This window comes from Sminthopsis crassicaudata, chromosome 1, assembly GCF_048593235.1.
Source record: "Sminthopsis crassicaudata isolate SCR6 chromosome 1, ASM4859323v1, whole genome shotgun sequence".
Taxonomy (NCBI): Eukaryota; Metazoa; Chordata; class Mammalia; order Dasyuromorphia; family Dasyuridae; genus Sminthopsis; species Sminthopsis crassicaudata.
In genome coordinates this window covers 153,770,962-154,059,319 of record NC_133617.1, presented here as the reverse complement: position 1 = coordinate 154,059,319, position 288,358 = coordinate 153,770,962, and the positions used below count along the sequence as shown (strand labels likewise).

At 34.0% G+C, this 288,358-nt stretch overlaps 4 protein-coding genes and 2 long non-coding RNA genes across 13 annotated transcripts; 3 read left to right on the top strand and 3 right to left on the bottom strand.

The window, feature by feature from the left end:
• Positions 1–64,529: 64,529 nt before the first annotated feature.
• On the top strand, positions 64,530–98,738 carry OSGIN2 (oxidative stress induced growth inhibitor family member 2). Of its 4 annotated transcripts, XM_074270044.1 has the most exons (8): positions 64,581–64,882; positions 67,912–67,988; positions 73,941–74,095; positions 74,864–74,985; positions 77,327–77,463; positions 77,731–77,922; positions 82,685–82,776; positions 96,647–98,738. In XM_074270044.1, the coding sequence occupies exons 5-8, from the start codon at positions 77,359–77,361 to the stop codon at positions 97,674–97,676; spliced, it is 1,419 nt and encodes a 472-aa protein (XP_074126145.1). In that variant the 5' UTR covers positions 64,581–64,882; positions 67,912–67,988; positions 73,941–74,095; positions 74,864–74,985; positions 77,327–77,358; the 3' UTR covers positions 97,677–98,738. The 4 variants fall into 4 exon arrangements, with proteins under 4 accessions (XP_074126125.1, XP_074126145.1, XP_074126136.1 ...); XM_074270035.1 differs by lacking the exon at positions 74,864–74,985 and having other exon boundaries at positions 64,782–64,882; XM_074270024.1 differs by lacking the exons at positions 67,912–67,988; positions 74,864–74,985 and having other exon boundaries at positions 64,530–64,882.
• LOC141544178 (uncharacterized) lies at positions 77,251–88,903 on the bottom strand. Its single transcript, XR_012482550.1, has 2 exons — positions 88,796–88,903; positions 77,251–77,473 (listed from the first exon to the last, which is right to left on the bottom strand). It is a non-coding gene; the product is annotated as an uncharacterized LOC141544178 (long non-coding RNA).
• A 2,628-nt stretch (positions 98,739–101,366) lies between the features above and the next one.
• Positions 101,367–102,279, top strand: LOC141544183 (uncharacterized). The gene is made up of 2 exons (XR_012482551.1): positions 101,367–101,427; positions 102,232–102,279. It is a non-coding gene; the product is annotated as an uncharacterized LOC141544183 (long non-coding RNA).
• A 4,660-nt stretch (positions 102,280–106,939) lies between these two features.
• NBN (nibrin) lies at positions 106,940–151,512 on the bottom strand. 2 transcript variants are annotated; one of them, XM_074269994.1, is made up of 16 exons: positions 151,364–151,512; positions 142,022–142,155; positions 140,713–140,861; positions 139,496–139,655; positions 137,329–137,432; positions 133,612–133,729; positions 131,954–132,147; positions 131,122–131,207; positions 129,668–129,782; positions 128,056–128,328; positions 125,087–125,528; positions 120,809–120,874; positions 115,258–115,410; positions 113,919–114,032; positions 109,363–109,412; positions 106,940–107,823 (listed from the first exon to the last, which is right to left on the bottom strand). In XM_074269994.1, the coding sequence occupies exons 1-16, from the start codon at positions 151,398–151,400 to the stop codon at positions 107,793–107,795; spliced, it is 2,226 nt and encodes a 741-aa protein (XP_074126095.1). In that variant the 5' UTR covers positions 151,401–151,512; the 3' UTR covers positions 106,940–107,792. The 2 variants fall into 2 exon arrangements, with proteins under 2 accessions (XP_074126095.1, XP_074126104.1); XM_074270003.1 differs by lacking the exon at positions 142,022–142,155 and having other exon boundaries at positions 151,364–151,482.
• Positions 151,513–156,697: 5,185 nt separating this feature from the next.
• On the top strand, positions 156,698–216,514 carry DECR1 (2,4-dienoyl-CoA reductase 1). 4 transcript variants are annotated; one of them, XM_074269970.1, is made up of 11 exons: positions 156,802–156,897; positions 172,887–173,089; positions 173,697–173,756; positions 174,291–174,348; positions 174,723–174,809; positions 188,057–188,204; positions 204,603–204,702; positions 207,426–207,498; positions 215,214–215,360; positions 216,173–216,235; positions 216,336–216,514. In XM_074269970.1, the coding sequence occupies exons 2-11, from the start codon at positions 172,968–172,970 to the stop codon at positions 216,390–216,392; spliced, it is 915 nt and encodes a 304-aa protein (XP_074126071.1). In that variant the 5' UTR covers positions 156,802–156,897; positions 172,887–172,967; the 3' UTR covers positions 216,393–216,514. The 4 variants fall into 4 exon arrangements, with proteins under 4 accessions (XP_074126082.1, XP_074126071.1, XP_074126063.1 ...); XM_074269951.1 differs by lacking the exon at positions 156,802–156,897 and adding an exon at positions 157,141–157,308; XM_074269981.1 differs by lacking the exon at positions 173,697–173,756 and having other exon boundaries at positions 156,698–156,897.
• Positions 216,515–223,068: 6,554 nt separating this feature from the next.
• On the bottom strand, positions 223,069–261,219 carry CALB1 (calbindin 1). Its single transcript, XM_074269936.1, has 11 exons — positions 260,857–261,219; positions 260,223–260,299; positions 255,558–255,632; positions 238,094–238,177; positions 237,676–237,732; positions 231,788–231,865; positions 226,533–226,588; positions 226,391–226,430; positions 226,226–226,279; positions 225,767–225,838; positions 223,069–225,255 (listed from the first exon to the last, which is right to left on the bottom strand). Exons 1-11 carry the CDS (start codon positions 260,933–260,935, stop codon positions 225,142–225,144), a joined length of 786 nt encoding a protein of 261 aa, XP_074126037.1. The 5' UTR covers positions 260,936–261,219; the 3' UTR covers positions 223,069–225,141.
• Between the last annotated feature and the right edge of the window lie 27,139 nt (positions 261,220–288,358).

Below are 288,358 nucleotides of genomic sequence, written 5' to 3'. Positions count from 1 at the left end.
AATGTCCTTGTCAGGCTTAAGAGAAAATGAACACTCCAATTTGAGTCATGCAAAGGATTCCTGCTGGATAGAACGGGCATGAGAATATAAGAGTAAGTAAGTATGAGAGAGGAGAGACTTTCTCCTAATCATCTCCACAAGTAATAAAGCTCTGGGCAAAGAATTCACTTGTTCATGTACCTGTGCCTCAGGGCTTATGTCTTTAGATGACCATGATCATGTAGCAGGAAAAGAATCTGAATAAGGGGCAGTTGTATCATTTTGGGTTAGAGTAAATTCCCATCTTCCTGATGTTATGTTTATAGAAACCATTCATGTTGCTGCTAAGTTTGGTACTGAGAGAGGGTTTTCTTCTCTCTGGGAAGCAAACCCTAGTGGTCTTCCAAATACACAGGTGAGAGCCTGCAAATATCAACTTTGCTGTGGGAAAGTTAACTCACAAACTGGTTAAGTGATTAGCTCAAAGACTTCAAGACAAAAGGTTGAACATTCTTTGATAACAGAATCAGAATTGTAGTTCAGTCCTATCTCAGAGATTTATCAGAAAAATAGCAAAAGTTTAGCTGAGAGTTAGCTGGGAGTTTAGGGCCCTTCCCACATACCTCTGTCTTTTGCCCCAGAACAAAAAAAAAAAAAAAAAAAAAAAAAAAAAAAGCCAGTGCCAGACTAACCAGCTTCTCAGAACTCCCAAAATGCAAAGCACATTTATCTGATTTCTATTTGTGTTTGTGAAAGAAAAAAATCCTGGAGGCAATAGCTATGTGGAACATGCAGCACCCATAACAGAACTGAACCATATTAAATAATAAGTTTCAGATTGACCCTAATTTCCCCTATGTGCTTTAAAATAAATAAAGGATGATCTTAAAATCAAGGAGGGCTGGTATGTTTCCTTCTCTATAGTTTTACACGGAAAAAGAGGGAGAGAAATGCTTTCTACCCATTGCTATCTCTTTTCTACATACAGGTTGATTGATTATGCTTGTAATCAGTTTTGTTATTGTTGTTGTTTTTGGTTAATGAAAATAAATAGCATCAGAAGAGACTATTGCTCAAGGCAGTAATGGGAAGGAGACTATATGGGACACAAGTTATATTCCTTGTGCTTTCTTGCCTCAATGGTGCCTCTTGTTCTCACTCTTTTTCATATCTACTTGCACATGTTGAATTCCCAATTATTCTTTAAAGCAGGATTCAACTTCCATACCCACCATCCAAAAAATAACCTTCTCAAGGGACCTCCCATATCACTTTATCACTTTCACATTCACTTCTCAGGTTATGTTGTATTGTGGTTATTTTATTCATGTGATGTGATCTCTTACTCCAATCTGTAGATCCCCAGGCTGCGATCAGATTTTGGGAGAGGAAGAAATACGAACTGTCCCTAGAACCTCTATTTAGTGCAGACTAGAATCACAGATCAGGCAAATCATCAGAAAACAAATGACAAAACATTAAATTGAATAAAATTTCTTCATTTGTCCCATTGACAAATGATTTGTGGCCTGCCCCTCCCCCCAAAAAGATCATCTTAAAGCTTTGACAAATTTCAAGGAAATGCTTTAAAAATAGATATAAGGGGCATTTTGACCATCATTGAACTTGGAGGAATAAGGTATATATATGAAAAGAAATTTTACTGTGAGGCCCCATTCCCTATTGTTGCCTGGTTTCAAGACAATGCTGGCATTTCCCATTTACTTAAACAATAGTTGGGTTTTTGTTGTTGTTGTTTTTGCGGGGAGACTCAATGTAACAGCAACTGAGTTGAAGGATTTTCCCTAGTTTAGGGTTTTTCTTCTCGAGAAGTGAAAAGTACACTGGGATAAACCATTTAATATAAAAATAAAAGGGAATTTTCTAGTCATTTTCTATGACTGTACCTTGAACATCAAGACTTTGTTTACAATGTGTACTTCAGTGTTCTGCAGTAGCTAATTTATTTTGTATATAGTTTGTTGAATGAATAAATATCTAATTAGAAGGAGAATCATAGATTAGATAATTTTAGAACTATAAGAGAACTTAGAGGTCATCTAGATGAATTTATTCATTTTATAGATGAGCAAACAGAGACTCATACAGCTTAAGTGACTATCCCAAGTCCACACACCTATGCAACAGCATAGCCTAAAATTAGATCCCAGCCCAGTGCTCTTTATAGCTAGAAACTGGTCTGTTCATTTTGTATAAGCATAAAACAAAAAGCCCTGCAAACGTATACTTTAACAGGCAATTATTTTCACAGGAATAAGCCTTTTTTTCAATTTACCAATGTAAAAGCAAAAAGTATCTTTCTCACAGTTTGAAATGATCGTGCGGCCACTAAGTTCAGCTCCAGAATGGAAGGCCCACTTATTACTCATTTAAGAGAATTTATTATGCCAACAATCCTTTGTGTTCGGTACAATTAACAAGTTTTCCAGCCCTCCCTCTTCAGTCTGCCAACACTGGCAACATCTCTTCCACATAGCTGATCTCTGTTCTGGTATGAAAGAAACTCTTAGCTCTTTTCAAACAATCTCTCTTGGAAAGTCATCACCCAGAGTTAGAGACAATTCCTGGAACCCCTATTTGAGATAAAGCTTAGGTTTCAAAAATAAATGTTTATGTAAAACTTTAGAGATTTTATTTTATTTCCCTAAAATATTTTCTATGGAGAAATATTTGACTTGGATATGGCATGACCTTAGTTAGCTTGTCTAATAACACTATCCTGCTGCGAAGCCACAGGATGATTTTCCAAGGGTTCATATCACTTAATACAGTCTTTTTCAACAGTAAACTGCTCAAGGCCAATTTCTTTTTAAAAATTCACAGATCCTTGGCTTTCAGAGAAGTTTTGCTTTCCAATCAAATGATAAACAAGATAAAAACATAAAAGGATGATATCCACAAATTGCATTTATCAAGACTTTTCAATAACAAAAACTAAAATAGTTCTTTCATAGAATGTATTGAAAATAATTATATGGTTTTCTCTGCTGTTTTTCTACCATAACAGTTTATCATGAAATTATCTTCATAGACTGTTGAAGTTGCAAGAGATCCTGAATATCTAGCCCAAGGATTCTTAGCCTGTGATCTACAAATTTTGTTTTTTTTAAAAATATTTTGATAAATATATTTCTTTTTAAAGCTTTTTTATTTTCAAAACATAGGCCTAGATAGTTTTCAGCCTTCACCCTTGCAAAACCTTGTGTTCCAATTTTTTTTCTCATTCCTTTCCTCCCACCCCTTCTCTTAGACAAGTAATCCAATATATATTAAACATGTACAATTCTTCAAAAAGAAAAAAAAATTTAGGTTGAACAGGATAGAGATAATACTATTTTTTAACATACTGTTATAGTGTAAATATTTAAAATGCAAATAAAAATTTTAATACAAGTTCCACCGTACAAAATCAAATCAAATCTCATGTATGTAGCAACCCACTACAACTATTAAAAGGCTATAATGATTTTATTCTAAAGCTAAACAATCTTTATACAAAGTGGTTATTATGACTTTCACCATTTTTCCCACTATAAATACTTTAAAAATACTAAACCATTACTTTGAAAAGAAAAAATGAGAAATATCCTTAAAAATCAAAGCCTTTCAAGAAGACTAGCCAGTAATGTTATTTCTTAGCATGCAAAAGCTTCATGACATGGAATAGTGATTGATCTTAAATCTTCATAAACCATCTTATATGTCTTGAGCCTAACAATCATTTTAAAACTCCACAAAAAGCAAACATAATTCAAACTCTCAGCAGATAGAATACTGTTGGAAATACTAACAAGAAGACAATAGATGGGGTGGATTAGTTTTTTAAAAATGTTATGGGCTATCATGCCTCCAACACCTAGTATACTGCTTTGTGAAGAAAGCATTTAATAGTGATTCCCTGAATTGAATTGAATTGGATTGAGTTGAAACAAGATGAAAAGCTAAATTAAATCCAGGAATAGCAGGAGGAGCTATCATATACTTATCTGTCATTATCAGACTGTTCAGACTTGGAAAAACAACTGGAGAGTATTTACTCTATTTCATAGGATTTGATTTAGCCTATTTTTAAGTCTCTCTGGTAATAAATCTGCCACTATTCCCATATAAGATTATCCCATAAATAAAATTTAGCTCAACATTTTTCTTCACATTCAGCCCCAAATTCGACTTAGATGCTCCATATATTTTAATCAAACTTGCTAATAAACTTGGCAACTATACTTCATTTTTGAAGCAATTGTGCAGATTGTTACCAACTTTGCTAGGAACCACTAAAGTAGCTACAACTGTCATTTGGCCTCAGGAATGAAAAGGGATAAGAATTAATTTCCCTCAGTGAAAACTGTTTTGAATTAAGAGACATTTTTAAATTGTAAAAAAGAATTCCTAATAGCAAAGAAATGAATCATGAACTTGAATTTAGCAATCATACCAAGTAAGGCAAGACATTCCTTCTTTTAAAAATCCAGACAAAACTATGAAACTAATTTTGGAGTAGATTTAAATCTTACCATTTTAAAAACAACATTTGAAAAGTATCATCCATTTGAAAGGTATATAATTTACTAAAGAAGGCAAATAGCTAACCAAAATATTGTTGTGTAGATTCCCCTACATCTCCAAAGGTATGAAGAATTTTCCTAAACCTTGTAGGAGGACTTAAAAGAACATAGAGATGCTGGGAAAACAAGAAGTTAGATGCTCAGAAATCTACTTTTCAGAGAAATTCCATTGAAATAGTAGAGAGACTTGGGAAGAAACTTCAGACCTCTGAACACAACGTCCTTTTAAAAAAAGCACTAAGACACTGCTCTAGTGAGGGATAAGGGGAAAGATTAAAGAGACTCCTAGGAAGCTGGACCCATGCATGGAGATATGGGTAGACATACTGGATAGAGCTACTGGATAGAGCCCCTCACCAGGAAAGTGAGCAGAGCAGAGGAAAACCAGGCCAGGCTCTCATCTGGGAAACAAGTGTGAAGAGTCACACCATATGGAAACTTCTTATTCTTACTCTTTAGATATTAAATTTGGTTGTTTCTGAAAACTGAAGGAACAAGAAAGTTCTATCAATATGTTATAAATTTTGGTGCCCTGCAATAAAGCCTTGGTCACCCCAGACTATTACAGATTGGGTAGGTAATACAAAAGATAAGGAAAATTTTTAAAGAGACTGATTAATTTGGCATTGTAAGGCGCTATTATTTTAGATTTAACAAGGTTGTTCAGTCATATCTGACTCTTCATGACCCCTTTGGGGGATTTTCCTTAGCAATGTTATGGGAATACTTTACTATTTCTTTCTCCAATGGATTAAGCAGAGATTAAATTACTTACTCAGGGGGCAGCTAGATGTTTCAATGGATAGAGCACTAGCCCTGAAGTCAGGAGGACCTGGGTTCAAATCTGGCCTCAGACACTTAACACTTTCTAGCTGTGTGACCCTGGCCAAGTCACTTAATCCCAATTGCCTCAGGGGGAAAAAAAAAACTTTCAGAGGGTTATACTTTCAGCAAGTATCTGAGGCCAGCTTGAACTCAGGTCTTTCCAAATGGAAGCCCAGGGTTTTATCCATTGAATCACTTCACTTAACTGCTTTAATTAATTTGGTTAAATTATTTAATCTAGCTGCCCCTATAACTTAACTATAGATCTATCCAATAGCTAGAAATTCACAATCATATCTAATCCCCTGAAGGAAGAAGATCTAATACTTCCATTTCAATTCCAGGATCATATATTGAAGAGATATAAACAAATGATTATTAAATAAATGAATAAGTACCAAATAAAGAGAGGTAACAATAATGTCATTAGAAAAGTTACTTTAACAGAGATGATAATGTCACAATGAAGTTGAAGACCATATTTATTCTAGGAAAAAACACAAGAAAATCAGGAGCTGATTTACTGCCATTCAGTCAATGAACAAGAGACACTATGGAGACATAATCCCTTCTGTTTCCATAGACTACCCAGGAGACTGAAAAATGTTCTGAACTAAGAAGTATCTGAGCTAATTTATTTATAATTGGGCTTTCAGACTGAGGTTTCATTTTTCTAGTTGCTAGGAGAACCACATTGACCTGAATCAGTTAAATCTTGGGAAAAGATGGGGTATGTCAAGTAAGTGAACAGGCCCTCTTTTATTTACAAGATTTAGAAATGGTTTTACAGAATTTAAATGCTCAAGGCTAATGATATCAAGTCAAAAAATTAAGATAATTAGTTTTGAAACTCTAGGTATCCGAAGTATGATGGTCTTAAGAAATTAGATTCAATACCTGAATGTCCACAAAACTCTTCTTTGCATATTCATTAAGCTCCAATAAATGTTTTTCAAACCCTACATACAGAATACTCTGCTAGATACTGAGGAAGATACAAAACTGTGTTCTCAGATTTTGCCCATTTCACTTCGTCTTCTTAAAGTGTCTTCATTAGAATGTACATGAAATGTATTGTGTTTTTTGTTTTTGTTTTTATTGGAAAAGCAGTACTAAAGCCTTAAAAAAAAAAAAAAAAAAGTTGGTCTTTTTTGAGCTGATAGGTTATTCACTGTATATACTCTCAACATGCTAGCCTGTAAACATGCTAATTTCATCCTTTTAAGGAAAAAGAAAACAATATTTTCCTGCACCAAGATATAATAAACTTTCAGAAACCATACAAAATTAAGCAAAATTCAACTCCCAATACCTGTTTCCAGGATGGAAAACTATTTTCCTTTTCAATATGTTAAGAAAGAACAAATCAAAAGCATTTAAACCAGTCAGAAAACAAATTAAATTAGCTTAGACAACTTCAATGTTTATTTAACAAATATTGTGTTTTACTGTGTACAGAATCTGGTGCTAGGACCTGAGGCAAATATAAAGTTTAGATAAATCACAGATTCTGCACTTGTGAAGCTTACCTTGAAGAATAAGACACAAATGAGTCTATCTCTGATGAACAAAGTCATGATATGTATATTAAAAAGGTATAAAACCAAGTGCTATATCAGTTCTAATCCAGATTTAGTAATGGAGGGAGAAAGATTGGGAAAGTTTTATGAAAGAGATAGTATGTGAATTGGGCTTCAAAACATGGGTAATAATTCAACAAATGAATGACCATAATAACCACATTTACAGAGAAGAATAGGGAGGACATTCAAAGCACGGGGTACAATGAATGCAAATATTAAAGGACCTTAAAGTGAATAGCTTGGAGGACACTGAGCAGAATAGGTCTTCTAGACCACAGGATTTATGGGAAAAAATATTTAAATATTTAGGCAAAGGAATTTGAACTTTACTTGAGAGATAATAGGGAGCTATTACAGTTTTCTTTCAGTGGAAGAATGATAAAACCAGGTCTATGCGTAATTAGACTAACAGTGGTATGAAGATAAATTGGAGTGGAGAGAGAGTAAAAGATATATTATCCGTTAAGAGCCTATGAAAATCATCCATATAGATATAATAAGGTTAAATCTGCCTGCTGTCTGTCCTCTGAGCTTCATTCCTATAAAATCATTAGTTGCCCATGGGATATTTAAAATCAGAAGTCCCAGAAATATTACAAACTTAACATGTCCAAAACTGAACTTGTTATCTTTCCCTCCAAACTCTTTCTTCTTCCAAATTTTTTTGTTTCTATCAAAAGTATTTCCATCATTCCAGTGTCCCAATTCTGTAACCTTAGCATCATCCTCAACTCTCACTCCACAATGAGATCTTACAGTTTTTATCCCCACAACATCTCATACAGCTGACCCTTTTTCTGTATTCACACAACTATTTTCTTAATTGAGTGCCTTTTCACCTCTCACCTTGATTAAATAATTGATTAAATAATCAATGACCCCTTTGTATCAAGTTTCTGCTTTTTCCAATCTATCTTCCACACCACTGCCAAAGTGATTTTCCTTAAATCCAAATCTCCCCATGATATTCCCCTCCATGATTAATCCTAGTAACTCCCTATAGCATCTGGTTCAAAATATAAATTCCTCTATTTACCTTATAAAGTCCTTCACAATCTGACCCCAGACTAATTTTTTGGGATTCATTGAATACCACCTCCTTCTTCCTATACTCTGAAATCCAAACAAATTATCTTTCTTTCTGTTCCTCAAATATAACATTCCATTTCCTATATTCCAGTCTTTGCACAGGTGTAATGGGCCAGAACTCTGGAGAAATATACTTAGGCAAGGATTCTTACAAACAAGATGTTAACTCAGTGGAATTGATAAGACAATGCTTATCTAGTTTAGCATGGTGATTAATAGTTCTCTAGTTCAGTATGATTGAATTAATCTTACAACAAATAATGGTTCCCTAGTGATATAATGATTGGTTTATATTCAGTATACTGCATATAGACTGGGACAAACTCAGCCAGAGACATTCATTCCATCTCCCACCTTTGTGATGGCTGGAGGCTGGAGCACAAGGCCTCAGGATGAGAGATCTTTCATCTTTCATCAGGCTCCTTGGTGATTCTCCTTATTTTTTCCACTGAAACCAAGTCCTGTCTGAAGGCCCTCCAGAAAGCTAGCCAGGCCCCAAGTGAAGGAGACAGATTTTGAAGGAGATAATGAAGAATTTGGACTTTATCCCTGGCTATTCTCATGGTGATATTCTGCTGAAATGACGGCTGGTCCAAAGACCTCCAGAAAACCAACCAAAACACTACACACAGGCATGAAAGGGATGCACCTTTCTTATACTCCAAAGAAACCTTCTTCCTTCAAAACTTAACTCAATCACAATTTTCAGCACACAAACACACACACACACACACACACACACACACACACACACATCTCAACATCTCAACTGCTATCAATCAGTCAACCAACAGGGACTTTTAAGAGACTACTATGCACTATATTCTATGCTAGGCACTAAGGATGCAAAAACAAAGATGAAGCTATCTTAATAGATTATAATGCAAATTTTCGTGTTACATTTATGGTACATATTTTACATATGTACTTGCTTCTTCCCATTAGAATGTAAGTTCCTTGGGATTAGGAATACTTTCACTTTTTGTATTTTTATCTTCAGTATCTAACATAGTTCCTAAAATATGGTAGATATTTAATAAATACTTAACAGTTGATTGATTGATTTGGTGATGTCAGCAAAAATAGAGATGATTGAGGGAAGTACTGCAAAGATGAAAACTAAAACTTAATAATTATTAGATATGAGTGAATAAAAGGTGAAATAAGAATAAAATATTAGCCTAAGGTTGTGAACATGGCAGATCAATTGAATGGAAGTACCACTTTCAGAAATAATGATATTAAAAGGAGAATCAGATTCAACAGTAAATAGAAGAGCCATACATAATTTGCAAAATGCGTTTGAGTTCCTATGGAGACATTCAGGAGATATGGCTAGTCTATGGCCTTTTTTCTTGGGCTGTGAAGGGCTGAAATTCTTGAGCTAGTGCACTGAGGTCAGATAATCGAGCACTTGAGGCTAATTACTGATTGGACAGTACTCTATAAGAATATGCTTGGAAAATGGCCCTTCCCACTATTCTGTGCTGGCCAAATAGTTTGGTGTATACAGAGAATTGTGGGAGGGACTAGAAGGTGCAGAGAGACAAGCCAAGGTCACTTCTTCGAGAGAAACGACAAAGTGAGGTTGGAGAGATCCTACTCGTCCACTCTCTTCATTTCTAATGCTAAAGATAAAGAATAAAGACTTTTGCTTATCCTGACTCCAGCTGATTCTAAGGTACCCAGGGTCCTAACGTGATTGCCACATTGGGCCACTTAGATTTTAGGAATTCTAGACTTAAAGGTTCACTTTTTTCCCTTTTGACTTTCTCTTTCTTTCCTCTGTTATATTTTTTCTCTTCTCTGACTTTTTGTTCTAAGTGAGGATTTTGTGTTCTTTTTGTAATATACCACTTAACTCTAGAATCATACTGTAGGAATAATTTGGTAATCACAATTATCTCTATACTTCATAAGTCCAAATAAGGAAGGGACACAATGAATATTGCAACTGGGTCTGGATTCAGGAAGACCTAAGTTCAAAAACAGTCAAATTTACTAGTTTTATGATTCTCAGCAAGTCACTTAACCTCTATCTATCTAGGTTGCATCATTGGCAAAATAAGGACTATAAAAGCATCTATTATTGAGGATTTTTGTGAGGATAAAATGAGATAATATTGATAAAGCACTTCATAAATTTTAAAATCTACAAAATGCTATTCAAAGGCATTATCATCCTTCATCCTAGAATAGTATGGGAACTGTTAAACTCAAGCTCAAATTTAGGTACTCTGTGACTACTCTATTAATAGATCAGACAAAAAATCATGACTCCCAAGATCACCTTCAGACAGAATGTGTAAATCAAATAGCAAAGAACTTAATCAGGAGAAAATTTCAAAGTGAGTAACTGGAAAAATTCAATCAACAAAAATATTCACAGAGTTGCATTCCTCCACACAAATGAATTCAGTATTTTACAAATGCACATGCCAGTAGAATTTGCTCTTGTGCAGCCTGCTTCATGCTGAAACTAAAAAATGTCTCCTGTCTAAATTGTCACAATTCCACCTCTCTCTTTCTGTTTGGGTCAGTCAGCATGTAGTCCTGCAGCCAGCCATTCAACTAAGTTATATGAGGTCATCTTTACTACATGAGGCAGACTCTTAGATTTAGGGCCACTAAGGAAATCTCATTTGCTTGCTCATGTTGACTGAAACCTTAGTTTATCACTCATCACATTCTCCAGAATTAACTTCTGGATACTATCTTCTTTCCTTTTTAAATTGTTCCTTTGAAAAACCCCTCCAACCTTTCAAAAGATTTTTCCCCCCTTTATGGCAGAGTCACTGTGCTCCCAGATACACAGACTCACAGGAAATGGAGTTGGGGGAATTTTCTCAATGAATGATACTTACAGGATGTAAGTAAGTATCATGGCAAATGAATTCTTGGGGCATTCTTCTCCCTGCCAAACCAACTATATATGATTCTGACTTAAACATTTGAATTTGTCTTACTTTAAAAGAACATGAATCTAAATCCTTGAAATCTAAAGAAGGGAATATTTTTAGAGAAATTCAAGATACAAAATCATAAGACTTACAGCCAAAAGAGAACATTAAGATCCATTTCTCTATCTTCCTAATTTTACAAATGACAAAGCTTATCTCTAGAGAAATTAAATGACTTGCCCAAAGTTATATAAGGACTGAATAGTAGAGGCAAAGTGATTCAAAATCCTGTATTCTTTCCATAATACTGGGCTGCTTTCCTTTCAGTTTCATATTGTTTTTCCTGCTGACTGAAAGAGGCTGTCTAAACATATTAGAGAATATGAAAGTATTCTAATATGCAGAAAATTATTGAAAATTGCTAATCACTGATTTGTTTGAATTTAAATATAATTGCTTATAGAATTCTTTATATTATATTTATTTAATAATATAAAGCTTTTTTTGTCCAAGAGAATTAAAATCTGATTTCCAGATTTTGACACGTCAAATATATTCCTACAATATAGTGAGGTTGATATTTTGAAACACAGCATAAGACTTAACTTCTATCCTTATTGAAAGAGATAAAATATAAAGAATATCCCTGTTCAATTTCATCTAATTAGATTCAATCCAATGCTCTAGCCTGCCAAGATTTTTGTATATTCTGATATTATACAGTGTTAGCTATCTCTCCCAGCCTTACATCATCTAAAAAATTGATGATTCTGCAATTCATACCTTGATCCTTATACTTAATGAAATCATTAAACATGGGATATCACAGAGCAAAGAGCATATCCCTGGAGTATTGACCCAGAGACATCCTTCTTAACTGACCATTAAATTGACCATTGAACCACTAATAGATTTGGCCATTCAACTAGTTCTAAATCCCTAACTGTACTATCAAATAGTTTTTTATCTTTCCTGTTTTCCACAAGTGTAGCAAGCGAGGTTTTATTAAATGCACTCTCTTGATCTGCCATTTTAGTACCTGCCAAAAAGAAAGAAAGTAGCCTTTTACAACCTAGTTTATATGAGCCATTCAGGTTCTTTGTGATCACCAATCTTTTTTAAAATGCCCCCTAATGAACCTTTTAATAATATATTTTAGAATTTAAACAAAAGTTGAAGTCAAGCTCACTAACTTTCCATTTATTTCCTTTAAAAACAGCAACAATTGGGAAATATTTACCCTTCTCCAATCCTGAGTATCTCTCTCTTTTACCAGAATCCTTCACAGATTACTAATAGAAACTCTGAAATTACATTTTCTAGTTTATTTGTTTATTTATTATAACTAGAGATGTAATTCATTGGGGTGTAGTAACTTGAATTTATCAAGAGCAGTTCAGTGCTCTCTTAAAATTTCCCTACTTACTTTGAGTAGCAATTTTTAATTAGCTATTTTAATTCCTTTCTTTCCAATTCCAAGATTACTCTCCTTGGATTAAAAAATCAAGATGGATACATACATGCATATGTTTATATATACATATACCTGTGAATTAAACAGTTCTGTCTTCTTTATTATAATTTATCATTGTCCGATTCATGCTAGAAATCCTAAAAGTAGCAGAAGGAGAAAAGTAAATGTGTTAATATCTTACCTTGTAAGGAGTCAGGTCACACAAATTTGCCCAACTCATCCTTTTGATATCAAGAAGGTAGCACAGTTTAGTAGAAAGAGGACTGTATTAGAACAGAAATCCATTGATTTCTGCCTGAACACAGCTATCTGACCACGAGCCAATCACTTAGTTTTGTTGTCCTCAGTTTCCTTCTATATAAAATATGTAAGGAGAAAAAAATTACTAGTCTTACAGAGTTGTTGCGAATAAAGTATTTTGTAAACCTCAAAGTGCTAAAATGAGCAAATATATTCATGATAAAAATATTAGTAAACATAACCAGAAGTTTGTATGTATATGTTTAATCTACTATATTAATGTTATCAAAAACATGTTAAATAATTCTCTAACCACTGAATATTAAGGTTATTTTCAGTTTTTCACTAGTATCCATAATTCTAGAAATAACATATTTTAATATTGTTTTTTAAAAATAAAATCTTTATAGTTTATTTTAAGTAGTAGAATTATTGGTTTAATAGTCATCACTATAATTCATTATGAATGATCAATTTGCTATCCAACAAGATTGAATCACATTGCAAAGACACCATTTTGACATTCCTGTTTCTTTTTTTAAAACATTTTTCTTTAGAATTTTGATTTCTAAATGTATTCACTTTCTTAACTTCCTTTTTCTTTATTTTTGGTTATATTTATCTAGTTCTGAGAGGGAAAATACGAGGTCCCCCACTAGTAGTTTTATTTTCTATTTTCTCTTGTAACTCATTCAACTACTCCTTCAAAAATTTAGAGGCTATGCCATTTGGTCCATATATGCTTAATATTGATATGACTTCATTGCCTATGGTATCTTTAAGAAAGATATGATTTCTTTCTTTATGTCTTTTAATTCGATCTATTTTTGCTTTTGTTTTGTAGAAGATCATGATTGCTATCCCTGTTTTCTTTCCTTTAGCTGAAGCATAAATTCTGCTTCAGTCCTCTACCTTTACCCTGTGTCTATCTCTTTTTTTATAAACAACAAATTGTAGGATTTTAGTTTTTAATCCATTTTGCTATCCACTTCCATTTTATGGATGAGTTCATGCTATTAACATTTATAGTTATAACTGTGTATTTCCTTCCATGTTATTTTCCCTTGTTTATTTCGTCCCCCTTACCTCTACCTTTTACTCTCCTCACAAATGTTTTATTTCTGATCACCTCCTTTCCCAATCTGCCCTTCCTTTTATCAGTCTTCTCTCCACTTTCTATCATTCCTGTACCTTTTTATTTACTTATAAGATAAGATAGATTTCCATATCCAACTGAGAATAATTATTATTCCCTCTTTGAGACAATTTTGATGAGAATAAGTTTTTGCCTACCATCACTCTCCCTCATTTTTTCCTCCGTTATAATATCTCTTTCATGCCTTTTTAATATGGAACTATTCATCCCATTCACCCCCCCTTATTCCAGTGCAATTTTCTTTTTCAACTCTTCATTTTTTTGGGGGGGGGGGGTATCATCCCACCCAAATCCCCTTAGATACACACCCTCTACATAGACTCCTTCTAAATGCTCTTATAGTAATAAATTTCTTAAGAATTACAAATATAATCTTGTCATATAGATACAGTTTAATCTTATTGATTTTTAATACTTTCTCTTGTTTCTTTTACTTTCTTTCTTTTTTGTTTCCATTGTATTTGAGAGTCAAATTTTTTATTCAGCTCTGACCTTTTAATTAGGAATTCTCCTTGAAAGTACTCTATTTTCTTAACTATCCCTTTCCTTCCCTGAAATATTGCATTCAGTTTTACTAGGTAGATGATTCTTGGTTGTAATCTTAACTTTGTTATGTCTTCTGTATATCACATACCAAGCTCTTGGTTCTTAAATGTGGAAGCTGCCAAATATTGTGTAATCTTGATCATAGCTTTCTGGTAGTTAAATTGTTTCTTTTTAACTCCTTGCAATACTTTCTTCTTGATCTGTGAATTCTAGAATTTGAGTATAATGTTCCTGGAAATTTTCACTTTGGGATCTTTTTCAGACATGATCAATAGATTATTTTAATTTCTATTTTGCCCTTTAGTTCTAATATAGCAGAGGAGGGTTTTTTTTTGACAATTTCTTGAAAAATGTTTTTTGATCATACTTTTCAGATAGTCTAATAATTCTATTTTCTCTATTTTTAGATTTTTTGTTTTTAAAAAAAATAGAAAAAAGAAAAACAGAATAGAACAGAATATTGTTGTGTGCCCAGCAGAACATCAAGGAGGATTCAAAATATCTAACAATACATTACCAGTTCAAGAAAGGATATATAATAGTAAAAGATATTATATTCATGAGTGTCTATCTTTTCTTTCCTTCTTTGTAGGTTGTTCTTTTGTTTTCTGTTGTGTATTTTTTTTACTTTATTCTTTTTTTTCCTTTTTCATCCCTTCCACCTTTCCCAAGCAGGCTATAGTATAACAATGATATATTTATATATACATATATAGATACACACACATCCCTGCATACACACACACACACACACTTCTTATCTAATCTTGTTTCTACTAATATATTACTGCTGCTGCATTCCACTAAGAGTACAAAGTTATGAGAGCAGCAGCTATCCAAGAAAGGCATTAAACACTGTGGATTGAGGGAGCTGAGGTTTGGGGACAGAGATAACCTAGCCAAAAGTCAAAGAGCCACCTGCTCTTAGAATGCAAAAGAATCACATGCAGCTTTTTGATCTCTGAATCACACCCTCTATTTTGCTCACTATTTTATACCCTCTTCTTTCCTGCCAGAATTCTCTTCTCCATCTGCTTTAACAAATTATGGGATAAGAGAAGAAAAGGGGGCTAATGCCTGGAGAAATCATGGCAATAAAATAAAATCAAATGAGATAGCATATGTAAAATGCTTTGCAAATTCTAAAATGCTATGTAATAATGTATTATTATTAGATGACACTGACCTTGTCCTCAAGCCACTCCATTCCCAATAAGTCCCTAGTTAGCTCTTGATTTGATGGGGAGGAGAATGTCCCAGAGCTCTCAGCTCTGCTTCTGCATTCTCCCATCACAGAGATACTTTAGAAGAACCTGAGGTGACCCAAGTCACTAAAGACCAATAATTCAATTACTGAAATATAAATAACCAAGCAAGTAAAATCATGACTGCTGCTCTTAGGTGCAGGCAGGATCCCAAGATCCCTTTCCCTTTGTTCACATTTTTTGGTCAGAGTTCTCCATTTTCCTTCTCACTTCATATAGTTAGAAGTAATGACATAATTTTCTCATACATTTCTCTATTTTTTTTAAAGATCTAGAGATAACTGAGTATCTTGACCTCTTCCTTGCCTATTAAGTGATTTTTTTTTCCCAGCTAGTGCTTCTGTTTATTTTCAAAAAAACTTTTGTTTTACTTAAAGCTCACTCTTTAAAGGGTAAAACAGCATAGTCTCTTCAAGCTATTTAATTGATTTCAAGGCTTCTCCAGCAGCCAGATAACAGAAACTTGATTTTCCAGTAGAAAATAAGTCACCTTAGGTAAACTTATTTCTAAAAGGAGTGGTTGGCTTGATTTCTTTATATAATCTGAAAACCTTTGGGGAGCTTTTTGGCTAGAATTACATATTTGTTTGCTTTCCATTCTTACTAATGACAATTCTCTGTTAAAAAATATAGTCAAACTGGAAGGAAGAAAGGAGAATTGAAAAAAAACAGTCTCAAGATTATTCAAATCCTAAATCAATCAATCAGCAAACATTTTTCAAACAACTGCAGAATTCTAGGCATTTTCTTAGATACTGGGGTACAAAGTACAAAAATATTAAATAAGTTCTGCTATCAAAGAGCTTATATAATTACAAGTACATAGGTAGGTTTAAACAGAATGGACATAAAAAAATAAATATAAATAAACAAGAACTAGATAAGTACAAGATACTTTAAGATGGATGGAACTAGTCACTGAGGGAATCAGGAAAGGGTTCATATAGAAAGAAGTGTTTGAGCTGATTCTTGGAGGAATAGAAGGATTGTATGATATGACAAGGGAGCACATTCCAAGAATGGAGACAGATGGAGAGAGAGGAACTGGGTATCGAGGAAAAGAGAAAAGGCAACTTTGTTTGGATTGTGGGGTACAGCAGGGGGAAGAAGTAAGGTACAATGAGTCTAGAAAGATAGTCTGCAACAAGATTGTGAATAGAAGAATTTATACTTTTGTCTTACAAGCAATAGGGAATCATTGGAATGTATTGAGTAGGGGGGATAGATATGATCAGACCTGAAATTAAGAAAAGTAATTTAGCAAATTATATGGAGAATGAGAAAAAGGCGGAGAGAGGGAGGGATGATGATAATAAGAAGGGGATTTTAGAAGAAAAGGAGAAAAGGGAAGTTCTCAATACCTTTATTTTCTTAGTAATGTTATAGGCAGAGTCCTTAGATGTGGAGAGGTCATGTCATGGGAGATGTGAGTAGGATTAGAATAGTTTCTGTGGTAAGTGAGATAATGAATCAATTTTTTATTGTTCAGTCATTTTTTAATCATAGCCAACTTTTTTTGACTCCAGCTAAGATTTTCAGTGGCAAAGATACTGGCGTGATTTGCCACTTCTGCAATTAATTTTCAGATGAGGAAACTGGGGCAAACAGGGTAAAGTGACTTATCCAGGATCACATAGTAAGTTTCTATGGCCAAATTTAAATTCAGGAAGATCACTCTTCCTAACTCCAGGCCCAGAGCTCTATCTTTTATGCCAACTCCCTCTCCCTAATAAATCAATTAAAGAAGTGTAAAAGCTTTGCCATGCTTCAGTGAGGGCCCAGTTTAACTTAGATAACATGAACTGATTTCACACAAAAGTCCAATAAAATTTACTTTAGGATCTCAGAATCTAATTCCCCTAGTTAAGGTAGTTAATCTTTCTCTCCTAGTTAAGATAATCTTTCTCCTCTAGTTAAGATAGTTAATCTTACTCCCCTAGTTAATATAAACTTTTTTTTAACAAACAAAAATAAAATTTATTGGTTCCATGACAAATAACTAAAATTTGTTTCTTTTTTAATAAAATCAATTTCTTTCAAATACTCTTGATTAAAATTTAAGTGACATAAAAAAGTTTCAGCATTTATGTTAATGTCAATATTTTACATAATTTAGATATAGCTATTGAAGTAAGTTTTAGCAGTTTAAAAAAAAACCACAAAAGAAGGAAAAAAGAAAAAAAAAAGACAAAGGAAAGTAGCTCACTGGGAAGCCAGTATCTGTATCTAATACAGTTTGGTTACTATCATTTTTAAAAAACTAAATACAGAATTTGAATTGATTGAATTCAGTCAATTATCTATTATTAGACTCCAGGTTCTTTATGAGCAAAATTGGACTAATAAACATAACATCCAATGAGTGGATTGTCTGTAGAGAATCTGCTATATAATACTGGGTTTAGAATTAGAAGTCTTCAGTAAAACAATAACTTAATATATTTGGTTCCAAATAGTATAAATTCTTAATTCAAACTTTTTCAAGTTGTCACTGTATGCTTCATTTCCTCAGCTATAAAATGAATAGCTTATACTAAATGATTTTCAGTTTCTCTTCATCTCTATATTCTGTGAATATGTGTAATTTTCAAATATTTCACATATATATATATATATATATATATATATATATATTAGTAGTAAACTATAAAAAGACTTTCCTATCTGCAAACATTCTCAAAAGTTCATACAGAAATATATAGCTTCCTACAAGATAACTATCATAAAAAGGAAGCCAAATTAGATATTTCCCTTCCCCCTGAGTCTGGGGTTAAGTGACTTGCCCAGGGTCACACAGCTAGGAAGTGTTAAGTGTCTGAGACCAGATTTGAACTTGGGTCCTCCTGAGTTCAGGGCTGGTGCTCTATCCACTGTGCAACCTAGCTGCCCCTAGATATTCTTTGAAATACAAATAAATCAAGGGAAAAAAAGATGTTAGGTCATTCTAGGGAGCTGGGGGTTGTTGCCTTCTATTCCCATAAAAGTTTTTCAAATCTTGGCGTCTGGCTGGCACTCTCACAGTCATTGCAGCACATTGAGCTCCATAGAGACTATGCCAGGGCAAATAAGAGCTAGACAGTACTGGGCTACTCTGTGTGGCACTAGTGAAAAGTAATAATAAAAAAAAGTGGGCAAAAGTAATCCTAAGAAGCTAAGTGATAAATGTCTCTATAGACCTTCTTTGTTCAAAACTATCCAGAGGAACATAAGAAGAAATGTCCAGATACTTCTTTTTTTTTTTTTTTTAATGCTCAGAAAGGTGAAGACAAAGTCTGTAAAAGAAAAAGGAAAATTTGAGGACATGGCAAAAGCTGATACAATTTGTTATGAAAGAATGCAGATCTACATATGACCTAAAGGAGAAACAAGCACTCAAACAAAAAACGAGTTTGAGTTTAACCTAAACACTTCCTTAAGCATTTTTCTTACCTTGTTCTGAGTATTGTCCAAGAAAAGAGCATCCTGGTCTTTATATTGGAGATGTGACAAAACAACAAAAATGGGGGAAAGGTGGATTAATACTGCTGCAGATGACAAGCAACTTTATAGGAAAAAGACAGTTAAAGAAAATATATGAAAAAGGATATCATTACAAACTGGACAAAAGGGAAGAGTTGTCAAAGCTGAGTATAGCAAGAAAAATGAGGAGGAAGAAAATGAGAAGATGAAGTGAGAAAGCAGATGAATATGAGGAAGAAGATGATGATAAATAAGTTGGTTCTAGAGCAGTTTTTTTTCTTATCTATAGAGCATTTAGCCTCTTTGTACACAATTCACTCCTTTTATAAAAAAATGAAATGTAAAATTAGTTTTTAAATTATTCAATGTCTTTTCTTACATAGTTAACACATTATCAAGTGTATCTCTAGTTAGCTTTTCTTTCAGTGGCATTTTCAGTAACTGATAACCTTATCTGTTTTAGTATAGGAATCATAAATTGGAAAACATTTAAAGCAGGTTCTTGGTACATAGCACAAATTAGTTATATATGAGGATATAGTTCATTATCATCTCAGTTGTGTTTGATGCTTGTCCAGACACCATCTTTGGAGTTTGTGCTTAGGAGACTGGATGCTTACTAAGTCCTGGAAAGAGCAGAGTGGGAAAGACCTTACCAGAAGTGACTGATGACTGACACAGTTCCAGACTTAGAAAGGATGGATTAATCACACTAGGGTTAAAGCACCTGTGGAGGAACCTCAAGAATGAATTGTTTTGTTTTGTTTTGTTTTTAATCGTTTTTATTTACCAGATATATGCATGGGTTATTTTACAACATTGACAATTGCCAAACCTTTTGTTCTAATTTTTCCCCTCCTTCCCCCCCTAGATGGCAGGTTGACTAATACATGTTAAATATGTTAAAGTATAAATTAAATACAATATATGTGTACATGTCCAAACAGTTGTTTTGCTGTACAAAAAGAATCATACTTTGAAATAGTGTACAATTAGCCTGTGAAGGAAATCCAAAATGCATGTGGACAAAATTAGAGGATTGGGAATTCTATGAAGTGGTTCATAGTTATCTCCCAGAGTTCTTTTGCTAGGTGTAGCTGGTTCAGTTCATTACTGCTCTACTGGAAATGATCTGGTTCATCTCATTGTTGGAGAGGGCCTCGTCCATCAGAATTGATCATCATATAGTATTGTTATTGAAGTATACAACGATCTCCTGGTCCTACTCAAGAATGAATTGTTAAGGACAATTTATAACCTCTAAAATTGACTTTGCACCAGGGAAAATAAGAATGTTTTGATGGGAGGGGAGAGTAATTTTGCTTAGATGAATTTTAACAATATTGGTGTTGTTTATATTTCCAGAAAAGTTTATAGGGACTCTTTGATTGGAGGATGTTGAATTAATATTTTTTAGGATTAAGAAATCATTAATATTTTTTTTTGATAGGGTTCTTTAACATGAAATTAGGACAACATATTCTATATTCTACATAAGTTTCAATTAGTTATATTAAGTCATCTGAAAACTATTCCCATTATTTAGGGGGATTCTGAGAACATGGTCTATGTCTTTGTTCCTTTGAAAATGGTTAATAACTGAACATGTTTTGCTATAGATTGGTTATTGAGCATCTTAAAAGTACAAAGATTTGTGTAATATTGAATTTAAACCCATCTACTTAGGTATGAAGATAAGCTGTGAATTTTCTAAGATGAATCTCTTACTGTTATCAATGTAAGATTATAGTCAATACTTACTTAGAATATGTGATCCTGGAGAGCTAAATTCACCCGAACCTTTGATTAATGAGACTAGCTATTTGAGATAAAATCTCTTATGACTGTAACTGATATTATTTGGAGTTTTGAATTCAGGTGTGATTACTGGTTTCATTTAGTATCCCAGCATCTGAAAGGAATATGCCACAAGCCATTCAAAGGAATGTGATCCTGAATTATTACAGGTGGAGGTTAATATCTGGACAAGAGTTGGGAGGACAACTTTGGCCTCTGCTTAATGTGGAATCCTTCTGACTCAGTTTCCCCACTGTGTCCCTTGGAATAAGAACCCACCTGATTATTGCTGAGTCTGGCTATAAAGTGGAATTGTTACTGCATGATTGATTGTCAACTGTGAAACTGAGCTAAGGATTTTTTATCCTTATCCTGTCATGTATATGCTCTCAGGCTGAGGCTTGAAGGACCAGTTTTGATGCTATTATAATCACATCCTTGATTTTTCTCTTATATCAAATTTCCATTATCAGAGCAAGTGGTCAGTAGAAGCCATCAACACAGTTCAAGTAAGGGTTTATATAATCCTGTGTTTGCTTTCTGTTTTGCTGCTGACAATATTTTGTCTGTTGTAAGTTGCCCTTTCTCATGAGATCATAATAAGTCCTTTTTGTTTTTTTACTAAAGAGTCTCTGATTTTAATTTGGGTAAGAGTCCACAGATTACTTTCTTAATAGTCTGAAATTTTATAGTTTACATTGAATTATAGTTTCATTCCTCATTCAAAGTTTCTGTTTATTCTGTTTTTCTTTTCTATTCTTATGGGGTTAAAATATTTTACTTGTTTTCTAAACCAAAACATATATACACATATGTATGTAGTATCTATACATTTATATACATACACATATATAAAACTTCAGAAATAATTTGTTTTTATTTGTACTAACTTTTTTGTATTTACAATTATTCATCCATGTTCTTTCTGGTTAGAAAAATGGGTAATCAAAACATGGAAATATTAATTTTTAAAGACAACAAGTTGGTTCAGTGGATAGAATACAAGTTCTGGAGCTGGAAAGATATAAGAATAAATCCATATTCAGGCACTAATTATTGTGTTATCTTGGTCAAATCAATAAACCTCTGACAGTCTCAATTTTCTTGGTTCTAAAAATGGTAATCATAGCACCTACATCACAGAGACAGTAGGAAGATCAAATGAGGTCCTATTTGTAAAATGCTTAGTGCAGTTCCTGGGACTATATAGGTGTTTAATAAATGCTTATTCTCTTCCCTTTTAGTCCCCAAATAAAAATTAGTCTTCAGATGAGCACTATCCAGTTTGAATGGAGATTCCTTGAAAACAGAGACTCTCACTTATTTTTCTCCTATCCCCAGAACATATCATAGTTCTCACACATAGTGTATGTTTAATAAATGTATGTTGATTCATATTTTGAATGATTAATGAAATTTTCTTTTGTCAAAATACCAATGATGGTTAAGTATTTTTGTCTAACTTTTAGGAACTATACAATATAAAAGAACATAACTTCCTTTTCATGAATTCCTCTTCCCCCTGGTACAAATATTTGTAGTACAAATTCCACTTAATTTGAAAATAAACACACAAAATTAGTCTCACATAGCTTGAGGGTGGTCAAAAGCTTTGTCACAACTTTTCTAGTATTTAACCAGCTTCTTATTATTATTTAAATAGGACACAGATGTGAAAATACAGTAGAGTACCAAAACCTTTCATAGGAACTTTTGGGAATTATATAATAAAACTTGTACTTTTTCATGTCAAAGCCTCCATTGGAAAGCTTTTTCAGAAATTTTTCTTAGTATAAGAAATTGAAGTACAGAGAAATAAATTTGATTATTCACTACTTTTTTTTTTTCTTTTTCTGAGGCTGGGGTTAAGTGACTTGCCCAAGGTCACACAGCTAGGAAGTATTAAGTGTCTAAGACCAGATTTGAACTCAGGTCATCCTGAATTCAGGGCTGGTGCTCTATCCACTGCACCACTTAGCTGCCCTTGATTATTCACTACTTTTAAATTTTATGTTGACAAATGTAATAAGATAACTAAATTTAGTACTCATTACCCTCATCAGGCAATGGGAAGATACTGATAAGACCTTCAAATATAAGTGATACAACTAGATTGTTAGGTCCTTTACACCATTATTTAGAAGTATAATAGCACTATCCCAAAACCAAGTAGGAAGAAATAGCTAGAATGACTTGTGCAATCATTTTAATTATGAGTTACTTGGTTGTAGTTGTGTGATCCCATTTTGGGTTTTCTTGGCAGATAATGGAGTAAATTGCTATTTCATCTCATTTATTTGTTAAGTGATTTGCTCAGGGTCCTAGAGCTAACAAGTGTCTCAGGCCAGATTTGAACTCAGGAGGATAAGCCTTCCTGACTCAAAGCCCAGCACTCTAATCTACTGAATCATTTAGCTGCCCTGGCCATTGTAGGTGAAATCTCTGAAGAGACTTATGTATCATCGTCTGTTTATTATTATTTGGCCTAATTATGACTATTATAGATAGCTGGGGTATGCTTAATCTACCTTGGTGGATTTGTTAAAGGCTTTAGCTCATTTTGTCCTTTTTAATGTAAAACAGAGGAATGAAAATACTGTTAATACTTCAATATTGTTCAATAATGTTCAGCACTACTCATAAATAAAACAGGATACAATGGTTTCTGGTGCAATTTTATTTCTGTTAGTAGTTGTTCAAGTGTTTTCAGTCATGTCCAGTTCTCTGTTTTGGAGTTTTCTTGGCAAAGATACTAACTTTTCCATTTTCTTCTTCAACTCACTTTATAGATGAGAAAACTGAGGCAAACAGGGGTAAGTGAGTTAGTAAGTATATCAGGCCAGATCTAAATTTTCAAGGGAGAGTCTTCCTGATTCCAGGACTGATACTCTATCCGCCACAGCATGTGCTCAGATATCAACTACCTTTTTGGATTTTGCTCCAAATATTTCATTTCTGAAAATATCTATGACATAATCTCATTCACTAAAAGGATAAAGAAACATCTTCAGACTCCTCAATGAAATGTTCTCAAGAGAAAAAAGCATTATGAATAATTCAAAACCAATTCAACATGGGTTTTATTCAAGATAGGGCAGGTATAAGAAAAGTCAGGTTGGTTGATTCTCACTGAATATCAATTGATTCATTCTGTTTAATTTAAGTCAGAAGTAAATTTGTAAAATATAAGTCAATTTCAAATTACAGATTTGCATTATGTGACTCCATTTTTTTGACAATGGATATTCTTTAATGATTCTTTGTACAATGGGGAAATTGACACATTTCTTTATATGTACTCATACATAGAGTCTCATAATACATTCTTTGCTTTAAGGTAAAATGAGTCACCTGAAGAAAGATAAATATAAAGTTTTATATTTCAGTGCAGAAAAGCAGGTTCACAAGCACAAAATGAGGGAGGCATGGTTAGACAGCAATTGTTCTATTTTTTAAAATCTGTTTAAGTGTTAGTGGGCTACAAATCCCATATTAACTAGCAGTTTGACTTCGCAGCCAAAAAAGAAAAAAAAAATAAGTGATCTTCAATTTCACTTAAAGAGACTTAGCTGACTGGAATAAAGTCCCATGGGATTCTGTCCTCATCAGGTATCATCTAGAGTACTATGTTCAATTCCAAACACCACAATTTAAGGAAATCGTTCATAATTTTGAAAGGGTCCAGAAGAAGGCCACTAGAAGTGATTGAAGAAACCACAGAAAGTTAACCCAGAGAAAAGGTGTGGGAAAGGAGGAAGGAGAGATGAGTCTTCTACAGCAGCCTTCAAATATTTAAGAGACAGTAATATAGAGGGGAGATTGGATTTGTTCTGTTTGATCCGTGAAGGATAAACTAGGCTAAGATCAATGGGTGAAAATGGCAAAGAAAGAAATTTAACCTGAAAGTTAGACAAAAACCTTTCCACAAGAGCTATCCACAAATTGAATGGGCTGCCTTAAATGAGGGTGGCTTCCTCATCTTTGGAGGTCTTCAAGATGCTGATGGATGACTACAAGCCAGGTATGGTGTGGTGGGAATTCCTTTTGGACCAGATTGCAGCTGAGATCCTTCCAACTTTCAAATTCTGTGACTCTGTGACCTGGGTACAGGGGAAGGGAGTTTCTAAACTGGTTTAGAAACATAGTAGTTAACTTGTGTGTGTGTGTGTGTGTGTGTGTGTGTGTGTGTGTGTGTGTGTGTGTGTGTATACATGCTTTAGGAACAGTTAAAAACTGTTCCTTATCTGAGATAGAGCTGTTAATTAGTATCTAGTACAGATAGCAGGTAGCCTTGAGTGATTTGAATAATTTTACTTAAATGTTTTAGGTCAATAAATAGGAAAACTATAGAATTGGCTGGTGGAACTTGATAAGTGAGAAATGTTGCCTCAAGCAGAGGATATTCCTGATGTCTTAGTTTCTGAAGGCTTGAATGAGGATCAGCTCAAGAAATTTGTGCTAAAGATTTTCTTCTTGTATTGGTGGGATGAGAGATAAGAACTTGAAAGGCTAAATTTAAAGGATGTCACTTTGGGCTGGAGGAGGCGTGTTGTTGCTTAAACCATTCTCTCTCTTGGGAAGATCTATAAACTCAGCCTGGACAGGAGGGGATCACTTAACCTTGCCAAGGCCAGAGCCAGGTTAACCATAGAGAGTAAGTAACTAAAGACATTTTATGAGAAGATATTTCAAGAAGAATCCTGGGAAAGAAGTTGCTAGCTGAGCTGCAAAGAAGCCCAGTTGGATCATTAGTCATGGGAATGACTTACTGAGTAGGAAACCCCAAAATTCTAAAACCTCCTTGGACTCCACCCCACGCACAGTTCCATCCTTATCTGGCTCAATCTCAAAACCCATTGAATTCTATTCGAATTCTAACCCTGGCTGAAACTCAAGCCTGAAGCCAATCTGGTCCAAAGCCCCTATTATAAAAAGAGCCAAACTGGTCCAAAGCCCCTATTATAAAAAGAGCCAAACTGGAGTCTGTTCTTTGCAGAGGTCCCAAACGTGGCATCCTTACACTGGCCATGTCAAAGGGTTTCTGCCCACTGGAACTGTGGTTTTGGTGCTGTGTGGCACGGAAATGGTGAGGGGTCACCATTTAATAAAAAAAGCTGGAGAGAGCTCTAGAGAAAAGCAAAGTTTATTGTACATTCTCACGAGAAGGGCGTCCCACTGTTCGAGTAGACTATTGAAGAGAGGAAGCGCCTCCTGTGGGCAGGACAGCATCTTTAATCCCTAACGCAAAACTCCCCCTCCCACCACTGACCCTCATCCTCATTGGCTGAGAGTCTTACATTCTAAACGCGAGATCTACCCATGAAATTGAACTTGACCAATAAGTACATAGTTGCCCATATTTGGATGAAATAGGGAGATATCATAGTAGGGGAAGGCAATGCCCTTTGCTCGAACTTCAGAGTCCTTCAGGCCTACTCGAACTCTGAAGTAGATGAAGCCTTACTCGATTTTCGCAACTGTCTTGAAAGATCTCACCTCATCTCATTCAGTGCCCTTTATCTCTACCCTCAACTTTACTAACTAAACTTTACTTCCAAACCCCATAATAAACTTCTTTTATCAATCTACGTTTTCAGATCTGTAAATTCCTTTACAAGGGACTCTTGCACCACTACTAGACCTCATTTTAACTCTGAATCCCTGCGCCGAATCCAAAGGAGTTGCAGGGGAGCTCTATTTGACTCCCTGTAATCCAAACCTGCCACTAGACCTCAATTAAACCTAATTTCATTTAGGTACCCCTTATCTAGTTCTCATCATTACCACAAAGGCAGGACCCTAGGATTGTGAGTGAAGTACAAATCTTGATATGGAACTCTGGGAATGGGAAATGTCTCCATATATCTAAAGAGCCTACAATTTTCTTTCCATGTATTATGGCCAATGTATTTGCAACTGTTGGTGCCAGAGTAGTGGACTGTCTAGTTAAGAGATTTTTTTCAGGAATTTTGGGAGGTGAAATTATCAGAAATAAATGTGGTACTGTCCAAATTTTAATTGATACTGTGCCCGGCAACTCTCTGACATGAAGGATACATTAATTTAAAAAATATATGTATGTATACTAGGCAAATATACATGTATAATATGTTAAATAGATTTACACTGAGAATCTGAGCTGCTAAGTATATGATATGTAATGGCAAGAATAGACATTGTATACAGAATGAAGGAGAAAATCAAATACTCTATCCTAGTCTATTTACATTTTGTGTTCTGATCTGGGCATTGAAATTTAGTAGAGATAAATGGATAGGTAAGAATGCGTTCAAAAGAGGGCAAACAAAATGCTGCTGAAATCAGGCCATACAAGGGCCAATTGTATGATATGGACATGTTTGATTTGGAGAAGGATTGGGGAGACTATATTCAAATATTTGAAAGGATGTCGTAAAGAAAAAGAATTAGGCCTATTTTTCTTGACTACAAAGGGTAGAACTAAGACCAACTAGTGGAAGTTACATGGAGGACAATTTAAGTTTAATAAAGGGAACACTTCCTAATAACTAAAATTATACAGAAATGGAACAGGCTGACCCATGAGATTGTGAGCTCATTCATCACTGAAATCATAAATGCTGAATCTGTTAGCTTTGGGAGAGGTTTAAGGTTTGACTATATAACTTCTCAGATTCCTTTCAATCCAGATATTCTATAATTATACTATCCAAAATTCTTCGGTGTAATATAAGAATTAGCATTAATTTTTTTTTTAAAAATCATAAATCCAGGTTTTTAAAAAGCTCTCAAATAATCCAACAGCATGGTATCAAAGTATCTAATAGTGATAATTCTTGACTTTTTAGATACTTCTTTAATATGATTCTGAGGAGAGGAATAGAAAAAAAATTTAAAAAATATCATGTGTTCTTAACTGGGGTATATGGTGGGGAGGGGGCATGATATTGGTTTAAAAGATAATTTTATTTCAATATAATTAATTTCCTTCTTAATCCTATGTGTTTTACTTTATTTTATGCATTTAAAAACATTATTATTGAGTGTAACTGGAAACTGAATTCATCTCAGATAATAATCATTAAGATTCTGGAAAGGAGAACAAAGGAATTGCTCTTCTAGTAGAAATATCTGATCTCGAAGGGCGGAGCCAAGATGGTGGAGAAGAAACACACGACTCTGTGAACGTCCTCACCCCCTCACAACCAATTAGATAAATTAAGTCTCAAAATAAGCCCAGGACTGATAGATACCACAAGGACTGGAAGCACGATTTACCAGCTGAAGAGAATCTGGAGTTTCAACAGAAAAGGTCAGTCCCCAGGGGAGGAAGAAGAGAGGCCAGCACAGACGGCTGGGTGCTAGCATAGAGCACCGACTGTGCTGGGGAGGGCTCTGGGATCGGAGAGGCCACTGAGGTAAAGGAATCTGGCACAGGCTGTTAGCTCTTCTCTGCTAATTATTTAGCAGTTTAGAGGAGAAAGCCAAAATATTTTAAAACTCAGATGGGATTTTCCCCGGACCCTGGAGGTGACTCAGCAGATCTCAGCACCAGGGGGTGTGGCCTCAGCTCCCACCTGAGAATAGTTAAGAGATTGACAAGTGGGTGGATACAGCCCAAGGCAACACACACTGCCTAGCTTAGCTGGAGGGAGTGGAACTCAGCTCCAGGAAGTCCCAGAGAAGCGGAACCTTTGAACTAGGGACCTCGGTTTCTGGCAGACACTTCCAGTTTGAGCACAGGGGCTTTTCACGTCACCTGCTGCAGACATCCACGCCCCACCCGGACACATAGGCTGGGCTTTGTGCTGTCTTTACTATTCAACGCCCTCGGGCACAGCAGCCCTAATCACCTCTGAGGCACCTCCAGGGAGGGGGTGGGACTCCCAACTCTCCCAGAGCTCTGTCTAAGCTCAGGAGCCGCTGCATCCATCCGGTCTGGGAGGAAGCTGGTAAAGAAGTAAATAAATAATTTCCTACCCCAGGGACAGACCCCAAAAGATTTTTTTTTAAAATATGAGCAAAAAAGCTAGAAAAACCATAGATTCCTTCTATACAGAGAAAGAGCGGGTATCCAACCCCGAGGAAGTTAACAGCAGAGAGTCAGCAGATAACAACCCAAAGGGGAACGATCCCTGCCCCCCATCACATAACTCTCTCCTAGAAGAAACTCTTAAAAAATTGAGGGAGATTGAAGAAAAATGGGGAAAGGAAAGGGAAGCTATGATAGAGAATAACAACGTCCTGAAATTGGAGTTGGAAAAAATAAAGAATTCACAGGAGATGCAGGGAAACAAAATTTATGAATTAGAAAAGGTTAAAAAAACACAGGAAAGTAGGATTTCTGAATTGGAAAAGATAAAAAAGTCTCAAGAAAATAGAATTTCTGAATTGGAAAAAGAAAATAATTCTCAAAAAAAAAAAATTAGGGAAATGGAAAAAAATTCAATAGAGCAAAATAATTCATTTAAAAACGAAATTGGGCATTTACAAAAAGAACTAAAAACTGTGAAAGAAGAAAATAACTCCTTAAAAGTCAGGATGGAACAAATAGAAATGCAAAAGATAAAAAAGTCTCAAGAAAATAGAATTTCTGAATTGGAAAAAGAAAATAATTCTCAAAAAAAAAATTAGGGAAATGGAAAAAAATTCAATAGAGCAAAATAATTCATTTAAAAATGAAATTGGGCATTTACAAAAAGAACTAAAAACTGTGAAAGAAGAAAATAACTCCTTAAAAGTCAGGATGGAACAAATAGAAATGAATGATTCACAGAGAACCCAAGAATCAGTCATACAAAACAAAAAAAATGAGAAGCTGGAAAACAACGTCAAATACTTACTGGGAAAATCTATAGACCTGGAAAATAGATCTAGGAGAGATAATCTGCGGATTATTGGACTTCCAGAAAACTATGACCAAAAAAAGAGCCTAGATTCTATTTTACAGGAAATTATCAAAGAGAACTGTCCAGAGATAATAGAAACAGAAGGGAAAGTAGATGTGGAAAGAATTCATCGAACTCCTTTTGAAATAGACCCTAAAAAAAGAACACCACGGAATATTGTGGCTAAGCTGCAGAATTACCACACAAAGGAGAAAATCCTGCAAGCAGCTAGAAAAAAACAATTTAAATACCAAAGTGCCACAATAAGGGTCACCCAAGATCTGGCTGCCTCCACATTAAAAGATAGAAGGGCCTGGAACCTGATATTCCATAAGGCAAAAGATCAAGGACTGCAACCAAGAATGAACTACCCAGCTAAGTTTAGCATCTTTTTCCATGGAAGAAGATGGTCATTCAATGAAACAGAGGAATTCTATATGTTTCTAAGAAAAAAACCAGACTTAAACAAAAAATTTGATCTACATCCACAAGACTGAAGAGAAACAGAAAAAGGTACACAGAACCCTTGAGAACTGTAACTCTGTTGTGGGTATATAAAAAATACTCAAGGATAATTTGATTTTACTGATATAAAAGAAAAAAAGGGGGGTGTAGTAAAGGGAAGGAGGTCGGTTCAGAAAAAGGGGAAGGAATGATAAAAAGAGGGAAACTACATCCCAGGAAGAGGCACAGAAAATACACCATATCTGAGGGAACTTAGTGAGGGGGAGAATCATTGTGTGAATCTTACTCTCATCAGGAGAGGCTCAAAGAGTAAATAATTAACATATTTGTTTTTCAGAGAATTTTCTCTCACCTCATTAAAAGGGGGGAGAGGAAAAGGGAAAAGGAAAAGGAGAATAAGTGAAGGGACTTGGAGGGAGGGGGGAGGGATCCTAAAAAAAAAAAAAAAAAAGAGGGAGGGTTGCGTGTCACAAGGGGGGTCTGTAAATTAAATATCGGGGAGGGGGATCAGGGGGGTCAAGGGAAAAAAGCATAATCTGGGGATAATACGATGGCAGGAAATACAGTAATTTTAACTGTAAATGTAAATGGGATGAACGATCCCATCAAAAGGAGACGGATAGCAGATTGGATCAAAAAGCAGAACCCTACAATATGTTGTCTACAGGAAACACACTTAAAGCAGGGAGATACATACAGAGTAAAGGTAAAAGGTTGGAACAGAGCCTATTATGCTTCAGGTAAAGCCAAAAAAGCAGGGGTAGCTATCCTTATCTCAGATCAAGCAAAAGCAGAAGTAGATCTCGTAAAAAAGATAAGGAAGGAAACTATATCCTGCTGAAAGGTAGCATAAATAATGAAGCCATATCAATACTAAACATATATGCACCAAGTGGTATAGCATCTAACTTTCTAAAGGAAAAGTTAAGAGAACTGCAAGAAGAAATAGACAGTAAAACTATAATAGTGGGAGATCTCAACCTTGCACTCTCAGATTTAGACAAATCAAACCACAAAACAAACAAGAAAGAAATTAAAAAAGTAAATAGAACATTAGAAAAACTAGGTATGATAGACCTTTGGAGAAAACTGAATGGCAATAGAAAGGAATATACTTTCTTCTCAGCAGTTCATGGATCCTATACAAAAATAAACCATATATTAGGACATAAAGATCTCAAAATTAAATGTAGGAAGGCAGAAATAATAAATGCCTTCTTCTCAGATCACAATGCAATAAAAGCTACATTCAGTAAAAAGTTAGGGGTAAATAGACCAAAAAGTAATTGGAAACTGAATAATCTCATCTTAAAGAATGACTGGGTGAAAGAGCAAATTATAGAAACAATTAACAATTTCACCCAAGATAATGACAATGATGAGACATCATATCAAAATCTTTGGGATGCAGCTAAAGCAGTCATAAGAAATATCTGATCTCCTGGACCTTTACTTAACTGTTTAAAGAATTATCTAACTATTTAATGTCCTAGAGATATTCTAAGAGGTCTACAAATTAGCTAATCTCTATTTGTTGAGGAAGCCTGAGGTTAACTAAGTCTCTTTGGTTATTCTAGTTTAATAAACTACTTACCTCTAAACAAATCTCCTCTTTGTGGGTGATTATATGGTTTCTTATAAAATCATTAACTAAGGTAGATTGAATTCATAACTTAGATCTAATTTATCTGGGAAATTTGGGAAATAAAATAAGGTAAACAGTTGTAAGCAGTTGCATGACCACCATAAAACATACCTGCAAATAGTTGTAAACCTTGTGAAACTGACCATCATAAAATTCAGGTCAAAATTTAACAAGTTCATGTTACTTCTAAGCGTTATTCTTGTGGTGACGACTATATATCTCATTTCATTCTCTGTGGAAATGAACCTCTTTCTATTGGCTGACCCCCAGTTTGGAGAAGTTTGCTTCTTGAAAGATTCTAGAATAAACATTTCTATTCTTCACTTGAGATATCTCTGAGTATTTGTAAATTGGATTTGCCTTATCACACATTCTGATAAGGAGTCCCTGGACTTCCAATACTTAAAAAGAGATCCATGAAGTAATGAAAAAAAAAAAATTAAATGAAGGTGGTCTAGCTGTACCTGATCTAGAACTATATTATAAAGCAACAGTCACCAAAACCATTTGGTATTGGCTAAGAAAGAGACTGGTTGATCAGTGGCATAGGTTAGGTTCACAGGGCAAGATAGTGAATAAAAATAGCAATCTAGTGTTTGACAAACCCAAAGATCCCAAATTTTGGGATAAGAATTCATTATTTGACAAAAACTGCTGGGAAAACTGGAAATTAGTATGGCAGAAACTAGGCATGGACCCACATTTAACACTACATACTAAGATAAGATCAAAATGGGTCCAAGATTTAGGCATAAAGAACAAAATCATAAATAAATTGGAGGAACATGGGATGGTTTACCTCTCAGACTTCTGGAGGAGGAAGGAGTTTGTGTCCAAGGGAGAACTAGAGACCATTATTGATCACAAAATAGAAAATTTTGATTACACCAAATTAAAAAGTTTCTGCACAAACAAAACCAATGCAAACAAGATTAGAAGGGAAGTAACAAATTGGGAAAACATTTTTACAGTTAAAGGTTCTGATAAAGGCCTCATCTCCAAAATATACAGAGAATTGACTTTAATTTATAAGAAATCAAGCCATTCTCCAATTGATAAATGGTCAAAGGATATGAACAGACAATTTTCAGATGATGAAATTAAAACTATTTCCACTCATATGAAAGTGTTCCAAATCACTATTGATCAGAGAAATGCAAATTAAGACAACTCTGAGATATCATTACACATCTGTCAGATTGGCTAAGATGACAGGAACAAATAATGATGAATGTTGGAGGGGCTGTGGGAAAACTGGACACTGATGCATTGTTGGTGGAGTTGTGAAAGAATCCAATCATTCTGGAGAGCAATCTGGAATTATGCCCAAAAAGTTATCAAAATGTGCATACCCTTTGACCCAGCAGTGCTACTATTGGGCTTATATCCCAAGGAAATACTAAAGAAGGGAAAGGGACCTGTATGTGCCAAAATGTTTGTGGCAGCCCTTTTCATAGTGGCTAAAAACTGGAAAATGAATGGATGTCCATCAATTGGAGAATGGTTAGGTAAATTATGGTATATGAATGTTATGGAATATTATTGTTCCGTAAGAAATGACCAACAGGAGGAATACAGAGAGGCTTGGAGAGACTTACATCAACTGATGCTGAGTGAAACGAGCAGAACCAGAAGATCATTATACACTTCAACAATGATACTGTATGAGAATGCATTCTGATGGAAGTGGATATCTTCAACATAGAGAAGAGCTAATCCAATTCCAATTGATCAATGATGGACAGAATCTGCTACATCCAGAAAAGGAACACTGGGAAATGAGTGTAAACTGTGAGCATTGTTTTTTTGTTTTGTTTTGTTTTGTTTTGTTTCTCTTCCCAGATTATTTTTACCTTGTGAATACAATCCTTCCTTTGCAACAACAACAACAAAATTCGGTTCTGCACATATATATATATATATATATATATATATATATATATATATATATATATATGTATTGTACCAAGCATATACTATAAGATATTTAATATGTATGGGAATGCCTGCCATCTAGGGGAGGGGGTGGAGGGAAGGAGGGGAAAAACTCGGAACATAAGGGAGTACAAGGGATAATGTTGTGAAAAAAAAATTACCTATGCATAGGTACTGTCAAAGAAAATGTTATAATTATAAAAATTAATAATAAAAAAAGAGATCCATGGCACACACAAAAAGATTAAGAACCTCTCCTCTGAGCACAGTTGATGTACCCTGTCAATAAGTTTTTTTGTTTTTGTTTTTGTTTTTTATTTTTAAACTGAGACAACTGGAATGCACATTTTGGTAAATGACTAGCTGCCTTGAGGATGGATTAAAATTTGTGGTGTGCTGATATATGTTTAATAATAGGCAAGGTGCTGTAGGCAAGACCTACTTTTAATTTTATCTACATTATTGAGTTTTTTTTTCCCATCACTTTCTTAAGTTTAGATAAACAAGAAGACAGAAATTCAAATCCTAGAATTTGTCAAATTCTAGGAATAAATGCTTATATTGGAAATTTAACAACTGGCTTTCCCAGTACAAGTTGAATCTATCACACACTTGTAGAATGGTTTATCAATAGAGACCCATACAGCAGAGGAGAGTATAGAAGAGGTAGCCAAGGTTTGAATAGTATGTGGCCTCCATTGCCCCATTGATCCATGCAGCAATGTACTGGATGTTGGCTTACATCATCACCTTAAGGGGTCTGGGGTTTTTAGACAAAGGATCTACTGTAGCATCTGTTTGGTAGCCTATGAGTAAAGGGATCAGTTGTAATAGATCAACTGTAAATGGGGAATTTCTTTTTTTTTGTTTTTTGAGGCTGGGGTTAAGTGACTTGCCCAGGGTCACACAGCTAGAAAGTATTAAGTGTCTGAGACCAGATTTGAACTCCGGTCCTCCTAAATTCAAGGCTGGTGCTCTATCCACTGCGCCACCTAGCTGCCCCTCCAATGGGGAATTTCTAAACATTAACCAGGAAGGCCTACACAGGAGGAAGAAGGTGGAATTGCCTTTGTGCCTTATGGGTGAGCAAGCTTATAAAGAATTTCAACAGTCAGCTTTAACTAAAACTAATTAGGTATGATTTAAACTTTAAGGGTAGCAGAGCTATATAACCAGACAGTCCTAGGAGCGTATTTAGCAATATGGAAAAACTTATTTTTTATTTACATGCCCACCATTCCATTCTAAGTCACCACTTAAAATCAAAGGCCTATAGAACTGGAAGGTACCTTAGGGATAAGTTTTTCTAATTCATTTTCTATATTAGTCAGCTGAACAACACTGTGATCATAAAAATTGAAAATTCTTTAATTATATCAGACTTGTTATAATTTCAGCTCATAAAACATTTCACAGATTACACAATGTTTGTATGTTAAGTTGAAGATCATAAACATGAAGAAATCACTAGGTTGTTTATTTATATCCCTATTGCCTGGCCCAGTAGGAATTTAGTAATGCTTGTTGATTGATTGTTCTTTCTGGTAGAAGCACTGCTTGAGTGGAACTGAAAAATGTTTCTGTTTTAAAGATTAGCATATATTTATATGTTGATAGACTTAGAATCTAAGATTCACAGTTTAAAAAGATCTAAGATATCATCTAGACCTGGGATTCTTATCTCTTTTGTGTCATGGAACCCTCTGGCAATCTGGTGAAATTTATTCACCCCTTTTCAGAATAACATTTTAAATGAATAAAATTAAAATTTAAATGATAACAAATGTAACCATGCAATACATAGGACTGCAAATGAAAACAAAAAAGATGTTATTTTTATCCTATCCATGTTTATGCACTCCCTGAAATCTATCTGTGGACTCTAGATAAAGAATCCTTGATATAGAGAGCTCCTTGATTTTCCAGATGAGGGACTGCTACTGCAAATTTTTTTTTTCTGTATTTTAGCTAATTTATTGGGGTTTGTTTTGTTTTGTTTTGTTTTGTTTTGTTTTGTTTTTACAAAATACAATTGTTCAATACAAAACTCAAGCAAGTTGAAATTTTGAAATGTTTACCTACATTTTTGTTATTCAGTTGTTTCAATCATGTCCAACTCTTTGTGATGCCATTGAGGTTTTCTTGGAATAGCTTGGCTTCCTTCTCTAATTCATTTTACAGATGAGAAAACTGAAGCAAATAGAGTTAACTAATTTACATGGGGTTACACAGCTAAGAAATATCTGAGGCTGGATTTGAACTCAGGCTATCCACTGACTCACTTAGCCTGCCCCTTTTACCCACATAAAACTTTATAATTCAATCCATATGCTTTCTGTCTAGTTCACTACCAGATGATTTAGTTCACTTTTTTTTTTTTGCAAAGAATTTTCCAAACACATTAATGGAGATAACATATGATTTTGTTATATCATCAAGCAACAATAATAATGTAAGTCTTCTTTCTTAAATGAAAAATATTCCATGTATTCCGATGTATTGTTGTAAAAAAAGTTACATCTTCACAAATTCAGAACTTTCTCTATATTATAGAAAACTATATTAGTTGCCTCATAATTAAAGACAGAAGGATGTCCTGAAAAAGAGTACTAGATTTGAACATAAGAGACATGGTTCATGTGTATCAATTCAATAGTTTTTGGGTTTTTTTAATCCTTTCTGATTTTCAGAATTTCAAGTTTGGTGTTAACTTTTTGGGATTTGATTTGTTGCTTTTCTAGCTTTTTAAATTGCACATCCAATTCATTGATTTGTTTTTTCCCTCTCTTTAGTTAATGAAAGCATTCAGAGATATAAAATGTTCCCTAAAGAATTCTTTTACTGCATCCCACACATTTTGTTGTATTCTTTGATTGTTGTCATTTTCCTTGATGAAATTTTCTATTTTTCTGTAATTTATTCTTTGATATATCAATTCTTTAAGATTGTTAGTTTTCAGTTAGTTGTTAATGTTTTCCTTAATAGAAGTTTATAAAATTTATTTTTTGCTGTATTATAGTAAGTAAAGAATATTCAGAATTTCGACTTTTCTGCATTTGGCTTCTTTTTATGTTTTAGTTAATTTTCATAAAGATATCTTGCACAACTTAGATATATGTAAACTCTTTTTCTGTCACCATTCAGTAATTACTATAGATGTCAGCTTTAATTTTTCTTTAGTTCTACTCAGGTCCTTAAATTATTTATTTCTTCATTAGATTTATCTAAATCTGAGCAGGGTACATTAGGTCCTCCCTTATTTATTGGCTATTTTCTTCTGATTGAAAATTCTAATTGAAAATTTCAATTTAATTTTGTTTATTTAGATACTATATCAATTCACTGTATATGTATGCATATGTGTGTATATATATATATATATGTATATATATATATAAAATTGATAATTATTCATTATCTATAGTGCCATTAAAATACAATGTAGTTATCCTAGCTCTTTAACTTGTATATTTTTATTGTAGCAATGTATGAAATCATGATCACTATAACTTCTTTTTTAGTTTTATATAACTAAAAGCATAATATAACTAGGTGGTACAATGGATAAATTGCTGGACCAGGAGTCAGGACAGACATGAGTTAAAATCCAGCCTGAGACACATAATAGCACTGTGACCCTAAGTTAGCCACTTATAATCTTTATGCCTCAATTTTCTCATCTAGGAAATGAATAAATAATAATAGAACTTACCCATCAGAGTTGTTGTGATAAAATAAAATATATGTAAATCACTTGCAAATCTTAAAGTATTATATAAATGCTAAGTATTATTATAAACTATCATTTTTGTTATAGCTTGACCTGTAGCCAATTCCTTGAACCAACCCAAATTTTGGTGCTTCTTGTGTGTATAGTATAGGACTAGATACTTAGTTTCTGTGAGCTTCAGTTTCTTTATTTGGAAAATAAGAGAGTTGGGCGAGAAGACTTTTGAGGTCTTTTTCAGCTCTAAATCTATGATTCTATCTTAAGTGTCCTTTTCTTCATTAGTAAAGTGAGACAAGTAATAGTTCAAGTGTAGTAGATATCCAATATTGTGATGCCAAATTCCATATTCTTTCTAATAATAATAGCTATCATTTATGTAGTGCTTTAAGATTTGTAAAAGTGGTTTATAAATAGTTTCATTTTACATCATAATAACTCTAGGAGGTTTGTATTATCTTCATTTTACAGATGAGGAATCTGAAGCAAAAGTTAGAAGACTTGGCCGGGATCACAAGTAAAGTGAAGATGGATTTGAACTCAGGCCTTCATAACTTTAGATCTAACTTGCTTTCTATTGTGCAACCTAGCAGCCTCAGTCTCCCTCTAAGTGCTTAAAAGTATTTGTTGAATAAAGTTGAATACTTCTGCTTCTCCCAATCTCACTACTTCACCCCAATTTCTACAACATGTGGGAAATGTACCATATATAGACTAGAAAGTAAAGTGTATTTGTGCCATATCTTTTATCTGCTAGTAATTAGTACTTTCGGGTCAGGCAAATGCCAGAACAAAAACTGTAGGCAAAGATGTACTTTGTAATGTGATATAATAAAGAGCAATAATTTTAGGTTGATGTGACTTGGAATATGAAGAATTGTGGCTATTGAACCTGACATCCTTTTGGATAGCTACTGTTTTTAAAGATCATGTTGCAGAAAGGACCTAGGATAATCAGAGTTCACTGTGATATTTATTGATAAAGTAAAGAATGGAACTTAAATGTTTTGTCTGTGGTCACACAGAATCATAGCTGATAAGTACTGAAGGAAGGCATGGAGTCCAAGTCTACTTACTGATTCACTGTGACCACACCACACTACTTCCTTCATAAGAACTTCTGTAGGCAAATAAAAATTGGTTGTTAAATAGAACCTTAAATATTATCAGTTTAATCCAAGCAATACCATTGAGAATTCTTCATTCCCCCCCCTTTTTTTTTTTACAACATTTTAGTAGGTAAGGAAGAAAATATTTGGTAATTAACTTGAAATTATACAGAAAATTACTGAAGCCAAAGAATTCTAAAACTAGGTTTACTGATCACTACCTAGTATTACATATACTAGACCCCACTCCTTCACTGTGTTAATATTGATAATTAGGCTTCCAACTGAGTGTGAGACATTTTATATGTGAAGAGGTGATTTCTAATTGGTGTAGAGAATTTAAAAGTGGCTATGTACATATAGAAGGAGTAAAGTTAGTTTTAGGGATGTTTAGGAGAAAAATTCTTTGAGAGAGACACACAGACACACATAGAGACAGAAAGACAAAGATAGAAAGAGAGAGAGAGAATGACTGACAGACAGACAGAGAGAAAATTTATTTGGGAAAAATAGGGCCCATTTTTTTGGTCTGAGCTGAAATCTCCTTTTGCTTTCAAATAAAGAGCTTCACTCCTCTATTTTCTGGTACATCCTGGTCTATGGAATTTCTCCAACTTCAACTTGCTATTTGCTATTTGGACGCTAGGTGGTACAGTGGATAGAATACCGGACTTGAATTATAGAAGACTTCTCTTAATGAGTTTAAATCTGGTCCCAAATACTTACTAGCTGTGTGACCTTGGGCAAGTTACTTAATTTTGCCTCAACTTCCTCATCTGTAAAATGAAGTAGAGAAGGAAATGGTAGTAAATCATTGTAAGTATCTTTGCCAAGAAAACCATCAGAAAGAGCAGTTAGGTGGCGCATGGATAGAGCACCATCCCTGAAGTCAGGAGGAACTGAGTTCAAATGTGATCTCAGACACTTCACATTTCCCAGCTGTGTGACACTGGGCAAGTCACTTAACCCCAATTGCCTCACAAAAAAAAGAAGAAAGAAAACCATCAGATGGGACTACATCATTGAAACAACTGCATCACAACAAAAATGTGATGTTTGCTTAGACAAGTGAATATACTTCCTATTCTTTAAATGTAACCAGTATCTTTTGTGTAACAGTGTGTAGTAGAAAGGAATTAAGCAAATGAGTACAAGTTAAAGGGTTATACTACCCTTAAATGACCAAGGAAACAGCCTTTTAAAAATTCTATTATACCCTTAGACCAGCAAAAAGATTATGACTTGCTAAAGATCCAGGTGATGGTTGACATTTTTAATCAATAAAGCATTTTTAATTTTAAAAATGCCAGCATTCTTTGGATTATAGAGTTTTCAGAAAAGCATCTACTTCTGTTTCATTGTCTACACTAAAGCCTTTGACTGTGGATTACAACAAAATGTGATAAGTCCTCAAAGAGATGGGAGCACCAGATCATCTTATTTGTCACCTAAGGAACAACAGTTATGGTTTGAGATTGGAAAAAAAAGTATGACAAGGCTGTATATTGTCACCTTTATTTAATGTAAATGCACAGTATATCATGTGAAATGGCAGAGTGGATGAATCAAGAAATGGAATTAAGCTTGTTGTGAGAAATATCAGCAATCTTAGATATGCATATGATACCATTTAGATGGCAGAAAGTGAAGAACAATTAAGAAGCCTCTTAATGAATGCAAAAGAGGAGAATATAAAAGCTGAATTGAAATGTAACATGAAAAAACTAAGATCTTGGTAATTTGGTCTATCACTTCATGGCAAATGGTAGAAGAAATGAAAGTAGTGTCAGATTTTATATTCGTGGGCTCAAAAACCATTGCATATGGCATAGCAATCATAAAATTAAAAGACATTAGTTCCTTGGAAGGAAAGGTATGGTAAATCTAAATAGCATACTAAAAAGCAGAGACATTAGTCAGTCATATAGTGAAAAATATGTATTTTTTCCAGTAGCAACATAAGCTATCAGAGCTGAACTATAAGAAAAGCTGAATACTGCAGAACTGATACTTTCTAGTTGTAGTGCTAGAGCAGACTCTTGAGAGTTCCTTGAACAACAAGATCAAATCAATCAATATTTAAAGAAATTAAAATAGGGTATTCACTGGAACATCAAATACTTAAGCTGAAATTTAAATATATTGGCCACATATTGAGAAGATAGGAATCAATGGAAAAGACCTTAATGTTGGAAAAAATAAAAGCAAAAGAAAAGGGGTTAACAGAGAATAAGATGAATAGAAAGTGTCTGAAAAACAATAAACATGAACCTGAACAGATTTTTGAGAGATAGAGAATAGAAGGCCCTGATGTGCTTTGCTATGACATTCAATAAAATAAATATTAGTTCCTAGACACAGCATGTATAAGAACACTGTTAGCCTAAAAGTTTATTAAAATTAGGGGTATCTCAAGTTATCTTTTAATTTGCATTTTGTCACTGAAAACACTAATGAGTCCTTTTGACCTTAGGTAACATACTTCAGTACTGTTGTTTGTGGACTGGTTATCGCCTAGGGGGAAAAAAAAGACCTTGAAAATAGACCTTGGAAAATAGATGAGATGCAATAGAAATTGTTTCATCCAAACTCATATCTTGTTTGGCCCACAGACAAGAAAGATGAGAACATGTTATTGTATTCCAAGATTGATTCAAAATATTCCTGTCCTCAGTCTTTCACTGTTCTATGTTGTGTCCTTTCTTTATCCTATTAGGATGATTTACTAAACCTGAACAAGAAAATTAATTGGCTTAAATGCAGTATCTTTTGTTTTTATTTTCCTTGTATTCATAAAAATAGAGAAACTCTTTTTTCTGGTCATTTTTAAAGGGAAAAGTTAATCAGAAAAATGCATCTTGTTGTTGCAAGTCAAGAAGCATTTATCAAGTACCTTCTATGCATCAGGCACTGTGCCAAGCACTGAGAATACCCTGCCCAACCAAAAACAAAGAAGATAAAAAAGTCCAGTTCCTGCTCTCAAACATTTAACAGTCTAATGGGGGAGACAACATGGCCAACAACTATGTACAAACAAGATACAGACAAGATAAAGTAGAGATAAGCTTAGAAGGAAAACACTAACATTAAGGGGATTTGGGAAAGGTTTCTTGATAATGTTGGGATTTTAGCTAGGATGTGAAGGCAGCTGGGGAAGTAAAAAGATGTTGAGGTGATGAAAGAGGGAATTCCAGGCATGGGGAACAAAAACAGTCAAAACGTCTAGAATTTGAGCTAGTATCAGTGGGTTACAGAGGAAGTGGATAAAAGTTAAGCATAAGGAAACTGGAAAGACTTAAAGAGGCCAGGTTATTAAGGACTTTAAAAGCAAAATAAAAAATTTTACATTTGATTCTAAAAATAATGGAATCACCAGACCTTAGGGTGGGATTGGAGGTGTCAGAGTTGTACTTTAAGAAAATCAATTTGACATTTGACTGGAAGGGAAGACTTAAAGGTAGGGCTATTGCAATAGTTCTGGTATGAGGTGATATGGGGGTCAGGACCAGGGTGGTAGCAGTATCAGCAACTCATATTATTTGATATAATACAATGAAATAATATGATATTAATATTTTCCTATAATTGATACAAATATAATCAAAAGCATTATATAAAGTGGCAATACATATTAGAAAAGTCAATATAAAAATTAAGAACAGTCAATAAGTCTTTTCAGATAGACAACGTCAATGTGCTCTTATTCAATATATTTTCCATTTATTTTTAAAAATATCTCCATTAATACATCCAGGAAGTAACATCTTTTTTATATTACCAAATAGATAAGTCAGTGTATAAACTGAAACGAAACTTACTTTTAAGAGAAAGAAGAAAATATTTTTTGAACTTTAGATTTGGTAAATTCAGTGGCAATGAAAAATTAAAATAAATTTTTTTGGAGCAGTGAGGTAGTGCAGTTGATAGAGTGCTACGGTAGGACTATAGATAGAAAAACGAGTTCAAACCCAGCCTCAGACATTTAGTAGGTGTGTGGCCCTAGGCAATTCTGTCTGCCTGAGTTTCCTCATCTGTAAAGTGAACTGGAGAAGGAAGTGACAAGCCACTCTAGTGCCAAGAAAACCCCCAAAAGGAATCACAAAGAGTCAGACATGACTAAAACATTAAATAACAATTAGTTTTTAATAGCAAAAATTTGTTTTGTCATATCCGTCCTTTTATTCACATTCATAGTTAGGTGTGGAGAATAATTGGATGACAAATTTATTTTTAAAATTATTAAGCACTTATCATATGCAGATCCCTATTCTAGGAGGTGGGGCAGATACAAAATTTAAATAAGACTTTGCACTCATGGAGGTTACACTTTATTAGGAAGTTAAATATACAAATAATGAAAATATGCCATTTTCTCTTCCAAGATATTCTCTCCTGACTGGGCAATCATGACTACTTTTTCTGAGCTCTCTTCCTACCTGTCTAATCATTCATTTTCAATCTACTTTTCTGGCTCATCAATACCAGAGCTTCAAATTATGGGTGTTCTCTAACGTTTTACTTTATGTTCCCTTCTCTAAACTATCTGTCAGCTATGTCTTGAATGTATTCATTCCTCACTTCTGCTTTATAGAATCCCTTTCTTCCTCTAAGACAGAGCTCCAGTATCACCTTCTACATTAAAGCCAACCTGATTTCCCCAACTGTTGGTGCCATTCATCCTAAACTATATTGTACTAAACTAGCATATCTATAGCTACATCTATGTGTGTTTATTTGTACTTATTCTCTATCTTGCATAAATTTATAATAGGTACTTGTTTTCTTTATCATTACAATATAACCTACTTATAAGTAGGATATATTTTATTCTTTGCATTTGTACATCTAGTTTCTAGCACAGTACCTAATATGTAAATGCTTGTTTATTGATTAAGAGAAAAATTCAATCTGAGTTTGATCTTAAAGACAGGAATTCTTAAGATCATAGATTTAGAGTTTTAAGGGACCTAAGAAGACATCAAGTGTAATACCGTCATTATACATTTGAGAAAACAAAGGCAGAAAAATTAAGTGATTTGACCAGATGACAAACCTAGTAAATGCCTAAGGTGGAATTTAAACCCAAGTCTTCCTGACTCCAACTCAAGTACTCTATTCTATAGGATCATTCATACATTCAAAAAGCAGTTATGAAAAACTTACTTTTGCCAGGCACTCTGCTAAGCTCTGGGGTTACAAAGACAAAAATGAAATATTAACAGAGAGAGGAGGAGCATTCTAAGTACAAGAAACAGCATAAATAAAGGCAATGGAAAGAAGAATACTGGGTATATTTAGTAGACAGGATGTATTTTGATTGCAGCATAGAGTACATGATGGCAGAAATAGGGAAAGGGTTAGTAATATAAGGCTGAAACGGGAAGAAAGCACCACCCTGGGGAAGGAATTCTTAGATGTTTAAGTTTTAATCATTAGTCATTAGAAAGTCAATGAAGAATTTTGTCACTGAATAGGAGTGACATGATAAGACCTCCAGCAAAAATGAGAAAATTGTTCTGTATCAGGGAGAAAATAATAGAGCAAGAAATATTAGGAAACCATTAGAGGAGTCCACCTTCTTCAACAATACTATTAATAACCACCGACCAATTGCCACTGATAGTCAGGTAAGCTGAATAACTCCAGAAGAAGTGACAACCACTACAGCTTCCCGCCTAGCCCCAAAGTCATTAGCTAGGTAGCAACCCCATGAATATGTGACCTAGAAACTGCTTTTGAAGCTCCTGCCCTCTCAATCATCATAGCTATTGAAGACCCAGAAAAGAAGGTTCGTGACATCAAAGTCCTTGGCACTATCAAATGGCTCAACACCAGAGCAAGATATGATTGTATCTGTGGAAATGACATGAGAGAAGATGCATTACTCTTTGCCATTATACCCTAAGGCCCTTTAAATATGACTAGCAGGTAGAATCTCTGATAAATGTTGTTTTTTGCATTAGACTGAGTTGGACTATATATATCTGCTTTTCTATTTGAATCCACAGCACATAGCACAATCTTTTGTACCTAGTAAGCACTTAATAGTGAGCTCCCTTTCATACTGATTGTTTTTCAGCAGACTGACTGATTGGATTTTTTGTAGAAGGGAGTCTTTTTTTTTTTTTTTTTCTTTTTCCTCTGAGGCAATTAGGATTAAGTGACTTGCCCAGGGTCACAGAGCTAGAAGTGTTAAGAGTCTGAGGCCAGATTTGAATTTAGGTCCTCCTGACTTCAAGACTGGTGGTCTATCCACTGCAGCAGACAAGCTGTCACATAAGCACTTAATAAATGCTTTATCATCCATCCATTTATTGAAATTGTCTCATCCACTTATTGAAATTATCTAGATAGATGTAGTAAGGACATGTATTTAAATAGTAATAATAGCTATAAGAAACATTTTCATGGACAGAAAGGAAAGAATTTAGTGGCTTTAAATGAGTGAAGAATCAGAGATAATTACAAGGTTCTAAACATGAGCAACTAGATAAATGCTGGTGTTACTGATAAAAATAGTGAAGTCAGAAGAAAATAAATTTGGTTTGGTAAATGTTATGATTTCCTGGGGGTACTTATAGATGGAGATGTAAAGTAGCTGAAAAAAGGTATTTTTTTAACTTTCATGAGTTAAAGTAGGGAGTCAGGAGATGAGTTACAGATTTGGGAATCATATGTATGACTGTGGTCATTAAAACTAGGGTAATGGTAGTAAAGGAAAGAGTGTAATAAGTACAGGGCTAAGGTTATTCTCAAGAATAACAGGTCTGTGATGCCCTTAGATGTCCGGGGCTTGCACGCGCGCTACACTGACTGGCTTAGCGGGTGCTTACCCTACGCCGGCAGGCGAGGGTAACCCGTTGAACCCCATTCGTGATGAGGATGGGGATTGCAATTATTCCCCATGAACGAGGAATTCCCAGTAAGTGCGGGTCATAAGCTTGAGTTGATTTAGTAGTCCCTGCCCTTTGTACACACCGCCCGTCGCTATTACCGATTGGATGGTTTAGTGAGGTCCCCGGATAACCTGTTACTCTTGAGAAACACTAGCATTAAGGAGAAATAAAGATAGAGAGCCAGTAAAGAAGACAGAAGAAGTAGTCAAAAAGGTATTAGAAGCAATTGTACTATCTTGAAAATCGAGAAATGTTATTTTCTAAGAGGGGGAGTCAATGGTGTCAAAAGCTGCCAAAGAAGTCATACAGAATAGGAACTGAAAAAAGTCCCTTTAGCAATTAGGTCTTTACTGTCCTTTAAGAGAACTATTTCAGTAGAGTGGTGGGAATAGAATACAGATTATAAGAGGTTCAAAAAAAGAGTGGTATTAAAATAGAGACACTAGTCAAAGACATACTTTTCAAGAGGTTTAGCTTGGAAGGAAGGGGATGGAATATTTAGTTTGGATAGATTAAAAATGGAAAGGAAAAGTTTCTTATTTTCTTTTTAGAACTGGTGAGACCTGAACACATTTGTAGGAATATGAGAAGAAAAGAACCTAGAGGAAAGAATGTGATTGAAACTGCACACTGTACTTAGTTCCTAGCTCATGGGTTGTAAAGGAACGACTCAATTTATCTAAAACCTGGATTTTTTGGACATTGGATATCACACAGGAATATAGACAGTATCTCTATTTTTCAATTCTACCAATTTGATACAATGTCAAGTTTGATCCTAATAAGGCTGAAATGCAGTGGTATGAAGTTGGTATCCCCTCATGTTGGCTCCCAAAACTAGACCCTTAGATAATCACCAATTTAAAAATCACCTGTCTCTAGATTGGTAAATATCTTTCCATGACAACTAGTGAGTAGAAAGCTCTAAGGATCACAGTGAAACATACAAACAAACAGATACACATTGAGGTTGTATTTTCTGCTTCAGACATTCCCAAACTCTGAAAGACTCTCCCTGGGACAGAAAGAAACCAAAAATTATCAAGCATAGTGGAAATGTAAGCTCTGATGAGTTCACTTATCAACATTCCTAAAGAGATCAAGTGAAAATTCCTGTCAAGAGATCCTGCTTGGACCCATTAAAGTCTCGAATAATTTAGTCTGTGGTAGGTAAATCTGACAGCAGGCATCCTTATGATGTCATTGCTGACATCAATAGCAGTGTTGTTGAATACCCAGCTAATTCAGAGTCACAAAGGAGAGTATTGTAATAAATGAACACTTGACAACAACAACAAAGAGCCTGTGGTAAGGATTAGTACTGTAGTAGTGACATTTTTAAGAGCCAGGAAGAATCAAAACAAGACCAAAGGTAGAGGGACTATCCATAATGAGGAGCAGGGATATTTTTTTGGAGAATGGAATGGAAAAGAAAAATATGGTGAAAGAAAAATGGCAGTAGTGGGGCTAAAATAACTCATATTCAATATCAATCTCTTTAGTGAGGTGGGAAGTTGGATCATATGCCAGGAAAAGGGGAAGGAGGAAGATGGGTATAAGTGGAGGTGAGAGGAAAGAATGGAATTATGAAAAAGTATCCTTGAGACTTGAGATTGAACATTGATAAGTAAAGACTATCAATTGAATTAGAAGCAAGGACCTACAGTTAGGAGACAAGATATGGAGGACATAAAGAAGACTAAGAAGTGATCAGAGATATAGTGGAAAATTAGCATAGAGAGAGAATGATCAGTAGTGTCAATGAACCTGATAGGCCAAATAGGATGAGGAAGGCAGGAAAAAAAATAGCAATTAAAAAATCATTGGGAACTATGAATAAGAAGTTTTGTTTGAGGGATAAAGTCAGATGGCAAAAAGTAACCAAGTAAAAAAGAGGAGAGGAAATGGAGGCAATGAATGTAGATAGCTGTGATGAGGGAGGTACAAATGATGAGGTATGAGGTATGAATGATGCTCCCTCTGGGAGCAAGCAGGTCCTAAGCAAAAGAATTCGCAATCCCAAAATCTGTGTAGCAAAAAGAGATTTATTAGCTTTCTAGGAAGATAGACTTCTTGGTGGGCAAGGAATATAGCAAAGATGGGTTACACTGAGAAGATATCTTCAACAATGGGCAAACAAATTGGGGTTCAGAGCTGTCTTTTATTAGCCATCTCAGGCTTGGGGCTTCAATTCAAAATTGAATGAGATTCACTCAATGTTGACAATACCCCAAGCCTAGATCTCCAATTGAAAAGAGATTCTTGAGAATTTAAGCTACTGGGAGTGGTTCCAGATTAATCTTCAACTCAATAGAGGGTGTGACCAAGTCCCTAGCCCTGATCTCCAACTGAATGAGACCACCCAACTGGATTCCCCGAAGAATGGGCCTACCCCAGAGGAGAGTCTGAGACCCAGGAACCTAAGAAGGGGGACAGCTCCAAGGCTCACCCCAAAGATAATTTTCTCCCAAAAGATCTCAGTCAACATCCCCTTTTACTAAAAGTTTGGCTAATAAGGGAAAGAGAGAGATCTATAGATTAATAGTATAAAAGGATGAAAGGATCTAGGGTTTTTTAAAGATTAGAGAGAGGGGGCAGCTAGGTGGTGCAGTGGATAGAGTACCAACCCTGAAGTCAGAGGGACCTGAGTTCAAATCTGATCTCAGACACTTTTCCTGGCTGTGTGACCCTGGGCAAGTCACTTAACCCCAATTGCCTAAAAAACAAAACAAAACTAAAAATAAAGATTAGAGAGAAAACATGTTTGAAGTCACTAAGGAAATACAACATATCCTACTAAATACCCTTTTTCCTGGGTTTTTGGAATGCAATTTTTCTTGGTGGCTCTCTCTGTATAACCATTCCTCAACCTCCTTTGCTGGAAATTTTTCATGTTCCTCTATGCATAAGCCGTCATAATTAACTTAATTCTCTAAAGATGACTCCTAGATCTATTTAGCCTTCCTCCAGTCCTGTCTCTCTCCAGTCCCAAAGGCATCTCAAAATTCAACAATGAAGGTAAAAACAAGATCCCTTATTTCAAGGAACTGCTATTCTAAAGAGAAAGATAAAATGAAAAAAAAAAAACTTTTACATACAAGACATATATAATATTAAGAGGAAAGTATTCTCAAAAGGAAGACACAAGCAGGGAGGGAAAAGGGTGAGAATTAGAAAGATTTTCTGCAGAAAGCAAGATTTGGTCTGAGTCTTCAAGAAAGCCTAGGAAGCAGGGGTGAGAGAACATGGCATTTTTGACCAATAAAAAAAATCAGAAGATGGAAACTAGAACACAGGATAGTGTCACTATATTGTAGAGTACTTTTTTTTTTAATTAATAATTTTTTATTATATATATATTTTTTATAATATTATCCCTTGTATTCATTTTTCCAAATTATCCCCCCCTCCCTCTATTCCCTCCCCCCGATGACAGGCAATCCCATACATTTTACATGTGTTACAATATAACCTAGATACAATACATGTGTGTAAATACCATTTTCTTGTTGCACAATAAGCATTAGATTCCAAAGGTACATGTAACCTGGGCAGACAGATATTAGTGCTAACAATTTACATTCACTTCCCTGTGTTTCTTCTCTGGGTGTAGCTACCTCTGTCCATCATTGATCAACTGGAAGTGAGTTGGCTCTTCTTTATGTTGAAGATTTCCACTTCTATCAGAATACATCCTCATACAGTATTGTTGTTGAAGTGTATAGTGATCTTCTGGTTCTGCTCATTTCACTCAGCATCAGTTGATGTAAGTCTCTCCAGGCCTCTCTGTATTCCTCCTGCTGGTCATTTCTTACAGAACAATAATATTCCATAGCCTTCATATACCATAATTTACCCAACCATTCTCCAACTGATGGACATCCATTCATCTTCCAGTTTCTAGCTACAACAAAAAGAGCTGCCACAAACATTTTGGCACATATATGTCTCTTTCCGCTCTTTAGTATTTCTTTGGGATATAAGCCCAGTAGTAGCACTGCTGGGTCAAAGGGTATGCAGTTTGATAGCTTTTTGGGCATAATTCCAGATTGCTCTCCAGAATGGCTGGATTCTTTCGCAACTCCACCAGCAATGTATTAGTGTCCCAGTTTCCCCACATCCCCTCCAACATTCATCATTATTTGTTCCTGTCATCTTAGCCAATCTGACAGGTGTGTAGGGGTATCTCAGAGTTGTCTTAATTTGCATTTCTCTGATCAGTAGTGATTTGGAACACTCTTTCATGTGAGTGGAAATAGTTTCAATTTCATCATCTGAGAATTGTCTGTTCATATCCTTTGACCATTTATCAATTGGAGAATGGTTTGATTTCTTATAAATTAGGGTCAGTTCTCTATATATTTTGGAAATGAGACCTTTGTCAGAACCTTTGCTTTTAAAAATATTTTCCCAATTTGTTACTTCCCTTCTAATCTTGTTTGCATTAGTATTATTTGTACAGAAACTTTTTAGTTTGATGTAATCAAAATTATTGTAGAGTACTTGAAGACAATTTCCTCATATCTGTTTATCTCTCCAATTCATCCTCCACATAAATGTCAGGTGAATATTCTGAAAGCTTTGGTGTGTCCCTATCACTCTTCTGTTCAGTAAACTTCAGTAGCTCTCTCGAGGATTTGATAAATCCTCTCTCAGTTCCAGCCAAACTCCCCTAATTTAGTTCTTTCTCAAAGATAACTATACACCCCCTATTTTGGTGCCTACCTCCCTCCCTATACCTGAAATGTAATCTCTTTTTACCATCATAAAGTCCTTAACTTCTTTCAAGGATAAGACAGTTTGAACACTGACTCCTACAAAAAGGCTTAACCTTAAATCCTCATGGTTGCTATTACACTCCCCAATTCATATCTGGCTATATTCCCCTGGAAATTACTTTGTATTTACTTTGAATATACTTTGTACTAATTTTTCTGTTTCCTTGTACAAAAGCACCCAAGTGGCATATTAGATAGAGTACTGGGTCAGGAAGATCTGAAATCAAATCCAGTCTCAAACATTTATTAGCTTTGTGACCCTGACTAGACAAAATTTCTCAACTTCAATTTATTTCAGTTTCCTTAACTTTAAAGTGAGGATAATAATAGTATCTACCATAGATGATTGTTGTAAAGATGAAATGATAATACTTATAAAGCCCTTAGTAGGTACTTTAAAAATTTTTAAATAGTATTTTATTTTTTTCCAAACTACAAAGATAGTTTTTCAACATTCACCTTTGCAAAACTTTGTGTTCTAAATTTTACTCTTCTCTTTCCCCTTCCCACTCAAGAGAGCAAACAACTAGATACAGGTTAAATATATACAATTTTTCTAAACATATTTCCATATTCGTCATGCTGTGCAAGAAAAAAAAAAGGACAAAAGAGGGAAAACAAGAAAAATGCCAGCAAACTACAAAAAGATAAAAATATTATGCTTTGATACACATTCAATCTACATTTCTCTCTTTGGATGCAAATGGCATGTTCCATCACACAAGTCTGTTGAAACCGCCTTTGAATCACCTCGTTGTTGAAAAAAAGACAAGTCCATCATAGATGATTATTACATAATCTTCTTTTTACTGGGTACGATGTTCTCTTAGTTCTGCTCATTTCACTTAGCATCAGTTCATGAATGTATGTCCACACTTTTCTGAAATCAGTCTGCTCAATATTTCTTAAAGAACAATAATATTCCATTACATTCATGTACTATAACTTATTCAGTCATTCCCCAACTGATGGGCATCCACTTAATTTCCAGTTTCTTGCCACTACAAAAAGGGCTGCTACAATCTTCTCTGATAAAGGCATGCCATGGTGGGAGATTCTGTGACTGCCTCATGTCAGGCAATCAATTCTAAAGGTCTAGGACTGTGTCTATCACAAAGCATATCTTTCTAAAAAATGTTTATTGAGAAAATGCTTATTTTTGTTATAGTTACTGAATACATGCATACATATATGTTATATCCCATGCCTTCCCTCTGTTTCACCACAATATAGAATATTAGATCATTGAGAAAGAGATTATTTTGCTTGTTTTATCTTTATTTGCTCAGAGCTTTATATGGGTTTTATATAGAGTTGGTACCCAACAAGTTGCATGAATTTATGAATTGAATTATATTGGGGACCCACCACTTGAAACTCTTATTTTCTACAAGAAAATGTGTTTTTAATTTCTAATTAGCTGACTGACAAATGAACATTTGAAACACCTTCACAAACTGGTGTCAGACTGTGTAAACAGAGGAATGTGTCATTGTGAGTTCTTCCAGGTAATACAGGCTACCCTCTATGCAGTTATGTTCTAAAGTTAGCATTTCTGCCATGTAATTCTAAACATTTGTTTGAACTTTATATGAATAACTGATTTCCCTTTTATAAAAGAGAAATTTATCAATGATTACAAAACTAAAATTGAGAATTTCCTTAGCAATGACCTTTTTATTTCAATTCTTCATTTGTTTATTTATGGCTACCTAATTGCAGATTTTGTTGAAAGCAATTACAATGAGTCACTAAGCTTGACTCAACTCAGGGTGGAAAATAATTCCCAGAAGGTATTCTTCTCTGTCCCACCCCCATTGGTCAAAAAAAAAATTCTGTTTATTTCAGAGTTGATTATGATTTACATGTAATAATATTAACATTTGTGAGTTTTAGAAAGAAAAGATAAATTCTAAATTTATCACTTACATTCTGTTGTGTATTAGGTTTGTTTTTGTTTTTATAATATTAACACTTGGCTGGAACAATATTAAGCAGTATGAGAACAGATGTTTTCAAAATTTTTCATACTACAAACTTCAGATATCCTAACTCCTGTCTCCCCCTCTTTTAAGCAGACTTGATTCATTGGCATAAGAAGCTCCCAGGAAGGAAACTCCTACACTGCAGATCTGCATTTGCTTTGCAATATAAGCTTTGCTTATAGTTTCAGAGATTTGTCTGGGCACCGAGACTCGAAATGATACACCCAGGGTTACATCCAGAGTCAGGAAGACCAGTATTCAAATCCAGCCTCAAATACTTTCCTGGCTAGGTGACCCCAGGGAAATCATTTAAACTCTGTTTCCCTCAGTTTCATTATTTACAAAATAAGGATCGTGACCAAAAAAACGATTTCTTAGGGTTATTGTAAGGACCAAATGAGATAGTAATTGTAAAGTCCTTAGCACAGTGCATGGCACATAGTAAGTATTGCAACTATTATTATTGAGTCAGGACTTTAACCTAGTTCCTCTTAATTTCCATGGTTTTCTCTATATTCTCAACATTTACTATCCTCCAAATGTTTTATTTTCATACAAGGGAAAGCAAATATTCATTTTTAATAATCATTTTTTGATGTGTTTTAAAGACAAAGCACTCGTGTTAGGTATTTCAGGTGGTAATTTAAGGTGATACAAAAATAAAGACATTATTTCTACCCTCAAAAAGTTTATAAGGCAGAATATGATTCACAGAAATGAGTAATATTATAGTGAGGTAATATATATATGTGTGTGTGTGTGTGTGTGTGTGTGTGTGTGTGTGTGTGTATACATATATGAAGTGCTTTGTTGTGGTTCTTAGGAAAAAGGAGAGAAAGGAAAGACAATTTCTGACTGGGAGTAAGGTAAAACTTCATGAAACTTCATGCAAGAGGTAGGCTTTAATTTGGTCTTAAAATATGGACAGAGTCTTAAAAGGTATAATTAGGACAGAAGACATTTTAAGGAATAAGAAATAGCATAAATTAGGAGTATGGAAGGGAGTGGTGTTAGACAAGACTGGGAAAATTTCTTTCTCCTCCTATTCATGAAGCTAAGGTTATGAACTTCAGGCAAAGGAGAGATGATTTCAACTGAAATGGAGAAATTTAGAAGGGAAGATTTAGAGCAGAAAATAATGAGTTTAAATTTATATATGCTGATTTTAAGGTGTCTCTGGAACATTAAGCAATTGGTGACAGAATAAAGTCAGCAAAGAATCTTTTATTATGGAGAGTATTCCCTTTTGTTTAATTATTTCAAGAATAAAATAACTAAGTCAAGAAATTATTAGATATTTTGCTTTTGAAAGAGTTCCAAGAGATTTTTAGATAATGGAGTTTTCTCATACTTCTATATCATGCCTCTATGTCATTTTTATGGTTTGTTTCCCAAATTCACTTAGTTCTTTCTGTCCAACTGGTTTATGGTATATGTCAAGTAACAAAGTCAGTTTTCTTTTTTTCCCTCCACTGGTCTTTACATAAATGCTCTTCATCATGTTCCTTGACTTGCTCCTGAATTTTCTCATTTAAGTACACTTTCTTAATATGTAATAATTCTTTAATATACAATAACTCCTTTTAATGACCACTTCTTAGGAATAAGGCATATCCATTGAGAATCATATTCTAGTAATGAGTTTCATTCTATCAAGTTTGAGTGATACATAAGAGACCTTGAATTAGGACTTTGCTTGATGTCTCAATTTGAGGAATTCAAGGCCAGGTGTTTTTTTGTTTTGTTTTGTTTTGTTATTTTATTTTTACTTCTGGTTACTTACTTGGGTTTTATCTAATTTGAACTAGGTATTTCAACTGCTATTTTCCTTCCTTCACAGAAGCTATTCTCCATGCTGTCTATTTTAGGGGATTTATATAGGTAATCTCCCTCCCACAGTCCTTTGTAGTTTAATTACAAAAAAACAAAAATCCTTTTGTTTAAATTTGCAAGACTCCAAATATATGCATTCTTGTCAGCCTTTGTTAGGCTGATATAAGTATCATAAAATGATAATGTAATTGATCTGGAAGGGAAAAGGTAAAAAATCTCAAGGGAAATGAGGAAATTGATCTAGAAGGAAAAAAGTCAAGAATTTCAAGAAAAATAATGGGAAATGGTTTTCTAGTACAAATCTTAAACAATATTATAAAACAGTAATCATCAAAAATATTTGTTACCTATCAAAAGTTAAAGAATTTGTGGAACAGATGAGGTATATAGTATGTAGGATTGAACAAATTTAGAAGCTTAATGTTCAATAAACCCAAAGATCCTAGTTACAAGGGTGCACTATATGATAAAAACTTATGGAAAAACTGGATAGCAGTATGACAGAAAATGGTTTAGATCAACACTTCACACCATCACATACCAGGAAAAGCTCCAAGTAGATACATCACCTAGAGAAAAAGATCACATCATAAACAAAAGATTAAGAAATTCATTTTTTAGATCTATGCATAGAGAAATAATTCATGACCAAACAAGTGATAGGATCACAAAAGATAAAATGGTTGATTACATAAAAAATTTTAAAGGTTTTCACAAACAAACTCAGCAAAGGTCTCTTTCCAAATTACACAAGAAATGATGCAAATTTATTAGAAAAAAAATCATTCCTTAATTGATAGAGAATCTGAAGTAGTTCTCAATGGGAGAAATCCAGACTATCTATAGCCATATAAAAATGTTGCAACTAATAATTAGGGAAATTAATAATTAGAGAAATGCAAATTAAAATAAATCTGAGGTTCTATCACATATCCATCAGATTAGAAAAGTTTACAAAAGAGGACAAATGATGGCAGGGCTGTGGGAAAACAGGCATAGTAATGTATTATTTGTGGAGCTATAAAATGGTTTACCCATTTTGTATAGTAATTTAGAACTACATCCTCAAATCATTAATCCATGTATACCTTTTGAACCACCACTAAACCTACAGCCTAAAGAATTCAAAGAAAGAGGAAAAGGTCCTGTGTGTATGAAAACGTTTATAATATCTCTTTTTGTAGTGACCAAGAACTAGAAATGAATGAGATTCTCATCATGTTCATCAGCCATTCATGGCTTAACAAATTGTGGTACATGAATACAATAGAATGCTATTGTTCCATAAGAAATAACTAAGTAGATAGCTTCTCCTTTGGAAAGATTTTTTAAATTCTTTCTTGTGGGAAGATTTATATGAACTGATGCCAAGCAAAGGGAGCAGAACAAGGAGAACAATTTATATTATAATAGTACTGTATATTTATTGTGTATATATATATTTGTATATTTCTATTTAAATGTATATTTATAATAGCATTATAAAAACGAATGTTTCAAGAGCTCCCTAAATGAAGTGATCAATGATTACAGAGGACCAGTATTGAAAAAATGCTATCTATCTCCTGACAAAGATATCATGGACTAAATATGATAAATAGTACACACATTTTTGGCCAATAAGAAAATTTATTTAGCTTGACCAGGTATATTTTATATGAAGTTTGATTTTTCCTTATCCTTAGTGGAACACAAAAAATAGAAGTAGCAGGGGAAAATGCTTGATAATTGAAAAAAAAAAATGAACAAATAAAAACTAAGACCACATCTACCAAGAGAGAGACAGACAGAAAGAGAAAAGGAGGGAGGGAAGGAGAGAAGGAGAAAGAGAGAGAAAAAGAGAAAGGGAGGGTGGAGAGAGAAAGAGACAGAGAGAGAAAGAAAGGGGGGAGGGAGAAAAAGGGGGAGGAAAAGAAAGAGGGAGGGAGAGAGAGAGAGAATAAGGATCTGATAGGGTAGTAGATCTGTGATTTCATTAATATAGAGAATTCCCAAATAAGGAAATCCCCTTTACCAATGCAAATTGTCAACTTCTCTGAAACTTGGTTTTCTGAGGCTCTTATATTTCAGAAAATTAAACAATTTATTAGAGTTATTTTAAAATTAATTATAACTAACAGAAAGAAAATAACATAGCCCCAATAAGGAGAAATTCAAGTCAGTTGACTCAGACTACAGAATTAAGTGAGAAAAAGACTTGTGCTATAAAGCTATTTAGGACTCCTAGGATAGTTCCAGAGGTACAGCATTATGGGAAATCCATTTGTGTTTCTAAGTTCAGTTTAGTAATAGAAATAAAAGCATAAGAAGTTTGTGTCCTTTTCTGAAAGGAGGGATACTAAAGAAAGTGCAATTGGAGTAGCAGTCAGTTGGAAACTATTAGCAAAAGTGATGCCAAAAATAATTTTGAAAATAATTTCAAAAATATTTTGAAAGCTAGGTGGATAGGTAGGTAAATAAATAAAATCATAACCATTATGAAATAAAAGTCCCTTGACCCTTTCAAACAGTGATATTCTAATGTCATAAGAAATTCTGCAAAATATTGTCTCAGTTCTTGTTTTTTTAAAAACTGAATACCAGATGTTAGAAGTTCTACAAAAACCTGGAAATGCTTCTCTTTTGTTAAGTTAAATTTAAAATTAAACTGGAATATTGAGGCTCCTGGAGGGTATTCTGTTTATTCATTAATATCAATCATGTTTGAATTATTTCTAACAAGTTTATATCTCAGTCTTGGTGATTATAGCATTATTTCTACATTTCTAATGTATCTAGTAACCATACCAGGAAACTCCATGTCCATAGCAACATAGTTACACTGCTGTGATCAACAGTTCCCGTTAATACTATAGGTACACAAAAGGATTTAGATGCCAAGCATCAAAATATAATTGAGGATTCATTTAATAAGTTTTCTTATCATGATGTTTTTGGGGAAATTGAAGTTATTTCATGACTCAAAGCTTCTCTCTAAAACAAAGACACATTTTCTTTAATATTTGTATTCTTCCAGGAATATTATTTAGCTTCAAATCATGAAATACAGTAGACTCCAAAGAACTGAAATTAAGAGTAACTCAAAGGTCAATGGAGGCACATATGGTATTGAGAAAAAAGTTATAATACATTACAAAAAAAGAGCGTGGGGAAGGTAATCAGAACTCAATATGGACCTTCTGGTTCCTACAGGTCTTCAAGCAAAGGTTGGTGGGCCACTTGCCAGGAATGTTGTAGAGAGAATCTCTATTCAGGTACAAAAATAAACAATTGCCTATAAAACATTGGGAGTTTTTTGAGATCCTTTAGTTATATATTTTTTCTGTTATCTGTAAAGTACTTTATGAAGAATTGCAAAACCTCAAGAGTAGAGTGTACAAAGTGGCTAAACAGTTAGAGATAGGTTGGACAGGAACCACAGCTTCTGGCTCATGAAGACTGGAGTAAAAGAGAGAGGAACAAAGGAAACTAGCAACTCTTCTGAAATTTATAGTCTCAGAAAGTTTATTAGGCTATTGAAAGGCTAGTGGACCTGCCAGATCCTTACAATTAGTAGGTGTCATAGGCAGGTCCTAACCTAGACTTTCCTGATACCAAGGCTTGTATGTCATACTATGATAATCCCATTAAAAACTGATATGTGTTATTTATTAAAATGTCTAACCTTAATAGTATTTTAATGTTATAGGCCAGAACTTGAAACAAGTGCTAGAGACAGTGGTTATTCAGCATGCTGAGTTTTTATGAAACCCATTGTCGTTTCTTATAGCACAAAAGTATTCCATCACAATCAGATACTGAAATTCTTCTGTCATTCTTCAACTTATGGACATTGTCTCAATTTCCAAATTCTTTGCCACTATTTAAAAAGAACTATTATAAATATTTTTATACAAATAGGTCTTTACCCCTTTTATTTGATTTTTCTGGGATACAGGTGTACTACCCACCTCCAGTTTTTCCCTTTTTTGTTCTATCTTATACAGCACTGTTGGATGAGTCTTCTAAATGCAAAGATCTGATGACGTAACACTCTTGCTCAAAAAACTGCAATGGATCACCAATGCTTGGTGAATAAATGTTAAACTTCCATCCTAGATTTTCTACATCCTGACCCCATCCTCCTGTTGTAGTCTGTTCAACATTTCAACCAAATGCTATGCTTGAAGATTATTGAGCAGAACTTTGTAACCATCTTATGCCTTTACCATATTCTGGAATTCAAATCCAGCCTAAGACACTTATTATGTCATCCTGGACAAATTATTATTGTCACAATTTCTTTATCTATAAAATAAGCTGAAGAACGAAATGGCAAACCAATACAGCCTCTTTGCCAAGAAAACCCTAAAGGGATCATGAAGAGTCAGGCAAGACTGAAATTATCAAACAATAACAATAACAATTTTATCTTAGCTCCTTGAGTACTAAGGTAGAGAACTACCTTACTTTATTATATAACTCTGAAGGAGAGGGACCCCATATTATTCTCCTTCTTATCTCTCCACACTTTGAGAGCTTTAGGTACACAAATGTGTACAGGATAGATGCTTTTTTAAGACAAATCTAATATGTAGAAAGCCCTAGAAAACTGCCAGAAGTGATAAAGATTAAGTGATTTTCTCAAGTCACAGAGTACGGCATTTGTACTGTTTGTTTTTGACTCAGAAATCCAGTTCTCTGTTCACTACATTGTTGCCTAAATTTGTTGTTGTTTAATCAATTTTGACTCTTTGTGTCTGTCATTTGAGGTTTTCTTGGCAAAGATACTGAAGTGATTTTCCATTTCCTTCTCATTTTACAAATGAGGAAACTGAGGCAAAGAGGAGTAAGTGACATAAGTCACATAGCTAGTATGTTAGGCTGGATTTGAACTAATGAAGATGAGTTTTCCTGATTCAAAGCCCACTGCTTTATCCATTATGTCACCTAACTATCCCTGCTTAAATGCTCATCCTAAATATTTAGGGTGATGTTTAAATTTCATTGATTTTCATGCTGTTATGTGAACATTTTATTTTTCTAAATCTGTAGATAAAATAGTGTATTAATATGAAATCAATTTTACATTTTATTAAATTTTGAGGAAAATATTTACTAAATGACTAAATGGTATATTGGATTTGAGTCTATTAGTTTATCTACTGCCTGCCTGAGTAATTCATGAAAGGTTTCTGTAACAGTGTAATATAAGTACATTTTAACTCCAAATCACACACAAAATAAATAAATAAACAATGCTACCTAATGGGATTATGAAATAAAGGTTCTTTTTAAGGTCACTGCAAACAATTTTGGAAATGAAATGAAATATCTAATTGTAAAGTTATATGCTCAGAGTAGTAAGTATCAAAATGCTATAAAATATTCTTAGTGAAATTCAACACAATGGAAAAGAGCTTGACTTAGACATTCAAATTGGAAGAAAGCAAACTTACAAACCTCAGTAAAGTGGATGAAAAATATATATGGCTCAAACTATGACATTGCTGAATGGTAGTCCATTATTTGTGTTTTTGGAATTTGCTACAAATAGGTAAAAGGAGTATCTGAAGATTGATTAGATTGGATCACATTTAAGAAATTGTTATATACCAGATTTTTCACTAACTTCAGATTGATTGCTACTGCAAATAGCCATTTCTTTGCCCCTTATATTCTAGCACCAAACTAAATGGCTATAAAACATGGAAGATAACAATCCTGGAAGAATTAAAATTAGAAACAAATCAAAGGAAGCATTCATAGTGGTGCATAAGTAGGCTACACCATAATGCCAATGATTACTTGCAAAATCAACTGGCAAAAAAAGATTTCTAATGAGGATATATGTCTCTGGAAAAGGAGGTGCATTGATTATTTAGTAAATGAGACACATGATTAGCTAAAGTAATACCAATATGCTAAAAAGTGCTCAAAAAGGAGCAAGTAGAATGATGAAGAGCCTGAAGATTATGCCATGTGAGAATCACTTAGAGGAGATAGGGATGATTGACTTAGAGAAAAGAATAAGTAGAGAGCAGGATAGCTTTCTATGAGTACACAAAGGGCTGCCAAGTGGGAGACACATTGGATTTATTCTTCCTGAGCCCAAAGATCTGAACTGGTATGAAAGAGAAGTTACAGAAAAACATATTTATGCTCAAGGTAAGGAAAAACCTCCTTAATGATTAGAGTTAACTAGAAACAGAATGGAGGCAACTAGGTGTCTTAGTGGATGGAGACTTGGGCCTGAACCTCAGAAGCCAAGTTCAAAGCCAGCCTTAGATGCTTATTAGCTGTGTGACCCTGAATTAGTCTCTTAATTGCTATTTGTCTTAATCCATTGGAGAAGGAAACAGCAAACCACTGCAGTAGCTCTGCCAAGACCTTGTGGACAGCATTGATGAGGGATGGTCTACTGTGTCACCAACAGATGGATATGACTGAATGACTGGATAACAAAGAATTAGAATTATCAGAAAGGCAGAGGTTAGTGATAATGTAGAGTACCAAGGCTGAGGAGATCTTGCAGGATGAAGTTTTCCCAAAAATGAGCTGCTTGGAACATGGTAGAGAAGTCAAAGAAGTCCCATAGCAGTGCAGCCATTAATTTCATCCTCAGAATGTTTTTCATACAAAATGTGAAATATGTTTATAATACAAAAGAATTATGAAAGAAATAAGATACAGATATCAATTTTTTAAAAAATCATAGAATCCAGATTAAGAACCCTTGTCTTAGAAGTTTAATTCTCTTCTTTTATATATTTGGATACTACTCAATGTTAGATAAAATTTATATTTACAAAAATATATGATTTCCCATTATCTACTTAGAAATGAATTCATACTGGCTGATATTTACATAGTTCTTTAAAGTTTGCAAATTGTTATAGTTCTCATTTCCTCACAATGATACTATAAGGTATGTAGTAAAGGGATGATTATATTCATTTTACAGATTAAAAAACTGAGAAGTTAAATGACTTCCCTTTAGTCAAATATCTAAATAAAAGTCAAAGACTGATCTATTCCTTACTTGACATTCAATACCTTTTTCATTTTATCATGTTTCTTCATGAATTGCTTAGGGATACATATTTATTTACTTTGCTTAACTCAAATGGATAAGAAAAGCACATAATTAGGATTCTACTAATTGAAAAAAATTAATTTGGCATAATAAATAGTATTTTGTTTTGAAATCCAACTTTATAATTATAAATGAGGAAATAGATTAGGATGCCTAAATTAAGGAAATTGAAGTTGGGGAAATTCTACATGTAACTTTTTTTCTGTTCCTCTAATTAAAATCTGTATTTGATAATTAAATTTAATTATATTTACTATGTCCACACAAAGGAACTGTACTTAATATAAACATACTGTTAGGATGAATGTTTTATATAAGAAATTTAATGCAGTAATTATATCATACTTTTGTATCAGGGTTGGGTAGAGTGTATCAATTGTTATGACTGATGCAGAACACCTCTCAAGGCAGAAATGACAGTGCTCTTGCCAACTCTATTAACTCTGCCATGTATGTACACAAAATGAACAAAACAGGCTATTTCCACTATTGTATCCCTTGATAAATAGTGTTTTTAATGGCATTCATTGTTGCCTTCCAGTATGGCCAGAGCATAAGCGTAAATCATGTAATACTAAGTGTATATAAACAAAAATGGGGACCCCAATTATAAATATGACATAAGCACTAAAAGAAACATTTTGTTCCTTCAGAGTACTCTCATTGTGAGCTTGTTACCTCAGAGGGTCATATGATTTTGAACAGAAATAATACATTAATAGAGGGTTTTATTTGCAAAGGAATTTATTTATTTACATTATCTCAGTGGATTACCACAACTACCAGGAAGTAAATACTATTTAGCAATTATTATTACCCCTATTTTAAAGATGAGGAAATGGACAGCAGCAAAAATACGTTCCCAGAATTCCTGAGCTAGTGTCTAAATCCAAACTTGAACCCAGGTCTAGCTGATTCAAAGTCCAACACTATCTAATATAGTAGAAGCCATTTTAGTTCCCCTAGTGGCTCCCCAGGGCCCTCTCTTAGTTGACTTGGGTAGTCAGACATTTTTCCCCCTCCTGAACCTTGATTCCATCTACCTAATTCTTTGGGTAGAAACTCTCTTAGAAATCCAGTAGCAGTTACTTATCTGCAATATTTAGTTTTAAAGATTTGCCTCAGGGGCTAAATGGTTTGCTAAATAGGACTTGAACTGAAGTATCCCAGTCTCCAGTCTACTTCTTACTGACTTAAAACTTAATCTTCTGCCCTTCCCAAGGCTATCTGGGTTAACACAAAGGAAAAACTTTAATGAATTAATTTCCAATAAGGGAAATCAAGGTTCTTTTGGGGGAAATATTTAGCAAAGGGGATGCCCTTCCCAACCTCAGCAGCTTTGTGAACTAGACTTCCTTTCCACAGGATAAATCAAGTGAGATTTTAATTCACACCTGAGTAAATTCAAAAGTCTATGATATGACTCTAAAAGTACTTCCTTGTTTTGGGGAAAAGAATTTTTTTAAAAAATGAAACTTAAATATCATAGAACTAGAGCTGGAAGAAAACTTAGAAATCATTTAATCTAATTCCTTCATTTTACAACTGAAAATTCAGTGAAGGGAAGCAGTTATTTGCCCAGTCACATAGCAATTGGCAAGAGCTAACGAGTTCTGGTTCCCAAAACTCCAAGTTCATAGCTCTTTCCATTGCACAATGACACTTGAAAACCACAAAAATAAAAGTACAAAAATAAAGTACATAATAAAAATAAAAATAAAGTACAAAAATAAATTCCCACAAATAAAGTTATCTTACATCTTCAGACCTTTAAAATACACAACCTTGTGAAGTGGCCTTAAGATTCCTGAATTTGGCTACTTAAAGGTAATTAAATTTGAATATCAAACATGTTTCTGGAGCAAACATAAGCTGTCAGATTCGTCAAAGAAGCCTAAAAGGGAAAATTTGATGTATTTTAAAAGTATATTGTAATGTATACATACATTGTATTTAATTATTTATATTTACATCTTTAACATATACTTAATACATATATTTACATACGTATTAAATATTTACATATTTGATACATATATTTACATAAATATATTTACATATATACATATTTAATACATATATTTGTATTTAATTTATACTTTAACATATTTAACATGTATTGGTCAACCTGCCATGGGGGGAGGGAAGGAGGGGAAAAATTGGAACAAAAGGTTTGGCAATTGTCAATGTTGTAAAATTACCCATGCATATATCTGGTAAATAAAAACTATAATAAAAAAAATTATATTGTAAACTTCCTGTGATTGTCTTCTAACCGTAAAATAGGAATCTGGCACATACCAGTTTGTTTGAAGTCACAGAATTATAAATCTGGAAGAGATGAGGCTATTCATATTAAGTCCCAGCCTTTCACTTCTCAGGGAGACACGAAATGGGGAAGTTCACACGGACTCAGACAAGGCCAGATTAAAACTCACATCTCATTCAATCTTGTGCTCTACAAGACCACACTTGCCTCTATTTTTAGGCCAAAAACATTTCGGGGCCCATTTTGGGTGGGAAGTGTAAAGCAAGCGTTTAAGTGTCTGCGTCTCAGATGCTTTGTGGATGTTGTGTGGGTCAGCACTGGCTTTCACAAGTGGAGCAGCAGCAGGACGGTCCTGGTTAGATGCTTGTGGAATGACTTATTTGAGAACTTCGGCTCACAGCGCGCACGGGCGAAGCGAGCTCCTCTTGCTCCTTTGAAGTCCATCGGGACCATCACTAGCTAGGTAGGTCCCTAAAGAACCCGAACCTCAAAGGGAGATTCCAATGGGATAATGTCGAGGGAGCTGCCACAGTGCATCCAAGGAGCAAGGGGCTTTTCCCGGCACCTCTCACTCAATCCAATCCTTTCATTTCCCCTCTTGTTATCTTACAGATCCTTTGCTACCTTCCCTTCTCCCTCCAGCCGCTACACAGTTCCTCCTTTCCCACCGCTTCTCCCGTGGCTCCCAGAAGCAGCGCGACCCGAACCCAAGCCACCCCCCACCCGCACCTCGCAGTCCCCAGCAGCGCAGCGTGACCCCAGCCGCAAGGGCGTGCGCGCAGTCCCCGCCGCCCCCAGCCACAGCGGCACGAGCCCCGACGTCGCGGCTCGCGCCTCCTCGCGATCCCGGGTACCGGACCCGGGAGGTGCGGAGGGCGGAAGTCGCCTCCTGCTGAGCCCCTCAGCTAGGCGACTCCTCGGCCCTCCACCCGTCACGGCCTCCTTCTTCCGTCAGTCCCCGCCCCCACCAGCCGGTCTCTTCTCCGCCAATCCCCATCTAGTGCCGCCAACACCGCACCTGCGAGGAGGAGCCCGGCGGCCCAGCCGTCTTGTCGGCGTCCTCCTCCCGCCCCCCGCAACCCCGGCGCCCCGAGATCATCCCCGCCCCCGTCGTCACCTCACCCGCGGCTACCGTCTCAGTCTCGGCTGCACTGTCCCTAAACGGCGGCGGGAGCGGAAGCGCCTGCTCCAGCTCTAGCGGAGACGGCGCCGCGGCGGCTCGAGTCAGCCGGCCGGCACGAGGGACACAACTGCCGCAGCGCCGAGGAAGAGAGCCGAGGCTGCGAGGCAGCGGGCAGCTGCGAAGATAGGGCCGGCGGAGGAGCGGCGGCGTGTCCCCGCTCCGGAGCCGCTCGATGCCGGTGTGGTGCTGCCGGTGCTCCCTGGCCGGTCATTTCAGGTGAGCGTGGGGGTGAGGCAGGGATGGGAGAGATAAGCGGAGAGCCGTGCTCCCCATCCCGTGGCCGCAGGACCAGGCTCTCTGGGCGGGGACTCCCGAGGTAATCGCTGCGTGGGGCCGGAGATGGGTCGAAGTACGGCAAGGCCGCGTAGGGGGGTCGTTCTGCCCTTGGAGTTTCAGGATAAAGTTTTAGCGGCGAGGGCAGAGGGGGCGGAGGCAGGGCCCTTTCCAGGCCCTCTTCTCCTTTTGAATGATTTCAGATGTTCCGAAGGCAACTTTGCCATCTATGAAAGGGCACAGGGTTAGCTTCGAACCTTATAAGCCCCCTAATTTAAAATATGATTAGTTAACTTGAAACGCTAACTCTGCTCCCCGGAAGCCTCTTTAATCTTAGAAATTCCTTTTGGAAAGAAATTTTAGAGTTTATATATTTTATTGTTCTGGAAGATTTTTATTTTCAAACAAGCGAATTTTTTATTCTAAAAAAGTCCTTTTTGACATCTCTGCTTACTTTGCAACTTGAAATTTAACCTATTCAAAATTTAGTGAAGTTACCTTTAGGAAGAAAAAAGGACATCTTTAAATATGATAGTAACTTGAAAAGAATTCGGCTGGTTAGCAGGAAAAAAGTGTGACTTTATAAGTGCAATAATTTTAACTTTATAATTATAATTTTTAACTTTATAAAGGCAAAGTTTATATTTCAACTAAGAATCTATCTTCAGGCTAATTTTGTAGCTCTCCATATTTTCCAATAATAATAATTCAACCCCATATATATTTTGTGCCTTTTTCATAACCACAACCTGTAATGGAGGTAGTATAAGTATTATTATTCCATTGTCCAGAGATCTAGAAAAGATCATTAGAGCCTCTGACCATTTTATTGTACAAAGGAGGAAACTGAAGCCTAGAGCTGTTAAGTGACTTGTCACATGGGCGTTAGTCTCTCCACCAACTCCTTCCTTCTATACTTGAGACCCAGAGAAGTTAACTTGGTCACAGTCATATTACAAAGGCATTAAGTAGTAGGGCTGTTAGTAATCTCAGGCAGAGTGGAGATTCAAACCCAGATCCTTTGACAGTAAATCCACACCACTAGCCTTGGTTTAAAGACCCTAACCCAGGTCCTTTGACTGTAGATATCTATTTTCCTACCACTGCCTTCCATATAAGTGAGATATAAACACCATTTGTGTCAAATAAAAATAGTGTTTTATTTTCAGAAACTCAGCAAATCTATCTACAGATAACTCCAGGCTGTTATTGAGAGAATAGTAGTATATTTGAGGACATAGTCTGTGCCAGGGAGGCCTGGAAAGCAACTTCTAAGTCATATCAAAAACTTTGAAACTTAACTTTGAAACTTCCTGAACACCCGGACAGCTTTCAGATAAAACTTGCTTTCTTCAGTCATTACATTTCTGCATACCTCACAATTTGAAACTTGCACCCATTTAATTTCATTTTTCAGGAGAAACATTCTTTTCAAAGAAATTAGAAATATTTGAAAATTAAAGTGTCAGGAAATTCCTTGACTTTTTACTGCAGTTTTGTTGGAGAAAGCATTAAAAAAAAAACATGGAATTGCCCCCCCCCCAAAAAAAAAGACAAAAAAACAAAAATTATTTTTATCTCTAGACAATCAGGAAGGAAAGGGGAGTGAACATAGACTTTTCTCCCTATAATTTGGGGGGGAAGCACTTTTTTTTTTTTTTTTTGTCAAATCAGTTCCTAGTTTAGAAACCTGGATAAAAAATTTCAGTTTTTTTTTTTTTTTTGATTGTTTTAAGAATTAAAGGATTCATTTCTCTTATGGAAATCCTCTTATGGGATGGGGGGGCAGCTAGGTGATGAAGTAAATAGAGCACCAACCCAGAAGTCAGGATGACTTGAGTTCAAATTTGATCTTAGACACTTACTTTTTTCTAGCTGTGTAACCATGGACAAGTCACTTAACCCCAGTTGCCTTAGGGGGAAAAAAAAGTTTGGATGTGCATGGCACTTTGGAAGAGGAATACTTCTTTATATATTGATTTTTCAAAGGAGAAAAACTCTTAACCTGAAAATGGACAATTATTATTTTTCATTTTATTGAAAGGATCTCTTTTTCATATGTACATATGTACTGAAGTCTGAGGATTGCCTCACATAATAATACAGGCAACAAAATATGACACTGATTACTTTTTCAAAAGCTACTACATTTATATTTGCTACCAAAGTTGAATTTTTAACAAATATGTGTTCTTTTTTCCATCAGTATTCTTAGGGTGTGATACATGATTATAAATTTAGCAAATTCCCAAAATTGACTGAAAGAGAATAATTGATTTAATATTGGTAAGTCACATGTAACCCATTATCCTACATGGAGAAAGCATAGTTAACCCAGATACAAAATAGAAAGTTATCTTCTATTTTTAAAAATTAACATTTTTGATGTCTTTTGCTTTTACATCACATTCATTTCTAGATAATATACTTTTTTTCTTCTACTCAGAGACATTCTTTGTTACAAAGATTAAGAGAAAAGGGAGGAAAAGACAGTACAGTAAAATCAGCCAACATATCTATGGGTTAGATTGGAATAGGCAGTTTCCTATATACCCAATTTTCAACTTCTGTAGTGAAAGCATTAAAAATATTTTTTAACATCTTCTTTCAAGTTTGGTCTTTATAGGTCATTGTAACCAGCTTTAGGTTTCTTTCCTCTTATTGTTCTTTCTTGTTATTTACATTGTTGCCATTATACACATTGTTTTCTTGCTTCTGCTTTTTCTCTTGTTTACTATTATAATTGAATATTTAGGAACATTTTAATGTTGAAAACATAACTCTTGTTTGTTAATTTATAAAGCATAATCAAGCAGTATTGTTTTACTCATGTTTTATCTTGTTCTTTTCTTGTCTCCAGTCTAATTTATAGATCTGTCTATTTAGCAAGCATCCCACTAAAATTGAACAGAATCCTGGTATTTTGTGTTACTACAAAACTGATTAACAGTCAACAATACTTCTGTTTTCAGAATATTTCAGTTCTGCTTGAAATTCAGAATTAGATGTCCTTCATGATGTTCTGTACCCAAGTTTAATTTGTAGTTAGGTAAGGCAAAATTTTTATTTAAAAATGGAAAGTAAAAAGTTTGAGCTGCTCTCAGTACTTCAATATATTTGACTTTGAATGAAAAGAAAGTATTTTGAAGAATTTTTATTTACACTGATCATCTACAAGGGAGAAACATTTTTGTTGGTAACTAGACTATGCTTTGGAACTTGTTAGATTACTAGCATGATCAAGCAGATTATAACCTTAGGCTTAAAAGCACAAGTTGGGTTCTCAGCCTTTATATTTACAGGGACAGAATTCTCATGAAAAAGGTAATACTTATATTAGAACCTTATTCTTGTATTCTGTTAGAAACTCAAATCTAAGAATAGCTTCAACTAGAAAACAATTTTATGAACTCTTCTGTCATTCACCATTTTCAAAATATTATATATTTGAATATCTGTCATGTTGGGATTCTGCAATGCACTTAAAAGATGAACATCTTAAATATTTCATGGCTTATACCTTTACATTTTCCCAATGTTAGAGCATTCCAAGAGTTTTGAATGTTGTTGGTCTTTAAACAAAATTAATTATTTTTAAAAGATGTCAGATACTCATTTATATTCACTCTTAATTATTTTCCTGTTAATAGTTTGCTTTTTGATACTATGCAAAATATTCATGAATTCATCCCACAATTTATTAAATACCTCAAATTTTGTCTTTTATCCCTTCTCTTTCAATAGTGATAGTTATGTGTAAACAAGAAAAAAATTAATTTTCCTGTTGTACTTCCACATCTGGCAGAAAATAAGGGCCATTTAAAATATTTTTTAAAAAAATTATTTAGGGGCAGCTAGATGGCTCAGTGGATAGAGCACCAGTCCTAAAGTCAGAAGGACCTGAGTTCAAATTTGCCCTCAGATACTTAATACGTTCTAGCTGTGTGACCTTGGTCAAGTCATTTAACTTCATTTGCCTCAGTAATATAAAATAAAATAAAATAACATTATTTAACATTTTACTTCCTCCACTAGTTATGTTTAAAAGCAAATTTCAATATCCATTTTTTAAAATTTTGAGTTCCAAATTCCCTCCCCCTCTGTTAAGCTGAGAGGGAGTTTGATATAGTTTAAGTGTGCAGAAGGACTGTGTAAAAAAATAAATTGATCAACTTTGTAAAGGTATGTATTAATAAATGTTGTAATATTGCTTTTATGTAAATGTAGAGACAGCTAGATGGTAAGTGATAAAGGACCAGGCCTGGAGTTTAGAAGACCTTACTTAAAAAATTAGCTATTTGATCCTAGGTGTAAGATACTTTACCTTCCACCGAAATTTCCTCAACTGTAGATGGGGGGATCAGGATTAGCACTTACCTTGCAGCATTGTAAAAAACAAGTGAAATAATAATCGTAAAGTACTTAGCATAGAGTGCCTGATACATAGTAGGCACTTTATAAATGTTTGTTCCCTTTTCTCTTCCTAAATGTATTTCTTTTTGCAAGTAATTTTTAAAATAAATCATGGAATAGAGATACAAAATGGTATAGACTATATAGACAATAAATAAGCATTGTGCTAACAAGGCAATAACATTTATTTCCTCTCTACAAAGCAGAAATAACAAAAGTAGCAATTGATTATATAAAGCTATTATCCAAAAATATTAGCAGTACAAAGAAGTATTCTGTCCTTTAGAATATTGCTTACTATAGTTGAACATTTAACTAATTGTTAATAAAAAAAATTTAGAAGGGAGTGTTGTTACAGCTATATGGCTTCACTGCAGCTGACCTTGGAGTCAGAATGACCTGGTTTTAAGTCCTGGCTTTGGAACACATTGGTTGTTTGACCATGGGCAAAAAAACACTTTTAGCCTCTCATTGTTCTACAAACTCTCTCAGATGTCACTTCTCAAATTACTACTTCTTTTTTTTTTTTTTTCTTGGCTATGTTTTTTTTTTAATTTTATTTTGTTTTTTATTAATTTTTATAATTATAACATTTTCTTTGACAGTACATATGCATAGGTATTTTTTTTTTTTTTTTAACAACATTATCCTTTGTACTCCCTTATGTTCCGAGTTTTTCCCCTCCTTCCCTCCACTCCCTCCCCTAGATGGAGGCATTCCCATACATGTTAAATATTTTGTAGTATATCCTAGGTACAATATATGTGTGCAGAACCGAATTTTGTTGTTGTTGTTGTTGCAAAGGAAGGATTGTATTCACAAGGTAAAAAAATAATCTGGGAAGAGAAACAAAACAAAACAATACAATGCTCACAGTTTACACTAATTTCCCAGTGTTCCTTTTCTGGATGTAGCTGATTCTGTCCATCATTGATCAATTGAAATTGGATTAGCTCTTCTCTATGTTGAAGATATCCACTTCCAACAGAATACATCCTCATACAGTATCATTTTTGAAGTGTATAATGATCCCCTAGTTCTGCTCGTTTCACTCAGCGTCAGTTGATGTAAGTCTCTCCAAGCCTCTCTGTATTCCTCCTGTTGGTCATTTCTTACAGAACAATAATATTCCATAACATTCATATACCATAATTTACCCAACCATTCTCCAATTGATGGACATCCATTCATTTTCCAGTTTCTAGCCTCTACAAAAACGGCTGCCACAAACATTTTGGCACATACAGGTCCCTTTCCCTTCTTTTGTATTTCCTTGGGATATAAGCCCAGTAGTAGTACGGCTGGGTCAAAGGGTATGCACATTTTGATAACTTTTTGGGCATAATTCCAGATTGCTCTCCAGAATGGTTGGATTCTTTCACAACTCCACCAACAATGCATCAGTGTCCCAGTTTTCCCACAGCCCCTCCAACATTCATCGTTATTTGTTCCTGTCATCTTAGCCAATCTGACAGGTGTGTAATGATATCTCAGAGTTGTCTTAATTTGCATTTCTCTGATCAGTAGTGATTTGGGGGGGCAGCTAGGTGGTGCAGTGGATAAAGCACCAGCCTTGAATTCAGGAGGACTCAAGTTCAAATCTGGTCTCAGACACTTAACACTTCCTAGCTATGTGACCTTGGGCAAGTCACTTAACCCCAGCCTCCCAAAAAAAAAAAAAAAAATAGTGATTTAGAACACTCTTTCATATGAGTGGAAATAGTTTTAATACTTCTCAAACTTCTTGTTCTCTCATTATACTTTTAAAAGTTATTGTGGCTTATATCTATTGATATTTAGCATAAGAAATTAAAATATCTTTGTACCTTAAGGAAAATATTTTTGATCTTACAAATACTCTGAAAGATTCTTTTAAGAATCACCAGGTCCCCTGACCACACTTTGAGTATACCACTATGGCTCCAAGGCTTTTCACTGACAGATATGCTGTAGGCTCTACATTGGTAGAGGTCATTTCTACACTGGTTTCTTTCCAATGAGGAAGTCTCAAGTTCAGACTCAAGATGTGGGGGCGGGGGAGGGAGAAGATTGTTATTGAAAGAACAGTAGTCCTAAGAAAGACTTAGAGTGAGAGGTTTCTACTTTTGACTGTTCAACTTAGCTCTGAGAAAGTCACTTAAATCAACAAACATTTATTGTGTAGGCAACTTATCAAGTGCTAAGTATATAAGGATGGAAAAGAAAATATAATCCCTGACTCTCAAGAAACTTAAATCCAATAGGAAGGATAACACAATAAATAATAAATAAGGTAGAATTCAACAAAGAAATCCAGTGCTGTAAGAAAGTTTTGAGGAGGGACTCCACATTTTACTTGTAGAAAATTAGAGGAGATTTCATGAAATGAGCCAGAAGCTGAATGTATGCTTGAAGGAAGAGAGATTTCTGTATATAGAGGCAAGGGGAGAGGAGATAAACTGGGAAATAGCCAATTTAAGTAAGCAAAGAAGAGCAATGTGGTAGAAATTTGGATGTGGAGGGCCTGACATGTCAGTCTAAGGCATTTGTCTTTTATCCCATAAACAGTAGGAAAGCTTTCTTGCAGGAAAATGACATGGTCACATCTACTCTTTAGGAAACTTATAGCATATATTTAAAGGATGGATTAGAGAAAGTGAGGACTGAAAGGGATACTGGTTACTTGTTGTAATAGGTCAAATTAAAAGCAAGAGGGTAGAAAAGAACTGGAATGGAACAAAAGAAATACTTTATATAAAGGTTGATAGGACTTTAAATGAACAGAAGAACTAAGGGGAGGAAAAGCTAAAATGACTCCAGAGGCTTTGAAGCTTGATAATGTTCAATACATCTATACATCTATATTATTTAAAGGTCAGATTTTGGTGGATAGATTACATGGATTCCACTTTAGATATGTAAGCTTAGGTGCAAGTGGCTATGGTCAGCAGGTTATTGGAGGAGAGATAGGTTTGGATATTTATAGATATGCAAGTCATCTCTGTATAGGTGATACACTGAAACCATAGCAATGGGTAATATATATTGGAAAGAGCCCCCCCTGCATTTTAAGAAATCATAAAGGAAACTATATGGAATAGAAGAGTTAATGGGCCCAGTTTTTTTCAGGAAAAAAAATTGATATCACCTCTCTGATGTTATAAGTCCTTTTGAAAATGAAGAAGAGTGAAGTCCTCATGAGAATGAAGAACAAACAACAACTGGAAAGAGACTACAAAGAGAAGAGGCCTAGGAGAGCCTTGGGAGATTACCTAACTGTTTTGAAATTTAACTTCCTTATTTTTTTCCTTCCTAAAACACTCCCTTTCTGAACTTCCTCATTTCTGTTGAGGACACCATTATTTTTCCAATTACCCAGCTTTAGAATCTCAGTGCCATTGTTGACTTCTCGCTGTCTCCTTCATTCCATATAACCAATCATTTGGCACACATTGATTCTACTTCTGTAGCATCTCTCATCTTTGTCCTAATCTCTTTACTCACATAGTCACTACATTGAGTTCATCAAATCTTGCCGGGTAGTCTCCTACTTTGCTTCTGCTTCTTCTCTTCTAAATCCAAGGTCTGACTGGGTACTTTCACAGAGGCCCCAGTCTGTCTTACCAGTCTCATTATACTCTTTCACACATTCTGCAGTCAAGCCAAATAAGCCTTCTTACTATTCTCACACATGATACTCCATTTCCTTTATTTGTATCTTTGTTTAGGTTATCTCCTCAGTACCTTCTTTTAGAATCTCAAATTCCTCAAAACTCAACTCAAACAGCATCTTCTCCATGAGTCCTTTCCTATCTCCTCTCAGCTAGTGCCTTCCTCCTCAAACATTACTTTGTATATAATTCTTTGTGTACATGTTGTCTTCCCACTGTACTGTGTAAGCTTCTTGATGTCACAGACTGGTTTCTGTCTTTGTAACCTTAGTGCTTAGTACATAATGGTTAATAAATTCTTTTGGTTGATCTTAAGATTCCTTTACTTCCATTTTACATATGAATCTAGATTTTGAATTTCAGGAGACCCTCCCTGTTTTAGATGGTGATTCTTGGGTACACTGACATCTGCTAGAACCAAAATACAAGACGTTAGATTAGCTCTGAGTTGTGTGTTCAACAGGGATTGGTTGCCTACATTAGTATATTAGCAAGGAGTATGATGAATATTTTAAACTCAACCAGGTTTTATGCATACCTCTATAAAGTTAGCAAGTTATCTTATTGCATAATTTTTAAGTTGTATGTTTCTAAATTATTTTAAAATATGATACAGATATATTTGCATTTCAGAATAATCAAAAATGTCTTGCCTCTGAGACATATTTGTATAACCTAATGAAAGTTACTTTACCGCTCAGTGCTCTAGACAGCTCTCTAAGATTATAAATTGTAGAGAAAGGGCTGACCTGTGTTGTTAGAAGTTTGCTCAATCCATGTATTGTTGAAATCATAGGACAACCTATCCTAGTTAATTTAACAGTGATAGAATAAATGATAGAAAAATCTAAATGATAGAAAAATCTGAGAGTTTCTCAGAGTATAAGTAATTGCATGAAGATTGTATTAATTGTAACTTTTTTTTTTTCCCCTTAAAGAAACTATAGTGATCCTGAAACTGAAGGGCAGATTTTGAATTCCTTAGTACAATATTTTGGTGATAGTTTCAGCAGAAAAGTTAAAGCGATGCCATTAGTTGAAGAAATTTCTTTACCTGAAGACTCATCACTGACTTTGCCTGTGGTGATAGTAGGTAAGTTATTTCAATTTTCGTGTTTTGAAGCCACTGGCTTTTTTTTTATTTGTTTGTAAAACCCCTCATCTGTTTAAAGACAGCTCAAGCTCCTGTTGACTAGAGGGCATTATATGAAATTTTAAACTGGAAACTTAAATTTCTTAGTCTAAAATACAGTTCCCTTAATGTATTTAATATTTATGAAATCACAATTAAGTTGTTGGTGAGAAATTATGATTGACTTTTATAATGTATTAGTTAAGGAATCATAAATAAAAGAAAGTATTAGTATCCTGGTATAAAAAGAAGTACTCTGCTTAAAAAAAAACTTCTTGCCAGATATAAACTAGTAAATTTGTGGAATGATTGTATAACTGTTGTAGTACAAACAGTTAATGTAACCTCAAAGCTATCTGGACCTGCACCCTCAATTGAGCAAAAGAGCCATGTAAATATTATATATGCCAACCATATTTAATGATATTAAACATAGCAATTAACAAGTATTTATTAAGCACTTACTGTGTACCAGGTACTAGGAATAACAGTGAAAGGACACCATTCTTCTCTACCTAATGCTTATAGATTTAATCTACTATTTTCAGTTTTCACTGAGTACATTTTCTATATGATAGTTTTTCCTTAAATGCAAGGATTTAATAATTTGGCTGTCAGTTTGAGATTTAATCCTCTCTTTTTATGGCACAAATCTAGTGAAACTAGATATAGAATTAGACAGGGACAGGAAGGTTTGGTGAGGTGAATAAACTGTCTTTTGGTCTCAAGGTTAAACAGCTTAAGGACCTTTGCATTCCCTGAGCTGGCAGAGGATATTATAAAGAAGAAGGGAATATCTGCCCGCTCTTTAGAGCTGGATGTGGGTGATTGTTAAAGAAGAAGAAAAGAAAGTGAGTTTATAAATCTACTCTGGCAATCTCTGCCAAATGTAGTAGTCATGGAGTTAGCAGTGGTAGAACCTAAGTCAAGAAAAAATTTTCCTTCTGATTTCTATTCTACACATGTAGGTCCTAACTTTTGAGGTGGGTGAAATGCAATAATAATAATAATAATAATAGCTTTTATTATTATTACTCATTATTTTATTCTTGTCAGAGGACAGAGGGAATATAATCTTAAGGCTGTATGTAGTTCAATAAAAATTCAGCAGGTTACCATTTAAGAACTCTTCTGTGCCAGCCAAAATGTGGGTGACATTTTTACAATTCCCCTAAGCTGAAGGCTGTGACTTATTCTAATATTATAATTCCATTATAGAAATTGGAGATCTTAAAAAGATACTCTTTGCATGTGAAGACCATTTGCCGGTTTAAGAGCTATAATCCAATGCCACTATGCTAATTCGAGTGTGATTTTAGATTCTGGGATATATAGTAGACTTTCCAGTAATTATACATTGCAGTTCTATGTTTTGATTTACTGTTATCCTATATTACATTCTTTGAGCTCGTTTGACGTTTCAAAGTAACATATTTACGCTTGATGTAAAAACAAACACCCCAAAATCTAACAATAAGTACTATCCCAGAAAGGAATAGATTATCTTGGAAAGAATATGTTCCCTCAAAAGTTTGGTTGGAGGCACTCTAGCCCAAGATTGGATGACTATTTCTGATGATGTAATTGAAGTAATTATTTTTTATGCACAGGTGAGACCATATGGTTTCTGAGATCCTTTCCAACTATGAAATGATGATTCTGTGATTCTTCTGAAATTTCAATGCTAATATAGATAAAATTTGGTTTAATATCAAGCAGTCAATTATTAAGTGCCTATGTTCCAGGTAGTATGTATCTATTAATATAGATTTAAGTACTTTGATGCATCATGTTGCCTTCACTATTTTTATATTTCAGGGTCATAATGTGTTATTTCTTGCCAGCATGTAACACAGTGACAACTATATAACAGTTGTTTCTTTCTCTCTTCCTTTATATTTTGGTAGCTACATTAGAATATAGTACAGTATATAGTGTGATCAATCAAAATCCTGCCTTTATCCTGTTGTTTCATGTCTTCAGATTATACTAACTTATATAGTGCTATAATATTTTCCATATGAGAAAGGCAGTATGGTATAGTAGAAAGAACATTAAAACAGAACTATTTCAAATTTTGTCTCTGATGTTTATAATCTGTATGACTTTGGTTAAGTCACTAATTCTTTATGAGCCTAGAAAATGAGATGGAAGAATTAAATGATTTTTTAGATCTCTGACAACCCCAGAGCCCATTAATCATATGTGTATTTAATATTACATGCATTTTGAATTATATAGTTTGAAGTATGTTCTCAGCTGTCTAAATACAGATTAGTTCATTTTACTGTAAATTATGTGACTTTTTTAAAAGAAAGATGAATACTCTGTGAGTCTGAACTTCCTTAATTTTGTGTAGCTTGTTCTTTCAGAGATAGTTTGACAACCTATGCTTAGGGGTATTTGAAAAATAAGCATTGGGGTCAAAAGTGATAAGTGATAGTGACAAGAGTATCTTCAGTGTAATAAAATATGATTAATGTATTAAATTTCCAGCAATAAATACCTCTCCAGCTGAAAACTTCATAAAGGAGGGACAGAACAAGTTAATGGAACTATTTTGACTTTTTTGTCTTAGATGGGGAAATGGAAAGAAATAAGGGTTTAGTAAGTGCCTTGTTAACTGAGCCAAGCATTTTTTCAAATATCTCATTTTACAGTCAAGGAAAGTGAGGCAGACACAGATAGAAATTTGAGATTGGATTTGAAATCAGGTCTTCCTCACTCAACGATCTATGCACTATCTACTGCACCATTCCACTGACCTTGGTACTCTTCAAGTTGTCATTAATGATATTGAGGTGTTTCAAGTACAGTTTGAGTATTTGTATATCCTGGAAGGCTATTTAAGATTTGTTCCATATTTAGATTGAAAGTTTAAAGTTTTAGAATAAAATTGGTTTGAGAAGAATTATTTTTTAAACTTTTGTTTATACTGTCATAATATCTTTGGGCAATTTGAATAATCTGTGCTTTTTATATTGACATGGGTCAAATCCTATTTCTGAACAATTATGTCTTCATATTCTGAATGTATTTCCAAGTTGCATCTAACATTTCATTTCATAAATTGGTATTCAATTACTGTTAATTAACAAAATATTTCAGAACAGCTCTTTGAAGGGTTAGGATTTGATCTCTAATAGACTTCCATTGTTAATGTACAATATGATGAACTATTGCTTTTTATAGGAAATGGACCTTCAGGCATTTGCCTTTCTTACATGTTGTCAGGATACAGACCATATTTATCTTCAGAAGCTGTACATCCAAATCCAATTTTGCATAGTAAATTAGAAGAAGCAAGGCATCTCTCCATTATTGATCAGGTATGGTTTCCTAAGGATAAATAATTTTTCATTAAAATGTGCAAGTGACATGATTCACATTCTAGTTTTGGATCATTTTATTAGTATATTATTTCTAAGTTGAAGATCCATTGTACAGAAGATCACAGTTAATACTTTTTATATTAACTATATATTAAATGCTAAGTATTTCCTATACATTGTCTTGAATTCTCAAAAGGAAATGAATAGTGACTCTTTCAGTTCAACTCTGCTGTCTTTCTTTTTTTAAAAAAAAAACTCATTTAGGATTTAGAGTACTTGTCTGAAGGTCTTGAAGGCCGATCCTCTAATCCAGTTGCAATACTACTTGACACACTTCTTCATCCAGATGCTGACTTTGGATATGATTATCCATCAGTTTTGCATTGGAAATTAGAACAGCATCATTATATTCCTCACTTGGTTCTTGGTAAAGGACCACCTGGTGGGGCTTGGCATGTAAGTAATATTTTACTTTATATATCTCTTAAATGTCTTAAATGAATATCTTGTTTTTTGCATGTGATTCTGCTGTTATATACCTGCTTGACTTTTAAAGCTGAAACACAAAATCTCAAAATTGGAAATCTCCGTGGCCATCTTCTTTCAATCCATATCTGAATAGGAATCTTTTCTACAGTATCTCTGACAAGAGATCAGCAAGCCTTTTTGCATGAAGCCCTCCATTGAAGGACAAGTAGACTCTCCCCTGAGTCAGCCTTATTCATTTTTGTATGTTTCTCATTGTTAAAAAAGTTTTTATTTACAGCGAACCTAATTTTCTCTACCTAATTCTTTCCTCTGAGACCAAAGACAACAAATAACCTTTTCACATGAAAACCTTTCAACTACATAAAGACAGCCAAAAAGTCTCTCTGAGTCTTCCCTCAGACAAACATCCTTTTTCCCCTCTGCTGATTCTCAGCATGTTCTCCATTCCTTCGACATCCTCATTACCCTCTTTATTATACCCTCTGGGTTGTCAGGGTCATTCCTTAAATGAGCCCACATGATTTCAATGAACAATAATTTCAAAACTCAATTCTGATAACAACAAAGAAGTCTATTTTTAGAAATATACAAGATACCCTGCCCCTCTTTTATCTCTGTTTTTTCAGAAATTTTGCACTTTTTGCTCTCATTTTAGCATCTGGAATGTGATTAAACTCTAACTCAAACATTGAAGTAGTAGAGTCAAGATACAGCCATCCTAAAAGGAGAAGAAAACCTTTAACTTTAGGTATTTACAAGACATTTTACATAGTCCTAAATAATCTATTTTTTATGTTAAATGCTATACAGTTAAAATCTCCTATATCTATAAATAGCTATCATTTATACCACCACTAACACAGTAATACTAGAATAACACTTACATATTTGGCATTTTCAGAATCTCAAATGACCTAATTAATCATAATAGTGATAAATTCTAATTTGATTATTAACCCAATCAAATATATTCAATCTGGCCCATTATGTGAGAATTAAATGAATAATATTTCAGAAATTTGTTTCATAGTAAAACATTTAAATTTTCATTTTGGATTTTGTTACAACTCAGATAAATTTATATATATTTATCAAATAAAATCAAAGTTGGGTTAATTTCTTGCTTTGTTTTTGCAAGTAAGAAGAATCTAGTTTAAAATCTGTACCTGAGTTTATCTTTTTGGATAGAATTATGTCAGTTATTGCCTGTGAAGTATGATAGTTCTCAGAAAAAGACAGCATATATAAATATAGCTAAATGTTACAAGTTTAAAAGATTAGTGGGAGATGGAAGCCAATATAACAATGAAAATTGGGAATTATAGAATATGTTAAATGAAGTTTTACTTTTAGTTCATTTAAGAATGCTTTCTTCCTCCCAGAGTTTTTATTTTTTTAATTGAATTGCATCTGTTTATTGATAAATCTTTATTTATAGAACTAATAGTAATGATTGAAAATAATAATCACTGGCATTTTATTTGTAAAGCACTATTCCAGAGCTTTTCTAGGTCTAAAATAATCAAACAAATTTGTGACTGTTAAATTAAAAAATTTTTTTGAAATGTTTTTATTATTTTAGCCATTTGAATATAAATCTATTCTATATAGCTTTTTTTTTTTTTTTTTTTTTTTTTTTTTTTTTTTTTTTTTTTTTGGTATATATTGGTATTTCTGAGATGCAGTGCTTTTACTTAAGCAAGACTTGGCTTCAGATTGTATTTTTGACACATACTAGTTTTTAACAATGGACAAGTCACTTAATAAGCCAAATGAGTAGGCATTTATTAAGCCTCTGCTTAATATCTTTTACTATACTAATTATGGAGATTCAAATAAAGGCAAACATCTCAAGGAACTCTCAATCTGGCAAGGGGAAGACAATACTTGCAAAAAACTGTACAAACAAGATGTTCAGAATATTTTGAAGATAATCTTGAGACATGCTTCTTGAAAAAGGTGGCATTTTAGATGGAATCTGAAAGAATTCTTGAGATGGAAATGAAGAACGAGAGAATTCCAGGTTTTTGGGATAGTGAAAATGAGCAGGGTCAGGAGATGAAGTATCTTGTACAGGGAATACAAATAGCCAAGAGGTCAGTGTTCCTGGACCATAGAGAATGAGTAAAAGAAGTCAGATTTTGAAGTACTTAAAAGAAACAAAAATTTTCATATATAATTCCAGAGATAATGTGAGCTAGTAGATTTTTATTTAATGGAAAGATTAATTTGACATCTGAGTGGAAGATGTACTGCAGTGGGGAGACTTGAGGCAGAGACCAATTGGAAGACTTTTGTAGTAGTCCAGGGATAAGGTGATGAAAGCTTCCACCAGATTGTAGTGTAAGAGGAAAACAAGAGCCAGATATGAGAAAAGTTAATAAGAATTGGCTGAATTTGGCAACTGATTGGATATGAGAGGAGAGAGGTGTGTGTGTGTGAAAAAGATTGAGATATTAAGGATGACACCTGAATTGCAAGGCTGAGTAACTGGGAAGAAAAGAGAAAGGTTTAGGGGAACACATAATGAGTTCAGTTTTGGACATGTTAAGTTTTAAGATGTTCATACTACAACTAGCTTCAAACTGTTTATGAGGCATTTGAAGATATAAGACTGGAGATCAGAAGACAGGTTAAGACTGGATAAATAGTTCCAAAAATCTCACACATGGGGTTGATGATAATATCCATGGAAGCTTAATGAATTACCAAGTAAAATAGAGAAGAGGGTCAGAACATCGCTTTGGGGGATCCCCATGGTTAATGGGCATGACCCAGATGGAGCTTTAACAAATGAGATCAAGAAGTAATGGCGAATATGGCTCAAGAGAGAGCAATGTCACAAAAAAAAGAGAAGATATCAAGAAGAATGTGATCAGCTATATCTGAGGCTACAGAGAAATCAAGAAGGAGAAGAACTAAGAAATTAGAATTGTCAATTAAGAGATCATTAGATATTTCTTAATGCCATCCACATTATTCTCTAAGATTGTTAGTTATACATGATTTATCATTCATCAATATAGAGAAACTTCAGAGTGACAATTCTCACTCTGAAGTTTCTCTATATTGATGAAATCATACATTAAGACTTAAAAAATATATATATATTGCTAAAGAATAATATCTATGCTTGGTTTCTGTTTTTTAAGTAGTATTTCTTATGTATCACAGTAGGTTTGTTTATTGATGAAATCATACATTAAGACTTAGAAAAAATATATATATTGCTAAAGAATAATATCTATGCTTGGTTTCTGTTTTTTAAGTAGTATTTCTTATGTATCACAGTAGGTTTGTTTCTAAAACAATTCTTTTATAAATGGAAAAACTTCTCAAGTAATCAGTATGCCTTGGTATTAGTTTTATAAATTCTGATTTTTATATAATGGGCTTTCTTAAAGAGAATAGCATGTCTTATATATAGTATAATATTTATTGAAAACTTTTTTAAGAACTTGTGCTTTTCATTATCATACTGATATTACTCTGGCCCAGAAATTTCTTAAGTTTTACTGTGTTTATGTAGTCTTATTTTTTCTGTTGAGAACCTAAAACTCGGTAGGCAATAATTGATTAGATCTTCTATTTTATATACAGATTAATGTCCCACTTTCATATTGAGGATAAAGTATGGATATGCCTTAATTATACTGAACAAATTTATGGATCATTGGTAGAATTTATTTTGTTCCACAAACTTTGACTTTCAAGCAACTACATTATACACCAAACTAGGACGTCAAACGTTGCATAAAGCCTGACTACAAGCTATGAAAGACTCTATTCATTCTATGAAATGCTTAAAATTTTATAGCAGCTCTCTGTCTGGCAAATCTAGTTTTCTAGCCTCTTGGTTCTGGCTTCAGTTCTAGTAGATCTAGAAGATTATACCAAAACAGCATCTGTGACTATTACTTTGATAGACCCTTCCTCCACTATTTTTCAGTCATGAATTTCATCAGTTGTGCTCCCACTGTTGAGCCATTTTGAGGACCATGGTGGAGTGAGTTGAGAGGCTAGAAGCTATAGTTCTTGATTTACCAAAGGGAGGTAATGGACAGAAAGACAGCACAGAAATTGTGGGCATGTTCACTTTGTTTTTAGACTGGTTCTGTGTTAAGTAAGTTAGGATAGATTACAATTAGGATGTGGAATTGTGAAGGGTTCAGTATTAGCCTTTCCATTTGCTTCTAGCTACAGATCACCATTATTTATAGGATCATGGTCTATTTCTTTGCTCTTAGAGAAGATGTTGCCTGAAAATTAGCCCAGCCTTTGGGATGAATATTGTATTATAACTGTACAGGAAATTATTTTTTATTAAAATTTTCAGATAACTTGATACTAAGATCAATTTAGGTCATAAGGTATTAGACAGTTATTAAACTTCTTTTATTTAAAAAAATATTTTTCTTATTTCTTTCCCAAAAATGAGTATAAGAATTATGTATTGATCAGGAACAACTTATAATTGAGACCAAAACATTATCTGGAATATTAACAATTATATAATTTTTTAAAATGTATGATTTAGGGACATATGTGGGTCCTATCATATGATGCTATGCATATAAAATTTTACTAGGCAAACTGGGAATTTTTCATACATATTGGAATGCTTTTGAGTCTAAAATAATCAGTTTAAGTTGTTTAATCAGTCTGAAGGAAGTCAAGGTAGTTGTTCAAATATATAATCTCACCTTTTTTTTTTTTTTTCCCCAAATAGCATATGGAAGGTTCCATGTTGACAATCAGCTTTGGAAACTGGATGGAGTTGCCTGGATTGAAGTTTAAGGATTGGGTGGCTACCAAGCGAAGGTAAGGCTTCATTTGAAGTTGCTTAATACTTCATGGCATCTTATAGGTAGAAGCGGCTTTTGAGATTATATTGTCTAGCCTTACCATTTGATGCATGAAGAAACACACTCAAAACTGTTGAGTGACATGCCCAAAGTCATACAATTGTGCCTTTGTCAGAAGTTTTTCTGTGGGAGACACTTTTTCTCACCTGTCCAACTTCTGCCTGTCCTTCAGGGATACTATTCCCTTTGAGGAGACTTACATGATCCTCTAGGAACTCTTCTTCTAAGTTCTAAACCAACATGACACTTTATGTGTACTCTTAGAGAAAGTACTTTAATTGTGTACTGAAGCACTTCAGGTAATCTCTTTTGTAGGTACTTCTTCAGTCATGCAGATCATAAACTACATTTCATCCTATGCTATTCTTTTGTCCATTTCTTTCTGTAAATCTTAAGGGGAGGGATAGAGGCAGAAAGGAGGCAGAGCTTGCTCTAGATTTTTTGCTGTTGCATAGGTAGCAGTGCAAGATGTACCTGTCTATTTGTCATCTCATTCTCATTACCTGACTAATTACTTTTTTCAGATATTATAATAGTATTTATATAGTGTTTGAAGGTTTGCACAGTACTTTACAATATTATCTAATTTTGAGTTTCACAGCAATTCTGAGATGTAAGTGCTTGTCTTTCAATTTTATAATCCAGAAAATTGAGGCAGAGTTTAGTGATTTGCCAGGGTCACACAGCTAGTAAGTATCTGAGATTGGATTTGAATCAGGTCTTCCTTATTCTAAGCATAGGACTCTATCTACTGTGCCACCAGCTGCCCCTTGATAGTTTTTATTATGCTTTTGGATATAGTTTATCACTAGTAATATACTCAAGTCTGCTGATGCCCATCATCTCTCCACTGTTCTTAGAATGATCAACATTTTTGATTCATTGAAGAATTTGGTACTCGACATACATTCTTGGAAACATAATATTGAAAAGACAGAATTTTACTTCAGTGCCAAACTTGGGTTTTTTTAAAGTATGACACAGTTTTTCATATGTAATTTCTCCTGTTCTTTTCCTCCTTGTTTATCTACAGTATCTGACATGATATATAAGTTAATGGATAATCCTCTGGGCTGTCCATCCATTTGTATATCATAATGTAGATAATAGGTAGTATAGGGTCTTTACTGGATGGATAAGCCAACCTACTGAGTAATTTTTTTTTTTTTAATTTTCATTTAGGAAGCTATGTAAACGCTCAAAGACTTAATATAGTCATTATTATTTGCAAATAAAGAGATATCTTCATAGCATAGTTCATATAAGCTGATTTGCATTATATGATGTTATGAAAACTTGAATAGCATAACAAAATGATACAGGGGATTATGTGGGAGGTTTTTTGTTGATCACTGACATCTTTCCTACTAGTTTTCTCTGCATCTGCTTATTGATTCTCCTAGAACCTTATTTTTTCCATCTATGGCTAGACCCATCCTTTCCCCAATAGCTACCTTCACCTTTCTACTCACTTAGATTACCATATGTGTGTATCTGGCTGTGAGAATATGGGTATTTCTCTGGCTAAGAAGGAAGTGTGTAAATAGTTTATGACTGAGAAGTGTAGAACAGGAATGTGATCTGAGGAAAGAAGGAAATGTAATTGTCTAAATGAGAATGCTGGCAGAATACTTAGGACAAATGATAGTGAGCTTTTAATTGAGTTAAATACCTAGGCAGGAAAGATAAGAGGAAATGCTGAAAAGCTGAATTTTTAATTTAAAATAACAAAAGGTTAGAATCCATACTTGGGAGGGTTCAAATCAGAGAAGAAATATAGGAAGCCATTAGGGACAGTATTTAGGATAGTGAATGCTTAGGTGCATATAAACTCCTAAAGCCTAGAAATTTGTAATTTGAGATAGCAAATGCAGAAACAGTAGTAATAGTAGTTCATGAAGCAGAAGGTTGATCCTAGTGCTATCATCACAGTAGCAGCTTGAGACCAAGTAAAATAATTTATACTTTTGTCCAGTTTGAAAAAAAATTTGTGTCCTTAATAGGTATAAGCACTGTACTAAATACAAATGTGAAATAATATTTAATCCCTTTCTTCATGAGGTTTATTTCACCTTGAATCTAAGTATTTTGTTTTAATGATTTATGAAAATATAGGGTAATTTATGACATTATAAGCTTTAAAAATATTGTCCTTTCGAAAATCCAGAAATTTGTTATATAAGTAGCTTTAAGTCAGTGAAATTATACAGTATGTTGATTTTCTTTGTTGCCTGAGGTGTAAGAATAAAAGAGCTTGAAGCTGAATTTTAGAAGTTTTCATCCTCATATTTATGGATCTAGGATAATTTAAGAAAATAATTATTTCCTAGATAGCAAATAGATTTTTAACTTAATTTTTTGAATTTTAAATCCTAATACTAAGTTTCTAAATTTAAATCATATGATATTTTAGATTTAAATAGGTCCCTACTTAAAATATACATTAGGCTAATGTCATAAAAGTATATCAATATAATGTCATAAAATCATTTTAAGATATTTTCATTGCTATTTGCTCCAGTGGGCTATAACATGGCTAAGAAATGAAAGAAGTTAAGTGATATGTGTTTGAATTCTACATTTAATATTTAACAGGCAAGACACATTTTTATTCTTTAGGTGCTTTTTTTTTTTTTTTTTGTAAAATGGGAGTGTGTGTGTGTATGTGTGTGTGTAAAGAGAGATTTATTTTACAGGATAGTTGTGAGGATCTGGCTGAACATTAAATGAAAAGTGCTTCACACAAACCTTTAAAAGACCACAAAAATGTCAGATTATTGTTACAAATTAGCGATATTTATGTTTCCAAAGTAGAAAATAAAATATTTCTTTTATTTTGAATGTTTGAGGTAAATAAAAGAGAATACTTTTTGTTTCAAAGAGGAGCATATTGTAAGATGCTTTTGCTTAAGGTTTATGAATGAAATTTCAGGGGAAAAAATGTTAGATTTTATAGCAATGAGATATTGATGAATTGGAGGTGGAACCAAGATGGCAGAATAGCCAGGAAGTTACTGCCTGAGCTCTCCCCAGTTTCTCTCAGAAACAACATTCAGTCAAGCTTTTAAATGGATTTGACAGAAGCTGCAAAAAGAGGAGTGAAATAATTTTCTAGCGTATGTTAAGTTAGAAGAACTTCAGGAAAGGTCTATTTTACTTGGGTAATACAGGAGTGCAACCCCAGCTTAGTGTAAAGCTGTCTTTCTGAAGAGAAAGTGGGAAAGCTAGTGGGAAGCTCTTAGCCACAGCACAGAAGTTCAAGAGGCTTTGAGAGAAGTTGAATTGGCTTTAGGTTGAAAGAGCTATTCAGAAACCCTTGGAAATAGCAGTTTTTGCTACAAAAGAGGCACCCATAGCAGTGTCCTTGGTCTTAGTGGAGAAGTGATGAAGGCAGGAGAGCCACCAGAGGCTGGTCAAAGATAGAATGTCTCATTTCCAGTCCTTGTCAGCCCTTATATACCCTATTACAATTACATCATTACAGCATACTGAATATGTGTGAACTAGAGAACCATTACATCATCATGTTAAGTACTAAGTATATATGTGAACTAAAGAACCATCAATCTCATCATTTCCACTGAGTTAACACCTTATTTCAAGTATACTTCTCCAGAGTTCCATAAGTCTTTTAGCATAGCAGGCCAGCTGTGAGCCCTCCAGCCCCAGCAATAAGGCATACTGCCAGTACTGGAACTCAGTACACAACAGGTGCAACTAGGCTGGGCCATTCCAGTGTAGTGAGCAAACAGACAGCAACTGAAGTCCCTCCACGGTAAGCCAGTGATCAGGCTCCTGACCCCACAGCACAAGAAGCTTGGGATAGTGCTCCCTGTGCCCTAGGCAGAGCTCAACTTGTAAAAATGAGCAAAAAACAACAACAAAAAAAGAGCTCCAACCATAGAAAACTACTCTAGTATCAGGGAAGCTCAAAACACAAATTCAAAAGAGTATAACACTGTGAAATGCCTACACATCAGACCTCAAAAGAAGAATGTGAATTAGTCTCAAGCCAAAAAGTCCTCTTGGAAGAGTTCAAAAAGAATTTTAAAAATTAAGTAAGAGTATTAGAAAAACTGGGAAAAGAAATGAGTTGTACATAATTATGAAAAAGAGTCAACAGCTTGGAATAGGAAACACACACATTAGCTGAAAACCATATGACTATTTTATCCTATGGTTCATTGAAAGAATCTATCACTTCCTGAGATTTCCAAAATGAAAATTCCAAGGAATGTTGTAGACAAATTCCAGAATTAATCAGATCAAAAAGAAAATACTACAAGCAGCCAAAAAGAAACAATTCAGCTATCAAGGAGCCATAGTCAGGATTACATAGGACTTAGCAGTTTCTGCATTAAAGGATCAGCAGGCTTGGAATATGATATTTTAGAAGAAAAGGTGCTTAGATTTACAACCAAGAATCAACTACCCAAGAAATTAGCATAATCAAAGAAGAGATGAACATTCAGTGAAATAAGAGATTCTCAAACTTTCCTGATAAAAAGGCCATATCTGAACAGAAAATTTGATCTTCAGAATATAAGACTCAAGAGAAGCCAAAAAGGTAAACAGAACAAAAAATAAAAACATGCTATGCAATAAAATTAAATTATTTTTATATCCCTACAAGGGAAGAAGATCCCTGTAACTCTTGAGAATTTAGAGGGGACTATTAGAAGAAAAGGCCAAAGTAAAAGGAGAAAGACTGATAGAAGGGAGGCCAGATTGAGGGAGGTTGGGGTCAGAAGTAAAATAATTGGTGAGGAGAGACAGGGTAAAAGGAGAAAGGAAAGTGTAAATAATGAGGAAAAATAGGATGGATGCAAATGCACAGTTATTATAATTGCAAATGTGAATGAGACAAACTTCCATAAAACAGAAGCAGATAGCAGAGTGGATTAAAAAACAATATCCTACAATATGTTGTTTACAAGAAACACATTTGAAGCAGAGAGATAAACAGAGAAAGTTATACAGCTACAACAACATACATTATGCTTCAGCTAAAGTAAAAAAAAAAAAAAAAAAAAAGCAGAAGTAGCAATCCTGATCTCAGACAAAGTATAAATAAAAATTGATATAATTAAGAGAGATAAGGAAGGAAATTACATCTTACTAAAAGGTACCATTGACATTGAAGTAATATCAAAGCATTCTAAGAGAATTCTTGGACAATTTAAGTGAGTTAATAGAAAAATTAGATAGCATTGAACTAATGGGGGGACCTCAACCTTCCCCTCTCAGAATTAGATAAAGAACCAGAAAATAAACAAGAAAGAATTTTAAGAGGTAAATTGAATTTTAGAAGAGATATGAGACAACTTCTGGAGAAAATTGAATGGAGATAGAAAGGAATACGCTTTCTCACTGGTACATAGTTCTTATCCAAAATATTGATCACATATTAGGATATAAAATCTTACAATCAAATGCAGAAAGGCATACATATATGAAAAATATTTCTGCTCCCCCCAAATCAGAAGAATGGCATTGTTTTATATATATTTGCAAATCTCTTTACTATCTGGTTTAGTAGATCTCATTCATATTTTCTGCATTCAATCTGTTGTATGTTGTTTTGGTTAAAAGAAAATTAGGCTTCAGATATGTGGTGGAAAAGGGCAAATGACATTATCTTAACATTGTTATGAAAACAGTTTTGACTTTATGGACCCCTTGAAAGGATCTTGTGAACTTCCAGGGATCTTCAGAAAACACTTGAGAACCATTTTTATACTATCTAATCTAAACTGTCCTTCAATAAGCAATCCCTCTTCAGCAGACCCAACAAAAAGCTATTCAGCCATCATTGACCTCAAGTGAAGAAAAAAAATTCATCAACCTCCCTTATTCTGCCTTTAGAGAGTACTTTTAGTTTTTCCTTACATCAAGACTAAATTTCTCTCTTTAAATACTTGGCTCTCCCTTTGGATCATAGTGGAACAAATCTCATCCTCTTTTCATATGAATACCTTTGAAATATTTGAATACAATCAAGTTCTTCCTAAATTTGGACTGCCTTTAGTTGAATTTTCAATAACTTGATCTTGAGGCTCTTGATCATTTCCATTCATTTACTCAGGATTCTTTCCAGCTTATCAGTGTTCTTATAAATGTGCTCCAAATTCCATTCTCCAGGTGTGGTCTGACAAGTGAAATTCTCATTTCCATAAACAAGAGACCTCCAGAGACCTCTCTTTTAGTCCATCAAAACCCAATACTTTTTTCAGACTAATTTCTAAAGGACAAAACATACTAAAGTGGAAAGAATATTGATTGTGGAGTCATAGGAATTGGTTTCAAATCCTATTGCAGATCCTTACTGCCTGTGATCTCAAATATAAAATAAAGGGAGCTTGACTTGCTTGCCTCTGAGGGATCCCTTCCAGATCTAGATCATCTTAAACCTTTTCATTTCTTACTCTTTCCTTCTGCTGACTCTGATTGAGACCTGTCCTGTCCTATTAACACAGCATTCTTTAGATCCTGCTTCTACTGAGTAAATGAGTGCCCTTATTGGTCAAAAAAAACCTCTTTTGGTCTTCAAAAATCATAATTAGGAAGGTAGAAAAGGAAATTCATGTATATTCTATAGTCTGATCGATAGTATGACCATAGCGTACTGTATAGCAGACCATACAGCAAAACTGTAGGGTTTTGACGTTCATATACAATATCCAGTCTGGAGCTTTTGTTTCTTGATCCCTCCAGGATACTTTTCTTTCTTTTTCAGTGAATTCAAAGCCTAGCTCCCAGTCTCTCTGATTTAATGCTTAACCTTATCCTAGAGGATTTTTACATATACATACACCTTCTCTCAAACCCACTTTCTTCCTATGCCTTAAATATCCTCAGCTCACATGACCTACTTCTCCACTTTAACTTAGCTAAACACAGAGATTATCATACCTTTGATGTTGCCATCACCATTAATAAATGTTCATGTCCAAAATTCCTTTATCTGATCATAATCTTCTTTCTATCTATCCCTCTGCCTTATAACTCTTAACCCATCTTGACTTCCAAATTCTTCCCCCAACTTTGCCATCATTGCCTTGTATACACTTAGCTTTATATTTTCTCTTTACTACATCTCTCCTCACTTTCTTAAAGTAAACTCATGTCTGTATTTAATGTCTTAATTTCTTTTTATTCACTTCTTCCTGAATTTGACTTTCAGCCTCATATTTGAAATTGTCCCCTCCAAAGTTATCAGTGATTCCTCAGTGACCAAATTTTATGACTTCTTCCAAATTCTCACAATTTTTAACCTCACTGTAGCATTTGATACTGTTGATCATACCCTCGTCCTAGGTATCTCTTGTCTTAAATTTTTAAGATCCTCTTCTCTCCTTGGCTCTTCTTACCTATTCACCATATGTTCTCAATCCACTTTGCATATTCAGCATCCTCTAATTGTAGTTATATATTAACACATGGGATTGTGACTTCTTTTTTGTCTCCATATTCTTTCAGCATTTTCATCAGGTCTTCTCAGCCATCATTGTATACAAAAGCTTCTTTAACTATGCATTGTGACTCATATGGGGTCATGTAACTAAATGTGGGAGGTCACAAAATTATGATTTTATTAATCGGAAAATGTTTGATTTGTATACCTATTTCATATACTTATACTCCTGGGGTTGTATTAAAATATCTCAGGTGAAAAGGTATTGCGAGTGGAAAAAAGTTTAAGAAGCCCTGCACTAGACCATGCCTTCTTCATCTCTTGCCTGGTTTACTTCAGTAGCTTGCTATTTAGTTTCTAGCTTCATCCATCTTCTATATAACTACCAGAACAATTTTTCCTAAAGTGAAGATCTGTTCATGAGACACACATACACCTCCATCCAGCTGAGTAAAATCCAGTGATTTCTTATTGACACTAGGATCAAATATAAATTTTTTCCATTTGACATTTAAATCTGTTCACAGCTGGTCCCTTCCGACCTTCCTATTTTCATCCACATTTCTTTCTTCCTTCAGTCCTGTGATCTAGTCAAGACAGTCAAACTCCCTTTGTACTGGAATGTCTTTCTTCCCCTTCCCTCTGCTTCTTAGAATCCTTGGTCTTCTGTTGAAGATACTACCCTTGAAGCCTTCCTTTAGATTTCCTCTAATTCTTGGTGAACTTCTGTTAAAAACTATCTTGTATTCATTTGTATGGATTAAATATGTGTGTGTGTGTGTGTGTGTGTATACACACACACACACATATATATGTATGTATGTATATTTATGCTGTTTCCTCCAGTTGGATAGAATTTCCTTGAGGACCAGGATTGTTTTACTTTTAACCTTGTATCCCCCAGTGCTTTAAATTGGCATCTAATTCTCAATAAATATTTACTGGACTAGGTAAATGATAAAAATGTAAAGATCGGATTTAGAAAGAAGATAAAAATAACCTGAGAAGAAAAAAACAAAAATGCAAGCAAACAATAACAAAGAGTGGAAATGTTATGTTGTGGTCCATACTCATTTTCAGTATTCTCTGGGTGTAGCTGGTTCTGTTCATTACAGATCAGTTGGAACTGATTTGGATCCTCTCATTGTTGAAGAGAGCCATGTCCATTAGAATTGATCATGGTATAGTATTGTTGTTGAAGTGTATAATGATCTCCTAGTTCTGCTCATTTCACTTTGCATCAGTTCATGTAAGTCTCTCCAAGCCTCTCTGTATTCATCTTGATGGTCATTTCTTATAGAACAATAATATTCCATAACATTCATATACCACAATTTATTCATCCGTTCTCCAATTGTTGGACATTCCTTCAATTTCCAGTTTCTAGCCACTACAAAAAGGGCTGTCACAAACATTTTTGCCCATGTAGGTCCCTTTCCCTTCTTTAAGATCTCATTGGGATATAAGCCTAGTAGCAACACTGCTGGATCAAAGGGTATGCACAGTTTGATAACTTTTATGCAAAATATTTTCATAAGAATTATAACATAGAGAAAACAAAAAGAAACATTAACATAGAGAAAACATAGGTCCTCCCCCTCCCCAAAAAAAACCTTCAAGAAAAATAAAGTAAAAAAATTAGTATGCTTCAGTTTATATTCACATACAATCAGTTCTTTCTCTGGGTATGGATAACATTTTTCATCTTAAGTCTTTCAGAGTAGTAAGTCCTCCCACTACATTGCTCTTTCACTTTGCTTGAGTTCATGAAAGACTTCCCAGATGTTTCTGAGAATACTCTGCTCCTCATTTCTCATAAAACAATAATATTCCATTACAATCATATATCAAAATTGATGGGCATCCCCTCGATTTCTAATTCTTTACCCTGAGAGATCTTATCAATATTTTTGTACATATAGGTCCTTTTCCTTTTATTTTTAAAAATCTCTTTAGGAATTCATGCCTTGTAGTGATATTGTTAGGTCAAAAGATATGCATGATTTTTTATAGCCTTTTGGGTGTAGTTCATATCTTTTGATCATTTATTAATTGGGGAATGGCTTTTTTTTTTTCCTTATAAATTTGACTCAGTTCCCATTATATTTGAGAAATGAGGCCTTCATCAGGGAAACTTGCTTCAAAATTCTTTTCCCAGTTACAATCGCTAACTGTCTTTTCCCATTTATTCTATTATCTCTGTCTCTCCTTTTATACTGACTTTCCTCAAAAGCATTTTGCTACTGGCTACCTCCTACCCCAATATGCCTTGTCTTCCGTTATCTTCTGTAATGTTTGGGCTAGCTTTCTGGAGGTGCTGTGGACAGGCTTTGGTCTTTAGATGGAGAAGTGATGAAGGCAGGAAAGGCACTAGGAGGATGGTCAAAAAATGGAATGTCTCATTTCTAGTCCTCCCAGCCCTTATATACCTTATTACAATTACATCATTACCTGATTATGTGTGAACTACAGAACCATTACATTATTATGCTAAGTACTAAGTATATGTATACCAAAGAACTATCATCTCATCAATTCCACTGAGTTAACACCTTGTTGTAAGTATCCTTGTTTCATGTATACTTCTCCAGAGTTTTGTGGCCCTCTATAGTCTTCCCCTTTTCCTATCCTCCTTTCTTGCAGGGTAAGATAGATTTCTTTTTTTTTCTTTTTCCTTTTTTTTTTCTCTGAGGCAATTGGGGTTAAGTGACTTGCCTAGGAAAGCTAGGAAGTGTTAAGTTTCTGAGGCCATATTTGACCTCAACTCCTCCTGACTTCAGGGCTGGTGCTCTAACCTGTGCCACTTAGCTGCTTTGTAAGATAGATTTCTAAATACATATTGAGTATAAATGTTATTTCCTCTTTGAGCCAATTCTTATGGGAGTAAGGTTACTTACTCTCTTCTCTCTTCCTCCCTTCCACTATAAAAGCTTTTATCTTGCTTCTTTTGTGGCAGATGGTTTACACCATTCTACCTCTTCCTTTCCTATTCTCCCATTACATTCCTCTTGCCCCTTAATTTTATTTTTTTAGATACTATCCGTTAATATTCAACTCCTATCTGTGCCCTTCATCTATATATACTTCTATTTGCCATAATAATGAGAAAGTTATGAGTTACAAATATCATCTTCCCATGTAGGAATACAAATAGATAAATATTAAGTCCCTTATGATATATCCCTTTCCTGATTATCTCCTTAATGCTTCTTCCTGAGTCCTGTATTTGAAAATCAGGTTTTCTATTTAGCTGTGGTCTTTTCATCATGAATGCTTGAAAATCCTCAATTTCATTGAATGCCTACCTTTTACCCTGGAAGATTATGCTCAGTTTTGGGTGACTCTTGGTTGTAATCTTAGTTCTATTGTTCTCTGGAGTATTATATTCCAAGCCCTCCAGTCCTTTAATGCAATGTGTTTTTCCAAAAGGCTGTGGCTCTACTATACTTGAATTGTTTTTTTTTTGTTTGTTTGTTTGTTTGTTTGTTTTTATTTTGGATGCTTGTGATATTTTCTTCTTGACATGGGAGTTCTGGAATTCGGTTTAATATTTCTAGGAGTTTTAGGATCTTTTTCAGGAGGTGATTGGTGGATTCTTTGAATTTCTATTTAATCCTCTGACTCTAGACCTATCAGGACAGTTTTCCTTGATAATTTCTTGAAAGATGATGTGTAGGCTTTTTTTGATCATGATTTTCAAGTAGAAAATTATTTTCCTTAGCTTTTGTACCTCCTTGCCAATTTTGATTTTTAAGGCATTCTTTTCTTCATTAGCTTTTTTTGTTTCCTTTTGTACTACTCTCAATTCTCTTCCTAATTTTTCCTCTCTCTTTTTTGATTTTCAAAATCCTTTTGAGTTCGTCAATGGCTTAAAGCTAATTCTTATTTTTCTTGAAGACTTTGGATATAGGAGCTTTGACTTTATCTTCTGTGTTTTGATCTTTAACTATAGTAACTTTCTATGGTCAGAATTTTTATCTGCTGTCTGCTCATTTTCCCAGTCTTCTGTTCCCATGGTGGAAGGTGTGCTGTCCCAAGCTGTTTTCATTGATCCTTCTAAGGATCTGGCACTCTTTTCTGCTCTGGAACTATGAGGATTGTCCCTGCTCTACTGTGGCTGTAATTTCTAGTGTGCTAAAGTAACAGAGTCCTTCCTACTATTAGAGATTTCCTGTTAGCTGAGGCCTTCAGAGGTGCCACTACCACTGCTGCCCACACTCACTCCAAGTTTTCTAGTTTCTTAAGGCCTTTCTCATCCTACTGATAAAACTTTTCTTTCAAGTTATCTTTGTTATCTCTGGGCTTGAGAAGTCTAGAAACCAACACTACTGTTGCTGATTTAGAGATCCAAGGCTCATTTCTGCTTTGCTGGCACCAGTGCTGGGGTTGGAGCCAAGGCTAGGCCTGTACTGGCATGACCTGCAGTGGGATTGCACAGACTACCACCTGGTACCACAGACCTTTCCTGTTGACCTTCTAAGTTGTCTTCAACTGGAAAATGTTTCACTCCTGTCTTTTTGTGTTGGGTGAGTTCAAGTCTTTGCCTTTACTCTGCCATCTTAACTTTGCCTCCCATTCAAAACTATATAACTCATATCTCACTGTTTTTCACAAGGATGGCCTGAAAGAGTCTTTCTTGAAATCCAGATAAGTTTTAAGCTCTTGTTCTGTCAGTCTAGTAAGTGAATTTTGCCTAAGATGACTTGTTCTTCATGCAGTCATTGTGGTTATTTATCTTTATTTTTCTAGATGTTCTTTAGTACAATGTTCCAGAATTTTGTCACATCCCACCTGGGATACATTTAATTCTTAGACATCACTTTTCAGGAGAGTCAGTGAAATTGTTCTAGTGGAACAATTTCTAGTGGGGAGAGGGAGTGCAGTGCCCAAGGTAGCTAAAAGTCTGGAAGTCATGTCATACAGCCAATAGAGGTAATAGTTTTCAGACATGTGCATAATTGTTGTATTAGAACATATAAATGATGAAAGTTACAACAGATTTTTGTTCAGTATAACATAGAGGGAATTTTTACTATTAGAGCTATCTAAAACTAAAAAGCTTTGCTTTATATTATGGTGAGCTTACTGTCACTGGACATGTTCACTGGAAAACAGTTTGAACCCATCAGTTGATAGGCATTTATTAAGTACCTATTATGTACCAAGTGCTGTGAATACAAAGATGAAAATAAAACAGCTCTGCCCTTTCTTCTCTAGGGGCAGAGATGATAGATGATGCCTCTCATGGTCCTTTTTGTCTCTTTGCTGAGAATGTAGCTTTAGCAACTGAAACTCTGAATTCTCCTACTTATTTGCAAGTTGAAGGGGAAGATTGTCCCTTTGTGTTTCATTCAATGCCAGAATTTGGACTGCCATTAGCAAAGGAATGTTACATGGCAAAATAGACCCAGTTTTAATTGTAAGTTCAGGACTTACTGCAGCTGATAGCTGTGCTATGTGTGTAATCCATGTGTTTCAGAAATGGATTACTGATCCAAGTTTAATTTTCAAACAACTTCTTAAATAAGTACATACAGGGTAATTTGCTGCAATGGAATGAAGAAAAGCTTTGTATAGGGTTGAGCTTTGAATGAAGCTCGAGATGGAAGAAACAGAGGGAATGTATTCTGGAAACTGAGGACAACTTCTCATAAAGACTTAAAGGTGGGAGATGGAGTGTTGTAAGCAATAGAAAGATCAGTTTGGCTGAAGGCAGACTACACGAAAGAGAGTAATGTGTAAAAAAAGGAGCAACTTCGAGTGCTTTGCAAATATTCTTATTTGATCTTCCAAACATTCTTACACAATCAGTACTGTTGACTAGGGCAGAAAAAGGGTAAGTGACTTGCTTAGGGTCATACATCTAGTAAATTGTAAGGCAGAATTTGAACTTGGATCTTCATGACTTTGGGTCCAGGTGATTAGATTGTGAAAGGGCTTTAAATGGCATACACAGAAGTTTGTATTCAACTTAAGTTAATAGATGATTTTATATTCTCATATGGGAATGATGTGAATATTCTCTTAATTTTTTTTAGGAAATTTAATGCTTCAAGGAGCTAAGAGTTAGAAAGGGTTTCTGAAATAAATCTTTGAAAGATTGTGTGATTCCATTATTTTTGAGGAGTCAGCAGTCATTAAAAAAATGGTTTTGAGTTTTTGTTTTCAGGTTGCCTTTTTTTTTTTAAACCAAAATACTAATGATTATAGTGTTTGAAGGACTTTTCCTGAAGTAAATTTTTCTTAACATACTATAATGCTAGAATAATATATGAACAATATTAAATAAATTCAAAATAATTGAAAATTACACCATATTGAAGCAGCATGTTTAGGCCCTATTAAATATAAAAAGATGTTGTTTATAGTAATAAAAGGATTCATTCTCCCCCCCACCTCCCCTTTCTTACAGGAACATAAAGAGTGATCGAGTTACACCAGAGGAGATAGCTTGCTACTACAAGCACTATGTGAAAGTTATGGGTCTTCAGAAGAATTTTCGAGAAAATACCTATATAACCTCTATATCAAGACTTTACAGAGGTCAGGATGATGATCATCAGGACAGTGATATTTCAACACAACAGTTACAAATGGAGAAGTCAACATTTATCAAGAGAAACTGGGAGATAAGAGGCTATCAAAGAATAGGGGATGGCTCACATGTTCCTTTTTGTCTCTTTGCTGAGAATGTAGCTTTAGCAACTGGAACTCTGGATTCTCCTACTTATTTGCAAGTTGAAGGGGAAGATTTTCCCTTTGTGTTTCATTCAATGCCAGAATTTGGAGCTGCCATTAGCAAAGGAAAGTTACATGGCAAAGTGGACCCAGTTTTAATTGTAGGTTCTGGACTTACTGCAGCTGATGCTGTGCTATGTGCTTACAACAATAATATTCCTGTAATCCATGTGTTTCGAAAACGGGTTACTGATCCAAGTTTAATTTTCAAACAACTTCCCAAAAAGCTTTATCCTGAATACCATAAAGTCTACCATATGATGTGTACTCATTCATATTCTATTGACTCTAATCTTTCATCAGCTTATACCAGTTTTCCTGAGCACCATGTGCTTTCATTTAAGACGGACATGAAATGTGTTCTTCAGAGTGTCTCTGGATTGAAGAAAATCTTCAAATTATCTGCAGCAGTGGTATTAATAGGTTCCCATCCTAATCTTTCCTTTTTGAAGGAACAAGGGTATGACTTGGGCCATAATTCAAACCAGCCAATTACATGTAAAGGTAATCCTGTGGAAATTGATCCATACACATATGAGTGTACTAAAGAAGCTAATCTTTTTGCTTTGGGGCCTTTGGTTGGAGACAATTTTGTACGGTTTTTAAAAGGTGGAGCACTGGGTGTTGTTCGCTGTCTAGTTACTAGACAGAAGAGGAAACAACATTTAATTGTTGAAAGAGGAGGTGGGGATGGTGTAGCATAAAGCCTCTGTGTTTATAAGTAATGATTTATAACTAATTCATATGGACAGCTTGCCATCAGCATTTTTATAGTGATCTGCAGTCCCATTTAATTGGGGTTATATTGCTTGACAAGGAGGTATACAACTGTACTCATTTTTGAAATGATGTAAGAACTTATTTTCTTTATTTAAAACTACCTTATACCACCAGGTAATTTTCAGATGAATAGAAACCACTTGTCAGTTTGTCTGGCCAGCTTGAGGCCTTCAACTGAAGCACTGTACTGTCATTTCAACAAGACTTGGTTTCAATTATTTTTCTTCTGTTGCTTATGTATAATTTTCAAAATGTTACTGCCTTGAAGCTATAAAATTAGATGATTAACCCAGGAAGCTGACTTTATATAATTTCAAGTCTCAAGGAGAATGTTATGTGGGAAAAATACTTCCTAAAAAAGGTTTTATTATTTTGTCACATCATCAGTTTGTAAATCTTATTTGTCACTTAAGATTAAGATGGTCTTTAAACAAATCATCTTTGTTTAATTCTTACGACTTCTTAATCTTAGATTCTAATAATAACCTGACAGTTGATTAATGTTGGAATATCTGAAAATTTGGCCATTTCATGACAAATCAAAGTATTTTGTGGAGGTTTGTTCTCTACAAGACTTCTTTAAAGCTTTCCAGTAATACTTTGATGGAAGTACAATAATAAATTGCTTATAAAAGTGCTCTTATTACCGTGTGAATAGTTAATAATTTTAACAGCTCACATTTATATACTTTTTTTAAGCAATGTTTACAAAGTGCTATAAATACATTATTTATTTCATTTGAGCCGTACAATACTGTGAAATAGGTAATAGTATATAAAATATTAAGGTGAGTAAATAAGCTTTGAAGTTGTAATGTGGTCACATAGTGTCAATAGTATAGCCCTTCAACTTTGGTTTCCCTGACTTTTAGTTCAGTGTACACCCCACTACACAGTGGTGTCTTATAGTAACTGAGTTATGCTGAGAGAGGGAACTTGGGACAAAAATGCTTTCTACAAGCCTGTGTAATAAACCATTTTTTAATAATCTTGTTATAAATCATTTTTGGCTTTTGGTCTGCTAGACATATTTAAGAAATTATAATTGCTAGATGGAAAGATGTAAGGGCTTTCCTATTTCCAAGGTAACTTAATATCAAATATCCAGTTCCTATCTTTTTTCCCCACTTAAGAGATCTTCAAATATGTTAAATTCTTAAAATCACTTAAATTTGTTAACTGTATATTTATTGATGGGTAATAATTAGAAATGCCATGGAAAATTTTGGAGTTGGGAAAGGATCTCAAAGAGAAGGTTTTTTTCCCAGAAAAAAAAATCTCCTTTCCCTTCTTTCAAGTGATAATCCAGTCATGTTACTTGAAAAACTTCAGGCAGTATTCTGTCTTCCATCTTTTGGACAGCTTTACTTGTTAAGAAATTTTTTTCTTGTTAATTTAATTCCAAATAAACTGTTAAGTACTTGCTACATGCCAGTCACTGTGCTAAATAGTAGGAATGCAAAAAGGGATAAGATAGCTCCTGCTCCAGTCTAATGTTAATAAATTATACATAATTTGTTTTCTCCTTTGTTCCTAACTCTGCTAGCTGGGAGCCAAAAAAAAAAAAAATATTTTTTACAAGATCTATGACTTCATCTAGCTAGGGAGCTCCTGGTATATTAACACCTTATTTGTAATCTAGACTTGGTTTCAGTGCCTGAACCACTGAGAGTTAAATAACTTGCCCAGGATACTGGTCTTGAACCCCATCCATATGATAGCATTTCATATATTCAATGACTATTATAATGCCCCTCTCGTTTTTCCTCTAGGCCAAATATTTTAGGTTCTTTTAGTTGCTTATTCTATGACATAATGAGTTCTCTCATCATTTTGGCTTGATCTAGATTCATTTCCATTTGTCAGTTCCCTTTCCAATATGTAATACTTTTAATAGAATGGGTTAATATTCCAGGTGTGCTATGGCTTACCACCATTTTCCTTTGCATGATTATTACAGCTGCCATATCAGACTGATTCATAGAGTTTGACAGCAAGTCCATAAGTCTCTTACCTTACCCTCAAATCATTTTCATAACTTTCTAGCCACCCATTTGATTCAGTGACCCAAAGATTAATGCCTTTTTTACTCTTAATAAATTCAGTTTAAAGATTTCATTCAGCTTCCAGCCTCTCAGGATCCTTTTGGATTATAAAATTTGTTGTCTAATCCTTTCACCCTGATTCCTACACTGTATCTGGTCTCTCCCTCTTAATCAGATAATCATCAGGATCCCCTGCTGAAAGAGATACTAATTATATAGCATTTCCCACATTCCCTGTGTAGTACTCCTTTAAGAAATGAATTTAGTTCAACATTACCTGCTTTTAATGAATCCATATAGTAGGCAACATTTTGGCATAGTGGATGAAAACTGGCAGTTGGCTTTGAACTATTGAGCAGATCCCTTATATTTTTAAGAATGTGCTGGGAAACAAACTAAGAAGCAGAAAGAGCTGGGGTTTTTTAGTAGAGGAAGTTCCTCAATTGTTCCTTAAAATAAAACCACAGATCCAATTTTTTTTTTTTTTAAAGAAAAGTGATGCTTGCTTCTTCTTAACAATGGCTGGTTTCTTTCCTAAATGTTCAGAAACCATTTTTTTTTTGTTTTTTTTTTTTTTTTTTTTCAGTTACAGCCAACTCTTTTATGTTCCTAGTTAGGGTTTTTTTTGGCAAACACATTGGAGGGTTTACCATTTTCTTCTGCAGCTCATTTTACAGATTAGGAAACTGAGGCAAATAGCTTAAGTGATTTGCCCAGTGTCATATAAGTATTTTAAGATGGATTTGAACTCAGAAAGATGATTCTGATTCCAGATCCAGTTGGCTGCCCTCTTTTGTTCTATGCACTAGAATTCATCCAGAATTGAAGTCAAACACATTAGCAAATTGGAAATGGTGTCATACTTAAATAGAAACAGATTCCTGCAGATGCATGTTGACATAGAAAAATATTCTCTGATAATTTGGAAAATAGGCTTATAGCCCTTTTATGTCTATTTTAGTCCCTTAACTACTAAAAACTTATAAGCTTTCCAGTCATCCCCTCCCCCAAATTAGTCATCTGCATCACTGCCATATTAATAACACTAAGTCTCTGATCTGACCATTACTGTTGTTCAGGGATTGCCTCTTAAAACACAAATTTCTCTGGCATTTAAAACCCTTCACAATCTTGTTCTGAGTTACCTTTTTGGACTGAGAGCCTAGCATTCTATTTTACTTATTCTAAACTTCCACCAAACTTTACTGTGTATTATAATCTCATTTCCACTTTTACAAGATAATCTTACTGGGGAGACTTGCTGTAGCTAAGTAAATCTTTTGTTAATAGTTGAGATGAACTGATTGTTTCATTTTGTTCCAATATTAGACAAACTACAAGGGAATTGGCCTGCATTAAATTCAGTCTATTAAAAAAATTATTTACTTCTCTTTACACCAAGAAATTATTTCAAACCATACTTTGTCTCCTTAAACTTCCCTCAAATCAATTCTTTCAGTAGAGGACTTTGTCTCCTACTTTAATGGGAGAATAAGAGGGGGAGGGAATAAGGGACAAGATAAGCATTTAAATGCTTATAGTAGTTTTTTTTCTACTATGTTATGTTGTAGTTTATCCTGCCTTCTAGAAGAGGATCATGATAGCTGGGAGGTGATGTCGTGACAAACAAGTGAGTTGGATTTAAGTGAAGGTGGGCTGTGCAAAGTCACCAGCCTCAATTCTCCTCCAGAGCCAAGCAAGACCAGTAGCAAGATATAGAACTAAAGATGGCTATGGATACTGTGGGAAACCTTGGCCTTATTTTTAAGCTAAGGTCTTTAAACAGGTCTTAGTTTGATGCAATGCCCATTAAGTGATTAATGCTAAGATGGTCCCTCTTCCCCCCCCCAAAAAAAATCCAAACTAGGAGGGGGGAAATCCTGAGGGTTCCTGCCCAAAACAAAACAATCGCTATTTACATTCACTCAGTTAGGTCCAAACTATGACCACATGGGGATTTGCCTGGGACCTATAATTGGTCGATCAAGAAGTCAAGAGTTATTTGGGTTTAAGGCATGATCCTTAAGAACAGGATTTAGCTAGTACACCCCCAAGGGATCTTGGGAAGTTTCAATGATCTAAATGAATGAATAATTTTTTTTTTTTATTTGGGCAGAGCTTTTTCTTAATACTGAATACCATGTTTCTGGCTGTAGCCTAAAATGAGTATTAGCTTTTTGTCTGCTGAATGATACCACTGATTCATATTGCATGTCATATACTAGATCGCCGAGATTTTGTTTTGAAGTATTGCCATGCTTCTCTAATTTTATCCTTGAAGCTTTTTTTTTTTTTTTAATTGAAATCAAAGACCTTACAGTTTTCCTATTCAATTTACTCTTTACTAGTTTTAGTCCAACATTCTGCTCTTGCAAGAACTTTTGGTGGCTGGACTGTATGTATCACTTAACCTCTTAGTTATTTATTCCTTTAGCTTTCTGTCATCTGAAAATTGGACAAGAAAGCCACCTTTGCCTTTACCTTCATCACCGATAAAAAAGCACTCATCAGCATGGAGTCAAGAACAGAATGCTAGGACCTTCCAAGTTCACAGGAAACTAAAGACTACTTTTGGTTTTGGTGATTCAATTAGTACTGAAGTCACCTGATTGTACTACTCAGATAGGGACAATTCCCTAAAATATGTTTATTGATGTAAAATAAATTTTACATGAAATCGAACTTTAATCAGTGAAAATATGGAACTGGATTTCTAGAAATTGTAGGTAAGAATATCAATTTTGGAACCACCTTAACAGAGCTGCTAACTGATGTGTTTAACTTATATCAAGAGTCTCTCTGAAATTGTTCTCCCAATAGAACACAATATTGGACTTTGGAGGTTTCTTCTGTAAATTTGATGTATAATAATTGATTTATACAACACTTTAAAGTTTCCAGAACATTTCCTTTATGTTATTTTAAAGGATCCTTACAACATATCTGTGAGATAGGTCCCATTTTACAGATGGAGATTCTGAATGCAGAGAATTTTAGTGATTTGTCCATGTTTACACAGCTGACACAAGATTTGCCTAGTACTCTATCCACTAGACCACACTGCTACTCCATCCTCCAGGTATCGGCAAATTCATTATATTCTTATCAACCTACAAATATGCTCCTGTTTCAACACTTGCATTTGCTCATCTTTTCTGTTTTTCACTCTTACTTCTTAAAATGAGATCAACATTTTAGGATAAAAACTTTGGTGTCATCTTGTATATATCATCCAATGAGTTGTGAATTCCTATCACTTCTACCTCAACATTTCTCTCTCTCATTAGATCTCTCCTATCTACTACACTACAATCACCAGAATTCAAATCCTGTGCAGGAAAGCAGAACAGCAGATAGCATGCCAGGCTTTGAGTCAGGAAAACTCATCTTGAGTCCAAATCTGGCTTCAGATACTAGTAGTGTAATCCTGTGGAAGTCACTTCACCCTGTTTGCCTTAGTTTCCTCATCTGTAAAAGGAGTTGCAGATAAAATGGCAAACCACTTCAGTATCTTTGCCAAGAAAAACCTAAATTACCAAACTGTTTCTGCCTTGTCTATACACATTCTTCACACTTGCTGCCTATATAATTGTTTCATCACCACTGTAGTGTTACTTCTGTAGTTAGAACCCTTTAATGGATTTCAAAACTCGTAACTGTGCTCTCACCTAATTTTAGTCTTATTTAACAATACTCCCCACTCACATTTTCTACATTGGGACCCATTTTAATGCCTGTCATTCTGTCTTTGCTCATGCAGTTACCCATATATAGAACAGACTTCTCATCTGTTATATCTTTATTATACTGACATTACTTTAAGGTTCAAACATTGAATCTTCTCCACAAAGCATTCCCTCACTTTCTATTTTAGATTTTTTTTTTCAAATTTCTTATAGCACTTTCTTCAAACCTGTTATCATAGCTTCTTGCAGACCTGTTTTTACTTTCCCTCACTCCCATGAATTTTTATGCTCCTTAAAAGCAAAGCTGTCACACTTGTAATGTCTGTATCTTACTTCCAAATTACATTTTAATCTTGTTCCTGTGTTTGACACGTCTGTTTAAGAGGACCTTTGTTGTATTTGTATAGTAAGATGCCCAGAGCCTAATATTTGTTGAATAAAATATTGACATTGTTGTATTTACAATCTGACAATGTTTGACTCCCAACTCTTCCATTAACTATCAATGAAACTAAATAATTCACTTAAGTTTTGAGGTTTATCTTCATCATCTGTAAATTAGGTATCCTACAGTTTACATTAGATTATCTCATAGGATTGTTGTGAAAAAGGCATTTTCTAAGTACTAAAATACTAAATGTCTGTAAGATATTAACACATGGAAACAGATCTGTGATCTGATGTGAGCATTACTTTGAACAGTGCAGACCGAGTCATACCTACTCATGATACAAAAAGATATTTTTTATGATGCAAACAGTATTTAACTAGATTCTTTCTTTCTTTTTTTTTTTAATTTTTTTCACTATGGATTCTTCTATTTTTAAAAATTTTATAATTATACCACTTTTTGACAGTACATATGCATAGGTAATTTTTTACAACATTATCTCTTGTACTCCCTTCTGTTCCAAATTTTCCCCTCCTTCCTTCTACCCCTCCCCTAGATGGCAGCCACTCCCATACATATTAAATATGTTACAGTATATCCTAGATAAAATATATATGTGCAGAACCGAATTTTTTGTTGTTGTTGTTGCAAAGGAAGAATTGGATTTGAAGGTAAAAATAATCTGGGAAGAAAAAAAAATACTCACACTTTACACTAATCCTTTTCTGGATGTAGCTGATTCTGTCCATCATTGATCAATTGGAACTGAGTTAGACCTTCTCTTTGATGAAGATAGCCACTTCCATCAGAATACATCCTCATATAGTATTACTGTTGAAGTGTATAATGATCTCCTGGTTCTGCTCATTTCACTGAGCATCAGTTGATGTAAGTCTCTCCAAGCCTCTCTGTATTCATCCTGCTGGTCATTTCTTACAGAACAATAATATTCCATAACATTCATATACCATAATTTACCCAACCATTCTCCAATTGATGGGCATCCATTCATTTTCCAGTTTCTAGCCACTACAAAAAGGCCTGCCACAAACATTTTGGCACATACAGGTCCCTTTCCCTTCTTTAGTATTTCCTTGGGCTATAAGCTAACTGGATTATTTCTTAACGATGCCAATATCAAAGTCAACATAGTGAGACACAACTAGCCCTCAATTTCTTAAAAGATACAAAACTTGCAGTTATATGGGAAGCTGACTGAAAACAAGGGAAGTTTGATACAAAAAGAAAAAATATTTATTTTTCCTACAATTAAACTTCCCCTCCTCTACCTCCTCAGTGAAAAATATATAACAAAAAGTTTTGTGATATAAGATGGAATTTTTATTACATTTGCAAGAAAAGATATATGAAAAAAACATGTTTTATAAAAGTTATTAATAATGAATTCCATATAATAATAGGTTTTCTTTTCCCCAACAGGATCCAATTTAAGCAATTACAGTGTATGCTTTTTAACACTGTTCAGACAAATGTACATTAGTCACCAAATCATGTAACAGGCCTCCCCCTATGGTGAACACAGAGATAAAAGTTGAGGTTTCAGAAGAAAAGTTAAGGGTAAAAAATTTACCCTTATTAATAGGATAAATTATTTTTTTACCCTATTAAATAGAGTAAATAAATTAGAATAAATTTACTTATGTCCTTCCATGTTAGAATTTTTCTCTGCCTAATTTACTATAGGCCAAAGTTTGGTGTGTTTTTTCAATCCCCACTTAGATCAGCCAAAACTTAAGCTTCAAATGATTGTAATGGTAGTTAAGATTATAAAATACAGGTTTAAATTTGTGAATGTGAAGTTTTGGGAAATGACTTGAATGTTCAACTAAGTAAATTCTGGTTACTATTATAAGACAACTTAAAAGGGACATTCTAAAAGCCCACTTAAATCCTTTTACTTTCTGCATTCATATACAGAATCTGATTTTCCTAATAGTCATAAATAAATGTATACAACTGATCATCAGCTAAAAAAAAATAAAATTAGATCAATTTATTTGTGTACGACTACTTTATCTCTAAAACTGTGGTGCACAATGACCATTAATGAAGACACTAGAGCTTCAAGGTTGCAATTAGCATCAATTCTATTTGAATGTAATATCTGTTGTTAACAATCTCCATGCTCCCTGCATCCTCACTTCCTTAAGTCAATTGGAGCTGAGACATTTTAAAATTTATTTTTACTTATATGTTTATATATAATTATATTTTTATATATTTAATAATAAGTATTAATTTTAAAAAATAATTTTTTAAAAAAGTCTCATTCTTCCTTCTCCTTTCTAGTATAACTTCTAAGGGCCCATTATAGAAATCACAAGACAGTGGGTCCCTTAACTATAAGTTGATGCTGAAAATTGGAAAAAAAAAATTTTTTTAACTCAAAATCTTGTAAAAATGAATGCTAAAAATTTCCTTGATATGTAAGTGGGGAAAAAAATAGAATAGCATTAAAAAAAAAATTCAACACAAAAGCTAGTATTGTTTTATTTCAAGCTAACTTCTTGAATTTAGAAGATCTATTAGAGAAACTATAAAGTATCCTAAATTGTTTCTGTGAGGACAAATTTAAAAGCTTATGAATGAAAAATGGTGCACTTAACCAGTACTGATTTGCTGATATTTTTTGACATGTAATTTGATAAAGGCAAAGATCCTCAAAGTTTATAAATTGGTACTGCCTAATTAGCAAATAATTGCAAAGGAATGATGTAAAGGATGCTATCAAAGTATGAATTTAAAAAATGAGCCATTCCCCTAAAGAGAATAGGATATCCAATAGAATATATACATCCTCTGCTAATATTCTTGCCATGTCAAAAGAACTTTAGAAAGATCTCTAGCACACTGGGTAAAAAATTCACTGTAGTGTGAATTTACGGAAAGTCATGGATAAGAGCTACAAAAGATGAAGAGGCATAAATCATATCACTGGAGGAAAAACTCACAGTAATAAGATCAAATATCCAGTCAAACATTAGAAAATTTGTAAAGGAAACCAAATTCGAAATACCTCTATAAACATGAAATGATCATTACAGTAGGCTCATATTTAGACTTTAATAAGTCAATTCACAAGCAGACTCCTAGTTACAAAATACCCTAAACACATACACACCACATTCTTTTTCCTCCAGGGAATTTTATAAGGAAGTGGTAATTGATTAGAGGCAATAAAAACAAAGATTCACAACAAATAAGTCTTAAGTATCTGGGAAAGCTAACTAGATAGAAGTAGTATAATAAAAGCTTAAATGTGGAGAGTACATGACTAAATCATTAACTAGGGGTTAACTGAATTAAAGTTTAAAAAAAATTAGTAAAGAACAATGGACTTGAAGTTAGGACCCCTGAATTGTGTGAGTAACTAATTCTGTCAGTTTCTTCATTTTTAAAATTAAGAGACCTGATTACAAAATCTATGTATTCCTTTGTTCTAAAATTTATTTTTATCATCAATTTATTCAATATAATCTTATTCAATTTAAATGGAACACATAAAATACCACTAATTTGAATTTTATCTTCCTCAGTTTTGGCATGCAAGAAATTTTATAAGATAGGCCAAAATAGGAGAGCTTACATCTTGAAGACTGGAATCTGTGAAAAGCTTACCTTCTAAGGTTGGCCCCCCACAGCTGATCAAAGAGATCACCATAATTGATGAATTTATATCTGTAATCTTTGGGGGGGGGGGGGAAGCTCCTGGAAGATTTGAAACTAAAACTATTTCACATGAATAAAAAAATTGCATTTTTTTTGTATTTTATTTAATGATGAAGGTAAATTATAAAACTTCTACTATTGTAATCTCTTCTGTATATTATACCATAACCTTGTAAACAATCAAGTAAATGCTTGCCATATAATTGCTTCATTATTTAACTCTTTCAGTTATCTTCTCTTTTTTACATTAGGATTGTATCTGTAAAAAAAAAGAAAAAAAGTCAAAATAACCTAAAAATTCATTTCTATTACTGTGAAATATACAAGTGATGAAATTTTTCAATAGGGTAAACAAAGAAGGAGTTTTAATTTTGCTTTTGTCATGGAGGGAGGGAGATAGAGAAGGAGGGGGAGGAATAGGGAGGGAAAGAGGAAAAGAGAAAGGGGGAAGAGAGGAGGGAGAAGGGGAGAGAGGGAGAAAGGAGAAAGGGAGGGGGAGAGGGAGAGGAAGAGAAGAGAGAGGAGAGACACTGAGACCAGTGTAAGTTAGAACCACTAACCTGAACTGGTAAAGAAAGATTCCCCTTTCTGAGACTTCTCAATATAAATTAAATCCTAGGACGAGTTCCTATTCCTATGCCTTCCCTACTAACTAAACATAGTCATCTATCTGTCCTCTTTTCGGTGTTTCCACTGTAACAATCACTACTTAAAAAACTCCACCATCAGATACCCCTTTTACATTCCTTTAGGTAAACCCCAAAAATCCACAAAACCTCCACAGATAATTTATATGGAAATGAATTAAAATCTTTTTTCAAGTTTTACACACACTTTTTAAATAAAAGTGTTTTTTTTTCTATATTTTTGATATTCTCCCTGCATAGTCTTCTATCATTGTCTACTTTTATTTAATGATAGTTAAGAAAAAATTTGTCAAGATAGTAAATTTGTACTATGCCCATTGAAATGTGTTGAATAGGAATTAAATCACAGTCAACTTTAAATCCCTCCCCACCAAAAGCTAATTCTAATATAGCTTTTTTTTTTTTCATGCATGAGCAACTTAAGACTAAACAAAGGATCTGGCATTTAACTTGCCTTAAGTCAGAACTCATTCATTAATGCTTTTGCTTAGGCATGAAAATGTCACAACTCATCAGCCAAATTACATAACTAAATGTGTTAGCTTGTGACATTTTATTTATTTTTTGGCTCTACACTGCACAAAGATTTAAAGTATATTATGGCAAAGATAACTTATATATCTCAAGTTGAAATGTATCTAAGATGTGACATATACCAAGCTCCAAAATCTAAATAAAAGATGCTTGCTTTTATTCTAAACTTGGGCTAAGCAGAAAAAGAGAGTGGATAAATTTATCCAGAATTTCAGAAAGGGAAAATAGACCAGACTGGTGAATTCTTGAAACCGTGCACAATAATATCTTCTCAAAAAAGAGTTTGTGTATAAGATATTGGGTATGTATTTTAGAAAATCTATGTGAATATATTTTATAAATGTATAATGTAAAAATATACATAAGCATATGTATATATGTGAAATGTATGTGTATATATTTTAGAAAACCTTGTAAAATACCCCCTCTGCATATTCTTTTACAATTCTATTTTAATGACAGTTAAGAGAAAATTTGTGTATGTGTATGTTTTTACATACACATACATACACACAACACTTAAAGGTAGTAACCTTTGGTTGGGGGCTCATATGCATTAAGTATATGTTTTGAAATAACATATAAGAAAGCACTAGAAATGTGAATTAAAAGTTTACCTAAAGAGATCATCAGCAAGTGATTCTTCTTTTGCATGTTTGTTCTGAACCTATCAAAAAAATAAAAAATAAAAAATTTTGCCCTACAGTGAATTGAATTCAGTTTATTAATTCTGATCAATATTCCTTCCTGTTTATCATATCTTTCCACTATTTCCTAATGTACATTCAAAAGAACATTAATAAATTATTAATGTACTGAACACAAACATCACCAGAAATGTTTTATTTTTATATACTACAACAGAACTCATGTAATGGCAATTCTCTAGTTACTGCTTTTTATTTTAGGGGGAAGACAAAAGCTAGTGCTTTGGCTACCCGAAATACTCAAAACTGAAATCAATTATTATCTAAGTAACAAGAATTATTACACTTGATTGTGTAGAGAATAAAATTGCCCTAAATTCACTAAAGTTTGTGAACCAATCAAGTAGCTAAAAAGTCTAAAAAGAGCGTAAAAAGATCAATGGAAAGAGATGAGAAGTAGGGAACAGATAAACCAAAACAGGATATACAACAGCAAGAACAGCTAGGAATAACTGACACAAACTGAGAAAGGTGATAAGATATTAAGATTATTATATTCAAAGTTAAATAAAAAATGGCAGAAAGATGCTAGGTATATTAGGTATATCAAGTCAGTAGTTCTATAGCATCCAAAATATCTACAATGAAAAACAAAAAGAAAATTATAATAGAGTTGTATAACATTTGAGAAATTTGTATTTATTTATATATACACATGTAATGGAAAAAGACAAGGATGTTCTAATGAAAGAATACAATACTAGTTCATCAATATTAAGATTCAAAAAGGATAACTGGCTTAAATAGTAGGCTAGTTTTGATTTTAAAAACTTCTAAACAAGAACTAAATAGCTATATTAGAGCACCTATATTTATTTTAAAATAATGTATTTCAGTGAAATGGTCAGAGGTACAAATCAAAAAGTGAATATGGATCATAAAAGAATCTAGAGATGACAGCTCATTTGTCAAAATATAAATGTGATCTTATTTTAATGGAAATAAATTCTATTCTCTTATGCTTCCTGAAACATTGGGGCCAGAAATAGTACATATATTTCTTTCTCCACAGTACCACTTCCAGATCTTTCTAATCTTGCTATCATTCTTTATCCCCTAATAGGGGAATAATATGGTTACATATTTTCTAAAGAATGGAATCTTTTCGTTATAAATTGAAGAATGGCAAGTGAGTGGTGAAAAGATAATTGCTTAATCACAAAGCTGTAAACCAATTTTATGTATTTTTAGGAAATATAATCATAAAACATTTACTTTGTCAACAACTGTCAAGTTCTATTCTAATAAGCAGGAATAAAAAGCCCCTCAATTTAAGAAGAATAAAAACTGTTTACACTTGTTAATGCTGTAGATAAAAAATATAACGTCGTTCCTGCTCTATGTTTCAAAGATGTGACATATTAACTTGTTCTACTCAATGGGGTTGGAAATTCCATAGTTTTATTTAAATAATTAAACTATAACTTTCTCTGAATATAAATAAAGCTTAGAATTTATGCTACAAGGTAACTTTTTAATCATAAAAACTAAACTGAAGCAAATCAGCTGGAATTTAAACATACAAAAATCTCCTAGCACAATCATCACAGAAAATGCCACTCCAAAATTGGGAAATGATGACCCAGAAAAATAGAGCTTGTACATAGGAATAAAACATGTCAAAATAACACTTCAGAAGAGGTAGAGATAAATAACAGCAAGAACAGAGGAGGAAATATGATCATTAGGAGTGCCAAGGAAAGTCAGAAGTTGATAGATCAGACTGCTGAGAAGATATAGGGTATTGTGCCCTGTATGTTTGGTCTAACAGTTCTTAGTGTTAGGTTCTTACTAAGTGCTAAGTCGGTACTTAACAATTCTCTAGTTCTGCCTTTACTGGGAGTTTTACCCCTTCGAACTTCTGGGGAGGAGCTTGCATGCTTAGGAGGAGCAAGTTCATTGGTTGAAGTATTTTTTCCCACTGTAGCACAGCATCTTATGATCTTCTCTAAAGGAGCATCTTTGTCTAATCCCCATATAATTCTTTTGCAAATCTCATTGGCATTTTCCTTAGCCAGATGTCTGGTCATTATTTCTGTAGCTGCATTTTCTCCAATAGTTCTTTTGACAGCAGTTTGCAAATGTCCCACTTCATTGGGACCTTGATCTATTTTAGTGAAGCCCCCCCCCGATCTTTCTGTCCAGGGAGGATACCCCAAGCTTTTATTGCAGCTTTACCAATTTGCTTGTACACTGTCATGGGATATTTAACCTGTTCTGAATTCTCTCCATAGTGACCTTCACCAGCTAATTGCTCAAAAGTGAATTGTGTGTTAACTCCTATTTCCAAATTGCATCTGATTTGGATTTTACATAATTCATTCGGGGTTAGGACTTCATATAAGACAAACCATCTAGTAACATTTTAACATAAGATGAGGTAGCCCCATAAAGGGTACAACCTTTTTTCAAATCTTTAATTTTATTCAAATCTAAAGGTGTATATCTTCTCCTTTTTTGACCTACAGAGAGTCAATATCTTTAATCATAGGATATGCATGTATAAAATCACTTATATCCTGTCCTTCTCTCTTAGCTTTAACCAAAGCTTTTTCTAATCTTGTCATAGGCTGCTTCACAGGTGATTCTGTTTGTATTTCTGCCTCTTCCCCTCCTCCTTCTTGCTCCACCCCTGAAGGGTTCATTGAGGGAGGAGATGGGAAATGCTTCTGTTGCTCAGAATTGTACTTAACTTCATTGTTATCTGATTCATCCTTTTCACTTAGTTTAGTTGACACCTCCCCATTTTGCTCCTTCTTCTCTTCCTTTAGAATAACAATTTTTAAAGCCATTTGGATTAAATTGTAGGTATGAAGTATATCTTTGGAAATTGAGTTTGGTTTGGAATTGTAGTGTTCACCTAACTGCTTTCCTACTAATTCCCATTCATCTGGATCCAATTCTTCTTCCAGAGAAAAACAAGGACAAAATGCGAAGGGACTGGCTAGCTCCTCTGAAGGGCTCAGAATAAGTCCTTTTCAGGATAAGCAAAAGTCCTTGCCCCACATTGTGGACGCCAATTTGTAAAGTTCTGTTGTCTCCAGAAACTGCCAATCACTCTCTGGGAGGAGATCTGCTGTCTCAACTCAATCTCTGGCCAGATTCTTCTTCCTCCAGATTGCCGCCAACTCTGGTCCAGAGTAGACTTTTTAAACTTGTTCAATGTTGCTTCTTTTATCCTCCCAGAGAATGGGCATCGAATAACTCAGGGGCTTCTGGAAAAAATACTTCAACCAATGAACTTGCTCCTCCTAAGCATGCAAGCTCCTCCCCAGAAGTTCGAAGGGGTAAAACTCCCAGTAAAGGCCGGAACTAGAGAATTGTTAAGTCCTGACTCAGCACTTAGTAAGAACATAATATCTCATTATCTCATTAGCACTTAGTCTCCCCCCTTTTTTTGATTTAGAACATAGGGTAGTCATGACCTTGAATTGTGAGGATCTCGTTGTCTGCTCAATTATAATCCTTCTCTGGGAAGAGATCTGTAAAATCTTTTCCTCTGTGCGCAGGTTTCTTGGGAGCTCTGAATCTCCTCCAGCTCTTATCCTTCCCCAAACCAGACTGGTCTCCTTTCAGTCTGCCTGGTGTCACAACACTATCCCAGAGTTGATTCTCTCAGACCCAATGCTGCCCTTCTTTTATCTTCCCAGAGAATAGGCATGTGAGAACTCAATGGGGTGTGGGGAAATACTTCCACCAATGAACTTGCTCCTCTTATAATTCCTAAGGTCTGAGCCAGAGAACTGTCAAGTCAACCTGAGTTATCACCTTGTCACTGTCTAGACAACCTGAGTTCTCTCACCTTGTAATCCTAACACTTAGACTATACCATACCACATGAAAATCTGTAAATTAACAGAATGACTCAATAACTCATGAATAGGACTTGTTTTTTACCATCTTCCTTACATGTAATAAATACTGATGCAAAGTTGCTATGAAAATCAGCTTAAATGCTAGGATAAGCGTGCTTGATAGCTCTATACTGAAGGCAATATAAGCTTTTGTTTACTTGTTTTGCTGTAGTTTTCTTAACCTAAATGGCTTATAGATGTAAATATTGTCTAAATAAAATGACAGACAAATCATAGCTTTGACATTTTTTATCTGGTGAGTGTTAATAAATACTTTTAAAGGTCTCCCAATCTCACCCAGCTTGTAACTGTGGGCTCAATAATACCAATGATCACCATGGGAGATGTTTCTTATCTACAATAGTCTGTGTCCCTATTTCTCAGGGCTCACTATACTGATGACAACTAAACCCCTTAATTGGCACAGTCCACTGTAACTTAGGAAAGATCTGACAGCTCAAGAGTTGGGATTATAAATAAGTGCCACCATTCCAGCATATGCATTAATCTTATTACACTAAAATTTATGTCATTTTCCTGATAATTAAGATCTCAAAGAATATCTCAAGAACAAAATGAAAATAAATATATATAACACGATTTATTACTGACCTCTATTTCTTGTCTTAACCATTCTTCTAATTCTGCATTCTTTTTAGCATGATGAGCTATTAGGTCAGAGCCTCCAATGATGCATGGAAGTTTTCCTGCCCCAGGATAAGCTACCTATTAGGTAGAAAAGGTTCAAAAATATTACAATATTTTTATTATAATAATAATAATAATAATAAAATGCAGTATCAAAGTGAGATTGATATTTTCAAAAGAACTAGATATTAACTTTACAAAGAGCTATGTACATGAAGTTATTTCAGTTATTCTGAAAATGATTAAGAATCTTTACCCAGACAGAATTAAATAATACTATTTGAAATCAATGCCAAAATACTAATTTTCCAGTAGTCAAAAAAGTTGAGTATTTTATAATACTCTGATATCTGTAAAGTTTTATAGAATGAATTTTTCTATTAGTTTTTTCAAAGACCTTCTAATTTTACAACTATTACTATCACTGTGGGACTTCTGTAGAGCAATTCAGAACAATATAGTTTCTGATAAGCTTAGGGAGAAACAATTTTTTTTTCTTGTGCATCTAGTAGTGTAAAAATTTACATCATCTGTTCATTTTTATTAAATTAGTATTACTAGATGTTTTTATCTGTGATATATGATATGTGATACAAGTAAATATGTGATTTTCAATTAAATTTTTTTTCAATATTTTCACTTGTTGAAACTCGATTTGGAATTACTCTTTAAAGGTATCTTCAGAGATTACATGATGGAACATAAAGCATTCAAGAATAAAAAGTACAATATATTCACTTGAAGATGAAATTCCAAGTGCTGATTCTCCTCTAAAGTCTAAAACATTTCAGCCTTGATTCTCAAAATGTTCATATTCCCTAAAATGAGTACTAGGAAGATATATTTCATAAAGTTATAAGTAACTCCAAAAAATTTAAGTGACTTTTAGTATTTTATATACTAAAACAGATGCTATTATAGGCAAAACAGAAAGAAATATAACTCAAGTATACAACCGAGACCATAACTAAGCAATAACAAATAAATCCTTAATGCTCATAAAACATATATCTATTCTATACCCAACTCCTCTATCTCCACCACCCCCCTCAAAAAAAAAAAAAAAAACCCTACCCAAATACTTAGTTTATAAATTGGCTGACTGGAAGAAGAAAAGGTATAATCAATCATAAGGAGCAATTCTGAAACACTCAAATTAGCAGTGGATATATAGAACAAGTTAGACATTAAATTATAATGCAGATCAATGTTAAAACATAACATTGCTTTTATTCATTAGCAATGGCTTACTAAGACATTTCGAACAGTGCCTTCTCGTGATAAAATTAAACTAAGTACCTACCTTTTTAAATTTTTTAAAGTTGTTTGGCTGTCCATAATCATTTCTTATAATGGATGTATTTCTGGATCTAGAATGACTAACCACCAGTGATCTAAATTCAGTCAATAAAAGCTTCTTGGGAAGTATCTCACAATCATCTTGAAGTTTATCATTCTTAAGTGGGGTTTAAAAAAAGACATATAAAGAATTTATATAGTTATTTTAAAAAGTTTCTTATAGACATGAAAACAAACTTAGGGGTTTTTAATAAGTATGTGAGGAAACATCTAAATAAATATGAATCAAAATCAGCAGAATTCAATTTTTCATTAGATTTAAAAACCAATTTGTATTTATTCATGCCTTTATATTTATGAGGCATTACTTTAGAGAGGAATGGATGAGAACAGAGAATGACACTCAGTTCAGGAGATAGGTTTTTAATTTTGGCAAAATTCTTCTCATTTTCCTCTTTTGTGAGTGTGTTCTCCTTTCCTTATTATATGACAGGCCTATTAGTAATACCCATGGTTACTAAGAAACTGATCATTTAAACATCCACTATTCAGATAAAGTTCTGATAGATAACACACAAAAGAATAAATAAAACAAATTCCTTATCTTTAATAGCTTAAAAAACCTAACATTAATTTGAATTATTAGTCTAACTAATCATTACTAAATATCTACTTAAATAACTGGAAAGCTAGTGACTAGCGATTATGCTTCTAGAAGACAGAGAAAAAACTTTCAGTGACTATCTCAGAGAGAAAGAGAGACTGCTATCTTCTATCAACGCAAACCTGCAGTCTCATATCTAAGATGTATTAGGGGCAAAAGTTGTACTCAGATCTTCCTGGCTTTAAAATTGGCTCTCTACCCACCATACTATGCCTCTTTCAGTGATTACCATAGAGCACATAATGTTTATCTTTCTGCCATGGCTAAGTAACTGAATCTAAATTCAAAGTGTAGATTTGTCTCTCTGATAGAAGAGAAGGTTAAAGATGCTTGAAAAATTCAAGTTATTTAGAAAAAATGAAATATTCCTTAAATGTGGAAGAAAAACTTCAAAGTAAAAGCAAAGAAAAAATGTATAACTTAATCAAAAGTAATGAAAAAGTGGAAAAGGAAGAGGAAACTCTCTGAACCAGAAATTGTATTGTTAGGCAAATAATTAAAGGAAACAAATCATAAAAAAAGGTAGGATTTATACCAGGAATGCAGGGTCGTTTTAATATTAGGAAACTATTAGCATAATTGACTATATCAATAACCAAACTAACAAAAATCATATGAGTATCTCAATAGATGCAAAGAAAACATTTGACAAAATCCAACACTTATTCCTATTAAAAACATTAGAGAGTATAGGAATACATGTAGTTTTACTTAAAATTATAAATGGCATCTATTTCAAACCATCAACAAAGCATCATAGTAATGGGGATAAACTATAACCACTTCCAATAAGATCAGGGGTGAAAAAAAGTTGCCCACTGTCGTCATTATTATTCAATGTTGTATGAGAAATGTTAGCTTTGGCAATAAGAGAAGAAAAAGAAATTAAAGGAATTAAGAGTAGGTAATGAGGAAATCAAAGATGATATGATGGTAATCTTAGAGAACGCTAGAGAATCAACTAAAAACTACTAGAAACAATTCACAACTTCAGCAAAGTTGCAAGATACAAAATAAATCCATATAAATTATCAGCATCTTTATATATTAATACCAAAGTCCAGCAGCAAGAAATATAAAAAAGAAATTCAATTTAAAATAAATGTAGATAATATAAAATATTTGGGGAGTCTATTTGGGAGTCTATTTGCCAAGACAAAGTCAGGGACTATATGGACACAATTACAAAACACTTTCCACACAAATAAAATCAAATCTAATCATATCAAATGCTCATGGACAGGCTAAGCTAATATAATAAAAATGATAATACTACCTAAATTAATCTACTTATTCAGTGCCATGCTAATCAAACTCCCAAGAAATTACAGAACCAGAAAAAAATAATAGCAAAGTTCATCTAGAAGAACAAAAAAGCAAAAGATTTCAAGGGAATTAATGAAAAAAAATGCAAATGAAGGTAGCCTAGCTGTACCAGATCCAAAACTGTATTATAAAGCAGCAATCATCAAAACCCTTTGGTGCTGGCTAAGAAACACAGTATTCAATCAGTGAAATAGATTAGGTTCACAGGACAAAATAGTCAATGACTATAGTAATTTAGTGTTTTACAAACCCAAAGATCCCAGCTTTGGGATAAGAATTCACTATTTGACAAAAACTTCTAGGAAAATTGGAAATTAGTATGGCAGAAACTAGAAACTGACCCACACCTAATGACCCTAATAAAAGATAAAGTCAAAATGGGTTCATGATTTAGACATAAAAAGTGATTACAAGAAAATTACAATTACAAAGGATAGTCTACCTCTCAGATCTGTGGAGAAGGAAGGAATTTGTGGCCAAAGGAGGACTGGAGTACATTATATTGAATACAAAATGGGTAATTTTGATTACATTAAGTTAAAAAGGTTTTATACAAACAAAACCAATGCAGATAAGATTAGAGCAGAAGCAATAAACTGGGAAAAATTTTTACATTCAAGAGTTCTGATAAAAGGCCTCATTTCTAAAATATATGGAGAACTGACTCAAATTTATAAGAATTCAAACCATTCTCCAATTGATAAATGGTGAAGAATATGAACAATTTTCAGATGAAGAAATTGAAACCCATTTCTAGTCATATGAAAATCACTATTGATCAGAGAAATGCAAATTAAGACAACTCTTGAAGTATCACTTACACACCTCTCAGATTGGTTAAGATGATAGCAAAAGAAAATGATGAATGTTGTTGGTGGAGTTGTGAACTGATTGAAACCATTCTGGAGAGCAATTTGCAACTACTCCCAAAGAGGTATCAAACTGTGCATAATCTTTGATTCATCAGTGTTTTTAATGTATCTCAAAGAGATCATAAAGGAGAGAAAGGGACCCACACGTACAAAAATGTTTATGGCAGAAATTAGAAACTGAATCGATGCCCATCAGTTGGAGAATGGCAGAATAAATTACGGTATATGAATGTTATGGAATATTATTTTTCTATAAGAAATGATCAGCAGGATGATTTCAGAGATGCCTTTCATGAATTGCTGCTAAGTGAAATGAGCAGAATCAGAAGATCATTATACATGGCAACAGCAAGATCATACGATGATCAACTCTGATGGATGTGGCTCTCTTCAACAATGAGATGATTCAGGCCAGTTCCAGTGCTCTTATGATGAAGAGAGCCATCTGCACCCAAGAGAGAGGGCTGTGGCAACTGAGTGTGGATTACAACATAGTATTTTTCACCCTTTTTGTTATTTACTTGAATTTTGTTTTCTTTCTCATTTTTTTCCTTTTTTCTTGTGCAGCATGATATTTGTGGAAATATATACAAAAGAATTGCATATATGTTTAACATATATTGGATTACTTGCCGTCTAGGGGAGGAGGTGAAGATAAGGGAAAGAAAACATTGGAATACAAGGTTTTGCAAAGGTGAATGTTGAGAATTATCCATGAATATATTTTGAAAATAAAAAGCCTTAATTTCCCTGGGTAGAAAAAGATATTTTATCAGAGATAAGTAGTCTTATGCATGTGCTCAAATTTTAAATGTAAACTGTCAATAAATATGTGAAAAAAAATGGGATGAAACAAAAAAGAAATGAGACAATTAAAACAATTCTGAGGTATAACCTAACAAATATGGCAAAGATGATAGAACACAGAAATAATGTTGATATGACTACAATTAGAGAGTAGTTATCAGAACTGTGAATTGATCTAAACCTTCTGGGAAACAACATGAAATTATGCAAGAAAAAAGTCATTAAATTGTCCATTCCCTCTAACTAGAGATCTAGCTCAATGCTAAGCAAGTACTCCAAAATGGTCCAGGAAAATTTATTAAAAATATTTGTAAGCAGCATTTTTGTGAGAACAAAAAACTGGAAAAAAGTGGGTGTCAATGTATTGGGTAATGGCTAAACAAATTGTGATGGTGCATGCATGAATAATTACTGACGTTTATAAAGTACTTTAAAGTTTGCAAAATGATTTATGTATATTATTTCATTTCTATCTCAACAACTGGACTTGAGAAAGATTAAGTAATAAGTATCTAGTTATAAAATTAGTTATTAGGTGGATTTGAATCCAGATCTCCAGGTTCAGTACTACTGTTATACTGTCTAGATCACTGCACCCTGATAAACAATGGTTGTGAGGTTAAGGGTAACAAATAATCTCAGTTCCATGAAAACAGGATGAAATATAGCTTTTTTTCATGGTAGGTAAGGTGCAAAATATTGCATACACTGTCAGACTTAAGGTATTTTTTTGCTATTCTGTTTCATGAAACAGTATATCAGGAAATGATTGTGGCATAAAAATCAAAATATAGAAATAATTTTTAAAAAATCAATTTCATAAATATAAGACAGGGAAAGAGTAGCTGGAAAGAAGTTCATATACAATTAAGATTTGAAGCATTTTAGTGAATGTATATTAAAAGAGGAAGAATATACAGAACTAGGGTATCCACAGTCTTACTTGTCTCTGCATTTGTTAGACCACATCTACTATGGTAAAACTGAAAATCTTAATTAGATGGTTTCTAATGTGGCTCACAATTTTGCAAGTCTGTGAACACTAGGCAGAGGAGGCTGAATTTTACTTGAAAGATAAGTTAGCTTCTCAATATGTCTGAACATATTGGTGACATGTGCATATTCTGCCTCCTTCCCTCCCCCTTCCCCCAGGGAGTGGTATGAAAACATCTACAATTTAATTCACACTGACTAGTAGTTAAAAGATCTTTAACCATTTCTGGCTCTCATTCTAGGGAGTTTTGTGCTAGGCAGCACAATTACTCTGGCATAAAACTGATTATGGTAAGTTATAGTAGGAAGTGATTTATTAGCATCACCCAGAGCCTCAATGTTACACTACACATATACATGAAGTGATATAATGAATAGATTGATGGATAATAACCTATAATTTTATACATTATGCATCTGAAATGGAAAAATCTATAAAATATGTTTAAGGAAGCAAAAAATAGGAACTGGAATATAGAGAAAAATTTAATTCTGAATGATCAAAATCTGTTATGGGAATGGTTAATTAAAAAATCAGCTACAAATCAACCCCCAAAACATAAAAAACTATGAAAAAATTTGGGAAGTCTTATATATCTAATTGAATGACCACTATATGCTGTTATTTGTTTGATTAATAAAATATTCTAAAGAATATGTAATATATAATTTAATATTTAATATTAATTTAATAATTTAATATATTTAATAAAAAGACAGTTTTCTAAATCTTCCAAGCCATGAGTTATGCATATTATTATCATATGCATAACTCATGGTTTGGAAGATTTAAGAAACTGTCTTTTTGTTGTTATTCTTGGCACCAGAAGTTATCAAATATTAATTTTATTTCATAAAATTAACTGAAATTATTGGAAATTTCCTTTAGTTACCTGTTCTTTTACAGAAGACAGTATTTCTTGCTTTATTTCCCATTTTTCCCCCAGATTATTTTCTTGCTGTTAAAACAAAAGCAGGTTTGCATGTTATTTTACACAAAACATTTTATCTTTTTGCACTTAATACATGGAAAAGTAGCTCTAATCCATATACTTTCTTAAACAACTCTAACTAACAAAGTGGAACACTGCCTTAGCTATCCTTTTAAACTAAAGCCTCCTTAGAATATTAGCCTTAATGCCCTTCTTCACCATATTCTGTCCAAAAGAATGTTAAATTTCCTTCTGGCCCTTTGATTCAATTTGACAAGCATAAGCATCTATTACATGCCAACTACTCTACTAGGTGATGGGAATACAGAAACAAAAATAAAACAGTCTCTGCTCTCAAGGAACTTGTAGGAATATTAAATTCCCTTACAAATGGTCCATAAAAACTGAATTAATGGTGACATTACAATAAAAATCCCAATGAATTTATATATTTTAAATGGAATTCAGAAACAATACTGAATAGAGAAAGAAGAGGATGAGTAAGTAGTTTTTATTTTTTTGGTATCTGCTTCAAGCACAGAAGATTCAGTATAGGTAGTAGAAAAGCTTATGGAAGTTGCCTACACCTACAAAGAATGAAAAATGAGAAAAGGTAAAAATAGAAAGGAGAGCCAACATAAGGATTCAGTATCACTGGGGCATGGCACAGAGAGTGTAGCACTGATTGCAAAGAGAAATGAGTGTTACCCACCATTTAATGAGACATGAAGAGAAACCAGCTGCTCAAGCATTAATTAGAACATCATTGTCACTTACCAGCAGCCATTTGGAGACTGAAAAGTACCATTTAACTGGTTTTAACATGAAAAATAAATATAAGCAGAATAAACTAATTTATTAGTTCCCCAAAATGCACGAAGATACATCTTCATCTATTCTAGGTACTGCCTTTCCAAAAAAGTATATTTTAGGGACCATAGCATGAAAAGCAGGAAATCATTTTCACTAAGTTAAAACTACAGCTTAATTTTTTTAAAGGAGAAATTTTATTTCCTCATAGCCTTAAGAAAGAACCTTCATAACACTGCAGTTTGTGAAACTGAGTGTGATTCCATTGGTTGTATAAAACTGACAAGGATTTTGACTTCACAAATTATTTTTGAAAAATGCAAAGAATTTCAAATTAATTAAAAATTACAACTAACCCTTTAAAGTTTAAAAACTGATTTTATCTCATTTTATCTTCCAAATGACTCTGTGATATTGTAGTACAAAAATTATTATTCTATAAAATAGTGATACAGAGTTGTAGAGAGGTTATGTAATGTGCCCAAGGACACAAAACTTCAAATCTAAGAATCCTAACTCTAATTAATTTCTTGGCACTATATCAGATTTCCTTTTTGGGACAAGAATGAACAAAAATGGCAATGAAACCTTTTTGATTTTAAGATTTGCCATCTTAAAATAAATCAATTCAACTTATAATAAGCACTCTCCTATATTAATGTCACTAATTCATAATCAAAGTGAGCATTCTCTCCAAAGGTATACTAGTTTTGTTTTCAGTTACATTGCTTAAGAAATTATGAGTGCTGAAATATAAAAGTGAAGTTAGGAAAAAAAAAAAACTTAAGAATTACAGAAATCATAATTTAAGGGTTTTTTTTTAAAGACAATTTTAAATATGACTAGGATTTATAACTGGTGTCCTCATTTGTTCCATGAAACATCTTAGAATAGTTTATATCCTGCTTTCTCAGCCTTGTTCCTGTTCTCTGCATCCTCACTGATCATTTACTTTTTACCAACTCCTTGTAATTTGGCTGCCAATCTGACTATTCTATCAAAAATGTTCTTTCCTAACTGCTTTAGCTGATACCACCTCAATGTTACCATCTCCTGTCCTTTATGTTAGTCTTTCCTTCCAGGTAGTATCATCTCATTTATTCCTTCATTTAAAAGGTACTGAGTTCCTACAGTGTACAAAGCATTGGTTAAATCTCAGGGACAATAAAGACAAAGATGGAACAGTCCTGCCCTTCAAGAAGCTTATATTCTCAGGCAGGTAGGGAAGGGAGGTGCATCTGTAGTAGCAATAATATTTATAAAGATAAGTGAAAACTAAATAACTTGAGGAGGAAGAAAGCCCAGGATTGTCTACTTTTGTTTCTCTTTCTTCTCAGTTTTACAGCCTTCTGGAAATAACATGTATTAGTGTTCCCCAAGTCTATGTTTAAGGGTCTCTTCTCTATCCTCCTATATCTAAACAAACCAAAGTTCCAAAGAGTTGTTTGTTATGATGGTGTGGCCTCTCAGATTCTTACCAGGATATGATAATAAAGACAGAGTAGTTAATAATCCCTTTAATCCTAGGGATTGATAAATGTAAGGCAAAGTTTTAGTTAAGTTATACAGATTACTGAATGGTTTTTCAACTATTTAAGATTCAATTATCTGCTGCCTGCAGAACAGTGGTTTCTTATTAGATGCTTTAAGATAAGAAGTCAGAGAAAAGCTAAAGGAAGAAAAATAAAGTATCATGAGAGAGGAAGGTAGGAGAGAAATACCAAAAAAAAAAAAAAAAAAAAAAAAAAAAAAATTAGAGAAAGTAGAATGTGAACATAGAAAGAATAGAAGAAAAATTTAAACCTATTCCAAAATGCCTAGTTCTGAAAAGCAAAAGGAAGGGAAATAAAGTACCACAGATGAGGGAAGGTAGGAGAGAAGTTAAAAAAAAAATTTTTTTTTAGAGAAAACAGAATAAGAACATAGAAGGAATAAAAGAAACAAATTCAAACCTGTTCCAAAAGGCCTAATTCTGGTAACATAACATTTTCCATATTATGGCCCATTCCTAAGACATTGATGACAACAGATTAACCAGTTTCACCCTTAGAAAATGTCAAATTCAAAAATGGACCTAACATTCTTAATCCCTTGTAATGCAAGGCAAAACAGAATCCTTGTCAAATAAAAACTTAACAAAACTTCAGTAGATTTCCATAGAAATATTAAGTATATTTGTTTCTTTTTTTCATTGATGGAACACAGAAGAATGAGACCTCCCACATCCTATGCATAGGTACCTAGAAGTGGGAAAACCCCAGTAAAAAAATCAGGAGCTTCTGCAATTTTCAGCATTTCCCAAGGCACTTAAAGGTTAAATGACTTAATAAAGGTCACAAAACTCAGATCTCTTTGACTACAAGGGCAGTAGTTAATCCACTGTACCCTTCCATATCTCAAGTACACAGGAACATAGTTTGGTTTTGTTCACTTACGGGACTTATTACCAAAGCCAGCTCCTTCAGAGAGAAGGCAAAAGTCACAGAATCTCAAAGCAGGGAAAGCTCTTAGAATCCTCTGGTGCAACTAGTCATTGACAGAATACCTCATTAGGTATTCTCAGGTATTGGTTATATAGACTTCATTTAAAAGTCTCCATAAAGAATCAACTCTGTTCTAAGACAGTCAACACTACATTTCTATAAAGCTCTATTTATTGGAGAGAAAGAAATGGGGAATTGGATTTGACGAGTTGCACAGGGTCACATAGCTAGTGTTTGAGCTGGAATTGAATTCTGGTGCTCCTCACTCCAGGACCAATGCTCTATCTACTGTGCCACTTAGCTGCCTCTCTGAAGTTTTTATTAAGGAATATTCTACTAATGTAGAGCTAAAATCTTCCTCTCATCAATTTTAAATCACTTATATCAATTCTTTGTTCTGGGACCATACAAAAAACAATTTAATTAAAATAACTGGTTCCCATTACCCTTCTTCTGTAAAACTGTAGAAATCAAAATCTCCATATCAAAAGTGCTACATGTTAAAATAATGTGCTGCTTTTTTTGCAAAGATACCCTTTGCAGCATTTTTTAAGTAGTAGTTCAAGACCCCAAAATAATTATTTTTAGCTGATTAGTCATTCTGATTCATCCACTTTAAGTTAACTCCTGTGGTTCTACTATTATGAGTCAATTTGGCAGAATAGAAGAAATACTGTCTTTCAGGTCCATGATGGATTACTGAGATCCATTTTAACCCTGAGATTCTGCCTTCTTTATGAAGAAGCTGGCTTCAGTAATAATTCCTAAAGAGAACAGAGCAAAATAAGTCATTTTCATTATTCATATATACTTAAAGGAGAGGGTGTGGTACAGGTGGGAGAGATTGGGCCTTGGAGTAAGTAAGAGCCCCATATCATTACTGGGATGTTCCTAAATTCTTTTTTCCTAAGAAATTTAAGATAAATATCAAACAAATATTACTTACAGCTACTTTGCAACTGTTTTGAATTGGTTCATTATCCTTAGAAGCAAGTTTTTTAATATCCATTCTCAATTTTTTTGCTAAATTGATTCCAGTCATTGGCTCTTGAACTCCAATTTCAACCTCCTGTTCTTGTTCTGTCCCTTGACATGAATGTTCTAAACCCTCTTTTTCCATAATTAAATCATTCATTTCTTTCCTCTTTCTCAGGTTGGGCTTAAGAAATTCATCAACAAGATTGTTTACATTAGATTTTAGATGAACATTTCTATATGCTTCATCTGTTTTTCTGTCCAAAGTACATGGTCCTTTCTGAGATTGGTGCTGTTCTTGGTTTCTCCACATTGAGGAAGTAGTAGGTTCTGTTTGGTCTAAAAGAGAACAAGACAGTTCTATTTTTGCAGATTTGGATACAGATTCCTCTTGCTCTTCTTCTTCCCTTTCCCTGAGATAAAAAGAAAAGCAAAATAAAATCTTGCATTTGCCACATTTCAACCTACTTTTAATAGTTAAAAAAATTTTAAACAATAGCAAAGTAGATTTTTGTACTTAAGGTAAAAACTGCACAGGTAATTCAGTTACTCAGATATATAATACTATAGATCTTTCATATAATACTATCGGTTCCTGCATAGGAGTGAGTGGTCCTATAGAAACTCGGCATCAAAGTCACTTTCTTTTTCCTATTAAGAAGGTGAAAAAGTGAAATCAGCAGAGGAAAGAGACAAAAGCAAATACCTTCAATGTACTAAGACATAGTAAGAAGAATAGCCAAAGGGGTTAAAAATAAGACAGATTTAGAATGGAAAAAAAAGATTGTGAAATAGATAAAAATTGGCATTTTTTATGTTAAAAGGATTAAAGTTTTCAAAGTGTATTATGTACTTTTATCTAATGTGACCCTCATAACCCTAAGGTAGTTATTAGGAGCATCATTTTATGGATACGGAGTACCAGATATGAAGTGATTTGCTCATCATGTCACAGATGGTTAAGTTGTGAGGCAGAATGTAAATTTGTGTCTGTCTATAAATCTAGTACTTTATTCACAATGCCAATTGGCTTCTTTTAGGTAAAGTATACACTGTATATAATCCATAGCCATTTCCATTTAAGTAGTATTGTTGCATGTGAGGAACTTTTGAGGACATTTTTGTCTCACTTCCTCCTTAAAGAAGGAGCTCTGAAAGAATCTTCCAAACCCCGAAAACTGTGTTTCCTTTCATTTTGCTTTGATCATTATGGAAAAGAACTACAAGATAATAGATCCAGGAGTTTGAATATCTTTTGCTATTGATGAGGTAGCTGCATACCCTGCTAAAGGGATGGCTGAGGTAAAGTGACGGTAACTAACAGTAACTGAAAGAGTGAATGAATCGAGAGGATAAAGGGATAGGATTATCAACAGATAGATTTGATTTCAAGGAAGATGAAAAACTATGAAACAGGTATGGTAGAGACTGAACAAGAAAGAAGTGTACCCTGGAGTTTAACAGATGAATGAATCAGGATCTGAATTGTTTGACAAAATGAAGGCATGAATTTAAGAAGAAGCTTTTGATTAACCATAGCAGAGAAAGAATTTGGAGCCAATACTGGAAAACAATATGTCAACTCCTCCCTTCCCTTGTAAAGGGAAAAAATAGTCTTACTTAAAGCCCAACCCTTGTGAAGTTATCATGGAAGGGAGAAATCATTGTGGTAGAGGGAATCTACCTTTCTTATGAGTACTGGCAACAATTGTTGAGCAACTCTGCATCAACAGCAGAGAAGCTCAAGAACCCTGGGCACAGTAGCATCTCTCCCAACCAAAGACCACAGGTCCTGCTTCCAGCCCAGCTCTCATATACATAATCTGAGGAAGCAACACTATGAATAGAGGCCAGCTTTTCTTACCAACTCCAACTGTCACTCACAGAATAGACACTATGAAGAGACAGGAGGCAATGTATGCCAGATATGTCAAACCAATAAAAACCATCACTACTTCAACCACCATTTATCTAAAGATCCCATTAGAAAAAGCTCCCATTGTCATCATCCTGGGAAACAATTCATTTGAAGATATAGCCTGCCAACTATAATTACTAAAGACTCAGAAAAACACTTGCCGGTGAAGTCCTCAGCATTGTAAAATGGCTCAACATAAGAAACTGGTGGTCAACCTGCCATCAGGGAGAGGGGGTGGGTTAGGGGAAAAATTGGAACAAAAGGTCTGGCAATTGTCAATGCTGTAAAATTACCCATGCATATATCTGGTAAATAAAATGTTATAATAATAAATAAAATAAAGAAAAGAAAAAAAAAAACATAAGAAACTGGTATGACTTTAAAGAGACATTATCATTTGCTTCTCTACAACCCTCAAGGGCTAATGGATCTTTTCACCTGACTTAAAACTAAAATCTTCCATATGTGTTGTCTCTCCCATTGGAATGTGAACTTCTTGAGAGTGTTGCTAATCTCATTCTTCTATTTGAATTTCCTAGTCCTTAGCAAACAGTAAGCATTTTTTTATTCATTCAAGAGAGACAAAGTATTTAAAGATACACAGACTTCAATTCCAATGCTCTATGCACTCTATTCTAATCACCAATTCTTCATTCATTTGAGTTTAACAGTGAATAGAAGGAAAGGTAGTAGCTAAAAGCAAAAGGCAATCAAAATGGTAGGAAGTTACTGGAGAATGAGTACAAATTAAGTAAAAATGACTTAGAGAAAAGGTGAGAGTAAATGACTTCAAGAATACAAATTTTCAAAAGGGTTAGCTCAGAATAGAAACACCTCTTCCTCTGAGGTGGAAGAAAATAGAATGGCTTTTATTTTTTCAGGCAAGTAGCTGGCAAAGACACTTTAAATCTTAATAGTGAGCAAGGACAAAACATCAACTATAACAGACCAACATATATTTATTCCAAATAATGAATAAAATATCATGTTGAGCCTTATAAGCAGAATTATTGGAAATGTACCTTTTCTTTGTAACTGATTGGAAATAGTTTTTAATGGAGTTAGTTTGTTGTTGTTGAGAAGTTTGTTCTTTCCTTCTACATGAAATCTGAGTTGGGGAAAGTTGATTCTTTGAAGTTTTTACCAAAGTATGATTAAGTGGATTTGTCCCCAGATTAACACTGCAATTCATGTCAGGAGTTTCTTTTATAGTGAATATTTCTTGTGAAGACACTTTGGATCTTTGTTCCATTTGGGGAGTTTCATTCTCTTTTGGACTTTCAGATAAATCCATGCTGGGAAAAAAAAAAAAAAAAAGACACCCTAGATTAGGATGAGTTTAACAGGAAAATTAGCTTTAAGTAGAATCATGTACATCATTTCTCTCCAGAAATCGTTAATAGCTTTGGGCAGGTAATAATCCAATAATACAAAATAATTTTTTAATTTCAAAGGACACTATTAATTCAACATCTTTGATAACATATGGTGTGTCTAATAGGAAATTTTAAAAATGAAATTCTATTGTATTTTTTACATATACTTTTACTGTATGGTTGTACTCCATGGGGCTAAACACATAATAGATGCTTAATAAATATATAAATCATAATAAATACTTTTCTTCAGAAATATGTGGCACTAGGATTTGCCAGATATACACTGGCTAGTAGGAATCGATTTTAAGTTATAAATAATATAAAATATTAATCCATGTGACAAAACTTCACATAGGCAAGTTTAGAATGAGAACAGGAGAGGAAGGTCTGGTGCAAACGTATGACCTTTGTTTGGGAACTCATGGTGAGAAAAACTCTCTCTTCCAATATAATTAAGTAATTATACCTGCAACTTGTCTTTCAGGTGCATGTAACACTGAAAAATTAATGATTTGCCCTGAATCATGCAGACAGGGTATGTCAGAGGCAAGCTCTGAACCCAGGTTTTCCTGACTCTAAGGCTGGTTTTCATTCCATTATTTCATACTGTTTCTCTATTTCAGGTTTTTCAAAGTTCAGACAGTACCCAAAACACTATTGCATCCAAATACTAAAGTTGTCAAATCAGTATCTGTCAAAATATCAAATCAATGGATGAAAGAAAAAAATTAAAACAAAATTTAATGGAAATAAAATCAACTAGCAAGAATTAAAATTTTCCCATCCACAGTTTCAGAGTTAATCTTAATCATAAATTCCATCTTTCTGAATACTTTAAAATAAAATGCATTAGTATCTAATAAAGAAAATATTAATTATAAAAATAAAAGTGCAGTTATAAACCTGGCATTAACATATTCAACATTATATACAGACATATAAAGAAACATTCTACAAGTCATTCATAAAAAACAATTTTATCACTTTATAGCCTTAATGAAATACACATATTTTCAAATAATAAGAAATAATTTTCTCCTCATCAGTTTCTATGTCTGTTGTGTGTGTTCCTAGAGTTTATTTTCTGAAAGACAAAGTTACTAGATTAAGAGACTAGAATATTTACATAGTAGCACTACAACTTAGTTATTCTGGATGGTTAGAAGATTCTTGCATATGATATTAATTTGTTAATAAAATAACACCTCAGAGAAGGGGGAAGGGGAAATATAGTACATTTACAAAGAAACTTTACCAAGTATCTGCATTTTCTAATTCTGTGTCAGGTATATATACTGTGGCACCCGGCATCAAGGTTTCATTTACCACTTTGCTCTGAGAAAGACTTGATCTTGGAGCTGGAATCAATCCTATAAATTACACGTGAAAAGAAATACAATAATGAATACCTCTACCTCATTTCCTCATAACTTCATGGTTCCTTTATTTTAACAAGATAACAGACAATACACTCATGGAGTTGATACTATAGGTACAGACAAATGCATAAGTTAATGACATTGGTTTTGCTTCTTACTGGGTTGCTAATAAGAATGGATTTATTTTAATCAAATAAAAGAAAATAAATCAATACTTAGATCATTCCAGTAATAATCTGTTTAACATGTTAACTAGTTTCTTGGTGGATTATATATTCTACACTAAAACAGGCCAGATTGCCCAGAGTGACAGTAAGTTTTGAGGATCAAGGCCTATGGGAAGAACTCAAAAACAGAAGAAATAAGCAAAGGCATTATAGAGAAGGGATTGTTTAATAATTTAAACCTATATAAAGCTAATCTGAGATTATACTTATAATGCATATCCTGGTATTCTTTCATAAATGTATTGAAGTTCATTTGCATTTCATTGAATAGTATTTTCTGGGCTGCAATGGACAAAATAGGAGAAAAAGGCAAAAGGAAAAAAAGGGGGAAACTAATAGGACACTGGGGTGGGGGAGAGTTATAACCCAGACTTTGATAAGAATTTGCTTTAAGTAGAGCAACAAAAAGTTAATGAAAGAGTCTCCCCTTTTGTAATATACCATTTACAAATAGATAAAGTATTGATTAGAAAGTTTCATATACTCATTAAAAAATAAGTCCAAATAACTGCTTTGCAAAATATTCTGGTAAAAGCATTGTTAACTCATTCAAATTACTAACATGATCCTAAGTGATAAAATAATTTTAAAAAATATAGTCTACAATGAACTTGTTCAATTATTAGGCTGGTAGTATCCCCTTTATTTAGTCTAATTTTATGAATACTGAAAAGGTAAAGCACATTCCAAAAGGATGAAATCATATCACATAAGAATAAACTGAAAGAAAAGAAGACATTTGAGGGAGAGCTTTCATTAAATATTTGAAGGCTGTTATACAGAGAAGGACTTATTCTAGTTAGGATCTAAGGGCAGTGCCAATAAGTACAAGTTGCATACAATAAAATGCTTACTGTCCAAAACTAGAATTGATTGCCTTAAAAGTACTACGATTACTGTACAAATAGTTACCAAATGAGTTTGTAAAAGAGCCAACAGCAATATAGTTCTATACTATCTTAAAAAACAAAACCAGGAAAACAAAAAATGCAGGAAGACTAAATTATCTTAGCCTGTCAAATAGAGGAATAATGTATCAAACTCAAAGGAATTTACTTCAAAAAATAAGATTAAAAAAAAAAATTAAATAATGTTTCAATTACCTGTACCAGGATTACAATAAGTCTCTGTGGACATGAAAATAACTGCTAATCCAATTTCTGCTTCAGGGATGGCTCTAAGACGCTGGCTATTAAAGATAAGAATAATAGTAGTAATGATATTTTATAAGTATCAGTTACTTTAATTAAGGTGTATGACTATGGAAGTGGATTGATCTCCCTAAGCTTTCAATTGCCTCATTTGACAAAATAGGAGGTTATACCTGTACTTCCTCAGGTAGTTCTGAGGAAAGGGTTTTTCTAAAACTTAAAGAGAATTACCTAGGAGGGATTTATCATGGGTGATCCTCTCTTACTAACCACCTAGTGTCTACAACTTATTTTTCCTCATAGTGATGATAAACACTACTTCAAGATATCAACTTCGCATCATTCATCATGCTTCTCATTTCTGCCTATACTGATTATAAGTTAAGAATTTTTTTCCCAATGAATAATGACACCTGAGAAACAAATTTACATTATTGATAAGGAAATTCAGGTAAAATTTTGCCTCCAATTTGGGGCTTTCAATAGAATAACTTTCCTCAATTGTTATATATTCTACCTTAAAACTTAAAAAGTTTTAAATTCCTCTAAAATTCATCTACATTATGGATTCATGCCAGAGAGGATAAAGAACATTACAATACAAAAGGAAAAATGCTTGTGATATTAAAATATGCCAATGTTTGCAGACTAACTGCTTAAATTGCTAGTTCTGAGGCCCTTCATTGTATCTCATGTTTCTTTCTAAATTTCTATTGAGAAATGGAGCAAAATTGTAATGATCTCATATTTCTATTGTTCTATTATCAAAGAGCATTTTTTATACCTTTGAAGCATATTCATAACTGAATGAATCCATTTTTTCACAGAATCAGGAATTAAAACCTGTGAATTTGTTAATCCTACATCAACAATACATGTTCCAGGAGTTAGAAAAGAAGTAGCTGCTTCTTTATCTTCCTCTGTTGACAATTTAGCTTCTCCACCTCCAAGAAGAATTGCTGGGCTCAATTTCTTATGCTGAAATTTATATTTTTTGAGGAAAAAAATAAGCTAATTTTAGTTCATTCCTGTTCAATATTTTTACATTATTTACACCAAAATGTCTATTTTTGGCATTAAAATAATGACAATCTAATAGGAAATCTTTATTCTGCTCTAGAAATGTGGCCAATATTCATCTGATAACCACTGTTCAATTAATGTAATTATCACTTAGGTTATATTTACCTCTAACTTTAATTAAAGGTACTTTCTGTTGCATTTGTATTTTACTTTAGGGTATATATTATACATACAGCTCTCATCAAGAACAATAAGACCAACATGACCTAAAGGTTTGAAGGCTGGCCTTAAAAGCTCAGGAGACCTGAAAGTGTTTTCTTTGATTCACTTTAGCTGTTCTAGCCTTAGGCAAGTCACTTAACCTCTCAGTGTTTAAGGCAAATTTGAGAGTTGCCTTAAAAAAAATAAATTTGCAGTGGTGAAGAGAGCTTCTAAGACAGGTTTAGACTAAAAACACCCAAAGAAAAAATACACCAACAAAAAGGCTTCTAGGAAATTGCAATTTCTCTTAGGGCCCCAAACTATAATTATAATTCTTGCAGAATTCTGAAAAAGCATCTGGCAACCCTTAATGATAATCTAAAAAAAAAAAAAAAAAAAAAAAAAAAATTAGAGAAGCTCAATTAAGTTAAGTAGTATCTTTCACGGAATAGAATTTCATAATACTACTAAACATATTAATATCCATTACCTAATCTGACCTCACAATAACCTTTCAAAGTTGGTACAACAAATAATTACTTATTAAAATAAATATTAGCTATCTACCTCCCCTTACCTCATTAGCTACATAGTCTGCCAAATACTATTTTCATTTCTATTTTACAGATGAGGAAAATAAGACTAAAAGAAGTTCAGTGACTTCCCTTAATAATTAAAATGATGAGAACTCTAATTTCCTGACATCTAGTTGTTATTTTTTTTCTTATACCATAAAGCTCCCATTATCAATACTTTTAAGGAGCCTGTTTAAAAACAGGTATTAATAAACATTACTATATTGTATAAAGGCTGAAAATGGAGCAGCACTAATAATTACCAAAAATATGATTTAGTGATGAGGCCAAAAACAATTCTCATCAAGTCTTATAAAATGTCAAATTCATGCATGACATACATAAAATTATTATTATTAATATATGGAAATGAATCTTATTACTTTGTTTTTATCCCCCTAATAAGCTAACAGATATAGGCAACATAGCATGGGGGATACTATTATACAACCCCTGGGCCAGTAATACCAGGGTTCAAGTCCTATTTCTCCCATATTATAAGCCTGAGCAAGTCACTTAACCTATTAATGTCTCAGATGATTTTAAATTGCAGAACAACTCTCCAACTATCTAAGTAAAGGAAGTTTCCTATGCCACTAAAATCAAAGGCCAGACCTCTTGCTCAAAAGTTCATTGGTATTACCTGTTTGGCATTTAAAAATATAAAAGTTTTCCCACTGAATATTTGTTTTCTTTCCTTACGTGCTGATAGATCAAGATTTTCATTATTAATAACAGGTTCATCAATGGGAGGATAAAAACTGTAAGAACAAGAAAATTGTATTAAAATAATATATTGTTATTATATTAAATTAATTAAATTAGTATATTAAATAATATACTGTTACTGCTAAATAATTATGACTATCTAAACAATAAGATGGCTTTACTTCTAATAGGGCCATGATCACCAAGAACACGGTGTAAAAAAAAAAAAAAATCACAATAACTTGCATATGTATAACAGATGCTAGATATAGATTTTGCATATCATGTGATAGATGTTACATGCAAGTAAAAACAAATACTTCCTACAAGGAGATACAAGTTTGAACTAAAGAAAAATGAGCAGAGAATATTAAGGAAAAATAGTAAACCAATATAGCTGGTACCACATAAATAAGCTGCCTTTTTATCAATTTGTTTGTTTCTTTATGCTGTTTTTATTCTTGCCTGAATTTATTCTTGCCTCTCCTTCTATCTTTCTTTGTATTCTTTTCCCACATTTTATCATCATTTCTGCAAAGTTCCACTTTCCCAATAACTTGTTCTTTTCTTCCCAGAATAGGAAAAGTAGCAAAATCAGCAATTTTAAAACCACATAAATCTCTTCTCCTATTTCTTTGAGTTCAGAGAAAATGACTACTCTGATTTTTCTTTAGTCTAAAAAGAATATATATCCCATAAGAATAGGGAGCATTTTCAAATTCAACTTTATGTTGTGATTTAGCACACATCTTCATATCAAGTTGCTGTGTGTACATATGTAGGATTATATGTATGTAGTTAGAAAGTACTTGTACTAAATAAATAATTTCAGAACCTGTTGCAAAAGTAGGCTACTAGAGCTATGCAGGTATAGAATTGTCTTAATAGCTTCTCTAAGTTGGGGTCTAAAGAGGTTTCAGTTTGTTCTTAAATGCCATTAAAATATTTTTAATCATGTCCTAACAGGATATATGCAACCTAAGTTACTAAAGTTTAAAAGTTAAAAAACTGCCAAAGAAGCTTATTGTCTATAATAAACAAAACACTTATGTTAAAAACATACATTCATTTATTCATTCAATAAGTACTTGTAAGTATAAAGGAGCAATACATTGTTCCATATGTTTGAGGGGGAGGGAATATATGAATAAGAATAGCAAGGGTCCTGTCATCAAGCTCACACCATATTAAAGAAGTATAAACACTAAGCAAATTATTTGGAATATGTGAAAGTATTTAATGTTTAACATTGAACCAGTATATAATGATAAATTCTATTAATGCTTGGTAGTTGCTTAGCAACTACCATCATTGAATCAGTCATGAATCCTGCTGTTTGCCTTTTAAACTATCAAAATGGAATTTTTTATTAGGTTGTCTAGATACCTCCTCATTTATCTACAGGCTGCACTATTCTGGGACTTCTCAGATCACTCTCTATATGCAGCTCTGCTTAATTTCCAATCCAGGGAAAATGATGCTCTAGGAATCAAATAGGACTCGGACCCTTCATATCCCTATCAGCAGCCTTTTGTGTTTCATTTCCTCCCCCTACCCCCACCTTAGATTATAAACTCTTAGAAGGTAAGGACTTTTTTTCTTTTACATATTTGTACCTTCAGCTCTAAGCATAGTGCCTGGTATATAGTAGGTACTTAATAAATGTTTAATGGAGTGAACTGAATTTTTTACTGTCAGAGGAAGCTCACAAGTAGAAAAAACTTCTTGTAAGATCACTTTAACTTTAGAATTCAACCTCATCACTAACTTCTTATCTCTCAGTTTGGAGGGTGGAGCCATGAACTCCAAAATCTCTATTTAAGGATGAAATCCAGGCCAGAAAATCTCATTTCTCATCTGGCTGGAACTAACTATTCTACCATTTTCCCTTGGTCCTCTTCTCTTATCCCCCATTTTTTTTTTCATCTTTCATCTGGGCATGATCTTCCCTATTAGACTATAAGCTCCGTAAGGGGAGCAGGAACTCTCTTTTTTTTTATTTGTATCCCCCAACATTTAGCATAGTGCCTGAATCGTACATAGCAGGTACTTAATAAATGTTTACTGATTCAGTTATCTGGGTGGGAGGGGGAAAATATGTATAATACACTGAGATTTAGAGCTTTAATGGAGATGAGGAAATTGTGGCTCAGAGTGGTTAAATGACTTTTTGAAGAATATAAAAACAATAAGTGAGATCATCTGGATTCAAATCCAAGTGCTCTGATTCCAAACCCAGAACCTATTCTACTATACTAAGCTACCCATCAAAAAATTTTTCATCTCCCTATCAAAGAATCAAATCCTATTTTCTATATGACAATCAGTAAGTAAACATAAAGTATTTACTATGAGTCAAACACTGTGCTGAATGCTGAAAAAAACAAAGGGAAAAAACAGTCTTTGCTCTTGTTATTGGGAAGGCAACAAACAAACAAATATATTCAAACTATCTACACAAAGGATAAACAGGAAATAAATAAGCAAAGGAAGATTATAGAATTAAGAGGGGTTAGGAAAGACTTCCTGTAGTTGAGATTTTAATTTTAGTTCAGAGTTAAGAAGCAGATTGGAATAATCGACATTTTATATTAAAAAGCAGCATACTGGAGATAAAATTTTCTATATAATAAATGTGGCTATTTCATCTGATAAGCTGAAATTTCATTTGTAGACAAATTTTTAAAGACATCTATATGTATATGTGTATTACATTTACATGTGTACATACACACATACATGCACCACATGAGTATCACGAGCACACATACATGCACAGATTTATTTATATAGGATGTACCCTGCCTCTTGGGATTTAGGTGGGAGAACAACTAAAAATTACAATTATAGTTCGTAAGCCTGCCTAGGCCAGAAACAAATTATGAAGTGCAGCAAATAGCTTTGTAGAATACAAACACAAAATTAAACTAAGTTGATCATATGTTAGTTCAAGAAAATAATTCCTAGTTCTCCTAAATTTTCTCAAGCAATCTACTACCAAATAAGATCTCCAGAATAGAACCTATAGTATTTCAAAGCTGTTTTTCCTCTAAGATAATTGGAATTGAATCAGTCAAACAAACATTTAAACATTTAGCCAAATAAGACTAGAATCCAAGTCCAAATTGGACTCTCAGTTCACTGTACAGTCTACTGTTTCACCACCTCACTATACAAATCCCATCCAAATTATCTTTTAAAAATGGGCTTAAAAAAGCCCATGTAACTGTCTCAGGTAATATTTTTGTAATTAACATATCTCCTTATGCATCCCTCAATTTATTTTTTCCAACTTTGCAGGTACTTACTATTTGTTTTATGGAAATGTTTTAAAACCACAAGAAAAACAAGACAAGAAACTCCTTTATATTGTGGTAAACATGGTTCTGCTATGGCAGAGTACAGGTTTCAGAGTTAAAGAGCCTGGGCTCAAATCTTAATTGTCACTTAGTATCTTGTATAACTTTATTCAAGCTACTACAAAACTTCTTTGAACCTATTGAACTAGATGATTTTTAAAGTCCCTACTTGCTCCAAATTCTAGGAAGATATAAATATATCAATTTTTATATCTTCATTCATTAAGAATTAAATCTGAGATTATATTTTAGGCCAACCTTTCCTCGACTGTAATAATGAAAATATAATTTACCTTTCAAGTTTTGGAGGTTGTTTCTTTGTCTGAATGGCTTTAAGAAATTCAGTAAAATAATCTGGTTTTACAATGGGACAACCGCAAATCAGTGCACATATTGTCTAAAATGAGAGAAATAAATTTATTAGCTATAATCAAACAAAAAAAATGGTGGCTAGTGAACATTAATGCATCTCAAATTTGTATATGACAAAGACAAGACTTATCTGAAGAAAAAGATCTTCAATTTCATGTTCCTCAATAGCAACAATAGAGAATAGGCTATTCACAAGATAACCATATAGCTTACCTTTCTTCATTAATGAGAGTAGCTAAAAGTCAATGATATGTCTCATTTTAGAATATAATTTTTTATTAGAATATTTTTAATAAAAACACTAATACTTAATTTACTATCTGTAAAGGCTTCAATATATCACAGAAAAGAAGGGCTCTAACTTATATTTGAAATAATGCATATGTAACTTTCTTTAGATAATTTTAGAAAGCATCAAATATGAAAAAAGCCTTAATTGTATGGCTCTTTTAGATTATTTAGGTGGGAAAAGGATAAAATCAACTTAATTGGAATCAATTTCTGCTGTTTATTTCCAGTATTCATACTGTGGAGAATTCCATGTATAATTTGACTGCAAAGATATGGTGCAATGGAAAGAGAATTAGAATTGATGTCTAAAAACTTCAGTTAGCTCCTAGAATTGTGATACTACTTATCTATGTGACCTTGGCCAAGTCAATTACTCTCTGAGTTTCAATTTTTAAAGTATTAACTGTATCACCCTGGACAAATGACTTACTATCAGTAAATATTTAATTTGTATACATATTTTATCTAACTATATGCCTAAGATCATGTAAAAATTTCTTGAGCAAAAAGAAGTGATGAGTGGAAAAAGTTTCGAAGCTCTGATGTCTACTGATGTCCAGGTAACCTCTGAGGATCCTTCCAGCTTGCTAAATCTATGATACTGCAATTCTAAGATCAGAGTTAAGAGACCCTGCAGTCTGTCTTTCACAAAACCTATACACAAGACTGCCACTCTTCCAAACGACCTTATCTGTCCCCAAATAAAGTTTCTAGGAGGTAAAAGAATAAAAAGTAGTGATGGTATAATGAAACAAGAAGGGGAAGAAAGGAGAGAGCAATTAAGATGGTGGGAGGGAGAAAAAAACAAATGCTTGAAAACTGACAAAAAAATAAAATTCAATTAAAAAATAATTCTTCAATACTATCAGGAAATCTAAGAAATAACTAGAATTTTGTAATAAATACAGAAACACTCCAAAAAACCAAAATTTTGTGTTTTTAACTAAGACATGCTAAAGTGACACTGAACATTTCTAGCTAGTGATTTTTTAAAAAAAAATTCTGTAACAGTAATAATGAAGAATACTAGACTTGGAATGAGAAGAACTAGGCTTGATTAACATATACTATATAACCCGGGACAAGTCACATATATTCTCTATAAACCTTAATTTCTTATTTATAAAGCAAGGGTGTTTTGGATGAATCAAACCTCAAATTTCACTTTCCAGCTCAAAAGGTTTCTGACAAGTGGAGTGTATAAAAGTGTATCACCCAGACCTAAATCTTTTTCAAAATATATTATTATTGAGGCTAGTTTATAATCCTATTCAAATAAGCATAAATGAAAACCTCTTTCAAATGGAAAATTACCTAAACACTGGTTATAACAACTGCAAATTTTTATTCATTTCACAGAAGAAAAGATATGAACTACAGTTAGTGATACTCCTAGAGATCTGTTTCTACCTAAAAATATAAGCATGTGGGTATCCATCTGGCAATTATGAAGGTCATCTTTGCTTCATTCATGGTTTTTCTTCCTTTGATGTCTCCTTGTTTCTGAAAAAGTGCATTTTATTTATATTATATCCTAGTCAGGATACTAGTACAATTCTTATAGGTCAATGTAATTTTAATTCTTCTTTATAATCCAGAGCTTAATAAAATTTTCATTAAAAAAAAAAAAAAAAAAAAAGAAGCGATACCCTAAAACAGTACTTTATTTGAACAAACTTTCAAATTCCAAAGCCATGTCAGAAAACTTCATGATGACTTTGCACAGCAAATAATAATGTTGGAAACTAGAAGTTTAAGCTTCACTGAATTTTTAATACTAGAATATATTCAACTTACTTTAATAGTAACTTTAACTGACATCATGACAAGGTGAGTACATTCTTCTGTCCAGTTGTTTACAACAAGTCCTCCAAGTTGTAAAACAGTTTGATTTAAAACAGTTTTTCCAGACACATCTAGACAAGAGGGACATACAACCAATGGTTCATATTCCACTCTGTAGGGAGTAAAAAGTTACACAAGTTTTATTATGGACTTAAGGATATAGTAGACCAACTAGAAAATATGGTTATTTGTTTAATAAAGACTAAACAAGATCTATTTCTAATCAACCAGAAACTGATTAATTCAAAGAAAAGCTCTTTCCCTCTCATTTCATTCAAATACATTAATTACAGTTCAAAGAGAGTCAAGTTATTTTAAATTTCACCATGTATAAAACTAAAAAACACTATAATCAACAACCTAAATGATTCACTTTTATTTTTACCAACTCTTAAGACTTGAGAACTTGGATTAGGGCAATCAATGATTCCAGAGGATCAGCAAGGAAGCATGCTCCCTATCTCTTGCCATAGAAGTGTAGGACTGAGGGTATAGAAGGAGATTATGGGGGGAGGAGGCTACAATGGTCATAATCAGTGTGAGAATTTATGGGGGGAGGGGAAGGAAGAAAAAGATAGGAAGGAGATAAAATAGATTTTTTTTTCATTAGGGGAAAAATGCATTATATTTAACCAAAAAAGAAAAAACTCAAAACATAAAACAATATAGGAAGTACTTCAACAGCTTAAAAAATACACTTCAATATCAGTGCTACTTCAAGTAGGAACCAAACAACTTATCTTCCAATTTTTCATTCTTGAATATACCATACTACCTTTAAAATTTGAGAGCAATGATCTATGAGACATTTTGAAAATAGACATTTTGAAAAACCCTCACAGACATTTTGAAAAGTCCTCATCTTTCTTTTTCTATCGGTGGAATACAAACACAATCCTTACGATTTCCTTGTTTTAGCTCTCTGACTATTAGCATTGTCTTTGAGTTAGAGATGTATTCAGAGATCCCTTCAAACTTTGAGATTCTATGATTCTGATTCATATTGCATTGTGTATAATTCTGCTCTGTTTTGACAAACTGGGTGCATGATCCTACAGGCTCTGGGGATCAAAAACAAAATAAATATCAACTCAGATTTAAGAGAAAACAACAAAACTTGGTTACAGGGAGAAAATTTGTCCACTTAAACATTCCTCCAAAAGACTCACTTAAATTTGCTTTCAAAGACTCCAAAGGTAACTTTGTCTCCTGTCTTTAAAAGTCGTGGAATCCCATTCTGCATTTTTTCTTCATTAATAAACGTGCCATATTTAGAATTATCTTTTATTGTCAATATAGGGATTTCAGAAGCTTGACTCTGGAAATGAACACATGCATTAATGTATCTTTCCACTAAGAAAATGCATTTTAAAATATTACTAATTTTTTTAACATATGAAGTTATAAATACATATCTGTAATATCAAAAGCTATGAAAGCAAAGATTAATTTTTATGGAAAAGGGATATCAAATAAACTTTGTTGAGAAAGATGCTAAGATAATAGCCAACCTCATGACAAACCAGACAGTGTAGTCATCATTACTAATTCCTCTTGGGAAATGCTGTCTTTAGTCAACAACTTACTTTTTCTTTGGAGCACTTTTCTAATTCTCTCCCACCCAACCATCAATCCTTAGACTACCTCCTCTCTATCACCTTCGGCTCTTCTTTAATCAAAAGAATTTTCAGCATTCCTTGACTTTATAGTCTTAGCTCTTAGTACTCTGTAATTCTGGTATATTATCTTTTCTACCCTTCCAAATTTTTCTATACTTTATATACCCATTCTCTAACCTTTATCAATCACCATTTCCCCAAACACATTTGCTTTACTTTACAAGTAGCTTTATTTTGTCCAGGTTCTGTTCTCCCCTCACTCCACTCCCACCATTTAAGTGTTGGACTCTCTTTTTCTCTCAAGGCAATAATTATCTCTAAATCTATGTTCCTATGTTTATATTTTCCCACAATGCTGTGCTCTACTTCATGTAGTTTTAAGCTATCACAGGACTGGATTTATGTTTTGTTTTGTTTTTTAAAGCAAAGAAGCCAAAACCGTATAAATCTTGAATCTTAAGGATAATTCTGTAATTGTCCATTGACTCAGCATTTTAATCCCTATGAAGGAAGGTACACAAAGTTACTGATATCATGATGGAACATTAAAAAAAAAAAAAAAAAAATCCTTAAATTGCTTTGACAGACACTACACTTTTGCAAAATTACAATAATTTCAGTATATATACATGTTGTTTATTTGTATAATTTCTGAAAGCTTAATAAAAATATGGAGTAGAATATAATTAGTTACTTCTAACAAGACATAATTATTTATTTCTATCACATTAAGAAAGGAGACCACTTTGTCTTTAAAAAGCCCCACAAAATCTTTTCTCCCAATTTCAAAACAGTCTTATGTATTCACAAACAAGTGACTCAACTAACAAAAATTATGATAATAAAGGAAGAAGCATACCAGGTTTATCACAGAATGTCTCACAGTCAACAAAGCATGATTTCTACTGATTGACTGATCATCTTCAATTAGAATTCCACAATTTTTTCTTCCAACGATATAATCAACATTGACTAAAAGTCGATAAGGGTCCCCTAAGGAAATCATAAAGCATATTGATTTAATGACAAAGATTTGTCCCTCTAATACAATGATTTTAAAGAAACAACTTTATTTTTGCTAGCTAAAACTACTAAAATTCTCTACTCAAATCAGTTTTTTAAGGTATTGGGATTTTTGGTCAGGACCTGTAGAGAACTTCAGATAAGGAGAATCTGATTAGGTGATTGAGAGGTTAAGAAGTTAATAATCAAAAAGTCATTGAGAGGTTAAGAAGTTAATAACCAAAAGAAAAAATTAATGATCAATTAATAAGGATATATACTAAGTAGTATTTCTTTATCAAATATTCCAATCAATCTGTGATCTTATCAATATGGATGTTTCTTTCAAAGTTGAGGATCATAATCCATGAATACCTGATGTGGTGACAATTTTGTCCATAAATTCAGCATTTTGACATGAAGAGGACATCCCGGGAATACTAGGACTGTCCAACTGTCATCCTTTGCCACTTCAAGTCAATTTCTTTGACCAATAAAAATATATACTCTATTCTAAAAGAATTCATTATACCAAAAAAAGCTAATTTATAAAATTTAAATATAGGAAGTAAAGAAGTTATTTACACTAAATTTTTTTTTTTTACTTCTCTCATTACAAAGTTCTCTTAAATAGCTTTCTCAGAAATTAAAGCAATCTTTAGTCATATGAAAAAATGCTCCTATTCATTACTAATTAAAGAGATGTAAAAACAACTCTGAGGTTCCTCTCAGATTGGCTAAGATGAGAAAAAGTAATGATAAATGTTGAAGGGATATAGGAGAATTGGGACATTAATACAGTTGGTGGAGTTGTGAAACAATCCAACCTTTCTGGAGAGCAATTTGGAACTCTGCCCAAAGGGCTATAAAATTGTGCATACCCTTTGATCCAGCAATGTCAGTACTGGGTCAATATCCCAAAGAAATCATAAATGTACAAAACTGTAGCAGCTAGTTCTGCGATAGCAAAGAATTGGAAAATGAGTAGATACTCATCAACTGGGGAATGGCTGAATAAGTTATAGTATATGAAAGTAATGGAATATAATTGCTCTATAAAAAATGAACAGGCTGATTCTTGGAAAGACATACATAAACTTATGCTGAACAAGACAAGCAAAACTAGGAAAACATTGTACACAGCAACAAGACTGTTTGATGATCAATTATGACAGACTTGGTTCTTCTCTCAGTGATTGAAGGCAATACAAATAAACTTCAGATGGAAACCACTTTCATCCAGAAAGACAACTATAGAGACTGAATGAATGTAAATCAACATATTTTACATTTACTTTTTTCCTTGTTTTTTTTTTCTCTCCTGATTTTTTTCTTTTTTTGCTCTGATTTTTCTTTCCCAACATGATTCATAAGGAAATGCTTAAAAAAAAAAAAAGTAAATACATAACCATTAAAAAAGAATGTAACTACCCCCAACCAAAAATTATACTTGAAATACAAAAATTAAAAGGAGAAATCAATAATATTGAAAGTAAAAAAAAAAACTATTGAATTAATGAATAAAACCAAGAGTTGGTTTTATGAAAAAGCCAATAAAATAGATAAACCTTTGGTAAATCTGATCAGAAAAAAGAAAGAGGAAAATCAAATTGTTAGTCTTACAAATGAAAAGGGGGATCTTTCCACCAATGAAGAGGAAATTAGAGAAATAATAAGGAGTTACTTTGCCCAACTTTATGCCAATAAATTTGATAACTTAAGTGAAATGGATGACTTCCTCCAAAAATATAGGCTTCCTAGATTAACAGAGGAGGAGATAAATTGCTTAAATAGTCCCATTTCAGAAAAAGAAATAGAACAAGCTATTAATCAACTCCCCAGGAAAAAATCCCCTGGACCAGATGGATTTACATGTGAATTCTACCAAACATTTAAAGAACAATTAGCCCCAATGCTATATAAACTATTTGAAAAAATAGGGGATGAAGGAGTCCTACCAAACTCCTTTTATGACACAGACATGGTACTGATACCTAAACCAAGTCGATCGAAAACTGAGAAAGAAAATTATAGACCAATTTCCTTAATGAATATTGATGCTAAAATCTTAAATAAGATATTAGCAAAAAGACTTCAGAAAATCATCCCCAGGATAATACACTATGATCAAGTAGGATTCATACCAGGAATGCAGGGCTGGTTTAATATTAGGAAAACTATTAGTATAATTGACCATATTAATAATCAAATTAATAAAAACCATTTGATCATCTCAATAGATTCAGAAAAAGCATTTGACAAAATCCAACATCCATTCCTACTAAAAACTCTTGAGAGTATAGGAATAAATGGATTATTCCTTAGAATAATCAGGAGCATATATTTAAGACCGTCAGTAAGCATAATATGCAATAGAAATAAACTGCAACCTTTCCCAGTAAGATCAGGAGTGAAACAAGGTTGCCCACTATCACCATTACTTTTCAATATAGTACTAGAAACGCTAGCCTCGGCAATAAGAGCCGAGAAAGAGATTCAAGGAATTAGAGTAGGAAATGAGGAAATCAAACTATCACTCTTTGCAGATGACATGATGGTATACTTAGAGAACCCCAAAGACTCTGCTAAAAAGCTATTAGAAATAATTCAGAATTTTAGCAAAGTGGCAGGATACAAAATAAATCCACATAAATCCTCAGCATTTTTATATATCACCAACAAAATGCAACAGCAAGAGATACAAAGAGAAATTCCATTCCAAACAAATGTTGAGAGTATAAAGTATTTGGGAATTCATCTACCAAAGAATAGTCAGGAATTATATGAGAAAAATTACAAAACACTTGCCAAAAAAATAAAGTCAGATTTAAATAATTGGAAAGACATTCAGTGCTCTTGGATAGGCCGAGCGAATATAATAAAGATGACAATACTCCCCAAACTAATCTATTTATTTAGTGCTATACCAATCAGACTCCCAAGAAACTATTTTAATGACCTAGAAAAAATAACAACAAAATTCATATGGAAGAATAAAAGGTCGAGAATTGCAAGGGAACTAATGAAAAAAAAGTCAGAGGAAGGTGGTCTAAGTGTACCTGATCTAAAGCTATATTATATAGCAGCAGTCACCAAAACCATTTGGTACTGGCTAAGAAATAGAACGGTAGATCAGTGGAACAGATTAGATACAAAGGACAAAAAAGGGTACATCTATAGCAATCTAATCTTTGACAAACCCGAAGATACCAACATTAGGGACAAAAATTCATTATTCGGAAAAAACTGTTGGGAAAACTGGAAATTAGTATGGCAGAAATTAGATATGGATCCACACTTAACACCATATACCAAGATAAGATCAAAATGGGTCCATGATTTAGGCATAAAGAATGAGATCATAAATAGATTAGAGGAACAGAGAATAGTCTAGCTCTCAGACCTCTGGAGGAGGAAGGAATTTATGACCAGAGGAGAACTAGAGATCTTTATTGATCACAAAATAGAAGATTTTGATTCATCAAACTAAAAAGTTTCTGTACAAACAATACTAATGCAAACAAGATTAGAAGGGAAGTAACAAATTGGGAAAATATTTTTAAAAGGAAAGGTTCTGACAAAGGTCTCATTTCCAAAATATATAGAGAACTGACCCTAATTTATAGGAAACCAAACCATTCTCCAATTGATAAATGGTCAAGGGATATGAACAGACAATTCTCAGATGATGAAATTGAAACTATTTCCACTCATATGAAAGAGTGTTCCAAATCACTACTGATCAGAGAAATGCAAATTAAGACAACTCTGAGATACCACTACACACCTGTCAGATTGGCTAAGATGACAGGAACAAATAATGATGAATGTTGGAGGGGATGTGGGAAAACTGGGACACTGATACATTGTTGGTGGAGTTGTGAAAGAATCCAGCCATTCTGGAGAGCAATTTGGAACTATGCCCAAAAAGTTATCAAACTGTGCATACCCTTTGACCCAGCATTGCTGTTATTGGGATTATATCCCAAAGAAATACTAAAGAGTGGAAAGGGACCTGTATGTGCCAAAATGTTTGTGGCAGCTCTTTTTGTTGTAGCTAGAAACTGGAAGTTGAATGGATGTCCATCAATTGGAGAATGGTTGGGTAAATTGTGGTATATGAAGGTTATGGAATATTATTGCTCTGTAAGAAATGACCAGCAGGAGGAATACAGAGAGGCTTGGAGAGACTTACATCAACTGTTGCTGAGTGAAATGAGCAGAACCAGAAGATCACTATACACTTCAACAACAATACTGTATGAGGATGTATTCTGATGGAAGTGGAAATCTTCAACATAAAGAAGATCCAACTCACTTCCAGTTGATCAATGATGGACAGAAATAACTACACCCAGAGAAGGAACACTGGGAAGCGAATGTAAATTGTTAGCACTACTGTCTATCTACCCAGGCTACTTATACCTTCGGAAGCTAATAATTAATGTGCAACAAGAAAATGGTATTTATACACATATATTGCATCTAGGTTATATTGTAACACATGTAAAATGTATGGGATTACCTGTCATGGGAGGGGGGGAGGGAGTGGAGGGAGGGTGGGGATAATTTGGAAAAATGAATTTAAAAAAAAAGAATGTAACTAGGAAAAATAATTTAAAAAAAAAAAAATCCAGCTTTCTTTGTTGAGTTTAAATGATTCAACTTATAAACTAGTTTCTCAAATATGGCATAAAATATTCTTTCAAATGTTGGCAGTTTTTAACTCTTGTCAACCAAGTATACAGTTAATACAGGTAATTATTTAAAAAAAAAACATAGACCAAATTAACATCTCAAAACTGTGAAAATGAACATTAAAATGTTAATATTATTGGCTGGTAACATTTAATTTATAAAATAGTAACTTGGAGCTGGAAGATTCAGCATGAATCCTTCATTTTGTGTAGATTAGGGAAAAAAATCAAATTATTTGCTGTGTTTAGCTAATTAACTACAATCTATTAACATTTTTCTGTAAATACAATAAAATAAATAATAAACTTTTATATAATGCTTTAAGTTTTGCAAAGCACGTTTTTATTATTGTTCAGTTATTTTTCAGTCCTGTCTGCCTCTTTATATCTTCAATTGGGATTTTCTTGGTAAAGATACTAATTTGTCATTTCTTACTCCAGCTCATTTTGCAGATAAGGAAACTAAAGTAAATAGGGTTAATAAATTACTTGCCTAGGGAAACACAAAAGTTGTTTCAGAAGCCAAATTTGTACTCAGTGCAGACTTATTCAGTTTCTTTCTGATTCTAAGCCTGGCACTCTAGCCTCTATACTACTTAGTTGTCTTAAAGTACTATATATGTGTGTATGAATGTACATTTATAGGAGATATATATACATGTACATAATAAGCTGTATTTAATACTCAGCAACTAAATGATGAATGTTTTAGCACTACCTACATTTTAAAGAGGAGAAAACCGATAATCAGAGAGGTCTAGTGACTTACTAGCCTAAAGTAAATGTCTGAAGGAAGATTAGAACTCAAGTGGTCCTAAGCACCTTGGTCTTCAAACATTACCTCATGTTACCTTATGTTTTTAACTTTCCAAAGCACTTTTACACCTATTATTGAATTATATGAAATTCTCAATTATAAATATTTGACACTGCCAAGCCCCAGGAACCATAGCAACCCAAAACTCTTAAATTAAGGAACTGAAAAATAGTAGCTTGGTTGTCATCATTCCTATTTCTCTTCTTTCTATACTACCAGAGACCTTTCCTGCCTTCCTATTTCCAAATTAGATCTGGTGCAATGTGAAAGAGAGTCATTTAGTGTAAGAATGTGTATATGTAAAAAAAGAATTATGAGATCTTGTATTACTTGGAAGCATTATCAAGATGGTCTCCCTCACAATTAGATCATCTGTCAGATCAGATTTATTCTAAAAGATTGATTTCCTTATGTCAATTCAAATTCCTCTGTATTCAAGGATCTGTACCTGTCAGAACCTGGTATTTCTCTATTTTTCCAACCTTCCCATTCACCCAATGAAATCCTATATAGAGTCTTCATTTAACACGGAGGTGAGAGTATGATGTCACAAGACCAAACTTAGGCATCCTTCTTACAAAGTTGCAAATGTTTCAAGTTTCTTGTCAATGATAGTATGCAACATTTAGACACCTTAAGTCCAAATATCAGTCTATTTGGTTTGAAGAAACATTACACAGGTCACAGAGGCTGGTCACAGAGAGATTTTTTTTTTTTTTTAAGCCAAAGAAACTCATTAACATCATCTCATATTTAATATAGAGGTGTACTCGTTTCCCAGTATTTTCCAATGCTCTGCTTGGTTTCTACTACACTACCATCACATCCCCAAAACAGGTAATGGCAATGTTTTCACTTCCTTACATGTAATGTTTTCCCTAGTTAGTTCCTCCAAGAGGTCAGGGACTCTTTCTTTTTCTTATTTTTACCTCCAGTGCTTAGCACAATCAATGCGTCATTTAAATAGTGCTTCATATAGGAGCTTAATTAATACTTATGATAGAAAGCAAGTGGAAGGAATATACTTATCAAAAAAATCAAATATCCTTCTTAAAGTACTTCCTAAGTACTTCTAAAGTAGGTGTGTCACTCACAGTATTAGGTACTTGTACCTCATGCCTCTCTAAAACTTTATTCATTCTTCAAGGTCCAACTCAAGTCACAGTTCCTTCATTTAACTGCTGCTTAAACTTCCCATCCAAAAAAACCAATTGTCATGCCTTCTGGTTGTCCTAGGATCTCTCTTCCTTAGAACTGGTGGTTTCAGTATTGGAGTGTTAAAGACTCAGGTTGTAGCTTTTCCTTTACTATATCAGCCTTCTGGTAAATCTTAATCTTTGTTATTGTGCATTTGAATTTATATTAAAAAAGACCTTCTATTGCCTTAAATAGTTAATGGCATATTCAACATTTTTATGCAACTTCATTCAAAGCTCCAAATGTCTACTGGGTCAGGGAGATAAAAAGGTAAGACAAAGTCTTAGATCTTAACAAACTCAGTAAAGTGATTATCACAGCAGCATACTCTAGCAGATATAGGCCTAACCTTCAAGTTAGAAAGACTAGGCTTCAAGCTTCTACGAACACAGGCAATTAAAAAATCAATGGAGAGATGTTCTACTTTGTGGGGTGAGAGCTTCTCACAATAATTAAAATCACAAATGTGGTGGACACAAATTAAAAGCTATTCAAACAAAGACATGAAATCACTGCCCTCACCCCCAAATTGGCAGTGGATAGAATGAATCCCTTGCTAAAGTTTTCTTGTAGATGATCTTATGTTGCCACCTTGTGGTAAGTTGTGAAAATGGTTATATTATACACAGAAGACTGCTTTTTAAAGACATTATTTGGTATATGCTGGTATCCAGTAACAAGCCAGTCCGTAACACAGGCAGAAAACAAGTTAAAGCAAATAAGGCATCAAACACCTGGCAACAAATAAGTTGCACCAGAAGAGCTAAAAAGATCAAGGGGCTAGTCAGGGAAATTTATCCTTGGCATTGCCACTTTGAAGAAAAACTAGTGTAAAAAATGAGAAGGGTCGAGCGCTTGAATCAATCATTTCACAGTTTAAACTTTCACTTTCACTATTTAAATACCAATAACTTCATTAATTTAGTCCTGGGTCAGGATGAAGTACTGAACTAATTAAAATTCAGATTAAAACACAATGGGATAGGGAATCAGAGGTACAGGGTTCTAACCTCAAATGCTACAAATTTGAGGTATGACCTAAATTTAAGTAAAATTGCCCACAGCTACTATTTTCTCAAGTGTGAAACTAAGGGATAAGACTAAGTCCTAAATATCCAATATGGGCCTTAATCTACTTGATGGTGAAATGCAAACTATCTGAAATTTGTGCTTTAACTAGTCCACATGAACTATCAGGTTAATTAGAATCTAATAAGTTCTGGCTATGTGGCCAAGTTCTAAATGATGAAAGTACAATTATCTTTTACCATACTGACTAGAATAAAGCTGTAGTAACACCTTTACTCAGAGAGATATGCCCTCACAACAACTTAGTTAAATGCAAAGATTATCATTGATTTGATGGACATGAATTAAAAATTAGCATTAGGCCTAATAAAATATACAATGTTGTATGAATAAAGAGTATTCTTTTTTTTAGGGTGGAAGCTACTTTGTTATTTTTAAACAATTTATCAACAGAAGATAGGCTGACAGAAGAACAACAGAAGGAATAACAGAATTTGCTCAGCAGGTATCCATAAAAGGATAGAAAGTCTTGGAAGAACAATCTCAGCATGAGAAGGTTAAGAATGCACTGTAACTGCACCAGTGATGCGATCACAGATAATCCATCCCAGTATCAGAATACATAGACCCGAGTGCTCTTAATTACACTGCTGTCACAGAGTACACAATACCTCTAGGAGGAGATAGAAAACAGATTTAGAGTGGGGAAGGCCCTTAGAGACTGAGTCCCATCCACTCATTTCAGGAGGAGGGAGACGGGAAGGCTTAGCGATTTGCTCAGTCACACTGATTGCAGGTCCTGAGTTTCAAGTCCAGCTCTCTCCATCCACTGCACCGTATAGTTGCCCAGGCAAGTAAGATATGATAAACTAGTTTCTCTGCCCTTTAAAACATTTCTTACAAGACCTGAAGTAGGACTTATTCAGTTTTCCCATTTGTAAAATAGGAATACTAATAACCTACCTCCTAGGGTTGTTGTCAGATCAAAAGATCTGATCGTTGTAAAGTGTTTTGCAAACATAAAGCGCCATATAAAACCTATCTAATTTATTATTGTTCTCGCTAGGAAAAAATTGCCTAGGCGCCCCCTCACAAAGCGAATCGGGGATTTCCCTAGAGTGGACCACGCCCCCCTCCCACAACAATTTTCTGGAGCACTAAAGGTTACAGTCAAGTCACCATGCCTATCCTCGCAGGGGTTGGGCTTCCGTCCACCTGGCCAATCAGAGAAGTCAGGGGGATAGGATCTGAAGGGAGCGACTAAGATCTTTTGGGAGAAAAACTTTTCCGGCCTAAGGACTGGGGAAGCGTTTGGATCATACTTCACCACCCTACAATCGCAGCCGCTCCCCTATTCCAGCTTCCCCAGTTCTCCCCTTTGGCTGGTGGGGCAGAACTGCGGGCCTGCATGTGGACTCCAGCTTAGGCATGTTTAACGCCATGCTTCCGCCGTCCTTACCTCGAGCCGGGCTCGCGGCGGAGAGCAGCGTCCACATGAGCCCGGTCGCTTTCAGACTCCGGGAGCCGAGCTCCCAGAGAGCCACTTCACACGCGGGAACTGCGAGGAGTACCAGCGAGTGACGTTGCTTCCGGCTGCTGCCGCGTGCGCATTGGTTGCGCATTACTATGGCGTGCGCGCTCCCGAGAACGAGGCGCCCTATGGGTCTAGAGAATGAATGAAAACGAGCCGGGGAGGGCGGGAGCCTGGAGAGAAGGGAAGAACTGGGAGGGAGGGAAAGGAAAGGTTGTGGATTGCTCTGCCATCTCCTGGTCAGAGAAGGGAAAATACCCTGTACTGCGAGAGCTATTTTTATTTTGCTCAGCAAGTATTACTTCATAGGATTTAGAACCAGAAAGAGACTTTAAAAGGCCAATTCCCGATATCTCTTCAATTATACGTTAGAATCTTGATGTCTAGCGAGGGAGAGTGACTTTTCAAAGGTCACACAGCAATAGGGAATACCAGCCATATCCTCCACTAACAAGCACCTTAGCACAGTGCCTTCCACGCAGTACGCGCCTAAATATAATAATTCAATAGAATGGAAATGAAACTACGACTAAGGTCTGGTGAAATTCAATTCAATTCAGCAATTAAATTCTATACTTACTGTCTTCTGAAGAGGAGTCTGGTGATGAATTAATGGCAGATGAAGATTCGGGTGGAAATTGGGAGAAGAATGACGAGAAAGAGAGAAGTATGAAGTTGAAGATGGAAGATGATGACGAGCAAGAAATAGATTAGGACACAGAAAATGGTGAGGAGGAAGTCAAGGCTCTTGAAAAAGAAATAAATGGAGAGTCTGATTTGGACCCAGAAAATGAACGGGATGAATGAAGAAGAAAGGAAAAATAGTCCCAGAGAACCTTTGGCTCATTGTTGAATGCTGCCATGTTCTCCTGGAGAGGGCAGTCTCTGGGTTTGATCTCTGTGGCAGAATGCAGAAGGCCCGCCCATTTTAACAAATTCAAAATGGTGGTCTCACCATGCCGGCCCCCCTTGTCCTTCCCACCTCAGACTTAACTGTGTAAATAAGAGTGCTCAATGCTAAACACTAGCAAATACAATGATAGCCTTGGATCTCTAGGAGTTTATATTTTATCTCAATATAATTGCTCTACTTTGTTTTCTTGCTGACAGAGAAGAAGTCAGAAAGGTACCTCTAAGAATGGAAGACAGAAGTGGTTGGTTCAAAATAAAATTTTTTACAAAAACATTGTTATTCTGGGTACTATATATTTTCAGTTTTAAAAAGAATTCATTTTCATTAATTTATGTTGCATTATGATGTTTATTAATCTATAAAATCAGGGGATTTTGGAGTGTGTTTTCTGAGGACAATCCCTGCTGTAGATCTCTAGTTCTATGACAAATGACTCCAAAAAGGAGTCAATGTTGCTAATTCTGCTTTTTATATTGGGATAAATCTTGGAGGATTTATTTGTGTGACAAACAACAGTACAAGATACCATGGCAGAGTTGAGATGAAAATTGAAATTGTTTCTGTCTTAGCAATTGTGGAGCCCTCTGCTGCTCTGAAGCTCAGAGAAGAGAAAATGAGAGAGAGAAAATGAGAGAGAGAGAGAGAGAGAGAGAGAGAGAGAGAGAGAGAGAGAGAGAGAGAGAGAGAGAGAGAGAGAGAGAGAGACAGAGAGACAGAGAGAGAAAGGAAGGAAAGCTTGCTTGAAAGCATTGACCAAGTAGAATTTTATGCTGGTTATGCAGAGCTGGTTCAATAGGAAAACTGTAAGTATAACTGACATCAGTAACAAACAACAAAATCATATGATTATAAGCAATAGATGCAGAAGCTTCTGAGAAAACACAACACCCCTTTCCATTAAAAGTGCTAGCAAGTATAGGGATTAAATATAGACTTAAAATGCTAAGTGCCCCAGCTGACTAAAACCAAGAGCCAACATTATCTCTAGTAGGGATAAACTTATAAGCTCAGATAATAATAAAATCAGGAATGAAGTAAGGATGTTCATTATCACCATTATTATTCAATATTGTACTAGAAATACTATCTATGGCAATAAAGCAAAGAAATTGAATAAAATTAGGTAATGAAACATTCTTTGCAGATGAAATGATGGTACATTTAGAGAACCCTAATTTTTCAGCTCCAAGGCTTCCCTTCCTCTTTTGTTTTATTTCTCCTTAGAATATAGATTTTTTAAGAACAGACATCATCTTGTTTTCTCAGTACTTAGGCCTTGGCATATAGTAAATATTTAATGAATGCTTTTTCTTTTTATTTCTCCCCATCTTCTCCCAATACCTGTCTATGCATAGATACTATTACACTCTGATATTTCTCCTAAGTTGAATTTTGCCTCAGTGATGAACAGAGCAGGTATTAAAATAGTCCTGAAAAAATGTTGGGAATTCTTAACTGGAAGTTCATATCAATTTGGTGGAATTCCTACTATTGGTGTGCTCTCAGCTATGCTTCTGGGTCTTTGAACCTGGCAACCTTTCCCCAAGTGGTACCTTCCCTTATCATTCCATCTTTTCAGTTCCTTTAACCTGTTGTGTTCCTCTATTAGAATAAAGTTCCATTAGTGTAGGAACTGTCTTTTTGCTTGTATTTGTATTTTCAATGCTTAGCACAGTGCCTGATACATAGCAAATGTTTAATAAAAGTTTTTTGCCTTCTTAGCCTGTCTTTAAAAAAAAACAAAAAAAAAAAAAAACCAAAAAAAAACTCTCTAAAAGTCAAAGAGTTGGGAGCTATATAGAGCTTAGGAGTCACTATATTGCTTTCTAGGCTTAAAATAAGGTCAATTAATCAAAACTGGAGGTACAACCACAAAAGAGAAAGTTAGTCTCTGCCTTAAGAAGTTTATTTATTTATTTATTTTTGAGACTGGGGTTAAGTAACTTGCCCAGGGTCACACAGCTAGGAAGTGTTAAGTGTCTGAGGTCAGATTTGAACTCTAGTCCTCCTGACTTCAGGGGTGGTACTCTACCCACTGCGCCACCTGCCTGCCACCTGCCTGCCACCTGCCTGCCACCTGCCTGCCACCTGCCTACCCTCAAAAGTTTATAATCTTTTGGGGGAAGAAAACACACAAAAGGAAGCTAAAAAGAAGGGTAAGGCATCCAGTAGGAATATTTTTGGGTTTTGTGTCCAAAAACAAATGAATACAACTTGGTGGGAAAGGAAGGAATAAACACTGAGAAAGATAAATGCTTACAATTTTGTTTAAAAAGCAATGTGCTAGAATGCTATGTTTCCTTCAAGCTCTAGAAAGGACTCTTAAATCCTCTTTTTCTGTGGTTCTAAGGAAATTTAGGTCATGATCCAGTTTCTCATAAGAGCTTTGTTTCTGGGAGGTCGGTAAGCCCTCTTTTCATTTGTTTGATTCTATCAGGCTAACAAAAGTAGCTTGATTTGAGATGGGATAAACAAGGAAGGCTCCACCATAAGAAGCTCTACTGGAAAAACTAAAAAGTATGTAATGTTTTTTCAGATACACATGGTTATAAATATTGGATTAATTTAACAAGCTACAGCAGTATTGTAATTATTTAAAACCAAATGGAGTTATTTATGTTTAAAGTTAAATTCCATTTCAATAAATAAAACTGCTGAACCATAAATTAAAATTATATCACTTTTGAATTTAGACCCCAGATCTTTCATATTAATAGTTGTATGACTGACTCTGAGCTTTAAGATCTTCATCTAAGAAACAAAGGGATTGAACTAAAATGACTTCTAAGCTTTTTGAAACTTTAAATCTTTGATCCTAATTGTACTAGCTGTAGAACATGGTATGATATTTGGAATCTTTTTATCACCATATCTAGTTTAATGATCATTGTAGGGTTTTTTTTTAGTGTTTAAAAATATTTAATGTTATAACTCAAGGCAAGTGATTTTTATCTACTATATTTTGCAGCCACTGGACTGTGTACCTGAAGAAATATTATGCCCTAGAATCCGTTGATGAAGAATTATGCCAGAATTACTATCTTCAGAAATATTGGGGAAATGGGAATAAATAACCTCTGCTAAAGTTATCATCTAAGCTTTCTTCATGGAAAGCAATCCTAGGTTCTGAGGCTGTAACCCCAGCACAGAATCTGGAAGGTCTCCATAACCATATTAGAAAAATTTTGTAAAGAGGCTGGGTATTAAGCTCAATGCGTCTGCCATAAGAAAGCTTCGTTTAGTGGAAAGAATGACAAGTTTAAAGCTAGGAAGGATTGCTTGAAGTCTACCTCTGACCAATCCTAGCTTTTTAATCCTGGGCAATTCACTTAAATCAAACTTCAAGGGTTCCAAACTATTCCCTACAAGTTTTAAATTCCAGAGAAGTTGAAAACCTGTAATAGTATCAGTAGAATCCCAGATTTAGTTTTAATCCTCTTTTTTATTCATCATTTTGACTTTACTGCTGCATAATACTTATGATTTTATTTGTGTGTGTGTATATATATATCATTGAGAGACAAGTAGCTTGGATGGTTAAATAAAAAGTGGTCATCAATCAAACATTTTGTTGAATCAATATACAAACTATATTGGACAAATAAGTAATTAAGAGGGGAAAGGCACAGAATTAAGAAGATTGGGAAAGGCTTCTTGTAGAAGATGGAATTTTAATTGGGGCTTAAAGGAAAGCCAGGGAAAGCAGTAGGGAGATGAGGAGGGAAAGCATTCCAGAAAGAAGAAAGAATTCCAAGATTCCAAGAGCAGAGAGATGTAGTGTCTCATTCCAGGAACAGGGACCGACCACCAGTATCATTGGAACATAACAGTACTGGATGGGGAGTAAGGTGTAACAAAATTAGAAAAGTAGAGGGATTATGAAGGACTTTGAATGCCAAACTGAGAATTTTGTTTTTGATCCTGGAGGCAATTGGGAGCTACTGAAGTCATGACTTGTGCTGTTCTTTAAAAGAAAAAGCAAAGCCAGAATTAAAAGCAACAACCCTGAATTCATTGGAAACCAGTCGTTCATTTCTATGATGGTGGACTGGGTGTTCTATGAAAAGTCGACGAAACATTCCACAAACCCAGAGCTTCCAGAAAACATAGCAGAAGTTCCATCTCTGACAGGATATCTTTCCTGATCTCTTCAGTTAGTCACACATTCTCGTGCACAAGTTTGCTCCCTATTCCCAGCAGAACCTACCTTGACAACAGATACCATGTATTTTGTGTCCTTCTTAAATGTTTATCTTAATGAAAGACTACAGGAGACCGTTAAGTTTCCTTCAATACTAATGTCTTGTTATATAGTGGGATGCAGCGGGGAAAATTCTAGGGAAGGAGTCAGCACAAGTCACTTCATCTAGTGGAGAGCCGTGACACAACAATCTCCAGGAAAGTTACTTCCTTCTCTCAAAATGTAAAGGTTTAACTGGCTCGTTGAAGTGAGGCCTCTTCCGGCACTAAATCCACAACGCTATTTCTCTGGCCAAGTTACTAACTTTGTTTTTGAGATGCACCAGGAGACAAAACAACTCAGAGCTGGGTAACTTTTGTTCTTTGGCTATTAGCATCACACATGCTAGGGAAAACAGACTAACTGAGGAGGGAGGCACGGACCGAGAGACGTACTCCCTTAGTGGGGGGGGGGGGGGGGGGGGGGGAACTCATAAAGGAAAAACTGAACGTTAGGGAGGAAAAATAAAACAGTGAAGGGAGCAGGAGTCGGAAACAAAATAGGTCCACAGGAACTGGGGCAAAGTTGAGAAGGCTCCAGGCGGCGCAACCTCCGCCAGCCACGGCTCCGCCTCTCCACTTTTAAACGGCCTCCGCGTCTCCCACAGCCCGCTCGCCTGTAGTCCGCGGACAAGTTCTGAAACGCAAAGAAATGGCGTTGCGGACCGGGCGCTTCTTCGCGCCTTGGGCCCTGCGGGCTTTCGACTTCCCTCCACGGCGGGTAAGGTTGGCCTCTTCTGCCCCGGCCGCGGCAGGGCCGGGAGAGGAAGACCGAGCTGGCGTTGCAGCTTCGAGCGAGTCCTACGGGGCACGAGGGCCCCCACGGTGGGCGGGGGGCTGGTATACCCGACTGGCGAGCTCCGCTGGGGGGTGGGGAGAGAGAAAGGAAATTTTCCCGAACTTGAACTTGAACATGAGTCCCTACCTTCGCCCCTTATCCCCAACTTCCGCTGACTTGCGTGTATTAGCAGAAAAGGCGGAGACTTTACCGTGGAGCGGTATATGCCTCCAGCTCTACGGGCTTTGGGGCTCCGATTTAACATTAGAACAACTTAAAGGCCTGAGAACACCTGCTCTCCTCCCCCGTGGGTGGAGATAAAGAACGTGCCCTTCCCCCATTCTTTCCCTAATACGCTCCCCTACTCCACTTTGCCCCTCCCCCCACCTTCTGGTTCTAAAGTCCCTAAGAACTCTGAAGGAAACAGAAAAATCCCGCTTGAATGCGAGGTGTTTGGGCTACTGTTCCAAGAGTGAACTAAACAACAAGCTTTTATTGAGTGCTTACTAACAAACGGCATAATTATTAATTTATGTTTAAATTTACATCGTACCTCATTAAAAAACAGCCTTGTGAGGTAAATTGTATAATTCTCAGATGTAACTGACTTCCACAGACAAGGAGACAGAAAGAGAGAGGGGAAGAGAAAGAGACGAGGGAGGAAGGGACACAGAGACAAAGGGAGGGAGAAACAAAAGAGAGAATATGAATAATATCTGCCTCCTTCCAAAAACGTGCCTTTGTCCTCTTGACCTCGGAATTAAGGGAGTAGAGAGTAACTTAAGTCTTCGTGACTCCTGGTCCAGTTGATTGTTCTATAGATTGTTCTTTCTGATTTCAGTCAGCTCTTTGAAGACATGTGCTGTCTTGCTTCTATTTGTATAAGCCGCACTTGGCATTTAGTAAGTACTTAATAAATGTACTTAATAAATCTCACCTCTCTCGCCTCCCCACGGCTGGTTGAAGAGTCTAAATTTTAATTTATTTTTTTATTCCTGTACAGAGGGATGTGTTTATTATTGTTTCTTCCTTTTAATTAAATTTTTTGGGAATACAAAATCTTAAAATGATCTTTTTAGTTCACAGGTAAAGCAAAATAAATAAATAAATGAATAAATAAATAACCATATAGTAACAGAAAAAAAAAAGTGGTGAAAATATTTTCCAATCACAAGGCAAGTCCCCTTAATCTCTCTTACCTTTACTTTCACAGTCTGCTTCATAGGCATACCAATTTTTATAGGTTTATCTTCTAGAGCTAAAAAGGATCCCAAATACCATCTAGTCAAACCTGTTCATTTTACCTATGAGGAGACTGAGGCCCAGGGAGGTTGATTGAATTGCCTAAGATCATACCTGTAGTGAACATCAAAGTTTAAATTTAAATATTAATATTAGCTAATTAATATTAATATTTTAATAAAATCTATTTAATATTAATAATTTACAAAGTGCTTTTCCCACATTTTCTCATGTTAGCCTCACATCAGTGAAAGGTCACTTCTGTTTTCTCAGTCTGTTGTATTTTATCTAGGTGAGCTGTCTCTTGCAAATTAGAACAATAGAGATAAGGATAATTGGCAAGCAGGATCCCTAACTTTGAGATGGGGATTGGCTCTATTGACTCTGGCCCAGTGCCTGAGGTTATTGATTGTAATGGAGTGGAGGAGGACAGGTGGAAGGATGAGTGTTGGAAAAGTACATTGTAGTTTCAACTCAATAAATGTTTTTATTTAATCATTTTTAATTTTATTTATTTATTTTATTAAGTTCTTTCTATGTGCCAGACATAGTTATAATGTGGCTGATGTAGACACCAGATGATGGCAGGCACCAAAAGTAGGGGTTCAGTCATATGAAGAATTCATCATGGTCATTCTCTTTGGCAAAAGATAGGTTTGTTTAGAAGGGGTTACAGACAAAATAAAAGGTACGATAAACACTTGGAATGGTAAATATGAAATAGAGGTGGGAGAGCATAGAAAGGGGTTTTAATAATTAATGATGGAAAGGGAGAAAGGAAACATCCCATAAGTTGGGGCATGCTCTTAGCTAGCTCCTAAAAGGGACTAGAAGAGTTAGTTAGCTATAAGGAGGAGAAGTGGGGTGGGGAAGCAGAGTGCAGTTAGGAGAGGTGCCATGAGGTATGGGGGAAGGGAAATGCTGTGGTGGGCTGACCCAAAGGAAGGTAGCAACCATGGGAAGTAGGTTTTATAGGGAAAATTTAACTTCAGGAACATGACTGGGATTTCTGACAGGACATGGCAAGGTGAGAGTGGACAAACACTCACAGAGGATGGGTTTGACATAACTTGGATTTCTGACTGGATCTGCCCAGAGAGTGGGGTCACAGCTCTCTCTCAGAGGCTTCTCTCTGCCTGCCCCAGGATCAATTTTATCAATTCTTCCGTTTTTCTTCTACCCAACTTACCCACTCTTCAGGACTTCATAAATTAGGCAGGGGTTTTTAACCTGAGGTTTGTGAACGTGTCCATTTTAGAATATTGCTTGTGAAAGCCTGCTTACTCTTACTAATATCCTCAGTTTTAGTGCAGATGACTCATAAATATTTTACATAAATGAGAAAGTAGGTAAATAGCTCAGTAATTGTTGATGGTCTCTTGATCCTTTTCCCCAGTATTTGTAAGGTGCAAGATTTTTTCCCATGCCTTTGTTGTCTTTACTTACTTACGGTACTATACATACATACATATATACCTCAATGAGAGATACCTCAATGCCCCATAATTTTATCATGTCCAATAGAAATCTTCTCTATGTGCACTTGCTCCAATCCAGATGCTTCTGTCTTTATTCTGTGCCCTTTCTACTTGTTCCAGAAGGAGTCTGATGATAGGATCCATGTGTGGGGGCTTCACCCTCTTTGAGGATTGAAATAAATTATAATAGCCTTTGTAGAACCTTCCCATTTTTCTCATGTTTGAACTCCCCACCTGATTCAGTGACACTGTCCACCTTGCTGCTGTTCCAGGAACTAGACACTCTATCTTGTAGCTCTGGGCATGTTCTCTATTGTCTCCCATGTCTGGAATATTCTTCTTCCATATCCCAGCCTATTGCCTTCCCCGACTTTCTTATAAGACCCGATTCTAGAATCTTCCCTCTTAATTGTTTCCTGTTTATCCTGTATCCTGTTTATACTTTTATTTGTGTGCATTTTGTTTGCTTATGGTCTCTCTCATTAGATTTGTAAGCTCCTTGAGGGCCATATCCCCAACCCTTAGCACAGTGCCTAGGACATTGCAGGCATTTAATGAATGCAGACTGACAGAACAGAAGGTGTAAATAAATAAGTAAATTGCATACAAAAGCACTTTTTAAACTTTTCAGTGTTACATCAATATGTTATCATTGATAACAATTTTCTCCTATTCCCCTCCTACTCTTCCCCCCTCCACAATCCATCAAAAAATACATCACGCAAATAGAAATTCAGGGCTATTGGTGTAATATAGAACAGGATTTTCCATTTTTGCTAAGTAATGGCAGTTGCCAGCCTACCACAAACTCACTGATTCATCATCTTAATGTCAGTTCTGGACAGGCAGGTTGCAGTCTTTAAGCAGAATTGCCATTTTTATAGAAGTAGTTTATTGTAGGTTGCTCTGCTTATCATGCCCAGGCAAAAATGGGGGAGAGGAATAAATTTGTCAGCAGAATACTAGAAGTAATAGTACCCTTATGCTTTTGCATTACATATTGGCAAATTCATGTCTTAAATTTTATCAAGTTCTTAGCTTAGTTTTCAGTGTATACAGAAAGATTATATTTTGCTTAGGGGAACATAAATGTACTACTTTATGGGAAAACATAGTGATAGGTTCCCAACCTGAGAAAAAATTGATTTGCTACAGAGAGAATTTCTTATTTTTTGTCTATAAAAGAGTTTTAAGGCCTAATGCAAAGAGTTTTAATGCATTAAAATATTACAATTGGGCTTCTGCCTTCTTCACTAAAGTAACTATAATAATGTTTATATAGTTTTTTCCTCACAACAGCCCTGTTAGATTGTTCAAGTATTATTGACCTTATTTTAAAGGTTAGTAGAGGCTTATTCAGGAAACTGAGTTCCGGAAAACCTGGGATGTCATCACAGGTCTTACTGGCAATTAAAAGTGGTAGCAGAACAAACTAGATAATTTTGATTATATTAAGTTAAAAAAGTTTTTGTACAGCCAAAACCGATGCAGACAAGATTAGAAGGGAAGCAATAAACTGGGAATTTTTTTTTTTTTACATTTATGGGTTCTGATAAAAGCCTCATTTCTAAAATATATAAAGAATTGACTCAAATTTATAAGAAATCAAGCCATTCTCCAGTTGATAAATGGTCAAAAGATATGAACAGACAATTTTCAGATGAAGAAATTGAAACCATTTCTATTCATATGAGAGGGTGCCCTAAATCACTATTGATCAGAGAAATGCAACTTAAGAGAACTCTGAGGTACCATTACACACCTCTCAGATTGGCTAAGATGATGATGAATGTTAGAGGGGATGTGGGAAAACTGGGACACTGATACATTGTTGGTAGAGTTGTGAATGGATGCAACCATTCTGGAGAACAATTTGGAACTATGCCCAAAAAGTTATCAAACTGTGGATGATCCAACAGTGTAAGCTCCTTGAGGGCCATATCCCCAACTCTTAGCACAGTGCCTAGGACATTGCAGGCACTTAATAAATGCAGACTGACAGAACAGAAGGTGTAAATAAATAAGTAAATTGCATACAAAAGCACTTTTTAAACTTTTCAGTGTTACATCAATATGTTATCATTGCTAACAATTTTCTCCTATTCCCCTCCTACTCTTCCCCCCTCCACAATCCATCAAAAAATACATCACACAAATAGAAATTCAGGGCTATTGGTGTAATAGAACAGGATTTTGATCCAGCAGTGCTACTACTGAGCTTATATTCCAAAGAGATCTTAAAGGAGGGAAAGAGTCCCACATTTCAAAAATGTTTACGGCAGCCCTCATTGGAGTGGCCAGAAACTGGAGACTGAATGAATGCCCATCAATTGGAGAATGGCTGAACAAATAATGATATGTAAATATTATGGAATATTATTGTTCTGTAAGAAACAATCAACAGGATGATTTCAGAGACCTGGAGAGACTTACATGAACTGATTCTAAGTGAAATGAGCAGAACCAAATCATTGTATGGCAACAACGAGATCATATAAAAATGAGTTCTGATGAATGTGACTCTTCAACAATGAGATGATTGAGGCCAGTTCCAATGGTCTTGTGATGGAGAGAGCCATCTGCATCCAGAGAGAGGCCTGTGGGAACTGAGTGTGAATTCAATATAGTATTTTCACTTCTTTTGTTGTTGTTTGCTTGGCTTTTTTTTTCTTTCTTCTCATTTTTTTCCTTTTTGATCTATTTTTTCTTGTGCAGCAAGATAATTGTCTAAATATGTGTACATATGTTGGATTTAACATTTTAACATTTTTATTTCTCCTTTCCCTGACTTTATCACTTTCTTAATAGGATCAGGCTGCATCTATTCATATATTGGATTACTTGTCATCTAGGGGAGGGAGTGAGGGGAAAAAGGAGGAAATTTGGAACAGAAAGTTTTGCAGGGGTTGGTGTTGAAAAAATTATCTGTGCATATGTTTTGAAAATAAAAAGCTTTAAAAATAATTTTTAAAAAGTGGTAGCAGAATACACCAAAGGTGGTAGTCATAGCCACAGCAGTTAGAACCAAGGGAAACCCATAAACGGAAAACTGAAAGTTAGGGAGGAAAAATAAAACACTGGAAAGAAACATTTAAGGGAGCAGGAGTCAAAAGCTTGGGAACAAAATAGGGCCAGAGGAACTGGGGCAAAGTTGAGAAAGCCCCAGTAGCAACCAAGAAATAAGTGAATCTAGAGCAATACAGCATCTGAAGAAATGCCTAGCAGATAATTGATTACCATAATCCATCTGTGCTAGTGATGAGGTGCAAATGATGAGATTAATAGTAGTTGTGATGAGGTTCAAGAATTGGGATGGGAGATCCCCTCTGGTCAGAGGCACAGGTCCTGTGAGAAAAGAATTCGCAAATCAGAAATCTAACAAAATAGGATTTATTTGCACTGAGAAGCCAGCCTTGCTAGGAAAACAGACTTCTTAGTAGGCAAAAGGTCCTGTTAGGAAGATAGCAAAGGTTAGTGCTGAGAAGAGAATATCTTCACAGTGGGCAAAAGTCCTGTCAGGGCAGCTTGCCAAGAAGAGAATTTCCTTGGCAAACATAATCCTGTTTTGGACTTCTGCAAAGATACAGGGTTCAGAGTTGTCTTTTATTAGCAGTCTGAGGCTTGGGCTTCCATTCAAAATTGAATGAGATTGCATTCAAAGTTGTCTTAGGGTCTAGATCTCCAACTGAAAAGAGATTGATTACTTATTTTGGGAGTTTGAGCTACTCAATAGGACTACGAGGTGGATATCTCCAACTGAATAAGATCACTTAACTGGGTTTTTGTTAGGATTACTGGGTGCTAACTTGGTTGTTCACACATTTAATTCAAACTTTTAAAGGAGTTTACAATTTTAAACTTCTGAAAGGAGTTTATACCTTTGAAGGAATTAACACTTTTAATTGAGCTTGCTCATTGGTTGTAAAGGAGTTCCCACAAGCTCCTAGGAGTATCCACAAGCCCATTCTCTGGGAGGATTAAAAAGGAGCCAGGATTCAGGAAGAAGAAGATTCGAGATTCTACCTTTGCTCTAGATTACAATTGAGAGACAACAGGACGCCACAATTTGGCGCCCAATGTAGGGTGCCTTTTCCAGAGAAAAGGACTCTGGCTAATTCTGAGCCCTTCAGAGGAGCTAGCCCAGACTTACATTTTTGGCGCCCGAACAGGGACAGACACGATCCTGATTTCAGTGGAAAACCTCTGATCTAGATCCCAGTGGAAAAGTCTCTCTGATCCAGAAATAAGGATGAGTAACAAAGAAATTTTGTTAAAGAGCTAAAGTAGAATTTCAGTGAAATGGGGCAAATTTTTAGAAGACAGCCTTCTGTTTCTGTTTAAGGAAAATGTTTAGAGAGCATTGTCAAGGTTATGAAAAGTCAAGGATTGAGTATAATTTTGGAGGAGATCACTGAACTTTTAAAAATTGTAGAGCACACATCTCCTTGGTTCTCCAAGGAAAAATAAAATTAAGGATTTGAAAAAAGGTTGTACCCTTTATGGGGCCACATCATCTTATGTTAAAATGTTACTAGATGGTTTGTCTTATGAAGTCCTAACCTTGAATGACTGGAAATCCATAGCAAGGACATGTCTAGAACCTGGACATGTTGTGGCTTTCTGAGTATCATGAATTATGTAGGATTCAAGACAGACACAATATGGAAACAGGAGTTAACACACAATTCACTTTTGACCAGGTGAAGGTCAGTATGGAGAGAATTCAGAACAGATTTATTATCCTGTAACAGTGTGTGAGCAAATTTCTAAGACTGCAATACAAGCTTGGGGTTCCCTCCCCAGACAGAAAGATCAAGGGGAGGTTTTCACTAAAATAGAGCAAGGTCCCAATGAACCTTTTGCAGATTTTGTGGGACGTTTGCAAACTGCTGTCAAAAGAACTATTAGATAAAAAAATGCAGATGATGAGAAGAGATTTAGAAAGTTACAAAGGGAAGGAAATTAGATGGGTTAACTGCCTGGGAGAGAGGGATTGCTTGTATTTTTACAGACAGAGAAGGAAACAGATGGAGAAGGAAACAGATGGGTGGCAGAGAGACAGAAAAAGAGAAAAACCTCAAAACAAAGGAGATCTAAGAAACATCTGACACTGAAAGCGCATGGCTGATAAGGATACTGTTAAAGGACTTTAAAACCAGCAGAAATCATTGGATTTTCCAACACAAGATGAGACTATTGTAGGACTTTAAAACTTGCAGGAATTATTGGATTCCTGGCACATGAACTAATGGACAATGGACTTATGGACATGTATAAATTCTCAACTTATGATTATTTGATATCACTTCTAGCATGTGTTATGTTACTTGTATTAATGTAATTTTTGTAATTATGTGTAATATCTCCCATATTGATGGATTAATGTATACCTGTTTCAAGATCATGACCACCCTATGTTCTAAATCAAAAGAAAGGGGAGATGTTAGATTCTTACTAGGTAGTAAGTCGGTACTTGGCAATTCTCTAACTCAGAGTTCTCACCTTTAGTTCATATCTTTAAGGGAGTTTACACCTTTAAGGAATACTTTAAAGGAGTTTGCTCATTGGTCAGTAAGGAGTTCCCAAAAGCCCCTGGGAGTACCCACAAGCCCATTCTCTGGGAGGATATAAGGAGCCACCAAGAGTGCCTTGGAGGAAATTGAGTTTAGACGGCAGTCTGGAAGGAAGCAGTCTAGATTGGGATAAGAACAAGACTTCCCAGAAGAACTTCAGGGAAGATCGAGGAGATTCAGAGCCAGGATTCAGGAAGAAGAGGATTGAAGATTCTACCTTTGCTTTGGCTGGAGGGTCCAGAAGCCTGCCAAGAAACCTGCTCACAGAGAAAAGGATTTACAGAAAAGAAACCTCCTCCCAGAGGAAGATTACAATTGAGAGACAACTGGACACTACAAATTTTGTCTGGGGAAGGTATGCTTTTCCTGGGGGAGAATTTGAGACCCCAATCACCTTCTTTTAAAGGGGACATAGTTTCAGGGACCCCTCACACAATTTATATCACTACTGCTCAGCCAGGAACCAGGGCAAGACTGACATCCTCCCCTTAACATTTTGCAGAACTTATTGGGGATTTTCACAAGGATCTCCCTAGTTAGTAACATCAGACCCAGGATTTGAATTCATATTTTCCAATTCACATTGTTATTTAATCATTCCAGTTGTCTTTTTAACTTGAAGTATAATACTGCAGAAACCAAGGCAAGAGATCGAACTCTCATCTCCAAGTATCCAGTATCGAATGTGGGGTATTGAGATTCTTTATAGGGTGACAAAGCAATTCTTGGCCTCTGAGGCTAGAAACAGGAAAAAAATTTCAAAGGAGGAAGGGGAGAGAAATAGGACATAAGCTGGCACTTCTTGACTTCCTATCCCCACCTCCATCCCAAGATAGAGACAGTATGAAAAGAGTTTTAATCACAAATATTTCTGTGGCATTGTAAGATTTCAAATTTGCTTGACATGTATAATTTCATACAAGTATCTACTGTAACATGGCCTATGAGAGGCAGTTCTTAAAGCATATGAAAATATTCCCAACTTTGACAGGTCATGATGAGTCTGGGGTTGGTACTGTGAGATGGTATAAAGCCCTTTGATTGTTCTTGAAACCAGAAGAATCAGTGACTTGGAGGTATAGCTGGAACTGATTATGACACAAAAGGGGTGCCTGACTGGCCCAACTCTCAGTCTTTCTCTTTGGGAGCTGTAATGCCAGTCTCCTTGAATTACCTACCTCAGTTACTCTGCCCCAAAGCTCAGGCTATCATACCACCCTTACCTCTTGATCATCAGAATAACTGATAAGGATAAAAGATCTCATATTTCAGAATATCAGATGCCAAGCTCCCCATCCCATAGAATATCAGATAATGTAAAGGGCTGAAACTGTGAAAAGGTGCACTTGAATCAGACAACCAAGCACTTAAGGCTAATTACCTATTTGATGTGAGACAATAACTCTATTAGCACATGTTTGGATAAATAGCCTTTCTCACCCTTGGTGTAAAGATAATAGTAGGCAGGATTAGAGGAGAGAGGCAAGATCTCACTTGTCAGCAGGCCAAGCAGGAGAAAGGTGGAGATTCTGGACTCCAGAATTGAGGAGAGATCTTTGGCAAAATTCCAGGCAGTTTTACTTCTTACTTCTTCTTCTACCTTCTTACTTCTACCCCTAAAGACCAAGGACATTTATTTATCCTAACTCTGGCTGATCCTGAGGGCCTCTAGGGATCTAGCCCAAACTTTACAAGATACTTTACCCCATAAGAATATCAGATAACTTTCCCATCTCAGGTGCCTCCCCATTCTGTCATTGAAATTATACATGTCAAGCAAATTTGAAATCTTACAATGCCACAGAAATATTTGTGATTAAAACTCTTCATACTGTCTCTATCTTGGGATGGAGGTGGGGATAGGAAGTCAAGAAGTGCCAGCTTATGTCCTATTTCTCTCCCCTTCCTCCTTTGAAATTTTTTTCCTGTTTCTAGCCTCAGAGGCCAAGAATTGCTTTGTATAAAAGCAGGGTGCCTTTATTTCATTTCAACATTGCTGGGCAATGAATTTTTCTGTGCTTTTATTCATTGTATTTTTGTTTCTCCTTTCCCTGATTTTATCACTTTCTTAATAGAATCAGGCTGCATCTATTCTACACACTCTAATTGCTTTGCAAGTGGTGGTGGTGGGGGGAATGAAGTTTATGATTGCATTGTTATTAAGATATCCACCTTGCATTCACTGAAGCATAGACTCTGGCTTGTTAATGAAAACTAACTAAGTACAGACTGGATTTGGAGTTAAAAGACTGAATCTCAGCATGTAATTTACTTGACTGTATTCTTGACAAATCAGTTTATATTTTTGTGCCTCAGTTTCCTAGTATGTGAAATGAGGGAATAAAAATACATAATCTTTAAAGTCCCTTTCAACTATTAACTCTGTGATTCTGTTGGCTTTGTCTCCTTCTCCACTCTTCTCTCACTCCTCCTTCCCCACCCTGGAAAAAAATGTTGGAGCTCATACAGATCAGGTCTCGTCAGGCTGACCCTCACAAATTAATTTTCTTTATTTAGTTCTTTGCTCCCAGCTAGAGTTATGCTTGGAAACGCTCTACTTATAATATTTTTATGTCTACATTTCACCATATGTGGGAAACAGAGCTGCATCTCCTAAACATGCAATCAAGGTAGCCCATGGAAAGGATAGCCTTTATTTCAACATGTCCATGAACAGTTATAGCTACGCCAAAAGTATTCAGACAAGCTTTTGGCTTCCCTAGAAAGGGAAATGAGCTTGGACATTTGACATTCTAGAGAATTTTATATACTCATTCTGTAAAGCTGGAGAAACTGAGGCAAGATAGAGATTAGAGAGTATTTAATATTTTATTTGAAAAGGAGAGATTTACTGGGACCAAATGGATCCATGGTTTGGTCCCAGGGCTGAACGAAACTATTTCCAAGAATCCAGCCAACAATGAGAGTTCTCCATGACATATATACACGTGGCTCAGAGTCAGGGGGAGACCTAAGCAGGGGACAGAGTCAGGGTGCTGAGAGTGGAACCAGGATTGGGGGAGGCACCAAAGATGGGGATGACATAATGGGGAGAAGTATCTTGATAAGGCGGTATCTGATATTCTGATAGATTGGGATGGGGAGAGGCATTCTGATATTCTAAAATATAAGATCTTTTATCCTTATCAAATATTCTGATGATTAAGAGGGAGGGGTGGTTTTTTAGGATTGAGCAGAAAAATTAGAAACTGAGGCAGAACAATTCGGGGAAACCGAGGCTGGACAGTTTAGGGAAACTGAGTCAGCACAGTAAAAGAGAACTGTGGCACAACCGTCTCAGCTAAGTATGTTTGGGCAAGCCCAAACTTTCTTGTCAGTAAACAAACATAAGTTAAGAACTTGCTGTATATCAAGTCTTTAGCTGAGGATTGGGGAAACAAAGGAAAAACTAGAATATAAAAGGAGTTTCACATTTTAATGGAATCAATACCATTAAATAACTTTGCATATACAGATAGATTCCTATTAGTAAAAATATTGAATGCCATCAAGTGGTATTATTATTCAGATTCTTATTGCATATTTTAAATTGATCTGGAAAATTACTATATTTTTACATAGTTATAATTTCTCAGTGTAGTCCCACTTGACTTGATTCATTATTTGTACTAATCAGGATCTAGTTGAACAAGGTATATGCAGAGTAGTTGAAAAGTAGGCACTAAAGTAGGCAAGAACTGGAAAAGACCTGGAAAAGGCTCATTTATGCCATATTTTTTCATCAAGTTTATTGAGAATTTGTCAGATTGATCCTCCTGCCATAGAATCATAATTTCAAAAAACTTTTGCTTTTTTCTTCCTGTCTTAAATGACTAGTGAATAGCACTAATAGAAAATTATGACTCCTTGTAAGGGAACTAAATATGTAAATGACTCTAAATGCTATGATGAAAAGTGAACATTTAAGTACTCAGTCTCTAACTTTAGCACCCCATTTTTTTAGTATGCAGATGTATCTACTCTCATTTTATGATGAGAATTATATCCCTAGATATGATTCACATAACCCCTCCTCCCTTTCCCTTTCATCCTCCATGCAAGAGAAACCATTCTTCCTCTGCTAGGGATTCCATTCCATCCTTTTTCCTCTACCAGATTGATCCCTCTGTTATCTCCACTCTCTCATTTATCTTTATCTCTTTGTTTTAGCAGTTTCCTTACTGGCTACAAACATGTTTATGTCTGCCTGCCCCCATCCTCAAAAAATCCACATGATCCCTAAAAACTTTATATTTTTTTTCTTTTCATGCCTAAATTCATTAAGAAGGCTGTATACATTGGGTACCTCCACTTCCTTTCCTTTCTCTTTAATTCTCTACAATTTGCCTTGTCATTCAATCAAAATGCTCTCTCCAGAATTTTTTCGAGTTAGGCTTTCAGCATAAGTGAGTTCCTTTTGGGAGGACATTGAGTTCTCCTACTCACCTTTGAGCTCTATTATTGAGGTCTGACAGGTAAAAATTCTTGTCTAGTGACCTAGTTTATGTCTAAGGAAAGGTCTCTGAAAAACTAGAGGCATTGGGGAAAAATAAAATCCTTTAATGACTCCAGATGTTGTGACTAATATTGTTGGAAACAAAATCCTAAACCCTAAGTAAGGGCTCAATAAATGAACAATTTCAGGATGAGTGAAGCAACTTAAACTTTTAATACATTCCTGCAGGAGTGAGTGTGAAAACTCACAATGAGCTTATACACTTTACAGAAGCCAAGAGCATAGCCTTTTTTATCCCTGATCCTAGCAGTGATATCCCTCCCCCATCTCCCCATTGGCTGGGAAGGTGATGTTAACATTCTTTCCCATTCTCCTACAATATACACACCCCTTAATAGGTTTTCCTTTCTGCTACAAACATTGTATGACCATTAAAATGGGCCTTACTTCTCCTGGAGAGGAGGAGTTGATATTTATGAAGCAATTAAACATACACAGTCTAGCAAAGCTATGGCCTTGGTCCTATTGCCTTTTTTTTTTTTTTTAATTTTTTTTAAACTACACAACTAATTCTCCCCAGTTTTACCTAGTTTCACCTGGTTTCAGGAGCTCCCCTGCTCCCCCTCTCTGGACTACTTCTGATTCCAGACTTTCAGTTTTCCTCTGCTATGGGAACATAATTTTTAATTGTTTTTCACAATATGTATTGTCAATTGAGAGCAGTTCAAAGGAAAGTTTTTTTGGCAAGTGGTAAGAGAAGGGGGAGCAGATTTAAAAAAAGGAAGAAGAAATTTAAAATACAACTTAGACTTTAAACTTATTAATAAAATAAAACTCATATAAGGGCAGCACTGCACTGAGAGGCGCAGAGGCATGGATCCAGCTGAGAAGGCTTGTTCCCATGGTAATATTATGCTCCTGGGAAGGGAAAATGTGCTTCAAATTATTCTTTTGAAAGTGGGATGCTTAAGCCCTGATTTTAGTGGCCATCTGGAACTGTCTGATTTGCATATCAAAGTTGGGAGGGAGGGGGAGATTTAAGGTAAACAGGTACCAGAGGAAAGGCTCACTGGTGGTTGGAAAGATTTTATTTTTGGACACACGGTTGTATTCACCTTAAAAATATTGCTGTCATTATTTTTCTATGCCTAAGTTTTATAAATTACGGGGAGACTGCCTTGGTGGCCTCAAGACTACCACCAGTCCTTATAATATTAATGATTTCTTAATTATCAAATCTAATGACCTTTTTTTAAAAATTAAAGTTGTTTATTTTCAAACAATATACATGGATAATTTCCCACATTCCTTCCAACATTTGCTAATGATCTTTTTTTTTTTTTTTTTTAAATAAGTACCCATTCTCTGCTGCCTTTGGCACCTTCTTTTCTTGAAGCTCTCTTCTCTTTGGGTTTTATCACTTTCTTCAGGTTCTCTTCCTATCCTTATTCCTGTTAAGGATACCACCAATCTTCAATGAACTGGAACCCTTTCTTAGGATTGATGTAGGGGAGCCACAAAATTCCTGGTGGGGTCAGCATCCACAGTGAATGCAGAAGAGAAGCTAGAGGACTACTGTACCGGATATCTCCTGAAATTTGAGAGAAATGTAAATTTTTAAAATCGTGATCCCAAAAGGAAGCTTTGGTTTGCTCTAAATTACAACTCTCACTAATTACAGCCTCCTGAAAATTATAAGGATCTTATGTTATCACACATACCATAAGATTTGCCAACACAATTCCTTTTTCTGATTAAGGCTTTCTGGATTTTTCTTATTTTGGACATAGTAGAGACTGTCACATTATGAATTTATTTGCCAGAAGATCAAGTAGGGTTAGACAAATGTATTTATTTTAAACGTCTATTTGAAAATTTATCATCTATATTGATATTACCTATTTTTGATTATTTCACTGTAAAGAAGTTAAGAAAAGGGGTACTAAAAGGTGTGGTGGGCAGAGCTCTGTGTGTGGAATCAGGACCTTCTCTTCCAAGTTCAAACCTTATCTCAGATAGTTACCAGCATGTGTGTGTGTGTGTGTGTGTGTGTGTGTGTGTGTGTGTGTGTAGAATTATAGAATAACAGAACACGGAGCTGGAAAGTACATTAGAGATTATATAATCTACCCAATTTTTTTTTTAACCCAGAGGAATAGACTGTAGCCCAGAGAGGTATAATGCATAGAATGCTAAATTTAGAAGAAGGAAAAGGAGTTCAAATCCTTCTCTAGGCACTTACTGTATGTATGATCCTAAACAAGTCCCTTAATACTCTGTCACAATTCCCTCATCTATTAAATGGGGATAAAAGTAGTTATAAGGATCAAGTGAGATAATCCATGTAAAGCATTCTACAACCTTTCAAATGCTATTTAAATTCTAGCTATTATTATTTATCAAGCTATGGTACACATCTAGATTGATTCCCAAGTTATTCAAACCAGTTTTAGCACCAAATTGTTATAAGGAAAATTAATATTTCTATTCTATAATTTTATTGAATCATACAATGATAATATAATGTAACAATATGATAATAATATAATGTAATATAATATAATTATAAGTAATATTTTACATAGTTACTAAAAAAAGATATTTAGGATGAAACTTGTGCTTATCATAAAACTTTGCTAGCGAAATTAGCTTTAATTTTAAAGGTAAGTAGTTTATACTTTTGTGCATTTATACAGTTTTCTGAATGTAGACATCATTTGTCATTCAATTATTCTTTTATCCATCTTTGTTGTTTTTTTTTTCCTCTTTAAGCTTTTCAGTTGTGGAACAAAAGAATTATACAAAAGCAAAGATGCAGAACGATCTAAATTCTATAAGCCTCTTAAAAAAGTGATGTTACCACCTAATAGTTTTAAAGGAAAAGTAGTTTTCATCACAGGTGGAGGTACTGGTATTGGAAGAGGATTGACCACAGTTTTCTCCAGTCTGGGTGCAACCTGCGTGATAGCGAGTCGGTAAATAATTTATGTAAAACGTCCTTAATTGTAGTAATGAAAATTCGTTTTCTCTTATTATTGTAATATCAATATATTGTTAATAGATGAGAAGTTAAATAAGGTTTTAAATCTTGCCTGATTACACTGAAATTTAGGATATCATTAGATTATTTGCACAAAATCACTTTAAAGGAAAATTCTGAGATATTTGACATGGACAAGATGATGTGTATGGAATTTAGAACATGTAATAACTCAACATTTGTGTGTTTTAGGGTTGGCAAAGAACTTTCCCCAACAACAATCCAGCACACATCCTCTTTAACTGTGAGGTTAGAAAAAAAATAGTTCAGATGAAGTAACAAAGTTGCTTTAATCAACTATCCTCCTTTCAGTGCTGGTAATTAATTCTCCTCAAGGAGATAATTAATCTTCTACCCAGGGTAATGTAGATTATACATACTATTTTCAATGAGATTGACAACTATGTAGCAATGGAATGTAGTAATCTTGATAAATGGCTGGGATGGAAATAATAATAATGAAGAGTAAATGCTTACAAGAATATGTAGATTTATTACTGATATGTCATGAATAAAATAACAATCATAATGCAATTTTTTAGTGTCCTTAAATTTGAGGAAAGTTTCAGTGCACAGAATGATGTGGGAGCTCAGCTTATTAGGTAGGTTAAATCATCTTTGAGTCCAAAAAAAAATCATATGTAAATTCTTATGCTACCCTCGAGGGCATTAAGACTTAGAAGCTGTACTTATAGCCTGAAGGTTGTGAATTGTTTAGTTTCCTTTGTTTTATGTCTATAAACTTTGATCCCTAAATTGTTTCTATGGCTTATAATTGTTTCCTATTAAATTTCATCTTGAGAATGAGATAGGTACAGATAAATTAAGTAATTTATTATGAATACAACTATAAGATGACAATATTTTTTGCTTAAAAATGGAAATATTCAACCCATTAGTACTTATAGACCAAGGAAAGCACAAAAGATTTTTAAACTTTAAATTTGACATTTTTAATGAATCAGTCAAATTAAACTGTTTCGTTATATTATATGTTTTCTTTATTCTCTTCCTTACCCCAAAAGTCTGCCTTTTTAGAAAAGAAGTAAGAAGAATTTTGTCCAAATTAAAAGAAAGCTTTGAAATATATAAAAATGTTTAAGGCTCACACAGAATATCATTTAATTTGTTTGTAGGAAAATTGATGTTTTGAAAGCTACTGCAGAAGAAATATCTTCTCAAACAGGAAATAAGGTATTTTTCAGCTTTGTTTTTATATAAAATTATATAGTAGAAATTTATTTTAAATGATATTTTAAGCCTTATTGTTTGGTTTTTGGTCTAGTTCTGTGATCTCTTCAGTGTAGGGAACTCTCTATACTACAAATGGACAGCAATTCTGAAAATTATAATTTTTATAAGGTTGCTTGGGAACAATCTTATAAGGTAACCAAGGTGACTTGCCAAAAGACACATAGCCAATATATCAAAAAAAGATCTTGAACCATTGGCCTTCTGTTCACTATACTACTTTCCCCCCCCTTCCTAGTTTAGGATGGTGTCATATTATCAACATATAAAAATTGAGAAGCTTTCCATTTTTTTCTTTTCTTTTGTGATTTTTTCAGGTGCATGCAATCCAGTGTGATGTAAGGGATCCTGGGATGGTTAAAAATGCTGTCTCTGAATTAATCAAAATAGCCGGTCATCCAGATGTAAGTACAAGAGTAGCAGTGTCCTAAGACTTTTAGTGCATTAGATAGTGAGGATATCCACAAAATTATATTGTAATATAAACCTTACTTTCTGAAGCTCTGAAAAACTTTCTTTGCAGAGCCAACTATGAAATGAGGAGTGATAAAATGAAAGGCTATATTGCCCTTTATCATGAAGGCCTGAAACCATCTCTGTAATTAATCATCTATTTGAGTTCAACATTTACTGATTGTCATGTTTATTTTTTAGATTTAACCATATTTCTCTGACATAGGGGACTCCCAAAGAAGCAAATCCCTTTGGTACCTGCTTTGCAGTTTATAATTTAGAAGTTTGGCTGGGACAATGAGAAGTTAAGAAAATTATCTATCACAGCCACTGTGTCAAAGGTGATTCCGAACCCAGGTCTTCCTGACTCTGAGGCTTAGTATCCACCGTGATATCCTGTCTGCATGTAATCATAGTTGGCATTTAAGTACCAGTTAGCATTTCAAAGATTTTTTTCATTAATTTTCACTTCTCATGCTTAGAATAGCCAAGAAGGGAGATGCTGTGGTTTTACCTATTTTACAAATGAGGAAAGTGAACTCAGACTTAGTGAACTATCTATAGTCACATACCTAATAAGCATCTAAAGCAAGATTCAAATAATAATAATAATAAATAACATTTATATAGAGCTCATTATGTGCCAGGCACTGTGTCAAGTATTTTTCCAGTTATCTCCTTACAACAAACTTGGAAAGTAGGCACTCATCCCTATTTTTATAGATAAGGAAACTGAGGCAAACAGATTAAGTGACTTGTCCAGTTACACAGCTAGCAAGTTTCTGAGACTGGATTTGAGTTCCTGTTTATGACTCTAAGCCTGTCACTCTATTCATTTGTATCATGTAGCTGCCCTTCTCAACTGTACATCCAGAGCTTTATTCATTAAATTTTATGCTCTCATAAAATTATGTGCAGGCCAGTGGCAATGGAAAGATTTACTATCATGTTTTGTATTGATGTCCACAATGAAGTGAATATTGACACTTCTGTTTTCTATTTTCTATAACTAACTACAGAGGTAATTCTATATATAATTTGATACCCAGGCTACTCCTGAACTTTCTCATCTATGTAATTTTATAAAAAATATATTTTGGCAGAACATGTAAAAAACTTTATCACAAAAACTTTTCCTAATTGCTACAGCATAATGATAAGCCTATATGAAGAAAAATATGGTATCATGGCTAACTCAATACAGACACACAGAAAAGTTTTTCAGAATCTAAAGATAAAGATCCTGTTGGTAGAATGAAACAATCCCCATTTGGGTAACCAGTGAGCTTGAGGAAAATGAAACAAGTGCTGCAGTTCTGTAGCCTGGTACTGATGTAACTCCTTCCTATTTTATGAACTATAATCATTTAATGACATTTGATGAGAGATTAGGCAATGTTACCAAATGGTGAAACAGCTTTGATCTGCCTCGTAATTATCATGAAAAACAAACTATTCCTTGTTTGTTTTCCCATCTTTCAGCTATAAGAAAATGATGATCCTTTAATTGAATAGTTTGTGTAAAATTTTGACTTTATATTTTGTAGTACTCATTTGATTTAGTCATCAAATGTAGAATTATGCTTCACGATACATCAGCAAAAGGTACACTTTGAAAAAATTACAAAGTTAGACCAAACATGTTAACAATTGTTTTTATACATCTTTTGGTGTGTTAGCAAATATGACCTACTCTGACTGTAGATATATTCACTAGACAAGCCAAAAAGTGATCTCTTTTGTATAACAAAGAAAAGTTTGTTACGTGAAATTATTTGTGCCACTTTTTAATTTTTGCAACTATTACACCTTCAAATAGCCAAAATTTAGCAAATATATAGGTCTTTAGTAAATTCTTACATTTATAAGTTAACAAAATTCTTAATGCAGTTCCTGCACATGTATCAGAGAGAAAAGAGTTGTATCTTTTTGTATTAACCTTTAAGACCATTCCCTTCAAGTAGTATATAATATGGTAAATTATTATTCTTGACATAAAGTTAGGAAGTAGGAAAGCAAAGATCCAATTTAAAAAGTAATGATTCTTAGGAAAGATAACAATCTGAGTTAAATTTGTTGATTGTGTTAAATGTTGGAGATGCAAAGATGGAAACCAATAATCATAGAATGATAGATATATAGCCAGAAGGGTATCCAAGGCCATCCAGTCTAGTTCCCTCAATTTCCATATGAGGAAACTGAGGTCCAAAGTGTTTAAATGACTTGTCTAGACTTATAGCTTTAGCAGTTACACTTGAACACAGGCTCTGACTCTTGCTGAAGGTGCTTATATTACTAAAGATCTCTATGTTTCCCTGCCTTAGTAGTTGTCCTTTAAATCTGGGGCATTTCCAACAGTAATAGGTCATGATATGTAAAAATTCTCTGTATTAGGTAGCACAAGTTTTGTTACATAATCCTATTTGATGCTTGACTTTCATAGTTTAGGAGCTGCAGTTCTATAGATCTGAGTCCTCCTAAACATAACTCTTAGACATCCAAGTAGACTTTGGAGAGTTGCAGTAGCCAAAAACAATTCCATCACTGTAGCAAACCTAGTAATGAACCTCTCTGAGCTTAGTTCCATGTGTGCTCAGACATCAGTCACAACATTTTTTGTCCATACTTAGGGCCTTCCCAAATTGGTTGTATCCCTTGGAAGCACTTTTAGTGACAAATAGTAATTGAGAAATGTCTTCTAACACATCACCCAGAGTTAGTAGGTTGTACTACAATATGGACAGGTAGAAGGCTAGGCCCCTGCCTAATGTTTTCATTAATTTGATTGAATAAAAATCTCTAGTAGGCTGTATCCTGAAACCAGAGATGAAATTATACTCCATGTGGTGAATGCCTGAGCATTAAACCTTCAAAACTATGATCACTTAAATCCCATAGGTATCACATAATTTCCCAGGTAGAAGGGCTGTCCCTGAATAGAGTGCTAGATCTGGATTCAGAAAGACTTGAATTCACATCTCACCTGGGATACTTATACTATGTGATCTTGGTCAAGTCATTTAAACTCTATATTCCTCAGTTTCCTCTTCTGCAAAATGGGGATAATAATAGTGCCTATTATTCAGATTTGTTAAGGATAAAATGAGATAATATTTGTAAATTGCTTCATCAACCTAAAGTATGTAAATATTCTATAGATTATTAATATTAATACTGTTACTACCTCAGAAGCCATCTGGTCCACCCTAAGGTTGATACTCCATCAATATCTCAAATTCATTATACCTAAAATTAAGAGTTCTTTTCAATTATTTAATATTTTATTTTTCCAAAATTACATGTAAAAACAATTTTTAATATTCATTTTTAAAACTTTGAGTTCTGTATTTTTTCTCTTCCTTCTTTACCTCCATTGAGAAGGCAAGCAGTTCCGTATAGGTTCTATATGTGTAATCATGCAAAAAATATCCATTACAGTCATGTTGTAAAAGAAAACAGACCAAAAGAAAGTAAAAAAAGCATGCTTCAGTCTGTATTCAGATGCCATCAGTTTTTTCTCTGGGGATGGATAGGATTTTTCATTATAAGACTTTCAGAGTGGTTTTGGATTAATGGATTGCTGAGAATAGCTACATAATCCACAGTTGAAAATCCTATGATATTGCTGTTACTTTGTACAAAGTACATATCACTTTGTATCACCTCATGGAAGTCTTTCCAGGTTTTTCTCATCATTTCTTATGGCACAATAATATTCTGTCATAATCATATAACACAATTTGTTCAGCCATTCCACAATTGATGGACACCCTCCCAATTTTTAGTTCTTTGCCCACAGAAAAGAGCTGTAATAAATATTTTTGTACATATAGATCTTTTTCTTTTTTGTTTTTGATCTCTTTTGAGGTACAGACATAATAGGGCTATTGCTAAGTCACAGGATAGACATGGTTTCATAGCTGTTTGGGCATAGTTCCAAATTGCTTTACAGAATGGGTGGTTCAGTTCACAATTCTACCAACAATGCATTAATATTTCATTTCCTTCACTTCCCCTCCATCACATGGAATACAATTTTATCTTTGGTTTCAGGATATGGTGCACAAGAGATTTTTTATCAAAAATCTTTCTTTAATGAAATGAATGAAAACATTAGCAGTGGACCTAGTCTTCTACCTGTCCATATGGTAGTATAACTTATTGCCTCTGGGTGATGTATTAGCAGACATTTCTCAATTACTAATTGTCATTGGAAATGCTTTCAGGGTGATATAATCAATCTGGGAAGGCTCTACATATGAACAAGAGTTTGTCCGTGACTTCTGCCCTAGGACACATGGAATTAAGCTCAGAAAAGTTCATTACCAATTTTACTACATAGTGATGGAACTGATTTTGGGTACTGCAACTCTCAGATATTCTATTTGATTGTCTAAGAGTTCTACTCTTCATAGAGGGAAGGGATATCTACACCTATGTGTGTCATTTCCTTTTTTCGTCCATTTAGCCAATCTAATAGGTATGAGGTAGGATCTTAGAATTCTTTTAATTTTTATTTCTCTAATCAATAGGGAGTTAGATCCCTTTTCTTATGGTTGTAGGTAGCTTTCATCACTTTATCTAAAAATTGTTGGTATCTTTTGATCATTTATCAATTGAGAAATGGCTTTTATTTTTATAAATATGAATTAGTTTTCTAAATGTTTGAGAAAGGAGGCCTTTATCAGAGAATCTTGCTTCAGATTTTTTTTTCATAATTGCTTTTGCTAACTATATTTCTTTCCTTGTTTATTCTGTTCTTATTCTCCTTTCACCCTGTCCCTACTAAAGCTTTTATTTTTACTACCCCACCCCCAGTCTGTTCTCCTTTCTATCATTCCACTCCACACTTTCTCTTATCTCTTTCTCTTCCTACTTACCTCTTTAATGTGAAATAATTTACTCCATTCTATATCCATTTGAGAGTACGTGTCATACACTCTTGTTTACTTTCGCTTAACCAATTCTGATAAGAGTAACAATCATTCACTTTCTCTTAACTCCTCCTTCCCCTCCACTATAAAAACTTTTACTTGTCTCTTTTAAATGAGATAATTTATCCCATTCTATCTCTCCCTTTCCCTTTCTCTCATTACATTCCTCTCTCATCCCTTAATTTTATTTTTTAGTTATTATCCTCCAATATTGAAGTCATATTTGTTCCCTTTGTCAATATATGAGAAAGTTCTTATGAGCTACATGAGTTTCTATGTAAGCTTGTAAGTAGCTTATGATTTCCCTTTCCTGTTTATCCTTTTATGCTTCTCTTGGATCTTGTATTTTAAAGTCAAATTTTCTATTCATTAAAAATCCCTGGAAGTCTTCTATTTCATTAATTATCCATTTTTCCCCTGAAAATATGTACTCAGTCTTGCTCGGTAAGTGATTTTTGGTCATAATTCTACTACATTGACTTCCAGGATATCTTTTTTTTTTAAATAACAGCTTTTTATTTTCAAAATATATACAAAGATAATTTTCACCATTCATCCTTCTAAAACCTTATGCTCCACATTTTTCCTCATCCCTTCCCTCCACTGCTACCCCTAAACAATAAGTAATCCAATATATGCAAAAACATATGCAGTTCTTACATGTATATTTGCACATTTATCATGCTGCACAAGAAAAATCAGATCAAAAACATGAGAAAAAAAAGCAAAAGCAAGCAAACAAAAAAGGTGAAAATACTATGTTGTTATCCACATTCAGTCCTGACAATCCTCTTTTGGGATGTAGATGATTCTTTTTTTTTTTTAATTTATTTTTTTATTCATTTTTCCAAATTATTCCCTCCCTCCCTCCACTCCCTCCCCCCGATGGCAGGTAATCCCATACATTTTACATGTGTTACAATATAACCTAGATACAATATATGTGTATAAATACCATTTTCTTGTTGCACATTAATTATTAGCTTCCGAAGGTATAAGTAACCTGGGTAGATAGACAGTAGTGCTAACAATTTACATTCGCTTCCCAGTGTTCCTTCTCTGGGTATAGTTATTTCTGTCCATCATTGATCAACTGGAAGTGAGTTGGATCTTCTTTATGTTGAAGATTTCCACTTCCATCAGAATACATCCTCATACAGTATTGTTGTTGAAGTGTATAGTGATCTTCTGGTTCTGCTCATTTCACTCAGCAACAGTTGATTTAAGTCTCTCCAAGCCTCTCTGTATTCCTTCTGCTGGTCATTTCTTACAGAGCAATAATATTCCATAACCTTCATATATCACAATTTACCCAACCATTCTCCAATTGATGGACATCCATTCAACTTCCAGTTTCTAGCTACAACAAAAAGAGCTGCCACAAACATTTTGGCACATACAGGTCCCTTTCCGCTCTTTAGTATTTCTTTGGGATATAATCCCAATAACAGCAATGCTGGGTCAAAGGGTATGCACAGTTTGACAACTTTTTGGGCATAGTTCCAAATTGCTCTCCAGAATGGCTGGATTCTTTCACAACTCCACCAGCAATGTATTAGTGTCCCAGTTTTCCCACATCCCCTCCAACATTCATCATTATTTGTTCCTGTCATCTTAGCCAATCTGACAGGTGTGTAGTGGTATCTCAGAGTTGTCTTAATTTGCATTTCTCTGATCAGTAGTGATTTGGAACACTCTTTCATATGAGTGGAAATAGTTTCAATTTCATCATCTGAGAATTGTCTGTTCATATCCCTTGACCATTTATCAATTGGAGAATGGTTTGGTTTCCTATAAATTAGGGTCAGTTCTCTATATATTTTGGAAATGAGACCTTTGTCAGAATCTTTCCTTTTAAAAATATTTTCCCAATTTGTTACTTCCCTTCTAATCTTGTTTGCATTAGTATTGTTTGTACAGAAACTTTTTAGTTTGATGTAATCAAAATCTTCTATTTTGTGATCAATAATGATCTCTAATTCTCCTCTGGTCATAAATTCCTTCCTCCTCCAGAGGTCTGAGAGGTAGACTATTCTCTGTTCCTCTAATCTATTTATGATCTCATTCTTTATGCCTAAATCATGGACCCATTTTGATCTTATCTTGGTATATGGTGTTAAGTGTGGGTCCATATCTAATTTCTGCCATATTAATTTCCAGTTTTCCCAACAGTTTTTTCCGAATAATGAATTTTTGTCCCTAATGTTGGTATCTTCGGGTTTGTCAAAGATTAGATTGCTATAGATGTACCCTTTTTTGTCCTTTGTATCTAATCTGTTCCACTGATCTACCGTTCTATTTCTTAGCCAGTACCAAATGGTTTTGGTGACTGCTGCTATATAATATAGCTTTAGATCAGGTACACTTAGACCACCTTCCTCTGACTTTTTTTTTCATTAGTTCCAGGATATCTTTTAATGTAGAAGCTGCTAAATCCCGTGTTATCCTGATTATGGCTCCACAATACTTGAATTGTTGCTTTTTGGCTGCTTGCAATATCGCTGTCTTTGATTTGGGAGATCTGGAATTTTAACTCTAATATTCCTAGAAGTTTTAATTTTTGAATCTCTTTTAGGAGATGATCAGTAGATTTTTTCAATTTCCATTTTACCCTCTGATTCTATAGTATCAGAACAACTTTCCTTGACAATTTAAAAGATGATATGTAGGCTCTTTTTTTGATCATGACTTTTAGGTAATTCAAGAATGTTAAAATTATCTATCCTGGACTACTTTCCAGATCAATTGTTTTTCCAGGGATATATTTCACTTTATTTTCTATTTTTTTTTTGTTCTTTTGGGTTATATTTTATTGTTTCTTGATTTCTCATAAAGAAATTTGCTTAATCATAATTTTTAAGGAATTTTTTTCTTCACTGAGCTTTTGAACCTCCTTTCTCATTTGTTCAGTTCTACTTTTTAAATTTTTTTCCCCTTCAGTGAATTTTTGTTCCTCTCTTTCCATTTGGCCAATTTCTGCTTTTAAAGGTATTGTTCTTTTCATTGGCTTTTTGTCACTACTTTACTATTTGGCCTAGGTTGGGTTTTTTTAAGGTGTTATTTTATTCAATACTTTTCTGTGTCTCTTTTACCAAAGTGTTAGCTTATTTTTCATGATTTTCCTGCATTATTCTCATTTATCTTCCTATATTTCCTCTACCTCTTTTACTTGATTTTAAAAATCCATTTTGAGCTCTTTTATGGCCTAAGATTAATCCATATTTTTTGGAGGCTTTGTATGTCAGAGCTTTGACTTTATCTTCTTCTGAGTATGTGTTTTGACCTTTATCACCATAGTAACATTTTATGGTCATAATCTTTTTTATGTTTGTTCATTTTTTCTATTTTTAATTGACTTTTAACTTTGTTAAAGTGGGATTCTGCTTCCAGGGTGTAGGATAGTGTCCCAGGTTCAGGGATTTTTGGTAGCCATTTTTTGAGATCCTTCTAGAATTTTCAGTTCTTCCAAGGTATGATCTAAGGAGAGATGTTTACTATTTTCCTGACTTGTTCTGTGGTCTGTGAGTGACCTCAAATACTCTTTTTTGCCCTGGAACTATGACAAGGATTCTTACTATCTATGGCCACAAGCTCCAGTGTGCTAATTCTCCTCATTATCCTAGGACTGCCACCCAGGACTAGAACCTGGATCCAAGTATGGGCAGAATAGAGTCCTGCTTTAGTGCTAGCAAAGAGATCTTTAGTAATCTCCTCCTGACAAGTTGTTAACTCTTTACCTCTGTGGGCTGAAAAGCTGTTACAGCTTCTGATTTAATGGTTCCCAGGAATGGCTTTTGGTTTGCTGAAGCCACACTGGCCTTCACTCTTAGCCTGGTCCAAAGACCTTTCCTGTAAAACTTCTAAATTGTCTTTGGCTGGAAAATTGTTTCTTTCCATCTTTTTGTGGGTTCTGACTCTCTAGAATTTGTTTAGCATCATTATTTAGAGGTATTTAAAGAGATTTGGGGAAGAGCTCAGGTAAATCCCTGCTTTTTTGCTACCGTCTTGGCTCCTCCTAAAACCAGTTCTTTTCCCTAAACTTACCTGTTCTTGAGGCTTCTTTGTTTCTCTTAAGCATACTGCAGTTATCTCAGTCATCCATATTTATACTCATCTCTTTTTGTTTTCATTCTTAGCTTCTCACTTTGTCATCCTTTATATCCAATTATTTGCTACATCTTATGAAGTCTAACCTTATAGTATCTCTTATTTTATATCTTCTTATATCTTCTTATATCTTCTCTTTTCCACTCATCTAGCCACCATTCAATTTAAGATCCTGAACTATCTTTATGGATTTCCTCCTTGATATTCTACTCATTCTCTACATATCTGCCAAAATAATCTACTTTACAATATTTCTGATGGGTGTATCCATCAGTCATCTCTGAGACCAGCTATGTTTCAAGGTAGGGGAAATATAATTAGTTCTAGGCCAGAAGCTTACTAATTCAACATTGTCATCCTTGCAGTCAAGCCTTATATTCAATACAGTAACTGGGTCATCATCTGATCCCTTCATGCCTGAATTCCCACTTTAATTCTCAGCAGGGTAATCTAGTTTTCATAGGACTGAGTTTCTTATTTCTCCTCTCACCTCTAATCCTTTTAAGTTCTTCCCCTGAATGACAGAACCCATGGCTGAGACTTCACCACTTGATACTGGGCCTCCCTTGTACTTTTTATTGTCTACTTGTACTTTCTGCTCATCACTGATGCCATTCTAATGAGGACTGCCTGGCATTCAGACCCTGGCTATTCTTGGTCTGACTTATCCCATTGTGCCTCTTGGGCCCTAGTTATGACAATCTGTTTCTTCATTTTTCCAGTTGAAAAATAAAATAAAAACCAAAACATGTAATCTTCCTTTTTTGTCTAATTTTAAGCATCAACTTACTGTTAAATAGCAACTGAGGTACAGTTTGTCATATTTTTCTAATGGAGGCCTTGATTTAGAATTTGGAAATCTAACAAAAATGCCTAATGAATTAAGTTTTACAAAATTTATAAGATATTCATACATTATAACATTATGATTATATTTTATTTATTCAAAAAAGTTGCTGAATTTAAGTATCACATTCTCTTTTTGTTATCCCTCACATCCAAGGATTTGCTACAACCTTATCAAGTCTGCCCTTATAGCATCTCTTCTATCCATTCTCTTCTCTACTCATCTAGCCACTATTCAAGTTCAGGTCTTCACCAGGTTTTCCCTGGATTATATTGGTAATCTCCTTGCCTTCCAGACTATCCCATTTTCAATTTGTTCTCTATGTAAACTGCCCAAGTAATTTCCCCAAGCTAGAAGTTTTATCATATCACTCCATTGCTCAAAAAACCTTAATGAAACCCGCTTGCCTTTAAGATAAAATACTGTCATGAGCACAATTCAGCAAAAGTAGATGTAAGCTGAGGCAAGTTTTCTCTAAGCAATGGAACATTTAAAAATTTAATTTAAGCTTAAAATTATTTATTTTCAACATTTAATTTTATAAGATTTTGATCTCCATTTTTTTCTCCCTCTCTCCCTTCACCCCTTCCTACAGTGGCAATCAATCTTATATGGGTTGTGCATGTAATATAATATTAATAAGATATAAACCTGTGAATAAAATAGGTCTATGGATGCCTAGAGATTTTAAATTGAGTCACAGCTCCCTTTTATAAACATAGAATAAAGAATAAAACAAGGACAGGGTATGTAACAATTGGTTATAGGGTTGGCATCATTCCTGGGGTGAGGACATGATTGATTACATAATTGAGATGTGGGGAACAATATGATTGTTTGAAGTTGAGAATATGGGATTAGCAAAAACAACCTCTGTTCTGTTACTGAGAAGTATTCCTTGTTTGATTAACATGCCATGTTAGAGATAGCAGGCCAGACTTTTTTGGATAACAGACCAGAAATCCTTGAAGAATACTCTGGCAATGTGAAGATACTACATAAAACTCCCTAGTATGTACTTAAATTCCCCAAAGATGATGACTTTCCTTGAATCAAGAATAGAACAGCAGGAAAAATGGATTTCTAAACTTATTACTTCAGCTAAATTTCTGAACTAATCAAAGACAAAGAACCATAACAGTTATAGGACAAGATCAATTAATTAAAAATAGGATCAGTAAAAATCTATATAAAATCAATTAAATTTTCGCAATACAAACTCTTCAACCTAACGACCTATAATAAAACCTAGCTCCAATGTACCTTTCTATATTTGTTTCATATTACTTCCCATCATATAATCGAAAATCTAATCAATTTGTATTGTTGTTACTCAAACTACACACTTTATTTCCTACAAGCAAATATCTGCAGTTTCATCTCTAAGCCTTTGTCTTACTTCAAGATTAAATTCAGGGGACACCTGCTCTGTGAAACCCTACCTAATTTATTAGATGTTATTGTTTTGTCCTTCCTCAATGACTTTTTATTTATTTATGTGTATATGTATTGTGTGTATGTATATTTTTATGGGTATTTTGATAAGATATAAGCTTCTTGAGATTAAGATTTCATTTTGTTTCTATTTTTGGCACTTAGAATTTTTTTTAATGTTTTATAAGTTTTTATTGAATTGTGAGTTCTTTGAAAAGCAACTGTATTTGATTCCCAATGCAGGGAGATTTTATAAGTTTAATCTTTTTCATTTGAGTTAGATAATCAACTTAGTTATAATTATTTATTTTTAACACTAGCTTTCCCTTTCTTTCTTGGCTGAAAATTGAATGTCACACTTAACCCATTCTTATGCCTGACTGTCATGGGAGCTTTGAGCTACTCAGTTTTTTAATTGGGCTGAACTGCTGGGAAGCCATAGTGGTCCAGGGAAAGTTGGGTTCTTTATGTAGTAGTGAACTAAGGGAAAATTTCTGGGCCTTCTTTCAAAGTAGTTAATTTTCTTTCTCAAGAAGCTAGCTAGTGCTAGCTTTCTTTGTAGGTAACACTCAGTTAGTTGCATCAGTCAGACAATGCCAAGCGGTCATGGGATCAGGGCACTTGTTTGTCAGGGACTCACCAGATTTATGTGGAAACTCAATTGATGTAGCCTACTGAAAAGCTCCTGACTCCTGAGCTTAAGTGATCCACCAGCCTCAGCATCCCTTATATTAGGAATAATAGGTATCATTCCCAGTCCACTTTAATTTAATTTAGTTAAAATTTCACAGCTAATTAGATGCTAAGAACCAGGTTAGGTAAATGGGTAGTATAGTAAATGATTAAGCAGGCTTGATGAATAGACAAGATCAATAAATGTGTTATTGCTATTGTTAATACTAATATTAATAATATTATCTCATAACATACATTTTATGAATAATGTTAAATAAAATTAGAGATTGAAATTATGAATAAATACTTTTTGTATATTTTTATTTTATTTATTTTTGTTGAGATAATTGGGGTTGTGACTTGCCCAGGGTCACACAGCCAGTAAGTGTTAAGTGTCTGAGGTCAAATTTGAACTTGGGTCCTCCTGATTTCAGGGCTGGTGCTCTGTCCACTGCGCCACCTAGCTGCCCCATTATGTGCATTTTTAACAAAAAAAATTTCATTTGTAAATCATACACCTTGATTACCTTTTGTTTAATATGATTATGAAACAAGAATAGCAGATATTAGCCATCTTAGATAATTCACGGTCTCTATGAGGCCAAGGAAGGTCCTTGGTTTAGCTCATGAAAAGGAGCGGAGCTTCTCTCTTTTCCACCTTCCCTATTCTCTGCATCACCCCACACCCTATTTCTCATAAATATACTTTGGTTTGTCAGAGGTAAAGGGTTACAAACTGAAACCTATAGATATGTTTTACTAGGTTAGGAGAATAATGTTTTATCATCTGAGATTATCAAGAAAAATAAAACAGAATAGACTTTAAAATGCAGTCTCAGGCAGTAGTTTTCTAGTGTCCTTTCATGGAAACTCAGAGATTCATGAGACGTCTCTTGAGGGTTCTTGAAGTAAATTTTAAACATGCTTAATCCATGTTTGTTCCTTTACTTCCAGTCTCCACTCTAATACTGAACCAGGGATTATGATTCAGAGCCTTTGGGGAAATAAAAAGGGTTTCATAATTTTAAAAAGCTCTATAGCAAAGAACATAGCTACATTGTTTCTTATCAGACAGTAACTTCAAGTTGATTGAATCATCTAGAAATTTACATGAAAAGCTAAAAGCACTTGAAAGAAAAATTTTTTATCTGCCCTTCCCCCAAATGTTTATAACTTTTCTTTTGTATTTTTGATTTATTAGGTTGTAATAAACAATGCAGCAGGGAACTTTATCTCTCTTTCTGAACGTCTCTCTTCTAATGCATGGAAAACCATAACTGATATAGTTCTGAATGGTACTGCCTATGTCACCTTGGAAATTGGAAAGGAGCTGATTAAAGCAGAGAAAGGTATTTTTAATCACTATTAAACATTTAAACTATCCTAGTAGAATGAGTAACATAATTCTTAAGATGTGCATTTACTCAGTTTACTCAAATGAATTTGCCATCTCACTAGTCATGTCATGCAGGAATGTGAGTCCCAACCCAATCATTCCTGCCCAAGTTAAATGATTCTTGTCTGTATTCCCCAAAAAAATTTTCTACAAGGGATTTGGGAGGCCTTCTTCATCTTTCCCAACATCATGAGTGTACCATCGTAACACTTGGATTGTCTACCTATCATTCCTTTGTTCTACCAGTGATCAAGACTATTGTTTCTTCTTGTCATATAACAATCTTTCCTCAGTTCTTCAGAGTTCCTTGTTGGTTATGCTGCAGTCTGGTTAAGTCATAGTAACCCACAAAATATGTTTATTTTAAAGTAGGATTTGATTTTTTCTTATGATCTAATATTCATTAAATTGAATTGAAATTCCTGGTCATTTGTATAAATACATTAGACATTATTTGTATTTTTAAAAATTTTTTAAGTTTTATAGTTCTTAAAAGTTTTAAAAAAATGTTTCTTTTCTTTCCTTCTTTCTTTATTTCTTTCTTTCCTTCTTTCTTTATTTCTTTCTTTCCTTCCTTCCTTCCTTCCTTCCTTCCTCCCTCCCTCCCTCCCTCCCTCCCTCCCTCCCTCCCTCCCTCCCTCCCTCCTTTCTTTCTTTCTTTCTTTCTTTCTTTCTTTCTTTCTTTCTTTCTTTCTTTCTTTCTTTCTTTCTTTCTTTCTTTCTTTCTTTCTTTCTTTCTTTCTTTCTTTCTTTCTTTCTTTCTTTCTTTCTTTCTTTCTTTCTTTCTTTCTTTCTTTCTTTCTTTCTTTCTTTCTTTCTTTCTTTTCTTTCTTTCTTTCTTTCTTTCTTTTCTTTCTTTCTCTTTTTTTGCTGAGGCAATTGGGGTTAAGTAACTTAAGTGACTTGCCCAGGGTCCCACAGCTAGGAAGTGTTAAGTGTCTGAGACCGAATTTGAACTCAGGTCCTCCTGACTTCAGGGCTGGTGCTCTATCCACTGCAAGACCTAGCTTCCCCTTTTTTTAAAGTTTTTAAAGGTTTGTATCAGTCATAGATAGGTAGTATGAATAAAATAATTTTCAATTAATTAAATTAAAAATTATCTCACTTCTCTTTCCCCTTCCTCCATTGACAACAAACTAAATTTTAAAGACTATTTGTGTCAGCTGAAATCTTATGCAGCAGTTATATAGGGCTAGTAAGGCTGAATCCAAGACTGGAGATAGAGTTAGGCAGATCTAAGATGAGCATCATAGGGATGAAAATTCCAGGAGTCACTGGATAGTTGAAGTGGACCAAGTTGGATAATTGAAGTGGAAACTAAAAAGTTAAATGGGGAAAGCAGAGTCCACTGCTGTATGTGATCAGATGGATAGGAAAAAAAATGTAGAGGAAGTGAATACAGGAATCAATCTGAAAATCCAGTAAGTCAAGTAGGTTAGAAGAAAAGCATCAAAGTTCAACTGATCCCCAGTTCAATTCTTCTCTCTAGAGTCTTTTTTCTATTTCTTCCCAAGAACAGAAAATAGTACTAGATATGGAAAGCCTGAAGCTGTGCTCAGGGAATAACTGCAGTTGGTGAGAGAGTTAGAAACCTGGGCTATCCTTGGAGGCTAGCTGAGGTAGGCAGCTATGTCCTATAGACATCTTAAACTCAATATGCCCAAAACTAACTCATTGTCTCTTCTACCAAGCCCTTGCCTCTTCCTAACTTTCTTGTAAATATCTAGAGTACCACCATTTACCCAGTCACTAACCTCGCAAGGTAGGTGTCATCTTTGACTTCTTAATCTTTCTCCCTCTCCTTCCATATAAATCTATTGTCTTCATGTCACTTTGACTTTTGTAACATCTCTTGCATATTTTTCTTTTTGTCTTTGGCACACCACCATCATGGTATATCATGATATACCTCCTGTTTGGACTATTGCAAAAGCCTCCTGGTTGGTTTCCTTGCCTCAGGTGTTTTCCACTACAATCTATTCTCCATTCAGATATAAAAGTGATTTCCTAAACTACATTTGAACATGTCCTTTCCCTATTTGGTTCACTCTAATGGCTTCCTATTATCTTCAGAAACAAATGTAATATCCTCTTTGATTTTTAAAGCTTTCCTAACCTAAAACCCTTTTACCTTTCCAAAATTCTCACTCTTTATTCCTTCCACATGTCCTCTTTGCTGTTCATTGTACAAACCACTCTGTTTTAGGACACTGAATTTTCATTGGGTGTCCATCATGAGGGAGAGGTAATTATCTCCCTATCATCTTGGCTTTGTAGCTTCCCTGGTTTTGTTTCAGATCTCAGCTAAAAGCCCACCTTCTGCAAAAGGCCTTTCCTGCTTTTCCTAAATGCTAGTGGCTTTCCTATGCTGATCATTTCCAGACTATACTGTATATCTTGCTTATACATAGATTTTTGTTTGTTGTTTCTCGTATTAGATTATGAGAAAGCAGGAACTTTGTATTCTCAGCATTTAACACAGTACCTAGCATTTAGGAGGAGTTTAATATACACTTATTGACACTTTGTTTTGAAATTACATTAATGTAAAACGAGCAGTTATAACCGAAAATAGAGAGAGAATAGTTGTATAGATTCCCAACTTCTTATTCATGACACCATACAGAGTCTTGTAACTGAATGTGGGAGGGCACAGAATAATGATTTATTATAAATAAATGTTTGATTTGTATATTTATGTACCTGGGGTAATGTAAAAACTTCTAGGGCAAAAAAGGGTTGCACGTGAAAAAAGCTTAAGAAGCCTTCAACTTGATATTATTGCTGTAGCCACAAAGACCAGTAAATTGCTAGCACTGCTATGGAGAATTTTAGAAACAAAACACTAAAACATTACCTAGTATTTTTTAAAGCCAAGATGCAGTCATGCCCGAAATAATTGTATACAGTGCTAAATAAAAATATGATTAAATTCATTTCCATAAACACATATTAAGTATACAGTATATATATACATATATATATATATATATATACTTATACATAAGTATACTTATAAGGCACAGTTCAGAAAAGCTCTAGAGAAAGATAGCTAAAATTATTAAAGGAATAAAAAGACTAAAAGTAGAACTTTTAATTTAGAAAGACAAAGACTAAGAAGATATATGATTAAGGTGTCTAAAAATTTTGAAAATCATTCGTTTTTTAATCAAACTGGAATTTTAGAACTAGAGAACTTCTCTTAAGGGTTTAAAAATGAAAATTGAAGACGAATTTTAAAAAAGAAACAACTTTGTACTTTGAGTGGTAACTGATTTGGAGTGGATTACTTCAACAAAGAGGTACAATCTAAAAAATGTTCAAGAAAATGTTTAGATATTTTCATGATACAAAAACATGAGATTATGAATATTAATTCCCTTTTCCTTCATACTCTCTCTTTCTCTTTTCTTCCCTCCCTTTTTTCTTTATTCCTTTGCTCCCTCCTTCCCTCGTACTTCTTTCCCTTCCTTTTTCTCTCCATTCATATCCTCCTTCTTCCTTCTCTCACTTTCTTAAATATTCCTTCTTTGCCTTATCTTCCTAACTTTCTTCATTGTTTTATTTCTGCCTCTTTTCTCCCTTCTTTTTCCTCCCTCCTTTCCCTGCTTTTCTTATTTCTCTTCTTTCTTTTCTCCTTACCTTGCTTCCTTCCTTCCCTTCCTCCCTCCTTTTATCCTTTTATTCTTTCCTTCCTTCATTGGCAAAAAATCAAATAATCTTGATGTTCATGTATAATCAAAGTCTCATTTCTTTTTGGACATAGAATCTCATATTTTATAAAAACACTCATTCATTGTCCTGATTATAGTCTAACTGTATTTGTGCTTCAATGTTTTATTTCAATGTCCTTCAATTATCGTGGTCTAAATTACACTGGTTTTGCATTCTTGTAGTCTTCTTGTGCCTATCTCTTCCTACAAATCACATTCAGCTATATTCTTTAAAAATAGCTCTTTGCATCATCATCAAAGATATAATATTGAGCTGAATTATTGGGTTGACCAAGTATGCCATCTTTTTATTTTTGTCTTATTCTGGATCTTCAGATTATTTGACATTTAAATGAAAACTTGTCATTGACCTATAAGGTGTCTTTAAAATTAAACTTTATGATTTAATGTTTTATTAAAACAAGACTCATAGTTTCCTTTTTTGTCTCATATCACTAATATTAAGAATAGTATAAAGTATGACCTCTTGCTTGATCTTAAAGGTTTTCTTTTAGAATTTGGTCGCTATTAATTTAGTGCATTGTCAAACTAGCTTGAAAACCCTCATTTTAAGCTACTAATTTATTTCTCACAGATGAACTCTGTCAATATATGTCATTTCATTTTATGAACTACTTCATTATTTTATTTGGGCATATTATACAATTTACTTTTTTCAGTTTATTATTTTATTTTTCCCAATTACATATAAAAAATTTTAACATTAGTTTTTAAAATTTTTGAATTCTAAATTCTTTCCCTTTCTCCACAACTTCAGAAAGCAAACAGTATGATTATAGATTATACACATGTAGTCATACAAAACATATTTCCTTATTTGTCATTTTGTTAAAGAAAACACAGACCAAATAAAAAACCCAAGGAAAAAGGTATGCATTGATCTGCATTCAGATTCTGTAGATCTGGAGACAGATAGCATTTTTCATCTTAAGTCAGAATTGTCCTGGATCATTATATTACTGACAATATAGCTAAGTCATGTCAATTGATCATCCTACAATACGGTTGTTTCTTTGTACAATGTCCTGTTTCTACTCATATTCTAATGCATCATTTCATGTAAGCTTTTTTAAGATTTTTAAAGTGCACCCTGCCTGTTATTTCTTATAACACAATAGTATTCCATCACAATCATATTTGTTCAGCCATTCCCCCAATTGATGGGTAGCCTTTCAATTTCCAATTCTTTGCCACCACAATTTTCAAAGAGCTGCTATAAATATTTATACATTTAGATCATTTTCCATTTTTAAAAATTACTTTGGGATACAAATCTGGCATTTTGCTGGGACAAAGGGTGTACATGGTTTCATAGCCTTTTTCATGTAGTTTCAAATTGCTCTCTAGAATGGTTGAATCACTTTACAACTCTACCAGTAGTGAATTAGTGTCTCAATTCTTCCACATCTCCTCCAAAATTTGTCATTTTCTTTTTCTGTCAAATTATCCAATCAGATAAGTGTGAGATGGTACCTCAGAATTAATGTGTTTTTTCTAATCAATAGTATATTTGAGTATTTTATCACATGACTATAGATAATTTTGATTTATTTGTCTGAAAGCTGCCTCTTCATATCCTTTGACCATTTATCAATTGGGAATGGTTATCTGTATTTAGATTTCTGTATTTAGAAAAATGAGGGCTTTGAAAAGAAAATGCAGAAACAGAAAATTAAGATGATCTTTCTTCTCAAAGGGTTTGGTGGAAAGGTCATTGCTTTCCATTTATTCTTTAGTCTTTTGGGTTCCAAAGGATTTTTTATACATGCCCCATAGGTTGTTTTTTCATAGCTATGATTACTAATTGTATATTTCCCTCTATTTTCTTATTTTCCCTCTATTTTTCCTACTCTCTTTCTTTTTACCTGATTCATCCTCAAAGTGTTTTGCTTTTGGCTACCACCTTTTCTTATCTACCCTCCCTTCTATCATCCTCCCTTTTTCTTTCTCTTATTCCCTTTCTCTCCTTTCCTATAAAGTGAAATTTCTATACCTAACTGAGCATGTATATTGTTTCCTCTTTAATCCAATTCTAATGAGGTAAAGGTTCAACCCTATCTTCCCTGTTACTATAAAAGCTCTTTTCATACTTCTTTTATGTTAAATTTGCCCTATTCTACCTCTTCTCCTTCCTTTCCCCTTCTTTCAGTGCTTTCTTTTTCATCCCTTAAATTTATTAATATTTAACATCCTTGCCTTTTTGTCTTTGTATGCTCCTTATAACTGCCCTAATAATGATAAAGTTCTTGGAGTTATGAGTGTTATCTTCTCACATAGGAAAGTTAACAGTTTAACCTTATTGTATCCCTCATAATTTCTTTCCTGTTTACCTCTTTATGTTTTTCTTGAGTTTGAATTTGAAAGTCCCATTTTCTATCATCTCAGGTCTTTTTTTATCAGGAATGCTTGAAAGTTTTCTGTTTCATTAGATATCTATTTTATCTATTTTTTTCCTCTGATGGATTATACTCAGTTTTGTTGGTAGATGATTTTTGGTTATAGTCCTAGCTCCTTTGCCCTCTGGAACATCATATACCTAAGCCTTCTGTTCCTTTAAGTTAGAGGCTGCTAAATTTTATGTTATGTTGATTTTTGCTCTATGATATTTGAATTATTTCTTTCTGACTGCTTCTACTATTTTCTCCTTGATCTGGGACTTCTGGGATTTGTCTATAATATTCCGTGGAGTTTTCATTTTAGGATCTTTTTTAGGAGGTGATCAATGAATTATTTCTTTAAATTTCTATTTTACTTCCTGGTTCTAGAGTACCAAGGCAGTTTTCCTTGGTGTAATTTATTTTATTTATTTATTCATTTTTTCTTTAGAATATTTTCATGACCCTAAAGTCAGGAAGGGATTGTAGAGATTTTCTATTTCAACTCCTCATTTTATAGATTACAAAACTGAGGCCCTGAGATTTGAGTTTAGTGTGTCACAAAGCAAGTACCAGAGCTAAATCTAGAATCCATCTGTTTTAGTGCTTCTTCCCTCTTCCCTAAAGTACTAATTCTACTTATATTTCTTCCCCTTTATATAGTAATTGATTTCAAAGACAAAAGCTCTACTATTGAAAAAATCAGTATGTTTTCAGTATAATTCTGAAGCATAAGTGCTTTGCAATCTATATAGAATTTTACATCATTGAAGCCCATTTATTCTGAAAAAGCATATTTGTTTGCAAAGAAGTTGTTAATATCAAGTTAGCAATGAATCTTTCTTTGAAAATTTTACCATAACATTTAAATATACCAATTAGAATAAAAAATGTAACATAGTTCCAGTTTGCATATGTTGTTCCTATAGAACATTCTGTATCACCTCATATGTCTTCACATATTTTTCTTTTTCTTTTTAAATTCTAATTTCTAACAACCAAGATAAACTGTCAAGTAGCTGAAAATAAAGTAAATAAGAGAAACAAGAACTAAAACTAAACAAAATAATAACAAAAAAGCAATTATTGTTATAATTGTATATTTACTAATTATTAAAAGAAACACAATGCTGTATCAACGTATATACAAATTTCATTTAGTCTAAAGCTTAGGATTGATAAATAGATCGAGGCATGTTCTTACAAGGATAAGGCTTATCTATTTTTAATGGATGCTTTTTGCTTTCACAATGCATCTCCTTTAAATATCTTCTCTCCTTTCCATCCCATCCCATCAAATCATTTCTTTTACCATGTATGTTAACACAGAGAAAAAAATGGCCCAGAAAACTAACAAACTAACTAACTAACCCCTTCATCTGCTATGTTTGACAGTATATGCAAAATTTCATAATTGTAGTCTCCCATTTCTGCAGGAAGGGGAGGAAAGTATTTTTTCTTAACTCTTCTCCAAGGCCAAACTTGATTTTTATTATTACATAATGTTCTGTTTCATCATTTTTTGTTCTTTCCATATATATTGTTATACATATGTTTCCATGGTTCTACTTACTATAATCAGAATTAATAAAAAGGAATGATAAAGCATGTATTAAGACTTTACTGTGTGTAAAGTACTAAGGGTTTTGGTAGAAAGATCATTGCTTTCCATATATCTTTTAGTCTCTTGGGTTCTGAAGGATTTTGTGTTTTATACATGCCCCATAGGTTGTTTCCTTAAGAAAATTTTCTTGGGAATTCCAAGTACTCTTCCTATGCAACATTATGATAGCTAATCCAGAACATTTTTCACATTTACTCCAAAGCCTATTACTGATTGATTGAGGCATGTTTTTACATCAGGGAATACAATTTTATCACATAATATTTTTAAAAAATAATTATTATTGTAAAAATACAATTTTATTTAATTTTCAGGTTTAAATTCTCTCCCTCTCATCTCTCTTCACAACTGACCCTTTGAGAAAAAAAGAAAAAAAAACAAACATGAATCAAATACATAAGATCAAGCAAAACAAATTCCTTTATTGACCACATCCAAAAAAGAAAAACAAACATACACATAAACATCAAATTGCTCAATGTCCATCATTTTTCTATGTGGAAATAAATAATACGCTTCATCATAGGCTTCTGGAACTTGGTTGGTTATTGTATTGATCAGAGTTCCTGAGTCTGTCAAAGTTGATTATGTTTACAATATTGTTACTGTATTAATCGTTCTCCTGGTTCTGCTCAATTCATTTTCATCAGTATAAATGTCTTCTCAGGTTTCTCTAACAACATCTCTTTCATCAGTACTTATAGCAAAATAGTATCCTATGATATTCATTGAACAGAACTTGTTCAGACACCTTAAAGGAGGACCATATTTTAGGGCTGAGGCTATGTTTGTATTTGCTTTTTGGCTTCTTGTCTTTTATTCCCCATTATTTCTTTATAGTATTCATATTTATCATTTCTTTTGAAACTACTTCTATAGTTAACCGTTTCTCAGTTATTGAAAAACTAGGTTTTCATAGATTTTTTTGCTACTAAGAATAATGCTGCCATGAATATTGCTTGTCGACATAAACCTTTTGTTTTGTTGATCACATCTTTAAGTTCAATTCCTATTAGTGATACACTGTCTGTGTTAATTCCCTATATATCTTAATCACTAGAAACTTATCAAAGATATTTGATACCAGTATATATTTTTTTCTTAACCATTTTAACAATGTGTAATATGACTATATGTTTCATTGAGTTTATTTTTCATAGAGTGTCCTAACATAATTTTTTCACCATTCATTTATTCCCCAATTCATTTTTATAGTTTTCAATTGTATAACAGCAAGTAGAAGGTAGGTGGCTCAGTGGGTAGAACACAGGCCCTAGTATCAGGAAGAGTCATCTTTCTGAATTCACTTACTTAGACACTTACTAGCTGTGTGACTCGGATTTAACCCTGTTTGCCTCAGTTTTCTTTTTTATAAAATGAACTGGAGAAGAAAATGGCAAAGCTCTCCAGTGCCTTTGCTAAGAAAACCCCAAATGAGAACATGAAGACTCAGACACAATTGAACAACAATAGTAACAAGTAGGTGTTAGGGAGAAAAAAGCTAGATTTGGAACCAAGAGGATTGGGTTTTGAGACATGGCTCTTCTATTCAAATTAGTCTAATTACTATACTTCCTTGGCCCCTAGTTTACTCACTTATAAAATGAGGGGCTTGGATTAAATTGCTTCTAAGGTCCCCATGAGCTCTAAACCTATGATCTTTTATTGCCTATTCACTCTTACAGTACAAGAGTGCAATTAAAATTAGTTTAGATTTCTGAGGTCGTCGATACCATGGTTTTATCTTATTCACTGAGAACAAAAATATAATGGTTGGGAAGTAGAGTGGTTGGTATCAGACACCAAAGGCTAATGCAGAGGCCAAGAGCAGACATCTGAGACAGGATGCCAAACAAATTGAGTAAAATTACCAAAATAAATAGTTCAGAACACAGCCAGAGTCAGAATAAAGAGATACAAGTGAGCCAGCTTAAATCCATAAAGCTGATTTATGCCCTGGAGCACTAAACCAGAATTAAGCAATGACCAGCCTCAGACTCTCCAGTAACAGAGATTCCATATATGTAATATCCAGCCTGGTCATGTTACAATTTTGAACATAGATTCCTAGGGCCTTTTGCTCCACAAAACTTTACCCACAGTGGTCTTTGCAAAGCAATTCTTGTACTGTGGATTCTTTTGAGTATGAGTTGGACTAGAATAAGTGGTAATCTAGTCCAACTCATCAACTTCTAGCTTTGAAATTATCACATTGTCACAGTGACATAACTTTGATTCTTTTTTTCAGCCTATTGAAACCCTTTTGGATCTTAATTTTATCATCTCTCCAAGCTTTTTATTATCTGCAAATTAGATAAGCATACCTTCCATGCCTTCATCCAGGCTTTACTGGACAAATCTCTTAAACTTTCTCTACTTTTGTTCCTTCATCTACAAAGTAGAAGTGATAATAATAATCCTCTTACCACATAATGTTGGCACAAATAAAAATCTATGATGGATGTGAAAGTACTTGGAAAAGCCAAAAAATTACTTTTAAAAATACAGTCTTATTATTAATATTATCATTATGCATCCACGTAGGCATTTAATTGCCTAGATAATCTGGAGGATTGACTTACTGTCTACAATGACAAGAACATCTTCGGAGGCTTTATATTAGGGAACAGGAGAGTCAAGAGCTCAAAGAATTGAAAGCTAGGGGAAAGGGAAGAAACAAAAAAATCAGTGATATAGAAAAAAATAGAGACATTATTCCTTAAATGTACGGAAAAGAAAATTAAAAAAAGAAATTTAAAATATTCCATAATAAGAATTGTCAATGAAAGGAATATTAACAGATCCCTGAGCAGAGAAAAGAACATTGGATTTAGGCTTGAAGGACAAATGCTTTTGAGTGTGCTCTTGAGGACATCACTTAAGTTTTGGGTAACTCCATTTACTTATGTACAAAATTAATGTTAGACTTAATGCCCCATCAGTATGAAAGAAGAATTTGGGAAGGAGAAAAAGACTTCAATCCATTCACTGATCTCATTGAGGAAGGAAGATGAATAGACTTGGAATTCAATAGAAAAAAGACTTGTTTGGTGGTGGATATGGATTAAGTGAACCTCAAAAGAAGAGAGGTTATTGAGTCATGCTAGTAGAGAGGGAACCTGGAGGTAGTAATGGGGAGCAAGGAATATTCCCCTGACTCCCCATTGAGATGGGGGAATGAGCAAATGTATAACCAGTGTTAAAATGAGTGGCCTATGAGGCAGTGTCATCAAAAAGGAGCCAAAAGTGAAAGAATGAGAAAGGAAAAGATTTATATTTTGTCTGCAATTGCTTATGGTCTCAAGATATACATTCTTCTTAACTCTATGTGAAATCAGATAAACACTTTGATGACTTTAGACATGATCTTTTGTGCTTTTTGGAAAATTTTGTAAAATGTAAAATATGAAAAAAGAAGCTAAACAACAATAAAAACTAAAATTTAAACACATGGATAAAGTAGAGACAGTGATGGGTGTTGGACTCAGTAATAGTTCTTATGAAGGTACTTGGATCTTCACTTGTCTCAGCTACAGTAGATTTGTTGAAGGGAGGCAGATTTTAATAGTGATTATATTCTTTCCAGCAAGTACTATGTAGTCTTCTTAAACCTCTTGCATTACATCTAAATACAATTAGATAGAAGAGACATGACATGACATGATCCATAGTATCTTGGATCTCTATGAAAGAAAGAAACAAGCATTAAGCACTTACTATGTGCCAAGCATTGTGCTAAATCCTTTATAAATTCCTTGATTCTTCCAACAACCTTGGGAGTAGGTGTTATTATTATCCTCGTTTTACAGTTAAGGAAACTGAGGCAGACAGAGTTTAAGTCACTTGCTCAGGATCACACAGCTAGTAAGTGTTTGAGGCCAGATTTGAACTTTCTGCGTCTAAGCCCAGTGTTCTATCCACTGAGCAACCTGTGTGTCTAGAGGCAACAGTCTGTACCTTTTGGAGTATATGAAGCATCTAACATTACATAGGATCATTATGATATAATGTTCACAAAAACAATGCATAGGAGTACTTTATTTGTAGAGTACATATTAGTAAGTCAGAGAAAGCGTTGTAATATAATGTAAAGAACGTTGAACTTAAGGTCTTAAATTAATAATATTAGAACTAGAAATATCCTTAAAAGTCATCTTACAGATGAGGGAATTGAAACTCAGAGATGAAGTGATTGTCTAAGGTTGTACAGGGACTGAGTGAATGAGATAGGACTAAAGTCACTGCTTTTTTAACTTTTTCTAATGCTTTTCTGCTCCATAGCTACACGTGTTATCTAAATTTGCAAGTTGTTTAGCCCTTGTAAGCCATGTTTTCCTCCTTGTAAAAGAGGGATAATAGAATTTTAGACTCCTCACCCCATTGGGTTCCTTCAGGGAAGGTAAACTTTAAAAGTTTGGGACACCTCTACAGGGTTCTTGTGAGGATAAAATAAGATAATAATGTAAAGTGCCTGGCACTTTAGTAAGTGCTCTATAAATGTTGTTGTTAGCTATTGTTATTTTAAGCTATTAAAGCTTAAATAATCTTTTAAAAAAAGTTTTACTAGTATAAAACAGGACTGAGACTTTTGGGACACCCTATATAAATAAAAGCAAAATATATTTTACTAAATCTGAGGGGAGTGAATAAAAGTATGACATTTATATTCCTCAGCATCCATAGAGTACTTTTTTTGCTTTTATATTATAACATTGATTTGCATATTAAATGACAGTATTGTTAAAGTATTCTTGGCTCATATTGATTAAATTTGAATTTGTCTATATTAGTTAGGCTCATATCCTTGATTTAACTTGATTACCCATTAAGACTGGCCTCTATAGGGATTCCAGTAAAATTCCTTAAGTTATAGATATAGAACTTGAAAATACTTACTTGAATTCCTGAATTCAAACTTGACCTTAGATACTTAACTGGATTTATGACCTTATGTTGTCATTTAGCCATTGTCTATCTCAATTTCCTTATCTGTATGGAGATATTAATGCACCTACTTCACAGGGTTGTTGTATGGATCCAATAAGATAATTATAAAGTGCTTGACATGGGGCTTGTGACATAGTAGTTGCTTCATAAATGCTAGTTGTCTTCCCTTCTTTCTGTCCAGCACTACCTTGTCAAAAGAAGCAGAGTGATTCACTCAGTTCTCTTGCCAAGCTGGGATTGAAGGAAGTGATGCTTCTGCTGACACAGTCTAAACATTTTTGCTTTCCTTGCCATCAGGGCCCAGTAATAATATCATGGTAAACTAGCTTGGATGCTCTTTCTATTGCCCATTTTTCCTCTTGGATCCATCCATCTTACTGAGCCAGATAGTGATCAATCAACTGACTCAAGATTGGAGGACTCGGGATGCTTTGCCTTGGAGCAAACCTGTTGGCCAATAAGTTTATATTACGATGGCATAAAATAAATAAAAAACAAGGAAAAAACTACCATTTTCATCCAAAGAAGTTAATCCTGGTATGGCGTCAGTAGAGGGATTCTTACTCTTTCTTCTCTAAAAAAGTTGTTTCTCAGAGAATGCTTCCTAGTCTTTATTAAACACTCAAAGATAATTGTCAACCTGGTCAGAAGTTTAAATTAAGAGAACAAAACCTAAGCATTGTGAGAAATATGAAAAGAGAACTATAGTTCAAGTTTATAGTGAGGGGATTTATGAGAAAGAATTCTTAAGAGAATTGTGTAGGCAAACATGAATGTGATTCTTGTTCATGTAACATAGCTAACTTCCCTTAAGACTCAACTGAAATCCTGTTTTTAAAAGGCAATCTTTCCTGGTGTTTTCTATTCTCCCACCCCTTGGGCTTTTCATTTGATATTACCTTCCATTTAACAGTGTAGATCTTGTATGCATATTTTTTTCTTTTTATCCCTCCTCCAATAGACCATGTTTTTGTCTTTTTATCTAGCATAGTGTCCAGCTTAATAAATGTTTATAAACTGACCAACAAAAAAGCTCTCCCTTATAATCAAGATGTTAACTTGAGAAGTGAGAACTAAGTCTATTTTTTTTTATCTGAAGACAACAACATAAAAGGTCTTTCCCCTAAATAGAGAAGTCCTAGCTCCCTCAATCTTGTTAAAAAGCAAACTGGATACTGGATTCTCATGATTTCTATGACTTGATATGCATTACTTGGGCCTGAAAGAGAGCCATAAGGTTCCATTTGGGAGGAAAAACCTTTTACAAACTTCTTTCAGCTTACTATGAGGGTTAGTCTTCTTGGGGAACTTGTCAACATTTGTGCATAGTACTTGCCTAGTCTGCTGTTAAATCTGTCTCCACTGCACCACTGAAAGAATATTCTAGTTTTTTCAGAAACTGCTGTGTGTATGGCACTATTAGGCATTGAGGATATGATGACAAAAATGAAAAAGTCTTTGTCCTCAAGATTTCATTCTATTGAACAGAGACATAAATACAAGATAATCTTATTTATTTTAAAATTTTATATTTATTCTGAATTTAACAAAATTTAAATAAAATAAACATTTCCATATATATGTATATATATACATATATACATATATGTATAGTAGAACATAAAATTGTGCATGACACTGCAGATCCCTTTTATATGCAACTTGCTTTTCTATTTAAGTATGTTAAGTTTAACTTATAGTTTTCAAATTTCTCTTGCTTGTCTGTGCCTCTTTTAGTTGTTTTTTTTTTGTTTGTTTTCTCACTTGCATTTTTTTTAGAAAAGATAACTCCATGATCCTATTTTCTTTATTTCTCCTATCCTATCACTATTCTCCTCTACATTCTCCCAGTTCCTCCCGGCTTTGAAAAAAAAAAAAAGAATTATTAAACCCTCATAACAGATATTTATAGTCAGTCAAAACAAATCCCCAAATTGGTTGTGTCTGAAGATATTTATTTTATTCTATATCTTGAAACAATTATTTATTGGTCAAGAGATGGATAGTGTGCTTCATTATCAGTCCTTAGCAATCATAGTTGGTCGTTGCCTTGCTAAGTTCTCAAATATTTTTCTTTATAACTTGTTAATGTATAAATTGTTCTGTTGTTCTACTCAGTTTTTTTCTGAATCAGTTCATAGAAATTTTCCCAGGATTCTCCAAATTTATAAATCCATTGCATTTATAAATCATGGTTTCTTTATCCATTCCTCAGTAGATAAGTATCCCTTTGATTGTCAATTCTTGACGATTGTCAGTAACTACAAAAAGAGCTATTATAAATATTTTTTGTACATGAGTCATTTTCCTCTTGTTTTGATATACACTAATTACCCTTCTTTTATTTCTTAAGATCATCAAAATACAATTCAGTTACTCCCAGGTCTTCTGTTTTATATAACTCTTTTTTTGGATCCTTGATGATATTTGGTTTCTGGAAGGGCATTTATTTTTTCTTCCTTTATTCCTTTATATATTTCATCCTTGTAATAATTTCTTCCAATTGCTCAAATATATTTACCTTTTTTATATTCTTTTACTCCTATGTTTGCATTTTTATATTTCTAGTCAACTTTGGTATTTTCACTTGAAATGATTAGAAATCCTCTTATTTCATTAAAGGTCCATTTCTTTCCATTAGGATCAGACTTAATTTTGCCAGCTAAAATTGATTTCAGAGATTTAACTTGTACTTTTAAGAATATTATCTTACAAGCTTTAGCTGCCAAATCTCATGTGATCATAATTGCAGCTCTTTGGTCCTTAAATTCTTTTTTTCTGATGGCTTAAATTATTTTTTTCTTTGTTTTGGAAGCTCTGGATTTTGTTTTTTACTTGTTTAGGTGTTTATTTTAGAGTTTCTTTCAAGAGATAATTGGTATATTCTTTCTACATTCACTTTGCTGCCCCTCTAATTTCTGCCCCCTGAATTTTGTCTTCGATAGCCCACCTTCTTAAGATGAGGATTGCAACCCCATATAGAGTCTTGTAACTGAATGTAGGGGTTGTGAAGTTACAAATTATTATCAGTAAATTTTTTTATCTGTATACCTATATATTATGTAAAAATTTCTTGGGTGAAAAGGGTTGTGGCAAAAAGTTTAAGAAGTCCCTCTTCTACAGGAAACCTTTCCTGATTCCTATTACTTCTAGTATTTTCCTCCTGTGGATTATTTATCCTATATATATCATTTGGTTTTGCATAGTTTTTTTTATGTCATCCCCATTAGATTGTGAGTTTTTTTTTAGGATAAGAACTGTCTTTTGCCTTCTTTTATCCCCAGCACTTAGCACAGTGCCAGATATATAGAAGATGTTGAATAAATGCTTATTGACTGAGTGGTTCTGTTAAATCAAGGCAATTTTTATTGATGATTTCTTGAGATTTGATTTCTAGGCTTTTTTTTAGGTCATTGTTTTTGCCTCAGTTTCACAACTACAGACCCTAGCCCTATTCATCATTTTGAGAGATTTCTGTCTCTGGATATCCTGGACTTGAAGATACCTACTATTATTTTTTTTGGGGGGGTTTTCCATGGTTTGTTGCTCTTTCTCAGTCTTTGCTAAAAGTTGTGAAAAAGAGCTAGGTTTCTTCTCATTCTGTCATATTTGCTGGTCTCATTAGAAATAGCTTTATTAATAATCAGTTTTATTGTCTTATACATTTTCAGGGGCTGCATTCCTGGCTATCACAACCATCTATGCTAAGAGTGGATCAGCATTTGTAGTGCCAAGTGCTTCTGCCAAAGCAGGTGTGGAAATAATGAGCCTGTAAGTAGTAATCATTTTTATCCTGCAACTTAAATTGATTGATGCAATTTAGTAGCACCTGCTATACTAGTAGCCTTTTTAAAAACTCTTTTTACTTGCATTTTGATCATCTCAAAGATGCAAGATACCTCTATATATATACTAAACAGAAACCCTAAGTGAATTTTAATGTACTTATCACATATTGTAGAGATAGACTATCACATTTCAAGACCAACCTTTGTGTGTTCCTCCCTCCCTTCCTCTATCCCTTCCTTCTCTCCCTCCCTCCCTCCCTTCTTTTCCTTCCTTTCTTCCCTTTTCCCCCTTTCCTTTCTTTACCTCCTTTCCTTTCCTTCCTTTCCTCTTTTTCTTTCTTTCCTTTCTTTGTTTCATATTTTTGCTGTTTACTTGTCTCTGAGAATATATAAATAAGAATGTCTCACAGATTATAGCCTAAAACCATTGCTTGAAACAGACTCTATACATTTCCTTCTTTTTATCTTTCAGTACTTGTATGATCAAAGATCCCAAAGCATATGTTATTAAATGTGAGCAACAGATAATCTCTTGTTTCTTTACCATTCATTGACCTTGAATCCCTGAGAAGTGAGGAAATTAATGAGGCATTTCTGACATAGATTTGATCAGACTTTTTCTGTTTATTTATGGGAAGCTGGAAAGTTAATTTTTGTTGTTTCACCAACTGATTTGTGAATTCTGGCATTTTTATAACAGATAACATTTATTTGTAGGACTGGCTACAGCATGTTCTTCTACAGAATAAATTTATAGTATATATATCTTTAATTATCAGTATTTTACCTAAGATATGATTGATTTTATTTATGTTCTTTATATCTTGCATATCTAAATTTTACATATGAAGGGATTTTTTATTCCTAGTATACTAGAAGACTTAACACACATATGCCCATTTAGAGAATATTTGCTACTTAATGATATAGGAATAAATAGAAAGGTTGATTAGTTGTCACCCTCAAAAGATAAGACTCTCACAGTCAGTATTGTATTTATTGGACTATTATAGGGAAATACAAATTGGGAATAAATTGGCCACAGCTTAGTACTAATGATAACTTTTACTCAAGAATTGGCATAAATTTTATAATCAAGGAGATGTATAATCATAAAAGAAGTTCTTCACATAGATGAAAACAATTCCTCCTTGAATCTACCATTATTATCTGCCTTCCATCTCTTTCATACCCCCTATTTCCCTTTGCTTTTTATATTAGCTAAACAGAGATTAAGAAAGCAGGCATTTAGCAATTGAAGGTAGTTATAGGAAGGGTACACTAGCAACTGAGGCAGCTAGGTGGCACAGTAGAGTACAAGGCCTGAAGTCAGAGAAATTCATCTTTCTGAATTCAAATCTATCCTCATACTCTTAGTAGTTGTGTAACTGTAGACAAGTTACTTAATCCTATCTGCCTTAGTTCTCTCATCTGTCAAATGAGTTGGAGAAAAAAATGGTAAGCACTCTGGTATCTTTGCCAAGAAAACCTGAATATGGTCACAAAGAGTCAGACATGACTAAAAAATGACTGAAGTTCAAAGGTGTTATGCATATGGTGAGCACTTTGTTTCATTAAATTGATGAAAATGAGTCTGCAAAGTACTAACTTCCATGGTCTTGGTGGCGGTAGGTACTGTGCATCCTTGGAAAACAGATTTGCTAGATGTGGTGGTGTATGCCTGTATTTCCTGATGTTGAGAAGGTCTCTTGTGCTTGGGAGTTCTGAGTTTCAGTAAAACAAATTTGGCATTTACTTGGTGATCCCTCAGGAGAGAAGAGGGATAAATTGGCAGGTTAATTAGAGAGCATTTCAAAGTTCCTGTGCTGATTAGAGTGAGGTTGGGCCTGTGAGTAGTCCCTGTATTTCTAGTCTAGGCAAGATAGGAAGACTTAATCTATGCATATCTTTTCATTTTATATTTATTTTTAAAATTTTCAGTTCCAAATTCTCTTTCCCTCATCCCTCCCACACCAGTTGAGAAATCAGTACCTTTTTTCCTCTCTTTGCCTAAATGCTATGACTGCATTAGTACCCTGGATATCTTAGAATCAGCCAGAATCAGGATAAGCAAAAGTCTTTATTCTTGGTCTTCTGGGGTCTCTATCAGGGGATTAGATATAGGAATCTCCACACCTCCTTTCTCTCTCTCTCCACCACCAAAGAATGATCCCTCTTGTCCTACTCCACCCTCCAATGCCTCTTTTCATTCACTGTATACACCCACAGATTGAGTTAGCAGAATTTAGTAGGGTCATCCTCCAAGCATATGTTAATAGAGAATTGTCCAATTGGTAATTAACCTTAAGTGCTAGGTTGTCTTAAGTTAAGTGCATCTGCTCAGTTCTAGCCCTTTATACCTAAAGATAGGTTTATTTAAGAAAAGAAGTTTTAGATAAAATGAGAGGTAAAATTGGCACCAGAAGTAGCAAATATGAAATAAAGTTGGGAGAGCAGTACCAAGGAAAGACATTTGGAAGAATCCATTAAAGGAATGTGCCATGAGGCCTAAACATGCTAGATCCATACAGGAGTTTAGCAGACTAACCATATTTAGCTATAGTAAGAAGAAAGATGCTATTAAAGGGAAGACACTATGAGGAGGGAGAGAAAATACCTTCATAGTGGGCTTAGTCCAGAGAAGATCAGTGCCTTTTTTAAGGAAAATTTGTTTATTGATTTCCTATTCTCTGTGATAATTTCTAGGTCTCTTGCAGCTGAATGGAGTAGATATGGCATGCGATTCAATGTGATACAACCAGGACCTATCAAAACTAAAGTAAGTCTTAGTTAATGTAATATCATGATGCATATGGAACGTAAGAATATTGAATACCTGCCCTTTTATTTAAGATGTTGTAGAAATGACCTTGGGCAATTAATTGCCTTGTAATATTGAAATATATTAATATTGAAATGGCTACATTTGGTTATCTAGAATTTTAAAGTAAGAACAAATTAAAAAAAAGGTGAAGAGTCAACAAAATTTATATTAAATGCATATGTATTTTTCATGCATTTTGGTAGTAATTTCAAAGTAAAGCTGACATAATTATCAGTATTTAGGAAATCGTGTGGTTTAGTAGAAAAAGCAATGGATTTAGAGTCAGGAGAGCATAGGTTTCAGTTCAACCTGTGCTTTCTACTCTCTCTATAACCTAGCAAGTCAATTAATCTTGCTATGCTTGAAACTATTTATCTGTAAAATGGACTAAATGCTCTCTTTTTCGAATATATGTTTATTTTTAACATTTATCTAAAAAATTGTTGACTCCCAGTTTCTCTCTTTCCCTGTTGTCTTCCCTTGTCCATTGAGAGGCAAGCAATATATCCATTATCCTTAGATTTTTTAATGATTCCTTTCAGATTTGAACATTAGGTGCTTCATAAATCTAACTTGGCAGAAGATGTATCTTCTACTGAAAATGATATCAGCCCACAGCTAAAATTTAATACTTTTTGTAATACACCAGATGAGAATTTTTTTCTGGCCTTTGAAGGCCTCTACTAAGTGAGAATCTTGTTACTTCTATCAATATTGCCCACTTTTATTTTCTTTTTAAATAGTACCTTTTTATTTTTTAAAATATATGCAAAGATAGTTTTCAATGTTCCCCTTTGCAAAACCTTGTGTCCAAATTTTTCTTCGTCACTCTGCCCCCTTCCCTAGAGAGCAAGTAATCCAATATAGGTTAAAAATAAAGAATTCTTCAAAACATATTTCCACAATTATCATGCTGCACAAGAAAAATCAAATCAAAAGGGAAAAAATGAGAAAGAAAAATTGAGCAAGCAAACAACAACAAAAGATGAAAATACTATGCTGTGATCCACATTCAGAACTCATAGTCCTCTTTGTGGATGCTGATGGCTCTCTCCATCACAAGTCTATCAAAACTTGCTTAAATCACCTTGCTGTTGAAAAGAGCCATATCCATCAGAATTGATGGTCACACAATATTGTTGCTGTGTACAACATTCTCTTGATTCTATTCATTTCACTTAGCATCAGTTCACTTAATATAAAGTCTCTCAGATCTCTCTGAAATCATCCTGATCGTTTTTTATAGAACAATAACATTCTATTGCATTTATTTGCCCACTCTTTTGTAGCTCTAATTCTCAAGTTGAAATCTTTTCTGTAACTTCTTCCTATTGCTCTTGATTAATCATCTTGTCCTATCTAAGTCTTCATTTCTCCAGGCTAAATATCCTCAGTTCTTACCTTTGGTTCTCACTTTCAGTTGTTTCAGTGCATTAGATTGTGCATTCTTGAGGACAAGGATTTTTTTTTTTTTGGTCTTTCTTGGTATCCACAGTACTTAGCAAGGTACTAAATACATAGTGGACGCTTAATAAATATTTATTGTTGACTGATTGACTTCAGCTAGTACTAGCATATTCATCAGTGATTATGATATGGTCTCTACCCCACATACTTTGTGATTCAGTGACACTGACCTTGCTTATTCTTTTAGCAAGACACACCCATCTCCTGAATCCAAATATTTTTACTTATAGTGTTCTATGTCTGTAATTTCTATTCTATTCTATTCCCTCTGTTTTCCTGGCTTCCCTGCCTTGCTTCAAGTCTCATCGAAGGCCCCACCTTCTGCAAGAAGCCTTTCCCACCGCTCTGCAGTCTTCCCTTGTATAATTAATCTATAAGAGATGTGTGCAGTTTCTTCCAATAGACTGGGAGCTCCTTGAGAGAACAGACTGTTTTGTCCTATTTTGTATTGTTTTTACCTTTCATCATATCCCCAACTGTTAGCACAGTGCCTGCCATATAGAAGGTGCTCAATGAATGTCAGACGACTGACTAGAGGAAAGGCTGAAAAGGGATAGCAGAACTTGAGGCAGGGAGACCAATCAGCAACTATTGTAGAAGTCCAGGCATACAGTAAAAAAGGGCTCACACCTCAGTGCCAGACAAGAGGAGGGGTGGTGCAAGAAAGATATTCCAAAGCTAGAAATGAAAGGACTTAGCAACTGGTTAATATTGGAGAGTGAGTGATGGTGGAATAAAGGGTGATATCTAGTACTATTCTTTCTTTGATTCTGATCTTGTACTTGACAAAAATAAAAAAGCTCATTTTGTTTATGTTAGTATTCTTTGCTCCCTTCAGCCCATTTGAGATTTTGGTTATCCTATTTTCATTTTGGATTATGCTGCATATTTGTATGTAACCTGTCAACTAAGAGATATGTAGTATGTGAATTACCATGTGAAGTGCTAGAGATACAGAAAAAAGCAAATTCTAGTGCCAGGACACAATGTGTTAACATTTATGTACATACAAAGCATGTTTATACAAAGTATAAAATGGATTTATATGGGAAATTATTCCTCAGTTACTTTGTGTCTATTTTCTAAACATGTATTTAAAACTTTTTTTTTAAGTTGATGCCTTTTTTCATATCAAGTCTAGTCAAGTCAACAAGCATTTATTAAATTCCTACCAAATGTCACTTAATGAGCTAACTAAACCTGGGGGAAAGGAAAACAGTGCCAATTCTCAGAGATTTCAAAATCTAATGAGGGCAAGGAAGAAGATAATGTACAAACAATTACATACATTTAGGCGCAATAGGAGATGAAACAGAAAGAAAATATTAGCATTAAGGCGCACTCAATAAAGACTCATTTACATTTATCCCTACTAATCTCATTTTATTAGATCTGTTCTGTCATCAAATCTGGTGAGATGTCTTGGAACTCTAATTCTGTTACCCATCCTACTGACTGTCTCATTTTATGACTTTTGCTAATCCTCTTATCTGTGTCTTCATCTATGCTACTGATTTAATCTTTTTTCAATACCACTAAGCCCACTGCCTTTTCACAGAAGATGAGATATTAAAAGATACTTGAAAGAAGCTAGAGGAGCTAAGAGACCGAGATGAAGGAGACAATTCCGGCATAGAGGACTACCAGTTTCAGTTGGAAGATAGAGTGTTTTGTGTGAGACACAGCAACAAAACAATTTTCTGATCACAGAGTATATAGGGGTGAGGTACATCACAAACATTTATTGTTATGATGATCTTTACCTTAATCATGAGCTTTTCCTTCTGACAAAAATTAAGCAAAACCAGAACAACAATCATATCTGACAGCATATACTACATTCTATCTCCACAATGCCGCCTCCTAACATATCTCCAACAAAAGGAGAATGGAGGAACATTTCTTCTTCATATCTTTTCCAAAAGTAAGATTCATCAAGATAATCATATGGAATTCAGCTTCTCCACATCTCTTTTTAAAATCTGAATTTATTGATGAATTTACTGTGCATTCACATTAGTCTTTTTCCTCCTTATTGGAATAATGTATGTTTATATCTTTGTAAATTTTTTTAAGAGATTCCTATCATCCCTCTTGGGCTTCCTTTACTTTCAAAATAATGGGCCCCTGAATTTTACCTAGCTTTACTCTGAACACTTGATATCTGTTCTCCCAAAATCTAAGGTATGTCAGATTATTCACAGATTAACTCTTTCTTCTCTGTCACAAAATCTATGAAGGAGTGATTACTTGTCTTCCGAGTTTCCTGGTAGTACACTATTGCTCCTTGTTGGTCAAAATTAGCTTTATAATCGCCATTCCCCTTATTAAGTACTTCCAATTTTTGAGGGATGAAGTGATCATTAAACCAAATTACAAATTGAATAGCTATTCTGATCTTTCCAAAAAAAGAACAGCAAGAGATGGCTATATGATTACAATCTTCTCATTACTACAATATTGTTCTTCCATGTTAAATCTATTTCACACAGTCCTCAATGAAGATCATCTTAAGTTTCAATAGTATATACTAGTACTGAAACAATGCTATTTCTCTTTCTATTTCAGTTAATTCTTATCTAAATGACCTCTGTCATGTTTTTCTCCCCATGAATGAATGTCTAATTTTTTTTTTTAAATCTATAATGTTGCTACTCCCTCCTTTAATCAAAAATAGGAGTTTTTAACCTGGGATCTGTTAACTTCAAAAAAACCTTGATACTCATGTTTCAAAATGATTGGTTTCCTTTGTAATCTTATGTATTTTATTTTGTTTTATGCTTTTAAAAATATCCATCCTTGTTTAGGTTTCACTCTGTTGCCATCAAGTTCCATAATACAAAAAATAATTGAGAAGCTCTGCTCTAATTTCTTACTTCTTGTTGTTTTACTCTTCATATATTATCTTCTAGTCAGGAGGACCTATTTTTCATTTAGGCTTAGTGATATTGACAAAAGTCAAATTTGTCTCCTTGCATTGGAATTTTATCAGTAACTTAGATGAAGGCATAGATGGTATGTTTGTCAAATTCTCAGAAGACAAAAAAGAGAGATAATCAATAGATTGGGTAATTAGGGTCCCAAAGCTTAATGTACTAAAATATCTTATTAAGTTCGAATTGTAATTTAATAAAATGTTTTAATAAAATGAGATTAAATAAGAATATACTTGAAATAATTCATGGGTGTTTAAGAAAAATGATTGTACCAGTACAGAATGATGGAGAAATATCTAGAAAGCAACTCAGTAAAAAAAAGGAAATTAAAAGAAAAAACTTGGAGACCTTAGCTGACTGGGCAGTATGAGTCAATATTCTGTTAACTGTCAAAAAATTGAATACAAACTTAGACTCTTTCAGCAGAAGAATAACATCTAGAGTTGATAAAAAGCACTATCTACTGTTAGATTATATTGAAGATCTTGTGTATAAGCCACGTTTCAAAAGAGACATTGGTAAAGTGGATTGCATTCACATGGGGATGAAGGATGTTGAGGGGACTTGAAACTGTATTACTTACGGACTATCACTTTTTATTATCCATATTTTGTGCCATTAGTTTTACTACTCTTGTGCTTTTTGTATATTAAAGCATCCAGGTTGTTCAGTGGATTAAGTACTGAGCATGTATTTGGGAAAAGTTGAGTTTCAAATCTGGCTTCACATATTAGTTGTATGATCCTGGACAAGCCACTTAAACTCTGTTGACTTCAATTAGCAGCAACTGTCTTGTAATGATCAAATACTTGTAAAGTTCTTAGCACAGTATCTGACACATGGTAGCTTGCTATAGAAAGGTTAACTATCGTATTCATCGTTATTATTCATTGCAAAGTACTTAATAGTGCCTTACACATAGTAGTGCTATAGAAATGTTCACTATTATTATTCATTGTAAAGCACTGTGCATAGTGCTTTGTACATGTATGGTGGGTGCTATAGAAATGCTTATTCCCTTCTCCTTCCTATTCCCTTGTGTTTTATTAGGCCTTGGTCATCCTTTTTTCTGCTTAATTTTTTCACCTGTGCTGTATCTCTTTCTCAAATTTGTATGGACAGTGTTCTGTCTGTCCCTTCCTTGTCAATTCAAACACCTCTAGATTAGATCTACTGTTCTCCAGACAAGGTATTTTTACTGAATATTGTTAAATGCACGCCACCTAGGAATACATTTATTTCCCCATCTTTTTAACTAACTATGATCATTGAATAAGAATCTGATGGACTATATCTAGTCTGATTGATTTCCTAACTACATAGGAGGAAATGGCATAAAACAATCTATTAAATACCTACTTATATTCAGAATTGTGTTTAGATCTGTGCACTTGCTAGGTATATGAATTTGGGCAAATGTCTTAATTTCAGTTAAGGTTAAATTTAAGGTTAAGTTTTTCCTTAGTTTCTTCATCTGTAAAATGGGATGATTGGACCATTTAATTTCTGAGGTCTCTTTTAAGCTCTTACTACTGTGGTCCTAAGCATGGGAGTTCTAGAGGCAGCTTAAATGACCTCTTGAAAGATAATTGTTTAATTTTCAGTTTCAGCATATATACTTGGAAATTGGCAAATTGTACAGTTGATTTATAGCATCGTTAGTAATCTAGACTTAAGAATATAATGGGTAAAGTGTCGGTAATATAGATTAAACTTAAAATTGTATAGTTCATACTTTTTTTTTTCAGATAGGTGGTTGTTAAATATTTACTAGCACACCCATGTTCCTATATGTCTTAAACTTTCTGAGCCTCAAATTTCCTAATCTTTTGACTTGGGAAGAATAATACATGTACTATCTTCCTCATAGGGTAATTATGTAAATTTTAAAGTACTAAATAACATAATTATTATTCCCCAAAATTATTATTTATTTAAGAACTCTTAACACATGATGTGTTTCTGCATCATTGTTACTATCATTGACCATTACCCAGACATTAGGGCTCCAGTATACTAAAGATTTATTGTCTTTTATTGATTGAGATGAAATTATTTTTCATCTTGGCCCATTCCCCCATATAACTTAAGTCAGAAATTGTTTTCTAAGTGTGTATTTTATTTTTCCCCCCATTTCCCAGGATCTAGGTGATATTTTTTTTTCTTTTATGGTTGGCTCATTTCTGCTGTTATACTTTAAATTAAAGAAGAAAAGAAATTGTCTTGCAAATCTTCCACATTTGAATTGAATTGCTTTTTTCTTCCTTCCTTCCTTCCTTCCTTCCTTCCTTCCTTCCTTCCTTCCTTCCTTCCTTCCTTCCTTCCTTCCTTCCTTCCTTCCTTCCTTCCTTCCTTCCTTCCTTCCTTCCTTCCTTCCTTCCTTCCTTCCTTCCTTCCTTTCTTTCTTTCTTTCTTTCTTTCTTTCTTTCTTTCTTTCTTTCTTTCTTTCTTTCTTTCTTTCTTTCTTTCTTTCTTTCTTTCTTTCTTTCTCTCTCTTCTTCTCCTCCTCCTCCTCCTTCTTCTTCCTCTTCTTCTCCATCTTCTCCTATCTCCTCCTCCTCCTCCTCCTCCTCCTCCTCCTCCTCCTCTTCCTCCTCCTCCTCCTCCTCCTCCCTCTTCTTCTTCTTCTTCTTCTTCTTCTTCTTCTTCTTCTTCTTCTTCTTCTTCTTCTTCTTCTTCTTCTTCTTCTTCTTCTTCTTCTTCTTCTTCTTCTTCTTCTTCTTCTTCTTCTTCTTCTCTCTCTCTCTCTCTCTCTCTCTCTCTCTCTCTCTCTCTTTTTGCTATGTAATGCTGTTATGTGCATCTGTAGATCAATTTATAGTTTTCAGAATACTTCGTGTACCTTCTCTCATTTGAGTCTTACAACAAATCTATAAGGTTCTTTAGACAGGTACTTGTAATAAGTGGCAAAACAGAGGGCATATGTACTTTCTAGTCAAAGACTAATAAAAGAATTATCCTTTGATTGATTCTTTCTCTAGAACTTCAAAGAATGAATAATCTATTCTTGTAGCTTCATTTAGTCTTTATTTATCCATTTATTTACTTGCTATTCATTCATGTATTTGTATTTGTATATATGTGTCTAATGCTCTCTCTCTCTCTCTCTCTCTCTCTCTCTCTCTCTCTCTCTCCCCCTTTCTCATATGTTTATTTTTAATTGACTAATTCACTTGAAAGGGGAATGGCAAGTTGACTTTTTTGTTTGTTTTCTTTTTATTTTCCCCACCATCATGTAGCCTAACTTTATTTTTCTTAATTCCTAAGGGTGCTTTTAGCCGCCTTGACCCAACTGGAGAATTTGAACAGGAAATGATTGAGAGACTTCCCTGTGGCAGACTAGGGACTGTAGAAGAAATTTCAAATCTTGCTGCTTTCCTGTGCAGTGATTATGCCTCTTGGATTAATGGATCTGTAAGCCTGATTTTTCTTGTTTTTTTAAAATTTAAAAAATAGCTAAGATTTGATCCTGAATGTGCCAAGTGTGAGATTTTTACATACACACATGTACATACACACATATACATATATGTACAAATACACACATCTTTATATATACACATATATATGGATATAAATATACACATTTAAACTTAAGAATTCACCTTATTTAAAATATTTAAATGTTTGTATATATTTCTTTTCAGTCTATAATTCATAATTTGATATTTATGAAAACATCTTAATATATTATATTAAGTACTGTATAAATGTAGGCAATTGTGATTCCTACTAGTAGTATGCAAAGTGTTATATGACAATTAATTAAGATGATGATAATAATGATAGTGATAGTAATGGTGATGTCTGTGATCTGGATTTTCTGAGTATTTTACTCTATCATCACAGATCACATTCCCTCTTTACCTTTGTAGATCATCTTTATGAGTTGTTGTGGAGGCCTTCAAGTGCCTGGGATTTCCTCTATATTCCAGGTTAGGTTGTAGAGTAAAACATTGATAGAATATCATCCATATTATCATTATTGTCATCATCATTATTATTGATGAGATAATATTTATAAAGTACTTTGTAAATTTTAAAGTATCAGTTGTTATTATTAACATTTTTATTGTTATTTTAACTACTACTACCACTACCACTCAAAAGAAACAATTTTTTAAAAAATTTAGGCTTTGAGTGAGCAGTCTCATTTGGGTTTTCTAAATAGAAAAAATTAGGAAATGCCAAGTTTCTTCTTATTTTATTCCATTATATTTTTCTAGATCATTAGATTTGATGGAGGAGAATATGTATTTTTGTCAGGAGAATTCAACAGCTTAATGAAGGTAATGTTATTTCCCAGATCTGATATTCATATATGCTGTTACTAAATCTTAGTAAATCTTTATTGGATCACATATATTTGTATTTTTCTTTTTATGCTAGGTAACCACACAACAATGGGACATGTTAGAACAACTAATCAGGAAAACAGAATCCTAAACGTACCCTCATTTTAATCCTTTGGTAGCAGAAAACATTGGAGCAAAATAAACAGTAATTTTAGTTACTTTTTCTTTAATCATTTTATGTAACACATCCAATAAAAAAATCTTGTCATGAGAGATTGGTGTTTAAATGTCAAGTTTAATTCCAGTCTGTGCTCTTTGAATAATATGTCCCTGTTATTCTGAGACTGAAATGGTTTTGTATGTGATTATGGAAAACCAAGCACCATAGCTTCAGCGTTCTAGGTAATTTAGGTAGAATGCACAATCCTACTAATTATCCACAAAATTGAAGTAGTGCTTAGGGGGCTGAAATTGCTCATATTTACTGTCTTAATAAGATACAAGTGAGTTGCAATCTGTGGCAATGGAGGGAGTTCCTAAACTGATGAAATCCCTATATTTAATATGTGGCCTATTTCCATTGGCCATTTCTATATGAATACTTTCCATTTAATGTTGCTGTGCATAGATTTCCTGTTGGTTCAGCTCTTCCATCCTTAAATTTGTATGCATTAGAGTGCATACTAAAGTTCCATCTTTATATAGGTTTATAAATTTATGAATAGATATTTGTGTGCTTTAGGAACAATTAGTTTTTGTTTGAACCTCTTAGTCCATTTTTATTTTGCCATTTCTCTGAATGTTTATGCACACTTTGCCTCAGTTTCCTCATCTTCATACAAACTGTGTTTCTCTACTTACAGATAGAATATCTTTAGCTACAAACTATGTCACTTTGTGTTAAACTTTGTTTTGTAACCTTCATAATTGATCATCAAACCCTCTTTTCTTTCTGTTTTACTTAGTCTCTCAGATTTTTTTCATCATCATATATTAGAAAAATATTGGATTAGGAAACAAAGTTTGGAAAAATGGCAGCTCAAAATCAGCATCAAGGACACTCCATTCTGCCTGTAATGAAATTTGGAGCATATTTTTCTTTTCACTTAATAGTATTTTATTTTTTCCAATTACATGTAAAGATAGTTTTCAACATTCACTTTTATACCCTCTCCTCACCTCTCTTTTCCTTAGGATAGCAAGCAATTTGATATAGGTTATATATGTACAATCTGTTTAAACATTTTTACTTATTAGTTATGTTGTGAAAGAACAAAAGGGAAAAACCACAAGAAAGAGAAAACAACAAAAAAGTGAAAATAATTTGATCTGCATTCAGTCTCCATGGTTCCTTCCCTGGAGGTGGATAGTATTTCCCATCTCAAGTTTATTGGAATTGTTGTGAATCACTGTGTTGTTGAAAGGAGTTAAGTCGCTCATAGTCATCACACAATATTGCTATTACTGTGTACAATATTCTCCTGGGTCTGCTCACTTCACTCAACATCGATGCATATATGTATTTCCAGGCTTTTCTGAAATTAGCTTGCTAATTTCATGATTTCATAATGGAGCTCTGTTTTTAATATGTATCTTAAATTTCATCATTATATGCAGTGCCCAGATAAGAAATTTCCATTTTACTAATGCAGATTGATACATGGTTTTTAACTTGGTTTAGAGCAGGAGTTCTTGACCTGGAGTTCATGGAGAGTTTTGAGAGGATCATGTACTTGCATGGGGGAAAAAAGTTACATTTGTCATTGAATAAAATTTATTTCCTTTACAATCTGTTGCATTTTATTTTAATTTTCTTAAATTAATTAGAAGTAATTATTCTGAGGAAGGATCTGTAGGTTTCACCAGACTCTGCCATCGGCATTCATAACATAAAGTTCACTAGCTTGTTTGTAGTCACATGGCCAGGAGATGTTAGGATGGGGAGAGCTTGAACTTGTGTCATCTTGATTCTGGTAGTCGGTTAGAATGCTGTTTCTCCTTGTCCCTTTTATGTATAGTACTCATTATATTCTAACACCACTTTCTCATTCCTTACTGTGCTAATTCTCTTTCCTAATTCTGAAATTCCATTTACATTTACATGTGAAGAGTGCTTTTTCCTGTCTTTTTTTTTTTTTTTTTTTTTTTTTTTTTTGCAAAACACTGCTCAGAAAAAGTAATCTCCTGTGATTGACCCCAGTGTGCTTTCTGGATGTCACTGTCATTGAGTACTCTTGGACTCTTTATTATAAACAGGTTGAATATATCCATATGACTCAGCTGTGTGATTAATTGAATAAATTTTGATTTACTCAGTTAATTCCAGAAACCAGTTTTATCTTGATTTATAATCTTAACTTGGTGATACAGAAGACAGAGCACCAGAGCTGGAGTCAAGGAAACCTGAGTTCAAATTTGACCTCAGACACTTACTAGCTGTTTGACCCTGGACAAGTCAGTTTATCTCAATTTCCTCATCTGCAGAATAAACTAGGGGGAAAAGGGCAAACTACTTCAGTTTCTTTGCCAAAAAAATCCCAAATAGGACCCATGAAGAATCTGAAAAAAATCACTAAACTATCAATTAAACTAACTTTAGGAATTCCACAGGTAGAAATAGATTAGGTAGAACATGATTCCATTCAAAAGGGATGAGAAACTTGCATTCTTATTATTCATGGTCCTCATAAAACCATGAAAATGATGAATCTTCCAGTAGATTCCAAAGTCCATCTGATCCATTCAGAGAAATTTTTTAAAAACCCATTAAAACACTGCTACTTTTATTTTTACTCTTCAAATGCAAATATTAAATGAATTTATCTTGAATTTAAAGTTATATCATATTATCAGAATCTAGTATTTGGAGGTTAAACACCTTATTCCTTTTGTTTTTGTTAGATGAAAGAATATCATTTAGGTATTCCTTGCTAGACAGTAGCAAACAAAGACCCTGGCAAGTCAATACATCCATTATCTCATTTCTGGACATGATTTGGTTACTATTATCCTAATATGTACAGGAAATAAATGTGAAGAACACCTACATTTTACCATGTTTTTAAAAAATATATACTAGTAGTAGTTTTGGAGGGAAAGAAGGAGGAGGGGAAGAGGCAGAAACACAAACAGAATCGCCTGTTAAGCAGCCTATGACAAGATTAGAAAAAGCATTGGTTAAAGCTAAGAGAGAGGGACAGGATGTAAGTGATTTTTATACATGCATATCCTGTGATTGAAGAGATTGACTCTTTAGGTCAAAAAAGGAGAAGATATATATCTTTAGATTTGAATAAAATTAAAGATTTGAAAAAAGGTTGTACCCTTTATGGGGCTACATCAGCTTATGTTAAAATGTTACTAGATGGTTTGTCTTATGAAGTCCTAACTCCGAATGATTGGAAATCCATAGCAAGGACATGTTTAGAACCTGGACAAAATCTGTTGTGGCTTGTGGAGTTCCATGAATTATGTAAGATCCAAGTCAGATACAATTTGGAAACGGGAGTTAACACACAATTCACTTTTGAGCAATTAGCTGGTGAAGGTCCATATGGAGAGAATTCAGAACAGATTAATTATACCATAACAGTGTATGAGCAAATTGCTAAGGCTGCAATAAAAGCTTGGGGTTCCCTCCCCAGACAGAAAGATCGGGGAGAGGCTTTCACTAAAATAGATCAAGGTCCCAATGAACCTTTTGCAGATTTTGTGGGACGTTTGCAAACTGCTGTCAAAAGAACTATTAGATAAAAAAATGCAGCTACAGAAATAATGACCAGACTTATCTGGCTATGGAAAATGCCAATGAAATCTGCAAAAGAATTATATGGGGACTAGACAAAGATGCTTCTTTAGAGGAGATCATAAGACGCTGTGCTACAGTGGGGACAAACGCTTTTTATACCCAGTCTATGATGAATGTGGAAAGACAGGGTCCCTCCTGCCAAGGGGCTTCTAGAGAAACTCATCAATATTTCCAATATGGAAAAGTTGGGCATTTAAGGGCTCAATGTAGATATGGAGATAGAGTGAGAAGACAGGATGAGAGAAAACCTAAAACCCCATGTCCAAAACGTCACAAGGGCTTCCACTGGGCCTCAGAATGCAGACTGACTCAGGGAAATGAGAAGTGGGGCCCACCTCCAAGATATCAATCAAAAGATAGGTGGGGCATAATGGCAACTGAGGTTACACCCAAAGATCCGTTAGAAGGTCAGGATTCTGATTTGATCAACCAGCAAAAAAGCAATCACATGGCAGAAAGGGATTACCTGATAAGTCAGCCAAAAAGCAATCAGATAGCAGAAATGGATTATACTTGGGGAGAATACAGGCCTTTTAAACCAACAGGGCAGTGTCCAGTGCAAACAGCTCCAATGTAATTCCCAGATGATGAGAAGAGATTTAGAAAGTGGTAAATAAGAGGAAATTAGAGAGGGAGAGAGGGTTTGCTTGTATTTTAACAGACAGAAGGAAACAGATGGAGAAGGGAACAGATGGGTGGCAATAAGCACCTGGAGAGAGACAGAAAAAGAGAAAAACTTCAAAACAAAGGAGAAGATCTAAGAAACATCTGACACTGAAAGAGCATGGCTGATAAGGAGACTGTTAAAGATTCCCTAACACAAGATAAGACTGTTAAAGAACTTTAAAAACTTGCAGGAATTATTGTATTTTTGGCACATGAACTAATGGACAATGGATTTATGGACATGTATAAATTCTCAACTTATGATTATTTGATCATGTATTTGTTACATCACTTCTAGCATGTGTTATGTTACTATGTGTTTATGTAATTTATGTAATTATGTGTAATACCTCCCATATTGATGGATTAATGTTTCAAGGTCATGACCACCCTGTGTTCTAAATCAAAAGAAAGGGGGGATGTTAGGTTCTTACTAAGTGCTAATGAGATAATGAGATATTAGGTTCTTACTAAGTGCTAAGGTGGTACTTAACAATTCTCTAGCTCAGAATTCACACCTTTAATTCAAACCTTTAAGGGAGTTTTAACCTTGAAGGAATACTTTAAAGAAGCAAATTCATTGGCTGTAGGAGTTCCCACAAGTGCCTGGGAGTACTCACAAGCCCATTCTCTGGGAGGATAAAAAGAGGCAACATTGAGCTTGGAGAGCAGTCTAGACTGGGACATTGAGTTGGGACAGCAGTCTGGATTGAGTCAAAGAGATGTCCCGTGGATTTGCAAGTCCAGGAATTCCACCCTTTTGGAGGGGAAGGCTCCAGAAGCCTCCCAAGAAATCTGCTCACAGAGGAAAAGATTATACAGAAAAGAAACCTCCTCCCAGAGAAGGATTATAACTTAGAGACAACAGAACTTTACATTTTGGCGCCCAACGTGGGGCAAGGACTTATTCTGAGCCCTTCAGAGGAGCTAGCCTGGACCTTCACATTTGTTGTTTAATTATAACTAATAGTTGTTTTTTAAAGGAAAAGATAAATAGAAAAATAAGATTACTAGGACATTACTTATAGCCAATTTCATTTCATTTCAGACTTCTATAAATGAATTGTATGTGTGTTTATATATGTGTATGTATGCATGCATGTACATAATTTATATACATGTATGGCAATCTTTTATATTGGATATATACTTAATTTTTTATTTTACCTACTAACAGTAGGGACAGAGATTTGACTTTAATATGCAATAGTAGCAGAGATTTTAAAAAACATATAAATTTGAGGCAGCTAGGTGGTATAGTGGATAGAATATCAGCCCTGAAGTCAGGAAGACTTGAGTTCAAATCTGGGCTCAGACACTTAACACTTTTCTGGGTGTGTGACCCTGGCAAGTCACTTACCCCTAGTTGCCTCAGCAAAAAAACAAAACAAAAAAAACTTTTTTTTTTTTTTTTTTTTTTTTTGTATTTTTGGAATACAAGTCAGAGATAACAAAGGCAGTGAGATAGACAAGGAGACATGAGCATGTATAGTTAGATCTTAATCCCCTTTGTGCCTGTCCTAAACTCTAAGGCCTTAGCTTTGATGCTGTTAGTAGTTTGGGTCCAAGTTTGCAGTGGAGGGGAAGAGGCTGTGGCTAACCTGTAAAGTTTATAAATTCATTAATAGAGAAATGATTGTCTTATATTAACTGGCTGATGTTGACATCACACTTGGCTGTGTTGGACCACTTGGAATACTGAATTACTTAAAATTTACAATATAGGCCAAAGTTATAGTAATCTATGATACAGATGTTCTTAATCTGGGGCCCATTAACCCCACTCATCCAGCTTCCCCCACCCAAGATCTATGCGTAAATATCAGAGGATTTGTGAACTTAGATGGGGAACTACATCCTTGTTTTCACTAAATTTTCACTGAAATTCAATTAAATTAAAAAAATATTCTGAAGAGTCTATTGTTTAAGAATTCTGCTATAATGGATAAATAGCATAGATTTATTTCAGTAGAATTGTAAGGGACTCAGAAGCCATCTAGAAAAGTCTCATTCTCATTTTGCAGATGATAAATATTACTGTAAATAGTTGTTTTCATATTGTATTCCCTATTAGAGTATGAGCTGCATAAGGCTAAGGACTATTTTGCCTTTCTGTCCCCAACCCTTAGCATAATAGCTGATGCTTAATAATTGCTTGTTGATTTGCCTGTAATTACAGAATTGCTAAGTGGCAAAGATGGATTTTAATCTGGGTTCATTGCTCTTTCCCTTTACCATATCGCCCAGCTAGTATCCCTCCCCAGAGAACCCTTTCTTAATAGTTATAATGCCTGAGGCTTTTAACAAGAATGCTTTGATTGAAGACTGGAATAAAAACAGTCCATTTGTAATACTTTGGAGAAGATACTACTTTAATATATCATTTTGAAATGACATTTCCAGTTTGGATTGTTGACATTTCTTTCTTGTAAATCTTTGTAGTATCCATTCACTCTATGAATACATAGTAGAGATTTTAGTTCATTTAAATCCTTTGGGCTAGAGTAGTAAAACATTAGTCTGGATTGGTCATAGAAAGTCAAGACACTTTATAGAAGGAACAAAAACTACAAGGTGAAGACATTTCCCCCCTTTATTTGCTCTTAATAATTAAACTCAACCTAAATTCTGTGTGTTCACATACACACTAAGAACAAAGCTTATCTACAATTCATTTACACAATTTGATGAATGATATCTCTTGGTAGATCTCTTTACCTTTCTTTCACTGAGTAATAGCACAACCATTTTTGTTTCATTTAGATAAAGGAAAAAAATAATCAGTTGAAATGTATGGAATTTATAGCCATCACTGGCTGTTTTCTCTGCATGTATACCTTTATGTTTACTCTCTTTAGCCTTTCATTAGATCTGTCTCATGATTAGAATCAAAAGGCAGATGCTGTTAAGGTCCAACAGTGACTACCAGAGATTGGTCCAGCTAGTATTATGTGATATTGTAAACTAGTTATGGGTAAAAGAATATGCTAATAAAGTTCATCTTGTTAATAAGGTAATTGAAAGGAAATAGATCTTCCCCTCAGATAATAGTATTTTTAACTCAATTTTAAGCACAATATACAAATAGAACTCAGACTATTTTGAATACTGATTTCACAAGATGGGATATAGAGCCTATGGCATAAATTAGAATATTGACAAGTTAACATTTAGCCATCTTTTTTTTTATAACATGGATCTTTAATTAAAATTCAATTACTTAGTAAAATAATTGTTAGAGCTAGGAAATATTTTCAGAAGCAACAGAGACATTTGTTGAAGATGATACCACTTTTAGATGAAGAAAATACAGGAAATATGGAAAACTAGACATCAGGGTACTTAGTATATTAACTTTAATTACAAGTTACACAGACTATGATGTAAAAACATCAATTTACTAGAATAATTATAATCTGCAACATGTGAAAATAGTTTAGAAAATGAATTAAATTCATCTTTGATGGCAGGCTTGGTGAGAAATACATTTAGAGAATAAGACAGATCAAGTGCCAACTTTTTTCACCTCATCACCAAATCAATTGGAATAAAGAGTATACATTCCTATAGATTGTAAACTCATTGAGGCAAGGACTGCTTTTTCACTTCATATTTATATCACTAGTACCTAACTGCCTGGCACAAGCTTCCCCAATATATTATAAGCTCCTTGAGGGCATCTTCTATCTCTTTTTGTATTTCCAGCACTTGGCATAGTGCCTAGCATATAGTAGGTACTTAGTAAATATTTATTGATTCATTGGTTTTATTCATTTTCATTAGGACTAATTGAATTGAATAATTGCAGTACTGTCATGGATTCCATTCCACAGAAAAGATGTATTGATTAAACCGTTTTTCTCACTGTGGTTGTGTAGAAGTATAAGTCATTAAATAATTACTTTTCCTAGATATCTATGTTTCAATGAATGATTTAACTCTAAGAGCATTCTCCTCTCTATGACTGTAGATATGATTTATAAATGCTTTGGGTGTTAGACCTGTGATTCCTCCTAAAATTTGGCTGCCTGGTCCATTACATGCAGTGTTTCTAATTGGGGAGAAACGTGTATTGAAATGGCAAAGGATAATTTTTACAGAATAGCCCTAAGCAGCTTTTTTTTTTAATTTTTGAAATCTTGTCCAGCTATATCAGAAAGCAAGAGCAATTTTAGGTGGTTTTATTGAATTTACAGACTGACCCAGACAGAGACATTCTTCTTATCGATTGATCATAGAATTACAAAAACTGTACATTACAAACAGTATAGAAACAAACTGAAAAGAATGTGCCACACATCCTGGATAATCATCTATATGCAGGTAAATTTACAGATATAAAAGAAAGTACTGCCTACTCTCTTATAGTGCACAGTTATTGTATAGATACAATGTATCACTAGTGAGTGGATATAATTTTGGGTCTTTAATTATCACCAGCACAGAGGATAAGAGCCAAATCTGTTCGGTACAGCTTGCCACCATCCGACAAAGCCATGATGCTTTTTTTGTATGCTGAAATGTTGTTAACGTCCAGCTCCTGTTCAGGGAAGACATACTTCTTTAATCCCAAAGCTCATGAAGTTAATAAAAAGTGAAGACAATCTTTTTATTTATTTTTATGTCAATCTGTTTAAAGGGAAGTTACACTCCATCCTTAGGGAAATAGATCAAGAATTATTTCTCTAAACTTTTTCATCTCAATTCTCTCTTACGTTTTAAAAAATTATTGAGACCTCTGTTATTGAACTTTTGTTTTCTGGGTTATATCTATAATGATCATATCAGATGGAAATTGTTTTGACTTTGTTGACCCTCTGAAAGTGTTTCAGGGACAAAGGCAGTGAGGTGAGATTCTTGGAAGACACTGAATTAAGCTATTAATGAAGTGGGAAACAGCTCAATATATCTAGAACAACTCTTCTTTTATGTGTAAATATATTCTAGTAATGATGTTTATCTAACAAATGTACCTTAGTGCTTTATTTTGACTGATTAGATTTGAATGTCTCTATTATTTAAATATCCATGATAATCATTGGCTAAATTACCTGCTTATTCTTTTCACAAAGATCTTTCAATAAAGCATCTAATTCATGTTCGTCTATGTATCCATTGCCATCCTGAAAAAGGAGAAAATCAAAAATAGTCAACCTTAGATAATTCACAATAATATGAGCTAAGATTTACCAAGACAATTAAAATCTATAAGCCTATGAGGTTGGTATGGTTGGTAGAATAGTTTACAAAACTGATGTGGATATTAAGTGATTTCCTGTGTCTTAATGTTAAAATGAAAGAGTTAGTAGTACAACCCAAAAAGTATTGATAAAGGGGAAGGAAAAAAAAATCAGAAAAAAAAAGAAGAACCAGAATAAGAAACCCTTGGATTACAAAGAACAGGCTACATATTTTTTTTTTATCTTTATACCTTTTAATCTGTGAATCATTTTCCTAACATATTTTAAAAATGTTTCTCAACAGAGAAAGGGACAGTGAAGACAAGTTACCTGATCATATAACTCAAAAGCTTTGTTGAACTCTTTCCCACACATTTTGATTCCCTAAAGAACATGGAAAATATTAGATTGAGGATTACATTAAGAAGTCAGATTATTACAATACTGCTGTACATGTTAATATCTTTAATTTGAAAACTACAGATTTTACTTTACCTGAAATTTAAGCAGGAAATTTTCTTGTACTGGTAGCAACCTTTGGATTAAAAAATTGTAGCATTAGCTATTTGTTTTTGTTTTTTTCTCTTTTTAAGTGATAGTTGATATGAAACTACATTAGCAGAGTTCTTAAACTTACCTGGCCATTTCAGTTAATTCCAGCTTTCCATCATTGTTTGAGTCAAACATTTTCAGCTGAAAGACAATGTCATGATCATAGATATTAAAGCACATTTGTTGCATTGAGAAAAAAATTCAAAGTAATAGAAAAGATGAGTTGCAGGCCTTTATTGGCTACAAAGTTCTAGAAATCAGCATTTCTGAAATCTTCCAGTTCAAACATTTTAATACATTGGCATGGATGTGAAGCTAGATAAAATAGACTAATCAAATAAATAGTATAGTATCATATATAGAGAGTATCCTGATTTAAGGGTAGAAGAGGTTTGGATTTCAGTCTCAGCTTGACTACTTTTAAAAAAAAATCTATTTGACCTTGAATAAGTCATCTTTTATTCTGAGCCTCATTTTCCTGTAAAATGAGATTGGTTGGTCAGAGATTTAACCTTTGGCAGTCTGGTAGAGCTTATGGATCCCTTCTCTGAATGTTCAATACTTACATGCATAATTGAAAGAAATGTTACATTTCATTTAGAGACTAATGAAAAGAATGCCTCTTTTTTGTTTGTTTTATTTTGTTTTGTTTTTGAAAACACAAATTAATCCCCTTCTCCCTCCCCCAGGTTAAAAATCTTTGGTGCTTTCTAAAGTCGCTTACATATCTAAATCCAAGATTTACTATTTTAGTATTCTTGCTATTATGATGTGTAGAATTTTTTTTTTTTTTTTTTTTTGTGGGAAGGGGATAGGAAGGCAAAGAGAAAGGAGAGAAGAGTTAGATAGTTTTTCCTCAAGGCTTTCCCAAATAATGCCAGTAAATATTGATTTACCCTTTCATGAAAAGGAGTGAAAATAGCAGTAAAAGGAACAACATGAATTATGAACATTATAAATATATTTATAGGTTGGAACATTGTGCAAAAGGTATTGCTGTATTTGTTTTGAGGGGAAGGGAAATATTAAAGCTTAGACTTGGACAATCAACTGTCACCACATTTTAGGGAAAGAAGAAAGGTCAAAGTGTAATTAAACTGGGATATTTTTTTTCCTTTTTCTGAGGCTGGGGTTAAGTGACTTGCCCAGGGTCACTCAGCTAGGAAGTGTTAAGTGTCTGAGACCAGATTTGAACTCGGGTCCTCTATCCACTGCACTACCTAGCTACCCCATAAAGTGGGATATTTATAAGTATAACTGAGCCAGTAGCAGAGATCCTTGAATGGTGTCATACTTCTGTAGCAGGGGATTTTAACCGTTTTGATTTTATTGCTGTTTGTTTGTTTTTTGTATTATTGATCCCTTTGGAGATCCAGTGAACCTATTGATCCTTTCTCATTATAATGTTTTTAAATGAATAAAATACATAGGATTACAGAGGTTGTCACTTGAATTGAAATAGTTATCAGAATATATATTTTTAAAAGTTTCATGGACTCCAGGTTAAGAATTCCTGTAATTAATATACCTGACTTTTAAGAAACTTTTTCAAAAGCACTATCTTCATTGTATTTTTACTAATTTTGTTAAAGACTTCCCAACTACAATCTAATTTGACTTAATTCACACTTAGGCGTTTTGTGGGCTAGAGTTTGATACTGTTCCCCAAAGTGTTTTGAGATATATGTGTAGAGGGAGATAGACTTTTCATTTTGTTTTTTATTCTTTTATATCCATGAACCACAATTTCTCTAATTATTCCATCATATAATGGACACCTATTTTTGTTTCTAGTTCTTTTCACTACAAATATGTGCTGTGAATGTGTACATGGAACCTTAAGAAAGACTACTTATTCCCTACTAATAACTTCTTTAGAGATAACCTTGATTTCATGTATAGAAAATACTCAAAATGATTTTAAATAACATGAGAGAGTTGGCAAATTGATCCATGATTGATTTATTTTTAACAGCATTTTTTTGTATTAAAGTTGAGATTTTTTTGCATGTTTTTTGTATCTTCCATTTCTTTAAATATCTTATATGTCAGTGTTTTATAAACATCACAATTATCTTGTCTCAAGTATGGATCATATGCACATGATACAATCTGGATGTTCTTTCCTTCTTTGGAGTTTCTATCTTCCTAGCACAGAACTCCAATGAGAAACTTTTTTTAAGGAAAAACTTCAATCCAGTTCACACTTATTAAATGTGTACTACTTGCAGTATGCTATGCTTGATGCCTGGGATGCAAATATGATATCATACATGCATGATCTCTGCCTATAGTAGAAGGAAAAGATTAGACAAATTATAATATGCTACATTTACTGGAAAGGTTCAGACAACTTGCCTTGGAGATTTACAAGGGAAAAGTTATTGCTGGGGGGAATTTGGGGAGGTTTTTTGGACCAGATTGTTCCCGAACTTCCTTCAAGGAAGAGATATCAACAGGTAAAGATGTGAAGGAAGACTATTCTGGTCATGGGAAAGTTTCACCAAAGCCACAGAAATAAGAAAAGACAGGTCCTCTAATCTGATTTGGTTAGAATGTATCAATGTGAAGGGAAGTGAGATGTGAACAGAACATAAATGTAGGCCAGTCCCCAGAATGAATGTCAGACTAACTAACTACCTTTTTTTTAACTTCTATTTTTTATAGTTCCCTGAAAGATTTCTAATAACGGTCACAGTCTCCTACATTAGTCAAGTAGATCAGAATTTACTGTCCATAGGGAAATATTTCCCAAAATATGCATTTGTTTTAATTAGTTCTTGATTAATTTTGCTTACTGAATCTGAACTGGTTTATGACACTAAATAAGATATGCCAGGCCATTACAACAGGGAACAAAATCCCATTTGAATGATTCTTTCTTTTTTTTTTTTTTTAAGGCCAGCCTCAGACTCTATCTGGAAAGGAGTCCTTACTTTAAATAGACTACTTAAAACTGGAACAAAACAGGAAATTAATAATTTTAGGTATTTAATATTAGCTGTTACCCATAGAGCAAATTTACTCATCATGACACCAAAAAAAGATAATTTTCCATATTTGAAGTTGAGTGGGTCATACTTAATGAAGATAGGAAAAGATTTATTCCCCCCTACCCTGCTTTGGGTTTAATGAAACTCTTATATTAAGAAACACATTTTTTTTTTAAATGTATGAATCTACTTGACGAATAATTTCATGATGGACAATATTAGAGAAGCTCCCAAAAAAGTGCAAATCATTACTCACCCAAACTAATTACATGTGTTAAAATATGCATTATTCAAAATTATTATTATGTCAAATATGGTAAAGGTTCCAGTCCAATGAAACTATGCTGGGTAAATTAGAATAATATGGTCACTATAGAGGAGTCATTATTAGAACTAATTGGGACCTAGTTATATTTTCCTTGGTGTTAGAGAATTCAGAATTCAAAATAGGACTTTACTTACAGCAGATATAAATGGAACCTCCTTTAAAAGACAACTGTTAAGGACCTCTAAAGAGAAACAGGAGTAACAACTACCTAAAAGGCTAACCATTATAGTAGAGAGCTGAGGTATAGTGAAGAATAGACAGTGTGATGAGCTGTATTTGTTTCTCGCTTCTGCCACTAAGTGCATGTAAACTTGGGTAAATCCTTTAATCTTTCTTGACCTCAGCTTCCACATATGTAAAATAAGATATACCACCTATATCACAGAAGTATTGTGATAAATAATATGTAGAAAGTACTTTGTGAATCATAAAAGTATCTTAAATTGGCAGCTAATCTATACTTTTTATGTCTGGGGAAATATATTGAGATTTATGTAGTTAAGAGCCATATTTTAGGGGTAGCCAGGTAGCAGAGTGGATAGAATACTGTATCTGGAGTTAGTAAGACCTGAATTCAAATCTAGCCTCAAACATTTCTTAGCTATATGACTATAGGCAAGTTATTTAATCTCTGCCTCCATTTCCTCAACTCTAAAATGTGAATAATAATAGCACCTATCACCCAAAGTCATTGTGAGGATCAAATGTAATAATAGTTATAAAGCATAGTAGTGCCTGGCACATAATAGGTGCTATGTTATTATTAGCTATTATTAGAGGCTTAATAATATTATTTGCTATTATTATTATTAGAGGTCTAACAATATTATGTAACTCAGTTACCAACTTTAAATTTTAAATATTTATACAAGAGCTCTTTGATAAGTCAAAACTTTGGGACAGCATTTGGAAAAGTAGCCATTGTGAAGAGGATGAAAATTTAAATCAACAAATTTTTATTAAATCAACAAATTTACCTACTATATGCAAGTTCCTAGAGATTAAAAAAAAAAAGGACAACAACCTCTACCTTTAAAGAGATTACATGCTACTAGAGATAGGATAGAGAGGAAGAAGGAAGATGTGTATTGTGATATCTAACCATACTTCTGTCAATTATATTAAGTAAACAAATTCAATGTATATGGAGAAGTCAAAGCTTGTGAATTGTTAGAATGAATTGAATTATCTTCTGTACCAGATGCCTACTAGTAAACTGCATTTTTCAGAGGTCCAAAAACAATGTCTTGTTTAATAGATGAGTTGATAGATCTTCCATTGGCTACTTAACTTGGATCAGTTTATCTTTGGATCTCTTTACCCAGAATTGAAAAGCAACTATTTAGGTAATCCTTCAGAATCACTACTAGGATAATAGTATAGAATAAGGGAAAAGGAAAGATGGAGAGCATATCCAGTCTTATATAATTTTTTAAAAAGAGGGTACCTAGAATGCCTTTTCTGACTCTAAAATTCTAGTATTCCTAAGCAAAAATCTGAGTAGTTTGTAAAATAATTACAAAATTTGGCTGAAATAGTTAAAGTGATTTAAAAATAACAATTGACCTTTGTGGTCTTCAGAAAAAGAAAGTTCTTTTAGAATAGGAGTTTTATACCTTTTTTGGGGGGAAGTTATGGACCCCTTTGGCTATCTAGTAAAGCCGCTCTCTGAATAATGTTTTTAAATGCATAGGATAAAATATATGCTTAGAAAAGAAGCCAATTACATTGAAATGAAAATGAAATTTTTTTCCATATAAGTTCATGGCCACCCTAAAATATTTAGAGATCCACATATCACAGGATAAGAACTTCTGTTTTAGCAACAACACTGTTCTTCTCTGGTTTGCTTGGAATCAAATGAGACAGAAGAATTGAATATCCGGGTTACTGCTTATGACATACTATTACATCCTGATACGTGCATTGCTGACTGCTTTGACTGGTAATTCACTCAAAACAAATAATGCAAACATTAATGATATCTTTGCAAAGTAATGTTTTGGAAGCCCATCTTACCATCAAGTCTGTATATTCAGCTAATTTTGTGTCATCAAAGGTCTTGTTTGCTTTTTCTAGCAAGTCCTTTAGAAAGTTCTGTTAAGAAAAAAGAGACCCAGGTAAAGCAGGCCAGTAACAAATATCTTACATGTCTATATTTCAGAAAGTTGAACATAGTGAAGCTGCTATAGGATGGGGATAAAAGGACAGGTGAAGAAGCAGAGGAAAAGGGAGGTATTTCATAGCTTGAAATCAACTCATTAAAGTATTTTTTTTTTAAATTTCAGTATAAACTTTCCTACTTGAAAATGAAGTTCAAGACTTGCTTTATCTATAGCATGAGAATTATTATGGAATAATGGAAAGAGTATTGGTTCTGAGCTTAGAGGACTTAGGTTCAAATTCCAATTTGGCTCTTCTTGTGTGACCTTGGAAAAATCACTCTATCTCTCATGGTTTCAATTTCCTTATTTGTAAAATGGAAAAAATATCCTCTTAGGTCCCTTCTAGTCTCAGAGTCTCTCTCTCTCTCTCTCTCTCTCTCTTTTCTCTTTCTCTATATATGTATCTATATGTTATATCCATAATATATTTATAATTCTATGAAATCTAGAACAATTAGTATTCTTTCATTTTCCTATTTTCTCTAAATAATTACTTGAATGAAATCAGTATTTTATTTTGAAAGTCTGAGGGGAGAAATCTTTTGAACTTGTCTAAGAACTGTAGTGCTACATGGTAGAGCTCTATAAATATTTGTGTTTCTCTTCTGAATGAGACACAAAGATAACTCAGTGTTAGAGTTGAGTACCCTTTTTTTGCCTGAGGGAACAATTTTTAATATTTATAGGGGACAGCAGATATAAACAAATATCCACAGAATTGCTTGTTTAGCCAATCCTACAAAGGCCCTCACCTTGAACATCAGCTTGTATTCACCATGTCATTTACTACCAGCATAATTTAAAATTTCACAAGAGGTAAAGTCAGGTTAGAATGACAAGCCCCTCCTTGGCAATAGCATAGAGCAGAATGTTCAACAGAATTCATTACACATGAAGCAGCTTTTTGCCTGAAGGATATATGAATCACAATCAAATAGATATTAATGTGGGAAAGATGAAAGAACATGATTATTAAATTGGCAGTTGGAGCGAGGGAGTATCTATTTTTTTGAAAGTGGGATATAGAAGCTTTATAGCCATAGCCATGACAAGGCAAATGTTTAAAGATATAATAAGCTTCCATTCCTCTTAATGATGAAAAAAATCTATCTTAATTTTATTTTCTTAAAAACTAATAAATCAAATACAAGTTTAGGTGAACTGAGTATTTATTGCACAGGCAAATAATTGTTCCAATTGTCATATGCATTTGTGAAATTATTTATTGCCTTCATTAATATGTACACAATTAATTGCCTTCATAAACTCACTGTTGCTGGTCATCTTGATTTTATTCTATCAGGGCAGAAAGCCACTTCACCTAGTTTCAGAAGTTCATTCTTATTTTAAAATTCTACTTCAGAAACCGACTAAGGCATGAAAAACTCAAAGGTGTCTGCTGGAAATAAATGTGTATTTTACTCAGTGGAGCTTTGGTGCAAGATTAATTGAGTTAAGGAGCCTCATCAGAGCTAATATAGTTGTCCCAAGAATAGCTTGGGAGAAAATGTGGGACTCTGAAATATCTTGTAAAAGATAGATAAAGATAAAGCCCTGACAATTGCAGAACTTAAAAAATGAGCTTTCTAAATCGTTCTCTCTATTTCCTCTCCCTCTCTCCTTCTCTCCTTCTTTTCTTTCTTCCTCCCTCTCCTTTACTCTTTTTTTCTCTCCGTCTTTATCTCTTTCATATGCATTTCATAGATTCTTTGCTATCAAAGAGGTCTCAATATTCATGCAGTCTAACTCATATCACTCAAAAAGAAACTTAACATATTCACTAGTCACTTAGTCTTTGCTCATAGACTATCACTTTGGAATCATCTCCTGCTGTAGTCCATTCAATTTTTGTATATCCCTAAATTTGCTTCTTAGCAAAGAATCCATTTTTCTCCAGGAAAGAAAATTCCTATTTAACACCTTTTCCCCAGTGATAAGACTTACAGCAACAGATATTTGTTGTTATTGTTGTTTTTCTATTTTGTCTGGCTCTTTAAGACCCTATCTGACATTTTCTTGGCAGAAATGCTGGAGTTGTTTGCCATTTCCTTCTTCAGATCATTTTACAGATGAGGAAACTGAGATCTGCAGGATTAAGTGTGCCTTATGGCTCATGGTCATAGTCAGATTTGAAATCAGGTCATCTAGGCTCAGCACTGTGCCACTTCACTGCCATTAAAAGAGCTTTAGAAAACTAAAAAGTCAGGAATAGGTATGAATTAAGGATGATCTTGAATACATCATTCAAAACAATGGAAAGAAAAGTAAAAAAAAATGGGATAGACTATTTCCTTAGGGCCTATAGCTTGTGACCCACCCTTTTTTTATATAGAGCCTCCCTAGACATTGAATTCTTTGTTTATGAATCAAGGAAATCCAATTCTTTTTTCAACATAATGGAGTAGATAGAACACTAGACCTGGGAAGAACCCAGGAAGAACTGGATTTGAATCTCTCTTCTGATATTTACTTGCTATATGATCCTCTCTGAACCCCAGTTCCCTTATCTTCAAAAAGAGCTGAACTAGATTATCTCTAAATTCTCTTCCTTTTGAAAATCTATAATACTATAAGCACTTGTTAACTGTCTACACTACACTGGCCTCTGTGTTGGATGCTAAGCATACAAAAGCCAAAACAAAAATAGTCCCAACCTCCAATGAGAACAGAGAGATAAAGAATATGTACACAATTAATTTAATGTAAAGTATACCCTAAAATATATGTCTTGGGGAAGTGGTGGTGGGAAGAAAGACTCTAATTACAAGGAAATCAGAAAAAGTTTTTTGAAGAAGGTGACATAAGCTAACCTTTGAAGGAATCTAGTGATTCTAAGAGGAAGATGTGAGGAAGAATTGTGTCCTAGGCATGAGATGTCTGTACAAAGACAGAGAGGTGGAAGGAGAATCCTATTTCTAAAGTTCCTTTCAACTTAAAACCTACAAATCTATATGGGGCAGAAAGCCTAACATATATTTCTCTTGAATCATTTAAAATGAATAATTACTGCATTTCTTCATAAGAAAAGTTCACTATATTATCACAACTTTTCAGATAAAAAGAAATCCCTTTTTGATTCTGATTCTTTTTAAAAATTTTGTTTTAATGTTATTTTTTCTCCCACCTCCCTCTACAAAACCCTTTGAAAAGAAAAGAAATACAAAACCCTTATAACAAATATAGGCAAATAAAGTAAAATAAATTCCCTCATTGGCAACGTTCAGAAACATATCCTTGTTCTGCATCTTGAATTCATGATCTCTGTATCAGGACGTGGGTCAAATAGTTTTATCATCAGTACTCTAGAATCATGGTCATTATGTTAAGTTCTTATGATTCTAAGATTCCTAAACCACAGTGAACACAGAAAAAAACATTGGATGATCACACTTCTTTCCATTCATAATTAAAATAGGCCATCATTAGTCATTCTTTTTTTAAATTTTAACAGTATAGGTAACACTTTATTTGAAAATTAAGTCAGTATGTGACCCTAGATATTCTTAGATGTGGATTCAATTGAGTTGTTTTTCAGTCTTGTTCTACTCTTTATGACCCCATTTAGGGTTTTCTTGGCAAAAATCGTCATTAATGATTCTGGAAATTTTTTTTAGTTGTTCTTATTCTGAAGATAAAGAAAACATGATTGTCTAGACTTAGGACTCCTGATGCACATATCTAGAAGAATAATCATTTTATCCTTCTAATTATTAATAAATATTTGCATTTTATATAACTATAAGATTTATGTTAATAAATTTATTCAAGGGTGCAAATTTCTTAAAGTTTGACAAAAATTTTAGAGATTTCTTTTCTGGGGGAGGGAAAAGTATTTCCAGAAAAAATATTAAGTATGTAATAAATATAAGTTCTCGAATTACAGCATAAAATATTAATAAATGTGGCCTAGTGGATACACATATATGATTTAGGTGGATTGCTAGTACTTATGCAAAGCATTCAATTCTTATATTTCTTAAGTTAGTATAAGAAGCAACAAGCATAAATTTCTAGGATGACTTGCACTTGTATGGCATTGCAAGAAGCAACAATTTAAAAGAATAGTTTTTATCATTCCAGTGAGGGGAAAGGGGGACGTTAGCAAAAGATTTTCATTTCTATTTTCTAGCACTTATTGCAAATGTGAAAGAAAAGGTTAAAATAAGGGTTAGTCAAGGTGCAAGAGGAAGAAATGACACAGAAGATGATGGGAGAGTAGGGCTGGTAGTTCTAGAACTCTACTCTCCTTAGGAATAGATTAAAGAGAGAAAAATTATCTCTATCATCTATCTATCTATCATCTAATCATCTCTCTCTTCCGCTCTACCTCTCTCAGTGTAAAACTTTTCTAAATTCAAAAAAGAAATGAGGGTAAAGAGATTGAGAAAGGGGAGAGAATAAGAGGAATTTTTAGAAGGAACCCTACTCATATCATCAGATCTGGGTTAAAGAGAGAACAACATATCTATTTAGAAGGGAATAAAAATATTCTAAATTTGGAAAGAAATAAGAGGGAGAAGGAATAGGCTAAGGGAAGGTAGAATATAGAAAGGTTTTAGATTTACAGGAATGGGATAAAGAGGGGACAACATATATATATTTGGAAGGCTACAAAAGTCTTCTAAATTCAGATAGAAACAAGAGAGCAACAGGAAAGAATGGAGAGCGGATAAAGGAGAGATCTTTTTGAAGCGATTAGATTAAGTAATAGGAGGGTAAGGTAGCAGGTAGAGTAAAGCAAAGGATTCAGGAGGGATACAAAATAAGAGATATAAACATAATAAAGATCAGGAGTAAAATTTATTACATAAATAAAACAAGGGTAGTAATCATTGATCTCAAAACTAAAGCTAAAATATATGTAATCAAAAGAGAAAAATTAGAGAAACCAGATTACATATCAACCATATTGATCAATATTATTTTAGACTATTTAAAGTAAACACACAGTATAATGTTGGCATATTGTTATGGTGTAAGAAATGATGATTTAGTGGAATTTTAAAAATAGGGAAAGACTTGAATTTATGAAAAAATGTTATCCATTTTCAGAGAAACAATAGTCAAATAAGTATAGTATGGTCTTACGTTGCTATATATATAAATGTATATGTGTATAATCATAGTTATCTATGATATTTATATATATATACATATATATGTGTATTATACATACACATATATATGTATATATAAATGTATTTTACTTAATTATAGCCTTCTTGACTGGGAGTGAGGGAAGGGGGAAAAGAATAAGGAGAATTAAAGAAAACCTATAAAGAAGCAAAGAAAAGATTGACAGCTTAGAACACAATGTAAGTATTAATTAAATAAGCTTCTTGAAATGGAAATTTATTGTTTCATATTTTGAAGCCTCTCATGTTCTACTATGCACATGGCAGTGGTTATTTTTTTCTATATTGCACTTAAGTTTTAAATAAATATTAACAAATAAGGGTTCTTCATCATTTTTGCATCATTGGCCTCTTTGTCAGAATGCTGAAGCCTTTGAACACCTCAGAGTAATGTTTTTAAATGCACAAAGTAGAGTGCATAGGATTACAAAGGGAACCAATTATAAAATTTTAAAAAATAAATTCCCAGACCTCAAGTTAGGAATCCTAAAATGCACTGTTGGCCAATGGCAGTTCTTATAAGGATTACCCCCCTTTCCCGATTAAATCCTTAGCTTTTCAGAATTATGTTAGAAAAGAAAACTTATTTATATTTTCATTCACTCACCTTCAGTTCCTCAGTTTCTATGAAGCCACTATGATCAGTGTCATATTTTCTCCAAGTCTGAAAATGATGATGTACAACCATTTGAGTAAAATAATTATAATCATAATGCCTGACATTTATATCATGCTTTACCATTTACAAAGTGGGTTCGTTCATGTGCCATTTCCATTGTTCCTTAGAATAATCAACCATTGGGTCATTTAGATTAAGAACTGGAAGAAAACTTAGAGATCCAACTCCTTTAATTTACAGAGATTCAGAGAGGTTAAGTAGCACACCCAAGGTCACACAATTAGTAAATATATGAAGCAAAAATTGCTTGTACTTAGCCCCCTGGCATATAGTAGGTGCTAAAATGTTTATTGATTCTTGATCTTGGCAATTTCTCCTAAAAGAACTTTTCTAGCCTCTCAGTTACCTGCATGAATTCCTCACATGACTTCAGCTGCTGACATCTAAAGAGAAGCAGGAAGTTCTCTTCCGTTGGTAATACGTGAGCTAACTGTAAAAGATTAAAAAAAAAAGTTATGGTTGTTTTGAGAAACTTGAGAGTAAGATTTTTGTTTGAGCTGCTAGGATAACTTGCACTTATCTGGCATTGCAAGATGTGTAAAGCATGCTCTCATCGCAACTTATGAAGTAAATGATGCAGACATTATTCCTATTTTATAGATAAGGAAACTTTTTTTGAGATACACACAGCTAAAATGGTTCAGAGTCAGTATCACAACCAAGATCCTCTTTTTAAGTTAAATATTCTTTCCAATAGACCTGGCACTTTTCTTTTCAGAATTAGTCTTCCTAGCTCGAAATACACAAGATAGAAAAAAAATTTAATAGCTATTTCTTTTTTGGTGTCTTACTCTAGGAATTATTGGTATTGTTTGGAATGTTTGCCCATGTTACTAGCAACTTATTCCAAATCTTTTTTTTCCCAATGGTTTAAAAGTAGCCTTTGCAAAAATTGTTTTTCTGCCTAGCCATACATACTATATGCTTTCTCCTCATTCTTTTAAATTATGATAGGAGGAGGAGTGGGAAAAGAGAGACAGAAAGAGACAAAGCTAAATAGAAAACTGGAATAGATAAGCTTTCTATCTTGGTGTATTTTGCTAATAATTATAGGCTACACAAAAAAATAGATGCCATCAGAGATATTCTATATATTTTATGCCAGAGCTGTTATGTTGCTGACATCATCCTTTCTTTTTCCTATTTCTCCCAACATAATCTGAGTCATGCACTCTTTTTTTTTCTGACAAGTCAAGAGACAGAATAAGACAATGAAATAATTTTCTTTCTCAGGTAAAGATGTGAGTCAAAATCACATACCTAAAGTTGATGAATACTTTCTTCAAGAAGAAAATTAAAAGTCATTGAACATGACAAGTAAAAATGGCACCAAGGGGCAAAAAGAAATCAATTATATTTTATTAGACCAGAAATAACCATTTACCTAATTTCATAGTCATTTCCAAGTCACTCACATGTATACCATTAAACCATGACTTTCTAGGACAAAGTAAAAAATGTCACATTGGAAAAATGGATTAAGATTAAAGAGGAATGTATGATTGAAGTAACTTCAATTTAACCTATTTAAACAAGTTGTTAAAAATAAAAATAATAAATGGATAAAAGAACAGAATTGGAACAGACTTGGTTTCTTTGTAAGGACATGGCAACACTGGTTCATAATAAAGACTCTGCTAAAGTCTTAGAGCCACCCAGAGAAGGAACATTGGGAATTGAATGCACTGTTTGCACTACTGTCTTTCTACCCAGGTTACTTATACCTTCAGAATCAATTCTTAACGTGCAACAAGAAAATTGGATTTACACACATATATTGTATCTAGGTTATACTGTAACACATTTAATATGTATGGGATTGCCTGTCATCTAGGAGAGTAAGTAGGGGGAGGGAGTAGAGGGAAGGAGGGGAAAATTTGGAAAAATGAATACAAGGGATAATGTTATAAAAAATTACTCATGCATATGTACTGTCAAAAATTTATAATTATAAAATTAATAAAAAATAAAACAAAAAACAAAAAAAATAAAGTCATAGAGCAATAGGAGATTATCACCTCATGAAAAACTGAAATCAATAGAGGGAAAAACAAATTTACAGAAAAGATGTTGAGAAATCTGATCTCTGATCAATTAAATTAGATTATCCTAAAAAAGATGAAACTAAGGAGACAATGAGTATATCCAAAATGAGAAAATATATAAAGATTTATTTAACTCTTTTCTTCATTCTCCGTGATGATGGTGGACTCTAGCATCACAATCCCTAACATGTTGCCAGAGGAAGGAGAATTAAGATAATAAAAGATAATAAAGATAATAAAAAGATAAATAGATAATAAAAGATAATAAAAATGGTAAAAAGTAGCCAAAAGCTATCAATAAGATGTAGTGGGTAGAGCTAGGTCATACTGGAAGGAGTAGTGCCCTAATTTTGAAGGCATTGAAATATTCTCAAGTTATTTGGAAGAAGAACAAATACTAAATTTATAGGAAAAATAATAGAGTTTATGAGGGGAGAAGGATACCAAGAAAATATCAACAACTACTCATCCATATACCCATTTTATTTAGGGTAATCAACACACACAAACATTGAGAATATCCTTGATGAGGTATGGAAAGAAAAGAGGCAGGCTTTTTCAAATAGTATTCTACAGTTTATAATAACTTATAGTCATATAGCTGGATGAAAGGTGTAGGGAATACAGAATCCCACTGTGTTTATGATTTGTTAGTTATGAAAAGAAATTTGATTTAGTAGAGTAAAATGCTGCCTTAAATACTCTCCAACAAGATGTTTCATGAAGATATAAAACTAATAAAGAAACATTTTAAAAACTATCCTGATTATTAATATTAAATGAGTATCAAAACAGAGAGATGTATGCTTGCCACAATTATGAAAAATATGTCAGTCAGTTAAGCACTTAAATACTTACAATATGTACCAAAGAAAGGCAAAAAACATGGTTCCTGACCTCAAGAAATTTACATTCATATGGGGAAAACAAAATGTGAACAACTATATACATAAAGATATATACAGAGTAGCAGATAGTAAACAGTTCTGAAGAAAAGCACTTATATATATCAAAATCCAAATATGAAGGATTCCTAATAAATAAAGTAAATTATTCTTCAGAGCTTTTTGAAGAGCTTTTTGCAGCAACAATTCAGCATCTACTAGAAACTTTCCTCCTATTTGGAGTTGGTGTGAGACATGAAATTTCATAAAGCCTTTTAAATAAGATGAACAATTATTCAAAGGAGTTTGTCACATATACACACATTCATTCACACAATACATACATACATGTACATATATACCATGAACATACACAAACATATGTATATATCTGTATACATGCATGTATGTGAGAAATATTCATATGTATATATGCATGCATGCATATATGACAAAATAGAGCAATTGTTCATCTGTGCAAATACATGCACAATTATATATATATTATGTATATATACTTAAGAAGCCAAGTGGATGAAAAATGAATATTATTTTCACTGATCATCAGATCAATAGGTAACCCATAATTCTGGATCATTATATATCTTGGCCAGACATTGTAGACAGAAAATTAGTTGGTCCGGAAATGAACAGAAGAAAAGTAGGTTGGATTGTCTTTGAGAATTTGTTCAGTGCTTTTAATAATCCTGAGTTTCTTGAAACAAAGGCTCATCTTTTTGACATCATAATTCTGGTAATATTGTATAATTGCTAGTCTTTTAGTAGTTTTACCCAAAAATGTCTAATTAACAAGACTTTACCCTGTCTCCAGTACCTCCTTGACCATATTAAAGGTGACACAATTTTATCATCCCAGTGCTTGAAAAATTAAGGTTGAGTGTCATCCAAAGGGCAATGGAGAGATGCATGGTGGGTATGATTAGGCTATAATGTATTATGAATGAATAGTGATGGAGGTGAAGCAGAATAATAAAATATTTCATTATGTAGTGAAAATGAGGGATAATTAATAGACATTCCATTCCATTTATATCAATACCTTTTGAGGAGATCTAGAGAAAAGTATCCAGAATAGTGAATGGAACTCTCTATGAAGGATTTGGATGAGTACAGAGAAAAAAAGTTGTGCAGGTTGGGAAAACATCGATACATTGTGATTTTTATTATGGAAAGAAGTATCTGCATGGATGAAATTATCATCTTTACTGAACATGGAAAAATGTGAACATGATATGGAAAAATGTGAACATGATACCACTGAATATATTCTTGGCCCAGTTTCTCACTACAGTAAAAGTTCATTAAATTAGGAAAAAGAAAATCTCAAAGCCCTGAAAGACAAAATGGGTTGAAGGGGTGTGGAGAGACAGAGAGGGGAGGAGAAAGAATATGCTGACGTAATAAAAAACACAGAAATGAGTTGTCACTAGAAAGAGATGTAAAAGTCTGTTCAGACTACCATTCCTGCTCAAAAGTCTTTCATAACTCCCTATTAACTCTTCAGTAAAGTTCCAAGTCCTTTGCTTATCATAAGCCATACACAAGCTAATGTTAGCCTAACTTTTTAGATTTTAGTCTCCTCTTCACATACTCTGTATTAGTTCACCTGAAATGAACAATTATTTCCTTCCTGTAATCTGCAGACTTGTTCTTTTATGACTTTGCTTCATTTGTTTCTTTGGTCTGAAATGTTTTGTTTTCTTTTACCCATGGAATCCCTATCCTTTAAAGTCTGACCCAAATACCCCTTCCTAAAGGAAGGATTATCATGAAATAAGCAATATTTCCTCTCAGATTTCTCATAATACTTGGTTTTATAATTCTCAAGTGCACATTAGATAGCAAGCACAAATTAACTCCTTGATGACTAAATGACAAATATTGGATATTATGAGTTATCTACATTTTTCTTTTATTAAACTCTTAAATTCCTTAATATCCAATGGCAAGTAAGATTGAATTCAATAAGTATATATAAGTATCTACTATCTGCATGATTCTATTGGGCACCATATAGGAAAAATGAAAATTGACTTTTGCTCTTAAGTAGTTTCATTTCTACTTGGGGTGATAGGACATATATACATATAAATATGTATATTTATGTCCAGAGTAATCTGGAGAAAGAAAATTCACTAAGAATCAAGGAGATCAGGAAGGCTTCCTGGAGAATATAACACTGAATTGACTCTTGAATGAAGCTAAGAACTCTAAGAGTTGGAGCTTCCAGTTATGGGAAGAAAGACTCTAAGGGCAACAGATGGAATGCTGTACATGAAGAACAGCTAATAAGAGTAAAATTATCTGGAATAGAGCAGATTAGGGGAATAATATGAAATAAATCAGGTATATAGGCTGGAGCCCTACTATGAAGGTTAAATGAAGGTTGAGGTGTTTGCACTTTGCTATAGAGTTAAAAAGAGAGGAATGCAACAAGACCTTTATTTTAGGAAAGTAATTATGGCATCTGTGTAGACTGAAATCCTATTTAGAACACTGTTCTAATAGCCTGAAAGAGAGGGAATGAGGGTCTAAAGTAATGTGATTGCCAAATGACAAATCTAGTATTGATCTTAAAGGAAGAATGAGGACTTCCTTTCCAAAGGGAAGGTGGGAGAAACAGCAAAGTCAGATAAGAAAGTTCAAGTACTTATCTAAGTACCTAAGAATTTAAGGCTGTTTTGTTTTTTGGCATGCTTTTCATATCAATTAAAATGTAATTATATGCCAAATTGGCAAAAACAACTAAAAGGAATGAAATTTGATATTGGAATATAAGATAAATGGATATATTCATTCACTTCTAGTGGAATTGCAGACTTGTAGATTCTTTTAGGAGAATAATATGGCATTAGGAAGTAAAAGTTATCAAAAAATAGTTATACTCTTTGGCCAACAGTCTTTTGTTGGAAATTTACCCTGGAAACATTATGAAGAACAGCCATAAAAAAGCTAGCATGTCCAAATATTTTCACAGCAGCATTAAATATAATGGCAAAAGATAAGTGTCCAATAAGGAAATGGGTAAATAAATTATGATGCATGAACATAATGGAGTACTATAATACAGTGAAGAATGATAAGTGTGAGGAATACAATAAAATATGGAATGGCCTTTATAAAAAGATGTGAAGCAAAAAAAAAAAAGACTCACAAAGGAATGAAGTCTTCACTAATTACAATCGTATATATGGAAATGAATAAGAATGAATTGATAAAGAATTCTGATGAGACTTTAGCAGAAATTATTATTAAATTATAATGCTACTTTGTTAGTATAAATTAAATTAAATGTATCTATGTACAAAGCCATTTCAACATTAAAGATCAATGTTAAATTTTTACATAAATGTAATTATTTTAAAAATTAAACTTAAGTCCATTAAACTGACAATCGTTTTCTTAAAACGTAGGTCTGACCAAGTTACTCTCCTACTTAATGAACTTTAGAAGCTCCCTATGACCTCTAGGACTCAATAGGTCTCTGTCTGGCATTTAAAGCTCTTCACAATTTGGGCCTTTCCTAACATTTTCTTTCACTTTACTCCCTACCACACACTGTTTGATCTAGTCGATTAGTTTATTTGCTATTTCTTACAATATGCTAGCTTCTTCCATGTCTGAAATGCTTTCCCTTTTCATCTCTGATTTCCTCCAAGACTCCTTCAAGACTCAGCTCAAATTCTCAGGCATTTATGTATTTTTTTAGTTTGCGTCTTCTATTGCCATCTACTAGTGACTATTCTTCTGAGATTATCTTCACTGTATACAGTATTTATGCTATATGTATGTAGTTATTTATATGTGGGTTTTGTTTTTGCCTTTATTTATATTCCCAAGGCTTGCTGAAACATAGAAAGGAATTACCTGGTAAAGTGGATAAAATGCTGGACTTCAAATTAGGAAGATCCAAATTCAAACATACTATATTATTTTGAAATCCTTCCTCATTAACTAACTGTACTACTCTGAGCAAGTTGCTTAAAATTTGTGTCCCAGTTATCTCATTTGTAAAATGAAAATGAAAATAGCACCTCCTTCATAGGAATGGTGTGAGACTTAAAATGAGAAAACAAAGCTTTTTTTTTTTTAACTTAAAGTGTTATATTAATGCTAGATATTATCATTATAGTAAGCACTTAAAGATACTTGTTGACTGACTGGATTTAATTTATCTTTCTTGCCAAATAATCAATGAATTTACATACTGGAAGAATTCTGTCCTTGATTATGTGAGCATAGAATTAGAAGGAAGGGCTAAATAATTCTTATTGTTTTAATTCACTCTTCACATGGTCACCACTGATTTCCTAGGTTAATTTCCCCTTTTGTCTGTATTATCACTTTAGTAAATAATGGAAGGAACAAAAATAAAGATATCACTAAATCTTAAAGACAGAAAAAAAGCAAGTTGAATTTTGTGTGCACACATGTGTATGAGAGATATGTATGTTTTGTATGATAGTGTTGGGTTGAATAGGAGAATGAGTGAATAATAGGATCCTTGATGAGAAGGATCTGGGTCAATCAATATTTGAGAGCTCTTTTAAGACAGAGAGATGTTACATATTGTGATGTCCACACAAAACAACTAAAGAAATCATTTTCTAATTAAGAATTATGTAGTTAATTATTTTAATATTTGCATAGTCACAAATTTATTTTATTCTTGTGAATTATTCAAATATCAACTTGGAAAAATTTAGTTTAAACTTTTTTCCAACATTTTCAGAAGTAATTCCTAAAATGTGCCTGCTAGACATAATATTCAAATTACAGAATTCTGGGAATGATGATGAAGAGTTTACCATTCATCTCTCACAAACAACTTCTGACTCCTATGTGAGGTAAACCCAGAACTCCACTAATTGGAAGTTCTTCAAATAAAAGACTTCACATTTACTTGGCATTATGTAATTTTTAAAGTACAAGTACATATATATGTTTGTATATATATCTATATGAACTTTACTGTTATTATAGAATAATTTTACTTGTATATGTATTTCTCTCTAATGATAATCATCTCTAGACTGGGGGAGATAGGAAAAAAATTTACATGATAATGTACATTTGAAAGGAATAGCAGGTTGTGCATAGTAGATTTACAATTTTATGTATAATTATCTTTTTATTGTATTATATTATATTATATAAATACTTAGTTTTTCCCCATAAATTAAAAATAACATAAAATAAAGCACTTTTATGTTTGTAGCATCCTTATTTCATTGATACAAGTCTCAATCTAATGACTATTAATTACTATGAGTTAATGGTAATAAGTTAATGCAGAAACACATTTTTTTATAATTACAGACTTATAAACCCAGAATTTGACTCAAGTATCTTTCATATTAATTTCTCCACACTATACTGCAAAGAAATTTGGATGTATTGAATTATTGATTTTAAACTGGCAGTGTAAAATAGTATCGATAAGGCCAAATTAGATTTTTGTTCGTTAAATAAAATTACTCTAATTTTACATAAAACAACTTATTTTAATTTCAGAGTAGCAAAATAGAATGCTAGACATGGAGTTGGGAAGACTTGTGACATTTATTAGCTGAGTGACATTGAGCAAGTCTGATTCCCTAGGATATATCTATTAAACTATAATTGTCATCTGGTTTCAAGTAGGAGATTGAGTTCCCATACCACTGAGATCATAGATCCTTGACCTATTAGTTTACAGATTCTCTAGGACATATCTATTAAGATATCTTTGTCATCTGGATTCAAGGAGTATACTGAATTCCCACGCTGCTGAGATCATAGATTTTTGACCTGTTAGCTTACTCCATTTCATACTACAATTTGATCTGCCAATGAAAAGAGGCTATCGTTGATTTTCAACTTTAAAGAAACTAGCTTTTTGATAATCCAATATATTACCCAAGGAATAAGCCTTTTCAATTTAGTGTCTAATTGGACACATCTTTCCACTATACTGACCTGCTTGTTATTTTCAGTATGTGATATTATATTTCAAATGCCTTTCAAAAGTTATCCCCTATCTCTGGAACGTTCTTCCTCCTCACCTATGTCTCTTATAATTGCTTCCTCCATTCAAGGCTCAGCTCAAGTGCCACCTTTTACCTGAGGTCCATCCTGATCTCCTCACTTGTTAAGACACCTTCCTAAAATTATTTGGTATTTACTTTGTATGTGTTTTGTGTTTAGTTTATTTTTCTTGTTCCATTTCTTTCAGTAGAGTGCAAATTCTTTAACAGGATATTTTTGTTTTTTTCTTTATATTCTCAATACCTGACACATATTAGGTGCTTAATAAATGTTTGATTTGCCGACTTGACAGGTTGTCATATACTCTCTGCTTAAGCAGTTGGAACAGATAAATCATGGTTTTCACCAGGCTTTCCATTTCATTTTTAGACAGAGCTGTTAGAAAATCATCCCTTTTTGAATCTCAGGCCTGCTTTCCTATATTTTGTCATATATTGTGCAGTAATTGTACCTTCTGGAGCTGCAGAGAATTTCAAGTCTCTCTTCCAAATGATAGCTCTTCAAACATTTGAAGATAGCTGTTATGTCCAACTACGTATTTTTTTTTATATGTATCTAATACTCGTTTTATTGTTCTTCCAAACACTTTCTTATATAGGAATGTGGAGCAAGAGAGTCATGGACTCCATTTTCCTAACTCTCTAGTGCAATAGTCTCCAAACATTTTTGATCATGTGTCTTTAACAATATTTTTTGTGCATGCATCTCATATATATAAACATACATAAAATATGTGTGTATGTGTATATAAATATATGTGTACCTGTAAACACATATACATAATACAATGCCTACATATGTATATATTTATGCATTTAAATACATACACATCTGATTATATGCATATATATGCTACTTATAAAAAGAATGGGTTTGGGGAGAAAAGTAATGAACTTTATTTTGGACATGCTAAATTTATTTGTCTAAGGGACAATCTAGTTGAAATGTCTAATAGGCAGTTTGTAAAGTTGGACTAGTGCTCAAGATAAAAATTAAAGTATATGTAGAACTGGAAATTATAATTATATTCATGAAAACTTATTAAATAATAAAGGGAGAAAGTATAATGAAAACCATGGACACCTGTGGGAAAACCATGGTTGCATGGTCTGATGTTGATGATGATAAAGCAAAGAAGACTGAGAAAGGGTGATCCCACAGATAGGAGAAGTAAGTGTGTCATGACAATTAAGAGAGAAGAGATTATTTAGGTAGTCAGTAGTGTCAAATACTTCAAAGAGGTCAAGAAGGATGAAGATGGAGCAAAGAAAATCAATTTTGGCAATTAGTAGTTTTAAAGAAAATAGCTTCAATTAAATGAGGATCCAAGGCTAAACGAAAACCTATAATTTTGGAAAGATGGTTGTACTCTCTGCAGAAACAGAAATTTAGAAGGGTCAACTTTAGGGAAAAGATTATATAATCTGATATATTTCTGGCTTCTTATCCTATACTACTCACTCTTTCCCACCAAAACCTCCAAATATTTATGGGGAACATATATGCAAATATACATATGTGTGTATATGTATATATGTTCATGTGTGTGTACATATGTGTGTGAATGCTTTTTGGGATGGCTTACTCACTGGTCATTTCCTTAAGCAAAGAGTCTGATACTAAGTTGATCTGGTGGCTTTGGAATGTGGAAGCTATGTAGTGTGGGTCGTGGAAATGCGCTTGAACAGCTACAACAGGTGCCAAGTCAGATTAGGATATGACTACCTTAAGGGACCTTTGCCTAATGTAGACATAGAAGACTAGCAAGACTAGAAGAAGGCAAAGTAGATGAGTATTATGTTGAAGACAGACTTATCATTTGATAAAAGGGGAGTATGTTGCATGTGATCTGTCTTTCTGCTCTTTGGTTAATAACATGCTACTTGAGATTAAGCCTTGGAGTGTCCATTTTGGAGATCATTGTTTGAAACAAGAAGGAGATGACTGGAAAAAAATTATGGCAACAAAATTAGTGGAATTAGGAATAAAAAGCTTGACTGAGAAAAGGAAATTTGAATCTATTATTTCATAAGAATAAATCCAAGATAATGAGCCAAATAATAGAAACAAGAACATAATCCATTTATTAATAGATAAATGTTTAAAGAACATGAACAAGGGGCAGCTAGAGAGACCACCAGCCCTGAAGGGAGGAGGACCTGAGTTCAAATTTGACCTTAGACACTCAACACTTCCTAGCTGTGTGACCTTGGGCAAGTCACTTGACCCCAATTGCCTCAACAACAACAACAACAATGAATATGACTAAAAAAGGAATCGCTTACTATTAACAACCATAAGAAAGACTGCTCCAAATTACTAACAATAAGAGAAATGAAAATCCAAATAGATCTGAGGTTTCGTATTATACCCCGCAAACTGACAGAAGATGATATTATTTGATATTGGAGGAGTTATGGGAGTATAGATACACTAGATGGTGGGGTTATAAATTGATCCAACCATTATGGAAAGCAATTTGAAATTATGTCTAAACTCTTTAATGCAGAGATCCCTTCAAGATGGTCATCATAAAAAGAAATATTTCATATATACCACAATATTTGGAGCAAAAACCTGTGTTATTCAAGAACCAGAAACAATCCTTCAATTAAGGAATAACTAAACAAGTTGTACATAAATATAATTATATTATTGGGCTATAAAAACAATGTAAATAATACAAACCAGGAAAGCAATTCACATAATGATTCCAACAACGTGAAAGGAAAGAACAACCAAAAAATTGAAATGAATAGTCACATTTGGCCCCCAAAAGATATGAGAAAAAAATTTTTTCTCTTCTTTGAAGAGATAGGGGACTATAGGTTTGGGACATGACAGCTACTTAGAATTTTAATGTGTTAGTTAATTTTGCCAAAATTTTTTACTTTCCTTTTTATTCTTTGGTATAAGGGATGGCTCTTGTAGGATAAAAGGATAGACAAAAGGAAATGTGTTGATGTAATTATGTTAATGAACTTATGAATGGCATAGAAGTACTTTGATTGACTCAACTGAATCAAAAGAATTGTGATATTCTGTTCTTGTTGGAGATTGTAAATGTAATATCGGACAAATATATTTCTTTGTACATGCCATTTATTCAATAACAAAACAAGAGTTTTATCATAACAATAATAATTATGACATTTGTGAAGCACTCTAAAGTTTGTAAAGCACTGTTGAAACATTATCATATTTGAATTCTATGACAACCCTGTAAGGCAGCTAGGACATAGCTTATTTATGTCCATATTGTAGATGAGGACACAGAAAGTCAGCCAGGTTAAGTGACTTGCTTGATCACATACACTGTCATACAATTAGTTACATATCAGAATCAGGATTTGAATTCAGATTTTCACTGCAGGTTTGTCATATTAGCTATTAAATACACTCCTTCAGTTCATTAAATCAAATTGCTAAATCTTTTTTCTTTTGGTTTCATTGAAATATGTATATTAAAAGTAATACCATGTAATTTTTTTTTTCTGAGGCAATTGGGGTTAAGTGACTCAGGTCCTCCTGACTTCAGGGTTATGCTTTACCCATACACATGTAATCATTAAAATCATATCTTTAAAAAAATAGAAAGAAAACTCACATTTGCTAAATGTCATATTGATTGAACTAGATCTCATTTAAGGCCTTTTCTGGATTTGACAATCTATGATTCTAAAAAAATTTATTAACATGATCCAAGAAAATCAATTTTAGTGCATTCCACAAGAGTGATAATAGCTTGAATTTATATAATAATTTATACAATACTTGAAGATTATAAAGGCTTGAGATATGTTATCTCATAAATTATTACTATGATTATTTTAATAATAAACATTTTCTTATATCTTATCTATCTTCACATATGAAAGCACACTTGAATTAATAGACTTTTATGATTATATTAATATGATTATCTCCATTTTAGAAACTGAGAGGATAGAGTACGGACCTATCTCTGTGAAGCCTTTTCTTCCTGAGTTCAAATCTAGCTTCAGACAGTTACTACTTGTGAGACCCTGAGCAAATTACTTAACCCTGCTTGCCATAGTTTCCTCATTTGTAAGATGAGATGAAGAAGGAAATTGCAAACTACTGGTATCTTTGCCAAGAAAACTCCCAAATAAAGTCCCGAAAAGTTGGACCCAACTGAAACTAATCAATAACAAGATGAATCTATATCAAGAGGAAAACATAAACCTTTTGTCAGGAAGCAATACTTGGTTCCCACATACTGCTTAAAGGCTCAAGTTAAAAGCTTGCACACTTGACACTCTCTTAGGAAAGATCTCTGTGCTTTAATGTGAGTGCCACAGAGGAAATTTCTATTACTTTGCTGCTAAATCATTCAGTCCCTCATTTTAAATTATTTTAATCGTCCTTCTCTGTAGAGGAGCTATTAATCAGAATATATTTAGAACATTTTTGACTGTCGTGGTATTTGTTAAATTATCACAGAGATTTGGTATGCACGTTTTGCATTCATTTTCTGAACCTCGGTGTTTCCTAGCTGCCTTTGAGAGAATCTATGCAATTTATTCTTGTACCTAACTTTTAAAGAAGTATTTAAGTTTTGGGCTATTGTTTCCCCTCTACTTATGTTTCTAGGCAATATATTTGCTTTTTCCATTCCTGAAGTGTACTCTCCTTCTTTTCCTCTGCCCTTAGATTTCCTGGAGTTCTACAAATGCTGACTTTTACAAGAGACCTTTTCTGATCCCCTCAGCTGCTGGTGTCTCCCTCCTGAAATGATTTTGTATTTATTATTCACATACTTATTGTGAGTGTGTGTGTGTGTGTGTGTGTGTGTGTGTGTGTGTGTGTGTTGTATCCACTAATAGAATGTAATCTCCTTAAAGGAAGGGATCGTTTTGTCTTTATATCTCTATACTTGGCACAGAGACACATAGTAGGATCTTAATAAATGCTTGTTAATTTATATAAATATGTCAGTTATAAATGCAAAGAAGATAAGGATCTCAGAACCCAAGTAGTTGAATAATCTTGATAAAGAAATTAAGGCTCATGGCCATGGACACTTGTCCAAGGTTGTATTAGGGAGTAGTAGCTAGATGGCACCATAGTGCACAGAATGTTCAGTCTGGAGTCAGAAAAACTCATTTTGCTGAGTTCAAATGTAGCCTCAGACATTTACTTGTTGAATGATCCTGGTTGAGTCAGTTAACCCTATTTGTCTCATTTTCCTCTCTACAAAATGATTGGAAAAAGAAATAGCAAATCACTACAATATCTTTGCTAAGAAAACACAACTGGGGTCACAAAGAATTGGACACAATTGAAAAATGAAATCTAAAGGATGTATAGATAGTAAGACTCAGAGGTACGATTCAAATGGACTCCAGAGCCAATGCTTTATCCTTTGGGCCACACTGCTTCCTCTCTTTTGATAGGAATGTTGCCACTTTTGAATGACAAGATTCAATTCTAATCTGAAAGACTCAATCCTTCTCATTTCTAATGCAAACAGGAGGATAATTGCTCAGTTTACTTTGAATTCTGGAAGAGGTCTTAAATACCAGTTCTCAATGAGTATTAAATAGCATCAGATTTAGCTTCCACATCTCTACAGAAATATCAAAGTAATGCTATATTGAAAATAATTAGATGGCTTATCACGATTTGGGGGGAAACATGGGGTTCATCTTAAGAGCAAGCATATGTTTCCCCTTGCTTCAAAGAGTGGGAGTTTGGGAGGACTCATTTTTAAATATGTGAGTCTGTCTCTCTCTCTCTCTCTCTCTCTCTCTCTCTCTCTCTCTCTCTCTCTCTCTCTGTGTCTGTCTCTATCTCTCTCTGTCTCTTTGTCTCTTTCTCATTCTTCCTCCTTTTCTTTATAACATATATGTAGTTTATATATATTATATATGCTATACACATTTATATTCTTCTAAACTTGACTTTTACATTATATTTCAGATTGAATAAGGCAAAGACTCACCTCTAAACTTTCAAGCGTCTCACTAAATCTTTTTTTTATAGTACTTGAAATACTCTTCATTTTATCACTCTATTAACTTTTTCTCTTTCTTCATATCTACATCTCATCTGTACCCAAATTTGCAATTTTTCCTTTTTTTTTTACATCTCTAATTCTTTTTTCCTCTCTAATCACTCTAACTTTATTCTTGACCAGTTCTTTATCACCTCTTCTCTAGACAACTGCAATTATTCTAATTGTTCTCTCTGACTCTAGTCTTAAGTCTATCAATCTATTCTGCACACTACTACTAGATTAGTTCTCAAAAGAATTATACTTCTGCAGGTTGTAGTGGGAAAAATACTACCAAGAATCAGGAAACTTAAAACTCTATGATTCTACAATTTGATTCCAATCCTTTCATTTCAAACTTTAAATGGCCTAATTAATTCTCCATTTTGACATTTAAAACCCTCTAAAATCTTACTTCACCTTGTCTTTTCAACCTTATTATTTATTACAACTTCCCAATAACTGTCTTCTATTAGTTATGCATACTTCTTTATTCTTCCAACATGGAGTCAGGAAGACCTGAATTCAAATTTTGCCTCAGGCATTATCTATTTGACTCTGGGCAAGTCACTTAATCTCTGACTCATTTTTTTCAATTATAAAGTGAGAAGAATAACATCTACTCTGCAGGGTTGTTGAGAGGATAAAATGAGAAAAATTTTGCAAAATATTTAGTACTGAGACTAGCATAGCTAGTAAGTATCTGAGGGCACATTTGAACTCAAGTCTTCCTGACTAGAGGGTCTCTATCCACTCTATCCACTGTACCACCTAGCTGCCAACATTTACATATATGTGTTATCTCCTTTGATCCTCTCCATAACTCTGTGAGATAGATTCTATTATCATCCCCATTTTGCAGATAAGAAAACTGAGATTGAAAAAAGTTAGGTGAGTTATTTAGTGTCATACAGTCAGTAAAGTATCTGGGACAAGAATTTTGATTCTAAGTTCAGCACTCAATCCACTTTATCACCTGCTTTCTATTTCTTTTCTATGGACTGGTAAATTTTCTCTTTGCTCAAATGGCTCCATTTTCTAGCTACTGCATCTTTTTTGATGCAATGCTTGACACACCTGCCAAGTGATTCTTCCCACATAATCAATATAAACCCTAAACCATTCTGTGAATAAGCTAAAGGTCAGGGAATATGATCAATGCATCAGATTAAACAATTGAAACTTTGCTTTCATGCAGGCCTATTTACCTTATAATTTTACATGCACAAATACACATACACATCCTAGTCAGGTAGGTGATAATGAAGAAAAAAACATACATATATATATATATATATATATATATATATTTATATATCCATACAAATATAATCTAGGGGAGGCAAAAAAAAGTGATTTATACATATTCTACTCAACTGAGTGCCACTGACTAAGTTAAATGATAGAAATAATAGCTCAGAACCATGGAATTCTTCAGGATGGAATTTATTAAGGGTAACATGACAGGCTTTCTTCCTCTTTTAGAACTATAAAGCATGTCAAACTCTGAAATAGCCACATCTATAGTTTTCCTAATTTCAAGATTTCCAGCTAATTTTGAATGATTCAATTTTACCCATCTCATTTATGTTCATTTTAAAGTAATTTTCTTATCTGATATCATTTCATTTCCAGATTAGTTGGCCTCGATATCAATGTAAGTCCCATTACTATTAATTTATCTATTCATCTAGTAATGAGTTACATGTAGGCATAAAGAGAAGCATATGCCCTGGGGGAAAATTTAATTACACTGATAATAATAGTATTCTGTACCTACATTCTATTTATGGTGATTTCCTTTTTTTTTTTTTTTATAAGTGTATTTCATATATGATTGATCTCTTTAAAATTATTTCAACTTACCAAGTCAAAGGTGTGCCCTTATTAATTATTATTTGGAGTCAGGATATTTCACAGTCTAATAAGTGTGTGAACTTAAAGTTTTAAAATAAGAAAAATGTAATTATGTTTTGTTTCACTGGAACCTTTTAAAGTCTGTCCCTTGGACAAGAAATCATGCCCTGAATTTCTTGAAGAGCCATGAAAGAAACAAAAAAAATAGGATAAAAATCTGGCAAAGAAGAAAGAAAATAAAGGCCCATTACTTAAATCCAAGAAGGCAAAGGGGATTTCAAAGTCTTCTTCTCATTTTCTGTCAAAAGAAAGTCACATTTGATAAGAAAATTCCTTGTTAGAAGGCAAGATTTGCCTCTCATAATTTTAATTTTTTAAAGATTCTGTAAAAGCTGTTACTATCTGATATTAAAAAAAATCAGATAGTTGACAAAAGGTACCTCTTTTTTTTTCCTAGAGTTGAGTCAGCTGCCTGAAACCTAGAAGCAATGGTATAACCCTCCATAATAACAATGTTACAATGTCTAAGAAAGTTTTCTCTTTACAACAGGGAAAGATCTGTCATATTCGATGCTTAGGAAAAAGAAATGAAACCTCTACATGACTCCTCATTGTGGATGAAAGATTAAATAAAGCAGCATGGTTTAATGGGAAGATCACTGGGGTATCAAGAAATGGGTCATAGTGTAAAATCTACAAACTGGTTATTTGAAATTGGACAATAATATAAACCAATCTGAGTCACTCATTCTTCATTTGTAAAGTGAAAGAGTTGAATCAGAGAAACTGTATAGTTACTTTTCAATTCTATTACAGGTATTTTTTTCCAATAGAAAATAATTTACTCAGTGTGGGTTATTGGAGTAGGGGAGAATTACCACACAATCTTGGCTACCTAATGAAATACATTTGTTATAACTATTTTTTAAGAGAAATGCACAGATAAAGAAGTTTGCTTACCTCTACCATTCCTATTTTTCCATCATCATTCTGCCCATACTGATCCACAAATGTTTTCATTTCAGGTGACAAATCCTACAAACGGTCAAAAAGATAAGTTACTTAGTAGAAATTTTCAACTACTTTATTATTTAATGCTCATGATATGGCACAAAATACATAAAATTGATATTATTTAGCATATGCTTTATTAAATATGATCTTGGAAGTAGAAGACTTGGTTGATATAGAATTGTTATAGATTTCAAAGGTAATATGGGAAGGCAGTGTATTGTGACTGACAGAGGACTGGCCATGAAGTTAAGAATACTTGGGTTAAAGTTCTGACACAACCTAGCTATTATCAAGAGTAATTCAAAAGTGTATTTAGATAAATCCATTTAACTTTAGGGTTGGAGGCAACTTTCTCAAATGTTAAGTTAAAGATGAGTTAGCAATCTGTACCAGAATAAGTAGTTTGCCATGCTGATAAAATTACAATTCCAAATAAACAAACAAAAAAAATGTTACAGTTATGATGACCAGTTTCAAATATATTTTTCATATTCTTTGCCATTCTTAGGTTTAGGAATTTGGAAATATTGAATCCAACACTAGCTGAAATTTCACATAGCACTTTAAGTTTTACAAAGTGTTTTTGATATATCTCCATTTGATCTTCACACAGCCTTACCTTAAATATAGTTATACAGACATGGAATCTGAATTGTTACTTGTTCATGTTTACACAGCTAATAATTGCCAGAGATGAGAACTGGATTCATGTCTATACTGATTTCATCCAAGATTCTTTCCACCAGACACTACCTATTCTAAGATATTCAGCCCATTTAAATGGAAAGTATAAACTGGTAATGTGCTTAAAGACAATGTATCTCAGAAACCATTAGACTGGAATGAGAAGTATTACTTGTTAAATCCTGGATAGATCACTTAATCTCTTTGGGCCTCAACCTTTATTAATTTAGGGTAAACCATAAAATTAAGGGTTTAGACAAGATAATGTTTAAGATCTCTTCTAGATTTAATTTTTATGATTTTTTTATATTGCTGACTCTTCTATGAATACTTCTACCTTTAATTCCACTATGTAATCTTGTCATTTTCTTTATCAGATATGAATGTGTTAACACAGTTAGATCATTAATTTTTTAAACTTGGAAGAAATTACAAATTGGAAGGTAAAAATCCCTTTGAAAACCCCTATTTGAAAGAAAGGTAGGAATGTTTTTAACAAGAAAGAAGTTATAAAGGCAAATTACTTATTTTTATATAAGAGCAATATGTGCTTGAACCAAAAATACTTAACCATTACCCTTATCTAAGACAGACCACAGCTGAGATCTGGGGTGACTTTTTTCAATTTGCTGATAACATTTAGCTCTCAGAGCTTTGCCTAGAAGCATCATCTAAAAGAAGTGTTTTCCAATGTTCATGTGTTTTCAACTTAACTCTCTACAAAATTCCTTATTTTACTTACATTAAAAATATGAGCATAGAGAGTTCTGCGACTTCTTCTATATGTGATAAATTATCTGAATCTCAATTTCCTTATCTATAAAATAAGGTGAGTTTGAGTAGCTGATCTCTAAATCTCTGGCAGCTCTAAATTTAAATCTATAATCCTATCAGTTGGTTTAAGAATAATAAAGCTAATTTGTTTGGTCATGCTTTGGTTTGGTCTTTCCATCCGTACTTTAAGTTGTGTTAGCTTTCCAGTGCTTAGATTACACACAGGCTTCTTATTATTTGAATATAGGCTGGAAGCCAAGAAGCTGACTTTGTCAACATAGTTCTATAACATGGCCCACTTCTGTGGCTAACTAGGGCCAAATAAACCTTATTTCACCAACTGAAGCCCATTTTAAATAGGCCATCATGTACTAATATTTTACTCTTTGGCCTTGGGAAAATCAATTAGGCCTCAGCTTCCTGATAAATGAGATGAATGTGCATGACTTGCCTTTTACCCAAATTGATAGAGAAAGCAATAAGTTAATATAATTTTAAAAGTTCTGTATTGAGGCTAATTATTATTATTGGTTTGGTAGTATCATAAAGTCAATGTTGATTCAGTATATATTTCTTTCAATAAAAGTGAGGTAACAAAGCAATTTGAAACTGAATCCATTATTTTAGCTTTATAGACTACCAATAAGAAACAATTTGCAATTATTTAAATTTACATGAAAGAAAAAAAAATGTCAAAAAATTAAATGAGAGAACTCACAGAGTGGGAATACTGACAATATAAAACTCTTAATTTTTGATAGAATCTAATTTGCAAATTTAATTTCCCCAGAGCAGTAGATGTTAAATTAGCATTTGGGAAAACAGAATTAGGGACCAATGATTTTTAGAAACAGATTTGTAATTAAGAATGTGAACTCATTGGACAAGGATTACAGCCAAATAAATGTTTTACAGAGTGTACAGTACAGGGCAATAAGCAGGGAAATTATAACTGAATCAAAATTTTGTTAAAATTGGTTACCTAAGTGCCAATTTTAGCATGAAGTACTAAATTTTAAATATTAACTTAGCTCTTATATTAGACTTTAGACCATATTTAATATAAATAAACCATCTAAGAGTTCATGAGTATTATGAAAAGCCTATTTTCAGACTCAGTGACCTTTTAAGTCCTAAAGCAGAATTGATATAGGATTCTAGTTTTGGGGTTAAGTTTTCCAGTCTTTGCATCCCAGAAAAGGACATGAAATTTTAAAAAGCAGAATTTAATGAGGTAAGATATGTCAAATAGTCCTCTAATGAATTCGTTTCCAGAAAGATTATTTATATCTGAAATCTCCAATAGTGTATGATCATAACCCCCCAAAAAAGCTTAGGGATCAATATATCAGGAAATTTGAGATATTCAATCCCTTGATAATACTGAAATTTATTATTGTGGGTTTGGTTGCTTTGGTAGAATATTCCAGAAACATAGTCATGACAAAGAGGGAAAAATAAGCATTAACCACTTCCAAAATATAACATAATATACAGGAACAACCTATAAAAAGATATAAATGGTATAGTGGGAGGAAAGCAAGAATTTTTTTATAGTACTTGGTGAATATTTTAATTTTCAGGAGGCAAAATGAGCTTTAAAGCATTAAGTTTGTTTCTAGAAAATCTGGTTTCTTTGTAAAAGTTGCAGATTATTTATATTCATATTTAAGGACATCAGCCTTTTGAATGACTGACTCATGTTCTCATTCTTAGATGTTATGGGAAAATTGAATTTTAACAATAAGTTAACTTTAAGTATATATTTAAAACAATTTTCATTATTGTAGAAATAAATGCCACTGAATTGCAGTGGAAGCATTTTGATGGATTTATTCACATGAAAAACTTATCAGGTTTCCTCTATCCTTTTTTTTTTTTTTTTGAAAGATGACAAAGATGTAAAAGGAAAAAAATGTTTTGAGTAACATTATATCTAGATAACATAGTTCTTATAGCATTATTTGGTTTTGAACACAGTTGACCAATGACTTCCAAATCATTATTTTATGGTGAAGACCTATAAAGGACTGATGTAAAGTAATATATGTCATATGTAGGATTTATGTCATAAATTTGCAGTTAGAAAGTAGGGATTGGAGATAAAAAGCATTGAATTTGGAAAGCGTCATTCATACATAAAAATAAATGAATTATCCCAAAAAGCTTTTCCTACTGAAATGAAATCTTATATAAATCTCAATATATTAAGTGAAATTATAACCTATTTTTTTCTTTATATAACTATCTCCTAAGAGCACTTCTTTACATGGGAGGACATATTCTAGTTGGATTCTGGTTGTGTCCCCCTCCCTCCTTTAAGTGTTGTCTAGGTAACAAAAATAATTTCTCATTTGCTTATTAATTATTTTTTAAGCATTTACATCCAATGGTGATTTTTCTGTGTACTATTATTGAAACCAATAATCATACTGCTACTTTCTGATTCTTATAGCCATCTCATTTCTCACAGCTTTAACTTTTTTATTACTCTCTTACAAAGAGATATTGAGAGCTTTTCAACTAATTTTTTTTTTCACTGTTAGAATGCATTTTGCTCAGTTTTTGCTTCTGGAAATGGTGGAGCAACATGTCCTTCCCCCATCCCCTTGGCCAGAATTCCTCACCCATTTCTCCTTTCAACACAAGAACAGCACATATTGCTACATAGAAAACCTGCAGATCTATTTCCTGACCGCCAAGGGGCAGAAACAGATTTCTGCCCCCTTCACTTTCCACTAAGAAAGCAGAGTTAAAGATTAGCTTAACCAGCTTACTCTCTGTTACAGGTACTGATGTGTAAAAGGATCAGATTAGCAACTCATCCTATTGAGATTTTTGTATCACAGGTTCAAACTATATGATTTTAAAGCAGCCACACTTGAGCTAGTAGCTTTTTACATTCTATGAAGTGAAAAAAGTATTTGGCAAACTGTTTTAAAATAGCGAAGAAACCTTTAAATGTAAAATTAATTGAAAAATTAAGTTTCTGCCACTTGATCTTTCACGAGAACTTGCAGATGCATTTTCCCCCCAGTGGCGAAAGTATTTATTTATTTTAAAAAGATATGTCATATACTTTTAAATAGACGAAGGGAAAAAAAATCCCTACACAACAAAAATAATACCCAGACCTTAAAGAACCGAACCTACCAATCCAGCCTTCTTCCGCGCCTGCTGCAGCTCCTGGATCAAGTTCTGCAGCTCCTTACCTTCCAGGTAACCACTTCCTGCAAATAACAAAGACATTTTGCTGGTACTCTTGAGTTTTCCTTCAACTCTCGGGTTAATTTTATGTGTGAATGCGCGCGGGTGAGGTGGGGTGTGCGGGCGTGTGTTGGTCAGAAAAAACAAACAAACAAACATTTTCAGCCTCTATTTATAAGCAACAGAGACATCAGGGCATAGTTAAGCAGAGTATTTCTCAGGCTTAAGGTAGAAGGTATTTAAACTTTAATCCACACAAGGGGGGCAAAATGCATTGAGTCCCAGAGAGCAACCATAGAGCTCTCAGAGAGCATAGCAAGTCTTTCTCCAGGGCAGCTTCTTTCCTACCCTCATTCCCCAGGCAAAAAGCTTGTGAAGATAAAAGTTTTGCAATCACTTTAAAAACAAAAACAATTACATCCATTCAGCCCTCAGGCAAAAACAGTACAAACTTTTGGGCTGTTTGTACAGTCCTTAGGGGTAGTGGTGAAGTTAGGAAAAAAAAAAAAAAAGACAACTGCAAACAGGGCGTGGGGGAACAACTTGAGATAGTAAAAAGTCAACAGAAAAAGATAGTCACCATCAACGTCGAAATGGAGCCAGATCTCGAAAAACTGTGAAGCTGTGATCAGGGATGCTTGCAGGTGGGACTCTGCCATTGTATCTGTGATCTCTGTGTGTGCCAGTGTGTATGTGTATATATATATATGTGTGTGTGTGTGTTAACGAATATGTATGAGAGATGGATTGTGTGTGTGAGTGTCTCTGTGAGTGTCTTGTGTGTGTGTGTGTGAGTGTGTGTGTGTCTGTGTGTGTGGGTGGGTGTGGGTGGGTGGGTGAGTGAAAGAGAAAGTAGATGTAAGAGAAGTGGAGCCTGGAACTCCCCGGCGCTGTCCACGGTGCTGCTCAAAGTCGTTCTGTAGGTGATCCAGATTCTCTCCAGCACTCTCAGCTCACAGCTCTCTGAATTTATCCGGACTGCCTCAAGCCCAGCCACGCCTCCTCTTGCTTTCCATCCATCCCTCTCCCCCTGTGTCCCCGCCTCTTGGTCCCTCCTGTCTCTCCCCTCCCCTACAGTTTGCTTCCTTTTCTTCACATTGAAGCAAAGCTGCGTGCTTGGTGTGGCAGGAATCATCAGGTGGTGAGAGACCCCGTATGAAGGTTGGGATCAGAGAGCTTGAGTTTTCTTCTTGAATTTTCTCTGCCAGAAAACCACGGCTAAAATTAATTGATGCATACAAAATAAAAGTACCTGATAAAAGTACTCTTTTTTTTTAAATTTAAAATAAAAAAGAAGTTGATTAGGAGTTTTGTTGTGATGGTGGTGATTATTTGATCTAGACCAGTGATTTAAATAGTGTACACTAGAGAACTCCTCAGTACTTATCCCAAGGTCTGGCACATAGTAGATACTTAATAAATATTTATTGATTGATTGGAAACTCCATCTTGAATTTTTTGTCTTACAAAGTTGTTTATGTCACTGAGAGCTTAAATGACTAACCCATAACCACACAGTTAGTATGTAGAAGATGCAGACTTGAACCTAAGTCTTCCTTATTCTAAGACTGGTATACTTTAATATTGAAATAATGATAATAATAAGAATTCCATTTAAGAAAAAAAAAACTCATCCACATTTCAAGTGGAAAAGGTGAAGTTGTCAAAAGAAGTAACTAAATCATGACTATGCACTATTAGGAGTCACTCACATTTCACTAGAACTTTTTAAAATGTACACAGTCCTCTCATAAAATATTGTGAGATAGTAATGCAACTATTATTGCATCCTCATTTGACAAATGAGGGAATAGAATCAAAACAGGTAGATAGCATTTAGGTTAACATAGTTAGTAAGAATGAAGATTGCAAACCCAATTCCGCTGATTCCAAGCCTAGAGCTATTTTTCCACTACATCATATTATCTCTCTTTGTATTTATCTTCACATTACAAAATGAAGTTGCAATTTGGAAATCAGGTAATTTGACAGATTGTTAATGACCTTTTCTTATTGCTTGAACTACTGATCTTCTCTTTGTAACAGATCACTGAACTCTAGGTCAAGAAGACTTGAATTCAAGAATTGCTCCAGATACTTTCTGATACTTGTGTGACTGGGCAAAAAAATTAATCTTTTTCAGATTCACTTCTTCATCTGTCAAATGAGGGTATTAATATCTGCATCCCTTACTTTATAGAGTTGTTGTGAGGATGAAATGGGATAATTAACATAAACTACAAATCATAAAGGCCATGTCAATGTCAGTTATTATTATTAGTCATACTATTGGCAGAGCTTCCATGATTTCTTATAGGATTTGTATAAGTCATACTTTCCTAATTAGAGGATAATTCCTCAGGTTGATATACTCTTTAAGATCTTTCACAATCTAATGTCAATTCAAATTATTGAATGAAAAAGCATTTTTAAAGTATTGTTTGTGTACCAGATATTGTGCTAAGTTTGGGTGATATAAAATAAAAATAAAACATTCCATGCCTTCAAGGAACTATCAAGAAAGCACATAAAATAAAACTGGTAAGGAGATTGGGTATGCAGGATCTCTGTGACCTCTCCTCTTCATCTCCTACTCAAAAAGTAACTCTGGCTAGTCTTACTTCACCCCCTAGTCCCTCCTACAATTCTCTGTATACACCAAATGATTGGGCCAGCACAGAATAGTGGGAAGGGCCATTTTCCAAGCATATTCTAATAGAGTATTGTCCAATTGGTAATTAGCCTTAAGTGGTTGGTTGTCCAACCTCAGTGCATCAACTCAGAATTTCATCTCAGGGTCAGGGAATCCAATGATTCCTGCAGATTTTGAAGTCCTACAACAGTCTCATCATGTCTCAGGGAATCCAGTGATTCCTGCTGGTTTTAAAGCCTTGCAATAATCTTATCATGTCTCAATAATCTTATCATGTCTCAGGGAATCCAATGATTCCCTCTGGTTTTAAAGTCCTTCAACAGTCTCATCAACAATTTTTTTGTGTTCAATTGCCATACACATAGTGTTAATTGTCAGGATCTTTCAGTGACATATGTTGTCAGAGATTGAACCACCAGATGTTTCTTGGGTCTTCTCCTTCATTTCAAGAGAGTCTTTTCCATCTCTCTCTCATGGACAAGGTGAATATGGCTTGTTGGCACCCATCTGATTCCTTCTCCATCTGTAGAGATACAAGCAAACCTTCTTCTCCAAGTAATTAACCTATCTTGTCTCTTCTATTACCATTTCCTGGATCTCTCCACATTATCTGGTGATTATCTAAAGATTGTGGAGCTGCTCGCCCTGGACACTGGCCTTCCAGTGGGTTAGAAAACCTTTCTACTGGAACCAGTGCATCTTAATCAAAAATTAAAAACTTAATAGTATAAAGAGCTAAATTTAAAAGTTCTCTAGGGTTGCCTGTGGTTCCCCCTTTCTTTTGTTTTCGGAGGAGTGTCTTGATCTCTGTTTCTCCTCCTCTAATCCTCTCTGTCCTTGAGGATTAAAAGATAAAGCCTAACACTGGATGTATCCATTGGATATCTCCTATCAATTTCTGAAAGTCATTTAAGATGTTCAACTTCTCCATTTTTAAAGAAAATTTTTGTCCTGTAAACACCTTAGTGTATCCTAAGGTGTACTTCATATCCTAAATATTGCAAAGGAGCATGCCTTTGAATTTTTTCTGAAGCTATATGCAATTTGTAGTTTTTTTAGTGTTTCTATTATCTTTTGTAGACATGCTTATAATATTTGCTCTTCAGGTTCACAGCCCAAGATATCATTCATGTAATGTAATAACATAACTTTTGGAAATGCTTTTCTTATAGTAGTAAGATAGCAGCAACATACATTTGACACATAGTAGGACTATTTTTCATTTCCTGTGGCAAAATCATCCATTCATATCTTTTATAAGGCTCAGCTAAATTAATGCTGGGCACTGAAAAGGCAAATATTTTCATATCCTCCTTATTTAAAGGGATAGAATAGAAACTATCCTTAATGTCTATAACCCAAAGAGGCCATTCTCTAGGCAATTGCATAGGAGTTGGAAGTCCAGGCTGAAGAGTTCCTATAGTTTCCATCTGTTCATTTACTTTTCTTAAATCAGTCAATATCCTCCATTTTCCAGATTTCTTTTTTACAAAAAATACAGGGGAATGCCAAGGACACAGAGAAGGTTGTAAGTGTCCTTGGTCAAGTTGCTCTTGTATTATATATAATAAGGCCTGAATTTTTTCACTTGCTAAGAGCCACTGTTCTATCATACTGGTGTATCAGTTTTCCATTGGATAGGAACAGGTCAGAGTGTTGGCAGGCCTTCAACAGCAGCCCTACCTAAAAAACCAAAGTATTCATTTGTAATCCTAACTGTTGTGTCTCTTCTCCATAGATTGATGGGGATTTTTTCAACTACAAAAGGAGTAAAAACTCCTGTTTCTCCTTCAAATATTATCACAGTGGATTGTGTGTGTGTCTATGTTTGTTTGTTTGTTTGTTTTTTTACTGAAATCACTATCATATATATTGATATATTAATCTTAATTACTTTACTAGATTGCAAATTCCTTGAAGGTGGGAACTATGTCATATTTTTCTATCTCCTGCAGTGCCAAAAAAAATAGTATATTGAAGATAGTGGGTAAATGGTTATTGCATTGACAGATACTTGGTTATTGAAGATAAAAGTGAAGTTATAGTTGAAAAACTCCATTAATAAGATAGTAACCCAAAGGAAACTTTAGGAAACTTTGTTACCAATAGTTAGAAGAAAAATTATCTTAAAGTCAAATGCTTAGAAAGCAAATTACTTTTAAAAGTGTAAATGAAATATCCACTTCTATGATACTTGTTGCTAATGATCTCTTTCAAAGTAGGAGGTCAAAACAGTTATTAGAAAGTAGGAGGTGAACTAGCTATTTCTCTCAATTAGCTTTTGTGACCATTTCTAATTATAATGAAGCAAGATACGGCACAGGTACAAATGAAGTATAAAATCTTGTCAATATTGTTTTGATATTAAGTCACTAAACCTATCACTTTTCTTGAGTAAAAGTGGGAGGACACATATATTTCTGTTTCTGGAAAACATATTTAAATTCAGTTGCACTGAAAGTTTTGTTTTGTTTTTTTCTTAGAGCCCCTTTAATTTTGCAATATTACAGTAGCTTTCTAACTCTAGGCTTCTTTCCTCAATTCAAGGCTACACATAGAATTGCCGCAATAATATTTCTAAATCATCAATATGATTATGTCACTCCATTGTTTAAAGTCTTCAGGGGTTCTCCAGTATCTACTAAAAATGTTCCATTCTTTGGCTTGGAATTCAAGATCCTTCATCTTCAATTTCTTTTATATTTCAATGATATATACACATATTATACATATATACATATATACACAAATCTATCTATTGATATATATATATATATATTATAACTTGAAGTTTCACCAAACTAAACTTCTATTCCTATACATACTCCATGCAGCTTCCTGCTTTTATTCCTGTTGCTTGTATTAATAATAAACCTTATCTTTCCTCATCATCACATGTTAAATCTTAAATGCCATCTTGAAGAAGCTGACGTCTCCCTTCTTGGAGCTAGTCTCTCCCTTCTTTACATTTGATAACTCAGTGATAATTTAGTAACAATCTTTCCATGCCTTGCATACTTTTGTATGCATCTTTCATGGTATTTGTGTGCTTGTTTATTCTCAGAATTACATTTAAGACAGGGGGTATATATTATTCATTTGTTAATCCCTTATAGTACCAAACAAAATTCCTTGAAATTATAATGCATGGTAATTATTTGTTGAATGAAAATGGGATAACTAATTTGTATGAATGCAAAAACTTAACAAAAATATTTGCTACTTGCTTCATCATATAGGATGCATTCTAATCCTATGAAGATTAATAATTTCTGATTTGGAAGGAATCCTTTCTAGCTTTCTTGACACTTGCATAGTTATAGTGATTGAGGTTAAGTTTAGACTGGTATTTTAAAAGATTTTTTATGTAATTTCCATGGGTACGGCCTTTCATGGTGCAGCTTAAAACCTTCTACAACTTCTCATCATGTGCTATTTTTGTCTATGTATTTCCACAAATTATCCACAAAGAAACCATAGAAAAATTTGAAATGCTTTGGGGGCCTCCATGTTGAGATCTTCATCTTGCAGGCAGTTGGAGATGGAGCTTAGAATTCAGGAGAAAGGTATAGGGTTGATAAGCAATTAGGTGAGTCATTTGTGTAGAAATGATAATTGAATCCTTGAGACCTACTAGTTGATAAGTGTAAATAGAAAAGGGCATTCTTTCAGAGAGCCAAAAAGAGAGTGCCCTGAAGTATATTCACATATTGGAGTACCACAGGGTTGATGCACATATAAAATGTCAGAGAATAATTGGTTTTCCAGGAAGGAAGAGAACCCTTTCAATGTCAAAAGTGTCATGAAAACCAAGGAAGAGAAAGTATTCAGAAAGAGGAGGTGGTTTACAATGTAAAATTCTGCAATGAAATCAGAATGAGGAGATGGAAACATAATTAGATTTAGCAATATTGAGATCATTAGTGATCTTAGAACAGTTTCAGTTGTGTGTGTGTGTGTGTGTGTGTGTGTGTGTGTGTGTGTGTAAATGCAGTTAGAAGCCTGGTTTCAAAAGATTTGAAATGTGAATGGTATAAAATGGAACCAAGTAGTGTAAGTAGTTTTTTTGTTTGTTTGTTTGTTTTGTTTTCTTTAAAAGTTTGGCTTTGAAAAGGAGGAGTAAGATGACAGTTTGAGGAGATTGTAGAATCAAGTGAAGTTTTTAAAAAGTAATACAGGGATGTAAGTATGTTTGTAGCAGCAAAGGAGGAACCAATGATAAGGAGTGACTTAAAATTAATGAGGAATAGGGGATGAGTGATAGGGCAAATCCCTAAAGATGATGGTGTAAAGCAAATACTTGCAAAAGTGAGTGTTCCCAAGCAGATGGGAGGGGTAAGACTGCTATGAAAATGTATGAAGCAGAAGTGAGATGATAGCACAAGAAGGTAACTTTTGCTTAGAAAACCTTTTATTTTGAATCACAATGCCCATATGTGAAATAGTAAGTTTGCTTGCTAACCATAGGCCATTAAACCATTAAATTTTCATAACCTTCACAGTCAAAACATGAATTGAGTTGGGATTTGGACCTATGATTTCATTAGTAAAGAGAACTCCCAAGTGAGGAAACTTCTTTGACCAATGCAAATTGGCACCTTCTTTGTTGTTCTTAGATAGTTACCTAGAGCCCTGAAAAGTTAAGTGAGAAACTCAGGATTACACATACTTAAAGGCAAAACTTGGACCCTGATCTTGGCTTACAGATAGATTAGCTCTCTACCATATCTTACTGCCTTTCATGAGGCCTATGTGGCAGAGGCCCTTAGCCTGGTCTGATGTCTAATTAGAGTAAGAATCAGAGGCAAAGAATAGAGTTTACATGAAAAAAGATCTTAGCCTGAGGTCTAGTTCATAATAGAGGATAAAGTGATGATTGATTTACTTACTTTCTAAACTTCAGACTGGAAATATATACCTTGGGGACAAAGCCAAAGTTAAATTAATAAGTGAAGGTGTCTAGTCCTATTCTAGGGCAAATGGTTGAGCAGATAGAGGCAAGGGAGGATAAAAGGATAGTTAGTCAAATAATAGCTAGAATAGGTAGTATTTATATAACCCTTTCAAGTCTGTAAAGTGCTTTACATATATTTTCTCATTTGATCCTTACAGCAACCCTGTGAAATAGGGGTTATTATAGCCCCATTTTACAGGTGAGGAAACTTAGGCTGCCAGGAGTTAAATAATTGCCCAGTTAAGTGTCTAAGGTAAGATTTGAATGCAGGTCCTTCTGATTTCAATTCCAGACTTTTCTCCTCTGTGCCATCTAAAAGCAACTGTGTTGCTCTTCTTTATGGAATAACACTTAGATTGTCCCTCTATTATCCCTGGCTTTCATTATACCATATAATGTTTCTATTTCTCGTCATATATGTACTTGACCATACATTTTGCTTAGCTTCTGGTCAAGTCATCTTTAGTAATATGCCCCATCTTCACTTCCATCCATCATGCATATTTCCCTTTCTCTTTGCGTCATTGCAAACTAAAACTCTGCTTAGATCATAGTATTCCATGATTTATATCTATATAGCATAAACAAGAGACTACCATTGGAAAAAATATATATAGGCTTTTATAGTAGTAGTAAGCTTAGGATAATCAAATATATTATATCATTCCCTAGATTTGGAAAATGTTTCAGAGATTACTCTTAAAATAATACTGATGTTAAGTCAAGTAGTTTGGGAGTATAAATCCTACTTCAACCATCTGGGTTGCCTAGTGGTTAGAAAGGTAGATTTGGTATCAGCAGGACAGTGACATTTGTTAGCTGTGTATCAATAATACAACACTTAATCTTTCTGATTCTCAGTTTCCTCATCTGCAAAATGGTGATAATAGCAGGGCTAACTAACCCACAGATTTGTTGTGAAACTCTCAGAAGGCATATAAAGTGCTTTGTAAATTTTAGGTCCATATAAATAAACTAATGTAGTGTAAATGATGTGGTTTATAGCCCCTTTAAGATTCTTTCTGATTCCCAACCCCCAGGATTTGTGAATCAAAGGTCAGCCCCTCTTTCAATTGGCATAATTGTCCATATCTGAAATATGGAAAGGGACACCTCCTTGTATAACCTACAAAGGCTATTAATGTTTGGTTGTTTCTCACAGATGCAAAGCAGGGTTCATTTTGTCAATGAGTACATAGACCAAATAACTTTTGTGGTAGTTCTCTGACATCATTCAAAATTGATAATGAATACTTTTGTTTAATGGCAAAGTGACCAAGCCTTTAGTAGACCAAAAGAAAATTATCCAGTTCAGAAGGTAAGAATATAGTGCTAAGAAAACTAGTGTTGTGGGTTCTGTACAGGCTCATTAGCTTCTGGCAGAAAATAACTTTATGACTACCAACGAAATTCCATATAACAACCAGCCATTTCATAAATAGATGACTTTGGTCATCAGAAAATATAAGCAGAAGATTCTAACGTCATTAATTTTACTGGGAAAAAAACAACTCTACTGACCCAATAATCTTATCGTGATGAATCTAGGAAAACAGGTCCTCATCAAAAAGTTATTGGAAATTATAGAAATGCATATGTTCTCTTCAGTAGTTAGTATAAACCAAAGGTCCTTATTTTCTTCATAGATGCTGAATAAAAAAAGATTAGGTACTTTAGAATTGTTAAAATATGATATTTGATTTTCTTTAAAGCAATATTGGTTTCTGCTCTCTGGTTAATTACTTTAGAGTGACATTTCAAATAATTTCTCTACTAATAAGCTGGTTCTGAGTCACTGTTAGAACACATCTTATTTTATGAGTCCAGTAAAAATGTGAATATTATGAACATACTATGAAGACATGCATATGTGATGGCTTTAGGAAAAAAAAACATATGTTTCTTAACCTATTAAATAATATTTTATTGGGAAGAGGATCTGAAGGGATGATGAAAAAAGCACTGAGCTCAACTTTAATGATCTGACTCAATATTCCAGATTTCCATTAAGCATGTGACTCGATACTTTTACTTTTTGTACCTGTTTTCCTTACTCATTAAATGAGGATACAAATATTTTTATGTCTCTCTTTACATATTTGTCCTGGAAAAGCAATATACAAATATTATTAAAATTTTGTAGCAGTCCTATACACTATGTTCTAACCATTTGTATTTACCACCTCTAGGCAAGTATTCAGATACCAAAAAAAAAAAAAAAAAAAAAAAAAGAGCAGATAAAGATAGCAGGAGAATAAGAATGAATGAGAATAAATTTTCCGTAAGGTTGGCATTTCTAAAATCAGCACTAGAATCCTAACATTTGTATAACTTATAACATTAAGGTGAATAGGTTCATGCTCCAATGTCATAAAACAGAAGACATATATATGCAAAAAAAACCCAGTGGGGTAACTAAACCTCATTTCTTATTTTCTTGTAACTCAATTACCAAATTTCCATGTCTATTTAAGTTACCATGTTTCCACTTGCTATGCTAAGTGAAAAGCTGGAGGGAAACTTCCTAGTTCCTACCTTCCATTCAGAAAAAAAAGCTCTGAGAGAAATTTTTAAATGTTATTACTTCTAGAGAAAGTAATGGCCCAGCCTAGCTTCAATGCATTGGACCTTCACCAAGGTTGGGGTGCTTAGGCCGGTGCATTCATTCTGCCATGGGAAGACCATTTAGTTGCTTGCAACTCTGTACCATTCAGTTGTGAAGATTATAGTGCTGATACATAATCATTAAGGGCTTTTTATTTTAATTGTTTTTCCATTTGTAGGGAGGGGTATGCACAGATTTATCCATACTGCACTTTAAGCACTAGTCAGATCCATGTGAAGCATTGTGTTCATTTTCACATGCCATGTTTTAAGAGGGGGAATAGATAAGGATCTACAAATAGGAGTCAAATGGAATGAACTTTGGACTTAAAATCAGAAGCTCTACATCCAAGGCCTACATATTGAACTTACTGTTGGTCAAGTTCCCTGAAGTCTCTGAGCCTCCATTTTCTTCTCTGAAATGTTCAGTACTGTTTTCAAAGAAATTTGTGATCTTAAATTGGGCATTCCTTCAAATGTTGCAGATCATAACTCATTCATTTCTGTTCCTCCCCTGCCATTTTGTCTATCCCTCCCATAAATTTGCCATCTAATATGCTGGAAACTTTCCTTAATTTATCCTGACATTGCCAGGATACCAAGGAAAATTTTTCCTTTTTCTCTATCATTCTTTAATTTTGCCACATGACAAAGCATGGTCATTTCTTCCTATTATAATTCTTTTATTTTTATTTTCAATAGTATTTTATTTTCCCAAATTCTCATGAAGATTGTTTCAACATTTATTATTAGATGACTTTGTGTTCCAAATTTTTCTTTCCCCCTCCTTTATTTCCCTCCTCCCCAAGACAGCAAGCAATCTGATATAGATGTGCAATTCTTTTAAATGTATTTTCTGTATTTGTCATGGAAATGTGCAAAAAATGAGAACAAAAGAGAAAAAAAACATGAAAAAAAAGCATGCAAATATAAAAGGTGAAATTATTATTCTTTGATGTACATTCAGCTTCCATAGTTCTCTTTCAGGATGCGGATGACATTTTTTATCCCAAGTTTATTGGAATTGCCTTGAATACAACACTGTCTTGTTAAAAAGAGCCAAAGCAATCGCATTATAAGATTTCTTGATGGCATTTTTTTCTTGCTTCTGTTCCCCATAATCCTTCTGGGTTTTATGTTGCAACTAGCTCACACACATCATTGCCTTTGGTGTGGTCCTCATGTTTATTTAGGTCTTCAGAGGTGATTGTATCCCATATCTGGCAAAACTAACAAAATATTTATATTTTGAAATCCATGTAATGGGGATAATAACATGTATCCTGATTAGCTCCTGATAATAGATTTATAGGTACAAAAAAAACCTTTATAGGTTATATAATCAAATTCCTTCATTTTAAATAAGATGAAACTGTATCAGACAATTTAAGGGACTTATACCAAGGGCACACAGATAGTAGGAGAAGGAGGAAGGGAATATATGTTTATATAGTGCCTACTAGGTGCTAGGCACTGTGCTGAGTTTTGCCTATTTTATCTCCTTTTACCCTCAGAACAACCTTGTGAGGTAGATGCTATTATTATTTTCATTTTGCAGTTGAGAAAGCTGAGGCATACAGGGATAAAATGACTTACCCATAGTTATATAGCTAGTAAATATCCGAGGCTGGATTTGACTTGGGTCTTCCTTACTCCAGGTCCAATGTTCTACCTACTGTGCCATGTAACTGCCAATAAATATGAGAGATGAGATATAACCAAGATTTTCTTTTCTTTTTTTTAATTGCAGAGCCAGTATTTTTTCTCCAATGGATCATGATTTCCTCATATATGTAAAAGCATTTTGAAAAGTTTTACTTGATAAAGAAAGTTATTATCTCAATAACTAGAATGTTTGAGGAGATGTGCAAATTATCTAAATCTATTTATTGTTTTGGTCATTCATTACAACTATGTCTGGCCCATTGTGATCTCATTTGGGATAATGGTTTGCCATTTCCTCCTAAGGAAACTGAGTCAAACATGATTAAGTGACTTGCTCAGCGTCATATAGCTAGTATCTGAGGCCAGATTTGAACTCAGAGTCTTCTTGACTTCAGACACTTGCTACCTACTTGCCCTAAAACATTTATTAAGCATTCACTATGTACCAGACATGCTTTTAGGTTCTAGGAATACAAAAATAAAAACAAAATAATGCTTTCCCTCAAAGAAATTATTTTGGAGGGTGATGGTGATAGCAAGGGAAACAACATATACATGGACAAATACAGAATAAATAACAAGCAATTTGGGAGGAAGGAAGAGAAAGGCTCTAGGCTGGAGAAATCAGAACAGTCTCATGTTGAAAGTTGTGTGTGACCTATTCTTTGAAGAAATCTGTTTTTTAAGAAGTGTAGATTGGGAAGGAGTGCGCTACTGGCATGGGGCACAGCTAATACAAAGTTATAGAGAAAGGAGATAGAATGTCATATGTGAGGGACAGCAAGAAGGTCAATTTGATTAGACTGCAGGTTTTATAAAGGGGAATAATATCTTCTAAGTCTTGAAAGGTCAGCTGGATGGCGTCAGATTGTGATATGCTTCAGATTTCAAAGACAGGTTTATATTTGCTCTTAGAGGAAATAGGGAACCACTTTTTGAATAGTGATTGACACAGACAGACTTGTGCTTGAGGAATATCATTTTGGGAACTGGAACCAATAGGTTGAAGTTGAAAAGTGGTAAATTTAAGCTTGATGCCAGGAAAAACTCTTTCATAATTTGAGCTGTCCCAAAGTGAGATTGATTGCCAAGATAAATTGTGGATTCCTCTCTGGAGATCTTCAAGTAAAAGATGGACAGTCACCTATTCCCTAGTGGAAATTCCTTTCATATATGGGTTGTACCACATGGCCATATGGACCCCTGGCAACTTTCAAGGTCTGTGAGTAAGGGGAAAAGAATGTAATGAGAGTGAAGGGTCAGAAGTAGATAGCTTAATCCATTGATATTCATATGACATCAAAAAATCTACAGGAAGATTCTCAGCACTTTGGATGTTTCTCTCTAATGAAGAATTTATTTGAGGACAGGGAAAAGAATTACAGAGAATGAAAGGTATAGAGAGGCAATGGTCTGAACTGGTGGAGGGGGCACACATAATGCTGTTATAAATACATGGAAATTTTTATATTTTCAGGCATGTTCAGTAAACTCTGATGACCATGGTGATAATTTTGGAAAATACAATCCTTATCTTCAAGGGACTAGCAATAAAGTGAAGAGAGCATATAAGATATGCACATAAATAACTTTAACAGAAAAGAATATATATTAAATGTATAGAGCAGGTTAAATAAGGAAGGCTATAAGACTTGGAGGACAGATTTTGTCTAGATGAAGAAATCAAGGAAGACTTAATGGACCCTACTCACTATTTCTCATCCATTATTATCTAATCTATTATCAAGGACTGAGGTTTTCACTTTCACAACATTTTTCCAGTACACTCCCATATACTCTCCTGTAACACTGCCACTAGTTTGGGACAGACTAGAACTTCATGCCTGAAATATTGCAATAGCCTGTTGGAGGGATTACCTGCCTCAGGTGTTTCCCCATTCATTTTCCAAAACACTACCTAAAGATAAGAATTAGTGATACTGGCCTCCTCAGTATCTGGACATTTTCTGGCTATCCCCTCTGTCTGGATGACTGTTTTCTCTGACTTCTTTTAAACCTGGACCAAAAATCTCATCTTTTCGAGGAAACTTTTTCTAACCCCTCTTAATTCCAGTCCCTTTCTTTCTTTTAATTATATTTCCTAGTTATCCTGTATTTAACTTGTTTGTACTTATTTCTTTATTGTCTCCTCTGTTAGACTGTGAACAGCTTGAGGACAGAGACTATGTGTATTGGGTGTGTGTGTGTCCTAAGAGCTAGCATAGTACCTGACACATAATAAGTACTTCATAAATGTTTTTTGACTGACTGGGGGATATCATATCTGAATTGGGTCTTACTTATGGAGGTTAGGTTATGGTTTATGCCTTGCACAGGCTTTTTCTCTTGGCAACATTAAGTAATTGATTTGGGAAGCATTCTCTTGCCTGTGTCTTTATTAACCTTTTTTTTTTTTTTTAATATCTATGCTCTTTTCAGCTGTAAATCTTACTCATATTTCCCTCATGGCAATATCCTTTGAAAATTAAACAAAGGTATTGGAATCATAATAATAGTTAACGTTTGTGTATTATTTTTTTCCAAATCACCTTAAATATGTTATCTTGTTTAAATCTTAAGATGATTCTGTAAGATAAGAACAAAAAGTACTATTATTTTTATTTTTTTAACAGATGAGAAAACAAAGTTAAAGAGATTGAGACTTACCCATGTTTAGTGAGTACCAAACTGAATTTGAACCCTGGGTCTTACCTGATTGAAGGGTCACACATCTCTTTGCTATGTCAGCTATCTCATTTGAAAGTAGGAACATTTTTAATACAGTTCTTATGCTGTATTCTGAATAAATGAGTGAATAAATCAATGACGGAATGAAAAAGCATTATTGATATACTTCCAGATATTATGCTAAATACCACTAAAACAAATGAAAAAAAAATAAGATAGTCCCAGCCTTTAAGTAATAATGTTTCTTAACTTGGGGTTTATGAAATTGTTTTTTTAAAGAAAATATTATGATAATTATTTATTAATATAGTCGGATTCCTTTGTAATCTTACATATCTTATTTTATGTTAAAAATGTCATTCTGAGAAGAGATCCAAAAGCTTCATCAATTACCAAAAGAATCCCTGTCCTAAAGGAAGAAGATATATATAGGAAAGTGATGACCAGAAAAAGGTTTTTGGTCTAAGAAATCACTGAAAGTAGAACAATAGGCCAGTTAATTGACTTGCTTTTTCTGGCATAAATTTGATTAAATTTCCTAGAGTAAGAAGTGGAAAATGTGTCTGTGAAGGGGAGTAATGTGGATGGTGGAAGAGAAGAATATGTATTTCAGGCAAAAGGACAAAAGATGGTCAAGATGAAAAAGCTTAGTCTCTAATTTTTTTGATGAAGACATGGAGACCCAGGAATATTAAATAATTTGCCTAAAGTTGCACAGGGAATAAGCAAATTAGAGATTTGAACTCAGGTCTTTTGCTTCCAGAGGCAGTGGTCTTTTAAATGAACCAAGGGAATTTAGGAATTCAAGGCAGGAAGAAGTGAGATCTCAGCAAAACACAATAAACTCAATTTTAAAAATTAAGCATTGATCAAATTAAATTCTATGTGGACTGATAATATCCTGTGTAGCTCTTAGATATGGGTGTGATTACATACAATGCTGGGTTTGAGATGCCAGCATTTCCTCTCCTCTACCGTTTTCTTTGGGCCCACATCTCTGAGGTTTATGTCGCCCACCTTCTCAGATTGTCTTTGGTATCTTATTTAACAGCAATCCCTGAAAACTCCTAGAAATGAGGACTTGTGTTTGTTTTGGTTTGCTCATACAGCACTCAACTATGTCATATACATGTGTGAATTTAAGAATGAACGGACATCATCCAAAGGTATTTCAGAGCTAATCTTGTGAGACTTCAGGTCTCATAATGGAGCTATTTCATTCATACCTATGGTGTGCCCTCAGTAGTTCATCAAAGTGCTATAGATCTTCTTCAGAGATGATGCCCTGGGGATTTTGAGAAGACAGATGGTAATAGCCAAAGGCCTTACTATTTATATTAGCAAGTGAAAGCATGTGCTTTTCTTACCTTCATTGTATTATTATCTGGGAGGGGAAAAGCTGGCCTTCACTCAAAGGGAGTCCTTAGTTCCTTCTTTGTCTGCAAGGTAACCATGAATAGCTTTCTTGACTTTGTCTTCTGTCTTCATCAGGGAAATACCAGTTGCTTTTAAGGCGTTTTTAAGAACAAAATATTAATAATATGTAGATTATTATAATTGGTCTAGAAGAAAGCTTAGGTATTAAACACTCATATCTATGAATTATATCTATTTTTCTCATTGGAACTTTTCTTCCCTCTAAAAATGCAAGAAAATTATTTGATCCATGGTGAATATCTCTAATCCTCAGATGGCAGAGGTTTGAGAAGCATTCCCATAATTGTCTGCTAACCTCTTTGTGCCTCAGTTTCTCCTTGTGTTAAATTAGAGGGGTGGACTGGATAACCTCTAGGGTCCCTTTGAGCTCCAAATCTATGATCATTGATCAATCTATGATTAAATTATTAAGTCCTAGAAAATTGCCCCAAACTCACAAAGGCTAAATGATTGAATTAGAGTCATACAGCTAGTAAAAATCACAGGCAGGATTTGAACCTGGCTCTTCCTCCAAATCCAATATTACCATTCACTGTATCATACTATAGCTTGAATTTTGATAAAAAAGGAAAATAATTGGGTTAACCAGTAAGTCAATGAGATCCCTGCATCAGTAGTACAAACAGATTACAGGAGAAATTTGGAGTTGGAAGGAACTTTAAAAGCCATGACGTCCAGTTTCCTCACTTTATGAATAAGAAACTGAGGCCCAGGGGTGAAGTGTCTCTCTCAGGTTCAAGCAAATAGTAAGTAAGTACCAATATGAAATTTAAATCTATGAATCTTGATTGCCAGTCCAGGAAAGAGAGGGGGGAGGGGAAGGGAAAGAAAGGGGAGGAGGGGAGTGGGGGGGGGGAGAGGGGAGGGGTGGACAGAGAGGCAGAAGGACAGAGAGAGGCAGAGGAAAAGGGAGAGAAGGAAAGAAAGAGTATGCACCAGAGTTAAGAATCTTGAATCTAAGCATCCTGCCTCACATCCAACTCATTAAACTTCCTCCCCTCCAGGAGCTAAAAATCAGTTGGGAAAGAGTGAACAAAATTACATGGAAAAAGAATATGAGTCTGAGAACAAAGAAAATGAAAAAAAAAAAACCCCAACAAATGCAGAATAAGATAGTACAAATTATTATACAGCATAGGCTGTATAAAGAAGAATGCAGAGGTTGTTAGCTTACAGAAACGACTGGATTTGAAGGGAACGGATCAGTGGAAGTTTCAAAGGGAGTTGAATCTCCATTATGGATTTAAAGGAAGTGGATGGGCATTTCACATATCAGGGAATACAAAGTTTCTGGAGCAGGCACTTTGCAACTTCCAATCTACAGCTGCGGCTCTAAGTACAGCCAAAGGCAATGTCCCCATCCTCCCCTGAACGATTCCATTACTTTGATCCTGTATTTAATATCATGCCTTTGGGCAGCACAGCGACTGAATGTAGAACACTGGCTTCCTCTATCTTACCCTACAGAGTCCTGTTTGCAAGGGGGAGAGTTTGTTCAAGTAAATAAAAGAAACGGAGACAGAACAACCAGCCTTTCTTTTGTTGTCTTTTATTGGAACAGAAAAACAATCGGAGCTCATCAGTCATTTTTTACATGAAGATCACAGACTCTTTAAGGGTGAAATATCAGGCAACAGAGCAGGCTGCCATGCCAACAAACACCTTCCTCCTACCCGGACCTAGAGGGAAGTCAGACAGTAGGACTAAAAGGCATTTAGCAAAAGATATGCCTTTTCTTTCTATTCTTTTGGTTAGAATCTGCTCTCTCTCAATTTCTCTGTCTCTGTCTCCGTCTCTGTCTCTCTGTGTCTCTGTCTTTCTCTCTTTGTCTTTCTCTGTCTTTGTCTTTGTCTCTATCTCTGTCTCTCTGTCTATCTTTCTCTGTCTCTCTGGGTCTGTGTATTTGTCTCTATCTCTGTATCTGTATGTCTCTGTCTCTCTGTCTCTCTCTTTCTCTCTCTCTCCCTCCCTCCAGTTGTTAAATCTTTTCTGCTTTTTAGTTAGATTGAGAGTGTTAACTTAAGTGACTCCAAGATATCTTTTTCTGTTTAGCCATGTAACAGAATCTTGAAGGCCTCTAAACAGAGGACGAAAGAGAGGAAAGTTTTAGGCTCTTCCTATAATGAAGTGAGGCAACCTGGCATGTTAAATAAAACCCTACTAGATGCTGGGAATATTTAGCCTCAAATACTAAATACATACTGGCTGTATAATTCTGGGAAATTTAGTGCTCTAGACAATTCTCTAAGAAAATAATTTAAGTAAAGATATTTCCTGATCTAGGAGTTTCCTCTACCAAGGAAATCACAGATCCACTCTCTTTCCCTATAATAAAGGAAGGCAGTCTTCATATTGAGAATGAAAAAAAAAAAAAAGGAAGAAGGAAGAGTAAAGAAATGCTGTGTCTGATTTTAAATAAGTTTTCACAATAACTTTTTGGACTATTTTATTTTGAACTAAATCATTAAACAGTGTTTTGATGCCATGAGAGACAACTTGAAAGCTGAACTTCCTATTTTTTTGTCCATTGAAGTTAATGGAAACTTGATACCCTTAATGTTGGCATTGGTTGAGAGATTTTGCATTATGCCTTTGTTTCCTTTAGGAAAATTGTTTTTGGTTTGTTTATAAAGATCAAAAGATATAATTATTACTAAAAAAAACAACCCAAAACCCTGAACATCAACACTCATGCCCAGGAAAGATAGATGAATGTTTTACTACCTGGATGAAAACAATTAGAATATGCTTAGAAATACTGAATCAGGAGCAACTAGGTGGCACAGTGGATAGAGTACCAGCCCTGAAGTCAGGAGGACCTGAATTCAAATCCAGCCTCAGACACAACATTTCCTAGCTGTGTGATCCTGGGCAAGTCACTTAACCCCAATTGCCTCAGCAAAAAAGAAAAAGAAAAGAAATATTGAACCAGATCCTATATTGAATGGGATCATGGATATGAAAATCAACTAGGACACTGATAATTATATCAATTATTTAGTAATTGATTTGAGAGAAAATATCAAAAAGAAAGCCATAGCTATAGATATGTATTATGTGTGTATGTGCATATATATATATTTATATTTGTGTTTGTAAAGAAAATATCTACAAAATAAACCCTGCTTTCCCACCAACTTCCATTTAAAACTCAGCAATGCATTTCCATCATGGTAGTAGAGGAAATAAGTATAGAATGAATAGTGTAGTTTTGGTTAAGAGAGTATATGTGTGCCATAATACGTACTGTATTTTATTGGTAGAATGTATTAATCCTTTTGAAAAACATGTTTAGTTGTGAGATTATGAGTGTTAGTGCTGGAGACTAGTATAATCTTGTTATTTTATTGATGATATATATGAGGCCCAGAAAGAATAAGTGATTTGCTCAAGATCACACAACTAACAATCTAAGCTAGAATTAGGGTCTCCTGATAGTTTATTCTTTTTTCTTTCCTTTCTAGAGCTTCTCTATGTTTCCACTAGGCACCTAAATGTATTTCCACTAGGCACCTGCTCAATAACAATTTCCGCTATTAGAAATATAGAATAAAAATTGCCTTAATTCATTATCACTATAATTATAACATTATAACTCAGTCACACTAGTATGTTTAATTCCTTTATTTATGTGCTTCAAATACTTTAAACCACATTTGTTCAATTCTACCAATTCTCTCTCTATCTCTGTCTCTGTCTCTGTCTCTCTGTCTCTCTCTCTGGTAATCAGAGTTAGTGATTTGCCCAGGATCACACAGTTGATGTTTGAGGTCAGATTTGACCTCAAGTCCTCTTGATTTTAGAGCCAGTGCTCTATCAACTGCACCACATAGCTATCCCTGCTTTATCAGTTCTCTAAGTTTGTTGTGTTTATCAACTTTAGGTAGACTTGTAGGATTCTTTATATAGATATATTCTTGGTCTACAGTATAAGATTGCTTTTTTGTTCAGAGTTTATCCAACTAGCATTCTAGTACCAATATCATAAAACTACTCTTAGCTTCCTTTTAAAATTTTCAATCATTAAACAAGTCATTTATTGAGTAACTAGACACAAGACATTGTACTAAAAACAAAACACCTGAACTAAACTTTTAGTCTTCAATGATACAATGGAATTACTTTGGACAAAGTAAAATAATTAAATTTGTTAATATCCAATAAAGCTTACAATTTTTTTTTGCATAGCAGTATACATTGTTTTCCTTTTGCAGCAATCATTTGTTTTAACATGATTTGTCATTGAATTAATAAAATTTTGACATGTTCTTTAATTCTTTATCATGAAATTTTATTATCATATCAAACTTTAAATTTTCCTTTGATAAACAGTTCCTTTGCCCAAAATTTAGTCTTGATTGTGGCTCATAGGTTATCAATGGGATTTCAGTAAAATGAGTTCCCAGGATATTGCAGCATATTTGTTTCCAACTCTTGAATACATTTTAACATTTTTTATGACACACAGAATGATTCAAAGCCATTTTTCATTATTTCATTTCTATTTGGGAATTTCTGTATGTTTATCAATGTTGATCAGTTTCTCAATGAGTTCAAGACTCCTAGACTCACTGGAAGTTAAAAAAAAATTCCAAAATATTTATGTAGGTATTTTATAGTCTGAAAAAGATGCTTAGCTAGATTTCTGACAATGGTTTTGGAAAGCCTTAAATGAGAAACTAAATTATTTCAAATGTTCTTTTACTAATGATCAATATTCTACATTATATTGTCTTGCCCATCAGGATTATTCTTTCTTATTGTTCTTCCAACTTCTGAGAAATTTATGTCAAATCCATACATAAACCTTTCCAGCTACCAGTAATGTCTTATCAATTTGGAGCTTTATTTTTCATTGTTTACCACACTTTATTTTGCAGTTTCAAGTGATAGTCTGTTTCATTGTGAGCTTGAATGATAATGCTTGATTTTTGTCCACCAATAGCTATTGAAGAATTTCTAACAGGCATTGAAGTATACTTTTTAAGAGCTAACACTTTTGTATTTTTTTCTTGAAGTCCCAACTATTTTTAAAAACCATGAAATTTGAAATATAGCAATGGATGGTAATGAAATATATGTGTTATGGTACAAAATCCAGGACTCAAGAAATAGACAACTAACATGAAGTGGGGAAACGAGCTCATTTTGGTTTCATTTATTTAGGATTAGACATTCTGAAACAGCCTAATGGTAGTAGAAGCAACTACACATGATTATTGATGCCACAAAATGAATCATATCAAAATGATTGTTTATGCCATGTAATTCACATTGTACTGTAGTCTTTGGTCTTTTTGTATTAGCTATGTGACTTCTATGTTCTTTATGCCTCAGCCTCACATTCCCATCTGATTTCTTATTAATTGACTTTAAAACATTTCAAAATCTTTTTAAAAAAGCTTTCTTTGATGAAATAAAGTGAGGCCTTTATATCTACCCTTAATCATGATTACAACCAAGAACCTGCTTGATATCATGCTCTTTTGCTTTATACTTCTAAGAATAAAGGGGGGGAAGAAATCATGGAAAAGAAGGTATAAGATATTTGTTTTATTTAAAAAATGTAATTCTTATATTAAGAGCCAAGAGACTAGTTTCACATCCTTCCTCAGATATTTATTAGATGTGAGACTATGAACAAGCCATTTGGAACCCCAGTTTCCTCTTCTTTAAAATGAGGATCATAGCACTTGCTCTCTGAACCTTACAGGATTGCTCTGAGGAAAGATCTTTTCAAACTTTTAAGTACTAAGTGTGAATTACTATTTAGGTAACACCCAAGAATCTTGCAGACTACTGCTGTGCTTTGGGCATATTTTGTACTGTGCTCAGCATGCTAAAAGATAACAAGAAATGTTATTAATATTTAGTACAAATAGTGTTTTTTTTTCTGCAGACTGGATTGTATCCGGATTGCTTGAAAAGTGGTCATGGCCTGAAAGAAAATGTACAGTAAAATATCAGTGTTAATTTCCAACTAAGAAACTCCCAGTCTTAAAGACTGAGATCTCAGTTGCTGAACTCTTAAATTTACTTGTTTACATAGTTTAATATAATTCCACTAGGCACAGTCCATGAGTTATAGGTATCCAACAGTCCATAATTAGTCCTTTAGAAAATATTCATTATAGCAGTTTTGTGGAGCAAGAAGGCTTCTTAATAGGTAGTATCAGCCCTGAAATGAACTCTAGGAAAAAGTTGGGTTAGATCATTTTAAATGCTTTTATTATAGAGAGAGGTCAGATGCACATGACTTAAGAAGCAGCAAAATTATATGACTGGTGTTGAAATGGAGTGTAATACTGGTGTGGGGGGGAAATAGTGACTAAAGTACATGATCTGAAAGGGTGAACTAGTTTCATCTTTCAACACCAATGAACTTGGACTAGTGTCAGACATGGGCTTAGCAAAATGATAATGAAACCAGACCTGTTTGGTTAGAATCCATTACTGCAAACTTGATGCTTAGCTTTGGAAACACCCATCAGAGATTTCTGCACTCAGTGATTAACTCTGACCTCCCTCCTTTCTCCTTCTCTTTTATCCATAGAGAGGGCTCCATTACCAAGAACTAACCCAGCATTTGTTTTCTATGTGTCAATTTTATTAATTTCAGGGGCTGTGATGTGTCAAATGAACAGAAAACTTCCTTTTGCATTTATCACATTCTCCAAAATGAGGAAAATAATTGTGTATTTTATACTGTTTTCTTTATTTTATTTTCTTACCTTTTTTGAGAAATGACCCCCTCAAAATTTTTGTTTGAGAGAAAGGTAGGTTATTCACGTTTAGTTTTCTTTTTTGATGTGGCTGACCTTCACTCACTTGTATGAGATATGTATCACGCGGGAAAAGATTAAGTACCATTTGCTTTCAGATAGCCAATCATAACTTGATCATATGAAGGAGACACTTGAGATTTAGTTGGAGGAAGGAATAGCAATAGGGTTTTCTGAGACTGTAGTGAACTGGTTTTAGTTGCCTTTTCCATCTTTAGATATAACCCCAACTTTAACCAGTTAATATTAGTTTCTTGGTGAAACAAAGAGAGTTCACAAGATCATAGATTTAAAGTTAGAAAGGACCTTAGAGGTCATTTCATTCCTCTCATTTTACAGATTTGGAAAATGAATTCCAGAGAAGCTAATTACTTTCTCAAGGTGATGCATGGAAGCAAGCAACAGTGACAAGATTTAAGCATCCAAATCTTCTAACTCTAGGGCCAGCACTTTTCCTATCCCACTTTGCTTATCCCCTACTGTCACAAGGAAAACATTCAAGTTTTATCATATAATACAGCTTTTTCATCTAGATACCAAGGTTGCTTTCTTGTGTGTAAATTACAGAATTTAAAAATTTATTAGTAGATAGCTGTAGTGGGAGCAATATCACAACATTGCCACTCCCTATTGCCACATCCAAGCTAGGCTAATTTTTATTCTTAAAAACCATCCTTGGGATGTGTTTGACTCAGGAGACTGAAGATTCAGGCTATTGATTCCTGGTCACCTGAGTACAAAACAACCATCAGGAGTTTTGGATATTCTGTAATACTTGGCTGGCTGACCATGATGGGTAACTCAGCAGCAAGGGAGCTCTATTCAGCTGAATCAGCTTGTGTTGTCCTCAGTGCAGATTCTTTTTGAATACTCATCTGCAATGCCCTACTGAATCTCCTTTTGTTAACTATTAAAGGATCTATGAGTGTCTCATTTCATTCCACTATTGAACATAATTATGAAAGAATTGGTCTGAGTTAGCCCTCGCCCAGAATAATAGTCTATCAACCTGAAAGAGGACTCTTATTTTTGCTGTTTTTTTTTTTAAGAGGCTGGGTAACAACTTGGTCAGTTATGAATTGAATTAGGAAACATCTGAGATTCTTTCCAACTCAGAGGTTCTACAATTTATTTTTACTTCAACTAACAGCATGGACACCAGTTTGGATGAGATAAATCTAATTGTTAATTCATTTAGGGAACCCCTCCACAAAATCTGAATGTCTATGAAGAAATTTATTTCTTTCAGATGGCAACTAAGGCTAATTCCAAAAGCAGCCACCAACTGTCCTTCCACCTCCACCCTCTCCCCCTGTTTGCAATCTGTGCTTTACTAATTATCATCATTTTTTCTTCAATAAGGAATTCTGTGCAGTTTTGAAAACTTGTGCCTCCCCCATTTATCTGCATATCTGGAACTCAGAGTTCAGAATTCTTTTTTTTTCCCCAAGCAAACACTAAAATTTGTGCAGGGCATGTAGCAACTATGTATATTTAAAGTATAATCAAAACTCTGATGAGTAATGATCAGGGTAGCTCTCATGGTATTATTGGAAAGAATATACACAATTACAGGATCTTTATAGGAATAAAAATACTAATATATAACCGCAGTGCCTCTTGGCAAATATAGCAGTGTCCTCATCTGCTGAGGAAAGTATGACCTATAAAATTCCATCCAACTTGAAAATTGTTATTCTAAAAGTAGTATTCAAAACATAAGGATAATATAAAGAATGAGAAATATAACAAAGTTCAAAATAGAGTTGAAACATTAAGATTTAACATGGGCATATTATGTTTATCAAGATCCCCTAACTTCTAACTGCAAGGGCCTTATGATCTTTGATGTAGTCATACTGAGAGAATATGAGAGGGCTAAGAAGGTATTGTCAAGAGTGGTACTATCTCTGATCTTTCACAATTGATTTATTAAAGCAAAAGCCTTCCTAATTTTTCTGCTCAAGACCTAGAATAGATCAAAGGAGATCCCAACACACAAGAATTCCTAAGGATCATAAGCCATGCAAGGGAGCCCAGAAAAACATCAAGAAAGACATTCAGGAAAAACATACTTCTGAAATGGCATTGTTATGTCACAATAAAACCTCATCATCCTGTCTATTTCTTCTTCCTTTAAATAATATCAGCTTTGAAACAATTGTATAATGGACCTACATTATAAATTCCTGCTTAGAAATGTTGCTTCTCCCTGCTTTTATCTATTGCCTGCTGGCAGTTTGATGTAAAAGAGAGGTTATTATAGTTCTCAGGATTATTGACTGAAGTTTCTGCTTGCTTTCCTGACGTTCTTATTGTGCATCAATGACTTTTGAAAATGAGTTCTCTCATCCATGTTTTTAAAATTCAAAATACTGTTTAATTATTTTTAAATGAGGAACAGCAATGAAGGGGAAAATTTTCAAAAAAATGTTGAATTGAAAACATGGGATTCATATGTTCCATTTTGGGTTCTGTTTTTGATTAGTGGTTCCTTGAAGAATGGGTCCTTTATATTCTTCAAAGCAAATAGAATAGTGTATTAAACAGAGTAGGTATCTAGTGCGTATTTCTTGAATAAGTGAACAAGTGAATAAATGAGAACGGTCAGATGCTTTCTTCAGTGCTCTTAAATAGTTCAACCTAAAAACTGCTTATCAGGATAAATGAAATAAATTGAGTTAAATACAATATTAGATTTTAATCATGTTTGCTTACATATCCTCTAGCCTACAAAATGCAGTAATTTGCAGTAGATTTCACAAAATTCACCAAAAAATGTGAACTTTTACTATCTTTGATTTTGGGTGTATGGTATCAAGTGAAAATATTCAATCTGTTTCTAATAGGAAGGAGCCAAGAAGCTTGCCACAGCTGATGGGAAGTTAGAACATTGTAGGAGTGACTTTCTTCAAGGAAATCAAAGCATTTTTACCTACAGGCTCATCCTACAAGAATTGTATGACTATTTGGTTTCTGAAGAGAATATAGCATTCCTTTAGGCTTTAGGAGACTCCTTAGGCAAGGTATTTCACTAGAACCTTGAGATTATGACGGTGTCCTTATACTAACTCAAAGATAGAATAATTGGCTTATTTAGTTTACCTTTCACTTCTCTTATTTCCTGCCACATTTCATCTTCATTGGGACAGGGTGGCATTGAAACCATTCTAAAATACAATTGCATTTATTTTTTAAGATCACCACTATGGAAAATTAAAAATTCTCTCTGTCTTTTCTATCTTTGCCTCTGTCTCTTTCTCTTTCTGTCTGTCTCTCTTTAGGGATATGTCATGTTCTTCTCACTGTCTCATTGAAATCCATCTTGATTCCATAACCCTTTCATTTTGTCATTAGAAAAAAGAAAATGGTCCAGACCATTTTGGGAGCATAAAATTAAATAGAAAGAATCAGATTTTAAGAATCTCACTGATAAGGTGGCTTTTATAACCATACATAGGCCTTCTGGTGGATTGTAGGTAATCTTGGTGTCAGCTAGATGGAACAGTGGATAGAGGGCTAGATTAGGAATCTAGACATGAGGAATTAGAAGTGAGTTCAGATCTTATCTCAGATATTTACCTGCTGTGTGACTCTGGACAAATAACTTAACTATCTGTTTCTGTTTCCTCTTCTGTAAAATGAGCATAAAGTAGTAATTAGTTTCCTTGGATTATAAGAAGTATAAAATGAGACACCTTATGTGAAGTGCTTTGTAAACCTTAAAACTATATAAATGCTATTATTATTGTCTGACTTTTCAAATTCACACATATAGATACCATATCTTTCTTTTGTATAGAGAAGCTAATCACCTGTAGGTTGGTTACTTAGGAATTATTTCTTTGCCCATGGATCCCCATGAAACAAAGAATTATAAAATAGCTCTCATTTTTTTGTTTTCCTTCTTCTTCTCCCTATACTTTTAAATCATATCATCATTTAAATCATATACTTTTAATCATTTAAAATCATATACTTTTAAAACCATAAACACCATAACTTAACTATTGTGTTCTGAATGTGAGATCCAATTATATTCTCATTAAAAGACCCTAGAATAAAAAAGAAAGTTTCAACTAAATGGAAGCTAAATGGTCATAGCTTTTCCTTGGAGAGGTAAAGAAAATAATTCTTGAGTATTGGTTTTACAATGATTCCAAAGGCAACACAAGGCATTATTTCATGGGATCATTTTAATGCAAAGGCAGGGAAGGATGATGGAAAAATATGATAAGAAACATGGTTTAGTAGTAAGAAATGAACCTTACAGACTATACTCATATATATCATGAATGTTTTCTTTAAGACAAGACTCAAAAGGTACTTGAAATGGCAAGCACTAAATAATATCACCAAAAATGAAATTGATATTGTAGTAAAGAGGGAAAATAAATGCAATGAATATTTCTGGTCCTTATTTATTTCTCTTTGACTCAACTTCACCCCCACTCTCTGGCAGAAGTGCTTATCTTATTTTTTTAAAAAATCATCCATTGCTAAAAATCATTTAAACTTCATTCAGTAGTAAAGAGCAAAGACAATTAACTTTAAAATAGCAATGCATTACAAGATTAAGGAAATATGTCAGCAGAACTATCAGAGCTATCCTCATATTTGTGGTCTATGAAAGCCAACTCATCTCCTCCCAATTCCCAGAGGCAAAAGATGAAATCTAATATCTCCTCTACTTTCTTGCTGTGCTTTCTAGAAACTTCACAATCGCTGATTAGAGTATATTGTATTTGACTCAGAACTAAGATTCAAGATGATCTCTAGAAATCCTTACAAAAGTTAGTCATCTTCCACTAAGGGGCAAGGAAGGACCTTGGAAACCTCTGGTTCCTATTTCTTAATCAAGCATCATGCAGGATAGAAAGATTAGGAGGATCTTCAATATTGGTTAGTTCACACCAGAGGAGTGCAGTTAGTAAGAGTGTCCTAATGTATCATTTTTTCACCTTGATTCCTTCCTTAATCTTCTCTATTCAAATTAATTCTGGTGCTGGGTACTCCTGAATCTCTTAACACCTTGCCTATAAATAAAGAATAGCAACTGCTTTGAGTCTCTTCTTCTTCTTCTTCTTCTTCTTCTTCTTCTTCTTCTTCTTCTTCTTCTTCTTCTTCTTCTTCTTCTTCTTCTTCTTCTTCTTCTTCTTCTTCTTCTTCTTCTTCTTCTTCTTTCTTCTTCTTCTTCTTCTTCTTCTTCTTCTTCTTCTTCTTCTTCTTCTTCTTTCTTCTTTCTTCTTCTTCCTTCTTCTTCCTAATTCTTCTTCTTCTTCTTCTTTCTTCTTCTTCT

Bases quoted from the DNA above. Each gene is read 5' to 3' on its own strand.
- OSGIN2 (XM_074270024.1), top strand. From the start codon at position 64,839: ATGCCGGTGTGGTGCTGCCGGTGCTCCCTGGCCGGTCATTTCAG. The intron at 74,096-77,326 runs GTAAGTTATTTC...TGCTTTTTATAG, and splicing joins TTTGCCTGTGGTGATAGTAG to GAAATGGACCTTCAGGCATT. The intron at 77,464-77,730 runs GTATGGTTTCCT...AAACTCATTTAG, and splicing joins ATCTCTCCATTATTGATCAG to GATTTAGAGTACTTGTCTGA.
- NBN (XM_074269994.1), bottom strand. From the start codon at position 151,400: ATGTGGACGCTGCTCTCCGCCGCGAGCCCGGCTCGAG. The intron at 142,156-151,363 runs GTAAGGACGGCG...TGATTTCCTTAG, and splicing joins CGCCGCGAGCCCGGCTCGAG to GGGACCCTTATCGACTTTTA. The intron at 139,656-140,712 runs GTGAGTCTTTTG...TACTCCCTACAG, and splicing joins GTCTTTGAAAGCAAATTTAA to AGTGGAATATGAACCATTGG.
- DECR1 (XM_074269951.1), top strand. From the start codon at position 157,240: ATGGCGTTGCGGACCGGGCGCTTCTTCGCGCCTTGGGCCCTGCGGGCT. The intron at 157,309-172,886 runs GTAAGGTTGGCC...TTCCTCTTTAAG, and splicing joins TCGACTTCCCTCCACGGCGG to CTTTTCAGTTGTGGAACAAA. The intron at 188,205-204,602 runs GTATTTTTAATC...ATACATTTTCAG, and splicing joins GCTGATTAAAGCAGAGAAAG to GGGCTGCATTCCTGGCTATC.
- CALB1 (XM_074269936.1), bottom strand. From the start codon at position 260,935: ATGGCAGAGTCCCACCTGCAAGCATCCCTGATCACAGCTTCACAGTTT. The intron at 231,866-237,675 runs GTGAGTGAATGA...TTTTCTTAACAG, and splicing joins TAGAAACTGAGGAACTGAAG to AACTTTCTAAAGGACTTGCT. The intron at 225,839-226,225 runs GTAACTTGTCTT...CTCCTTTTTCAG, and splicing joins CTTTTGAGTTATATGATCAG to GATGGCAATGGATACATAGA.